This window comes from Pogona vitticeps, chromosome 13 (genome assembly GCF_051106095.1).
Source record: "Pogona vitticeps strain Pit_001003342236 chromosome 13, PviZW2.1, whole genome shotgun sequence".
NCBI classification, from domain to species: Eukaryota; Metazoa; Chordata; class Lepidosauria; order Squamata; family Agamidae; genus Pogona; species Pogona vitticeps.
The window spans coordinates 11759320-11992889 of NC_135795.1; the positions used below are offsets into that span (position 1 = coordinate 11759320).

The window sequence follows — 233570 nt, forward strand, 5'->3', positions numbered from 1 at the left end:
AATCACAGAGCAGTCCGGGCAACCGCCTCTGGGGGCGCTGCTTTTCAAACCGGGCAGGAGCACAATGGCGGGCGGGCGGGTAGGCGGGCGCGCGCGTGCGGAAGCGCCCGCAGGGGATGGTTGAGTGGGTGGTGGGAGTGAGGGTGAGGGCTCGTCCCTTTCCAGGGTGTTGCCACACAACACCGCGACACACACACCACGCCACACGGGTTACTGCTGTGTAGAGCATTTGTTAGGGTGTTGGGGCGCGGATGTGCCACTCCTCTTACTGGCACTGAGGGAAAAGCGGATTATACAGAAAAGGTGTTAATAATGAGAGGATCCTTCTGGAGGTCACCCAAATCGTAGGATCGCCGTCAGTGAGAAACGACTTGACGGCGCATAACAATAATAAAGGAAGGTGGGGATAACCACCACACGTCAGATGTGGCCCAAGCCATGTTACTTCCCCGAGGAAAAAGTATAAAGAGTATCCCTGCTGGCCAATGTCAAGTTGCCTAGTACCTCAGAACAGTCAAACTATTTTGGTATACGAGAAAGGAAAAATCTCCCCTGCCTTACCCGACAGTAAAAACAAGATGATAAAAACAAACAACAATGTGCTTCCTTTTATTGGAAATCTCAAACTTGTTCACTGCTTAATGACAACGTTGCCCTGCAACAGGCATTAAGGAAGAGGCAGGAAGACCTCAAAAGTTCTGAAAACTTGGAAATCACATCCCTGAAACAGAGCAGCCTTGCCGGACTAGATCTTATCTAGCATCTTGTCTTCTACTGTAGCCAACAAAGAGAGACAGGGGAGTCTCCTCTCATTGCCTTCAGAATCTAATATTCAAGGGATACATATCTTCTGAATGCCGGATTCCTATTCAGCTATCATTCTTATAACAAATGTAAGAATCTCATTGGCTCAAACCAACAACAGGCTGTTTCCTGTAGTGGCTGGTTTGGTCCTCCTGGAAAGCCCACAAGCTCTCCCTTGATCCCCCTGCCTGATATTGGGAACTTCATTAGCTTTAAACATGGTAGCTCTATTTAGTTAAGTCATCAAAAGACTGCTCTTGAATTTGTCTAATTTCCTCCTAATATCTTCTTTGTGGCATAATATTCCAGAAATGAAATATTGTGTGGGTTTTTTCTTCTGTTCTGAAATCATCTGTCAGTCTTATCCACACTCAGAACCTCTTTCCCTAATTACAGATATGCAGGGGCAACACTGAATGATCTTCCAATCAGTACATATACAGAACAACCCATTCTTCTGTTGTTCTTCACATCTGAATTCTCTATATCTTCATATATAGAGAATTCAAGGATTGCCGAGGTCTAGTTGGGAATCCCCTTCATGGATTGCTGCCCTGTCGTGGCAAAGGGGTTTGAGTAATTCAGAGAAGCTATGGGCTATGCCATGCAGGGACACCCAAGACGGACAGGTCATAGTGGAGAGTTCTAACTAAACACGATCCACCTGGAGCAAGAGCTGGCAAGCCACTCCAGTATCTTTGCCAAGAAAACTCCATGAACAGAAACAAAAGGCTAAAAGATATGATGCTGGAAGATGAGCCCCTCAGGTCGGAAGGCATCCAACATGCTACTGAGGAAGAGTGGAGGATAAGTACAAGTAGCTCCAGAGCTAATGAAGTGGTTGGGCCAAAGCTGAAAGTTTGCTCAGCTGCGGACACACCTGGAAGTGAAAGGAAAGTCCAATGCTGCAAAGAAAAATACTGCATAGGAACCTGGAATATAAGATCTATGAACCTTGGTAAGTTGGATGTGGTCAAACAGGAGATGGCAAGAATAAACATTGGGAAAAGCTGTACTGGGATACAATGTCAAAAATGATAGAATGATTTCAATACGAATCCAAGGCAGACCCTTCAACATCACAGTAAGCCAAGTTTATGCACCAACCACCATTGCTGAAGAGGCTGAAATTGGCCAATTCTATGAAGACTTACAACACCTTCTAGAACTGACACCAAAGAAAGATGTTCTTCTCATTATAGGGGACTGGAATGCTAAAGTAGGGAGTCAAGAGATAAAAGGAACAAGTAAGTGTGGCCTTGGAGTTCAAAACGAAGCAGGGCAAAGGCTAACAGTTTTGTCAAGAGAACAAGCTGGTCATCACAAACACTCTCTTCCAACAACAAAGAGGCGACTCTACACATAGACATCACCAGATGGGCAATACCGAAATCAGATTGATTATGTTCTCTGCAGCCAAAGATGGAGAAGCTCTATACAGTCAGCAAAAACAAGACCTGGGGCTGATTGTAGCTCTATTCATCAGTTTCTTATAGCAAAATTCAAGCTTAAACTGAAGAGAGTAGGAAAAAACACTGGGCTACTCAGGTATAATCTAAACCAAATCCCTTATGATTATACAGTGGAAGTGAAGAACATATTTAAGGAACTTGATTTGGTGGACAGAGTACCTGAACAACTTTGGAGAGAGGCTTGTAACATTGTACAGGAGGCAGCAACAAAAACCCTCCCAAAGAAAAGGAAATGCAAGAAAGCAAAGTGGTTGTCCAACGAGGCCTTAGAAATAGCAAAGAAGAGAAGGGAAACAAAATGCAAGGGAGATAGGGAAAGTTACAGAAAATTGAATTCAGTCTTCCAAAGATTATCAAGGAGAGATAAGAAGGCCTTCATAAATAAACAGTGCAAATAAATAAAGGAAAATAATAGAAAGGGAAAACCAGAGATCTGTTTAAGAAAATTGGAGATATTAAAGGAACATTTTGTGCAAAGATGGACATGATAAAGGACAAAAATGGCACGGACCTCAAAGAAGCAGAAGACATCAAGAAGAGGTGGCAAGAATACACAGAGGAATTATACCAGAAAGATCTGGATGCATTATTTCAACGTGGTCAAACAATAAGACCTTGAGCCAGACATCTTGGAGAGTGAAGTCAGGTGGGCCTTAGAAAGCATGGCTAACAACAAGGCCAGGGGAGGTAATGGCATTCCAGTCGAACTATTTAAAATCTTAAAAGATGATGCTGTTAAGGTGCTACACTTAATATGCCAGAGAGTTTGAAAAACTCAACAGTGGCCAGAGGACTGGAAAAGATCAGTCTACATTAGAAGGGCAGTGCCAAAGAATGCTCCAACTACCATACAACTGCACTCATTTTACACGCTAGCAAGGTTATGCTCAAAATCCTACAAGGTAGGCTTCAGCAGTATGTGGACTGAGAACTCCCAGAAGTATAAGTTGAATTTCGATGGGGCAGAGGAACTAGAGACCAAATTGCTAACATGTGCTGGATTATGGAGAAAGCCAGGGAGTTCCACAAAAACATCTATTTCTGCTTCATTGACTACGCAAAAGCCTTTGACTGTGTGGACCACAGCAAATTATGGGAAGTTCTTAACATAATGGAAGTGCCTGATCACCTTATCTATCTTCTGAGAAATCTATATGTGGGACAGAAAACAACAGTTAGAACTGGATATGGAACAACTGATTGGTTCAAAATTGGGAAAGGAATACAAGGTTGTATATTGTCTCCCTGCTTATTTAACTTATATGCAGAAAACATCATGTGAAAGGCTGGACTGGAGGAATCCCAAACCGGAATTAAGATTGCCGGAAGAAATATCAACAACCTTAGATATGCAAACGATACCACTCTGATGGCAGAAAGTGAGGAGGACTTAAAGAACCGCTTAATGAGGATGAAAGAGGAGAGTGCAAAAAACGGTCTGAAGCTCAACATTTAAATATATATATATATATTTTGGAGGTTGGTCCCATCACCTCCTGGCAAATAGAAGGGGAAGATATGGAGGCAGTGACAGATTTTACCTTCTTGGGCTCCATGGGCACTGCAGATGGTGACAGCAGCCATGAAATTAAAAGATGCCTGCCCCTTGGGAGGAAAGTGATGACAAACCTAGACAGCATCTTAAAAAGCAGAGACGTCACCTTGCCAACAAAGGTCCGCATAGTCAAAGCTATGCTTTTTTTCCAGTAGTGATATATGGAAGTGAGAGCTGGACCACAAAGAAGGCTGATCGCCGAAAAATTGATGCTTTTGAATTGTGATGCTGGAGGAGACTCTTGAGAGTCCCCTAGACTGCAAGGAGAACAAACCTATCCATTCTAAAAGAAACCAACCCTGAGTGCTCACTGGAAGGACAGATCCTGAAGCGGAGGCTCTAATACTTTGGCCATTCATGAGAAGACTCCCTGGAAAAGACCCTAATGTTGGGAAAGTGTGAAGCCAAGAGGAGAAGGGGACGACAGAGGACAAGATGGGTGGACAGTGTCATCAAAGCGACCAACATGTATTTGACCCTCCAGGAGGCAGTGGAAGACAGGAGGACCTGGCATGCTCTGGTCTATGACTTAACGACTAAACAACATCAACAAAAACTTCTTGATCAAATTCAATCCTGCTACATTTAAGCATGTGGCAGCAGGTGTGATTGCTCTGTGCTCCGTTATGACTTTGCTATACACCTCCTTGATAAAACTGGGTACAATATTTCTACATAAGTCAGCATGTTTACTAAAAGCACCTGATAGTTATACTACAAACTATTCCATGCTAAAATAAATCAATCCCCCAATAGTATACAGTACTGGGAAACACTGAGAATATTTATGATGAAAGTTCATTTCATTTCACATGGACATGTTGAAAAATCAGGATTTTACTAGAGGCTGGAGAAAAAAATATTTATTATCAGAAAAGTATCAGTAAGAGGTACATTTCTAAACTCCTCATTGAGAAATAATTGTATAATCTCCACCCTAATCTTGATTCAATCATCATGCCATATCATAACATCTACCTGATTTTTCTATTAATATTTAAAGGAAGCCATGAGAGGAGATGTTTAAGTGCACTCACTTTTGAATGCTGGTGTTTCCTACTGGAATTCATGCTACTTTTCATCTGAGGTACACCCTATAGCAAGTTCAGAAGTCATTTCCTCTTTCCTATGTTGTGTTAAACTCAATTAAAACATATTCGGACTTCCAAAAAGATAAGACTCCATGTGTAAGAAACAAAATGATAATATATAATCTATTGGGCAAAGGACAGGATGGTAGAATTTGTTATGGCATAATTCAGGCTTTGTGATATATCAAATAACATTAGTTTTTCATTAATCATAAAGTCTATACAAAGGAAGAAAATTATAAAAGGTTTTAACAGGCACAAATCCAAAATGCTATCTATGTTCAGCTATTTGAAGTAAGATAGAGAAAACCTGACAGACAATCCAAATGTCACTATATAATTTTACATACGTTTATCCTTAGTTGCATAGTATTAAGCAGCTAGGACATCAAATGCTTGTGGGCTGGGTACCTAGTAAATATATTTTTGCAGCAGTCCCATACTGTCAAATCAAATTGTGTGAATGTGTTTTAGATTTTGCTTGTGTACTGTAATATGCTATGGGAGCACAGAATATATTTTCTTTCATCACCAAGCCTTTTTACCAGGATACTGGATTTTGCTGGGAACGTCTCCCTTCCATCTTAGAGAATAACACGCCTTTGTACCACCTGGATTTAGTGTATTTCTTACTAACCAGCTTCTAATGCATTTCGTCTTCCCATCCCTTTCCATTGTCACTGACAAACAGCAGGGTTGTGTATGTAGCCACCAGTGTGTTTGATACACACAGACATCAATTTCATTGCTCTCTGGTGAAAATGCATATTACACATATTCTTCCTCCCCTTCCACTTATGTCTTTCCTCAACTTCTTGCTTCTTTGCTAAATGCCCTTGAAACATATCTCATCAACTCTTCTGATTTATTTATAACAAATGGGGAAGCAGTATTCCAGGTTAACAAGGCTGACTAAATGCACCTTCTTGAGATTATTATGGGCCTTTGCCTTCTCCAAATCAGGATGATTTGGAGGAATGTTCATAGCTTTCCATCTACAGTTATGCTGTTTACTCTGGAGACCAGATGTGAAGTAAAGATGTTTTAGTGTACTCAAATATTTCTTCAATTATTGTTATGATAGTTGAACTAGAAAGAGCTACTTGCTTCATAACAATGTGCTCAGTAATAATGTTTACAGACATAACAGATGAACATTAAATGGCTCAAATTGCTCCAAAGGATCAAAGAAATCCAGTGTTCTCATTCACATCTGACATTGGCTGTCGGTTCCTTGATGCAAATATTTACAGTTTATGTACAGGCGTCAAGTGGCTGTTCTGGATAGAAAAGGGTGTCCATATCAGAACCTGCAAAGCTGCAATGCCAAGAGGAACCAGGCATATCATGGAGAACATGGCATCATGGAGACCTAGAAATAAACTGGGAGAGAAGTCCAAATGTCACAGTGCCCAGCATTTTCAAGAGTAATTGCAAAAAGAAGAAATGGTTATGTATCATATTATTATCAGAGTTACATTCTCCTAACACTTCAACAAGATCATCCTTGGCTTTCCTCCATTAGGATTAGGGAACCATACTTTTAAAAAAATGCTGAGTTCCTTCATGAAGCATGTAGAAAATCAACAATATGAATATGAATGTATCACAGTGTCTGGCCAATTCATAATGTCTCTCAACCTGGATGGCCAGAGAGATGTTTCAAATTAAAACTACACCCATTCCTTGAGAAGCCTGGCTTGGTGATGCATATCTTGGTTACCGCCCATTTAGATTATTGCAATGCTCTCTATATTATTTCAGTAAATCTACTTTCAAATACCTAGTATCCTGGAAGTGATGGTGAAACCGCAGTACACCTAAAACAATGTCCTTGCTAGTATATACTTAGCACATAGTTTGAGGACAAGATCAATGATGAGTTTAATTACAATCTGCCTTTTACCTTGGATCAGGCTGAGTAGTTTTATTATTGAGATGGGCATATCCAAACTGATTCAATATTGCAACCACAAGCATAGGGGCTAAAGACTGTGCTGGTTTTGTAAACAGAGCATTTGTTCCAAAAACCATTGATGAAAGTGGCGACCTGAAATTTTAAGCATAGATTTGTATTACATAATACAATCATATAAATAAATTGTCAGACTTCTTTAAAAATTGTCATATGTAATGCTTGGTGTCACTATGGCCACACTCAAACATTGTATTCAGATCCCTGAAAGCAATGTCTGGAAGATAATTTCTACTTGGGGGAAAAAAACAGAAAGGGTCTATTGCTAGGCCCTTTCTAGAAATGTGGGCCCTCATCTCTTGTGTCACACAAACCTAAAGCAAAATAAAGAGATCATGATTCTACATTCAACATCATAGCTATTTTCTAAGGGGATATTTACAATTATTTATATATTTAAAATATTTTTACTCCGCCCTTCTTAAAAGGATCCAAGGTGGAGTATATCAATTAAAAGACAATATCTAAAACCCTTTCCCTCACAACTTTATTAGTTAAATAAAGGTGAGATCAAACAGACATTCGTCCTGCTGTTCGGGCCACTGAAGAGACGGGTTGGTTTGCTCTTTTTGATGGCGATCACGCAATGTAATTGCTGGAGTGAAACAAACTGTCCACAGAGCATCCCTTCCCACACCCTTCTGGCTCCTGTTGGGGGCTTCTATTTTTTGGTGCAGGTGGGACCACTCTTGTTTCATTTAGGAGTGTCTCTCCACTGCCTCCATCACTTCCATTATTCATTCTCTTCTACTATGTGACCTTTGAAGAGGGTAGATGCATTTTAGTCTGGTGTCTCAGCTGTGACTAACCCACCTTGGGTGATCCTGCTAGAAGTTCAGACTCATAAAGGGTTATGAGTCCTCCTGATGGCATTGCTCTCAGCTTCACTGACACACTCCATCCCTTTCACCATGTTAAGGGGTACATCTAAGAAAGTCTATGCCTTATAGACAACAGCAAAGCCTTTGACTGGGTGGATCATGAGAAACTATGGGTTGTTCTGAAAGAAATGGGTGTGCATCAACACCTGATTGTCCAGTGTGTGTATTCACTGGGAATACCGTGGCTGAAGATACAGTAGTTACTTCTGGATTTTGGAAAATTAATCACTTTTTTGGCTCTGTGAGGGTCCAAGGAAGTGGGAGGAGGGAATTGTGTATTTTGCAGTAAATATTCACCACATCACTTTAAACAGATGCTTTTCAAGGTCTGGTTGAGAACCTGCCCAATTCAGCTGTGAACAGGCTCTCTCCACTGGACCTTGGAAAGCAAAGCAAAGAACAGCTTCCAGGAGAAAGCTTTCCATTTAATAGGATGCAGTGACTCTTCGCTGTCAAAATGCACACTCAACCTTTTTTTCCTTTCATTTCCTCGGGCCCTGCATGGAGACAAGGAAGTGATTAATTTGCCAATATCTTGAAGTATCTGTCTTTATTAAGTAGCAAAGGCTGCTGCAGACAAAACAGGTTGGACCAAATAGAGTCGTCTGAGGTCTCTATGCTATTTGGAGGCAAGGATCACACCAAATGGCATTCTAGTCCTCCTATTGAGCCTATTTAGTCTGCTCCAGCCAAGTTGTATAGAGAAGCCCTGAAACGTTTAGATCAGCGATCGACTGATCCTACCAGGAGCTAAATTTATTTGTGGCAGCAAAAAGGAGTGGGGTGGATGGGGGAGAAACAATCTGTGTAAAACTGCATGCTGTGAAAAATACTACAGAATGTAGAACTTTTCACCAAGTTAACACTAACATGAAAAATAATTCAGCACTATTACCTATGATAAAAGTGTAGACAGTACTAAAAAAAGGAAGAGATTTACCTTCGTTTATGTTTCATTAAATCTGCATCCACAATATCAGCCAAAGGCAAATTAAACAGACTGAAGGAAGCTTGAACAATTACCCTAAAGAATCAGGGAAAGGGTTAGATGTCATTATTCTGGACACATAACATTTATAAGATAAACATTTTTACTACTATAAAACACAGTATTTCAATTCCATATTATTACAGATATTAATAATAAAATTTGACAATAACTAACATCTTGTTAGCATAAACATTCACTTTTCATTTGAAAAGTGTTAACCTTTGGCCTTCTTATCAAATATCTAGTTCGTTAACTTGACTGCTGTCGATACACCTATACTTGGGCAACTGACATCAAATTCCAATTGCCATGCTGCTGGCAAAAGCTGATTGGAGCTGATGGCCACCTGATTTTATTTAATTTGAGATATACATTCCACTCATCCCTGATTTATCTTACCATTTAGATTACTATTTTTTTTCCAGGCAGCTGGTATCAACTTTATACTCTCAACCCACTCCACAACTTTAAAACTATTTGGCATGTGGTACTTCATAGTGTTCACTATGTGTCCATTTTCCATTAGAGAATCCTAGATTGTTGTGGTTTTTTTCATATGAATTAATGTGGTCATGAGTTCGGAAATAATATAGTAATTTTAATACATTAATTATATTTTTGCCAATGCAATGAAAAATGTACACAGGCAGAAGTTTAAAAATGTTGATGGCTTATGTGTTTGTTGTGCTTGCTGGCATAAAAAAAGAAGTGCCTGCACTACTATGAAGAACTGTTTTATAAGGCATCTTTCCCACACAGAGATGTTATGTGTTTTGGACTAGAACTCTTAGCCAACCATCAAGCATCTTCGGAGCTGCAACCCAACTCTCTAATCTATTAGGTGCTTTCAACTGAATTCTGACTTATAGCAATCCTCCAAGGGCTTTCTAGATAAACAGTTTTCTGAAGTGGTTATCCAGGTGATTATCCAGGACCATGGAGCATACAGTACATAGGGCCACATAGATGCCACACACAGCCCTATCAGCTATCCAGGGAGGCATAATTAGGATCCAAATTACATTCTTAAAACATAAGATAAATATTTTACTTACATGTTTGCTGTGAGATAAATAGCCAAGAGGTAGTAATATTCTGGGCCTAGAAAAAACATGACAGCTGCAGCTGTTCCTTCCAAGTAGAAAGAAAATAAGACAATCTTATAGTACCCAAATTTCTTCAACAAAGCTTGACTGATGAGCACAAGGCACTGAAATTTAACAGGAAGAAATAAAGGGGTTAAGAATTTCTAGTGCATCTTTATTTGGGTCACGGAAATTTCTATGAAAACGTCACTTGCACCTTTTTGTAGTTTTTAATAACATACTAGTTGTACTAGCAGAAAGGCGTATTGATCTGTCATATATAATGTTTCAGGAACAAGGAAAGAGACTCAGTCAATGTTAGACGAGGTCACAAGTGTGTATGTATGTGTTTGTGGTGGCAGTGACAGCCATTGCTGTCTTGGGTCTCCCTCCCTTCCCAAGAGTTCTTCCCAAAATCCGGGATCGGAGGATGGGTAAGTATTTCTCCATGGCAACTTATATCTCACATGCCCACAGAGAGGGCTGTGCGTGCCAGCGGTTGACACGTTGGCCATCACTAAGTTAGACCATGATTTCTAGTTTTCAACCACAGAGCTTACATGTGGTACAAAGAGCGGAACTGTGGGAAAATAAATAGTTTACACTTGTTAGATGAAAATGCCACAGAATGCCTAGCTTGTAACTCCAAGTTCTATAGCTGCACAAACATATGTTACAATGCTCCTGGTGTATAAAGATGAAAAGGAGGTAGAGGTACAGAAAAAACACTAGTAATTAAAGTGGTCTCCTCCTATGCAAGACAAAAGCTGGCAATCTATGGGATAACTGGTCACCAAATTCCCCCAGCACAGAAGAGGCCAGTTTTACAATTTGAGAACCACTGTTCCATATGATATACAACTGACTCAGCTACTTTTCAGAATCACAATTCATATTAAAATATTTCTACTCTGATACTTATTTTTTCATTATTATGTCAGGTTCACATACATACAGAGGGATTTCCACATATTTTGTCAGTTAGTTTTTAAAAAACAATCTAAAATATATTTAATTGTTCATTATTTTCTGTCTTTCCCTATATTCAAAGCCGAGAGAGAGAGAGAGAGAGAGAGAGAGAGAGAGAGAGAGAGAGAGAGAGAGAGAGAGAGAGAGTATAGAAGTTATTACATGTACAGCAGTTTGGAACTACCTCCTTTAGTCAAAACAAAAAATGCTGAATTTATCTGGAAAAGTCTATACAACTCTCTCAGCCTTTTTGCTAAGATCAAGTGTAGTACAGCCAAATATTTGTTCTATGGTATGAAAAAGCTGTCTGCAACAAAATGAATAATTATTCTTGCAAGTAGAGTAAGGAAATACATTGGTCAGGAATCAACACATTTATCTTTTGAGAGAAAAGAACAGATTCTCTGCCTACCTGAGGACAAATAAAGCCCGCTCCATACATGATGCTTCTGATAGAGGATGAGAGAACATCCTTAGGAATGAGGTTATCTGCAAAGATCATCATGAAATTGTTGCAAAATGCCAGGTGGAAGACTTGAAAGAAGTTCATGGTCACAAAAAGCAAAAAATTTCTCTGAGTCAGGATCTGCTTGGTCAACAAAATTACGGAAGACCAAGACAGATCCCTCTCAGCACTTCCTAGTTGAGACCCATCTGCAACAATTTCCTGTTGTTCATACTCAGTAGTGCTATACAATCCAGTATAACACATGCAGACAGTTGCTACTGCTCCCACCACAACCACAAAGACTTGAAAATAGTTGAAGTTCTCCATATTATCTGTAATTAGGCCACAGAAAAGGATGCTTGTGGATCCAACTAAGGTTGCCACTTGGTTATACTTAATAAGCTGGAGCCTACTTTCGTGTTTAGTAGAAATTTCAGTGAAGAGTGCACATTGTGCTAGCAAGACAAATGTGAGCAGGCCATCAAAAGCACACAAAGAGATGATGAGATGAAGGCCACTAAGCCAGTCATTTTCTTCATATTGTTTCCAAGGAAACCAAGGAAGCAAAAAGGCCAAACCATACAGAGGTGCTCCATACAGAATGGAAAACTGACGCCGAGAGCAGCATGGCACCCTGGAATTATCTTGGATATATCCAAAGAGAGGATCATTAACAGCATTCCATATCATAAAAACAACCTGGGTAAAAACAAGACAAAACAACAGTTTTTTTTCCAATTGTTTACCCTACTTGAGAAAAGTCACAGAGCAGCTTGTTGTTCTGTTTCATCAAGTCAGAACCGACTTATAACAACATTAAGAAGGCTTTCAAGGTAAGTAAGATATTTGTAAAGGGTTTTTTTTAAACCAGTTCCACTCCTCTAGTGAGTTTCCATAATTAAGCAGGGATTAAAACCCTGTTCTCCAGAGTCCTTCCTAGTCAGTCACTCTATCAACTACCCCACACAGGGAATCATAGCTTACACCACCAAAAATGCAATACAAATATTACACGGGAAAGAATAAATAATGTAGTTTTAGAAACGGTAGCAGATTAGGCTCTGATAGCATATCAAGCAAAAACAAAAGAAAAATAAAAAATAAAGAAGACCAAAACACCTTAAAGACTAACTGCTGTATTTTAATGTGAGCTTTCACGGACAAGCCCACTTCCTTAGTCTGAGGAAATGGACTTGTTCACAAAAGCTCACATTAAAATATACTGTATCAGCTAGTCTTTAAGGTGCCACAACGTTTTTGTCTTCTTTATTTTTTTAAGTTTGTTTTTGCCTAATAAATAATGTGTCACTCAAGAGGACAACAGCAAAATACAACATGTTAATTGTGTCTTAATATAAGACTAAATGTAAGTTCTATTTTCAAACTCATTCAGTTTTTACTCTTTATCAGGCCTTTGGCTGTAGAATAAATTTGTTGTAAAAGTAGTTTTTACTCTGCCTTTCCTCTCAGAGGCTCAGAACAATGTACAAGCTCTCATCCTTTTTATCTTCAAAACAAGACAAGCTAGACAGAAAGGAACTGGCTCAGGTCACCTGATGAGGTTCACAGCCAACAGGGATTTTAAACTGTACTTTCGAGATGCTTAAGGCAATGATTTCTGGGTTCTATGAGAGCAGCTGCTGAGAAACAGAACTTTCAGAAAAATCAAGGAGTATGTGTCTATATACATGTGTGGTACATGGATGCCACTGCAGTTTTGCCTACTCTGTGACATACTTTAGCACAGTAAAGTCACCATTATGGTAGGCTTATTTAAATCAATAGAACTTAGAGTGGTCCGGTGAGCCAGATAGGCAGGGTATAAATCAAATAAATAAATAAATAAATAAATAAATAAATAAATAAATAAATAATAGAGGAACTGATTCAGCAAATCACCATTGATCCAATGGGCCTACTTTAGTACAGCTTACTATGATCTGAAACAGGATTTTGGCCATAGTAAACAGTAGGGATGTGATGTAATGCCTAGTGTAACAGACTATGTGATGTATGTGGTGTAATGTGGCCTAAGTGGTGTAATGGCTAGTGTAACAGACTAGGACTCAGGAGACCCGGGTTAAAATCCCCTTTCAGCCACCAAAGCTCACTGGAGTGGGGGCAGCACTGGAAACACTACTCCTTAAATACTTCATATACCATAAGAATCCTAATAAGGTTGCCATAAGTAACGTTGTCGACGTTGTCTAGAGGGCGGGGTAAAAATCGAATAAATAAATAAAATAAAGTAAGGTATGACTTGACAGCATATAATATCAACAGAGGTACACTGTCTTCCAATGTGTAGAAATGTGTAAGTATGTACCAAATGAGTAGTATTTGTACATTTCCGTGGAGGGGAGGCAGTAACTCACTAGTTATCGTAGCAAAAAGATATTTCAGCATTACAAAGAAGAGAATAAAGCTAATACAAATGTGGGGAAGTGGTATGACAGCCTCAGCTAAATCAGTGGATCCAAGGGAAAAACAGATGTACTGATTTGATAAATTTAACATGTTTTCTTAACTACTCCCATAAGAAAATGGAAATGAAGGTCAAATAGACATGGTCTAGAGGGGCGGGGTATAAATTTAATAAATAAAAAAATAAATAAACAAATACACAACCAAAATATCTGCCCATAGTATACTAATTTGTTTGCACTGACCATAAGAATAGAGTCCAAACTGTATGGGCATGACTGCATCCAAAGGTTCTCTTTTTCAACAGAAATACAAAACCTCTGATAGGAGACCTCCTAGATAGAAGACAAGGGATCCTTTGTGCCTAGCCTTCGATTTCTGCTGGTGCTAACAGATCACTTGGAAAGTGCAGTTCTACCACAGATAGATTTCTTCTGGGCCTCAGACCCAGCTTGCAGACTGATTATCATGAGGCAACCTATGAGACTAAACTGCATATCATTTTAGCAGACATGCATGTAATTATTTTTCTGCTTCCTTCTAATGCATACCAGTCTTGTAATATATGCTGTAATCAATCAGGAACAGCAATAAAATAGAAAGTAACCCCGTCAACACGAGGTACTGTACAAGCCCAGATTCTGCTCTAGAACAAAGAGAAAGCATACCAGCATTTATATGTGAATCTTGTGTGTGAGAGAGAGCGAAATGTCTCTTTATGTGTGACAAGCTATCTAAAAGATTACAAATTCCAGAGTTCGTTAATCCTTATTAGCTTTTCTGAGGCGCAGACAAAACAGGTTATGACAGATGACTGATATCAGAAGGAGATCAGAGTCATTTATCCACATATGTTTTGTGCCTTAAATTCTATTAGCAGTGTTGTTAATGGGACTGTGACTGATATCAGAAGGATATCAGTCATAGTCCCATTAACAGAATTGCTAATAGAATTTAAGGCACAAAATGTGGATAAATGATCCTGATCTTTTGAGCAGTATGTAGAAATCACACTAGAGTTCAGAATAGACAACTTCTAACAATGGAACAGACATTGTTATCTCAAAGTAACTACTCCTAAAAGGTTTTTTTCAGTGCATTTGTGTACAGTTAATACACTGACATGCTTTGCAATAAAAACAAACACACGTACAAAAAAGACACAAAAGAAACACGAATGTATTTGTTGTACCTGTGCTTGGTGGAATGCGGCTTCTGAAATTCTGTATCGATTTAAAAAGAGTTTAACATAATAGAAACTGAAGATACTGTTCATCATCCCAGCACCCAGTGTGGTCATGGAGTATGCAAGAGCATTAGGATTAATTCTTGATATAATCTTCATTTTTCTAACATGATATTTGTTTTCTTCCCTGGGATAAAAATAGATACATAAAATAGAAACAAATAGTTGTAACATCTATGAAAAGCACCATATTGAAATAATACTTGCAATTCAATGTTAAGCAGAAGGAAAACCCAGTTTCACAAGAAAAATAAATAGCCCATTAGAAATCTGTCCATTTAATTGAAAATACATCCTGTTGAGTTTAGCGTTGTTTGCATCTACAGTAAGTTGCAAATGACTGTACTTATTTGCATCAACAAAGACAACAGACATTTTACCCTACAAGACTGAAATAGAGCGTTTCAAAAATACACACTTTCTCATTCTTAGTCCTCCCATTTTAAAAAATCTATATACATCCACTAATTTTAAAAAACGAACATCTTAGAGTTCATAAATATCAATCACATTGATGCTATACTTTTGTGGTATTGAACATTCTGTATCAATGTAAGTTTTGTACTGATTTTAGAAGAGCTTAACATAGTAGAATTGGGCCCCTCTTTAGCAGAAAGACATATTAAATAAATATTAGGGATCAGATACAACAGAACATCTACTGCTAACTGAACCGGCACTTTCTTCACTCCCACCATAACACCAAACATCTGTTCCAAAAGGTTTTGCAGGCCTCCCAGCCAGGATCTTACAGTGGAAGAGGAAAAGAAAGGAAGTCAAGAATTCTGGAAGAAGTACTGTAATAGGATTGCACAAGAAAGGTACTGCTGGATTGTAGCAAGCAGCAAATAATACAAAGGAGAATCAAATTATATAATGCATATATTGTTATTGTTAGACCACACTAAAGAAACATGTGAATATCACTTAGACACTGCCCATGTGTATTTCAGGACACTGACTATAAATGGCTTATTTTACAGTACTTTTAGTATAATGGCAGATATTCCAAGATTTGTATGCCAAAAAAACTTTTTAGAATACAGTTATATATTGGTAACTAGTATTATATCTTGTGTACTGTTATGTTTTGTTGTAAAAACTGATGCATTTGTATGTATATAACTGACCGATATACATGGAAGATATGGTTTTTATTGATTTTTTAAATAATCTCAACTGTGTAGATAGCAACAGTGTTTTGTAGTTTTAGAACTGCATTCTAAAGAGCTAACTCATGGTTAAGATAAGATTCATGGTTTAATGTATTTCTGCAATAAACTGGCCATCATTGCAAGTAATATTTATCTATGTGTCTGCGTGTGTGTATGTAACAAATGGGGAGAGAACTTTTACAGTTCCCTGGAATACTTAATGTTCCATTCTCAACTGCTGATTGAAACTATTTTTATTTTTGCCAATTAATATCCTCCAAGGGCACAATACCTTGTTCAAATAAAAAAGAACTATCAGAGCTACGGTAAGTTAATTATCATCTTCACACAGTCCACCAGAGGGCAATATTTTCTCACCACTAGATGTAGGGCTGCTCAGCATTTTGTCTGAGATCCAATGTGTATGGTCAACTCCAAGACTGAACACATGAACATCGCAGGCACTACCACGCAACCACAGTTATTTCCACTACAACACCTCCTCTTGTAGGTTCCTCATTACTGTTGGCAAAAAATTATAGCCAGGTGGAAAAACTGATGTACCATCTGTGTAGTCTTTTGGGGGTGGGGTGTTTACAGATAGAGGATTACACAGGTTCTTTCTTCTGTAATTATTTCTATCAAGAAAAAATCAAGACAGGCAATGGAAACTATAACGAGATAAATTTTGCTGTTTCAACACTTTCAGTCAAATGTGTGTATGGAATAACACAAAAGTACTCCTCCTCAGTTTTTCATATACTGATTTCAACAGTTAGATAACCCAATATACGTGCAGGTACCTGAATAGTATAAAACATAAATGATAAAACAGAAAGTAAAAGAAGGATTATCAAGTTAAATTAAAAGCACATTGGTCCTGCTGAGAATAAACAAATTACTTGGTGAAAATGATGCCTGGAATAAGCATGAGTGATAGACTTTCAGATACACACAAACAACTGAGCATTAGACAGCCTTCTTTTGTGAAGTCTGTCTCTTACCATCACATCACTCTAATACAGTAGTCACACTATATAAGCAAGGCACTTACTAAGCTTATTTGTTGGGTTGATGTATGGAAGAGCAGCACGTTAATTTGTTGGAATTGTGGAATTACCAGTTCTGAGGTGCAACGTATGTATATTTGTAAATACACTCTTGGTGAAGAATGTCTCTCTGTGTCCAGTGTCTTTGTTTTTGCTGTTTAGAAATTACAAGAAGATCTCTTATCAAATTTTATCAGAATGCTACAAGATGTAATATATATATAATAGACGTGACAACACACAATAATTAGTATATAAATACAGCAAACTGCTCCAGTGGGTCTGGAAATTGAAAGTAATCCTAGTTAAAATTAATTACTTCTGTAATGCTCATATAACTACAAGCAAAGCTAAGCAATTTAAATATAAAAATCTGAGAACACAATTAACGGAGTGTCCTATAGGCCATAAAAGGTTAATACATTCAGCAGATCTTAAGACGTCACAAAATTATCCCTTTGTTTTTGCTCTAATAGTGTCACATGGATGATGTTTTTGAAATATGTGACCAGGTGGCACTACAGGGCAGAATCCATGGAGTGAAATTGCATTGGAGCAATTTCATTAGGAAAAAAAGAAATGTTCAGAGCAGTGAAACAGACTTGTCTTGGGAGGTGAGACTAGGTGGTTCTATGTTCAGATAATATGGCAGGATGTGATAAACTGCTTAAAAATCTTACAGATTATCCCTATATAGATTGCAGTTTTATAGTGTGTATCATTTTCATTATGTGTTTATAACTTTTGCATATTTGCAACCTATAATACTGGGAATCCTTTTTTGGGGGGGGAAATATGCAGAGCAATAAATATGTTTGGTGGATTAAATGATTTCTACGCCATAGCTGAAGGAAACAGGGTTGTTCTACCTTTAATGGTTGCCTGTAAGAAGTAAGATGGCCAGGCAGGGCCGGTCCTGGAGGAATGAGAAAAAGATGCAAATCTTTTTTATTTAGTAAATGGCCTCTTTTTCTTTAAAATAGTCTACTTCACAAGCCTCTTTTTCCAACCAGGGTAATTAGCTTAGCTCCTTGTACCAAACACCCACCTGTTCACCAATCGGCCTCTTAAACCTGATAGTTATAATAGCAGGCATGACCGCAGAGACTAGGGCAAACGACGATTAATTGGACTATTAGATTTTAATGCTTGCTTATTCCCGATTAGTCCTCGCCGCTACTCTGGCGCAATTCACCTGGGTGTCGCACGGCTATTTGCAAACAACCGCAAGCCTTTTGTTCCTTTGCGAGGCTGCGATCTTGCATGCATTTACTTTGGAGTAAATCCAGCTGTAGGAGGCTGGCCTTTTAAATTAAAAACATATATACAGTACAGGGCTGCGCTATTAAACTGGGATGTTCGCCTGCCATTGTCAACTCCGTTCGCGGAACTCCTTTCTGTAACAGAATTACTTTTTAAAATAACGCTTAGGGCTATTGTTTTTTGCTTTTTTATAATAATGTATAGGGCTGTTCAGAGGAAGACCCATTCAGAAATCTTATTATCCTTTTCCCATTACTCCGGGAAACAACAGACGCCTGCTTACTTAGAAGTAAGCCCCACTTTATAATACAACTTGTTCGCAGGTACGAAGAAAGCAAACGGCGGTAACGCGCCCCCCCTCCGCCGCCGCCATCCACTGAACCATGCCGCCTTTAACGCCATTTAGGCCCCCCTTAGCAACCAACGCCCTGCCAGGGAGCCATAGCAACGGCCACGCGACCCTCCCGCCACTTCCCCCCCCTCAGACGCAACAACACTAACCGGCTCTCGGGCAGCGTAGAAAAACTCGGAGGGCGGGACCTTCACCTCCCTGTCCCACCCCTCTTCTTTCGCCCCATAGGCCGAGAATTTAGTGCCCCGCGTAGGATTGGCCCGAAGAGCCTCCCGGAGAGGCTTGCCATTGGCTCTTCCCAGGGTGGGGGGAATCCAGCTGTCGGCCCGTTTTGAATCGCGACCGCCCCAGCCTCTTGCCACGTTGCCGCTGCCCCGGTCCTCGCGGCTGGCTCCCTCGTCCTCTGGTTCCTCCTCCTCCTCCTGCGATGCCGGGGGATTCGGCCGCGTCCGGAAGCGCTCGGGACAGTTCGGAAGCGGGTTTAAAGGAACGAGCGGCGTGAGCCGGCTTCTTCTTCTTTTTTGTTGCTGAGGAGCGCGCGGAAGGGAAGGGGTGGCGGCAGAGGAAGGAGAAGCCAAGAAAAGAGGGGGAAGCCGGCGCTGAGGGGGCGCGAGAGCAGCTCGTTTCCCCCCCCCCCCCGTTGGCTGGGCGGCTGAGGCGGCAGGATGCTGACCGACAGCCTGGTGGAGGAGTTCGAGATCCGCGAGGAGGAGCCTTGGTACGACCAGCAGGACCTCCAGCAAGGTGAGCAGGGAGGGGAAGAGGATTGGGGGGCGTGTGTGGGGGGGGTCCGTGGGCGGGCTGCTGAGGGAGTCTGAGGGAAACTGGAGGGACACGCCCTGAGGAGAAACTGGGGGGGGGGGTAAATAGGAGAGACAATAGGTGAGAGGGAGGCGAGGTGGGGAAAGAGGGAGGGGGTTAAAAAGGAGAAGCAGCCCATGAAGGGAGCTGAAAGGAGGGGAAGAATTGGGGGGGGGGCTGGAAGCACCGGCTGGTATCTACACCAACACCATAAATGGGTTGGTGGGTCACAATTATTTAACACCCCCCCTCACCATCCATCCTTTCTTGCTTGTGTTTCCCTTTCACCTACTGGGGGGGGGCGCCTGGCTCCTTTCCTCGCCTTTTGCAGCCACCCCGGATGGATGGATGGATGGTGGCTTTCCCCTTTCTCACCAGGTGCCTTTCTCCCTCTCTCTCGGGTCTTTCATTCACCTCCACCTCTTTCGCCGTTTTTATTTTCTTTCATTTCTTGTTTCCACTCTTTTCCCCCTCGCGGTCGCCTAACCCAAATCGGCATCCTTTTTTTTTTCTTCCCAGCGCTTTAATTCCACTGGTTTAAGGTCTTCTTCAGCCTTCATCCGTCTTCCCAGCCTTTTATTTGCTGTTAAAAATCTATCTGCTGTTGGTGTGGGAATGGCTCTTGTCTTGGGGGTGGTCCAGCTATAAAACTCAAAACATTCAATGAAGTAATTGCACAAAACAGTATGTTTCTGAGATACACTGGCCTATGTTAAGAGCTTTTCTTCCTTGCCCCATCATTTCTCTCATTCAAATTTTTTCATGCTTTTTCTCTTTTCCCTTACCTTTGTTTGTACTTTGTCTCTTCTTCTCCTTTTATCTCCAGCTTGTGTGGGTATTCCCCCATTATTTATCTCCACACAGTGGTTTCTCATTCACTATTTTAGCTCTTTGTTCTGCTTCCTTACATGCTGCTGGGGATGTTTGTGCCCTGAAGATAACTGTCATGAAATGGTAGATAAATACTTAAAGACTGTCCCATTTTGTTTCTTGCATGAAGTCTCTGTATTCTGACTTACATGTCTGAAGAAGTGCACCATGTTTCACTAAGGCTTGCATTAAAATATAGTAGTTTTTAAAATCCCACAGCATCTCTTTTTTTGCTTTTGTTTTGTGTTTCATGCTGAAATGCGTGCAGAGACTAACATGGCTACAACTCTGAAAACTTAACATGCCATTGATATGCTTCCATAGCATTTTTTTGCATAATAGAAGCACATTTTAGGCATCACATCATATGACAAGGAGGATCGGAGAAGGGGGAACAAATGAGAGTTTGAAATGAAAATTGGCAATAAATGTTATTGTCATCAATCACACCCAAATTACAGGAATTTTCATAGTTTTTTCAAAGCAGGTGAGAAATTTTAACCCCCCCCCCCAAGCTTCCATGGTGCACTGGAGATACAAACCCAAGTACGGTATCCTGAGTCCTAGCCAGTTACTCTATCCACAACATCACACTGGATCAATTATTTTTATTTATTTATTTATTTATTTATTTATTTATTGAATTTATATTCCGCCCATCTAGTCAATAGACTACCTTTAATGGGGTAGGGATTACATTAGAATAAATTTGGGAGGTGGTATGTTGTGGAAAGGTAACTGACGTGCGGTAACTAAGGAAGTGATGTGAGAAGTTGTTGATTTTTTAAAAGGCACTAAATGGAAGGATGGATAGAGAAGAATTAAGGGACGCTTTGTGAAGATGATGTTAGGGAGAAGGACTTGAAGGTTTTCTGTGACATGCAAAGTGTAATGCAGAAGTAAATAAACTTTATTCTTGATATGTTTGGGACGAATTCCCATCAACTTCTGTCAGCATGGCCAGTGATAAAAGTTTCAGTTCAACATGTCTGAAAAGTTAGAGATTCCCTGCCCCTGGATAGTGGAAAAGTCTGCTGAGAGGCGAGAACCACAAAAGGAAATGAGCGTAGGTCTTGAGGTTTGTATTTGCAGAACATTAAATTTAGTTAAAGGGAGAAAGAGCCTGATTCCATACATATTATATTTAGAAAATTACTCTGAATTTAGCAGGGTGCATGTATCCTGTCCTCCCGGTGATCCTGATGGCACTTAGTTTTGCAGAAATAGATTTATACATGTTGAAAGTTTTCCATGGACTTAAAACACCGAATGTTCACATTCTTTATTCCATATTTGTAAGCAGCAGTGTTTCTTAATTGCAAGGACCAAACCAGTCTGGGAATGAAGGTAAAGTAAGCTGAATAAGCTTTCCATTTGAAGCTGGCACAGCTTAGTTACTTCAGAAAGCCTGAGTAAACAATATAAAGATTAACACTCCTGTTTGTTGTATGTATTTTAAACTTAAATGGGATCTCCTGTATTTCACTGAGATTTCCAGAAATCTGACCTTGAATGTATAGCTTTCTGAAGAATAAGTGCATGGAATATGCCATAAATCTGGCAACAGTGGCTGTTGATGAGAAGTATCTGTAAAGAAAGCAAAAGCAAGGGCATGAAGTCTGGAGAAAGGTTGTGTGTGGAGGTGTAAAGGCAGAAAAAAAATGCAGCCAGTCTATTATAGTGCAGCTCTGTGCTTAGCTTTGTCAGTGACTAAGAATTAGACTTTGTATTACAGCTACGAGGTTCCAGGATCTGACATTATCATTAAAGCTTAGTTTTAGTTCACCTTTGGATATTGGAAGTGAAGCTCTGTAGAAATACTCTGAAACTTTTCTACCTGCCAGTTTCATATAGTTTTCATAAGAACCAGTGTACTCCTGTTCATATTTGTGTCATTTAGGAGTGTTTCTTTATATCCCGTAGCTTATTGTACTAATAAACCATTTTGAGTATAGTTGCACGTGCTTAAAATAGAGCATCTTCTTCAAGCAGTATCTAGGGCTTGCCTGGGATTGTCCTCATTTTTTCCTTAATTGAAGTTTTAAAAGTGGATGAGTTTAAGAAATCTGTACACTTACAGCAGCCACTGTCTGAATATGAAAGGATGTGAACTTTGTCCCTGTTGGCAGTGGAATGGATTGAAGATCTAGCTTGTATCGCATGCAGTCATTCGTATGCCAGCACTGAATTTTGAATGAGTAGCTTCAAGCTGTGGAAATAGTCACTTTAATTGAACTCATATTTTCTGAGCTGCTTGGATGATTTTAGCTGGTTAGAAATTGCCATTTGAAGATACTACATCAAAATAAAACAAGTTAGAATGTGTATTTGTCACTCCTGGGCAAGATGTCAACAAAGATGTATGCTTTTGCCATGAGCTTTGTTTGAAGAACTGGAAAGCACCAATACCTATTTTCTATATTTAGCTTGAGGATAAAATATGGTGCGTAAAATGTAGCGTTGTCGAAGCAGATGTACTGAATAGTTTCAGTCACTTCTCTGTTTTATACTGTTAATACATGTTAATGTTTGGCTGTGGAGTGATTAATGTTGGGTGGCATAGAGAAGACTGCTGTTTCAAGACTTCAAAATCTAGTTGGACTGACTATAAAGGACAAAAATGGATGGTTCTCCAGGCAGTAGAAAAGGGAAGTTTGAAAAAAGCCTTTTAGTGTCAGAAAGCATTTGTCATTTAACCTCCCTGTTTACTCTTGCTGCGATAGGAGATGTGTAAGAGATGCTTTTGTCTGGCTTGACTTTGCCAGGAAGTGAGTTAAAAGAATGGAGACTCATAGAGGAGACTCATGCTACAGTCTTCACATGCTGACCTAGAAATAAATCTCATTTAACTTGGTAGGGCTTACTTCTAAGTGAGCATCTACAGGGTTGCATTGCACCTAATTAAAATGTGAAATTATTACTCCTCTATCAAAAATGATGTAACCTTGCGCTTGGCCTCTGTACTAGAGGACTAGAAAGCAGCCAATGTCCCACCAATTCTCAGAAAGAGATCCCAAGGAAATCAAATAAGTTGCATGGCAGTTAGCATAAGGTCTGTTCCAAAAGTGTCATTAAGAATCCTGTTATCAAATGTTCCAATGGTAATATTACAGATTAAGAGTTGGCACTGATTCTGCAAAAGCAAGACTTGTCTCAACTTTTAAAAAAATTGTTTGAGTGAGGCAGTGAGTACTGTACATGAATAGGATGATGATCCAGTAAATACTGTATACGTGGATTTTTAAAAAAAATCTCACCAAAGCTCATTTCATAAAGACAGGTAACTGGCTAAAGAGCAGGAAGGTGAAAAATGAGCAGTTTTCATCTTGGAGTAAAATAAGATGCAGGAACCTCACAAGATCTGCACTGAGATAGTGTTTTTCAACTGGTTCACTCATGGACTGGAGTTAGGAGTGTGCAGGAAGAGGTCAAGTGGCAGAAGACACCAAAATATTTAGGATTATTATCCTTAATCCTAAATATTTTGGTGTCTTCTGCCTCTTCCTTGCACACTCCTAACTCCAGTCCATTAAGGATAAAGGAAAATTAAAACTGTCTTCGGACAAAATGATCGCTCTATGGCTTGGAAACGGAGATGAGCACCACGCCTAGAGTCGAACATGACTGGACTAAATGTCAAGGGCAACCTTTACCTTTAATATGGAGGTGGTATTTAACACTGGTAAAACTGAATACAGTAAGTAAAAATTTATGATATGTTGGAGGTGTAAAAAAGATAAGGGGATGTATTTACATATGTGGTGGTTATGTGAAGAAAGAATGGAAGCAAATTTTTAAAGAAATAAGGGAAATAACTGGATTAAATACAGTGGTGCCTCGCTTAACAGGTGCCCCGTTTAACAACGAAACCACATAGCGATGAAAATTTTGCGATCGCATTGCGATGTTTTAAATGGTAAAAAATCGCTTTGCAATGATTGGTACCCTGTTTCACTTACCGATCATCACAAAGCGATGATTTTTTAACAGCTGATCGGCGGTTCCAAAATGGGGTTGGTCCCTGTGACTAATCAGGAAAAGGATCTTGAGGATGTGATAGAGAGTTCAGTCAGCATGCATTTCTGTAGCAATGTAGAAAACAAACTCTGTGCTAGGAGTTAATTAGGAGAGGAATGGAGAATAAAATCATCAGTATTGTAATGGCTTAACACTTAGTTGAATACAACATACAGTTCTGATTGCTAGAATATTAAATAAAATACTTTACAGAGACATAGGAAGCAAAGAAGTGCAGATATGAATTGCTTTCACATCCTGTTTGTGGGTTTCTCAAAAAGCTCTGGTAAGTCACTGTGGGTCATAGGGTGGTGAACTAGGACACTTCTAGGTAACTTAATCTGATGTAAACGTAAAGGCTCCCCTTGACATTTAGTCCAGTCGTGTTCGACTCTAGGGCACGGTGCTCATCCCTGTTTCCAAGCCATAGAGCCAGCGTTTGTCCGAAGACAGTTTCTGTGGTCACGTGGCCAGCGTGACTAGACACAGAATGCCGTTACCTTCCCACCAAGATGGTAACTATTTATCTACTTGCATTTTACGTGCTTTCGACCTGCTAGGTTGGCAGGAGGATCTGATGTAGCACGACTCTTTTCTTTGTATTTTCTTATGAATGGACAGAATAAACTTCTGATTACAAAGGAGCTTCTTTCTATCAGGGTTTTTCTGTCCATCCTAGTGTTAAGAAAAGGAAGGATAATGCAAGTACATTTTCCAAGAAGAGAGTAGTTAGGTGACCACGTGTTACTTCTCCAGCACAAGTTTTGGCAAAAAGCTCTAGGCTTAAGGCCTAAATATGGAGCAAAAAGGGCAATTGTGTAAATTCTGCTTACTTATGACCTTCTTGATAAGATAGTGGTGTGTGAGATCATTCTACCTCTAGCATGTCTCTATCAGCACCAGTACATAGGGCTGGCCTGTGTGTCAAAAATATTTTTAGTAGACATCTTATACAGAATGCTGAGAGCTGTAAGTTAGGTGCTGAAGAAAGAAGTTGTGGTTTGTTTCCTGAAAAAAGCAGCTGTTAAAGGTACAGTATATAGAAACAGTAGCTGACAGAGGCACTTGTATTTTGAGGAAGACATTTGGGGGGCAGCCTTTGTTTGGGGGCAGAAGTATCTTTATCAACCTGTTATTCGGTTGTATTGTGCGGTCACAGGTCAATACAACATTCGTTTTGCACTGTACCATTTGGGGCCTCTAGGTTAGGATGGAAGATTTGGTGGGTCTGGAGTCCAGATTTCTGTCCCGGAGCCTTCTTGGCCTGCACAAACCACAAAAATATGAAGAACCGAAACTAGAGATAGCTAGAAGTACATTTCATATTTTGAAGAATTGGTCTGTGGGGTGTTACATCTTGCAAGGGGCATAGAGTGGCTTCTTAAAAAGCTTGATTTCCACTCCTAGAGGCTTCCAAAATCTGCAGTGTACCTTTTGTGCTGGGAAATGAGGGACCTGGAGGAGGGGTTGTAGGGGGGCACATGGACTTTGCCCACTCGGCTCTATGTTAAAAAGTTAACAAAGTTATCTTACCATTGTGCATATATTTGACTGTGTAATAGTCTAAGCACTTTGATAGAAATGGAAAATTAGATTTTTAAATGAAGCAATTGTTCTTTTGTTCCTCTTAGACTATGAGCACTGATTAATAATGCTATGGTTAGGAAACTACTGTGGGAGCTGTAACTGAACTTTGAACATGAGAAGATATGCTTAAAGGTTGAATAATGGTATAGAAACCTTCTATTACCCAATTTAATGACTTTGCCATTTTTCACCCTGGCATTTAAACTGGTGAGAGTTCTGCATTCTTTTGATTGTTGCCTGCAAGTTTAACAGCAACTGGTTTCATGACAGCTCTGGAAAATGTTAGAAAGATTTATGCTGAATCCCGGCTTAGATGTGTTTTAAAGAGTCCAACAGTTTGGAGGTGGGGAAAAAGACATTTAAAAGTAATGTAAGAAAAGAAGAGAGGCAATTTGGCTTATGAGGCAATTTGTGTAACTTTAGTTGTTCTAAAATATTTTAAGTTGTTGGTCGATGTAGCTGTGAAAAGAAAAACATAAAAATTGCAAGATGGAGATGCCTGGAAACTTAAAAGGAAATTTGATAATTCAACAAATATCTAGTTAATTTCAACAGTCAATGTTGCAACACTATTTGCAATAGTTGTAGGTTCCCCCCCCCCACACAATTATTTTGTTTTCAAAATAAAAGTAACATTATGCAGGGGATGGATAAAGTGAATACCGGGAAGCTCTTTTCCCTCTCACACAATACTTGAACCAGGGCATGTCCACTCAAATTGAGTGTTGGGAGAGTGAGAACAAACAAAAGAAAATATTTCTTTACCTGGCGTGCTGTTAGTCTGTGGAACTCCTTGCCACAGGATGTGGTGATGGCATCTGGCCTAGATGCCTTTAAAAGGGGATTCAACAGATTTCTGGAGGAAAAGTCCATCGCACATTACAAGCCATGATGGGGGGCATATATAATCTCCAGGCTTCAAAGGAAGTTACCTCCAAATGTCAGATGCAGGGGAGGGGGATCAGGAGACAGGTCTCTAGTGGTCTCGTGGGCTCCCAGAGGCATCTGGTGGGGCCACTTGTGAGATACAGGAAGCTGGACTAGAGGGGCCCTTGGCCTGATCCAGCAGGGCTCTTCTTATATTCTTGTTTTGAGAAACTTGTGAAAAGCATGCATGCAAAACTAAGTCAGGTCAAAGTACATATTTTTATCATACACAGCTAAAAAAAAAAAAGATAACATAGAAGCTGGAGTAGAAATGTAAAGTTCCTTAAAAAATTAAAGCCTTGAGGTGGAGTATGTTTTGTAATAAAATCAAGAGTAGTATTTGGACAGAAACAGTCTTACTTTCACTGTGATAGTCTCTGCTAAACAATAAACAGAGGTCACAAAACACAAGCCGCAATCCAGAATCCCTGAAATGTTCTCCAGTATACTCTTGTAAGGTGACACCAATTAGGTGTAGAAATGCTTCTTTAGTTTGATCGTTGCATAGGTCTACACTCTGTACAGGAGTTACTGCTCTCTAATTCTGTAAAAGTACGTGCAGTGCAGTTTCTAGCACTTTAAGGCATTTTGTCTTGCAAATCATTGTGCTCATTCCAAAGAAGAAGATCTTTTGTTGGATATTTTTTCAGTGTTTTTCCCGCACTGGTAAAAAATTAAACACTTTATCTTTGGGAAAACCTGTTTTTTTCCCCTGGGCCATCACATCCCAAGGCTACAGACAAGTTTCATCCTGAATGGTTGTATCAGGAACTATTAGTGTTAGAGAGCATCTGCAAATTCTCGAAGTTGGAGCAGAGATGCTGCTGACTGGGAACGCCCTTGAGCTTGAAAAATAATTAATGGGACAAGTTTTGCTTTGACTTACTTCTAATGAAATCCAGATTCTGCAGGTTTGGAATCTTTGGACTCTCTGCATGATGGTACTTGTACACTAAACACCCACAGAAGTTAGCCTGTTTAAAAATAACTCACATTCTTGGGTATGAAGCCAGGCACTTTGGATCCACACCAAACTTCAGCGAGGTAGTAAAGTCGAACCCAGAAACTCGGCAAAACATTATTGTTATTGTTTCCTGCCTTCAGGGGTCTGAAGTTAACATGTTTACAGTTCTTCAGCTGGGTGCTAAAGAATTTGGGTTGGAAACTATATATATATATATATATATATATCTCCTTCTCATTTGAAATGAAACGAGTAATTCCTGGAAGCACTTTAATAATTGACCACTTTTTATTTTGTAATGCATATGTATTAGTCTTTCCTGATTTGATGGTGACAAGATGCATCGGAATACAATCTTCCTCTTCCCCAGCTAGCATCGCCAGGCTGAATTGTAGGGGCAAGAGAAGAGGGATGGGCTAAATATTGTCATGAAATCAACCCTGAATATCTATCAAGAAGAACTTTGGAAACTGGGCTTTTGGTTGGTTTCTCTTGAAACTTTTATGGGTTGTTAAAACTGTATTCTTGAAGGCTTTTGTGGCCAGGATCCGATGGTTGTAGGTTATTTGGGCTGTCTGGCCATGTTCCGGAGGTTTTTCTTCTTAACTTTTCGCCAATCTCTGTGGCCGGGATCTTCAGAGGACTGGAGTCAGAACTCTGTCTGTGTTCTGGGTGTTATGAAAACTGCTGGAACTTCTTTTAAAATCTGACAAATCTTGTTAAATGTTTTTATACATGTGTTTAAGTTAATATAAGAGACACTACTTGATAAAAATGCTTACAATTAATTTTAGATCTTCATCTTGCTGCGGAGCTTGGAAAGACACTATTGGATCGGAACACAGAGCTGGAAACATCTCTGCAACAGATGTATTCAACTAATCAAGAGCAACTCCAGGAAATAGAGGTACCCTAACAAATGAGCAGTGTCACACAAGGATGCATAAGATGCAGCTCAAAAGGAGCATGTCTGCTCTCCTGGTACAGAATAATAGCAGAAACTGACAAACCAGAAAGTTCTTGGTTGAAACAATTTGTTGTAGACTTATTAGCTGACCTCTGCATTTGCCATGTGGGATTATGCCTAATAAAGTTGTTCGAACTATGCATATATGTAGGGGTTGAGTACTTGAAAGCCCTATAAAAATGCTAACTATTAAATATCGCCATTCTGAGACTTCAGACTGACATTTATGGAAGCTTAAGAGAATTGGTATGCATTCCAAATGTCCGAATTATACTGTTCTTTAGTTGCAAATTGATGCAGATTATTTAATATACAAGACTAACTTTTTCTTTCTTTAAATACGTAAAGGAATTTTATAAATGCTTTTGATTTGAGAGTGTTTCATTACAGTAGAGTCTTGTTGTCAACATAATAGACAGTGGTAATCTAGTTCATGTGATGCTAAGATTCTAGCTAATGTAAGCTTTGTCTAATCTCTTGAGTTATACACAGAGTGGTTATAAATGGCACCAGGTGTCTAACTGATTCTCATAGGGTGAGATTTGTGGGTGGTGGTTGTAATCCTGTTTATACTTCTCAAAATGTAAGCCTGCCAATCTTTTTAATGAGGCAAACAAAAGCAAGCACAGAAGATTTGATTATATAATCAATTGGCTACCTCCAAGCATAGTGATTCTGACATTCTTACGCTGTCAGAAAGGTTCATAGATTACCATTTTGAGCAAGGCGAGAACTGAGTGTTTGGTTAGTGCAATCTGTTTGGAATATCTGTTCATCAAAAATATTTCTGATAATAAAACTATTTTCACAGTGTACAGTAGATACTTATGGAATTCTGGTGTATTTCTATCACATTTTTGGAACTGAGGATTGTATAGTGAGAAAACGGAAATAGAAATCCAGGGCTTGACACGAAGGTGCCTCAGTTGTAAAGCTGCTTAAATGTAATGGTTTAGTATTCTTACAGTGGAGACGTCTTAGCCGAGGCTTTTCGAAAGCAGTTTTCACGACTATAAACAACCTGTTGAGTTTCTTGAATAAAGAGGATTATACTGAACATTTCCAACAGATTTAAATAAAGTAGGACTACTCTGACTAAAATTCCAGGATCAACATCTCCTTGAGTAACTCAGTTTTCAGGAGATAGAAGAGGAAACCTTTGTCACACATACAACTAAGCTATAGCATGATTCTGGCTCTTGTAATGCTGTCTTCTTTCTTACATATTGTGTAATACCAGCTTTTAGGGGTGAAGTGCCTACAGTTCTTGTGAAAAAAAATACTTGGGCTAAAGAGTTACTCCAGGTGCATCCAATGGTTTTGGCATGCCTCTAGAAGAATACCTGACTTGAAGCAACAGGCGATAAAGTCAAAGCACTACCTTCCATTTCTGATTTGGTTTGCTGCAATGCAGAAGGAGTGGTTGGGAAAGGATCATATTTGAGAGAAACTAGTCCATTGTCTCTTTGGCTATACAGAGGCGGTCACTCCACCTAGGCTCCCGGTCCTTATGTGGAGCAAGTGTGCTTTGAGAGCTAGAAATGGGAAGCTCATCCTTGGTTACCAGTGTAATGCCTGTTTCATTCAGGTTAAGAGGAAAACTTAACTCAGTAATGACCTTTGTGGAATACAGTATAGTATTGCTACTCAACACTACAAACTTGGAATATAAGACTGTTGTTACACTACTTCTTAATTATATTTACAGTGCTAACTGCAAACTGGGTTTTTTCCCCAGTATCTTACAAAGCAGGTGGAACTTCTGCGCCAGATGAATGATCAGCATGCCAAAGTCTATGAACAGCTTGATGTTACTGCTAGAGAACTAGAAGATGCTAATCAAAAACTGGTTGTTGATAGTAGAGCCTCACAGCAAAGGATACAAAGGTAATGCTCTTCTTAACTCTTTGTTTCTTTTTATCAACATGTACTGCACCAATATGTTGATACAAAGGATACTTATAGTTAAATTAGAGGGCCATTGTTTGCCTCTCTGGGTCCTAGTTTGGCCTGCTCCCTCTACTCTCACATGCCTTGTGCCATTATGCTTCAGGATGTTAATTTGGGGATTCCATGTTTGTTTGAATGGAAGATCTTCCAAATGGTCCATGGTAGAAAACCAGAATCGCTCTGTTGTAGTTAATCCTGTGTTTAGTTAACAGGTCGTTCTTTGGCACTTGTTAACATTCTCTGCATAATAATGGGAGAGGAAAGAGCCTCAGTTTCCAGGTCAAGCAGTTAACCAGTCAGGCTCTGTTTTATGCAACTGCCAGTAAGAAAAACCTGAAATGTGAACACTTCTGAGGCTACCTTGAACAGTGGTTGAGGTCATAAACATGACTAGCCTCTGAAAGCTTTATGTGCCTTTATTTTCGGTTTTAGCCTGACTGAAACAATTGAAAGTCTCCAGACACACATCGATGACCTCCAGAGACAAGTGGAGGAGCTAAAGAATCCAGGGCAAGGCCTTATTACCCGTGAGAGGTCTGAGCAGCCGAGATCTGTTCATAGTTTTTCCTGTCTGAAAGAATTGTATGACCTTCGCAAGTAAGTTCCAGGTTCACTTTAAAAGCAATCTTCTTGTGCGAGAAAGCTGCTGTTCTAGTCTTTTCTGCTGTATCTGAAGCCAGAAAAGCATTATGTTTTCAAGGGAACTTGTCAATTTTCAGTGATGTCACAATCAAGGTTGAGATGTTTCTTCTGCTTTCACCCATCATCAGATTATTCTGATATTGCTGGATAGACCTAGACTGCTGCTTCTAGGTCCTACCTTCCTGTTTCCAATGTTGTTTTCAGGTAATGTTGCTAGTTATAACTATTCTTTATAAAGAGAGGGACGTAGAAAATCTGGATCTGTTCAGTTTTAGTAGATGTTTAAAGGTCTCTAGGCCATAGGAAGGGGAAGTAATTATTGTAAGCAGATTTGTAAGCAGGTTTGCAGATTTCAGGATGTTGTAGTTCAGTCCTTTGCTCAATAAGTAATCTAAAGTGCAGGATCCCGGACAAACATTCCGCCACCAGTGGAAGGAAAATAGCATCAAAGAAAGTGTGCTACCTTCCAGGGGACTTTCACCCAATGTTTAGTTAAAATCTGCTCCTCTAAATTTCCCATTGACCCTCACATTCTCGAATAGTGGTTCCCAAACTTGGGTCCTCAAACGTTCTTGGACTACAACTAACCAGCACAGCTAGTAGTGAAGGCTTCTAGGAGTTTTAGTCCAAGAACATCTGGAGACCCAAGGTTGGAAACCACTGTTCTAGAAAAATGAACACATCTGCTCCTTTTCCTGCAGGACAGCCTTTCAGATATTTGCAGAATAGTATAGTACCTACTCCCTCATTTCTCTAGACCAAAAATACCCAGTTTCCAGACCTTGGCTGTCTTCTTCGGCAGTGGCTAGTCTTGATGACTCTGTTGCTCCTGTTGTTTTGGTTCAATCCAACAGGGCTGCTCTTAAACATTATTTTGACATGGTACAGTAGGTCTACTTTTGCAACATGTGGCATGCTGAAGTCATAGGATTGCAGGTGTGTCCTGACCAGCACAGAGGCTTTCTAATCCTCAATTCTGTGCCACAGGAATTGGGGAGCTTTTTTCTTTTTAAGGCCAAGTGGTGTATCATTAATTAATGTTTGTGCCAGAATTGATACTGCAGCATTTAACTGGTAGTCTAAAAACCACACCCTTGCTGCAGAGTCTCATGCATGCAGATGAAGACTTTATAGTAACTCTGATTATAGGCTCATGCAATACATGAGCACATATTTTGAACACTGTAGAATTAAGATTTATTGGGAAAAGCAGACTAATGCTTTTATTGGCTTTTTTTGTGTGCACCCTAGGTATTTTGTTTATGATCATATCTTTGCGGAAAAAATTACTTCGATGGATAGTCAGCCGAGTCCTCTGGAAGAAGAAAATCAGAACTTGAAAAAAGCAGTAACTCTCCTGCAAGCCCAGCTGAGTTTGGAAAAAGAGAAGAGGGTGACCATGGAGGAGGAGTATAGCCTCATGCTAAAGGAGAACTGTGATCTTGAGCAGAGGCTGGTGGACGTTAATCGATACCGAGCCAGAGCGGAAGAGCTTGAGGTGGAAGTGGCTGAAATGAAGCAGATCTTTCAGTCTGAAAACACTTTTGTTAATGGGGTGGAAAAGCTTGTTCCAGAGTCTTTTTTTATTTCCTTTAAGGACTCTTTAGAAAAAGAACTGAGCCAGAGTTTTTCAGATGGGGTACCTTTAACTGTTCTAGACCTGGATAAAAGGGCTCTCAAAAGAAGCAGCAGCGAGACCTTACTTGCCAGCAGCGTAGGTGGAGACCTTCTGAAGGGCCATGAAGAAACCTGTATCCGAAGGGCAGAAGCCGTGAAACAAAGGGGCATCTCTCTGCTTAATGAGGTTGATGCCCAGTACAACGCTTTGAAGGTCAAGTATGAAGAACTTCTAAAGAAATGTCAGATGGATGAAGAGTCACTGAAACATAAAGCTGTGCAGACTTCTAAACAGGATTCCAAAGATGTAAATATCGGAAATGTATCCTTGCACACGTGTGGTAGAGAACCTGAACCCATAAATGCTGACTCTCTCAGCTTATCCTCAAGTAGTCCCCCTGAATACAAACTTCTCTTTAAAGAGATATTTAGCTGCATCAAAAAAACCAAACAGGAAATAGATGAACACCGAGCAAAATATAAACCTCTATCTTCTCAGCCATAATTAAAGATATTCTCTGTTGTTGTACATTGGTGTTTGGCTAGAAAAGGTCCTGAAATTGCTCTTTAATGTTTCACATGAAACATGCCATTGCATGTCTGTTCAAGAGTCTACATAGCTTTATTTTTGTTGTGATTAAAAGATGCAGAATGGCTGGGTCTATCAGACTAGAAGTGTCCATTCGGAACAGCTCTCCCCAATGTTAACCTGAATTCCTCAGGGCCAGTTACTGACAAATGAGTATTGGCAAAGTGTGTTGTTACATGGTTGTTTTCCACCCTACTATCAGTAATGAATTCCAGTTTGCTGGAGACACAAGAACGAAATAGCAGTTTGCATGTACAGAGTTTTAGAAATATTTTGGTACTGCTGATCTTATATGATGGCAGTTGAAACACTAAACAAAATATAAAATTAAATTATTTACAAGACTGACATTTTTTCAAAAACATCTTATTTCCTGCATTTAATTATTTGCTCCAAGTTTTGCATGCTTTCATCACACTTGTCAATTAACAACTTTCTAATAAGCAATTCCAAAACAGATCCATTAGTCTTTCTCTGATCATTTGCATAAATACTAAGATTGGATTGAGAACTAGTCCCAATTAGAGTAGACCTGTTGAAATATGTGTAACTAGCCCTATTCATTTCAGTGGGTCAACACTGGATTTAGTCCACCGCCTTTTCTGAAAATTTAGTCTTTGCCCTGGCCTAGGGAAGAAAAAGTGTTTCTCAGGCAGTTTGAGACGTGAACTGTCCCCCGCTTCATAGATGGCAGAATTTCTGACTCATAAGCATTATCTGCAAATCTGTTGCAAGTTTTAATATGGTACAAACTCAAAAGGCTTCTGAAGGTAGACAAACTTGTTCTGGGTTTAGTTGGTATTTCAGAAACTATTTGAGTTCTCTGAAAAAAAAACTGTCAAAAAGGCTTGCTGCAAATTGTGGACACTCGTTATTTTTCTCGTGCATACTGAAAGGGGTCCCAAAGGGGTCCTCAGACTCTTTCATAGCATGAATGGCTTGAGTGCCTCTACCCCAAGCAGGCCAAGCTAAACACTTGATATTGTTACGCACTGATTAGAATGGGTACTAAAGTTTGTTTGTTTTATAACAAGGCCGAAACTGCTAAGCACAGTGGTCCGATTTCACAGCAAATACAAATGTAAATGTCTGTTCCTGTATCCACATTTGTGAAAACTATCTGCCATGTACTTAGTTTAAACCCAGATAGTTAAGGTTGTTACCGTACTGATGTTTTGGCTCAATATATCACTAGAGCCTCTGGAAGATGCACCATTCCTCCTGTGCACTAAAATGCCATGTGATGGGATCTACTGCGTGTGCAGAATGGACAATGATGGGAGGGGTTCTGAGGAATGTTTAATCTTATTAGAGTACTTTGACTTAAAGCCAAAGACTTATGTAATTTTCTCGTTCTGCTGTTAACAGGGACACTTGTAAAGTCAATTCGTGTGCTACTTTGGTTGAAGAATGTTGCATTTACTTGAATGTGGAAGATGGCATCCTGTAGCCTAAAAAGCCTTGACAAAGTAGTAAAAAAAGGGAGCAAGTAAATCTTGTCATATGTTATTTCTTGGCTGCAGATTAAATTCCCGGGGGGGGGGGGTTGACTGTATCAAAAAAAGTCTTTTACCTTAAAAGTACTAATATAGCAACTTCAGTAGGTGGAAGTGTACAGGCTTAAAACTAGCAAATAACAAGATGAAGAGATGGCTGCTGCTGAAGTTAAGGAAATAAATAAGATGACAACAAGCCAGCACTGTAAAGGGTGACTTGTTTTTCAAGAACAAAAAGAACTGTAGCTGGCAACAGTGGCAATAGGATTATTACGTTACCACTTAGGAAAAAAGTAGAGCTACTCTTTTCCAAAAGGTTTTGCAGCTTTGACTTAGTTGCAGCTGTTGCAAATATCTTTTACATGCAGTGGAAAGTGGAAATTTCTTGTTCTGCTTGACAGGTTTTCTGTGGATGGTCACACGTCACCAAACTGGTTATTTAAGTTTATTTAAAGAGTTGTAAGCTTTGTGAATATTTTGTAAAAAGCAAATAAATCCCACCAGCACTAAACTTGGGCTGCTAAATCATCTGTGTACACATGAGCGTAGATGAGATGTGTCTATCAATACAACTGTACATTTGGGGCGAAAGGACCCTGAAATTATAGGTCAGATCACAAGATGGGTACAGATGTCCCCTAGGGAGGAATAGTAGCTCAACTTACAGTGGGACTGCGCAAAAGATGAAAGCAATTGGGAAGGAAGTGGATAGTCATATTTCTAAAATAATTGAGTTTTGTAGGTCTTTTTATGTCTTATCTATGTGGGTGCAAATGAATCTCTGCTGCACAAACAACTGATATCCTTTCTAACAGCAGCAGCACTGGTGGAAAGGGCAGCATGGCAGAAGGCACTGGAAGGGTTAACAGAAAATTGGTTTAAAATAGGTTAGAAAAATGAATACATGTCCAAGGGGCTAGGCGAGCCAGATGCTTTCTTTGCAACATGGAATCCCCTCCTTAAATACACTGCCAAAGGGCACTGGCTAAAATTTTGGTGGGATGTGCTAAGAGTTCAAAAGCGGCCTAAACTCCCACAGGCAATAAGCTACTCTTATAAAATTGTTTGATATTGTATATTGATTTTGAAATGTGAATAATGAAAGGGGGACAAAAGGATGCCACTGTCCTATTGGGTTAGTTACACTAGCATGTGGCACAAACAGCAGCAGTGAAGTGCCAGTTATGTGAGTTGGTGCGCGACGAGGGATTCAAGCAACACCTTGTTAACTAGACGTTTGCTACTGTGAATTATGCTACTGCCCTTAATACTGGTGTTTACTAGCCAATAGAATTTTAGCTAATGTTCCACTACATGAAAATCAAGGGTAAGGCAAATTTAGGCTCAGCTACATTTGAATATCCCATGCGGCATAGTGGCCAGAAAGATGGCCATCACTCAGGGGGCCTGGGTTCAAATCCCTATTCAGCCAATGAAAATTCACTGGGGGTACGGAACGGGTGAAAACTACCAGTTAAATATCTCACTTACCTTGAAAGCCCTGTTAGGATTGCTATAGGTCAGCTCCGACCTGATGGCACATAACATTTAAATGGCACATATCAGCTCGCTTTGCTTCACAGGGCACTGCTTTTAAACCAAAACCTAACACGCACTAGCTATTAAAAAAATCTTCATGCTATTAATTACTGACAGATGAAGGGACATTTCCCCTTTAGTTTTATCAAAAGTGTAAAGGTTAGCCACCACCCTCTTCCCTGACTGTAATGGTTTTTATTGCCGTTCCATTTACATGCTGCTATGATTCATGAAAAAAGCAAGCTTTTATGGCAAGGGTGGAGATGGCACCAGAAAAAGCTGGACGAACGGGCAGAAGTGCCCAAGGGCATGCGCCACACAAGTTACTAACAAATTTGTTCTGCCCAGATTTGAATTCAGAAAATATTCTCATGGTTTCTCATGCACAAGTTAAGTTAAATGTTACAAGTTCCAAAATGACACATTAAAGGTTAGATATGAATAGAATGCATGCAAGACCACAGGAAATAATCTCAGAATGGCAGAGCTGGCAAGGACCCCCTAGATCAGGAGGCATTGTGGGGAATTGAACTCCCAACATTTGTCTCCACAGCCAGAGTCTTAAATCACTGAGCTATTCAGCGGCATCATATATTCTACAACAGGAAAGTACAATTTGTAGCTTTCTGATGTTGGACTGCAGCTCCTGCACTCCTTCGCTGTTGGCTATTGCTGCCCAAGGGTGGACTCCTGTAACATCTGGAAGATCATAGATTCTTGGCCCCATTCTATAATCAATCAAACCCAAATTTTCATTCAGACAGTTCCCTGCCCATCTGCTGCTCCCTTCCATTATTTGCTGGTGGCAACATCTTCCAACTGCATTACAGTGGTGCCTCGCTTAGCGATTGCCTCGTTTAACGATGTATTCGCTTAGCGATGAGGTTTTTGGAGCGATTTTGCGCTCCGTTTAGCGATGTTCCCTATGGGGAAAATTTGCATAGCGATGTTCGGGACCTTGCCTCGCTTAGCAATGACAGTTTTAGGTCCCCTGTTTCGCTTAGCGATGTTCCATTTTCGCTATTTTTAAAGTGTCTTAAAAGGTTCAAAAACGGTTTTAAATGCTTGGAATCGTTAGTGCACCTTGCAAAACCTGTGCAAACTTAATTTGGCTTTGTTAATTTTTGGTGAATTTTTTTCTCCCCTATTGGAAAGCATTGAACTGTCAGTTTGATAGCTGTCAAACTTGCAGTTCAATGCTTTCCAATGGGGAAGAAAAAGAATTCACCAAAAATTAACGAAGACTCAGAACAAATCCAAATTAAGTTTGCACAGGTTTTGCAAGGTGCACTAACGATCCCAGCATTTAAAATCATTTTTGAACCTTTTGAGACACACTTAAAATTGCAAAAACGGACATCGCAAAACCATTGGAATGCATTGAATAGGCTTCAATGCATTCCAATGGGGGATACATTGTTTCGCTTAGCGATGTTTCCAATGGCGATTTTCGCTTAAGGACGGTAATCCGTTCCCATCGGAACGGATTAACTGGTTTTCAATGCATTCCTATGGGAAATGGTGTTTCGCTTAGTGATGTTTTCCCATAGCGATGTTTTTTTGGGAACCAATTAACATCGTTAAGTGAGGCACCACTGTACTCATTTTTAGTTCTTTATTTAATTGAAAGCTGTTGTTTCCTCTACTATCCTAGAATTTCTTTTACTCATACAAAAGGCAACTAATATATCTGTCAACCCAGTTCTCCCAGAAAACACTTGAAGAATAGCACCATACAATTTTCAATTTAATTTAAAAAAAACCACAGCACAGCAGTTCTCGCCCACTTCATTAAACTTAGAATTCTTACATCTTCTAACAACTGCACTGCAGACTAAAGGCCAGGTAGTGAGTGGGTGAGGCTTTGTTCCAGCTGAAACAGCTACTGCACCGTCAAAACCAAAGAGGCTGAAGTCAAGACACTGAACAAGCCTGCCAGGGAAGAGGGGGTGGCCCTGGCCTCTTTCTTTGAAAAAAAGAAGGAAAACACACTGATCACCATAATCACCCATCTCCTGAAGGGGACAAGAGCTGATCTCACAGCCATAAATACTCAACTCCCAAACAAACTGCACCAGAGCACATAGTGCTACTCCTGTCCTCTGAAGATGCTGGCCACAGAGGCTGGTGAAATGTTAGGAAGAACAACCTTCAGAACATGGCCAAAGAGCCCGGAAAACCCACAACAACCATTCGCAAATACTTGTTCCCTTGCTTACTCTTGGCACTAGTTGGAGGACAATCCTGCTCTCAAAAAAGGTTAAAATATATAGAAAGCAGCGTTCTCGAGAAAGCAATGATCACTAACATAAGGTGTGTAAAGATGCAGCAAGAGGCAGGGGATCTTCACTGCAGCAAAACCAATAAAGTCTTGTGACACCTAAAAGGGACTGGGCTTTATTTAGCACAAGTCATCGTAGACTGCAGGCCACCTCTTCACCTGATGAACTGGCATGCAGTCTGAAAAGCCTATGCCAAATAGGAGTTGGTATTCTTCAACATGCCCCTAAGAGTCCTCACTGGTTTTGCAGCAAGAGATTAATACAGCTACCCCCTCTGGAAATTTTCAACCAAGTTCTCTGTCCTAGTGCGGATCCTTAGGTAGCCAAAGCATCTAAGGATTTGTGCAGAAGAGACAGAAAAATCTTGTGGCCCAAATTATTCTTGAGAATGTGCATCCCCTTCTCTCTTTAAGAAGTAAAGCCGTTGGGAAAATGACAGGAAATAGCATCTGATTAAAGGAGGGAAGTAATTAGTAATGTGCGCCTGAAAGCACATGTGATAAGAAAGGAAGACAATACAGACCTAACCGTATACCTGGAAAGTTAAGAGACATGGGTTAGAGATGAACGGTGGCTACTGATGGGGTAGAACAGGGATGGTAAAATGTGTGGTCTTTCAGAAGCCTCTGACTAGCCATTTCTCATCATCCTGTGCTAACTAGGGCTGACAGAGGTTGGAGTCCAAAAGCATCTGCTGGGCAAACCCAAGATCAGAACATCAGTACTGAATCCACAAATTTGCAAGACTAATCACCGCAAGACTTTTTTTTTTTTTTAAAAAAATGAGATTTAGAAACCAAAGGCTTAGATGCCTTTAAAGCATACACAGAAAAAGAGTGCTAATTCGTATAAAGTGAACTGTTTTGTTGAATAGAAATAAGCTACAGGCAATACACTCCCATCAGTGTTCAGGATGAAAACTTTATCTTAAGCAAAATCAGAGAACTTCCCATAAATACCAGGTATGATTCCCTACAGCTGCCCATTATAGAAGACATCTTTTGACAGACCCCCCCAAACCTTCAGGCATTTTTTTCTGGCTCATCATTTTCACATTTTTTTAAAAAGGAGTGCACATGTATAACAATGCCACATTTAATACTATCCCTCCCCCCCCCCCCCCAATTAGAGGAATCCATGCTCTTTGCTCCCTAAAACAGGATGCACGGGCATAAGCCAAAAGCTAGACTGTTGGCAGTTTTCGAAAGATGAAATTTGGATAGCTATGTGTAAACTTGCAATTTATTGGCACCAGTTACAAAATAAAACATTCAGTCATGATCTTCTGTAACATTTGTGTCAATATGAATTGTTGTTGTTATCATCAGAATGAGAAACAAAATGTATTAGGAATCCCAAATCACTCTAACCACTTGTTAAGATCCGTGTTTCCTCATTCTACTCCATGGCGGCATTTGGAATGCCACACGAAGAAGCAGCGGAACGGTTATGGCACCCTATAACTTCCTTCTCATCCACAGAGCCGTAAGCAGATCCGGGTTCTGCCCCACATAAAGGGAAGGGTGGGTACTTGTTCGGCTGTCCTGCCCATTCTGGTTCTCTCTTCTGGTCCTGAAGGTAACCCAACGAAGTAAGAATCCAAAACCTTTTTGTCAAGATGTTGCAGACTGTTGCACTGTCCCTTTCAGGTACCACATTCCGCCCTGGCTTACACAGCAGTCCTGGAAGAAAGGAAAAATCTGTTAAGCAGCATTCTTATCATCACCCAAAGGAGCCCTACAGAAGAAGGATTCTGCCCCTAACTGCATACCGATGGAATTAAGGTCACCGGGTGGAGGGGAAAGAGGAAAGAGGCAAATATTGTTCATCCAAGGCCCATTAAACCAAGATCAGGGAGGCGTCCAATGAAGTGAAAGCAGTTCCTATGTAAGGACAGACAGGCCAGAGTATTGCCGACTGCAAAATGTGGGAGGCAATAAGTGGCACTGCCTCCCCCAGTGTAAAGGAGGAGGGGGCACCTCCCACTTGTACGCAGCAGCAGCAGCCCCGTGGCTGGGACAATCTCCAATGCAAAGCTTAAGAAGCAAAGTGGGGGGGCTTGGGTTTTACGACCTGGTTCCGGGATCTTCAGTGCAGGAGTGGGAGAGACCCCTCCTCCTGTCTTTCCATGTATACCCCGGTGGCATTCGCCAAGGGAGAAAATGGGGGAAATGCTTGCCATTGGGCTCCCTGGGGACGGGGTCCCTTTCAATACGCCCAGGACTTCTCAACCCAAACAGGACCATGTCCGTCAGATGTGAAAATGAAGGGACGCACAACTCTTTTAAAAACCCAAGCAGCTGTTCCAGATCTAGTTATGTTTCTGCTCTGCCTCCCTCCGTCTCGTCAGCTTCAGCCACTTGTCATGTGTTTTAGCAACGCAATCCACCTCTAACCCCAAACCCCTCTCCCAGCCTCCACCTGGCTTCTCGCTCCTCAAGTGGTTCCTGGGGGGGGGGCACCTCAAGAGGCACCCCATCCCATGGGAGCCACGGAGGTAACCAACTGAAAAAAAGGCACCCCTTTGCAGCTGACTTGTCGAAACAGTCCAGGAAACCTACAGGGACTCTCCTGCAGCATGCGTTCGAAGCCTTTCTCAGGAAGCATCCCCTATCGCCTCTGACAGAAACACTCCTCCGATCGCAATGTTTGGCTTCCTGTCTGGTTTGGAGTGTGAATTATAGGTAGGAAAACACGAACCTGCTAATTGGGGCAATTAGCAGCCCTCGTGCAGGCTCACTTTAAAAAGAAAGTGTGCGTATGTGTGAGATAGCAGCGAATACAGAGCTGCAAGAAAGAGAGTAGGCAGACAGGGGCTTCTCGATGCTAGATCAGCCCTTTGGGTGTTCCTGTTCCCCCCACCCCCCCAGCCTTCTCTCTCTTTGCTGCTACAAAGCACTCCCCATCGAGGGAAGAAAGCCCCAGTTTAATGCCCGTGACTGCAATAAAAGGTGGCAGAGTTGAGTAACTCCAGCATGCCAGCTGGGATGATTTCCAAAATACTCCATCAAACGGTCCCTCTCATTTTCTGGAGCATCGCGCGGCAGCTCTGCTTCAAGCATCAGGAGTTTTAGCTGCAACTGGAAGCGAATGGGTGGAAACACGGGGAGAGGGCATGGCGGTGTGCCCCCAATGCAGTACTGCATGTCCCTGCACCCACACAGCTGAGGGGGAATATTGACTCCATCCCATCATACCACCCCACCCCAAAGTCTTCTTTCCACTTTCTCTGTTGGCATTCCTGCGCCCACCACACTCAGCACAGGTTAGATGACACACTTGCCCTGCCGGATTGAATTGTGATCGTTCAAGGTTTTCCTCGGTCGAGAACTGCCCCCTTTCTCAGTCTCAACATGACGTCCAAAACAAGAGGAGCTAAGCCATGCATTTTTGAAATGAGCATGAAAACAGGAGGACTGCAAAGCCAAAGAAGCACGCAAGGTGCTTAGGGCGACTGGGGGTGGGATTTTGCTCCTAATGTTTTGCTGTATTTCTACAAATCTTGGAGTCTCCCCAAAGTTGCCGACGCCTGTCTTGTGTTTAGGCAACACCACTCTGGCTTCACAAGGTTTTACTTTTGTTTTTAAAAAGAAAAACATATTTCGCAGTCACCATGCACGGACATTAAGCCAGAACTGAAGTGACATTGAAGATCTTTGCTTTCAGGCAAAGCTTGGAACCCCACCTGCCAAATAGCTTTGGCTTCATTGCTTAAGGGATCCAATAAATAACCTTTAAAGGTGATTTTAATTAAGGCTTTAGACGCTATTGATGCCCCAGGTAAAGTGCTGCTGCAGGTAATTATGCAATGCAATTAAGACAACGGGATTTAAACTTAAAAGGCAGCGGCCTCTGAAAATCTCCTAGAACAAAGGAATCCAATAATAAAGCTAAATATGTTATTGCCAGCACACCACCTAAGTGTTGAGTGTACATATGTCTGGCAAACGATTATGTTTTTGTCTCTAAACCCATCTGGTGGTTTGTTGTCTGGGATTATGTTCTTAAACCCACCAGGGATGAAAGGATGCTACAAGATCTTCGGGGAAGGCTGCAGTTGCCTATGGTCAAGAATGTATTTCGCACAGAGGTCTCTGCTTCAATCCCTGGTCTCACGAAGCAGGGATGGGAAATATTCCTGTCTGATACCCAGAACAGCTGCTGGAAGTCAGTGCCAACAGAGGGTCGGGAACGCCAGGCCCCAAGGACAAACAAGGCCCCTTAGCATTCCCCAGACCATCTTCCCTTTCTAACAATTGGTAGCTGCACAGCTTTTCCAGAGCTGCTGCATCCATGTGCAACAGGAACGCCTTTCTTCTAAGGGAAGTAAAAGCTTTGAAGCAAAAATAGTTTACCCTTCAGCCTCTGATCTTGCCTGCTGTTTTTGGAAGACAGACTCTCCCCCCCCCCCCAATTCTTAAATGAACTGCTGGATAGTTCAGTGGTTTAGGCAGAGTTTGATTCCCCACTGTGCGTCCCTGATAGGGTCCCTTGCAAGTTCTATTATTATTATGCGATTCACTTCTTTATACCAAATTGGGCTGAAAGAGATTCCTTACCTCTGGCAACAACAACAACAACAACAACAACAACAACAACAACCCAAGCCAGAAAGAAAAATGACCTGATTTAGCATTTGGCAAGTCGCTTTTCATATTTGCGTCTCCTACCATCAACTCCAAGAGTAGTCAATTGACTAGATGGGCGGGGTATAAATGCAATCAATCAATCAATCAATCAATCAATCAATCAATCAATCACCTTTCCTACAGCTTTACCATTCATTCTCTCCTTCTCCTCCCAGCCCCCAAATCCTTATACAATGGGAAGGAAGGTTTGGTCTGTAACTTCCAATGTGGAGGGGAAACTAGTCCATCCATTTTAATCTAAATATACACTTTCAAAAAGTAGCGAAAGACAGCAGAATTAGACTGGGAGATTGCATTTTAAATTTTGTTCCAATGCATTCATAGCTGTGTTACCTTCAAGACTTTATCCACCTCTTGTTTGTCCAGATCCTCACCATATTCCTGGGCCAGCTGGTTCTGGATTACATTTCTACGCACTCGGTAGTTTTTGGAAAAAATGTCAAGCAAAATCTGCCGATGCTTTGAGACAAGAGGGAGAAGGGAAAAACAAAGAAATTTGAGTTAGCACAAAAAGGAGAACAGTGAAGAAAGTCAGAGACTACATAAAGCCTTATAGCATCATCATCATATTGCACTTCTTATTTCTTAGGACTGCTGGTGCATGGAGGGGTGACGGTGCATCAAAGGGTAAGCCAAAAAATTAGGAGTCAAGCCTTAAGAATTTGCAGCAAGATGACATATTTGCAAAATCACCAAATTTAGATTTAGAGGAAGCAAACCAGGAGCTACTGGGAATCGCTTCAAACTGTTGATCAAAGATTTTGGAACAGTAACAGTTACAGTTTCTTGCTTTAATGTTTGGTATTCAGCTCAAAGCCACACTCTCGGCTGTCCTTCTCTCACTTTCTCTTCACCATAAGGCTGCAAGTTGGGTCAGAATGGCAGACCGACTGACCGATGGCGGGTTTTGTTGCTGAGTGGGGATTTGTACCCAGAGTCCGGAGTCACAGTCCAACATTGTAACCACAGCATGACATGAGCTTCTGACCACTCGAAATGGAAGTATCATTTAATATCATCAGAACATTTTATAGGAAAGCATCATTTGCACCAGCTGCTTACTAACAGAGACATAGATGGCATGATTAAACAAGATATTTTCTGAATATCTTGAAACCAAAACAATCATTAGCTCCCTGGTTCATCATCTGAACTCAGGAACTAGGCGCGTCGGTTTCAAAACAAGCCAGCATCCACAGCCACTATCTGAAGTTGGTTTAGTATCTTGGCTTGATCCAAAGCTGGTAACCACTGGTTTTACAGGTTTGGATGATACAGGGTATGGATGCCAATTGGAGACTTGATGAACCCTGAATGTTTGGCCTAATTTTAGATAGGTGGTCATGTCAACACAGCTGAGGATCACGGTCCGTTTTAAAGGACAGTCTCTGGAGGTGCAATTTCCCCATTTTGGGAACAAGTAAAGTTGGCATGAGGGCAGATTTAAGATCCCAAAACCTGCCAAAACATTCTTGGGGGGGATGCCTGATTCCCACCACAGTTTCTAACCAGAGATGCCAGGATCCAAACTGGTCCTTTCTGAATTCAAGAGCTTAAAGAATGGTGGACATGCAGCTGGGTCTATGGGATGAAAGCATCACAACGACTGCACAGAACACACCCAGAGACTTAAAAACAAGCCTCTCCTCCCTCAGGCTCTTCCTAGGGACTGAAGGCACCCTGCTGCTGATCTGGCTAAGAATGTGTGAATGTTTACGTTTGTTGGATGGGTCACTCTGAAGCACAGACGGCGCAGAACAGGCGCTCCAATCCTCGGCTTACCTGATCATACATGTCGCCGGCTTCCCACAGGGCGAAGACCTTCTGTTCATCTGGTAAAGCGGTCGTCTGGGGGGGAAACTAAAAATAGGTTTCACCAGTCAGGATTATTGGCTTTAGGTTGTGTGTGTGTGTTTTTTAAAGCACACCCAGACACACAACAGTAAAAAGTAAAGGTATGCAGAGATCTATTCGGGGAATTCTGGCATTTTCTGTCCAAAACCATAAATCAACACACCTCAAGCCAAAGGATATTTTGATGAAGAGTTTGCATCGGTGCCAGACATGCAAGGAGGAGACCCCAGGAATTGACAACCTCAGCTTCAATGGAATAGAGTGTTACCTCGCAAGACGACAACACCACTAAACAATGAATCCGCATAACGATGACTTTTTGCGATCGCTATAGTGATTTGCAAAACAGTCATTCCAATGGGGGATTTTCGCCTGATGACGATTTGGTCCATGCTTCGTGAACCATTTGTTCACAAGACGATGATTTTTACAGCTGATCATTGGCTTCGCAAAATGGCTGCCCTGTGTTTTCCGGACCTATGCTTCGCAGGACAGCCATTTTTACAGCTGATTGGTGATCGCAAAATGGCTTCCCTATGGGCGATCTTCACTGGATGACAAGGCATTTTCCCCATTGGAACGCATTAAACGGGTTTCAATGCATTCCAATGGGGGAACGGATTTCACATGACGATGATTTCGCTAAACAGTGATTTCAATGGGACGGATTATTGTTGGCATGCGGGGCACCACTGTACAGGCAAAACTCCAACTTGGTTCCCTTAGTGGGGGGATCCAACCTATCAAGTAAAGTAGTATATAAAAAAAATCTGAACTTCTCTTCAGGCTTTAAGGAGAATTTGATTTGGGGAGACAGCAGAACCTGGCTTGTAGAGAGAAGGATCCCATCACTTAGTATTTGATCCTTTTAAATGGGGATGGTGGAATCTGATGCAGCCCACATTAACCATCCCATTTCAATTCCAACAAAAATGGCGATCCGTACTTTGCTCCTTTGCCCCTTCCTTAACCGGCAAGACTTTAACCAACCACTTCTCTCTTTTATCTGAATTGAAAAGCCAACTAATAGCTCTGGGGGAAATAGAATCTTAAGCCACCTTCAACAAGACCAACTAGACGAAGTCCCTTGGATGACCCAACCTGGAAGGAGGGCTAGGGCAGGAGCTCTGGATCATAATAATTAGAAGATGCCTTAGATGCCATCCGTTCCAACCCTCAACGGATGCAGGATCTCAACACCAACTGCATTCCTGAGAGACATCCATTCAATTTCTGTTTAACTACCTCCAGCGAAGGAGATTCGAGTTATTCTGGAGTCACTCTGTCTCGCTAACTAGCTCTTAACCATTAGAAAGCTCTTAGCCATTAGAAACATTCCTCAGGAGGCCAATTTTCACCTCACAAGGAAAACAGAGAGATGGGGTTCAGGACAGACAAAAAGAAGCAGTTGGCTGCATAGAAACGGTGGAATTCTTTACTGGAAGATATGATGATGGTTGCCTACTGGGACACCTTTAAAAGAAGGCTGGACGGATTCATAAAGGATAGGACTCCCAGCGGCTACTAGTTATGACAGATGGATCTTTCTTCCAGTAACAGAAACAGTACCAGCTCAGCTATTTGGTCATGCAGGATAATATATACAGTACAGCAAAACCCATGTATGTTGAGGACACTACCACCATCCCCTTTACAGTGGGGTCTTGACTTAAGAACGGCTCGAGTTAAGAACATTTTGACTTAAGAACCACTCTCATAGGAAAATATTGACTTGACTTAAGTACTTAGATTTGAGTTAAGAACTGAAAAAAAACCACGTGGGAGGCAGGGAAAGTGCAAAATTTGAACTTTCAGTTAACTGTTGGCCAGTGAAAAGGGTGCCTGTCTGCTTCCTCACTCCTCCCAGCGTTTAGAGAGTGGATTGGGAGACAGTCTTCAGACTGCCTGGTACTGTACTGCCTGGACTGTCTTTTCCCTGCCTTCCCTGAACCTTTCTTGACCTAAGAAAAAAAGAAACAAAATATCCCCCTCTAGTGGTCGAAGGCGGAATAGCAGCTTCCCATTAGTTTCTATGGACGGAAAAGAGCAGATACGGATCAAATGGTTTTCAATGCATTCCTATGGGAAATGCAGATTTGACCTGAGAACTTTTTGACTTGAGAACCGCCTTCCAATACGGATTAAGTTCTCAAGTCAAGACCCCACTGTATCTCTTTACTCCCAGAAATACGTACGTCTGAAGTGAGAAGGTAGCTGTGTGTCTGGGTATCCTTTTCACATGAGCCAGCACACATATCTTTTATTTTAGTTGGGCTCAAACCCAAAAGGAGGAAAAGGGTTCAGCCCCTCTTCCTTCAGTTGCATTTCCATGATTAAAGAGATGCTGGGGGTGGGTGGGTGGAGGGAACAATGCATGTGAGTGCCACACACTTTTAAGACAGGGCGGATTTGATTTAAATCATGATTTTAAATTTTTTTAAATGGAAATGTTTGACCATTTAAATTTTTAAAAAATCAATTTTAAAAATGTAAATCAATTGAATTGTTTTTTTAATTAAAAAAACATTGGTTTTTATCCATCCTGCTTTAGGCATGACTGGATGGCCAGAATCCTCTACTTGCATAAGGGAAGCTGTGTAAGTCTTGGGAGCAAATTGCTGCACGTTAATGAGGTGCTGGTTGTGCTCCTAAGCAATTGACAGGCTGGGCACACTGCCAGGAAGGCAAAAAGCACCTCAAGTAGAGATAAGAAACAATCCAGGGGAATCACTGTCAAAGTGGGCACTGCTGGTCTAGACAGAATAAACAGCCTGTCAGTATACAGTGGTGCCTCGCTAGATAGTTACCTCGCATGACAGTTTTTTCGCTAGACATTGACTTTTTGTGATCGCTATAGCAATTCGCAAAACAGTGATTCCTATGGGGGAATTTCGCTGGACAATGTTTGGTCCCTGCTTCACAAACCGATTTTCGCTAGACGACGATTTTGACAGCTCTCTCTGTGCTTGCAAAACGGGTGTTTTCGGGACCTAAGCTTCGCAAGACAGCGATTTAAACAGCTGATCGGTGGTTCACAAAGCGACTTTCCTATGGCTGATCTTCGCTAGACAACGACGATTCTTCCTCATTGGAATGCATTAAATAGGTTTCAATGCATTCCAATGGGGAAATGCTTTTTGCTAGACAATGATTTCTCTAAACAGCGATTTCAGTGGAAAGGATTATCATCGTCTAGCGAGGCACCACTGTATATGGCTACTTCCAACAGCCCCAAACAAGTCTTTGATTGGTTCTTCTAACATTTGGTATTTATCGGAGGCCCAGCCAATCAAGAAGCCCCATACTGCTTACCAATCAAAGTAACCCGTGTAGCACCCCCTCCCCCAGTACTGCAATTAGCTTTGAAGCCAAGGAGGCTCACGGCCTGCCACTCACCTTGTCCCACGCACATCAGATTCCCAGCAACTCATTTCCCAAGACCTGATTTCCAAACAGTGGCAAAAACTACAAAAGCCTTCGTCTTATTTTGCCAAAAGGAAGTGAATCTGAGACTCCCAAGATGTTGAACAACACCCACATTTCCATCTCTGAGAAGCGCAACGGCAGATGTGCTGAGAAATTCCCCAAGCTCAGACACATCAGAGCCACAGTTACATGATTAAATATTTAAAGTTGCTTCCACGGTAAGGGAAAGATGATTTCATTCCCCATCAACAGGGGACTGGTAAAAAGTCCGATTTCTAGGCCAAAGAGGGCCACAGCGGCTGCATGTTTTGATCACCATCACCACCACCACCATCCTAGAACGGCAGAGCTGGAAGGGACCCTGCGGATCATCAAGTCCAGCCCTTGCCAAGGAGGCACTGTGGGGGAATTGAACTCCTAACTTCTGGCTCTGCAGCAGATGTCTAAACCACTGAACTACTGATGTGAAACATTCACTGCAGTGCTGCAAGACTTCCTCCTCCCTTTTAAACAAACACCATTCATAGCTCTAGTTCTGCCGACATTCTACAAAGTGAGTTCTCAAATCTGAAAAAGAAGTGATAAACCCTTAACACTTCTTTGGCTTTCTTTCTCATTCCTCTGATGGGATGCTCACTCCTTCTTCAGTTCAATTCAGACATCACATCAAACCATGATTTGCAGTAACCATAGTTTAGAACAGCAATCATTGTTTTGAGATTTCCTAATTAGGGGGTACAGAATCCCATTGAAAACTTGGGGGGGGGGTTCTTGCAATGCATGCACAGAACTCTTGCTTTTCCTTTCTTTCTCTCTCACCACCAGGAAGGAGAAACTGGAAACTTTCCCTTCCCATTGAAAAAAAAAGTTAGTGAGAACTGGGATGAAATTACCATTTCTTATGCTAGTTCATTCTCATTAACGAATTGTAGTCCTATGAATTTAGATACCAGCTTGTTTAAAATCAGACACTTCTTTCCTCCTCAAGGATGCAAAAACAGTTTTTAAATTATAACTTCCTCCTTCTGTTGAACCAGACCACAAGAATGGTTTAGATATAATTCTAAACTATGGTTTGTTGTACAGTACTGTGTAAGCCAGCACAATATGATCAAACAGCCACCAAGCCAAAAAAATTAAATTACGGTTTGAGGTTAGCTGGTTTGCCCACTGAAGTTTAGACAAATTCCAATTTGATGGTACATGCTGGTGCACAAGACTTGGCTGTCTTAGCTTTCTGACTTCTATGATGTGAGTGCTTCTGAAAAACAAGCTAGATCCAGTTACTGCTTGTTAGCTGGATCGTTATGGCAAACCAGTTTGGCACAAACCTGCTTCATGCCACATATTTTGATTCTAGTTTGTTGACTGATGACAAACCATGGTCTGACATGACATTCCACCAAACCACGTTTAAAGAATCCCGATTATCATTTATTACGATATTTGCAAGAGAGGTTGGTCTCTTCCCATATTATTAATATCACTTATACTAGGCGTCATATGTTATGTATGTGTCATAAAGAATCAAGCCAACGTAGGGTGAAGCCAGAGAGAAATTCTTGCACAGACAATTCAGTCTTGATAGATCAGAGGAGAAAAAGATGTCAATGCCATATATTTGCTCAGAGGAGCATGTTGGAGGAGAAGAAAAGATGTGCTAAGTTGTTTATCATAGTTTCAAACAGATAGAGGAAGATGTTTTACAGACACAAACACTTAACCAAGATCTCTTGCCTCAACTGTTAGTTCTAACAAGCCTAGATTCAGATTATTCAGAGGGTGGGCTAAACCAAGATTTACTTGTTACCCTTCAAGCACAAAAGCCCTATATATGCTTTACTCATGGCTCTGACCGAGGAAGTAACTGTGTGATTCATGCTTCCTAGCACCCAGGTTGCCATTACAGTATCATTATTGCTGCTCTGGAGGGATGTGGTGGCGCTGCGGGCTAAACCGCCAAAGCCTTTGTGTGCTGCAGGGTCAGAAGACCAAGCAGTCGTAAGATCGAATCCACGCGACGGAGTGAGCGCCCGTCGCTTGTCCCATCTCCCGCCAACATAGCGGTTCGAAAGCATGCAAATGCAAGTAGATAAATAGGGACCACTTCAGTGGGAAGGTCACAGCGTTCCGTGTCTAAGTCGCACTGGCCATGTGACCACGGAAGATTGTCTTCGGACAAAACGCTGGCTCTATGGCTTGAAAACGGGGATGAGCACCGCCCCCTAGAGTTGAACACGACTGGACAAAAATTGTCAAGGGGAACCTTTACCTTTTTTATTGCTGCTCTAACAACACAATTTCCACATTGTGTACTAATAACATGGTGGACTATTTCTGCCAGAAAGAGAAACACTCTCTATTTGTGATGAATGCATTGTGTTGTCACCGATGTTCCCTCTAGGCTGTGCGCGATCATCCAGATCTCCCCGCTGGGGTTGTGCAGGGGCAGCCGGCAGCCAGTTTGTGTATTTCCTGTTTCAAATGAACCCCCGCCCATCCCCGCATACCTAGAGCGAGGCTCTTGCGCAGCAGGACAGAAACTTAGAGGGAACATCAGCTGTCATTGCAAGGGAGGCTAGGAAATGCCGGGGGGGGGGCTCTCAGGCTGCACCTCGGAAATATTTATGTAAAGACCAACCCAAAGAACACTTTTCGCTTGCCACTTTTACTTACCAGTACCATCATAAAAGCTGGAAAAAAAATATTTGTAAACTGCACTGTGAAATGCCCTTAAAAGTCACTTTTGAACTTAACTACTTGCTACTCATTACACTGCTGGGAAAGATTGGAGGCAGCAGGAAAAGAGGACAGCCAAATATAAGATGGGTTGACTCTGTAATGGAAACCCCAGACTTGAGTTTGCAAGAGCTGAGCAGGGCAGTTGCAGACAGGACATTCTGGAGATGACTCCTTCCTAGGATCTTAAGTCAGAGGCACCTTGATGGGCCCTAAGAACAAGAACTCATTATACCTAAATTAAGTGAAGCTGTTAAATTTCAAAAGTAACTGCATCTACTAGCTAAAGTATTAATTACCCAGAAGTAACCACTGACAGGTAACTACCATGGGTAGCTAGTTACCTACTGAGCTCTGAGTTTACTTGGTAAAAATGTGTGGGGTTCTTTTGCATCAACTCTACCACTGTAGAAGGGACATGGTGGCGCTGTGGGCTGAACTGCAGAAGCCTGTGCTGTAGGGTCAGAAGACTAAAACTCCCAGAAGCCTTCACCACGAGCTGTGCTGGCCAGGATTTCTGGGGGCTCCAGGACCAAGACCATCTGGGAACCGAGAGCGGGAAACTGTGTTTTAACAGATTCTCCCCCTCTGATGGGACATGGTGGCGCTGTGGGTTAAACCACAGAAGCCTCTGTGCTGAAAGGTCAGAAGACCTGCAGTCGTAAGATCGAATCTATGCGATGGAGTGAGCGCCCGTCGCTTGTTCCAGCTCCCGCCAATCTAGCAGTTCGAAAGCATGCAAATGTGAGTAGATAAATAGGGACCACCTCGGTGGGAAGGTAACGGTGTTCCGTGTCTAAGTCGCACTGGCCATGTGACCACGGAAGATTGTCTTCAGACAAAAACGCTGGCTCTATGGCTTGGAAACGGGGATGAGCACCGCCCCCTAGAGTTGAACACGACTGGACAAAAATTGTCAAGGGGAACCTTTACCTTTACCTTTACCTACCACTGTAGAAGCAGCCAGAGTACCAGACATGATATCATCAGTGTAACACAATTTACACTCCACAATATAAAAACTTCCCCAGCTTAAATGCCTCAGAGCTGTGACTCACAAGGACTAATGGAAACAGTCATTTACTCGTGACATGTCTCTGCCTCTAAGCCTTGATCATTTTATTCCTTTTTTTATTCCAGCTAGACAAGTGGCTCTCTTATATTCCTCACACAATCTGAGCATCCCTTCTTGATGACATTGGTGGGATTTCTTCTACTTCGATGACCTGCTCCGAAGGCCATCTTCCCGCCTTTCAGAGCAAACAAAATCAATCTGGCCATTTTGCGTACTTTTGAGATTATAACAAAGAAATAATAGATATAAGTATTACTGAGCATGTAATTAGGCCTACAGAGAAAGACTGCTTTTTTTATTTTTAAAGAAAAAGGTTAGTCCCTAAATTTAAGCGAGGTTCAAGGTCTATATCTGACTCGGATGCCGGAATGTGCTCTCATACAAAAGTATTCCTTGCATTCAAAAAACAACTCGATCGGATTGCTTTGCCGCCCAATGAAACCCAGATCATTCAAAAATCCTTAAAAAGCCACCGCTTTTCCTACATGTGAGATTTCGAAACAAACATTAATTAATGTAAAAACATGTGCTTTCTGCTGATCCCCAACGGCAGATCTCATGGACACTAAGTACGCGAGAACAGATTTTGGTCAAAAATGAAAAGAATCGTATCACCAGTGTAACAGTCCAGGAATAGAACCAATGAACTTAAAGGGACTCAAAAAGCTGCCTTCTACTCCTCTTTTAAGGGTGCTGCAATTCCGGATTTCAAGCCGTTGGTTGGACTAATGAAGATTGGAGAATGTGTAAGGTCTCCAGAGGCTGGGTGTGGAAATCCCATCAGTGTAACCAAGCATTAGCAATAATAGACCATGGTGGGAGATCATCTAATTATCCATCCTCCCTGGACTATAAGACCTTTTGGTCAGTAGGGGCAGCTGCTTCTTCCCATCTCCTGCCAAACAGCTGGGAACTGAAAACCACAGAAACCCAGCCGGCGAATCTAAATATCCTCAGGTAGCTCAGTAGCCTTATCCCCCCTTTTAAGCACAACTTCAGAGGTTCAAGTTAAGCCTCTGTTTTGCTGTTTCCGGCAGAGACTTGCATATTTAGGAGAAAAGAAGCCAGATTAATGCACAGGAATAAAACAAAATTCATGCTTTAGCAACGAGTGCTACCTTTTTTTAAAAGATGAATGACAATTCCTAAAAGGTATTTGCATTTTCCCCAAACATTTTCAAAAGCCTTCATATTTGCAGAATGTGCGACATATCACTTAGTGGATTCTGGATGTATTTTAGAGTTTTATGTCTGGCATATGGTCTTCGGAGCCCAAACAAGATACTGGGGTGGGGTGCTTAAAGAAAGACATGGTGTGAAGTTGGGGTAGACAGGACCCAAAGACACAAGAAACCAGATCGCCTACAGCTCTCTTTGTATCACCAGCTTTTCTGTAATGACATGTGTGTCAATGAAGACAGCTCAAGATACCAAAGAGCAGGGGCCTGGCCTTCTCAACAGCGCAGGACTACATCTCTCATCATCTTTTACTCCTGGCCATGCTGATTAGGGCTGCTGGGAAGGACAAAATGTATTTATTTATTTATTTATTTAAGCACAACTTCAGAGGTTCAAGTTAAGCCTCCGTTGACAATCTCAACAGCATCTACAGATCCACTGGTCCTTCAGCTTTGCCTAGAAAGCTCCATGTTTTCTCTGTCTGAAACACAGAATGATACCTAATCAACTCAGTCTTGTCTGCTGTCTGCCAGTGGCTCTCTGTGACCGAACCCAGAGCAAGGCCTTCCCCATCGCCTGATTCCTTCTAACACAGCTGAGTTTGAACCTGGTAGCCTTTGCATGCAAACCATGCTCCTTACCACTGAGCCACAATCCCCTTGGCCCAAAACTTTTCGTCAAAGTCCTCGGGAACCTATACCCGCATTGTGACCTTCAAAAGTTCAGGCCACATAGCAAACACTTTAACTAAACGGCACGACTTAAACGGTTCACCGATTCTGGCATCCCAAGTCCTGCATCTCATCCGAGCATTTCTAAATCTAGCCACATAATCTGAGGCCGCCCAGCGCTTGTGACATCACAGCAGCTAAGCCAATGGGCCGTGTGAGAGGACCTTGCCATGCTTCGTACCACACACAAACCCACACCAACCATCCCCGAAACCTGCCACTCTCCTCCTGCCACAGCAATACATATGCATTATTTCAACGTGGTCAAACAATAAGACCTTGAGCCAGACATCGTGGAGAGTGAAGTCAGGTGGGCCTTAGAAAGCATGGCTAAACAAGGCCAGTGGAGGTGATGGCATTCCAGTGGAACTATTTAAAATCTTGAAAGATGACGCTGTTAAGGTGCTACACTCAAAATGCCAGCAAGCTTGGAAAACTCAGCAGTGATCAGAGGATTGGAAAAGATCAGTCTACATCCCAATCCCAAAGAAAGGCAGTGCCAAAGAATGCTCCAACTACCGTACAATTGCACTCATTTCACACGCTAGCAAGGTTATGCTCAAAATCCTTCAAGGTAGGCTTCAGCAGTATGTGGACCGAGAACTCCCACAAGTACAAGCTGGATTCCGAAGGGGCAGAGGAACTCGAGACGAAATTGCTAACATGCGCTGGATTATGAAGAAATCCAGAGAGTTCGAGAAAAATATCTACTTCTGCTTCATTGACTATGCAAAAGCCTTTGACTGTGTGGACCACAGCAAACTATGGCAAGTCCTTAAAGAAATGAGACTGCCTCACCACCTTATCTATCTCCTGAGAAACCTATATGTGGGACAGGAAGCAACAGTTAGAACTGGATATGGAACAACTGATTGGTTCAAAATTGGGAAAGGAGTACAACAAGGCTGTATATTGTCCCCCGGCTTATTTAACTTATATGCAGAATACATCATGCGGAAGACTGGACTGGAGGAATCGCAAACCGGAATTAAGATTACCGGAAGAAATATCAACAACCTCCGATACGCAGATGATACCACTCTGATGGCAGAAAGTGAGGAGGAATTAAAGAACCTTGTAATGAGGGTGAAAGAAGAGAGCGCAAAAAATGGTCTGAAGGTCAACATAAAAAAAAAACACCTAAGATTATGGTCCCATCACCTCCTGGCAAATAGAAGGGGAAAGATCTGGAGATAGAGATTTTACTTTCTTGGGCTCCATGATCATTGTAGATGGTGACAGCAGCCACAAAATTAAAAGACGCCTGCTTCTTGGGAGGAAAGCAATGACAAACCTAGATAGCATCTTAAAAACTAGAGACATCACCGTGCTGACAAAGGTCCACATAGTCAAAGCTATGGTTTTTCCAGTAGCGATATGTGGAAGTGAGAGCTGGACCATAAAGTAGGCTGATCGCCGAAGAATTGATGCTTTTGAATTGTGGTGCTGGAGGAGATTCTTGAGAGTCCCCTGGACTGTAAAGAGAACAAACGTATCTATTCTGAAGGAAATCAACCCTGAGTGCTCACTGGAAGGAAAGATCCTGAAGCTGAGGCTCCAATACTTTGGCCATATCATGAAAGAGAAATCTCCCTTAAAAAGACCCTGATGTTGGAAAAGTGTGAAGGCAAGAGGAGAAGGGGACGACAGAGGACAGGATGGATGGACAGTGTCATCGAAGCTACCAACATGTATTTGACCCAACTCCGGGAAGCAGTGGAAGACAGTGGAAGACTGGTGTGCTCTGGTCCACGGGGTCACGAAGAGTGAGACACAACTTAATGACTAAACAACAACAACAAACAATAAGTTAAATTCAGAAAGTGACTAAAAAGAAAAAACACTTACAGGCACCATTATTTGCTTGCAGCCCATGTCCATCACCAGGTCCTGCAACAGTTTGTCTGAAATGCCGCTAAACAAGAGATTCCCTGGAGGCAAACTAGCCACGTGGAGATTAAATAACCGTTTAAGCTCATTCAGAGTCAGCACATACTGCTTCTTAAATGTCGCCATCAAAAAGGCTCTCAGTTCTTGCGTGACCCGCTCCTGGAGGGGCAAGTGACCATTGAAGGAGTCCACCGAGTTCTCTTCTGAATGGATACCGTTGACCAGTCCGTTATTGAGACCATCGCAGGCCGACGTCTCCATCGGCTCCTCATCGCTCACAGGCTCCTCCTTTATACGGACGCCGAGAACGTCTGTCGGGGAGCTGAGCTCATGCGCTCTGCTGTCCGCCTTCTGCTTCTGGTAATGTTGCTCCAGTTGCCCGTAGTTCTGCTTGACTTTTGCTTTCGCCAGGCTGACTCTCTGCTCTCCCGAAACCAGCAACGGAGCAACTGCAGCAAAGCAGAAAACGGATGCCCCGTTAATTCAGGCTGAAAACATGGGAAGCTAAGCTTTCCAGCAACACCTGGAAAAGCGGAAGCAAGAAGACTCCTGGTTTGGTGGGGAAACTGCCGGTCCGGGGACCAAATTTTACCTTCCCCAAGATCTCTTGCAGATTGTACTCTCTTCTAGAGAAGAAAAAAAACACAGGGGTTTGGCTCCCTCCAATCAGATATGCTCGGATACAGAACTCCCATCCCTTGCAATAAATCAAGAATCTGCACCTTGCTTTAGAAGGGAATTGCTCCCCCAGGAAAGTCTGAGTTAGAAGCAATGCTGCATTTTTCTCCAGGAAATTAAAAATGGGTGATGGGATCATAGTATCCCAGAATCATTGTGTTGGGTCATTGAGCCCAACCACCTGCTCAGTGCAGGAATCCAAATCAAAGCAGACGGGACAGCCAGTTGTCCAATTTTCTTTTGAATGCCTCCAGCGCTGGAGGGCTCACCACTTCCTGAGATAACGGGTTCCACTGTCATACTCTTCTAACAGTTAAGAAGTTTTTCCTAATATTCACGAAAATATTTCTGGATGTCTAGGAGGGAGCACTTCCAGGGCAACTTGAGTGGGATTTTTCATCCTCCATCCATCCTAAACTGAAGCAATAAATTTCTTTGTGGGGGGGAAGAAGGGAGGAGGTTGCAAGACTTTACCCAACAAGCTACTTTTTAAAAAGAAACTTTCTAAGCTCTGGTCTCAAAGGAGGCAAATAGGGAAGAAACGGCTCTTGGTTCAAAATGTTCAAGTTTAACATCAGCCCTGATTGGGCGGCTCAATGTTTCCCAGGCTGCCCAACGAGTTAATTATCCTGAGCAGATTGTGAGTGGGTGGAAGAGAAGGAGAAAAGCAAGTTCCACTCATATGCTAACTCAGTTTCCAAGATCTGGCAATAAGCCAGATGCAGAATGAAAGCAGATCTCTATCTACCGTTGGTCTAGATGGGCGGGATAGAAATCCAATCAATCAATCAATCAATCAATCAATCAATCAATCAATCAATCAATCAATCAATCAATCAATCAATCAATCAATCAATCAATCAATCAATCAATCAATAGGCACAGTTCATGCGCCCTTACCAGCTCTCCAGACTGTAGTTATGGTGGCAATGAGTATATGTGCTGCTTATATACCACCCTATAATACTTAAAACACACAGCTCCTCTCACGCATGCACAGACCCTCCCACTAATGCATGGATGGTGCACGGCCCCTTCCATGCATGCACGGACCCTCCCATTAACGCATGCACGCCCCCCTCCCACACATGCACAACTCTTCCCATTAACGCACGCATGGCACACGGCCCCTCCCACTAACAGACACACGGCCCCTCCCATGCACGCACAGACACCCCCCCCCGGTGCTAAACCAGTCCAGGGAGGCAAAAAGGTTGGGCACCTCTGTTTTAGATGGCCCGGACCAAAACCGTATGAGGCTTTATAAGGTTCAGCATAACGAAATAATCCTATTAGCTGGATTTCGGAACCTCCTACCTCCTTGTGCAGGTTGCTTCTTGGAGACCAGGTGTTCTTTCATCAGGTTGTAGACTTTCTCCAACCTGAAATCAAGAAAACAGGAAGAGATGTATCTGGAATCCTTCCGTGCTCAAGGAATGGCAACAGCTTGATCCGTCTAGATCCTGAACCTTAAAATGTTCTCCAAAACACCAACCCCTGAATAGAGCACCCACCAGATGCCAAGCGTGCGCCAGACCTCAGGATTGATGGCGAAAGCTTTCAGCATCATTACATCCCCGGCTGAAGGGCCAGGATAGAGCCTAAACCTCAAAGGGCCCTCTAGGGACCAACGTGATTGGATCTGTGGCTGGTTCTTTTCACTAAATCCTTCCACCTAGGCCTAGCCACAAGCCTCTCACCGAGGTGGATCACGACAGACCTTAAGAAAACGTAACATGCAGGAAACGTACATTCCTGCCTCTTCGGTCTAGCTTCCCACGCCCCGCCTCCGTAAAGAAAACAACAACAACGGGTACTTTACTTGGCCTGGATGCCCATCCACAACATCTGCTGCCTCTGAACCACATCCGGGTGCTTCCGGACAAAATCCTCATCGTATCGGAGCTTAAATTCCCAGCCTCTGTTTATCCTGAGGAATGACATGTGTTCCAAAAAATCCTTCACATCTTCTGGGCCAAGCTGGAAAAAACAAACGTTCACTTATTTATGTCCATCGATGGATAAGAGACACTCCAAGGGGTTAGAGAAGCTCCAAGGGGTTAGAGAAGCCGAGTCGTTTATGAAATCAACAGCCACACAAAAGCTTTAGGATGTGATCTCCAAAAGGAACGCAGAGGCTGGGCAATGGTTTAGAAGACGGAAACTTAGCCTGGACAGAGGAATTTGCTGAAAGGTGCCTAAACAACCCATTTTCTTAAAAGATTGGGTTTCTAGGCACAATTGAAAGGGCTGGTTTTAACCTACAAAGCCTTAAACGGCTTGCATCCAAGCTATCTTGTGGGATGTGGCTCCCTTTATGAACCTACCTGGGTGTTAAGATCATCAGGAGAAGCCTTTCTCTAGGTCCCAACACCTCCACGGGGTGTTTGGTAGGGACACAAGAGAAGGCCTTCTCTGTGGCCGCTCCCAGAGACTCTGGAACTCCCTCCCACAAGAGGCCAGACTGGCCCCATCTTTGCTGTCCTTCCACAAGCAGGCAAAGACCTTTCTCTGAGTGATTAACTGCCTGAAAGGGTTTCTAAAATCCATTCTTGTGCCTTATTGTTTTGACTGTGTTTTTCATGTTGTGTTTTAAAGCTTATTTGATCATTTTTAATATGCATACATTTATTATTTTTAGTGTTATATCTTGTATTTTAATGACATAAGCTCCCTTGGGTCCTCTTTAAGGAGAACAATGGTGAAAAATATTTTAAATAAATAAGCAAAATAAATAATGAGTGCACGCAGATGCGTTTAAAAAGGCCAGTGTCCTTGTTCCTCTGGAGTTGAACGACACGTGACAAAACAATTTCAACAGTGAACACAGGTAAATCTGTTAGATTTACCATGATTTCACATTTTCTCTACAAGTCAATTTGGAATATTTTGTCTCGGTTTGTCTCATTTTGGTTTTTTTGCAACTGCTAGGTAAGGTACACAGAAGATTTAAAACCAAAGACTAAGGCCCACGGGGGAAAATAAAACTTGGACAATAGAAAATAATATTTTCAATTTCACTAAGAGTCTCAGCCTGAATACCCTGGACTGCCACAAAGACTAACAAGTGGGCCTTAGATCAAATAAATCCTAAACTCTCTCTGGTGGCCAAAATGTCGAAACTGAAGCTCTCCTACTTTGGGCACATCCTAAGAAGGCAGGATTCTCTGGAAAAGACAATAATGCTGGGAAAAGTTGAAGGCAGCAGGAAAAGAGGAAGACAAAATACAAGATGGGTGGACTCCCTAAAGGAAGCCACAAGGTTGAGTTTACAAGAGCTGAGCTTGAGGATAGATATTCTGGAGATCTCTCATTGTCATAAGTGGGGGGCAACTTGATAGCACATAACAACAACAAAAGTGTCAACCAGATATCCAGTGCGGCTTAAACGGAAAAAAAACCAACCACTCCCTGAGCTTTTCAGGGTAAGATCATCATAACTAGCAAGTTCTTTCCCTAAAAGAAAAGGGAGAGGGAGGGGGATTAAAGCTGGCTGGTCTCAGGATTATCAGGAAAAATCATCTTTCTTCCTGGAAGTCTTTCGCCAGTCATCTGCACCTCTGGGGAATCCCAGATCCCAACACAGATGCTGGATTTGGACTCTAAGGTTTGCTGTATTTGGGATAATTTAGAGAATAAGCCCTGCCTTCAGGTGGGAATTTTTGAACTGAGATTACTATCACATCTTCCCGAGTCTAAATAAAGGAACTTACTTTTGTAACGGCTGCTATTTCTTTCCGCACAACCCATCGGTCCTGGGTAAACTTCCACATCTGAGCAGCATCAAGAGAGGGAAGGAAAGGGAAAAAGAGAAGAGAGACATAAACCGATCTGTCAAGAATGGCGATGTATCATGCTCTCCAACATGAACAAACCCTTGGCTTTAAAATCCACCTTTCCTGCAAAAGCCAGCTCCTTTGGACCCACTGGGAGCAAGGTAGACACACTTTGGCTTTCTAGATGCTCGGGGCCCCCAACTCTCATCAACCCAGCAGGTATAACCAGTGCCTGATCAGCAAAAAGGACTATTTAATTTAGTATTCTGTTCACCGACTGGCCAAACAGACACCTCAATGGGAAGCTCATGGACCTAAGAGGACCACAACTGCTGGCTGTGGGATTTGGGGAGTTGCCATAAAAAAAATCCCACCCTCAATATTTGCCAATTCTGACTGGTATACAGAGGTATGCTGCTTCTGGTACCGTAAGGACTAGAAACTAATCATGATTAATAGCCATTGATACTTCCAGAAAATAAAACATAGGAAATGACTTCATCTCCAACCAGATCAAGAATCCACTTAGCTCAGATCTACTGAAACTGGAGCTGTGCAGTTTTACAGGTTCAGACTACGTCTCCCAGAATTCCTCGGGCCAAATTCCTTGTGAACTCTGGGATTTGCAATCCAAGGGTCTTTTCAGTGGCTGCTACGGGACTGTGGAACTCCCTCCCACAAGAGGCCAGGCTTTCTTTTCAAACTGGCTTTTAATATGTAAACTGCAACGTAGGAAGAGATTTTTAGGGGAGAACTGTCTGTACCCTTTAAAATGTGGCTTTAAGAATGGTTTTTAAGGATTTTATTTGGTGGCTTTTCATAATTAATCTGTTCAATTGTTTTTTTAAAAGTGTGCTTTATTACATTGGCAATTGTTTTAACATTTGTGTTTTAAATCATTTATCAGCCACCTTGATTTCTTCGGAATAAGGCAGGGTCGAAACTGGCTGGCTGTTTTAATGGAGTGTCATGCCCTGTTGCTTTGAAATCTGATTTTGGTGTTGATATTGTTTTGTGAGGTATTTTTTGATGCTTTTAAAAAAAATATATATTTGTATATTTGCTGTTTAGCTTTTAAATCCTTTCTTTTCCCGATGTAAGCCGCCTTGGGTCCTTTTTAAGGAGAAAGGCGGGGTAACAATGTTTTAAATGAATAAATAAATATACATTGAACAAACAAAGATTTTTTTTGTTTAGTACTGGACTTATTCCCTTCCCTAGTACTACCTGCAAGCGGCAGGAGCTGAATCTGGAAAATACATCCGTATCTTTGGCCTGTAGCCCCTCTTGTCAAAGTTGCTGTAGTACAGAGAGTGTTTTCAAAAACAAAAATGAATGTATTTATTTATTTACGGTTACTCACCACAAAATCTCTTCCCCTGCAAAGGACTTCTGCCGGTACACCGCTGTGAGGGCTGGAGGTATCCTTCGGGTAGAGGACGTCACTGCTCATTTTAAAAAAAAAATATTGACCGGTTAAAACTCACCCTACTGCCCCCCTTGGTTCTTGCTACAGCAGATCCTGGCACCCAGCCAGCCAGCAACACTTCTAACACTGTTTGGATTACAAGCAGATCAGTCCATCCCAAAGGGCAAGGGGGGAAAAAATCCCTTCGAGCTCTCTCTACGTTGGGCTCAAAGGGATTTCACATTAGTGGAAAGCAAGATGAAAGGCAGCCCAATTATAGGCCTTGCAATTAAGACAGGTTGCAAAATCAGGACCTGAAATGCAGCATCTCAAAATTCCACATGAATGAGGGTGGGGGAATGGTTGGCAAGGAAAAAGTAGCTTTCTAAAGCTAAAAGACCTGTGGTTTTGGACACCACACTTGAAGGATGCCAACAAACCGGAGCAAGTTCAGACAAGAGCAACAAGGATGATTAGGGAACTGGAAACGAAGCCCTGGGAGGAAGGACTGAAAGAACTGGGCATGTTTCGTCTAGAGAAAAGACGACCGAGGAGAGATGAGAGCACTTTGCAAATACTTGAAAGGTAGTCATACAGAGGAAAGGCAGGATCCGTTCTCAATCTTCCCAGAATTCAAGACACATAATAATGGGCTCAAGCTACAGGGAATCAGATTTAGACTGACTATTAGGAAAAACTTCTCAACTGTTAGAGCAGTACAACATGGACCGGAAGCGGGTGAGTGCTCCAATGCTGAAGGCATTTCAGAGCAAATTGGACAACCGCCTTTCAGATCTGCTTTGATTTAGATTCTTGGACTGAGCAAGGAGTTGGCTTTGATGGCCTTCCAACTCATTATTCTAGGATTCTGCCGAATCTAGCCATTTCTCAGAGTTAGAACAAATTCCATTTTCTTGAACCACAGCTGCTAGAATACCCTGGTCAGAACACCCAGTGGACTTAAAGTATTTTCCTCCTCCACACTCTAGTATTTTCTCTTATATTCCACCTTGCTTGCACTCTCTGGAAATATGCAAAAATTGCTCAGTTGCCATAGTATAATGTCATACGTGATGCAAACTCGTGTTTCCGTGAACACACACAATGGGTATGTAACTGTTTCGGGCTTCCTGAGATATCCCCCATGTATACTCATGGCAGAAGACAACAGGGAAGTAGCAACCAGCTTTCTAAAAACAACCATCATCCAGGAGAAAAGGGGATTTTACCTTTTCACAACCCAGTTTCCTTGTACCAACAGCGCCACCTGCTGGATGCAGCGCAAGGCTGCGGTCGCATCCGTCCCAGAAGCCAAGAGGCTCATCAGGTTTGCAAAAGCAATGACCTTCACTAAAGAGGAGGGGGAAAAAACACAAGAATTAGAAGACCATTCAAAGATTCCTAGAACATCAGCTTTCCCTGACTGGTGCTCACCAGGTATATTGGGAGTTAGAGGTACAAACTGTTACATAACAGCACTGATGTTACCTGTCTGTCATGGGTTTGGAGGGAAAGTTCCATCCTATGGGGAGTGGAAGGCGGGACATCAGGAGGAGGGGCTGTACTGTATAAATATGTGGAGCGTGTGTAGGTGAGACGCTGAGAGACACTGGAATGTGACGAAGCAGCAGCTGGGAAGAAGAAGCTGTTGTGGGAGTCTGTGTGTCAGACAGGGTACTACTGTGTGTCAGAGTACCAACCTGATAGGTTCAGGTGTCTGTTGGTTAGCCAGAACTGATAGGTTCAGGGTCTGTGCTTCAAGTTAAGGGTTCTGGGTGAACCAAACTGTGTGTATGTATGAGTGAGAATAAGCCACGTTACTTTATCCTATTCACCGGATTGTTTATTTTTCCTGTGTGTATTTAAAATAAACCTTATTCTTTTTATTGTTTGAAAATCCATCCCTGGTCTGTGTGACTTCTTACAGGGAATGGTTGGTGGCAGCTTAGTAACTGTGTGACATATCCCAGTAGGTCTGGGTTTGTCACATTGATTGGTGTCCAGCGTGTGGGATACGACTGGTCCAGTTGTCCAGTGGTCCAGCAAAGCCTTGGCAGGTGTGCCCAGAGCAAGGGGGGTCTAGTCAGGGACAGTCTGAGGCGCGTAGGTAATCTTCTAGGTGTACCTCACGGGGAGGTGCGCTAGTAGAAGAACGTGCCAACTGGGGAGACTTAGATTAAGGTGCTCTGAGGCAGCCTAGTTTTGGCGGGAAAAAGCTGAGGCAAAACTGCGTAGTAACAGTGAGCTAGCTTGCCAGCTGAGAGGCCCAGCAGAGGGGGGTAGGCTCTGACTCGATACTGTTGCAAGTTTAGTGCTGAAGAACAGCAGCAATCTCCAGGGAGAGCTGGTTCTGAGGCAAAAAGGAAAAAAGTGGTCGTTTTATTTTGAGGCTTGACTTTTTAAAGCAGCCTGTTCTGAGGGGGGATTATGCCCTTGACTCGAAGCCAGATAGCAGACATGAGTGAAGTGAAAGACCCCCAGATTGACCAAGGTTCTGAGGATGAATTTGGCTCAGTGCAGGGTGACAGCACAGGAGAGCAGAACCCAGAACTCAGAAAAATACTCCTAGCCCAACAGCATGAACTGAGGGTGAGGGAAATGGAGGAAAGATTAGAGAGAGAGAAAATGGCGTTTGAATTAGAGAGAGAGAGAGAGAGAATGGAGAGGGAGGAAAGATTGGAGAGAGAGAGAATGGAAATGGAGAGGGAGAGAGAGAAAATTGCTCTGGAGAAAGAAAAAATGGCGTTTGAATTAAGAAAACTGGAACTGATGAACCAGAACAATAATAACAATAGGGATTCTGAGGGAGGCCAATTGTCTAAAGCTGACCTGAAGAAATTCCCTGTGTACCACAAGGGAGATTGTCCTGAGGTGTTCTTTTCCCTAGTGGAAAGAGCGTTTGTGGACTTCTCAGTGAGGGAAACTGAGAAGATGACCATCATGCGGTCTTTAATCAGTGGTAGCCTGGCTGAGGTTTATGCCGAGATGCCTGAGGAACTGATGAAAGATTTCGCAGAGTTTAAGAAACTGGTGTTTGCCAGACATGGGATAAATGCGGAGCAGCTGAGACAAAGATTCAGGTCCCTCACCAAGAAGCCAGAACAGACTTTTACCCAAGTGGGGGCCCAATTGGTGAGGCTGCTTGAGAAATGGCTATCGCAGGAGGGGATAGAGACCTATGAGCAGCTGAAAGACTTGACAGCGCTGGAACAGTTCTATTCAGTCCTGCATGGGGAATTGAAATTCCAGGTGAGGGAAAGGAAACCGAAATCTGTGGCAGCAGCCGCAGAGATTGCAGATTTTATTTCCCAAATAAGAAAGCCCTTGGGTGAGGGGAAATCTGTAGGGAAACCCAAAGAAACCTACAGCAAGTACTCTCAGGGACCAGGGAAAAACCAGCAAGGGGGAGGGGCCCATGGTGAAGGGAAGCCCTCAGACATGAAACTAAGACCTCAGATTTTGGAGGGAAAACCAAAACAAGATGAGAGAGAATCAAAATACACCAGAAAATGTTATTTCTGTCAGGGAAAGGGTCACCTAATCTCAGAGTGTGAGAAATTAAAGCAGCTAAAAGGAATGGTGCCTCAGAATGCTAGTGGGACCAAGCCAAAAGCTGTGTTCTGTGTCCAGAAAGAGCAAGGCTCAGTGTCACTGAGGGAGCCTGTTGCCATGGCTACTCAGTCTGGAACAGCTACCGCTGCTGATCAGGCTGAGGAAAATGGTCCTCTTATAGAGGTAAAACGCTGCTTGCTGGTGAAAACAGATTCTCAGTTGTTTGAGACAGCAGGGGTGGACGTAGGAATACTTGACCGTCAGTATAGGGGGCTGCGGGACACTTGTTCCCAGGTAACCCTGTGCCATCCAGATATTATTCCTAGGGAGTTTATAATCCCAAATGAGAGCATGAAGGTGGCGGGGATTGAGGGGCAGGTAATCTCTCTGCCAGTAGCAGAGGTACCTGTCAACTTTCAAGGCTGGAGGGGAGATTGGCGGCTAGCGATTTCATCGACTCTGCCAGCAGCCGTGCTCGTGGGAAATGACCTGGCTGAACATGTGAAACGGGTGCTAGTGATTACACGCTCACAAGCCACCACAGGGACAGTTCAGGGGGGTAATGATGAGCCAGAGACGGAAGCAGAGGGGAGTTCAGAAGCTGTGGTGGAAACCTTAACCCCAGACAGCAGATTTGGACAGGAGCAAAAGGCAGACGCCACTCTCCAAAAGTGTTTTGAACAGGTGACTGACGCCCAGCTAACACCTGAAACCCCAGTGAGATTTCTGGAGAAAAAGGGGATTTTATATAGAGAAACCCTGAGGAATATCTCAAATGGGGGAGATGGGATCAGAAGTCAGCTGGTGGTACCTGAAAAGTATCGTCCCATGATCTTACAAAGGGGTCACTCTGACATGTTTGCTGCACACTTAAGGGTAAAAGGGCCCCTTGATTTGATCAAACAAAATTGGGAGCAGATCACCCAGGATGACCCACAAGACGTTGTGACATACATAGACACCTTGATGAATGACCTAAAGAAAAATCTAGAGCTGGCAGCAGAAAACCTGCAAGCTCAGAAGGTCAGACAGAAAACATGGTATGACCACAAAGCTAGAGAGAGGCACTTTGACCCAGGGGAGGAAGTGCTTTGGCTTAGGCCCTGCAGAGAGAATAAACTGCAGCTCAAATGGGCAGGACCATATAGGGTCATTTCCAAAATGTCAGACCTGAACTACCTTATAGAGCAGGAGGAGAACCAAGCAAGGAGGGTGGTTCATGTGAATGCCCTAAAACCCTACTACAGAGGGGAACAGAGGGTTCTATTTGCTATAAAAGCAGCTGAGAGTGAGGAAGCTGAATTACCCTTCTGGGAGGGTAGAGGGGAAGTAAAATACAACCCAGAGGAGGTAAAGATCAGTCCTGCACTCACCCAAGACCAGCAGCAAGAACTAAAAATGCTGCTTAGTAAATATCAACAGGTGTTTTCCAACAAGCCGGGGATAGTGAAGGGAGTGATGCATCGGATCCACACAGGGGATGCACCCCCGCAGGCAGTATCCCCATACCGAGTAACGGGACCCTATAGGGACAAGGTGCGGAAGGAGCTGGACGAGATGCTGAGGGAGAACATAATCGTCCCCTCTTCTAGTCCTTGGTCCTCTCCGATAGTCCTTGTGGACAAGCCTGATGGGAGCATTAGGTTTTGTGTTGATTACAGGAAATTAAACCGTGTAACCACTCCTGATGCCTACCCAATGCCCAGGCTAGACAACCTGATTGAAACCATAGGGGGTTGTCGGTTCATTTCATCATTGGACCTGGTAAAGGGATATTGGCAATTAAGAATTGATCCCAGGGATCAAGAAAAGACTGCCTTTTGCAGCCCTTTTGGTCTCTATGAGTTTCGAGTCCTGAGCTTTGGTCTCAGAAATGCACCAGCCACATTCCAAAGGCTGATGGACCAGACCTTGGCAGGGCTCAGTGACTTTACAGTGGCCTACATTGACGACATAGGGATCTTCAGTAATACCTGGGAAGATCACCTGATACACCTGGAGTTAGTGCTGCAGAGGTTAAGTGCAGCAGGGCTAACAGTAAAGGCCAGCAAGTGTCAGCTGGGTAGCCCAGAAATAAAATACTTGGGTCACATGGTAGGGGGAGGAGTGATAAAACCCCTGGAGGCCAAAATAGAAGCTGTTCGTGATTGGCCCAGACCCAACACCAAGAAAAAAGTCAAATCATTTCTTGGGTTGGTGGGCTACTACAGAAAGTTCATCCCGAGGTTTAGCGAGATTGCGGCTCCGCTGACCGATCTGACGAGGAAGAAGGCTGATGACCGCATCCCGTGGACCAGCGACTGTGAGGCGGCGTTCCAGAGGTTGAAGGAGGCGTTAATCAACTATCCTGTCCTGCGTGCTCCAGACTTCGACCGGGAGTTCATCATCTACACCGATGCGTCTAACAGCGGGGTAGGAGCAGTTCTGTGCCAGGAGAATGAGAATGGTGACCAGCATCCAGTGTCCTACCTGAGTAGGAAACTTCAAAAAGGTGAGAGACATTTGGCAACCGTGGAGAAGGAGTGTTTGGCCATAGTCTACGCGATCCAGAAGGCCAAGCCTTACATCTGGGGAAGACATTTTATTCTGTGTACTGACCATTCACCATTGCAATGGTTAAAGACAATGAAAACCCACATTAGCAAACTTATGAGGTGGGCTTTAAACCTACAGGACTATGACTTTGAAGTGAAGGTGGTCAGAGGGTCAGTGAACTGTGTTGCTGACGCCTTATCAAGAAGACCTGAAGAATGAAGACGGCGAAAGAATATGGACTATGTGTATATAATGATGACAAAAGTAAAATGTACCTGTTTTTTTTTTGAATTTGGTTTGTATGAATAAAGGTAAATTGATGTAATGTATGTGGTAAATGTTTAAATGCCTATTTGCTATGGTTAACTTAGAATGTAAGTATGAGTAAGTGTAATATGGTATGTATAACTGTTGTTGTGTATTTTATACAGGTTGTTTTTTGGTGAAAAGCACGTTAGCTTTCCCCCTACAAAACAACTTATAAAGAGGGGAGGTGTTACATAACAGCACTGATGTTACCTGTCTGTCATGGGTTTGGAGGGAAAGTTCCATCCTATGGGGAGTGGAAGGCGGGACATCAGGAGGAGGGGCTGTACTGTATAAATATGTGGAGCGTGTGTAGGTGAGACGCTGAGAGACACTGGAATGTGACGAAGCAGCAGCTGGGAAGAAGAAGCTGTTGTGGGAGTCTGTGTGTCAGACAGGGTACTACTGTGTGTCAGAGTACCAACCTGATAGGTTCAGGTGTCTGTTGGTTAGCCAGAACTGATAGGTTCAGGGTCTGTGCTTCAAGTTAAGGGTTCTGGGTGAACCAAACTGTGTGTATGTATGAGTGAGAATAAGCCACGTTACTTTATCCTATTCACCGGATTGTTTATTTTTCCTGTGTGTATTTAAAATAAACCTTATTCTTTTTATTGTTTGAAAATCCATCCCTGGTCTGTGTGACTTCTTACAGGGAATGGTTGGTGGCAGCTTAGTAACTGTGTGACATATCCCAGTAGGTCTGGGTTTGTCACACAAACATCCTCGGCCATGTTGCTGTGGGATGATGGTGAGAGTTACAAGCCAAAACAGCAAAAAGATACCCAGCTAACAAGACTGGTGTTTTTTTAAAGTGTAACAATATAGCATTTCACTGTACTTTCTCCTTCAAGACAATGGCAGAGACTTTTGTCAACTGATGAAGGGGTTAATTAGCAAATCATGATGTCTTCTGCTCCCCTATTCCCTCTGCACTGTGCTGCAGTTTTTACACTAGCAGGAAGAGGGGTGGATATTTTTATTTACTTAATATTTATATACTGAATTATATCCAAAGATCTGAGCAAAACACAGGCTATCTTTGTTATAATGGTATTCTGACAACCTGATTTCAAACAGGCAATCCGCATCCATTAACTTTACAAAAGCCCTGTTTCCTGATGCAGACAAAAACAGCCAGAACCAGTTTGTGGAGACAGACCCACATAGGTGCGATATTTCTGGATTCTCCCAAGGAATGCAATAAGCAGAGCTATCATGACAAGCCCCCACTTCGCTACTGTTGTATGTCTAAATAAGGTTAGTTTGGGGGCATGAAAATGAGGAGGTAATGTCAAAACGATGTACCATTTTTCATCAAAATCTTGATCTGGTCAGCCAGGGGCAAAGTCCTCAGCTGGGCCATAGAGAGCACATTGCTTGGAGCCACAGGTTTGTCCCTGAAAAGAGAAGATAATGAATTAAGCTGGAGAAGAAACAGGATAGTTAACATGGAAAAACACAGCACTGGGTGTCCCTGGAGATCTGCCATCAGATTGGGGGGAAACTGGCAGCCCCTGAAGAGTGAGCTTTGAGGCATGGATGGATGCATGTTTGCAAACACAAGGACACAGGGCGGATGCCAAAGCAAACCACCAGTCCCTTCAGCTCCGGATCTTATACAGCTCAGGTGACGAGCCTCCAAATGTCTGAGCACACCATCATCCATAACCATTATGGATATTGATGGCAATTGAGGTTCCCCTTCCCTCATCTTTATAAACTGGCAGGAACGCTGCAGATAGCGGGGGCGTTATTCCAAACCCTATCCGGACACCTTCGGGACTCATCCTGACAACTTGGGCATGCAAAAGGCACACTCTGCCTACCGAACTATGACTGCCTCTGAGCAGAACTCTCTCCTCAGATGGGCAATTTTTTCCAGCCCCATATAAAGATTTTATTTTGGTAGCAACACCATGGTTTGGAGGCCAAGATACCTTCGAAAAAGGTCCTTTACAATAGAGTTGGGGCTACAAAACAGTTCAGCGAGTATAAACAACCAACCACCAATTATAAAGTTCAAATGCACATCTTGGAGAAGTTGAGGAGACGCTGGGCACCAAACCCGGGTCCTTCTATTTCTCCGGCCGTTCACCAAGGTGCCATGTAACAGACTGGAAGTGGACCACCAACGGCACTCCACATTGGTCCCAGATGACCAGAAAGGGGAAGGTGACTGAAGGTTTCCAGAAAGGCAACACGGAGGAGCCCAGTGGAATGCCAGTGTGCCCCTGTAAAGAATGGAGGCAGGCTAACTTTCAAAGCCTCGTGGGAAAGGGGGGAAACTAGGCATTTGAGGACAGACACCGTATGTGCATTAAGACAAGGGGATATGGTCTGCAAGGATGAGTGGAGCCAATTAGAAGGCTAATTAGAAGACCACAAAGGTTTTGGGGAAAGCCTGGCCTATTCTCCTTACTGGGCAGCTATTTGGTGGATTAGATGAGGAACGGACAAACAACACCCCTCCAGATGTTAGACTACGACTCCCAGCATTCCTCATTATTGCCGATGCTGGCCGGGGCTCATGGGAGGCTCAGTCTGAGGACATCTGGAAGGTTAAATGTTGCCCACCCCTGGATTAGGTTGTTAGGCTTTCAAAGGGGAGGTATAAATGCAACAAATGAACAGACAAATAAATGTTGACCACTTTTCTTGAGGAACATAAAAAAATGGTGAGATTTCACCAAGAGCAGGAGAGATCTGGCTTACTTACTTCTCTTCCTCCACACTTGGAGGTACCAGCATCATCAAGTATTCGCTGCAAAAAAACAAAACACATACACATCTTGTTAGTGACTGCTTTGAAAACTGTCACACCATTTGTGACTTAGAAACATAAAATAATTGAATGGAAAGGGGTCTGTAAGGCCATCGAGTCCAACCCCCCCTGCTCAAGGTAGGAACTCAAGTCAAAGCAGATCTGAGAGATGGTGGGCCAGCATTTCTGTTGAATGCATGAAGCACTAGCCTGCTCGCCACTTCCCAAGGTCATTGGATCCACTGTCGTATTGTTCTAACAGTTAAGAATTCCCCCCCCCCCATTATATTCAGCCTAAATCTAGTTTCCTGTAGCTTAAGCCCATTATTACATGTCCTGAACTCTGGGATGATCAAAAACAGATCCTGCCCTTCCTCTGTAGGACTGCTTTCCACTTGTTCCAGCTTACTGCCCCATGAAGAAAACACACAGATAATAACTTCTAGGGTGCATTTGGGAGCTGGTGGAACAAGTGATCAAAAGAAATCAAAGCTAAATCAGGGCTGGTTGGCGGCAGCAGCCATAGCAAAGGCAGGAGAAGGAGTGGGTCAAGGATGTTCTTGCTGACCTTGGCCCCTCCTGGAAAAACAAAACAAACGAACAGGCATGTTTCTGCTCTTGGTAACCTACACCAGTGCAACTCTACATGAACGCATGAGTGATGAGTCCCACATTGGGTCCAAGGGACAAAAACCTCACCTCTGCCCCCACTCCAAAGTGACCAGTCCTGGCCTAAAGAGACAGACCGTTTTGGTAGGGAAGCATCCAAAGGACCACAATATTTTACCATGTAAGTCACTGCCTATTTTATTCAGGCCATCGGGGTGGAAATTCAAACGGATTTGGAACTGACTCAGTGGCAGCAAATAAAAAGGAAGCAGTGTGTGTTTTAAACCTCAGTTCTGAGAGTGCAGATAACTGAGATACAGAAGCTTACAGAAAAAGAGTACAATCGATTAAACACCGTATGTGCATTTTCAGACATGGGAAAATCAGATTTTTAAAAGCTCCGGGCCACCATTAATTTGCTTTATGAATTCAAAATAATACAGTAGATACCGCTGAGCAACTCTAAGAGAGGCAAAATGCTCTACTCTTTTACACCAAAGTAGGCAAAGTTTGCCCCTACCAAGGTTGCTTTTTAGGCTCATTAAGTCTTCACAGACACTCCCTCCGGCATCTTCAGCCTAATTCATTTTTAGTACCCTTTTAAACAAAAGAAGTGATCATCTAGTTTTTGAAGGGGATCCCTGGGTCCCCTGACATTCTCCATATGTCCTCCAATTAAAAAAAAAAAACAGCAGTAAGTGTGTCAAGGTTAAATGTATGACACTGGAACCATGACCACAGAAAACTTTAAAACTTTGTAACTCCCACTGGTAGTTTGAGCCTGTGACGGCCCATCACATTTATCCCTGAAGTGGTTAATTCCAGTGTGAAACCAGATATCCATGACAGCCATATCAATGTTTGCCTGGGCATCAAGGTGCAAATCCTTTACTCCCTGATGGCTGGCTCACAAAGGGGTTCACTCAAACAATGACCTCAGAATAGTATAAAACTTCTGTTTTTTGACAGGTGTTACATACTGTTTATTAAATGGTCCTAGGTGGAAGTGGGTATTTGGTCACTTCCAGTTCAGGATTCCCCGTTATCTACCGTATTTTTCGCTCCATAAGACGCACCTTTCCATAAGACGCACCATTTTTTTTAGAAGAAAACAGGAAAATATAATCTGTTTTTTTCGCTCCATAAAACGCACAGAATTTCCACCCCCGTTTTGTGGGGGAAAAGTGCGTCTTATGGTGCGAAAAATATGGTAATTTTTTGGACCTTTACGGGGCTGGTGTTGCCCATAAGGAATCTTGAGCCTTAAAAGTTCACTCCCAACTCCATCAGGGATGCCCTTCTCTATTTTATATATTCAGATTACAATATCATGTCTCTAAATACAAACAGTGAGTCCCAGGTTTGTTTGTTTGTTTTAAATTTCATTTCTGTGCCACCATCCTCACAGGAAGAAGATCCAAAGCAGCTCACAAATGATGAAAGCCAGTTGGACTGAGTGACTAAAAGTAGTATAGTGTGACATGGTGCATCTGTCAGGAATATATATCGCCCCACAGTGCTTAAAGCTCTCTCTGGGCAGCTTACAATTTAATTATGCAGGCTACACCTTCCCTCCCACCCCCACCCCCAAAAGCTGACTATCCATTTTATTAACTTTGGAAGGATGGAAGGCCGCGTCAACCTTGAGCCGGCTACCTGAGCCCCATCAAGACTGAACAAATTGTGAATAGAATCTTCACTGCAGTACTTCACATTTAACAACTCCACAGAGAAAGAACTGTATTACTGGTTGAACAGGCTTCAATAACATCCTGCGAAATGTTCACCATGACCTAAAAGATCTGGGGGTTCAAATCTCCCATTGTATACTTGCCACCTGTAGATTTAAGGAGGATGCTGGAATCAGAATACATCATCCTTCTACCTTTGCTCCTACAAAATGATTCAAGGAATGAAACAATGTTTACCTTGGAGATTTAATTAATTCCGTATTCCCAGCCAGGGAGTGACCCTGGCTAAACAAATACTGGCGCTCGTGTTCAGACCGGCTGTCCTAGAGAAGAAGAGAAGAAAGCTCAAGATCCACATTCTTTCCCATGTCTTTTTAAAACTAAGCGTGCTTTCCCACTGCTCTACACAACTTGCTGATCTCACCATCTTTAATCTCCATGTTCGGACTATTTATGTTAAACAGAATAGCTGACATTCTTTTCATATTGCTCTAAAATACGTACACAGCCATTTCAAAAGCTGAGATTAAGGCATTCTTTCCTGGTTGGGGAAAAACTGATCAAACATGCCAGAGCACTTAAATCTCCACCCCACGCCACGAGTCTCAAGTCCTGATGGATTCAGCAAGCAAACTAAAAATGTACATCCTACAATACTCTTCCCTGATCTTCATTCCCATATCTTCTAGCTTCCATGTAGCACACATTTTTAAAAATGATTAATGTGCAGGAAAAGGTACACTTTTAAAAAACGAAACGAAAACACCTTACAATTCTTATCTGTGGGATTTGTAGCCCAACCCTCCAGAAGGATATCAGACCAAGAAAATAAACTGTGTATGCATCTGATGTATTGAACAAGACACCTTTGCAGCTGTAAACCACATACCCTTAAACCATAGTAATGCAGGTGGACCCAGTGTTCCTCAGCTTGCCTCTTCTGCAAGAACTCGTAAGACTGAACCCGACGCTGACGTGCCTGTTCCGATTCTGGGCGGGAGAACCTCACCTGAAAGGAGGATTGCTCTGGCATTACCCCGCAAGATCAAAGCTCCTGGAATCATGTTAAAACTAAAACAAACACAGCCCTTTTCTCCCCTTCACATCAGGACTCTCTCTAGGTTGGAGAACACGGAAGCACATTCGACTGCAAGGCCCTTACTTTCGTCACAAACACTGCGAAGCGCTGAAAGAGTGTAAAAAGCCAGAAGGAAAAGATGCAAACTCAGCACCTCCAACGAACCAACAAGGCGGCCTAATTTATTAAAGCTCTTGACTGCAGGAGAAGATCTTCAACAATCTGGGAGCAGGACAGCCGACAGGAGAGGAGTGGGGTTTCAAGAAGGCCCAGATCCCACCCCTTACGCTCCTTTCAGTTTCTCCACCACTGCTCAAGAGGGTTGATTGTCTGATAAAGGAGGGGGGGGGGAACAGCTGACAGAAAAGTTCCCAGGGTTCGATATGAGAGGAAAGCACCTGAAAGCAAAGGGAGACCCAGACATTCAAAGAAAGATGAGAGGAAGAATTAGAGCGTGTTTCTTAAGATACATAAAAGCATCTGTGAAGGAATGGTAGCTCGGTGACAAGAATGCATGCTTCACATAGGAAAGTGCCGGGTTCAGTTCTCGGCAGCTGCTGCCCATCAGAGCAGACAACGCTGGCTTAGGTAGGGAAAAACAATCCATTCTGGTATAAAACATTTTCCTATATTACTACACGAAAACATCAACCTTCAGACAAATACCGTGATTTGCTTGACATCTTCTTCTGCTTCATCCTGCGAAGAATCGCCGGCTGCAAAAAGAAAAGCGTAAGAATCAGAACTAAAAATGTCTTGATAAATAAGGAAAAATATATTCTAAGCACAATTCCACGACATTTTTCTGGAGCTGACAAGGTAGCATAAGAAAAGTCCCACTGGGCCTGTCCAAAGACTTATCTGGTACAGCAGCATCTTTTCCTATAGTGTCTAACTCGCTGCCCCTGCTAAACTCACTAATCATCATCATCATATGCCATCAAGTCAATTCTGACTTATGACAACACATTTCAGGGGTTTCCAGGTAGAGAATACTCAGAGATGATTTAGCATTCCCTTCCACTAGGGGCGCTGTGGGACTGCGCAGCTTGCCCAAGGCCACCCAGGCTGGCTCCACTCACAGGGAGAACAATAAGGAACCAGATTCCCAACCTCTGGATAAACAGCCAGATGCCTAAACGACTGAGCCGTCCAGGCAGCAAGTAATACATAGAGGTTATATCTTCTTATGGTGTTTCCCGGGAGGTTTCAATCTTTGTGTGAAGGGTAGCTTTCCTGCCCACTTCACAAAGCCTTTGGCCCCCCAGAGAGCATCAGCACAGTTTTCTTTGGAAGCAAGGAATTCATCCAAGCTCTGTATTAAAACTGGACAACTCATTCTTCCTCTTCCTACACAGAAAACTCTATTTTGGTATGTACTTTCCCCTGATCCATATATTTACCCACTGAACACAACATGTTGCTTGTGCACTTTTCTCAAAAGTGTGCAGTGTGGGTCCTGCGGACTTACTTGTGTACTGTTTGGCAAGGGGCACTTGATTTAAAGCATGGTTTAATTTTTAAAAATTCAGATTATTTGACCCTTTAAATTAAAACAAATCATTTTAAAAATTGAAATTGTGATCTGAATCAATTTGATTTTTTTAAAAAAATCATTGACTTTTATCCACCCTGTTATTTGGGAACAGAAAATAAAAGCCCACATGAAGAATCTCTTCCTTGTGCCAGGAAACTGAAAAGACACGCACACACATACTTTTGTGAATAATCTTGCAGCCCTCGGACTGGATAAACACCCATTACTTTTCCACCACTAATCATTACCAGAGCTTGTAAAGGTTATTTTTTCTAGACTACAAATCCCAGAAGCCCACTGCTAACACAGCCAGGGGCTGTAGGATTCTCAAAACGACAGGCGAGAAAATTAATTTCCCCCCAAGACATCCCCATAACCAGGCACCATTCTCAGCCTTACCCGCTGAGAATCTGGCCCTTTAAAACCCACCTGTGCCTGGACTTTAAGGCCATCAAGAGGAAGCCCTTGGGTAAGTGACTTACGCTCGTTAGCAGCTTCTCGCTCCCGGTATTTGGCATCAGCTTTGTCCAAGTAGCTGAAACTGGGCCTCATTTGCAAAATCCCATGTAGTGGCGTAAGGTGGAGCTCACCTGAGGGAAAAGGAGGAGACTTTAAAGCATTTCTTAATCACCATCATGAGCTATCAGGGCAATTCTGACTTACGATGACCCTTTTCAGGGTTTCCCAGGTGGAGGATATTGAGAAGTGGTTGCCTACTCCCTTCCTCTAGGGGGCAATCTTGGGACTGTTTCAGCTGGCCCAAGGCCATCCAGGCTGGCTTTACTTGCAGGAAGTACTGTGGGGGAATCGAACTCCTCCACTGTTGAAACCCCACTCCCCCAGTGTTGGCTTGGCTTCCAACACTGAAATATACAGCCTGCAGAAGGTCAACAAACTCTACCCAGCCACAAGGACCTGGGATCATTGCACAAAAGAGACCAGCTAAAGACACCCATCAACCACAATGACAGATAATCTCTCCTACTTAACACAACAATACATCCACAACCAAAACACGCTGATCACCCTATCTCCTGAATAGGACAAAAGCTGTTCCCACAGCTATAAATACCCAACTATCCAACCAACAGCAATAGAGCATGGACAGAGTTCCTACTCCAGTCCTCTGAAGATGCCGGCCACAGAGACTGGTGAAACAGAGACTGGCAAAACATCAGGAAGAACAACCTTCAGATCACCGCCAAAGAGCCCGAAAAATCCACAACCGTCAGATCCCGGCCTTCGAGAATACATCCCAACCTCTCGCTCCACAGCAGTAGTAAACTACTGAATTCTCCAGCCAGCTCTAGTTATTTATTAGGTATATTTATATCCCACCTTTCCTCGAAGTGGTAGAGATGGCTCTCCTTCCCCTCAACCCCCCCCCCCCCGGAAGCAGGACAGGCTGAGAGAGGAAGCCACCCAGCCTGGCCCTAATTCAGCAAAGTTTTATTTGTCAGAAAGAACCAGAACTTCCAATTCCCTGCTTGATCGACAGCCAAAGCATATGAAGGGAAGAACAATAGAGACAATGCTGTGCCAAAAGCCATGTGGCGGAAAAGGAAATATTTACGTTTCCTCTTTAAGTATTGAAATTCTAAAATATTGGGGTATTTTCAACTCGTTTTTAAGAACGACAGACAAACCCTTCGAGAAAATGGTAGGACTCTTGGGGACTCAACTCACCTTTTCTGTAGATAGCAGCAGCATATCGTGAAACATTACTTGTGGTCTGAGAGGAGCAGAAAGACTGCTTATCCATCAACTTCCTGTAAAACACACAAAGGAGCTTTGATCAGTACGACTCAGGGAGTGGTTTCCCATTAACAGTTCAGGAAAGGGAAGAAAGCCAGTTTGGACCCACTGGTCAGTATCTAGGCGGTTTGAAAGGCACTGGTAAGGAATTCTGTTTTCATCTCAACCGTAAAAATAAGCTCTCCATCACAGATAATAGTAATACACTTCTTTCTTGAATTGAATGCATCTGAACAGGACGGTTTTGTTTATACACATAAATTTTTTCCATAAACAAGTATTCCAATAAAAAATAAACAAATATTAATTAAATAAGTAGGTATTCAATAAACACTGTGCCCCTGGCCACCCAGAATGAGTTCAATACTAAAGGCATCAAAGTGGTCTACTTTCCCCCCAACACAACATATAGAGGCGAATTCATCGAGATTGGGGGGTCATAAAGACCTTTAAGGGTAATTACATACAGTACTTTTGTTTTGTTTGTTTTTGGTTTTTCCTGTTGTGATGTATGGAAGTAAGAGCTGGACCATAAAGGAAGCAGACCTCCGAAGAATTGATGCCTTTGAATTGTGGTGCTGGAGGAGACTCTTGAGAGTCCCCTGGACTGCAAGGAGAACAAACCTATCAATTCTAAAGGAAATCAACCCTGAGTGCTCACTGGAAGGACAGATCCTGAAGCTGAGGCTCCAGTACTTTGGCCATCTCATGAGAAGAGGAGACTCCCTGGAAAAGATCTGGATGTTGGGAAAGTGTGACGGCAAGAGAAGGGGACGACTGAGGATGAGATGGATGGACAGTGTCTGCGAAGCGACCAGCATGAATTTGACCCAACTCCGGGAGGCAGTGGAAGACAGGAGGGCCTGGCGTGCTCTGATCCATGGGGACGTGTAGAGTCGGACACGAATAAACGAACATACAGTACTTATGAAATGGACTGTCAATGCTATGGATGAGAACAATAGAGAGAGCTGTTCTCTCTCTCTCTGTGTGTGTGTGTGTGTGTGTGTGTGTGTGTGTGTGTGCGCGCGCGTGTGTGCGTGTGTGTGTATTTGTGTGTGTTAGAGAGAGAGAATCAACTGTTTATGCTTTCTAGTCACATTTTTGGGGCCACTAGAGTTATACATGGATTTTGAACCACATGGGGCTCCGGCACCCCGAACTTCAGCATTGTTGAAGGGAGAAGTATAATGGCCTTAGAACTGCAGAGCTGGAAGGGACCTTATGGATCATCGAGTCCAGACCCTGTCAAGAAAGCCAAGTGGGGGAAAACTCCTAAACTCTGGATCCACAGTCAGGTACTTAAACCAGATACATCTGTGACAAAGTATACTGCTGAAATGTAGAGACTGCAGGGTAACCAGAAGTAGATTTTTGCCTGCCAGGGACATTTACAACATACGCTTCCAGGGATTCAAACCCCAATCCCTGAAGCGTAACAGAATTCTTGTGCATGCCCCTAAATGATGGCAGAGCATCTCAAGTGTCTCATCCGACAATAAATGCCAAAATGCTTTCGCGGAGATGCAAAAATTAAAGCAGGATCCTACGGCTACAGATATGCAGCTACGCTTCTAAGCACAGGATCCTGTAACTCCAAAAGTTTGTGTTTTACAAAACATGAGAATCTCACAGTTCTGGTAAAAAAACAACAAAGTAATACAGCCAGTAATAAAATCTTATAAGACATCTGTAGAACCTGACCCCGACCACATGCAGTTTCCTAGAAGTAAGCTTGCAGCAAACTGTGCGCATGCATAGGTTCAACTTGTAAAAACTCTTAACAAAGATCTTCAGCTGGTGGAAATGCGACCATTAATATAATTTTGTTTTTAAAAACACTTCTTGCTAAGTAGCAGTACCATTGAAACTGGCTAACATGAAGCAGAAGCCCCAAAGAAAACCCAACCCAGGATTAACCTTCCACATTTTCTGCCTTCTTCTAAACTGTCACAAATAATGGTAAAACTTGAAAGCCTCGTTATCACCTCTTCTACTTGGCAGAGTAAAGAGATATCATGAGTTACCCCGCCACACCAGCCATGCCACCATCATCCCTGTCCTGAAAAACAGCCCCCAAACTCTGCCTCCCTTTATCTCCCCCTCCATCATAGCACTAAGTATAGCAGTTAAAAACCAAGTGGAGATATCACAATTTCAGAATAACAAAGCATCGCTTGTCTCAAACTGAGAATGGACATTGTAAAGACTGAACAAGCACAACACCTTCACGCTCAGATTTCCTGCACCCATGAGACTTTCTGGCCAGACATCGGTTTCTCCAACTTTGAATATTACAGTAGAAAAATACTTCTGTGTATCTATCATTTAGTCCATGCCTTTCTTAATCACTCAGTCCAGATGCTTTTGGCAATTTCACACTGTCAGATCTTAAGCACTTCAGTTCCTTGATGTGTGTTCGTGAGCTCTTTGCTTTCCATTTACAACCAGTTTGCACATCGCAATAAAGCCAAGGCATAGATCCCCAAGTACTGTAGCAGTACCTATTTATTTAAAACAGTTTTACCCCCACCTTTCTCTTTTAAAAGGAGCCACCGCCGCTAACCTCCTTAAAAGGCACCACGGAACTCAGGCCCGCACTCCTGGAAATGAACAGAGCTGAAACTCCGCACCTTAACCCAAAGCAACAATGACACTTACGAGGAATATGTGCTAGTTTCGTCTGTACCCGTGCCGTCGACGTTAAGCGCAATTTGTTCCCCTTTGCTGCGGCAGTAATTCGGATTCAGCGTATCAATAGCCATTTCCAGTTCAACCTACAACGACAGAAGTCCGGTAATTACAGAGCAATGTATACAGAGGATGCTTAATACTACGGCAAACCATGGGTCCACATATTTATTTATTTATTTATTTAATAAATAAGCTGGTACATCAACTCTTAACTGCCTGTGATTCTCCATAATACTCTCCAGCTCTGGTGGTTTTCCAGTTCTCAGCCTGCTCGGCTTCCCAAAACGTGGCTGAGTGTGTTTGTGGCGATACGGTGGACTTCTACAACGTAATGCTTTAAAAACAAGAACGAAATGTAAACTACAAGGAGAAGCTGGCTGTTAATCCAAAGCTGTGATTCAAGGCAGAATATAAACTATGGGAACACCGGTGGCTTCTAAGAAGGATGGCTTCTTTTTGGCTGAGCTTGCTAGATAGACAGGTACGGCTACTAGAGATAAGCCAGAGGCAGGCTACCAAGAATCAGCATTGGCTTTCCAGGGCCCTGTCAAGGGTCCAGGAATCCATTCTGGTGCCTCTCAGCCCTATCGCAGTCTATGCACCCTGCTGCTAAATTTCAAAGCCAGGCAAGTCTAAGACAGACATGTTTAAATGGTTGTGCATTTTTTTCTAGGTTACTCGTGAGTCACAAAAACATCTGTGGGACCTGGCTGTAGTCTATATAGGCTGCACATTATTGCCCCTCCTGGTCCTGCATTTCTTACAAGAACGCTTGTGAAGGAAGCGTGCAATGTTGAGGCAGAGACGGAGACCAAAGGGGAGTGAATGGCTGAAGGCTATTATTTCGCATGATCTTGGCAGCATCAAAGCTGGCATGGGGGGGGGGGAATGCTTCTCAATTCATAGCTGAAGCTCTAGTCCTACAAAGAGTAAACTGGAGGCACTTGAGGTGGGGAATGTGTGGTCTTCCAGGTGTGGTTAGAGCTAGAGGCGGGCAGTTATGTTCAAGTTATTATTCTCGAAGGCTTTCAGGGCCAGGATCCGATAGTTGTTGTAGGTTTGCCAGGTTGTTGTAGGTTTGCCAGGCTGTTTGGCTGTTCTGGAGAACTCCAGAACGTGGCCAAACAGCCTGGAAAACCTACAACAACCAACAGTCATGTTCCTCGGACAGTTCTCAGCAAAGGATTTCACCAAGCATTCTGGGAGTGTTTATGGAATTCTGGGAGTTGTAGTTCAAAAATGCAAGTCTGCACACCTCTAGGTGGAACTATAATTCCCACGAGGCCCATTCCCAATAAGACCAATGGTCTTATTTTATGCGCGACACTAAACCGGTTACAATTCTTTCAATGTGTTCTTCTTCCCTCTTGCGACTTCGTTTCCTGCCATCAGAACGGCTTGACTGACACTTCCAGTGTTGATAACTGAGGCAGGAAGTGATTCAGAAAGACAGAGAATGGAAGGTACAGTACAGAGATGGGAGTACCACTCCATTCTAGGAAGCGGTGATGTTTTAAACAGCTTAATGTGACCAATGAAACAACTTTTTTTTAAAAAAAAAAAAATCTGAAAATGATGCTCAACCTTTTGTTGCTTTGGTTTTATCCTCGCTGAAAGATGGGTCACATCATCATAAGTCATTGATGCCGGACGAATGGGATACTAAAACAGAACAAAGATGTTATGCTTATTCACATATCAAAGAAGCTGTTGATCTAATATATTTTCCTTTTTTAAAAAATGCAAAAATACCTGGAACAGATATAGTTTCTCTGACAGACTTTTGGCCAGGTACACGTCGATCTAGCAAAGATGAAGGACAAAAAAGAGAGGATATTTTACCTTCCATTTTATTTGAAATATTTATATCCCACCTACAAAATCTTAAAACCATGCCACTTAGCACAGAACAAATAATTTTAAAAACAGAATGAGCCCATATAAAACAAATTAGGAAAACACTTGATTTATTAAAAAAACCACACACAACAAGGCTGGTCATGCTGGCAGCCCAAAAGGATACAACAAAATAAAAAATGCAAAGGCGGGCAGCACCTTTGCGAAGGCCCACTAAAATTCAAGTGTGTAAGAATGTGCAAAAATTTTAGTTGCGCAGAACTCTTTATTGGGCTAGGTGGTGCAAAAATATTATGTTGCAGTGAAGGGAAGGAACTTCTTATTTTCATTTTCATTTATTCTTTTAGTTGATTGTAAACTGACCAGAGTACTGCTTTTGCACTAACAGGGTGGCATACAAATTTACAGAAGGGAGGGAAAGAGACTGAAAAATTACCTCCTGTATAATTGGGTCATCTTCTTCATTTGCCATACTAGCATCGAAAGAAAAAAGGCCCTGGAATTACTTGGAGCAGACTGGAAGAAAAGACACAAGAGTCAGCTGAGTTGTCACTTTCTTATCCCGCAGTTAAAGTCAGTCGAGAGGTTCGGCAACTAGTAGCCATCAGGCTCTTACCACCGAACTTCGTACTCAAGGAGGAAAAGGGAAAGGAATGTCCGAGACAAGAGGTTTTCCTTGACACCCCCTTCCATCACCCTATTGCCTTTCCAAGCAGTTGGTAGTGGCAGCTTTTAAGGGTCTGGAAAAGGGGTATATTCCATGATTTGCATATTGATGCTACTAAGTGGAAACACCAGTGATTATAAGACAATAAGGACCAGAAAACTCTGTAGCCTCTCTGTGCTCTCCTCTCCCATTGTTGTTGTTGTTTAGTCGTGTCCGACTCTTCGTGACCCCATGGACCAAAGCACGCCAGGCCCTCCTGTCTTCCACTGCCTCCCGGAGTTGGGTCAAATTCATGTTGGTCGCTTTGATGACACTGTCCAACCATCTCGTCGTCTGTCGTCCCCTTCTCCTCTTGCCTTCACACTTTCCCAACATCAGGGTCTTTTCCAGGGAGTCTTCTCTTCTCATGAGATGGCCAAAGTATTGGAGCCTCAGCTTCAGGATCTGTCCTTCCAGTGAGCACTCAGGGTTGATTTCCTTCAGAATTTATAGGTTTGTTCTCCTTGCAGTCCAGGGGACTCTCAAGAGTCTCCTCCAGCACCACAATTCAAAAGCATCAGTCAGCCTTCTTTATGGTCCAGCTCTCACTTCCATACATCGCTACTGGAAAAAACATAGCTATGCGGACCTTTGTTGGCAAGGTGATGCCTCTGCTTTTTAAGATGCTGTCTAGGTTTGTCATTGCTTCCCTCCCAAGAAGCAGGCATCTTTTAATTTCGTGGCTGCTGTCACCATCTGCAGTGATCATGGAGCCCAAGAAAGTAAAATCTGACACCTCTCTCCCGTAGCCAGCTTCAAATTGTGATAGCCAGAAGGAAGGAATTAATACAACACTGTGAGCAATACAGCACTCATGTTTCATCCCTTTGGCTCCCCATTCCAATTAAAAGGCCACACTCTCCTTGCAAAGAAAGCTTACGGTTTCTCCGCATCAGATACAGCAAGGTTTCTATACCGCCGACCATGACAGTGCGGACAGACTTATGTTAACACTAGATGAGAGTGGTGTGTTGGCAAACACCTTTGTGCTTCCTTGGACATTCACACAGTAACTGTGAATAGAGGTATAGAATTGTACAATTACCGAATTCAGAATATTATGTAATAGCGTAATGAACTTTGCTGACAAGTGACAGCTGAAAGACCACACACGCATAAAAGAAAAGTAACTAGAGGCCAAGAGGAACAGACCACAGGAGGTCCATGGCTCAGCCACACAACATACCCTTTGTGTGCAAAAGGCCCCGGTTTTAATCTCTGAAATTTCCACTTCGCAGCCTCACGATGCAGATAATGGAAAAGACCCTGTTCCCAGCCCCTTAAAAACTGCCACTAACAATGGGGGAAAGACTAAACTGGATCAAACAAACCAGCTCAGAACAGGAAGCTTTTCCTATGCCAGTAGTTTTTGTCAAGTCCTCCAGGTGTTTCTAACTCTAAGTTCCATTTTCCATGGTAGCTGGGGATTCTGGAAGCTGGAGTATGAAACATCTGGAGGGCCACATATTGAGAACCTCTGTTCTGCACCCCTCAGATCACAGAATCTCTGCCTCTTGAACACCGGGTCTATCCACAGGCAATGCCTGCATGATTTCAAACACCAAATACTGAATAAAGATTAGATACTAGCTTTTGGAAAAAGAGGGAATGTTACAGTTATTTCAAAAGAGCTTGTTAATTTTTGAAAATTGAAGATGCATTTTCAAGCTTTCTACTAGAGTCTGTATTTGGCAGACAAACTCAAGGCTGCCAACCTCTGATACGAAATTAGACTTTGCTTTTTTGACTTTAAAACAACTTGATTTGCAAACCTGAGGCAAAGATGTTTTAACACTATGCCACACAGCAAAAAATAAATCTGCTATAGTCTCCAGATCCAGCTAATATTAGATCCACAGAAGCAACCAATAAAACACTCAGATATACAGCTGGCTACTGTTTTAATATAATGCTGTACTGGAAAAAAAACACTATTTTACTGCATTAGGGCAACTTAAAAGTCATTTCAAAAGCTAGGAGAACTGTCTGGGCAAGTGAGTCACTGCCAATTCCACAGCACATCTAAGGGATTAATTCTGCAAATGCTGAGCAAGCCTGGGCCCTAGCATACAGAGCCCCTCCCTGCTCAAAAGTCATCCAGCAAGCCACAAACACCCCAAAGACAAACGAAAGTTGCTCCTTGCTCCCAAATATTACAGGAAACAGAAGAAGGGTGATTTTAAAAAAAAACTCATTTATCTAAACTTCTTTACATGCCTCTCCCCAAATGCTAATGTTTAGTCTGGCCAAACTAATTTTCTCCAAACAATCTGGAGTTTTTCCAACAAGGCTGTTAAATGTCTCCATATAAAACATGTTTACATTTGACCAAAAAAAGTTGAGATTATTCTGTTCTGAAGTAAACCTTTCCTTAACATAATAATTAAAAAAGTAGATTTGGAGTTTTCTCATTGAAAAAAAAATCTTGGGTTTTCCTGAGAGTGACCAATCCTCCCAACAAAAACACAATGATGTAACCAAGCAGCAACACCCGGGCATGACACGGAAACGGGTTTGTTGTCCTACCTAAAACAACTCTCACTCCCGGATGGGTCCCATGACCAGATCTTGCCAGGCTGCCTCATTCCAGAGAGGAACCTTTATTTTATCCCTTGAGAAAAGGGGCTCTTAGCTCCCTTGTTCAGACAAGGGTTTGCATTTCAGAAATCCCTTTTCTAAAGGTCAGTGGCTGGGAAGGAGATTCCTGCTGATGAAGGCACACCGCAGAAAGGGGGGAGGCTTGGCAGACAAACCGCACACACACGCCAGACATTCAGGAGACAAAGTGTGTGTGTCTGTGTGTGTGTGTGTGTGTGAGTTCAACACTCTCTCCAACTGCCCTGTGTGTGTGTGTGTGTGTGTGTGTGTGTCTGTGTGTGTGTGTGTGTTCAACACTCTCTCCAACTGCCCTGTGTGTGTGTCTGTGTGTGTGTTCAACACTCTCTCCAACTGCCCTGTGTGTGTGTGTGTGTGTGTGTGTGTGTGTGTTCAACACTCTCTCCAACTGCCCTGTGTATGTGTGTGTGTGTGTCTGTGTGTGTGTTCAACACTCTCTCCAACTGCCCTGTGTGTGTGTCTGTGTGTGAGTTCAACACTCTCTCCAACTGCCCTGTGTGTGTGTGTGTCTGTGTGTGAGTTCAACACTCTCTCCAACTGCCCTGTGTGTGTGTGTCTGTGTGTGTGTGTGTCTGTGTGTGTGTGTGTCTGTGTGTGTGTTCAACACTCTCTCCAACTGCCCTGTGTGTGTGTGTGTGTGTCTGTGTGTGTGTTCAACACTCTCTCCAACTGCCCTGTGTGTGTGTGTCCGTGTGTGAGTTCAACACTCTCCAACTGCCCTGTGTGTGTGTGTGTGTGTGTGTGTGTCTGTGTGTCTGTGTGTGAGTTCAACACTCTCTCCAACTGCTTCCAACTTGGATTTCTCCCATGGGAGGGCTTCAGGATTTCTCTCTCCCCCCCCCCTTCCATCTACCCTCAGCATCCCTAGGATCCCCTTCTCAGTTTCCACACCAGACTGCCTTTGCTATACAAAAGGTGAAGGGTTTCCACACACCCCTCCCTTCCCCACATCATGCCCCCCACCCCACCCCGGATTTGCATCAGGAGGCTGGAGAAGAGCCCCGACTCAGGCCTTGCAAGGCAGGGAAGTCTCAGCCCCGAAGACGGGAAAGGTTAAAAAGGGGGGACACGTCCCGGGCCGCCCCTTCCCTCATCTTTCACCTCCTCCTACCTGAGGCTCCGCTGAGGAGAGGGGGGCGGCCTGCCCCTTCCCCCCTCCCCACACCACCACCACCACCCGAGGCTGGAAGCAACGTGCCTGCAGCTCCAGTGGGAAAGCGCTCAGCCGGCGGCCATGTTGGTTTTTTTTTCCCCCGCCAGCCACGTGGGAAGCTTCGGGTCCTCCCTCTTACCCACAATGCTTCGCGAATACAGTTGCCAGGAGAGATGCGGCCCCCGAAGGGCGGCAGCGGCCACCAGCAGGGGGCGCTGCTGCGCCTTCCTCGGCTTTCTCCTCTCTGGGCCTCCGGCTCTTCTGTCGGTTCTCCAAAAAAAGGCGAGCGAAAACGGAATGGCAGCGGTGGGATTCGAACCCACGCCCCCGAAGAGACTGGAGCCTTAATCCAGCGCCTTAGACCGCTCGGCCACGCTACCCCGCTGCTGAAAGGCTGCTTCTGTTGCTTATTCATCCTTGCGAACGTCATCATATTAAATATTTAAATAAATTATATATTTCCTTAAAACAAAATAATCTGGCTGGTACATTAAGATCACAAGAATAAAATTTCAATGAGCCCTTCAAATGCCAGGAGTTTTACGCTTCTCTCCAGTCCTATCCAAAACAAAAATTATTATTCATTCATTCATTCAAAAATCTAAATTTTATTTGCTCTACTTAGGCCATGGAGTTGGGAGCAGTCACCCCCAAAATCCTGATCTGTGTCAATTCCCTGGAAACGGCCCCTTCCAGAGGTTTAAGGGAACAGGGACAGAGTTCGAATTCCTGTCCTCTGAAGCTGGGAGAAGTTTCTAACCCCCCCCCCAAGCCAGGCGGCTTTTGAGTGTGAATGGGGGAGGGGGTGCCCTCTTGCTTGGGCCTCAGGCAGCAAAAAGGCTGGGACGGCTCTGGGACGCCACATGGGCAGGTCATGAAGGACTGGCACCAGTGGATGGGCTTTAGAATGGCTTTAAAATGGCGGCCAGGCAGGAGGATCAGAACAGAAGAGGCTTCTTGGCTTCATCCTCTGCCCTGCTGCTTGCCAGGGGCATTGGGGGGGGGGGCGGATACTGAATGAAACAAATGGGGGGGGGCTAAGGGTTGAGCACCATGGATCGCTGAGGTAAAGTTCTAATCAAAACCCAGAGTGAGTTCACTGCCCCAGAGAAATAGGAGTCGCCGACTCTCCACCCCACACACACACCACCATCACTTGTTTAATTCTTGTAGCTGTACTACATTGGGTGTAAAAGATGTTTGGAGACTGAGAACAGACAAAAGAAAGAACTTTTATCTACCAACGCAGTTTAAAGCCTTGGAAGCTCCTGCTCCAAACAGGAGAAGGTGTCTCATAGCGCTTTTTTTTCAAAGCCCAGGCACAAACGGTGGAACTCACTGCCACAAGATGTAGTGATGTCTGTGACTAGTAGGCTGGCAGGGCACCTACAGATCTATATATATACCAACACAGTTTAAAGCCTTGGAAGCTCCTGCTCCAAATAGGAGGTGTCTCATAGCGCTTTTTTTCAGAGCCCATGCACAAACGGTAGAACTCACTGCCACAAGATGTAGTGATGTCTGCGGCTAGTAGGCTGGCAGGGCACCTATAGATCTATATGTGATGAGATGGGTTTTTGAGTTAAAATCTTTTAAAGGCATATGGGTTTTGTAATTAAGAAATAAGCCAGAGAGGTTCCATCTTGTTTCTTTGTATAAAGTGTCTTTGCTATGCTGACAAGTGTTTTCCAGACGAGCCGACAGAATGTTATTCTGAAAGCCTGAGAAAGGACTCTGTGTGATTAGATAGATGGGAATTGTTGTGACTCTTTGAGAAACCACCGTAACCCAAATAACATCTGGTGTGTATGAGAAAGAAGTCATGTGGTGCAACAGGACTGTTTGCCTAGTAACGAACTCTGATTGGATGACATCGTGGGAAGGTGCATTAAGCCCTTGCCAGTTACTCTTGAAAAAGGAACTTTTTCTCTATAGACTTTGTCTTTCCAAGACCGACCTTTCAGTCATTCGTGACCTACTCTTCAGCCATTTGGGACTGGTGGCCTACCGACATGGACTATTTTCTATGGACTGTTCTATGGAATATTCTTTATGGACTTCTTTTCTTGGAATACTCCATATGGACTATGCTCTTGTAATTTTGTAGGGACTATGGCATATTTACTGGATTTTACTTTTCTAAGGACTATGGGACATATAATGGATTTTTACTTTTGTTTAGGGGTTTTTATTCTATAGGATCACTGAGGACTATAGCCTTGTTATGACCTACAAGGATTATTTTGTTTTTACTAATGATTTCTTGTTCTGGAACTGTTTTGATTCTTTTTAATGTCTTTTTGTATTTTTAATAAGGTTTTTGAATACTTTTATATTTTTCATGTTTTCTTTGCCTCACTACATCTTTGTAACTAAACAGCACAATGCTAGTTTATTTGTTTTGGTTTAATTTGGCTTTGATACTTAGTAACATGCTTTTTCTTTAATAAAATAATGATTATAAAACTCATTTGGTTTCCTGAACAGTACACTTGTCATAGGGTCATCTGAGAGTGCTGCCTCGGCCTAGCTTACTTAGAGTCCTGTCAGTGGTGCAAGTTAAGTCTAAGGACTACAAAGCCCACTTGACCTTTTCACAATAATATCTGAGAGTACCAGGGTGTTCTTATGTGGGCAGACCTGCGAGAAGGAGTGTTGTAGCATGGCTAGCTGAATTGGACTCATCCAGCCCATTTTAGCATGTGCAAACTCCTGATTGCTCTCTGTCCAAGCTTACACGTGTGTTTTCGAACCCGTGTTAGCTCACACTATATATATACCAACACAGTTTAAAGCCTTGGAAGCTCCTGCTCCAAATAGGTGTCTCATAGTGCTTTTTTTCAGAACCCAGGCACAAACGGTGGAACTCACTGCCACAAGATGTAGTGATGTCTGTGGCTAGTAGGCTAGCAGCCCCATGGATTTTGCCCTCAGCGCTCTCAGTTCAATTTGAGAGCTTTCTCTCCCACAGGATTTGCACATAGAGGCACATCACGTCCGTGTACACAGAAGACAGGGGAAGGTCTCAAGTCTGACGCCCCTCCTTGTGACGTGAGGGGTCTCTTACCCAGTTTTTCATGAAAGACAGAACGCCTTTGCCCAGCATTGATGCCCGTGTGAGCCAACGTTCCAAAAAAGAGAGGAATTTTCCAGTAAGTGAAAAAAAAAAAACCCTCTTTAGAGCAAAACAGCAATATGAGGAACAGCATACATAGTGCACCGATATTTAACAGATACTTAGGTTTTTTTTGTTAAAAACTGTATCTGTTATATAATGCTAGTCAATATTTTTATAATATTGATTGACTGTGCCTGGTGTTTTTAATAACAACTTCGACCTGTTATATAATACCGCCTAGAGTGGTCCTGACCCGACCAGATAGGCGGGATATAAATTAAATAAATAAATAAATAATGAATAAATAATACCAGTCAATGTTTTTTATGATTTTGTCTGTTTTTGATTATTTCATCATCATCATCATCATCGTAAGATTTCTGGATCCAAAACACATTGGTTCCCATACTCATAAGGCATTGGGAACAATGCCATGGAATGTTATAAAATACTGTATTATAATCAACTGCAAATCTCTAAAATAACACCATCAGAGCTGCAAAAAAACAGCATTAGGAACAGCATACATATTACACAGATATTTAACTGGTACTTGTTTTTTGGTAAAAATTTGTATGTTTTATATAATAACAGTCAAAGACTGTGTCTTGTATGTTCACATAATAATAATAATAATAATAATAATAATAATAATAATAATAATAATAATAATAATAATAATAAGAAGAAGAAGAAGAAGAAGAAGAAGAAGAAGAAGAAGAAGAAGAAGAAGAAGAAGAAGAAGAAGAAGAAGAAGAAGAAGAAGAAGAAGAAGAAGAAGAATAAAAAAATTAATGGATCATCAAGTCTAGCCCCAGCCAAGGAAGTACCATTGGGAATCCATAGCTCCCAAAATCTGGCTCCACAGCCAGAGATCTAAACCACTGAGCTATCCAGCTTTCCAAACTATGGCCACAAAACTAAGTGAGAACCATAAATGAATTTACATTGATAAGATCAGGACGCACAAAATAAGGACACAAACTCAGAGTAAGGTTTGTCCTCATAAATTTATTGAAAATGTAAACAGTCGCAGCATTTTTGAGCTTCCACCCTTGCACTGAATAATGTAAACATCATACAGCAATTCAAGCCTTTCAGCCTAGTAGGGCTTTTATTCTTCGCAATGAGCTCAGCAAATATGTAAAGAATTCACAAGTTGCAAGTTATGTGTCAATAACAATCAATATCCTCCAGCATCTCTTACTGTAAAAAATACATATTTCCAAGTACCCCATTTAGGAAGCACGGATAGCAAGAAGTGGAGTTCAGCACTTTAATCAGCCAGTCAAGCAGAATTAAGATCTGAAAGAAGCCATGGATGCAGTAAATTAAAAGTCTGTATCTATAGTATCATGTTGACATGAATTAACCCGTCACGAGATTTACCAGCAGTTAGCCCGTCCATGGACAGAGAGGTAGTAGATACAGAGCTCTAAATTCTTCTAACTTCTTCTTTAAAGAGTTGGTGCAAAGTGCAGGAAAGATAATTAACAGTCTAAAGCTTGGCTGTAGCGGGGGGGGGGGGCGGGGGGAGGAAGAAAAAGGAAAGATAAACCTCAAAAATCCAAACAACTCTAATGCTTAGCCAGTGGTATATAGAAACTATTGCACTACCACAATGTCCATGTTAACAGACGACAGTTATATAGGGAGACAGAGATGGCAGGAATGGAAACTCATAGGTCTTCTGCTCAGATGCACTTGAACTAGTCTGGTCTCTTATGTCTTTGGATTGTAGGTGAGGACTTATACGGCTGTGTACTTCTCAACACAAAAATACTCCTCCATGTAGAAATCCAGACTTTGTGGAGGCAAGGTTTTTAGCCTACTCTTCTTACACTCAAAGGACGTGTACACAACACCGAGGAACGATCAGGTAAGCCTTTAATTGTGATTTTAAAGTATGATATAATCTGCACAGATAATCCACATGATCTTTTCCCCCAGTAACTTTTCTGGAGATGCCTATTGTTTCCAAGAGGCTACACAGATATTCTTCAAATGTCGCACAAGAGAGCGGGGACGTGAAAAGCATTCTTGACCTGCACGCACAGAAAGATGCTGTTATGGAAATGGATACAGAAGCATGGTTTGCATAGAGAAACATGCAAGACTGCAGTGCCGTCTTGCGGAATGTGATCAGAAGAGGTGCAAGCCAATGCTGGAAATAAGCCCCCCCCCCCCCGTGGTTTCCTGTGTTGTCCCTGTTTTTCTTCCAATTTACTATCCATATTTTTTTAAACAGCAAAATGCAGCTGCAACGTTAACCCATCTTGAGCATTCACAGGCAAGACATTATCAATGTCATTAAATACTAATGTGCCTTTAACTGAAAGCTACTTGTCTTTGTTTTCTTACATTTTGTTCAGCACACCTGGCATTTTAATCATGAACTGCTCATTAATTGCTCCTTATTTTGTTTGTTTTTGTTCGCTTAAGAGTGACTGAAATAGTGGTTACTTTTATTACTGGCTTCTTTGTCATTAAAGAACACTATTTTTTAAATTAAATACATACACAATGTGAGGGGGAAAAAAAGATTAACCCTACTCCACAGAGAACAAAACATGACTAAATAAAATGGGCACCCGTCTATGGAAACAAGTGCCCGTATATTTTTAATTTCCACCAGTCACATGCATTCATTCATTCATATCAAAATTTCTCCTTTTTTCTTCTCATTAACTCTGAGAAGACAATGCAGGGATATAAATGTAAGAATCAGAACTCTAACCATGAATCTACAGGATTTCATTTTTTCCAGGACAGATTGCATAATAGCTTTAAAATCAACAGCAAATGCCACAAGCAACGTTTTATTTTCCAATTAATCAGTTTCTTAAGGTATCTTTCCAGTCCCACACAGGTTATTCAGAAGTGAGTCACACAAAGGCAGCTTAGTACTATCCTCTCGTAGGACTGGACCACTTTAAAGGTGCATATGAAGCCTCATTGGTTTTGAAGAGCAAAACTGCCTTACCTTTCAAAGTTAAGAAATTATGAAGGAAACAAGAAGGGCTCCAGTACACATATAGGCAAAATACAGTCCACACGATGCATGTGGCCTGCCATGACCCCAAATGTAGTCCTCAGCACCCTTACACTCACCAGGTACAGTGGTGCCTCGCAAGACGAAAAATCCGCAAGATGAATGTTTTTTTGCGATCGCTATGGTGCCTCACAAGACGGTTTCTTCTATGGCCGTGCTTCGCAAAACGAATGTTTTTCGCAATACCGATGCCTCGCAAGATGAATGAATTATTTTTGCCTTGCGAGGTTCCCATAGGAATGCATTGCAATTCATTCCTATGGGAAACCGTTTTTCGCAAGATGAAAATTTCGCAAGACAGCGCTACTCGCGGAACAAATTACTTTCGTCTTGTGAGGCGCCACTGTATTTTGAAATAAATTGTTTCTTCTCAAAACCCCTCCAGGAAAGATAGGAGAATTCTGCCATTATTTGAGCCACATGTATTCAATTTTACCTTTTTTAAAAATCTCTCCTGGCAAGAAAAAAGGCGGAGGGGGATACAGATAGGTAGGTAGGAAGAAAGAAAGGAAGGAGCACAGGTATGCCACTATCCTCCATAATCTACAAGTGCCAGCTATCATGTGAAAAAAGGGAGTTCCTCCTTTGGATGCCATCACTATTTGATGCTTCTGAGTGACTTGGTGGTTCGATTAGGATGGAGAAGACCTCAGTTCCAACTCCTCCCTGAGCCATGAAACTTTCTGGGTGGCCTTGGGTTAGTCACAGACACTGAGCCTAACGATACGGCTCTAAACAAGAAGGCTTCCAAACCCAGTTGGTGGTCTTCTTGCTTCTCTCCACAGATTTGAGGAACACTGGGAATAGGGGATCATCATCTTCTGGCACAAGCCACCTCCTTACAGCTAGGCCCTACACTGCAGAATTCAACTCCCTACCCAAGACAGAGATGCACTTGTAACAAAAACACCCAAGCACAGAGTATCCACCTTTTGCAAGGGCTGGGATGGAGGTAAGACGCACGCCTGGCCCAGCTTCTCAGTCGCGCCTACCAGAAAATGACAACTTCAGCCCTGACACCAAGCTTTATTTCTTCCTAGTGAAGAAAAAAAGGTTTTCCTGGTTGGACAATTTTTACAAAAATATCAACAACTGATACTGCAGTTCCGAAATGCCGTCGGCAGTACATTTCACCGCTTCGGTTTGTCTCTCAGTTGCAACAAAGTTAGAAAAATCATCATATGAAAAACGCAAGATCTGTTAACAACACATAAAAAATAGCTCCCTTTGTCACGTTCCCCAACCCACCCCTCTGTCGCCTCGAACAAAATAGAGAGTCTTTTAAAAACATGTCTATCTAATATATACAAGAAAACAGTTCCTCTTCAAGGTAAGTTTCACTCCTCCATCATGGCCCAGGCTTCCTCGGCTTTCTGGTAGTACTGGTTGGCCAACCGGCCCTTCATGGCCTCCATAGCAGCTTCAGCAGCTTCTGTATACAATTCACCTAGGAAAACACAACAGAGGAACTTCATTAATTTATTCTTAATTTATTTTTTTAAATTTAATCCCAACTCTGATGGAGGCTTGCTGTGCTTCTGGGTTCTTTCTTTCCCTAGCCAAACAGAAACTCTTTGAGTTGCAAAAAGAAGGGGAAAGAGGGAAATGAGGGCGGTTCGGAGTGCTTGGTGGCCCTTTGTTTAAAGAGCTGGGTGATAAATTCCAAACCACCTTCCTTCTTGCAGGTTTAGCCATTTCCATCTAAGAAACTACACCTGCCCCCCCAAAACAGCCAGGAGCCTTTGAGACCTTAATAAAAGCACATAGTTTTGGAGTTACCCACAAGACCTTGGTGCACAGCCTGAAGAAGATGATTTATCACTGAAAGCTCACTGTTTTTTGTTGTTGTTTTATTTCTTTAGTGGTCCAATAAATGTATCCCCTGTTCTTGCACTTATATTGTTTTGCGGACTACGCAGCCTTTCCCCGATTTTTCATTAAGAGGGCAACCTTTCTTCTCATGCTGACGCAGTGCAAGCAAAAGTGCCCTTTCCTAGCCTTCTGCTCTCCAGATATGCTGGATTACACTTCCCATCACCTCAAACCAAGCAATGGGGATTGTCGTCTAACACATTGGGACGGCGACAGCTTGGGAAAGAGGGACTTAACAGGAGAAAGCAAAGCAAAGCAGAATTGCCCCCTCAACTTTTTTGCCCTCTCCTTCACTGCAAGATGGTCAGTGGTAAGGAATGTCTGAATTAGTGAAAGAAAGACTCTTTTTTAATGAAAGATAATAACTAGAAGAGAGAGACTTGTGAGAAAGCAACAACTCAGGACTGAAAGACATATGGTCAGTTTGCTAAAGCACATATTTGTTCCCTTCTGAACACAGGCTTCTTCCTATTACAGTGGTGCCTCGCACAATGGGCGCCTCGTAGAGCGATGAATCCGCTCTACGAGGCCGGTTTTGCGATCGCAAAATGGTGCCCACATAGGGCGAAAATTGCAGAGCGAAGGTCGGTAAGCGGTTCACTTACCGACCTTCACTTTGTGACCCGCCGATCAGCTGTTCGGCAGGTCCAAAATGGCCGCTGGAACAGCTGAAATGGCCGTGCACAGCATTTTCGTGCTCTCGGTAAACGAGGGGAGGGTGCGAAAATGCTGTGCGCGGCCATTTCGGCTGTTCCGGCGGCCATTTTGGACCCACCAAACAACTGATCCGCGGTCTCGCTTTGGCCGAAATGGCCGCGCGCAGCGTTTTCGCGCCCTCCCCTCACTTACCGAGGGCGCGAAAATGGCTGCCGGACCTGGAAAAGCATCGCTGTATGGTGAGTTTTTGACCATTTGGAACGCATTAAACACTGTTTAATGCATCCCAATTGGTTTTTTTGATCCGTACAGCGATGCTTTCACACAGCGAGGGTTAATCTGGAACGGATTAACCTCGCTGTGCGAGGCACCACAGTATAACCAATAGATACATATCAATCAAGTCTTTGGTTTCTCTCTCTCTCTCTCTCTCTCTTTCTCGCTCATTCTCATATTGTTCTTCTGCTCCAATCTCTCTCCACTTGTCGATCTACCTGCCTGGGAAGAAGTACTATTTTGCTGCCTCTCAGGTACCTTTCAAATGAACAACTCCAGGTCAGCATCTCATACCTGATCTCTGTGGATCTTTCTCCAGGTTGAATCCTCCGCTCATCAGCATCTCTGCTTCCCTTGCTAGGAGGCGATACCGAGGCTCATCTTGCATCCCGTCATATTCTCCTCCTTCATCGTAATCCGTCATGTTCAGTGCAGCATTGTACCAATACAAGGCTTGCTTCCAGTCCCTTCCTCTAGTTGAAGGACAAAAGCCAAGATGGGGAATTAACCCAGGCTTAAAAGAAGGTGGTGACTTGAGTCCATTGTCTCTAAGCCAAATCTCTGATGGATCAGTTATTAAAAGGAACATCTAGAGTACTCCTCATTTAAAGAAGTACCACATATTGGTACTAATGAACTAAGATACTTTACATTTTTAATGATGCAACATTAAACTGATGTTAAAAATTAAATCAGTGAACATCCTTTGCAGGAGCTATTCCAACTTTATATACAACAACTCAACTTTTGTAATTTTTCCTTCATCCTTCACTTATAAAATGATCATCACCTGCCATCAAGTCAATTCTGACTTATGGCAACCCTTTTCAGGGTTTTCTAGAAACAGAATGCTCAGACGTGGTTTCCCATTCTCTTCCTCTAGGGGGCGCCCTGGGACTGTGCAGCTGGCCCAAGGCCACCCAGGCTGGCTCTTCTTTCTGGAGGCACAGGTGGGGGAATCAAACTCCCAACCTCAGGCTCTGCAGCCAGATACCTAAACCACTGAGCAATCCAGATAGCTATATATTGAGAACCTTATATTCCTCCCATATCCTAAGATCCCAGGGTAGGAATTTTAAAAAAATATATACAGTCGTGCCCCATTTAATGATTACCCCGTATAACGACGAATCCGCTTCACAACGATGTTTTTGCAATCGCAATTGCGATCGCAAAACAATGTTTTAATGGTTTGTTTTTTTTCCGCTTTGCGAGATCGGTTCCCTGCTTTGGGAACCGATTCTTCGCATTACGACGATCAAAACAGCTGATCATCGGGTTTTCAAAATGGCCGCTGGCTGCTCAAAATGTTTCCCGGCTGTTTTTAGGAGCCATTTTTTGCAAGACAGGCACCAGAAAATGGCCGCCCCATGGAGGATCTTCGCTGGACGAGCAGGTATTTCGCCCCTTGGAACGCATTAACCGGTTTTTAATGCATTTCAGTGGGGGTTTTTTTATTTCGTTTGACGACGTTTTCGCTCTACAGTGACCACTGAACCTCTCGGGGAGAGCCTGCCACACCTGAGGAGCTACAGCTAGTAAAGCCCTTCTCTATGGCTCCACCAAGGGGGTCATTTTAACCTGACCTGTTGGGAAGCTGCAAGTTATACTGAAGTGGAGGTGGACAAAGTAACAGCCCCTGCCCTAACTTTGAAAGCCCCCCAGGAAAGAGTCAGTTCCGCTGTCTGGCAAAAGTGACCTGTTTCTTCCTCCCTTGTTCAGCAGAAAAGGGGGAAAAAAGAGAAGGGGAAGGGCAGGCCAGCATGTGCCACGCCAGCATGTGGCTCTCCACAGATTCCTGAGCCCTTGTCAGAAAAGAACAGCCAACCCTTGTGCTAGCTGGTGGTTTCGTCTAGAGCACTGGATTTTTGAGGTCAGTGTTCTAGTGAAGATGTACCGTATTTTTCCGTGTATAAGACTATAATTTTGTCTAAAATCTTTAGACTAAAAATTGAGGGTTGTCTTATACACGGAAGCTGAGGAGAGAACAAAAACAAGTGGAGGGGAAAGCAGGGATCAAAGCGATCCTGCAGCACTTCGATCCCTTTCCCCCTACACTTGCTAAGCCCCACTTAGATTTCTTAATTTTGGATTAGAAAACGCTTATACATGGGGGCGTCGTATACACGGAAAAATATGGTACATCCTCTTCTAAGCAGGCAGCCCATCATCAGGTTCTTAGGAAACCCTCTTTCATCACCAACTTCCTACAAGCTGTTTTTATATCTGAACCATCCCTTTGCTATAAAGGTTTTCCTTTCAAGCTTCAGTGGGAATCCCATTCTAAATATAAAAGGCAGATTTTCAATGATTAGGAGACTCTCCCTTGTCATAGAAGAACTATTCATTCATTCATTTAAAATATTTATATGCTGTCTTTCACCTCCATAGGGGAATCTTAAGCTGATCATCTAAGGTAAGAAGTCCAGCCATCAACCTAACAAAGGAACAGTCAGAACACTCTTAACAATGTACAGTAATACCTATCAGGAGCCAAGTTCAGGCCTGTATCATATGCTCTTGCCACAATGATCATAGAAGGCCGGTCTCCAGCTTCTGCTGCTCTCAGTAAATAATTAAAACCCTTGATTTTATTTTCTTTGTTGTCCTATAGAAGCGAAAGCAGAAAGAAAGGGGGGGGGAGAACCGTTACATGACAGAACCGTTTCCAATTTCTGTGCAGGAAAAGGCTGAGCTAGCACATCGTCCTCCTTTTCCATTTGCGATCATCTTAGAGCGGCCGGATGCCCACGTTCTGCGGCCTGAGGCAAAGCAACAAGTGGCGCCGTCCTCACCCAAGATGAGGCGCACAGTACCCAGAGCTTGCCACATTGTTTTGGTAGATGAAGGAGAAAATCCCTCAGAGCACCTCATCAAGTAAAAAATAACAACAAAAAAGACAGGTTCCTGTCATCCTAATCCACCGACAGAACAACAATTGTTTTCCACAGAGGTTCCCAAATTTTGGGTCACCAGAGGTTCTTGGACTAAAACTCCCAGAAGCCTTCACCACGAGCTGTGCTGGCCAGGATTTCTGGGGGCTGCAGGACTAGGACCATCTGGGAACCGAGAGCGGGAAACTGTGTTTTAGCAGATTCTCCCCCTCTGATGGGATGTGGCGGCGCTGTGGGTTAAACCACAGAAGCCTCTGTGCTGCAAGGTCAGAAGACCTGCAGTCGTAAGATCGAATCCACGCAACGGAGTGAGCTCCCGTCACTTGTCCCTGCTCCCTCCAACCTAGCGGTTCGAAAGCATGCAAAATGCAAAATGTAAGTAGATAAATAGGTACCACCATGGTGGGAAGGTAACAACGTTCCATGTCTAATTGCGCTGGCCACATGACCATGGAAAATTGTCTTCGGACAAACGCTAGCTCTATGGGTTGGAAGCAGAGATGAGCACCACCCTCTAGAGTCGGCCACGACTGGACAAATTGTCAAGGGGAACCTTTACCTTTACCTTTTTACCCCCTCTGATGGGTTGTCTTCATTTGATTGGTCAGGCACCCAATTTCACGACTAGCTGCACATGGGGAAATTGGGCGGTGTGTTTGCACTTCTGCTTCATGCTTCTTCAAAAGGATTGTGCTTAAGGAACTAACATTGTGCCACCTTTTCATGGACCCCCATCATCTGCTGCCTGAGACAGTAATCTGATTGTGCCCCGCAGCATGTGCGCCTATAAATACATGGTCTGACCTTGGGTATGATAGTCAGCCATGCCACAAAATACTGTAAAAAGAAGAGGAATCTGTCTCGGTGCACTGGGAATGGCTAGGCAGTGGCTAAGAAGAGATTCTACATGGACAGAAGCCCCAAATGTGACAGTACAGCCGGACAAATAACACTGCCATCATTCCCTTTAAGGAGGCAGGGGCTGGAAGCCATTTCACACATTATACAGGAAACAATCAAGTCTTCTACCTGGGCAGCTACTCTAGGTTACCTAGTTGAGTGTACCCGTATGAACGCAATTTTCTTCATTTTTGTGTCTCATTCAACCCTGAGGCATAGACAAAAGTTGACTACTGCAGGAGCACATGGTCTGTAAGGCAGAGAGCCCTCGATTCTACTCCCAGACTCTCCGAGGAAAGAATGTGTCCGAACCCCTGGAAAGCTGTTCCCAGCTGGTGGCAATACTGGGCTAGAGGGATCGTAGGACTGAACTCCGAGATTCCTAGGCGAACACTTAAAAGCTATGAAACACAAACGGGGGCAGGCAGGAACCAAATCGCAAGGAAGCGCTGCTCATCTCTCTCAGTCTGCAGTTCGTACCTTCAGCGTCATCTCAGAGAGAATGTGATGTGGCAGCTGAGAGTACATGAGTCCTAGCCCAACAATGGCTTCCAGCTCCCCACAGTCGGCTGCGTGCTCCAGGTGAAAAATAGCCGATTCTTCATCCCATTCCTGGTCTTTCTCACAAAAGCGGCCAGCCTCGTGGTAACGCACCATGGCCAGGTGAACCTGTAAAAGAAAGAAGGGAGGAGGGAAAAAAATCGGAGAAGAAAGTGATTAAAATGAAGATAAACATGGGGGCCAGGTGGGGTCCCAGTTCCAAGAAAGAGTTTTAAAGAAGTATTTTATCATTACTGGTATCTGCTCTTCCCCAGGCTCTGGGGTCCAGACCTGTACAACCTGAGCAATGTACAGCATAGAGAAGCCAAGACCACAGCTAGGCTTGGCATGGGGAACCTCTGGGATGCCAGCTCTTTTCCAAAGCCCCAATGACTAGGGGGACCGCTAAAGTATGTTTCATCCACGAGCAAGACCTTTTGATTGCCAGGGTTCTGTACTTGGTTATTATTTCCAATTCTTTATTTTCCACTCTGGCATCCCCTGGAATTGCAATGTCAATGATCCGGAAATTTATTTGTTCTATTACTATTATGTCAGGTGTGCTATGTTCAAGGTGTCTATTAATCTGGATCCAGAAATCCTATTATTATTATTATTATTATGATGATGATGATGATGATGATGATGATGATGATGATGATGATGATGATGATGATGATGATGATGATTATTACCATAATAACAGCAATTGTAGTCCAAGGAAAGCAATTTTCTGAATTTCTGGGGAAATCAGCAATTTTTATTATTAGAAAACTAAAGGTGAAGGCTAGCTGGGAAAACCTTACAGGGAAAAGAGAAAAATGAAAGCCGAAATGTTGGCTGGCTCCTAATACATCCTGAGAAGTGAAAGAGATTCTCTTATCTCAAAAGAAATGACAGTATGAGGAATCTACCATTTCTTCCTGAGTCTGGACCTTGTCCACTCCTTGCTGGGGGATCTAGCAATACACGATTGGTGGTTCCAGATGGACCTCTCGCCAACCTGGGGCTTTCTAGCTGGTCCCCAATTGAAGGATCTATGGACTGCCTTGAATTCTGTTGCCCGCGGAAACCAGGCATGTAGATGGAGGGCAACTGAGCTTCATGCTAAAAGACATGTATATGAGGGACACAGGAGCACCAACCCAAAAAATGGAAGGGGAGGCATTCCAAACAGGAGATACCTGTTCTTGGTGATGGGAAAGTGGGTGAGGTGTATGAGATATACTGGCATCATTATTGCTAGTACTGTGTCTTGTTACTATGCTCCTTGTGCAAGTCTGTTCAGATTAGGATTGCCATCATGGGAAGCTTCACAGATAAAATTCTTCCACCCTCTAAAATTGCTATTACCGTATTTTTCTGTGTATAAGATGCCCCCACGTATAAGACGCCCCTCCACTTTTCTAACCCAAAATTAAGAATTCTAAGTGGGGCTTAGCAAGTGGAGGGGAAAGCAGGGATCAAAGCCTTGCAGATCGCTTTGATCCCTGCTTTCCCCTCCACTTATTTTATTTCCTTCATCAGCTTACTTCCGTGTATAAGACGACCCTCAATTTTTAGTCTAAAGATTTTAGACAAAGGTATAGTCTTATACACAGAAAAACACGGTAACTTTACTACGAGGGAGGTTCAGCATGTCCACTGTGGCTTTCAGCAAAACTACACAAAAGATCATCACCCCAGAGTTGTAAGGGTACTGTTGATTGAGACAAGAATTCAGAGATGGCAGAATTAACTCCTTCTCTGGCCTCAGGACCAGAAAGAAATGTGGCATTGATAGAACCCCTTTTGCTCCTTCTGGTGAGCAGCTTGGCTGACGCTCTGCTGGGTGCCTGAGAGACGCAAGAGGACTGGTGGCGCGCAAACCTTCCCAAGGATGGACTTCCCAATTTTCTTCTCAAGCTCCAAGGCATTGAGTCTCTGCACTTCCACCGCAACACAGGAGGGTCTGTGAATGTGAATTCTGGCCGCGTTGTAGAGATTCCATTTCTCCACACTGACCTAGAACAGGCGAATGCATTGGGACTTAAGTTTGAAACATGGAAAAAAAAACGAGGGAGAAAGAAAGAAAAAAAAACAGGTATCCCTAGATATACAACATTGCCATTCAGAATTGAGAGATCTTCTCAGGCTTCAGTTTTGAGCTATTGATTTGTTCAAAACAATTGTCTGTGATTAGCAAAAATAATATATGAAAAAAACCAAAACCTATACACATACGGACTTGTGAGCTGAAATCAGTGGAGCTTACTTCTGTGCTAAACATTCACAAGATCACACTATAACACTTCTTCCACAACCGAGATTTCTGTGTGATTTGCAAAATAAATGAGCCAAAGGGCACTTTTACAAGCTTCAGCGGTGCTACACAACCAGATGTATGTAAACTATCCTAAAAAACTTTGCCAAACACAGACTCTCTCTCTCTCTCTCTCTCTCTCTCTCTCTCTCCCCCCCCCCGGTTCTATGCCAAACTGAGCATGCATCTGTTGTTGATTCAACAAACAGTGGGTTTACATAAGAGCATGGGTTAAGGGTCCTAAGGTTAGGCAGTATGGACTAGAGCCTTACAATGCAAAACTGGAAGAGGCTTAAAACCATCTCTGTTCAAATGCAGCAGACATCAGGCAAAGGCCGGCCGAACACGGTCATGCTGTTCCAACTGCAATTTTCACCCTAATCTCCAAGTGCAACTTGATCCCGGTATTAACATAACTCACAAGGGCACCCTATTTCCAGCTACAGTGGTGCCTCGCTAAACAGTTACCCCGCATGACAGTTTTTTCGCTAGACATTGACTTTTTGCGATCGCTATAGCGATTTGCAAAACAGTGATTCCTATGGGGGAATTTCGCTGGACAATGTTTGGTCCCTGCTTCGCAAACCGATTTGTGCTAGACGATGATTTTGACAGCTCCCTCCGCGCTTGCAAAACAGTTATTTTCAGGACCTAAGTTTCACAAGACAGTGATTTAAACAGCTGATTGGCGGTTAGCAAAGCAGCTTTCCTATGGCTGATCTTCACTAGACAAAAATGATTCTTCCCCATTGGAACGCATTAAACAGGTTTCAATGCATTCCAATGGGGAAATGCTTTTCGCTAGACAATTATTTCGCTAAACAGCGATTTCAGTGGAATGGATTATCATCGTCTAGCGAGGCACCACTTATATGGATGGATGAGAACTTCCAGGCAGAACCAAATGCCAAGGGCTAGTTGGTCGTTTAAAAGGAATCTGCATTAAAAGAGCTGTGCTTTTAGAGCTGAGAGGCTGCTCATAAAATATGTTTATTTCGCCTACGTTTGCAGAGAAATAAGAACTCCACAAACTATGCTCGTTTTTGGACAGAATGTGGGGCTCTCTTTCACCACTGTTGAAAGACATAATTCACTGAATGTCTCAGAAAAAAATGTCTACGGCAGAAAGCCATAATACAGAGGGACCACATGCTTCACTTCATAGAAGTGTAGCTAGTCATGAGACGTTTTACTGTTTTAAAGCCTGAAGGTTTTTAAAGAGAATCTTTTGAACTTCGTGGAGAGAGGGACAACAGGAAAACAGAACAAAATTAAAATCTAACATAAAGAGAAAATACAAAACCCCAAACACCAGGTAACAAGAGAATTGCCTAGGTGCTCCCAAAGCTAATTTTAGTAAAGTTAAAGAGGGTTTATTTACAACAGCATTCCTCTAACTGGAGGAGGATTAAGAAATAAAGAAAAAGAGGTGCCAGTAATTGTGAAAAAGTAATCAGCAAAAAAGAAGAAGAAACTGCTTTTAAATGTATTTAAGCTGGATGAGTGACAGATGGGATTTAAAAAGCAAATCAGAATAGTCAGGTATTGTATTATTATTATTTACCCTTGCAGAACTGCCCAAACTGTCTTCATCATTTTCATGCCTTCGGTTGCAGTTGGAATGCCCCTATATTAAGGTAAAAAATAAATAAAAAATGAATGTGCACAACACCACTGGATTAGGGAAGGTGCCGGTCTCCCACCCTCTATTCTGCATCTTAATAACAATTCCTTTAAAAGGAGAGGACACAAACGGGGGGGGGGGTACACAGCTTGAGGAAAAGCAACACAACGGGGCAGCAAGACTAGAAGGACTGGGGTGATGTCTTTCTCTCTGAAGCCCCAGGACTGGGAAAGAATGTGTGCATTCAATGCAAAGAGTTTAACATAAGCTGCTGCTTTGGGACTCCTCATATTCTTATAAGGTATCTGAAGGTTAAACCAAAAGATGGATTAGAGATCTGACAGCTCATTGGGACATAAATCTGGATGACCCAATCTTTTGGTCAACTGGCTGACCGGGTTTGAGCTTCCTCATTAGAAGAGCGATCTTACTAATGCACACTTTTCTCTGGGCGGGAGGAAAATATCGAAATGGACTCTTGTTCACGGAAGTGCACACCTGCATAAATACGTTAGTTGTTAAGATGCCGCAAAACATGTTTTCTCTGCAGGGAGAGGCAAGATTCTGCAGTGTACACTCTATGCAAGCACCGTATGCAAACCAGACAATGCATCTCAAGGCACAAATGAAATGTATAAACAGATACAGTGGTGCCTCGCTTAACGATTGCCCCACATTACGACGAATCCGCTTTACGATGATCTTTTGAACGGGTTTCAGTGGGGTTTTTAATTTCGCTTTACGATGTTTTCACTTAATGGCGATTTTCGCCTGGAACGGATTATCGTTGTTAAGCAAGGCACCATTGTACTTTGAGGAGATACTGGGGTTGCTACTGTTCTCTCCTCATTATGTCTGCAGATCAAAACAAAAGGAGGCGAACAAGCTGCAAATCACAGAGCAAGTAAGGCTTATTCAAACTGGAATTAAACACATTACTTTTTCTCGATGATCCACATCTTCCTGTTCACTCCTCTTTTCACTGGGGTAGCCACTATCTCCTCCATTGTCACAGTCCTAAGGAGAAAGAAAAAGACACAACTTCGGCTCTTTCTTTGATCCTGCCCTCTGCAAACGAACAGATTCCCCCTGTTTAGATAAAAGAGTACGGCACCTTTCTACAATTACTCTGCCATGGCTTTCTACCTTGTGTACTCAACTTTCATGCTGTTAAAGCCCTAAGCCGGGACCACAACAGACCTTAAAAATGAGAGGAAGAGAACACGTAGCCTTGCTAATGTCATTGGATTCTAACGGTTCAAGCTAGAAGAGGAAGGCCAATCAGCTGGGAATGATGTGAGTTGTAGTCTAATAACATTCCATTAACTCGAATAACCAGATTTCCAGCTTTTCTGGAAAATGGAACAGATCTATCACCTGTAACCATCTAAGCAGATGGTCATACTAGTTAAATGTATGGTAGAAAATAAAAAGGACAAAGAAAGGGTCAGAAAATGTAGGGTGCAGATTAGCAGGGATGGTAGAAGAAGCAATGGGTCAAGATCTCTGCTTGAAATTACATGGATTGGCCTTGGATTATTAGCCAGAGGACGTTATGATAATTGCTAAAAAAAACAACCCTTGTATCTCGATAGGTGAGGGTTTTATGACATGCTATGGATTAAGAGCAGGGATGTTATATCGCACTGGCTAAACCCTTCAGTCACTCTGAAGACATTAGACTCAAGCTCGAAATGGCAATCTTGATTCTTGTGCATCTGAACACAGAACTGCTGCCGTCATACAAAGGGAGAGATGTGGTTGAAGGAAAAGTGCTCCAGAAAGAGGGGTTGTGGGAACTGAGCTAAGGGCAAGACTATTTATTTATTTATTTTATTAATTTTATACCCCGCCCATCTAGACAAATAGTCTAGACGAGGGCTGTGCATTCTTCAAATACGTGTGCATCCTCCCCCACCTGCTCTTTCTAGATGTCCCATTCATGCTGGTTATGGATTCTAAGAACTGGAATTCAGGAAAGTAACTATTCACAGTCTCTGGTTTAAACATAACACAAAGCCAGTATAGTGTTCGGTCCTCAGAGGTGCACTTACCCTTTGATTGTCAAGACCTTCATGATCATGGTGAACCAAATTATCAACTTCATTGAACACAGGCCAGTCTAGAGGAGAGGAAAGAATAGATTTCATTTAATTAGGAAACAGAGCTTTGATTCCCAAGAGGACAATAAGACAAGGGAGCTCCCTGCCAGAAATCTGACTGGGGGGGGAAGATCCCTCACCCTACCCTCATAGGATAACCCACAGAAAAGCCACCTACGAAGATGCTCGTTCCTTTGGCTGTGGGGTGTGGCCGACGAAGGAGAGGAGGGCAACGAATCGAACGCCACATCGCTCATGCTTTCGTCTCCAGAGTTTTCGGACAACCGGAAAAGAAGAGGAGGACGGCTGCCCGAGACCGTTCTTACACGGCTGCTGCCACACTTTTCTTCTGTGCCTCGCACAACAGTCTGAGCAGATTCCTTGGCAAAAGAAAAGAAACACGGACCCTTTCCTTTACCTGTTACCCTCCCATCCCACCTGTTTCCCCCATACAATTGAAGGCACCCCTTCTCTCTCCCTTATCATCACTACAACCCTCAGGCTGAGATAGGGACAGGCCCAAACGTCACCCAGGGAGTTTCAAGGTCCATGAGAACTAGAATCCCATGTTTCTCAAATCCCAGGTGAAGACACTGACCTCTACACCACACCGACTTACACTACCATTTCAGTACGCAAATCCACACTTCAGCGTTTCTTCACTGCATCTGGAACCACAACACAGTGATGCCTCGCAAGACGAATGCCTCGCGCAACGAAAAACTCGCAAGATGAAAGCCTTTTGCAATTTTTTGGGGTGATTGGCAAGACAAATTTTTCTATGGCCATGCTTTGCAAGACGAATAGGAATGCATTAATTAAATTTCAATGCATTCCTATAGGAAACGATGAAATTTTCGCAATCCGAAATGACTCGTGGAACAAATTATTTTCGTCTTGCGAGGCATCACTGTATATGGTTGCAGTATCATCATGCCCACGCGCAAATAGTACCAATAAGAGCTCTCCCACAGGACTTCCCCCTATTGATCTGAAGGGAAGAAGTGGCTAAGAGGGCAACAGCTACAATTAGAAACAAACTCTGAGGCCCAAACTGGATGAGACGTCATCCATATGACGAGCAACTGCGTGAAAACGACCAAGTGCCACAGCCTAGGGAAAGGGGGACCTTTGCCACTTCCAGTCTCCATCCAGACTGGACATGGCCCCAGCAGCTCTCTCAAATGAGTGGGAAACAGCCATGGGCGCAGAGCTGGAAAAGAGACTCTTGGGGCAGCAGAGTTAGACCCTTCTCCATTGCTGCGGTTGGTGCACCAAGGAACAGGGCACTTCTCTCTTCTTGGCAGCCGTACGGCAGCACAAGAACAATCCTCCCATCCAGTCATCCATCCTAAACAAGGTGGTCACCAATACATCACCAAAAAAGAGGACAAAAGAGGCCCCAAATTTGTATAACATGAAATATGCAGATTTTAAATATGCTCCCATCTCTGGAAGCCCAAATGTTGAAACGGAGGATGCCAGACTTTGGGCACACCACGAGAAGGCCGGAGCCTCTGGTAAATAGGGAAAATGCTAGGAAAGGTGGAAGGCAGCAGGAAAAGAGGAAGGTTAAGTATGAGATTGATCGACTCCCTAAAGGAAGCCACAGGTTTGAGTTTGCAAGACCCGAGCAAGGCTTTTGAGGACGGGACATTTTGGAGATCGTTCATTCCTAAGGTTGCCATACCTGATGGCCCATAACAACAAGAGTTAACAACTACATACTAAAGCCATTAACCAATAATTTGTGAAAGTTCAGATGAAATGGGAATAAATAGTTAATGGAAGATTCTCACTTTGTCCTCATTTGTATAAAAGTTTCTTCATCTCCTAGCGTCTTCAATCAAGATAGGATTGCCCAGACAAGCACACACCAAGTATTGCAACACCTAATAAACCCAATGTTCTGCACGATTTTACAGCCTAAATATTCCCCCCGCCCCCGTTAACCTGGAGATAAAACTTCAAGGGACAAATTAAAATTCCCGTGACTGATTGCAAAACGCTCGCCAGTCAGTCTGTTGTTCCAGAACCTCTGCAGGAACTACTTACAAGCAGTTTCTCGCTTCGAAATAAGGCATCTTTCTCCTTGGAAGACAGATCAAACGGCGTGAGCCCCATGCTTTTGCAAATCTTGTTGCAGGAGTGAGAATGGAAGAACAAGGCCATTCCGCGAACACCTGGGGGAAGATAACATAAAGAACGCATGAAGGAACACCTTCTATATACAGGGTCTTCTGTTGCCCCATTGAAACCATACCGCCAAGCCCTGGGCCTGCCACGCTTATGACCTCTCCACGAACACTGACTTATTTCTGTATGGGTAGTAGCAGCGTGGCCGCGTGACGGAAGGCACGGGAGCGTGGTGCCAGTCATTTCAAGGCTGTGCGTTCGAATTCCACTGCTGCCAAAGCAAGCATTGAGCAATTTTTCAGTTGGATTCTGGCCACTTTCTTCTTGCACTGGAAGCTCCGTTGTCCCAAACAAGTGTACAGTGGTACTTCGCTTAACGACGTTAATTTGTTCCAGCGAAATTGCTGCAGAGCGAAAACGTCGCAAAGTGAAATTTAAAAACTCATTGAAATGCATTAAAACCCGGTTAATGCGTTCCAATGGGCTAAAAACTCACCGTCCAGCGAAGATCCTCCATGCGGCGGCCATTTTCGGTGCCTGTATAGCGAGGAATCCATCCCTAAGCACAGCGGGGAGCCATTTTGAGCACCCAACGGCCATTTTGAAAACCCGACCATCAGCTGTTTTGATCCTCGTAATGCAAAGAATCGGTTCCCGAAGCAGGGAACCGATCTTTGCAAAGCGAAAAAAACCCATTTAGACCATCGCAATTGCGATCGCAAAAATATCATCGTGAAGTGGATTCGTCATAATGCGGGGTAATCGTTAAGCGGGGCATGACTGTACTCCATAATCTTCAGCCACACAGTGGGGATCAAGGCAAAAAACAGGTAAGCTACTGGAAGCAGGGCACCGCACTCTACTAGGGAGGGGAGAAAAGTATCAGGGACCACTGCTATCTGATGATAAGTCAATAATCACAGATTAACCTTGTGGAACCACCAGAGAAATGCTGCACACACTCAGGCTGGTAGACTCCTAGATGTTCTCTCTACTGGGCACATTTTTGACTTAAGTCATGGAGTATAAAGAGGCGGGGTCATGGCAGGAGATTTATTAATTTCAGCTCCATGCTGATATACGAATGGAAACAACAGGGCATAAAAATTGTTTCATTGCGTTCAGATAATTATTTCCTGTTTGAAAATCTCTCTGCTACTCCGAAGTCATATAACAGGGCATAGCTGCTTTCCAAGTTCACGGCATACTTCAAGTCTTACCCAAAGTGGAGCCCTCTGGATGTGTTCAACTACAACTCCCATCAATCCCAGCCAGCTGGAACAATGGGAGTTGTAGTCCAAGGCTCCTGAAATGTACCATGCTATGGAAAATCGAGAGGTTGCGTTGACTGTGTTTGAAAAATGTTCCAATTATTATTTCACCAGTCATCAGCAAAACAACAGGGAATATTCTTTTTATCCACTGCTTCTGAAATGTATGCCACATGTCTTACAGAACTGCAAGAGGACAGTCTAAGGAGGCTCCTTTGCTATCAGGTGCTATGGAAGGGAAAAGTTCTTTCTCCTCTACGTCAGTCCCACTTCTCCAGCACCCCACCGAAGTTACAGCACAACAGGTTGATGTTTACCGAGATTGCCATCTCCGAAGTCTGTGCCGCTCTCCGTGTGGATCTGCGGGTCTGTGTAAAGGTCTCCGACTCCCTGGATGTCGACGACAATCAGCTGGTGTCCTGAGCGTTCAAAAGTGAAGTGGCTGAAGACCTGGAGGGAATTGTAAGGCTCATGACCCAAGGAAAAAGAGAACCTGGACATGCTCCAGAGCGGGTAGAGACTCTATTGAAATCAGGAATTGCGCAGGCAAGGGAAGATGGGTAGAAGAGCTGGCTAAGCTCACACAGGCACAAAGCTTGGAAAAATCAGCTGTTTGAAAAATTACAGCTCACATTCTATCTCAGGCAGCCCGGCCCTTGGTTGGAAGATATAGTCCAAAAATACAATGTTTCCCAGTTGCATAGAGGCTGAGATATCCAGAACTTAAAGCTTGTAAAACTGTTTGCTATACAGTGGGGTCTCTACTTAAGAACGTCCCTACTTAAGAACAATCCAACTTAAGAACAGCTCCATTTGCTAAATTTTGCTTCTACTTGAGAACAGAAATCCAAGATAAGAACAGGAAAAAAAACCTTTCCTGCTCTTTTTTTAACCTTAGATCATCTTAGGTTAAAAAAAAAATTCTCCCCATAGTGGTAGAGTACGTATTAACCAGCTTTGGTTAATGTACGAACGCACCTCTACATTAAAAAAAAACAGCCAGAACGGATTAATTGGTTTTCAGTCCATTCCTATGGGAAATTTTTCTTCAACTTAAGAACATTTCAACTTAAGAACACCATTCCAAAACAGATTAAGTTCTTAAGTAGAGGTTCCACTGTAGTTTCTATGGACGGAAAAGAGCAGATACGGATTAAATGGTTTTCAATGCATTCCTATGGGAAATGCAGATTCAACATAAGAACTTTTCAACTTGATAACCACCTTCCAATACGGATTAAGTTCTTAAGTAGAGACCCCACTGTACTGGCTCATCCACACCGAGAGCAGTTCTGCCATGAAAAGAACTGGCAGAATCTGCCATAAAATCCCATCTTCTCTAACTGAATGTGTAACAGCCTTCTGTTAGCTGGTGCTTTCTATAGGCACTGGATCACAACTCCCATCATCTCTCACCTTTGTCTATGCTGGTGGGAATGAAGGAACCTGAGGTCCACCGTATCTGAAGACTGCTAGGCTTGTGGCGGCTTGTGCTCATGGCTTGGAGCATCCAAAACAACATTGAATAGAACAGATTAAGACAGCAAAAGCTTCTGTTTTAATTCAGTGGATATTATTCTAACTTAAAGAAAGCTTAAACATTTAATGGATGTTGAACTGAGAGGTAGAAAGATGGTGCAGGCTTAACTACACATCTATATTTATCTATGAATGATAACAGCTTTAATAGTGCAGTGTGTGTGTGTGTGTGTGTGTGTGTGTGTGTGTGTGTGTGTGTGTGTGTGTGTGTGTGTGTGTACACACGTGGTGGCGCTGCAGCTTAAATCGCAGAAGCCTCTGTGCTGCAAGGTCGGAAGTCCAGCCGTCCAAAGATCAAATCCACGCGACGGAGTGAGCTCCCGTCGCTTGTCCCATCTCCTGCCAACCTAGCAGTTTGAAAGCATGTAATAATGCAAGTAGGTAAATAGGTAGCACCACAGTGGGAAGGTACCTATTTAGGTACCTTCCCACCATGACCATGGCCACGTGACCAGGGAAACTGTCTACGGACAAACACTGGCTCTATGGCTCGGAGACGGGGATGAACACGTTCTTCATAATCTAATATCTTTTCTCATCTGGAAATGAACTAGTGCTAAACTAGTATATCAACACTAGTGACAAAACGATAAAGTGATCTAGCGCTGATCTCATATATGTAAAGAGATTTTTTAAAAGCCAGAGAACCATCAAGGGAAAGAACACAAGGACAGGTGTTTCTAAGTCCCTGAACATCATGTCCCAACTGCCTACATCACTGAAATACTGCCCACAGACATGCCCCTGTCTTTATAAGAATGAATCAACTGCTCACATGGGGAAAAGTTTGCTCGAATCGTTTCGGCTTGAAAAAAGTAGAAGCCCCAAGGGGCACAGAAAAAGGCCTTGACCGTTTTGAATCGGCCTTTGTGTCATGCGCTCAGTAAAAAAAAACAACATTTGAATTCATCCATTTTATAAGTGGAGAAAATCCTGAGATATTTGACTGTGTAGTCACAGCCTGTGTTCTGCAACTCAACAGTACCACCCAGGATCCTACACGGACTGCCTGGACCAGCAAACCACAGGAGACCAATACCTGTTCTCTAGACCTTACAAAACCCTGGCCTCAGTCCACACACTCCTCATCTTCTGCTCCATTTGATTGAACTAGACTCCTGCCAGGTTTGGGAAGCATCACCTGGTTTCAGACCAATTGGGCTGGCAGGCACTTCAGGGGGAAAAGCCACCCCCCCGTCAGCTCACTGGCCCATTGAGTTGCCATCATCACGCCACTAGGAAGGTCTCACCTGTGGGGTGAGGCGGATGTTTTCATCTCGTACAAATCCTGAGTTTGAGTTATATTTGATGTATTTGCCTTCAATGTAATGTTCCAAGTGAAATAGGGGTTTCCCCGGTCTGTTCATCATTTCAATGATGCAGGTCTGGACTATGTCCACCTATAGGAGGGAAGGAAGCAAGAAATAGTTCCCAAATTCATATTGCACAGGAAACAGGTTAACAAACTCTGGGCAAGAAAGAACAATTTAACCACAGATGTCAAATATGCATTGGCTTCCACGGCTAAGATATGGGCATACTGCAGGATTCTGGGGGCCATTTTGCAGACTCTTAAGATCTTCTGGGATCCTAGAATCAGCTCCTTTGAATGAAACAAGAAATGGTTTGGTTTTATTTTAAAGAAGGAAACTTTCTTAAATAAGGTACGCTTTACAGTAAAAAGTGCTCCTTGAGCCAAATTATTTCAGTAAGTTCAAAAGAACAAAAGGAGCCATAAAAATGGCCATCCGGGGCCATGTTACTCCTGTCCCTGGATTAAACGGTGGTTAATGAGAACAGGATCAAAAAGTAGTTTTGTATATTGATTGGTAAATAATAGCCTAAGAAATTAGTTTTTTAAACTTAGACCTCTTTGGTAACCACAATTAGTTAACACTAGAGCACGGCTTATTCTATTTTTTGCATTTTTTAATAAAGTCTTTTCGTGTACAATTTTATTGTATAAATAGTCCAGAAAGTGGCAACGCTAATGGGGTGGTAGAGAAATGTAAACAAAGAAATAAACAGCGGATGTTTCTAATCTTCTTCAATGCAGGAACAAACAATGGACATGAAGGAAAATAAGATCTCAAGGCTCACTCTGGCTTAGACATAGACCAGGAATCCAACATTTCCCTTGATGTCTGAACCAGACTACATGCAAAAAGCACAGCACTACCAGCCTGCCATTTTGTTGAAATGAGAAAGACAGGTCATGGCTCAGAGAACTCAAGAGTTTGCAACAAAACATAAGCCATCTGGAAAATATTGCTCAAGTGTGACTCAAGAATGTTTTATCTTCTCTTCTACTTATATGGCTGCCTATCAATGCTAATTTTGCTGAACGGCTCACAAAACCCAACGAATTGGCTGTCCCTGGATACGGATGGCAGTAGGACAGGTTCCAAAGCTAATATTGATCCACTTTAGAAACACTTCAACCAGGCTAAGCAGCTTGAGCAACACAATCATTGTAAACAATCTAATCAATACCTGTATATGTATGTGTGTGTGTTCTGTGTTGTCAAGTCAGAACCAATTTATAGCAACCCTAATGACTTTCAAGGTAAGTGAGATATTTATGGAGTGGTTCCATATGCGTTGTCTCCGATGCATTTTTGGTATCACCTGGCAGGACAAAGTTCCAGATAGAGTAGTCCTAGAACGAGCTGGAATTTTCAGCATGTATACAATATTGAAACAGCACCGTCTACGTTGGCTTGGGCACGTTGTGAGAATGGCTGATGGTCGGATTCCAAAAGATCTCCTGTATGGAGAATTAGTGCAGGGAAGCCGCCCCCGAGGGAGACCACAGCTGCGTTACAAGGACATCTGCAAGCGGGATCTGAAGGCCTTAGGAATAGACCTCAACAGATGGGAAACCTTGACGTCTGAGCATTCAGCCTGGAGGCAGGCGGTGCATCATGGCCTCTCCCAATTTGAAGAGACACTTGTACAGCAGACTGAGGCAAAGAGGCAGTCCCGAAACAAGCAAAACCAGGGAGCTGGACAGGGGACAGATTGGATTTGTCTCCAGTGTGGAAGGGATTGTCACTCTCGAATTGGCCTTCTCAGCCACACTAGACGCTGTTGCAAGACCTCCATACAGAGCACGATACCATAGTCTCTCGAGACTGAAGGATGCCTACACAGGTTTTATCAGTTCCACTCCCTGGGTGAATTCTCATGGCTGTGTCGGGATTCAAACCCTGTTCTCCAGAGTCCCAGTCCATCATTTTATCCACTACATCACACTGGAAATCCTCAATACTTCATTAGAATTCCACTAATATAGAGCTATTAGTGAAACGCTTATGGATTTATCTGCAGTAATTAACCTGGCATTATCCTGAAGGGATCTGTACAGCTAAGTGACACAGGAGTATCTTTGAAAACTCATTGGGATGTCCAACTCCCAAACTCCTGTTTTGTCTCTTGCCTCAAGCAAAATACCTGTTTGGGGGGCTTGTGGCGGTTATACTCTTCTCCCCACAGCTTGGCCTCCATTTGGAGTCGTACATCCTCAAAGTACACATCCCTGCTGACTGTTTCGATGTATCGTTTGGCCACATAGTTAAAGGCACCTTTCCAATTCTGAGTGTGCAAAAAATTGGACAGCTTTTTCCTGCAAGAGAAGAATAAATGAATAAACACGAGATGGAAATGGGACTCATGCTCTGAAACCTTGATGGCCTGGGAGGAACACAGGGCAGTGCACTCTCTGAAATTGGGAAATACTGCACGCTGCACAGCTTTTCATGGCATCATCACTCCTTAAGGTAAAGGTTCCCCTTGACATTTAGTCCAGTCGTGTCCGACTCTAGGGCGCGGTGCTCATCCCCGTCTCCAAGCCGTAGAGCCAGCGTTTGTCCGAAGACAGTTTCCGTGGTCACGTGGCCAGCGCAACTAGACACAGAACGCCGTGACCTTCCCACTGAGGTGATACCTATTTATCTACTTGCATTTTTACATGCTTTTAAACTGCTAGGTTGGCAGGAGCTGGGACAAGCGACAGGAGCTCACTCCCATCACTCCTTAGGGACTACTATATAACATTGGGGGCAGAGTTCAGACTTGGGGGATCTCTTTTGCTTTTTTAACTAGAACCCTAAAACCCAACCAAAACAAGGTGCAAGACATGTCTTGGGCAGGTATGGACACAGACCAAGAGTTAAAAGAACAGGAGTCATCTGAGTACTATCAGTTCAGTCCAAGAATTGAGATCAGTGAAGCTGATGATTAACTTTATTCAAACATTCATTCCTCATTTCTCCTAAGCTACTGTGTTGTTCTGTTGTAATAAAAGAAGACAATACCTCAATACATGTTAAGAGCAACCCTTTCAGACTCAGTAGGGCTTACTGTTGAGCATATATGCACCACATGAGCATTACACGGCAGGAGGATTGTTCACAAAGGAATGAGGAATGCTCCCATCTTGAGCAATGTGTGATGTATCCCACTTTAATGCCATATTATTCTTGACTGACACTAAAAGAGTGGTCTTTTAGACCAGATGGGCGTGGTATAAATCAAATAAATAAATAAAATAAAATAAATACATTTTATTTTAATTTCTAGTTAGAATCCTGCTACAGGAGTCTCAGGCATGCATTCTACATCAACAGCAGCAGTGATTATTCAGAAATTAAACATTTCCTACTTCTGTCCTGAGGTTCCCACGGCTCCCTTTCATTGTTGGGAAGCTTTGGGAGCTGCAAGATAGGAGGAGGAAATCTTTAATTACCAAAAATCACTTTAACTAGCACGTGAAACCACATTCGCTCTCTCTATAGAGCAGAAGTTCTCAACCGTGGGTCTCCAAATGTTCTTGGATTACAGCTCTCAAAAATCCTAGCCAGCATAGCTAGCGGTGAAGATTTCTGGGAGTTTTAGACCAAGACCACCTAAGGACTCAAGGTTGGAAACCAGTGCTATAGGGTATCTTAGCCAGTTACCCATTATGTGAACTGCAGTTTATTTATTCCCCGAGTGTAGTTCTTCCTCCCCAAAAGCTGTTACAAACTCGCTGAGCTTACACATCAAAGAAAAAAAGCATGATTTACACTCGCTTTCTGCAACAAACCACACGTAGATTCACAAGCAATGCAAGCACTTACGTTCTAAAGCATTCTCTCATTGCTCCGCGGCCGAAAGGCTGGAAAACAATACAAAGATCGTTACTCATCTCATGGCTATTTGGATCTCAAAAGCCTTGCACAGAAATAAAAATAGAAATAAACTGCAGGAATGCAACAAATGGACATAGAAGCCAAAGCACCATAACTGGGGGGTGGGTGAGTGGGTGGGAGGAACAGGCTGGCCCCAGGTCTCAGTTTTCCTAGTAAAGCAAATTAAGATGGGGAGAGGAGACTTTGCTGGTTATAACTAGTGGGAAGGAGAAGATTGATCTTTCCAGTTTTTCTCTGCAAATTTTTGCTGAGACATTTCTAACTGCTTCCTCCCCTTTGTTTCGGTGAGAGGAGAACATTCCACAGAAGCACTTGCAAGAGAAAATCAACTGGTGTGGGGCTGGAGTGGATGGGTTAAGAAAACTCAGGACATGTTCCCTTCCATATTATTGCGATAAACAGGTGATGAAAGTAGCAAAGAATGCGAAGAATCTCAATGTTTAGTTTCACTGCAGATAACAAAGAGCAGGTAGGATGGTTTCTTATTTTTTTCTGGAGAAATCTAGAGCAGAGATGCAGTAGCGGGTGGGTGTTTAACCCTTCCCTTCCTTTTCTGCTGCAGCTCTACTTTGCTGCACAGTTTTTTTTCCGGCACATGAGAAGACCCAAGAAGACTAATCTCCATTCAGCCATGAAAGCTTAAGGATTAAGGTAAAGGTAAAGGCTCCCCTTGACAATTTTTGTCCAGTCGGGTTCAACTCTAGGGGGCGGTGCTCATCCCCGTTTCCAAGCCATAGAGCCAGCGTTTTGTCCGAAGAAAATCTTCCATGGTCACATGGCCAGTGTGACTTAGACACGGAACACTGTTACCTTCCCACTGAGGGATTTATCTACTCGCATTTGCATGCTTTCGAACCGCTACGTTGGCGGGAGCTGGGACAAGCGATGGGTGCTCACTCCATCGCGTGGATTTGATCTTACGACTGCTGGTCTTCTGACCCTGCAGCACAGGCTTCTGCGGTTTAGCACGCAGCGCCACCACGTCCCTTTCTTAAGGATTACTCTTGGGCTAATTATTATCTCCAGGTCTAACCTTCTTCAAAGGGTTTTAGTGAGGATAAAAGGATACAAGACTATGTACATTTCACATTCAGTTCTCGGGGGTGTCCCTGAAAGGGATGAAAACAATAAATAAATGTGTTTTTTTAAAAAAGTAAGATTAAATAAGGAAGAACCACACCTCTCCTCACCTGTGAAGCCATTTTGATCAGAACTTCATCCTCGACCCACTCCCCAGTGACAGCGTTATATCTATGGATAAATAAAAAACACACCAAATCATGAAAACTCTTGAATGAGGAGGTTGAGACTCAAGGCAATTGCTGCTCGGGTTAATACAATGGTGCCTCGCAAGACGAGCGCTCCGTTTTACGACAAAATCGCATAACGACGAAGTTTCCTATGGGGTTTTTTTGCTTTGCGATGATTGGTTCCCTGCTTCGGGAACCAATTCTCGCAAAATGACGATTTTCCTACAGCTGATCGGCAGTTTCAAAATGGCTGCCGGGTTAAAAAAATGGCCGCCCGCTGTTTTCTGGGACAGATTCCTCGCTGCACAGGCAGCGAAAATGGCCGCACTATGGCGGATCTTCTCTGGACGGTGAGTTGCAAGCCCATAGGAACGCATTAATCGGGTTTTAATGGGTTTCTATGGGCTTTTTAATTTTGCTTTACAATGTTTTCGTTCTACAGCTATTTCGCTGGAACAAATTAACATCATAATGCGAAGCACCACTGTAGCTTAATTTCCCTTTGTGCCCTGGACCAAAGAAAATTCTAGGGCCTTGTGGGGAATTATGACCAGAAAAAAGAGCCATCTTGGTTCAGACCAAAAGCCTACATGTTGTTCCTCAGCAAGTGATATTCTGGAGCATCAGGAGAACCTCTCATAGATTATAGTAATTGTGCGGAAGAAATATGACAAATCTAACCAGGATCATAACATAGTACTGACAGATGAGAAAGTGCTTTGCCTTCCGTTCTGTTTTTGGTGGTGGTGCTGGGCAGTGGTATATTCAACTGGCCCATTAGTCCTGTGAAACTGGAGAATCAACCTTTTCCCCTGCAAAACTGTCTTCTTGGTGAAAAACATCTGGGAAAAACTGTGAGGGGTGGCGGTGGCACTGTTTTACCCAGAAAAAGTTGTAGGAAAAGAGGTACATGGATTTCTTCCACAGCCTTGCAGGTCCCAAACGCATTTCTTCCCATGTCCATGCTATCACATCTCCTTTATTGTCATTTGCTTCCCCCCACCCTCGAGGTGAAGGGAAAAAAGGGGACAGAAACCTGAGGTCTCCCTCTGATTTTCTGTCTGGGGGGGTTCAGTTGGGGGAAAATTTTCAGCCAGACCCACAGTTGCATTTCAAATGTCAGTTTCAAAAATGATGTGTCTGTCACTCACAAAAGATCACAGTGAAATACATCTCTCTGTCTGAAAGGCACTATTATGCTCCTATTTCTGCTTTTATTATTGTGAATGCAGTGTTATATAAGAAAACAAGGAATATTCCTGTTAACAAATAAATACAGCAAAACTAAGTAGAGGGATTTGACTGGATACATTTACTTATTTATTTATAAATTGTCTTTCCTGGCAACACCTCAAGAGATTCTCCAGGGGCACCTTTTCAAAGAATAAAATAAGAATAACAACAATTGCTTGCTGTAAAGTCCATTCCAACTTATGGAGGCCATTTTAAGAGTTTTCGATGGAGAGAGTACTCAGAAAAGATTTACCATTCCCTTCCTCTAGGGGGAGCCCTGGGATACTGCAGCTTGCCCAAGGCCCCCCAGGCTGGCTCTTCTGGGATGCACAGCAAGGAATCGAACTCCCAACCAGATACTGTACCTAAATCATGAACTATCCAGCCAGCTTTGTCTATCTGATCCAATAACTGGCTAGATTGTTCAGTGATTTAGGTATCTGGTTGTGCAGCTAAAATCTGGGAGTTAGGTTCCCCACTGTGGCTCCTTTGGAGAAGCCAGCCTGGGTGGCCTTGGGCAAGCTTCACAGTCCCGGGGGGGGGGGCAAGTCAGAAGAAGGCAATGGTAAACCATTTCTGTGTATTCTCTATCTAGAAAACCCTGGAAGAGGCTGCCTTCAGTCAGAGTCAACTTAGCAGCAAGCAAAATAAGAAGATAACCATGAACAGCTGAACTCAAAAGTACCGTATTTTTCGCTCCATAAGATGCACCTTTCCATAAGACGCATCAATTTTTTTAGGAGAAGAAAACAGGAAAATATAATCTGTTTTCTTCGCTCCATAAGACTTTCCACCCCTCTATTTTGTGGGGGGAAAGTGCATCTTATGGTGTGAAAAATACGGTAATAAAAAACGTGGCCTAAATTCAATTGCCAGTCCCAACCTGTCAAAACAAATGTAAATCCCTGCTCTACGAGTTGGGTCTCGTAGTTGAGACAAGGAACTGCATTCAGGCCTTATATTTCTAAAAATGGGCATATGTTTGCTGAGCTGAACTGCAGGACTGATGAGGATCATCCGCATCCGTGAGGCAATGGCTAAGGAGCAACACTAGTATTTCTGTTCTTTGCACGGTTGCAAGACTACATACTGCACCGAAGGGTTCGAGGCACAGAGTGCTTTAGCTGGAAAAGCTTCTCCTTTCTCTTGCAACTGCAGGCTCCTCTGCTAAGCACAGTTAGGATGTAAACCTTTCAAAAAAGCCCAAAGCTGTAAGAAACTGTAATGTAAGAAACTGAAGAAATATGAGAAATGAGAAACTGACCTCATAGCAAGACAGAACTACAGATTTCTACCAAGCCTATTGATTTGTTTTCTCGACGTGTTGTAACAACAAGGGCGGCGATGTGTCTTACGTTACACAGAGTAGCCTTATTTCTGAAGAACTATATGGGTATGATGATTTATTTGTGACATCATTACCTCAGCCTTTTTCGAGTGAATCCTCTCCCACAACCCTGTGAGGTTAGGTCGAGGGGCGGAAGTTATTAATCCAAATTTACTGGGTGGATTTCCTCACTTGTGGAGGATTTAAACCTTCGATCCTCAGTCCTACCCCAACAACCAAACCACAACACCACACTTCTTTTCAATGAATTCTAAGAACTTGTGAGGGCTCTTCCTTTTAGCTTCCTCAGTCTGGCGCCTTATTTTTTTCAACCCCTCCCTTAATGTTTTCTTTCCCACTAATTTGTCTTTTCAAAATTTCTTCCCTGCACTGTTTGTTTGTTTGGTAGGCTCAAGAGCACAAGCAGCTGAGTATGTGTATAAATTATAACAAGCAAAGAACAGAGGAACGGAAGTGTTAAAACATTCAAAAAGTCCCAAGTTCAGTCTTCACACCTCTCTCCAACACTCCGAAGAGCCACGGTCAAAGAGTTGGGTTAGCATGAGGGTTCGGGCTCCTGTTTTATTCCAAATAAATCGCCGGTCTTACGAGATTTTGAAACAGGTGTAACATTTATTGCCGTGTTTAAGAAGAAACCAGTGTCTGCAAACGCCTTCCAACATCTATCTCCTTCTAACAACGGGTCAGCAAGGGGCTTCCACTCTTCGTCAATCGCTCAATCTCAATCGCTATGCGGAATCGTCGTTAAAAGGGTTCCATGATCCAGGCGAGTCTGTTGACAGGTTGGGGTTCAGGATCTGTCCGGCTTCCAATAAGGGGACTGTGTCCTCGTCCCGGAGTTCCCGGGTGGGGGAGTACATCTGCCAGATTCCTCCAGATACCCCCTCATCTGGCACTCCCTCACTCTCCATTCTAATCTTTCCCTTCTCTCTCTTTCGACCCTTTCCTTTTCTTCTCTTAACTTTCTCCTGCACTCTCTGGTCTCCTTCGCACCCCAATATGATGGTTTGGGGTCTCCTCCGGCAATCAGCTTCCTCTTTGAGTATCCGGAGCCTCTCCCACTTTCTGGTCCATGGATTGTGCATCCAGATCCACTCCCAACCTGGCACCAACTCCCTTTCTTCCCCTTTTATATCTTCTAGTCTTGTTTCCACCTCCACCCTCGGCTTCCGTTCCCTTCCCGGTCTCTCTGACCGTTAGTCTTTTCAAATCTTCCTCTACTGTCCTCGGGTTAGGTTCCGGCGGTCCTGTCTTCTCGGGAGGGGAAACAGGCAGGGTCTGGATTTCTTTCTGTGTTGTGGGCGGGAGGGACGGCACTCCAGTGAGAGGAATTTTACTGTCACCTCCGCTCTCTACAGTTTTGTTGTTGTTTAGTCGTTTAGTCGTGTCCGACTCTTCGTGACCCCATGGATCAGAGCACACCAGGCCCTCCTGTCTTCCACTGCCTCCCAGAGTTGGGTCAAATTCATGTTGGTCGCTTCGATGACCCTGTCCAACCATCTCATCCTCTGTCGTCCCCTTCTCCTCTTGCCTTCGCACTTTCCCAACATCAGGGTCTTTTCCAGGGAGTCCTCTCTTCTCATGAGATGACCAAAGTACTGGAGCCTCAGCTTCAGGATCTGTCCTTCCAGTGAGAACTCAGGGTTGATTTCCTTTAGAATGGATAAGTTTGTTCTCCTTGATGGACAAATAGACTTATATTGTAGGAAGCGATCGTCTACGTCCAGAATCCACCACAGCTTTCACATGCTGACAGAAAACCCTCTGAGGGGAAATGAAATTTATGTGTGATCCCAAGACACTAAAGCAGAAGACCAGATGTTCCAACTTCACACAGAAGGCACACTCCACATCTTTGTACAGTGTGTACTGATGGCGGACGGGACTGCCTGCACCGCAGGACTTTACACAACTCAAGAGGTCACTGTTGCTCTTAGCGCGCCTTCAGACCTTTCGTACTCTGGGCTGACATTCTGGCCATGCTTCCCAGAGACATATGTATTTGTGCAAGAAAAAGAAAAATACTATTTTTAAGCACAGCACAGCCTATTGCCAAGAAGCTGAACTCTTAATAACTTGTAATAAAAACATTTCGGAAGCATTTTTTCCCCTTTTTTGACGAATTCCAGAGAATATTACAACAGGCTCCATTCATCATTATAGTTTGGGACTGAGATTAAAAAACGAATTAAGTAGGAACAATGTTTACATGAAAGGGAAAAAAATGGAGAACTTAAAATGGACTTGGATAACTTGATAAAGAAGTGGAATTTTCCCACAAAAGTTCATGTCGTGTATTATTTTTTTAATAGTGGCCTATAAAGGCATGCCCTATTTTTGCATTTATATTTTGTAATAGCCACACACTCCCATTTTTCTTTTCATGGAGCTGTGAATATACCAAGGAAGAGCCACCCCCACGTACCAACAAGAAGGCACATGGACTCTCAAAACCAGTACAGTAAAAATATTCTTTTTACTTTAATCTGATCCCAATTGGTTACACCTAGTGGGTTTACTAAATTATAATGTCGACCACCTCCACTGATAACATAAAACAGACCTTGCCCAGATCGGATTTCCTGTCTTGCTTTAATGATATTGAGGAGACATACTTTTCGCAGCAGTCCTGATGAAGTGGACAGCGCAAAGAGGATGTGAGTGAGGGTTTCCAAAGCACTCTGCTCACATGGACAATATCTTTCAAGATAAGGGTGGTCGACACTATGGAACAAGTAGCTGTTTTCCACAGTCAATTGTTAGGAGGCAAAGAGCTGATCCCGAACGAATGTATTTGTGAATCCAGAAATCTAACAAACTAACTTGACTATGTATATTTTATATGCCAATAAAAGTTGTTGTTGTTGTTGTTGTTATTATTATTATTATTATTAAATTATACCCTAATTCCCAGATGGAGCACATGGGTTTTCTGCATCACACTTGCTTGCCTTGTGCCCCTTTGTTTGGAGAACTGGAGTGTGAAATTCAAAAAACACATCTGCCTCAGCGGTAACTTTAAAACAACTTCGTTCCTCATCTAAGACAGAGGTACCTGGCGAAATTCTTCTTGCCAAGAACTTCACATCCCAGAGTAACCTCCCGGCACATCTCACCACAAACCTTTGGACTTTTGGTGCTTGCTTTGAAGAAGTAGGAGTCACCCACGAAAGCTCACAGAGCGTATGATTTTGTTGATTTTTTTAACAGTGGCCTAGAAAAGTATCACTTATTCTTCCATTTGTATTTCGTAATGGCCCCACGGCTCCCCTCCTTTATTTCAACTGATTATGAATTTGTAAGACTAAGGTGTTCCAAAATGTTGTTTTCAATCTTTAAAATCCTAGATGACTTGAAACCCTGAAGGACTCACCGATATGTTGAAGTCCTTCTAAAGGGTCCATCGTTGATTTCGGTTAGGTGGGAACTCAGGCCCAAGAAGTTGGGACTTCTCGGTGGTGTTTGCAGATCCATCTCTTCCTCCTGATTCGCCCCTTCGGTCCATGTATCCAGGTGAGCCTTCAGGACCTTCCTCTTCAAAGCCACCTCTAATAAAGCTTGTAACTACAGTGGTGCCTCGCTCAACGAGTGTCTCGCTCAACGATGAATTCGCATAACGATGGCCTTTGTTGGAAATTTTGCCGCCTTACCTAACAATGTTTCCTATGGGGGATTTTCACATAACGATGTTTGGGACCTTGCTTCACTTAACGATGACACTTTTAGGTCCCCTGTTTCGCTTAACGTTTTTTTTTTTTGGCAGCCCTGTTTTTGCTATTTTAAAAATATTCTAAAATGTTTAAAAAATGTTTAAAATGCTTGGAATTGTTAGTGCACCTAGTAAAACCTTCGTTAAAGTAATTTGGCTTCGTTCTGAGTCTTTTTGAATTTTTGGTGATTTTTTTTCACCATTGAAATGTATTGAATAGGCTCCTATTGGAACGGATTAACTGGTTTTCAATGCATTCCTGTGGGAAATGGTGTTTCGCTTAACGATGTTTTCACATAACGATGTTTTTAATGGAACCAATTAGCATCGTTATGCGAGGCACCACTGTATATTTTAGACCCCCTAAACATACTCTGTATGTTTGCAAGAACTGGCAGTTCTCAGTACATGGCTTGGTGGGCTGAAAGTTTATTGCAACCACTGACATGCAGTAAAAAAACAGCAAATGAAGTCCTATCAGAGCAGGAAGGCAGAAGTCATAAATAAAACAGCTAATTAAAACGAGCCATGTGGCTATTGCCTCTTTTGCTTAATCAGTTTCCACATCAACTAACACTCTACTGCAAATTTTTATGACTTCCTGTTCTCTCTCTCTCTCTCTCCCACTACAGTTAGATTTTACTGAATGGGGATAGGTGAAGAAATTAAGTTTTGTCCATAAATTTATTGGCCTTTTAAAAAACACACACATTTCTACGGACTGCTTTAAAAAAACAAAGCAAGTCCCTCTGACAGACATTCAAAGAATTAACGTCATTACTGGATACAGAAATATCTACAGACCTGTATCGCGTGGCGTGTTCTGTTTCAATCTCTTCCAGATGAAATTCTGCCCAAGGGTCAGGCATGTGCTTGGCCTTCTCGATGGCATGCTTCCAGGCTTCCTGCAGAAATGGAAACTGCTAAGCAAGGATGGTTCCAGACGCTCAGCTACTAGTATTACCAACCTAAAGACACCGATGTAATAGCTCTTTTATCTTTCCCACCCTCAAAGATCTGCTGCGGTAAAACGGGAGTGGGCAATGAGCGGTCCCTCCAGGGAGCACATGCAGCCTCTCAATGCTGGCCCTTCCCCTCACTCATTTTTTTAAAAACAGAAATAAATACCATATTTTTATGTGTATAAGTACCTGTATATTTTTGTCTAAAATCTTTAGACTAAAAATTGAGGGTCGTCTTATACACGGAAGTAGGCTGAGGAGAGAACAAAAACAAGTGGAGGGGAAGGCAGGGATCAAAGCGATCCTGCAGTGCTTTGATCCCTTTCCCCCTACACTTGCTAAGTCCCACTTAGATTTCTTAAGTTTGGATTAGAAAAAGTTGTGGGGTCTTATACATGGAAGCGTCTTATACACGGAAAAATACGGTATCTTTGCCCCAGAAAATCCACTTCTGCCTTTGAGGGAAAAAATAATAATAGTCATCTACTGTTAAGTCAATTCTGTCTTATGGTAACCCTTTCTGGGGTTTTCCAGGTAAAGGACACTCAAAAGTGGTTGACCATTCCATAGGCAGGTTGTTCAAGGCCACACAGGCGGGCTCTGTTTGCAAGGAGGCCCAGGGAGAATCGAATCCCCAAACTCTGGCTCCTGCAGCCAGATATCTAAACCACTGAGCTCTCCAGGGAAGGAGTGACATAATTTTGCCATGGTTTGAGGAGCCCCTAGCACTCCTGGGAAAGACAAAAAAAATCCAAATATTTTCAGATTATTATTGTTATTATTTAATTGGCCGACTAGAAGGCACAAGTGAACTCTTTCCCTCAATTATTGGAAGAAAAACAGTTTGGGGTGGGGTGGCAGCAGAGGACTATCTCTCCAGATCCAGGGCCAGATATGTCCTATGGTAAAAGAAACGTAGAAGGATGGGGTGGGGAAAATGGTTACAAATGGAAAAGGACAGCAAACATTTCCAAACAGAAGACTCCTCAAGATAGCAGTGAGACGTTTTTGTGGAGTTCTTCCATCTTTTCCTCCTTTATAAGTTTTTTTCAGAATAGAAGACCAAACAAGGGAGGGTTATTAAGCAGAGAGTAACGCTGCATGAAAGCCCTTCTTTCTCCATTAAGTGAACAGGACAAAATGACAAGTGCTATAAAAATCTTATATGGAGCTCCAGAAACTTCCTGGCTGTGAGAAACTGAACAGGTGCACAAGAAAGCACTCTTGGTGGTTTATAAAGATGCGTTATCTGGACAATAAAAAAAATATTTATATTTTCCATCATACTCCTGGGCCCAGGTTTTACACCAGAGACACAGTGGAAGAGACCCCAGAGTACTGTGGGATATAGAACTGGTCTAACAAATATCTTACAATTGACACAATGAGGTTAGGGCAGCTGTATCCAAATTTGAAAAGATGCTCAGGAGATACAGTACATTGTATATGCCTCTATTATCCGGCTCATAAATATTATTCGTACTGTATTTTAAATCGTGGTTATGGTAGAGTGAGAATGGCAGCAGAGCCAAAACTCCTCCCATGTGCCCTAGAAAAGTGGTCACCAACCTTGGGTCTCCAGATGTTCTTGGACTCAAACTCCCAGAAGCCTTCACCACTAGCTGTGCTGGCCAGGATTTCTGGGAGTTGTAGTCCAAAAACATCTGGAGGACTCAAGGTAGAGAACCACTGCCTTAGAAAATGCAAGGTAATTTTCTAAATGTAAAATATTTCCTTTAAAATAAATAGAATTGGGGTTCCAGTATCTATGCTCCAAAAGTGTTCTCTTAGGTATTGAAGAATAATGCATATGAAGATAGAGAATGAACACACTAAAAATGCACAGCTGCTTTCTTTTACAATAAACCACTCATTATTCGCATGGTCTCTTTCCACGAAGTCCCCCAACTGTTGACCTTAGCTGAGTGACCGTTTGTTTAGGTAGCCACTTATTCTTTAATTATGCATTGCATTCTTATTTTCTAATGTTCAACTAACGTAGCCAAGCGGAAACATGCAAAAGCAGCACGCAACACACAAAAACACAAAGCAGCACGTAACACATAAAAACCTTTAAAAAAAAACAAACCAAGCTCACCACAAGAAGCGAAGTCAGATGTTAGTACATAAGAAATGTGGATGAATATTACAACTCCAGACAGATCACTGGCTCCAAGACCCTATGAGATTTATCCAGATCTAACCATACTTCAAAAAGATCCACTCAAATCCATGGCACTTATGTGAATGATAACCAAGTTAAATCCCATTGATTTCAATGGGTCTAACAAAAGCTATGCATGGATTTAGGTCCAAACCTGTTACTGTGGGACTGTCAGTTTTAAATACTCATGTAATTTTATCCATGTAACGAAACAGGACTATTTTAACATTACTCAATCCTCATGTATTTAAAACTGACAGACCATTAACTTCTTAAGAAGGAGGGGAAAAATGCAGAAGAGATCCGTTGTAGCAGCAAATTCTGAATAATTCAGAACTGACATCTGCTTTGTTCACATTTCTCAAGCTGCAACATATATTCCTGAACAACTTTTGTAAAAGAGGGCATTTTAAATTAAAAACTTTGCCCCTTCAAATGCCTATAATAATCTCTTTAGAAGCATGATCACATTTATTTTTCACCTACCCGGCTACGGTCAACTGAACAGCCATGCTTAGAATGTCGCTGACTGCCATTCTAAAGAACATATATGAGAAACAATTAAGCGGAAGACATAAACAACAAAGGAGCAATAATTTAAATCCGTTCAATTAATTTAAAGCTACATTGTAGTAACTTTTTCAAAGATCACTTCCCTCCAGGAGTCCAGAAAAAAGCACCCGTTTGTACACGATTTAATCCAACATTATCTAATCCATGGGATACACTAGGAATGTTAATTCTTCTGTTAATGAGGTAGCTTTATTGTGATCGGTTCACGAATACTAGGATTATTCAAGGCAGTTTGATATATAATGTATTTCAGAGCTTAGAAAGTTAACTTTTTTGGACTATCGTTCCCAGAATCCCCAGGCCAATATGAGCACAGGCAATGATGGCTTGGAAAGTCTGGGATCTGTAGTCCAAAAAGCATTCCCACCCCAGCCCCCAAAAAAACTCTCATTTATTAAATAACTAGAAGGACTTTTCTGAGTTTCAAGACTCTCAATGGGAATAATTTATGCCTGGAGGTTGCATGTTTTGTAGGCTAACTTTGGCTTGATTCTTCTCTATACCATAATGGTAGTGGCATTAATGATCGAGAATACAGTGGTGCTTCACTTAACGACGATAATCCGTTCCAGGAAAATCGCCGTTAAGCGAAAACATCGTAAAGCAAAATTAAAAACCCCATTGAAACGCACTGAAAACTGTTCAGTGAATTCCAATGGGGTAAAAACTCAGCGTCCAGCAAAGATCCTCCATACAGTGGCCATTTTTGCTGCCTGTATAGCAAGGATTCCATCCCTAAACACAGTGGGGAGCCATTTTAAGCACCCGTCGGCTATTTTGAAAACCCGACGATCAGCTGTTTTGGATCGTCGTAAAGCAAAAATTGGTTCCCGAAGCAGGGAACCGATCATCGCTAAGCAAAATTCCCCCATTTAGACCATTGTATTGCAATCGCAAAAAGATCGTCGTAAAGCAGATTTGTCGTAATGCGGGGCAATGTTTAAGCGGGGCACAACTGTATTCTAATGATTATTAAGAATGGAGAATGGATGATAATATACTTATAATAATGGATAACTAGCAAGGGTCCTTCAACCAAATCCAGCTCCATGAGGGGTAGAGCCTGCTTCAACCCAGAGGTCAAGTGGAATGCTTGTTTTGTTGAGACCATTATTTCTGGAATCACCAAGCCACCACAGTCAGGGCAAAATAACTTGGGTTTTTTTGGAAGCTGTAGTTAGTTATTTTCTTTTTTAATTTTGGATTGGAAATACCACAGTCCTCCATTCCAGAATTCTAAGACATACAGATACTTTCTGGGCACTTGAATGCGCTCACCTGGCAGAAAGGCCTAAACTGGAAGGCTCTGAGGCCTAACTTCCTCCAGGTTATCTGTTCCTGCAGTAGTGCCACCTAGAAGCTTTCTTTCTGAACAGGAAGCCTGGAGGAGCTAGGCCCAGCTAAGTCTCAGAGCTTTCCAGCTGAGGCCTTTCCCCCAGGTGAGCCACACCTAGGTGTCTATCTATCAGACAGAAGTCCCAAAATGAAGAATTGTGCAATTTGCAGAAATCTGAAAATCCCATCCCTAGCTGTAATCCAACAAGGTAACTTTCCCGACTCATAACACCAGTGGTATCAGGCAGGCGATCAAGTAGGTAGCTCAACATTCATTGCTTAGCTCCCAAAATGCCCCAGCCCATAAACACAAAAGGACTACAGTCGTGTCCCACTTAATGATTGTCCCAATTACAATGAATCCGCTTTACGACAATCTTTTTGCGATCACAATTGCGGTCGCAAAACGATGGTCTAAATGGAGGAATTTCGCTTAGCAGTGATCGGTTCCCTGCTTTAGGAACCGATTTTCGCTTTACGACGATCAAAAACAGCTGATCGTCGGGTTTTCAAAATGGCCACCAGGTGCCTAAAATGGCTCCCCGCTGTGCTTAGGGACAGATTCCTCACTATACAGGCTTTTCAACGCTTTTCAATGTGTTTCAATAGGGTTTTTAATTTCGCTTTACGATGTTTTCGTTTAACGGCGATTTTCCTGGAACGGATTATCATCGTTAAGCAAGGCACCACTGTACATGTGTTTGTGGGCACACCGAGCAACCATTATCGTCCACATCTGCCTCACATGCTTGAATGTCTTCCTGCCTTACAGTATTTTTCATGCACACAATTGGTCTATGCATGCCAAGCGCACATGCTAGGGAAACTACAGGTTAGTCTAGACGTGAACAAACAGGCCATAACACTTCCCGAGAGCAGTTACAAGTCTGGGAAAATCCACTGAAGCTGTAACGTTCATCAAGATAATTAGTGACAAGAAGCAAAGCGGGCAAGAAAGCTTTGGCTTCACTTTTCATGCCAGGCTAAAAAGATTTAAATAAAGACAGTCCTTACCCTGATATTGAAAGAACTCCGAGGAGACGCGCTGGACGAGTACTGATCATTTTTGGCCAGGTTTCTGTAATAGTTGTTGACCCTCTCAGTCCCTGCCTTGTTCAACACAGGGTCATGATCATCTGTTATGGGGCAGATGTAATAACTATCTTCCTCATCACTGTCGCCATCATGATAGTTCCCCTGGACAGCTTTTCCTATCTTTGCATTGCTGAGACATTCCATGTGAAAAATAAGATCTTCGTCCGCCATGCTGGTAGAAGCAGAGCGCTCCTCGGGGGATGACTGACGAAGCCAGTGTTACAAATAGATGAACCTGCAAAGAGGAAAGGGGGGAAGTCAATATTCAAATTGCAGGAGGGCAGCTAGAAATCAGCATTTAGGCATCTCTGTTACCTCCCCAACCTGCAAAATATATAGCCTCAAGCAAGCACTAACCTTTAGAAACTTGGCTACATTGGTCACATGATTCGGTGTGGAATGAAAAATACAAGCATCAACTGCTTAAGTAGTGACAATTGACTATTGAGATCTATGCTATTTGACTTATGCTGGCATATGTAAGCAACAAGATTCTGGCCATTATTAGAGAGATATCAGATTCTCAGCTAAAGGATATGAAAGATAGCCAATAATCAGCTGCGTTCATTTGTTAAATTATTGGTACTGTACTCATAACATCGTCTTGCATTGACATGTTGGCTTTTACAGATTTCAACATTTACTCTATTAATTTTTTGATTAGTAAAAAGACAGTAGTGAAGTAATGCTTTAATAAATTGAAAGCCTTTTAAAATTAGTATTTTATTTTTAACAGTGCTATAACATGGCATTAAACCGACAAAAATTTCAAAAACAGACAATTATGGCCTTTCTCTTTTTCACTAAAGATACACAGGAATAATTCATTGGCTATGAGAGTCCGACAGTCACAATCCAAAAATGTGTCGCTTTTTCAATCTGTGCCATTAACCAGATTTCACATGCCCCGCCTGCATCTACTGTGACTTCTTTGTTCTCTCCCTACTGTCTTTAGAACATAGCTGTATAACACCAAACAATATTGGACTACAACTCCCCGTTAGTCCAGTGATGACTGATGGGAGCTGCAGTTCTGTAATAACAGCTGGAGGGGAACACACATACCTGTTTCTGAGTATGACTTCCTTGGGTGAGGAATCTACCTTTTCCATTTTGTAAAAGGCCAAATTGATGGCATTAAGTCAAAGCAAAGCGTAGTGCTTAAAGAACTCTCTGGGCAGTTTATAACTGAATTATACAAGCTACACTTTGCCTCCCAGCAAACTGTGTATTTATTTATTTATTTATTTATTTATTTATTTATTTATTTATTTATTTATTTATTTATTTATTTATTTATTTATTGTATTGTATTGTATTGTATTGTATTGTATTGTATTGTATTGTATTGTATTTATACCCCGCCTATCTAGTCATTTCGACCACTCTACTAGGCGGCTTACAACAAATGATAACAAGTTCTAAAACATTTATAACAATTAATTAATTAGATGATTCTATAAGATGGGAAAAATAAAAATAAATCAAATAAAGAGAGAGAGAAAAAGGAAAGAGGACAGGAATTAACTGGATGCCATTTACCAACCGTGGAAGGATGGAAGGCTGAGTCAATTTTGGGTTGGCTACATGAACCAACCCATTGGGACTGAGCTCAGCTTGTGAGCGGAGTCTTGACTGCAGTGTACCCACTGTACCATTAAGCTCTTCTAGCATTCAGTAAATGAACAAAAATATTTTTGAAATACCAATAAAGCACAACTTTTGTCCTAGTTGCTCACAATTTCTTTCAAGAGCTACAATTACAGAGACATCTACTACCCTATCTGTCAAATCTATAAAAGGGACTGTGTCTCTAAAAATCGCTCCTAAGAAGACTCAACTCATAATTCTTCTGTTGTGCCCCACCCAGTTGGAAATGCTCTAGCAAGTTGGCCTATGAATAAAAACTAACATCTGGCATTAAGAGGTGTGTTAGAATAAATATCTTATGCCAGAAGTATGTTATCACATGGCAGCCCTATAAGAGTATACTGTGTTTTTCTGTGTATAAGATGCTACTTTTTCCTAAAATCAGTAAAATCACCAAAAATGGGGGGGCATCTTATACATGGAAGTAACAAAACGGCCCATACCTTGCCTCTGTAAACAGGCTTCCTTCAGTCACAAGGCTTAGCCTCCTACAATCACGGGCTTGATGGAACTGACATCAGCTGATGCTGAACAAACCAAGTGGAACACACCTCGCTGGAGGTGGAGGCCTGGAGGCTCAGATGCAACAGGGACTCCTAATGTACGAGTGTTCTGAGCCCAGAGGCTGAATCCTCCAAGCTATGTTTTCTTAATTTTTGGGTTTTAAAAGGGGGATGCGTCTTATAAACAGAAAAATACGATATATAGTTAGCTTTCTTATTTAGCCATGCATCTCCAATAGCGACTTATATCTCCAGGCTCCCTTTTGCTGTAGCAGCTGCTGTATTGTCCAGTATAAAACAACTGTATGTTGTTCTTCCTTCTGTTCAATATTCCTCATTCGTTACATTCTATGAAAACGCTGTCCCTTTTTATTTTTATTTTCATCTCTCACCATGAGACTAGCGTATAATACATTTAAATAATTAGAACTGTTTGTTTTCTTGCTCAAGGAATTTTGCCACCTGAAAATAAAATAAAATGCCGCCCTTTCCCAGTTCCTGGGCAAAACCTAACTGAACTGGCAACTCTGTCTTTCTTCAGCATTGCTGATGGAACAGCATTCTTCATGGAGAAAATTAAAGTGAGAGACGCCGAGTAGATTATTTAGCACAATGCTCTTCTCTTCCAAAACACTATGATGGCACATCCAATTTCTGCCACCCAAGACAACAAACAGCCTCCATCTGCCCCAACAGCTGGCAGTCCAGGACAATGCACAGGTAAGTTTCCCTTCATGAATTTCTTCCCTGGTTTCTTTTCAAGTTTACGCTTCTTTTAACATTTAAGCCTACTCCTGATTTTGCCTCTTTTCTCTCACTTCTCCTCCCTGGTCTCTCCATTCATCTAACATTAATCTTACCAATGGTGTCACTTCCTGCCCTGCCCTTTGGCAGGCTGCTCCCAGCGGCTTGATTTTTGCAGGCTGACGCAGGACGGACCAGGACTATTCAAAATCAGGCACAATGCAAGGCAGACATTTAGGAAACAATGTCCTACTGCCGATTCACATGAAGCAGGTGCAGGAGATCTAAAGGCAAAGTCCAAGGACAGTCCAGACTCAACCCAAGGTAATCCCAAGAGAAAACAAAAAGGAAGAGTCCAAAGAGCACAGCGAGGCAACCCAAAAGTCATTCACAGCCAAAGACAAAATAGCTGGGGTCAGAGTACAGACCTCCAGACAAAATCTGGAGCAAGAGGCGACATTGGCTGAAATTGATCAGTGTAGCAAGTCACAACTAAAGGCACTGAATCAATGAAACAGATGAACTCACTCACCAAATAAATCTCCATTAATTCAATCATTCCAGCTCTCCCTTGATGTCGGACTTGTTCAATGGGCCTTCTCTATTCCCTCCCCCTCCTCTCTTCTATGGGTGGAATACCCTCCCCTTAGATCTGGGACGGGGAACGTCCGGCCCTCCAGTTCTTGAATTGCAGCTACATCACCCTAAACAGCACAGCCACTGGTGAACAAAGGCAAGAACTGCAGCCACACATTCCCAATTAAATATTCAGCATCTCACCTCTGTTCTTCGATCCTGGCCGTAAATGCTGCAAGAGCAGCCAAAACAATACATCCACAGATAAGAGATACAGTGGTGCCTCACTTTACGATTGCCCCGCATTACGATGAAACTGCATTATGACGATCTTTTTGCGATCGCAAAACAATGGTCTGAATAGGGGTTTTTCGCTTTGCGATGATCGGTTCCCTGCTCCCTGGTTCCCAGCTGATCAGCGGTTTCAAAATGGCCACAGGGTTAATAAAATGGCTCCCTGCTGTTTTCTGGGACGGATTCCTCGCAAGACAGCCACCGAAAATGGCCACCCTTTGGAGGATCTTCGCTGGACGGTGAGTTTCCAGCCCATTGGAATGCATTGAAGGGGTTTCAATGCGTTTCAATGGGCTTTTTATTTTCACATTACGACGTTTTCGTTCAACAGCAATTTCGCTGGAATGAATTAACGTCGTAATGCAAGGCACCACTGTAATAAATCTCAGCTTGGATTTTTGGGGCTACAAATCCCACAATTCTCCATTCCCAGAGTTCTACCTAACAGACAAACAACCTATGGGTACCGAAATGTGGCTCAACTGGGAGAGAGGCCTAGGCTGCAAGGCTCTGAAACCTAGCTAGGCCTAGCCTCACCTAAGCTTCTTATTCCTGTCCCAGTGCTAGCTAGGAGCTTTCTTTCTAAACAGGAAGCCAGGTGAAGCTAGCCTTCCAGTTTAGGCCATTCTCCCGATGAGCCATACTTAGGTGTCTGTCAAGCAGAAATCCAGAATTTAAAATTATGAGATTTGTAGTCCAAAATTCCATCCCTCGTATCCAAGAATTGTGGCCACAAACAAACAAAGGAGAACAAAGAGATACAGACATTTCTTTCTTTCATTAGAAAAGTGATACTGTATTTTTCTGTGTATAAGACGCTACTCTTTCCTAAAACCATTACAATAAAGATTGAGGGCCGCTGGAGGTGGAGCTTGTAGGCAGTGCTCAGATTCAACAGGGACTCAAAATGTCCGACCATTCTGAGCCTAGAGGCTGAGTACTCAAAGCTAGGTTTTCTTAATTTGGGGTTAGAAAAGTGGGGTGTGTGTCTTATAAACGTGTGTGTGTGTTTGTGTGTGTGAAAGATAAATGGAAAAATACAGTATTTTGTTTGTCAATGAAATGTTTCACCCAATCCCTGACTTTGTTAGATAAAGATATAATACCCAAGCCACTATACACTCACACATATACACACGACTCAGAAGCCTTTAGTCCCATAGTCAACTGATGGGGCCAGAAATATGATTGGTTTTGGTTCTATTGTCCTAAGACAACCAGCAATTTGAACATAACGATCTTTCTACAAGGAAAGGAAATTCCATACTTGCTTAGAACATGCTATCAAAAGGCACTACCTGTACTCTACCCTTTCCCCGAGGAAGACAAAATGTCACCCCACCAGGGAACGCAGGTCTCGATATGCAACATGTCGTATTTATCCAGGTCAGAGAGGCAGCAACACAAGTTTGGACTTGCCGTTCATGCTACCTACTCCATGAGGAAAGAAGACATGGCAGCAGGAAAAAGCAAAAGTTTTCTCTTCATTGTCCTTGGCTTGTGAACCATACAGTGCAATAAAAATGTTCCAAGCTCTATATTATCTCATTAATCACAGTGGGAACTAGCTTACACTTGAAAAGATGCTTAGAAAGACAGTAAGAAAGATGGCCCACAATCTTTCCATATCACTCCGCTCACTTTTTAATATAAATTTATGGGGTGTAGGCTGTTAGCCTGCTGTCCTGAAAGCAACCAAAGTTTTCTGCCCCCTTGAAGACCTACAAAGACAAAACTAAATCAAACTTCTTAGTATTTAAATTGCCATAAAGCTTTCAGTTCTGTTTTATTTATAAAAATATGGGCCAGTATCCTGTTCAGTTTTCCACACATACGCCTAGAAATGTGGAAGCAGCTGCGGCGAGGCAGAAAAATCCAGTTGTATTTTTCGCACCATAAGACACACTTTTTTCCCACAAAACGGGGGGTGGGGGTGGTGGAAAGTCTGTGCGTCTTATGGAGCGAAGAAAACAGATTATATTTTCCTGTTTTCTTCTCCTAAAAATTGGTGCGTCTTATGGAAAGGTGCGTCTTATGGAGCGAAAAGTACGGTACCTGTCCAGTCACATGAGTACGTGACCAGGTATGCAACCAGACCTTTACGGCTAAGTTGTAGCCACTTCCATGTTCACAGGCAGAAAACTACACCCAGGATGTTTTATCTGTGTAGTTGTCACCCAGTCTATCCTGTTGAGGATCTCAAAACATCTTTTCTGTTTCCTGCAATATTTTCAAAACAAACCTTGCAGCAAATCTCTCTCTTCCTCCAATGTTGTGCCTTCTTCTTTTCTTAAAATGCGATCAGTCCACCGAGAACCCAATAACAAAGTGATATGACTATGTAGAACGTGTGCTTTGCACGTAACTTATCTCAGGTTCAACTGCTGGTATTTTTAAACCCCTGCCTGAAACACTGACTCTTTGTGGAGTGCAGGAGTAGACAGTCTTCTAAGGTGCAGAAGCTACAGCCTCCCATCCCTGACTTTGAACAGTCCCGTTTCCTCTGTGACCTCCTTTCCTTCCAATTTCTTCTTGCAGAAATAGAGGCAGGGTTACTGAAAATGCCGCCTTGAGCCCTCTAACGGCATTTTTTAAAATCAAACACATCTGGAAGGAATGTGGGAAACCCCCAGGAGTACAAGTAACTTCTCAAACATGAAAAAACTGCCCCCATCCATTAATAAAGCACAAATAATAAAGTAATCATGTGTCGTTAAGTCAATTCTGACTTATGGCAACCCTTTTCGGGGTTTTCAAGGTAGAGAATACTCAGAAGTGGTTTGCTATTCCCTTCTTCTGGGGGAGCCCCGGGGACTGTGCAGCTGGCCCAAGGCCACCCAGGCTGGCTCCTCTACTTGCAGGAGGCACAGGGGCAAAGTGAACTGCCAACATCTGGCTGCCAAGCCAGATACCTAAGCCACCGAGATATCCAGCAGCTCAGTGCTAGAACACAAGGAGACTTTATTTTTCCAAAAAAAGTCTTCTTTTTAAAAAAATATATATATTGTATTTTTGAGAACAGGGGTGTATGAGGCTCATAGGCTGCAGGTTGCTCTTATAGAATAAGAGTGGGAAGGAGGACAACTTGGAAAAGCTACAAGTGGCTGCTATTAAGTGGGTGCCGTTCACCTTAGGGAACTGGGAACTGCAGACAAAAAAAAAGAGAGGAAAATTTCTAAGCTCTGGGTAGAAGGAAGATCTACTTCTGCTGATAGCTCTTTGAGTGATTAGCCGCAGATCACCAAGGAATTTTGACTCCCATTTGTTTAATGGTAGCAGGTCACGAAGAGTCACGACTTAACCACTGAACAACAACAAGCAGGAACAAAATTATTCTATCCTAATAACTCATACTGCTGAAATCACAAAAGCTCAGCATAACGAGGAAGGGATTTCTGCATGCAAAGACAGCGAACTCTATAGAATGCAAAGGAATTCCCAAAGCTCAGTATTCTTTGATTCTGTGAATCTCAAGATTCTTGTAAAAAAAAAAAAAAAACAAAGTCAATTCCACAAGTCTAAAGCCTACCAATGCCTGATGTATTGAGCTGGATGGGGAAAAAAATAACCAGGTGGGAATATTCAGTCTGAAAAGATTATTTTGCTCCAAAACTCACATCGAGAATGCCTGTGTGGATGATGAAAAGAAACAAAAGCATTACCTCTTGTGGACTAACTTCCACAACAGGAAGTTGAATGCAAGCCTCCGGCGTTCACAAAGCTCTTCTTTGTAGAAATGGAGCAGTAGACTTCAAAGCAACACACGCCACCAGAACGACAACTCTGTGGGTTAAAAAAAAACCAACAACTCTGTTATCGCCAGCGCTGAGACTTGGACCATCGTAATAAATCTTCCAATCAGTGCCTGTGTGGTGCTTCAACCTCATCTGAACTCTGTTATACTCTAAAATTAGAGATGGCATTTCCCCAATGAAATACAGAGCCTAAATAGTCCTGGCTGGAGGAAGACAAATGTCTGTGGCTCTTAAAACTCGAACAGACCTTCTGGCTTTCTTTTTCCAGCTGAGTGAAGGCCTTCCTATTCTTCCATGTATTTAGCTTTTTTGGGCAGCCCTTAATTTCTGAAGATGGGTGTTTTATTGGCTGGCCTGCCTCTAGTTTTTCTGTTTTTCATCATTATTATATTGTTATAATTTTACTGTAATAAAAATTTTATTATCATTATTATACTAGCATCATTTCAAATTTCATAAGCCCAAACTTTGTGCAAAGTCATAGAAGGACAGGGGAGAAATGTCCAGATCAAATCAATGTAACACTCTATTTACATATATGGAAGATGGGAGATTCAGGACAAATATAAAAACAGCAATTCTTCACACTGTGTACAGTCTAAATAAATGACGAAATTCTGCTGCCCCCAAATCCTGGGCAGAACATCAGTTTCAAAGGCATTGGCAAGGTAGGTCCCTACTCTGACACCATAGTAAAGGTTTCCCATAAAACCCTGGAGCAACGTTACCATGGAGATCTAAAATGCCAGCCATCCCGGCCCAAATCGCCTACTGCCAGGGCGAAAAGGAGCCCCCACTTCAGTTCTTAAGACCCTGGCAGCTGCCAACGTGACAGAAAATGGTGTAAAAACACTCCTCATGTTTGCTTCTGCAGCAAAGCTGGTCTAGATGGGGCCACATCTCACTCGAGCATGAATTTTTTAAAGAAAAGGCAGAATTAAAACGTATGCCATCAACAAGGCTGGACCAATTTTGATAAGGTGTATTACCTTCTAAACCAGACTTCCCCAACCCAGTAGCTTTCAGATGTTTTAGATCAGTGGTCTCCAACCTTAGGCCTCCAGATGTTCTTGGGCTGCAATTCCCAGAAGCCTTCACCACCACCTCTGCTGGCCAGGATTTCTGGGAGTTGAAGTCCAAGAACATCTGGAGGCCCAAGTTTGGGGACCACTGTTTTAGATGACAACACTCTTTCCCGCCCCCCAGCCAACACAGCCAAGAGATCCCAACACATCTGGAAGTTAAGGAAAGCTGTTATTGGCTCCATCCCAAGTCAGAACTAGCCCAACGCTCTTTTAGAGACAACCAACAAATGCTTTTCCTTTCACAGCCTGCGTTTCTCATTGCAGAGCAGAAGAGAATGTGGGACCCATTCAAGTTGAATGGGGTTATTTGCTTCTTCTTTCTACTTTTAATAGCTTACAGTTTTACTTCCTCTGCGCTGGAAGCTGCCCCAAACTTCTGGATGAGCTCCCTGGATGCCAAAGCAGATCATCCAGGAGATGAGTTGCTAAGCAGTTACCTCCTTCAAGTGCAGACTAAGAGGTTTATTTGTTTTATGTAGTTCATTTATAGCCCGAAGCTTGGATGTAATGCCTTAAAAATATCTGTAACATTATTTCGGAGGGGGGGTGTTTCATGCATGCACACAAAAAGAGCATGACAAACTTCCTTTTTCAAATAACATAATGACTGGAAATTAAATTACTCCCCCCATCTCTTAATAGAACAAGTAATACTCATTCCAGTTATGGGGTGGCATGAAGGGATGTATTTTGTTTTGGGTGGTTTTTTTTTTGCCATTTTTCTAGGTTAACGGCATTTTTGACAAGAACACCACCAACCACAATGTAACCAAAAAGTAATGGGTTACGAATAGGCCACTCATAATGGATAATACATGATGAACAGAGAACTGCAGATTATTTTGGGGGCGGGGTTAGACTACAGTTCCCAGAATTCCATGGGCATGTAGTCCAACAAAACAAAACACCTGGGTTATCTGGAGGAATTCTGGCACTCCAAATAGTTGTCTATTTTATCTCAGTGGTAGTACACACCTGTCCAAAAAACACAACTCCCAACCCCAAACACACCGTATCCAATTGTCACTACATTCCTAATAAGTAACTTTCAGTTTTCAGGTATGACACACGTTTGCTGGCTTGGATCCAGCAGAAAGAATAAAATAAACGGAGCTTAAGAAAAGGGAGGGGGGAAAACCCTAGCCAACTCTTCTTAAGCAAATTTGTTTACAATCCAGTACAAGAAAAAAACAAAACAAAAGAGAGAAATAGAATATATAAGATAAATATTTTTATTTTAGTTTGGGGGTTTTTTTGCACATGATGAAAAAAGGCTGAAGTGAAAACACTTTCACAATCAGGCAATCCACATCCTGTTTGAACATAGCCTTTGGAAGGACATTGCTGAAAAACACACACGTCACGAATATGGCTTCATTCATTTTATTTTATTTGGTTCATTTGCAGCCCAGGGCTTGGAAGTACAGTGGTGCCTCGCTTGACGAGGATAATCCGTTCTGTTGAAATCGCTGTTAAGCGAAATCCTCGTCAAGCGAAATTTAAAAACCCATTGAAATGCATTGAAAACTGGTTCAATGCGTTCCAATGGGCTAAATACCTCAGTGTCCAGCGAAGATCCTCCATAGGGCGGCCATTTTCCGGTGCCTGTAAAGCGAGGAATCCGTCCTAAAGCACAGTGGGGAGCCATTTTGCACAGGGAACCGATCATTGTTAAGCGATTTTTCCCTATAGGAACATCATTTTGCAATCGCAATAGCGATCACAAAAACTTCCTCGTAAAGCGGTTTCATCGTTTAGCAAGGTAATCGTTAAGCGAGGCACCACTGTAGTTAACACCTTAATCTGGGGTATAATTTGACAAGAAGAAACGTGGAGGGGGGCATCAGAATCAGTCATACCTTATGTGAGGGAAACGGTGGTGGAGGAGAAATTTTGCAGGAAAACACACACCTCCTACAACTTTACTTGAGAGAATTGGGGTGGTGTTGGCACAATCCTGTTACACAGGCACGCACACCTTACGCAGGAATAGAGCCTTATCAGAGAGAAATGTTGTGGGGTTATTATAAATTACAGAGAGATTCAGAAAGTACAGTACTCAAAATGGAAATCTCAAACACAAAACATCCCAACCCTCTTGTCTCATGCTTGAGCCCTGAATACGGCGTGTCCCACCGCCTGCAGAAGTCGCTGAAATAAATCCAGCCAGCCATTCTTCAGATCTTATCTGCACGACAGAAGTTGTAACAGGGAGCTGTTCACTTCCCGGAGAACTCCCTGTACTTTCACTGTTTGAACAACACGCACCCACGCCCTGGCACACACAAGTGCCAAAATAAAACAGACCTTTCAAACCATGGATTCTGCCTCTACTGCTGGTGCCATCTTGAGAGTGGGCACACTGGGGGGGGGGAGAGAGAGAGAGAGAAAGAAATGCATGCAGATGATGCTTCTTCCTGCCAAAAGAAAGATAAAGATCGACGGCTAAAGTCCAGGTTGATCTACAAACAGTAGTCGAACTGGTCTGGTAACTCCGGAGATGAATTTATTTTAATGCACAGCCAAATAATGTCCTGTTCTCTCTACAGAGTTGTGTTACATACACTCTGCACTTCCCCTCCTCCTGTTAAAAGGTCTTCCAAATTCTGCACAGAAACTTTAGTCCAGCTGTCATCACGCTACACAAATAGCTTTGCGCTGTGCTTTTCTGGTCATCTTTCCAATTCTTTGCTTTTTAAAGTCTCTCTCTTTTTTTGTGCCACATATTTGTTTCCATATTATTATATAAGTTAATGTGGGTTTTTTTTTACTATGACAACACCTTCCATACCATTTTGAATATTTTAATTTACATATCTGTTGTTATACTCCCCTCAAGGCATTTGGTCCTTGAATTGGGAGAAAGGAAGGATACAAGTGAAATGAAATAGACAAGGAAAGACTGAACTTCCCAAGTTCTGTGCAATGTCACAAACGAAACCAATATGTTTATACCTCTTTTTTCACATTGCTTATGGCTCTAGTGCTGGATTTCAAAAGGCAACACTTATAGACTTCCTACCCTATCTGCAGCTTTAAGAACTAGAAAAATGTTCTCTAAATTGATATCAAAACCACAGGAAACCCTCCACCACCATCCCGCCCAAATTATTATCTCCTCTCCTCCCTGAATCATCTGTTACTGACAACAATTTGCATTTATTCCTGCATGCACTCAAGAGTATAAGCTTGATTATGTATATTATTTTAATCCTAAAAGATTAAACTGCATTGAGAAGTGCAGGAAAGTTTTTATATATCTTTGGACAAATACCATCTGAAAACATTGGGGGGCCCCATATGGTATTGGAAAATTGATTTTATTAGTATAGCAGGCCTTGAAACAAGTACAGTGGTGCCCCGCATAGCAACGATAATCCGTTCCGGAAAAATCGTCGCTATGTGGATTCGTCGCTATGCGAAATAAAAAAGCCCATAGGAATGCATTAAAACCTGTTTAATACGTTCCTATGGGCTTAAAATTCACCGCTATTTTTGGTGCCCGGTAAGCGAGGAATGGGCGCAAAAACACTGCGGGCAGCCATTTTTTAACCCGGTGGCCATTTTGGAACTGCCGATCAGCTGTTCTAAAAACATCGCTATGCGAAAATCGGTAAGCGAAACAACTTACAGATCATCGCAAAGCGATTTTTTACTATTTAAAACATCGCAATGCGATCGCAAAAACGATCGCAAAAAAATCGTCGCTATGCAGATTCGTCGTTAAACGAAGTGCTTGTTATGCGGGGCACCACTGTATCTTAACTAGCTTTCAAGGAGCTGGATGACTGGGTCATAACCTCAAGAAAGCCAAGGACTGTATGCAACATTTCTGCACCACTGTCTTTGTACACCATGTTCTTATGCAACGTTGCATGCAGAGTTCTAGGCTTACAGTAAGCCTTTCTTTACATTCAACAGAGGTGGATCTGTTGACCGTCATGTGCTTTCCCTCGGTCCACAATAAAGCATCAGGGTAGCTTTCCAGTAACACAACACAGCACTGTCAACAGAATCAAGCAGTAGGAGATTTTGCAACCGCCTGGCCCGCAGAAGCACAGATTACATCATTTTAACATTACTGTAGGTTTGGTAGCTGTGCAGTTATATTTACCAAAAAAAAAAAAAAAAATCAAAAAAATCACCACCATCTGTTCCCTTTCCAGATCCACTCCCTGTCCTTATGTGGACAAAGAAATATGCAGGCTTGCTCATAGGCAAATCTGCTGACCCAGTGTCTTTGGCGCTGTGACACAACAGCAACGCCCTGCTATCAAATGGGCTGGGAAAATTCTCTACTGAGATAATGGAAAAGCAGCCCACGGCAGGTAGCAGAAAAATCGGCTGTTTTGTTCCGTTTTTGATTCCTTTTAAAGCACGAACCGCCTTCTCCCAGGCAGGCAAACAGATCATGTGTGCTCTGGGCTAAATTACAGAAAGTCTAATTCCATTACATAACAGTCAGAGCCATTAAAATCCACAAGACTACGCTTCCGCACACCCTTTTACAGTGCAATCCTGGGTCTGCTGACTCAGCTCTCCATCTTGTTGTGATCAATGGAACATCTTTACCCAGGAGGAAGCTCAGCCGGGCTTATTTTACAAGTCACTATACACACGATGTGGCTAGAAGGCTAGTTTTCTAAAAGAATGCTCTCTCCCTGAACGGCACAGTGACATCGCCTAGCATCCCAAACAAATTGTTCCTGCCTCTGAACAAATATCACATAGGACACATGCCTAGAAAAAGCTAGGCCAAGCAAAAAACGCTCTGAAAAAGCGTAACATCACATACTGTCGCTAATTAACAAGTGGCCTCCTCCTCTGGGGAGGAAGGGGGGAAAAATCTATTATCTTTAAAGGAGCTTCCTAACTCATGCATCTTCTGCCATGCCCAAAAAGCTATGATTTTCCTTATGTCAAAAATAAAATAAAATAAAAAACCACAGCAAAACAAATGTTACCCCATCCCACCCCTCCCTGCAAGGTTGCCAATAAACAGCATTGGAACAGATTTCAGTGGAGGATAGATCATAGCAACCAAATGCAACGATTCCATCTATCTCTCTGCCTGGGGAAAAGGCCACAGATGTGGGGAATACACATAACACAACTTTTGCAACCAGGCAGCAGATAAAAGGCTTAGCATTCACCTGATTTCAGAACGGGAGAGCAAGTGATTCCATATGGATCTCCATCCTGCTAGAGACCGAGGTTGTTTTGTCCTGCTTGGGATATTTATATCTAAACTCTTCTCCAAAGCAGCCTCTGTGGCTGTTTTCCTCCTTGCTTGTATTCCAACAAAAATATTACGAGGAGGATCATGCAGGGAAAAAAAAAACTAACCCCCCCCAAGGGTCACCTACATACCAGCTGAAAATGCATTTATTTATAGAACATTTTGGAGGGGGAGAGAGGAAGTGTTAAATTGGTTTAGCTGCCATTCCTTGCTAGCAGTGATACTGCATTTTCTTAGATATTTGTGACTTGAGAATTCCAATTCTAATGCCACTTGTGTGTGTTTGCATTTCTGCAGGCTGTTTATTATTTGTTACAAATATTTCTACGGTGCTTCCCTTCAACACAAAACTCAAAAGCGGTTGGGAATACAATCCAATATTTAAAATAATTGTAATATAAAAACTGCCCTAGACACTTCCAAACAGCAAAGGGAGAGAAGAAAGCAAAGATGAAAAGCTACATTTTCAGTAAACATATTTTTTTAATTATTATTAGTGGCCCAAAGTTCTTCATATGGAAGAGTGAGATAGCGATAAAAATAAATAAATGAACCAGGAAGGTTAGAGATTAGAGTGCTATTCGCTGGACAGCAAACACGGAAGTAAACATAAATTGCGACAAGCACTACATAATTTAATACTGTAGCAGTAACTGCACTGCATTTAAGACTTCGGAGACTGTCAACATTACAGCTGTTTTAAGGGAATATCAAAGAAGAAGAAGAAGGGGTTTTGGAAACCATCATCTCTAGCCCCTTTTTATCCTTTGCACCAGGTGTGAGAAACCTGCCCCTCTCCCGACATTTTTGGCTGCCGCAGGCCTTCGCATCCGATGGCAGGATGATGGGCGGATGAAATTCTAGAGGGCCCACCCCGGACTCCTGTTTTTCTCCCGACAGAGTCACAGCTGAGAAGAGCTCAGACTGAGGACAAAAGTGATTAATGTGGTTTTTTTTTCTAACGAGTATTCAACAGATCACTGGTCCTGCCAGCCCGGACTTCCAGGAGCTAAAATCTAAAATATCTGGAAAGCCGACAGCTCATCAAGTCATGACCCAAGACCAAAACAAAGAAGGTGTGATGGAAGTGCATCGTACTAAAGGGCTCCTTGTGGAGCTGGTAACTTGAATTTTCCAAGTTTCATTGCTTTTAGCCAAATCTTCTTATTCTAGTTCCTTGCCTACTGGAGGCTGGGCATTATCAAGTCCGACTTTAAATGTGGCAGCGCTAAAATAACAGTTATATCCAAACCAGCGTCTCAAATTCTCCAGCCAAACAAATATTTCTCATTCCTCCACTTCTTCCTCTCCATTTAATCTGCCTTGAGCGATCAGCTGGAACAAGCTGAACTTTCTCCACCTCATCAAAGCAGTCCAGATTCCTGTCTTGGCCTTTTTTTCATCCACTTTGGTGTCGCATCCTTGGTTACCCTCTGGATCCAAGAAATTCTTTGACGTTGTGCTATATCCACATTTTAAATGCTCCTTTCTTTTTAAGTAAGTCTTTGACATGTAGATTTATTGCAAGATGCTGAACATTTCTTGCATGGAGAGAGCGACCAATTAAAAAAATGGTACGGTGAATGAATAAAGACCAGGAACTCATGAAATTAGTAGACAGCTAGAATAACTTGTTGTTTTGGCTAATCTGCTATCACTGTGATTTTGTATGTTAAAATCTGCATGTATAATTCCATTTTACCATAATGCAATTTTTACCTGGAAAATCAGTAAAAGAATGCCTAATTCTTCTGAAGCAAAATCCAGATCGTTTGCTCCTACAAATGCTAAGACCAAGAACTCTCACAATCCTTTTTCATGGACTGTGTTGCATGGGGCTGATGGGCATTGTAGGCATAAACACCTGGCGGGCAACATTTCCACAACCAACCTGCGACACCCTAAAACAGGTGTCCTTCAAATGGATGCCCTCCTGATCAGCTCTGCAACAAATCCCATACTTCCCCAATCGGCAAGGACCATGCTTGTGAATCATGGGAGTTGTAGTCGACCACATCTGGAAAACCCCAGCTTGGAGAAGTCTCCCCTGAAGCCTAAACACTAACAGAGATTTGGGGTTCTTTCCCATTGTTTCCACCTGCCTTTCCCAAGAAAAATTAATGCAGATTCCCCCCATTCCCCCTAAATATAACAACCAGCGTCTCGCGGGGTCATGGGCAGCCTATAGAATAAAATAAAATAAAATAAGACTTTGGTGTGTACCTAACGAAGCAACATAAAACCAAACACACAGGCGAGTTTCCCAACCGCCGTGAGAGAGAAAATTAGTTACCAGAAAAATCTCTCTCACACACATAAACAAAAAAACAACATTAAAATATATACTCTGAACACCACAGATTTCGTTTCTCTCAGCACCGGGATCTGGCCTCCCTTTTGAAAATAAATAAATAAAATAAACCCGGGGTTTCCTTCCGTTAAGTCTCTTTTCCGTTTCATTTTCGCCGGCCCCTCCACCGAGGGCCCCGCCGCCCGCCCGTTCCCGCGAACGCTCCCGCCTTCAGACGTGTCAGGGAACGCGGGTGTGCGCGCGGGAGGGAGGGAGCTCGGCGAGAGAGGGCAAGGAGGGGGGTGGCGGCTTGGGATCTCCCCCCCCAACCCCTTAATATTTCCAGCTTCTGGTCGACACGCGTCCGCGACCCCCCCCCCCACCAAGCCCCATTCCCACGGCGCCAGCGGGTGCCTCGGCCTACCTTTCCTGCAGCAGCAGCAGCAGCAGCCGGAGGCTCGGGGCGGCTGGGCAAGCGAAGGGGCGCGACGGCCGCGGGGTCCCCCTCGGGGAGGGAGGCAAAGGCGCCGGAGGCAGCCTCCCGGGCGAGGGCCGTGTGTGGGCGCGCCTTTTCCGCGGGACGGGACCCCCCTTGGTCGTCTGGACGCGGCGAGCAAGAGGCGAGCTCCACAGCTGCTGTCCTCCAGGCTGCTGCTCCCGCTCCTCCTCCTCCTCGCTCTGCGGCTCGGCCCGGAGCAGCGCCTCCCTCTTCGCCTCCTCCCGAGAAGGCGGTCCGCACGGCGACCCACAGAGACGGGGGTGGGTGGGTCAGACTCCCCAGAAGCCAGAGGACAAAAAGAGGGTGGTCTCTGGACAGCCAGCCTGGGGAAAGGGGGGGGGGGACACGCCGATCTTCCCCCTGATCACAATGGGGGGGGGGGGAAACTGCGATGACCCCTAGGCCTGCTGGCCAGTGCTGCTGGCTGTGGACTTTGATCTCGTGACCTCCAGCTTGGGGCCAGACACAAGTCAGGTTCCACATTATGGGGACCCTTGTCAGGGTGTTCTAGGTATGAAATACTCAGCAGTGGTTTCCCCTTCCCTCCTTGTCGGGGAACTCTGCAGCTGGCCCAAGGACACCCAGGCTTGGCCCACACTTTCCCATGGCCAGCTGTTCTCTGTAAAAGGAGATGATCTGTCACTGTGATTGATGAGTGTCAATCGGCTAGTCTTTTGTATGCAGGGATCACACAAAAGACTATCCCCCCCCCTTATCACAACAAAATACCCATAACAAAAAAACACCCTGATCCCAGAAACACCAAGTCTCCTGAAAAGAACAAAAGCCCTGATCCCACAGCTACAAATACTCACCCATCCCACACTACACCAGAGCACAGACAAGAGTTCCTCCTCCCGTCCTCTGAAGATGCTGGCCAAACGTTAGGAAGAAAAACCTCCAGAACACGGCCAGACAGCCCAAAAAAAGTTACAACCACCATCAGATGCCGGCTGTGAAAGCCTTTGAGATCACATTTTTGGACTTATTTTTTTTTCCTCCCTCTTTCTCTTCCTTCACCTTTATTTGCCTCAACAAACGATGACATAGCATAGATAACTCTCTTGATTTTCCAAAACAGTCCTTGCCAAGCACAGCCGACAAACACAACTGCATTTCACAGGAGTTTTGAAAGAGGTGGCCGTGTTAGTCTGTGCAAGTAGATCAGCCAAAATCCAAAGAAACAAAACAAGAGAAAACAAAAAAAACACACTCATTAAACCTAAAAGACTACTATATTTTAATGTAGACTTTAATGGGCACAGCCACTTCATCAGAAATGGTGAATGGAATACTGTATCAGGTTCATACTAAATATTCATTGGCTTTTGGATGTCTGATCCGTTTACATGCAGTGATTTATGGCTTATGTTGTTTTAGGGCTCTGTTGTAAAAATTCCTCAGGAGACAAAAAGCAGACTCGAGGCCTGGGCAAAGATGGGGGGGGAAGGAGAGAGGAGGGGTGTATGTGTGTGGGAGTTGAAGATCAAGAGGGAGAGAAAAAGAGTATATTAAATATAAAGGTTTAAAAAGATAGCAAAGGAATCACATGTGTCAATGTAGGGACTGCTGACAGTTTTTACCTCTGAGCCTTGTAATGAGAGATGGGCTTGGTAGTTGTGAAGAAAATAACAGTGGCAGTAGATGACAGCAGAAGTGTTACATTTGGTAATGACTTAAGAAACCTAGGCTTATATTCAGTGCATTTGTACGGGCGTCCATCATGCATATAAGTTTTATCTCAGGTGTCTCCCTCTGTATTCTTGAGTTGTAATGATTCTGTTTTAAAATAGTGACTTTCAAATTTCTGCGGAGTGTCCTGGTGGATTGAAATGCTTGGAGGCAGGTTTCCATGTATAGTTTGGTTTCAGACGTTCAATTTGTGACTGTTGACCTGCTTTTGTAGAGTGCAGAGGGGTATTGTTGGTAAAAGATGGCATAGATCGCATTAACTGATGAGCAAGTGATATTGTATGTGGCATTGTTAAGTTCTGTAACTGTGTTGCCAGAATAGATGTGTGGGCAGAGTTGGCATCTGGGTCTGTAGCAGGGTTTAGAGCCCCTGTGTGTGTTGCTGTTTTGTGGCTTGTGTGTTAGTATTGAGGTTGGAGGGTTGTCTGTAGGCAAGTATGGGTCTTCCACCAAGGGCTTTGGAGGGGTGTGAGTTCTTGTCAAAGATGGGCTGGAGATTGCTTACGATGCCTGTGAGTGGTCTCAGTTGTGGACTGCAAGTGACAACTAGCGGTGTCATTTGGTCCACTGGGTCTGTCTGGCAGTAAGATACTTCTGCGTATGCGCCTTGCTTTGTTGATTTGTTCCTTAATCATCTGGGGTGGGTACTGTAGTCCGAGGGACACATTTTATAGATCCCTAGGTTTGGAGTCTCTGTCCTGTGAGTTGGAGCAGATATGATTGTATCTTAGGGCTTGGGTGCATAAAGTGGTTTTTGTTGTGTGTTCAGGTGGAAGCTGGAAGAGAACAGGTAGGTGTATCAGTGGGTGGGTTTCCGGTTCAGCTTGGTGCCAAGATGTCCATGTTGTCGTTTCGCAGTTGCATAGAAAATCCACCTGTTGCATACATTGTTCCATTGTTGTTCCAAACAACCCCTGCATGTTGATGTTTTGGTGAAAGTTACTGAAATCATGGTGATATTTTTCTAGGGATTCCTTTCCATGGGTCCAGATCAGAAAAATGTCCTCTGTGTACCTCAAATGGAGGAGTGGCTTTTGGGTGCAGCAGTTAAGAAAGGCTTGTTCCAGGTCAGCCATGAATAATGTGTGCATATCGTGGAACCGTGCGGGTGAGTGCCCATTGCACTTCCATTCATCTATAGGGAGGTTTTATTGTCAAAAGTGAAATACAGTAGCTGTGTGTGAGTACAAAGTCACGGACGGTGATGATTGTGTGGGCTCCTTCCTTGTTTTGAATGGTGTTTGTGACCGCTCGTAGTCTGTCTTTGTGTGGGATTGTTAGTATACAAAGTGCCTCTACATCCATTGTACTAGCTAGGATGGTGTTGTCAGGAAGGTTGTGTGTGGACTGAAGTTTTCTTAGGGGACTGAAAATAAAATGGCCAACATTATAATGACCTTGTACAAAACGCTGGTAAGGTCGCGCCTGGAGTATTGTGTACAGTTCTGGTCGACGCACCTCGAAAACGACATAGTGGAACTCGAAAAGGGGCAGAAAAGAGCGACCAAAATGAGGACTGGGCCGAAGCACCTCCCTTCTGAGGAAAGGCTACAGCGTCTGGGGCTCTTTAGTCTAGAGAAAAGGTGCCTGAGGGGGAATATGATTGAGGCATATAAAATCATGCAGGGGATGGATAAAGTGGATAGAGGGAAGCTCTTTTCCCTCTCACGCAATACCAGAACCAGGAGATATCCACTCCAATTGAGAACAGACAAAAGAAACTATTTCTTGACCCAGCATGTTAGTCTCTGGAACTCCTTGCCACAGGATGTGGTGATGGCACCTGGCCTGGATGCCTTGAAAAGGGGATTGGACAGATTCCTGGAGGAATAGTCCATCACAGGTTACAAGCCGTGATGGGGATGTATATAATCTCCAGGCTTGGACGGAATGTATCTCAAAATGCCAGATTCAGGGCATCGAGATAGGGATCTCATTGTCTCTTGTGCTCCCAGAGGCATCTGGTGGGGCCACTTGTGAGATACAGGAAGCGGGACTAGATGGGGCCCTTGGCCTGATCCAGCAGGGCCCTTCTTAGGTTCCATGGTATCTTTTACAGAGCTGAGTGTGCTGGTGGCATAAGGTTTGAGGACGGAACCCAAATACCCAGATATCCCAACTGTGATGATGTTCATGCAGTGGATCTACTGGGGTTTCCTGGTCTGTGTACGTATTTTCAGTAGTAGATAGAAGGTTGCTGGTCCCTTCCACCAAAAGCTAGTCTTATCCAAAAGGAGGGCTAAGGAAAAAAAAACCCACAGTATGTGTCCCATGATTATCTCTCTACACAGGGTCAGATTGGGTAAGAGACTTAAAGATGAGGGCAGGATTGAGAGGCAGAACAGGATCATCCGTGCAGAAGACCTGCAGTGTTGCAAAAATAATAATAATAATAAAGCACAGCCTCTACTACTTAATGTGCATCTATGGGGGAAATAATATAGAATAAAAGCCAGCAGATTATCAGTTCAGAAGCTCACCAAACTGGATCGAAGCAGTGGCTCAAGCCCAGATTTTTATGGCCTGCCTTTCCCCACGCAGCACAGTTCACAAAGCAGAGTAGCATATGTGTTTTACCTATAATTTAGAATTTATGACAAGTCTTGAGGAGGGAACTCCCAATATATATATTTAAAAAAACCATATAAAATGCAAAACAAGAAAGCCGCATTAAAATGAGAAGGCATCCTTCCAGCACACCGTAAAGATCCATCGAGAAATAATGCAAAGGCACGTGATACAGTTAAAGAGGTCCAGAATGACTTAATAAGTTAATAAGAAGGAAGGACTTAAAAGGAGCAAAGCACGTGTTTTAAGGCTGGGAGGAAAACGCTGGAGAACATTGCCTCCTTGTGGCGGGAGCGTGCAACTGCACGCTAGGGCTGCGGCGCCTTCGTATGGAGATCGCCATTAGGTGGATCCATTAAAAGGCCGCCGGTTTGCTTCGCCTGCGAAGGGCCGAGAGAATGGAGCGCGTTACTATATTAAATGAAATTATGGCGTGGCGTTGCAGGGTAATTTCTGCCAGGTAATATCATGCTTGCGAGAGGGTGAGAAAGGAGGACGAATCTCCCGGCGTTGCTTTGAATACCGTTTAGAGTCCCTTTCTAACCAGGTGGTAGCGTGGCCGAGTGGTCTAAGGCGCTGGATTTAGGCTCCAGTCATTTCGATGGCGTGGGTTCGAATCCCACCGCTGCCAAAATAATTTTTTTTCCAGCCCTTGTAACTCGGATCTGCCCCTTTTATTTTGTATGTGTGTGAGTAAGATCATGTGTTTTAACAATCCTGATTTGTTTCTCTAAACAACCAGGGAATGTCCGTGCTTTCATAGGAAAGTACACTACTTGTATTTATACCACTGCCCTTCTGAGCCCATCCGTCTCCTGCTGCGTCTTCTTTTCCTGCTACCCTCCACTTTTTCTAGCATTATTGTCTTTTTTCCAGCCAGTCTTGTCTTCTCGTGAGATTATTTCCAGTAATCCCAATTTTATACCATTTTTAGACTCACTTTATTTGTAACTCTTTACTGCTGATTCAATAGAGACCTTTACTCCTCCATCCAGACCACTGTTTGTATGAAATATTAGGACTGGATCTCATTCTTCTGAAAGAAGATGAAGAAAAGGAAAAGGAGGTCTAAGAAGAAAAGCAGCCTCTTTGGGACGGAGGGAAAAATAAGAAAATATCAAATGCGCAACCGGAAGCAATGCAGAGAAAACCTGCACAGGTGCATCTGATAGAACTGGGGTGGAGAGTTATCATGAAATTCTTGCCAATAAAATCTGCTAGTCTTTAAGGAAACTGAAAAACTCACTGTTGCTGTTTAGTAAAACAATAGTACAGCAAAGAATCGGGCATTTCTCCTCTGGGAAGTTTACTCTCCAAATAACTACTATAAAAGCAGGAGAGGTCAGGGCAGGTTTAAAACGAAATAAAAATGATACATCACTTAAATGTGCATGAATAAATAAATGAAAAAAAGCAGAAGAAATAAGGAAACAGATCAAGTGCAAATTCAAAAATTATATTTACCTATATCTTTAAATCATAAATATTCCCCCCCCCCCAAAGAAAAGAAGGGTGTATCATTTCTAGCAATACAACCATGCCACATGGATGCTTGGAGTGGGAGGATGTAGATTTTATTCCGTCCTCTTAATGTCAAAGATGGCCTTAAGGTAGTTTTCAATCCTAGGTGGCTCAGAGTATATTATTTTTTTCTTTTCATTCCAATATGTTTGATTTAAACGCTTAAAAAAACAAGGCTATATACCTTGCCGATAGCAAGAAAAAAGTTCTAAACAGTCTTTATGCAATGCAATGTGATTTTGGCCACATACCATGCCAAAAATAACCGTGCTGATGTCCAACCTTGAGTAGGAGAACACCACTAAGAATGTCGGCCAGAATCCTATTATTTAGTAACACTCGTGCAAGGGATATTGCGTAAGTCCTAGTGGCGAATTGTCATTCCTTAATGAGGTTCTGGTTGCATTCCTCTGTGAGCTCCTGACAAGAACCAGACCAGTATCTAATGAGTGGCACTTTGCTGGCAAAAGTACCCAGTTTCCTATATGCAAGTGTAAATTAGCAATAGGATTTGGGCCTTAGTCTATATCTGTATTTGCATGACTATATCCCAAAAATCCTGTTTGTACTAATTACAAGGTAAAGGTAAAGGTTCCCCTTGACAATTTTTGTCCAGTCGTGTTCGACTCTAGGGGGCGGTGCTCATTCCCGTTTCCAAGCCATAGAGCCAGCGTTTGTCCAAAGACAATCTTCCGTGGTCACATGGCCAGTGCGACTTAGACACGGAACACTGTTACCTTCCCACCGAGGTGGTCCCTATTGATCTACTTGCATTTGCATGCTTTTGAACTGCTAGGTTGGCGGGAGCTGGGACAAGCGACGGGTGCTCACTCCGTTGCGTGGATTCGATCTTACGACTGCTGGTCTTCTGACCCTGCAGCACAGGCTTCGGCGGCTTAGCCCATAGCACCATCACTTCCCTTACAAGATACTGTACTGTAAAGCAAACGAATAAATGAAGAGGGCAATGCCCTAGTACCCATTAGAAAAGGTATAATGAATGTGTGCCAAATGATAGTTCCTGGCCAGGCACATCACTGCATACATTACCTGTTGGAAAGATGGCCGAAGGACTGTTCAAAACAATACACATTGTAAGTGTTCCTTGTTTTCCTGACATTTTGGTTTATTCTCCTTCCGTCTCAGAAAATTAGCTAAGGAAGCTGTGTCAAATGCTTTTGGGGGGCTATCACTCCCAGACTCCTCTAGCCAGAATGAGTTGTTCTGGGGATTGTAGTCCTATTTCTGTCTTTTGATTGATAGCATTAGGGGAACCGGCTGTCTGGAAATCAACTGGGGCATTTTGAGCAAAGAGATTATCGCCATCAGAAAAACATCTGGAGGTTCTACTGAGCCGGAGAAGCTTTCTAAGGGACAAGGTAAAATCTACCCATGATTTTGGTGCTCCCCGTTTCATTGTGGCCCTCCAGAATACAACTCGTATCATCCCCTGGTATCTGGGGCTAATGGGACTTTGAGCCAAACACCAAGTTGAAGAACAGATGGCCCTTAAAATGTCAACAGGGCAGAGAACCAGCATTTCCCACCACCTCCCACAAGCCGCCGCATCTCTGCTGGCCCTCAGGAAATCACAAAACAGATTTCTAAGCATGCCTTTATTTTCAGCTCATGCCAGTTCACACGACTGCCAGGAAGCAGTCTGTGACTCAGTTCCATATGGGCTGCTGTTGGTATCTTCATCTTTCCACTGTTCCATTTTTCTCATTGTCACATGCGCGCAGAAGACTATCTAGATATTTTCTGGGAAGGAAGGTGCTTGTGTGGTACCCTTTTAATGTTTTTTTTCCAGACCATGATCTCTTAGTTATCTCCTCCCAGTCTGATGAAAAAAATGGGCCAGTGTGTTGCTTATTCATCTTAAAATACCTGCTTGCTGATGGCTTCATGGCTAAGGACATTGAACCAGAACATATGTCAAGTGAGTGAAGAATAAGATCTCCCTTCCTTCTGCCTTGTTCCTATGTTTCTGATGAGAACAGACTGATCCCTCGATATTCTTCCAATATCGGCATAAGAAGCTTCAGAAGCTCGGGGAATTTAACAATTACAACAATCAGGCTGATGAGAAAGAACATCACAAGGAAGCATTTCAGTAAGAAGAAATTCCTCTGCAGAGGGTGTTTTTTCAAGTAATGATCCACGCAGCTGGCAAAGGTGTACTTCTTTGGAGAGTAACCCAGGTGCGCCCGAGCCTTGTCTATTTTCAGTGTGTATGTGCAAGTCATATTATATACCTGAAAAATCCAAAACATTCAGAGAGTTTTTAGGGTTTTAAAAAAATTACGTTAAAACATTCAAGAAAGAACAACAAACAATGGGGAGGGGAGGATGGTCCGTGGTGGTTGTTTCCAGCCTAGCACCTTCCAGATGTTCTGGACTATAATGGTCATAAAACCCAGGTTTTGCCCACGCTGACTGGGGCTGATGGGATTTCCACTTTGAAACATCTGGAGGGTTCAAGGTTAGGGACAGCTAGCCTTATGGAGGGAGCATTGATCAGGAACTTGCAGAGCTACCCAGATAAATCAATGCATAATCCAAATTGTTAAAGTCGGTATGACTGGTTGGCATATAGTTTTCCTTCAGTCTCTGCTCTCTCTAGTTCAGGTTTTAACTTTGTGTGACAAAGGACTTAACAAGACAAAACATAAGGGTTTTGAACACTCGAAAGCACTTGAATGCCTTTTTTTTTCTCGATGAGCGACGGACAGTTTGGTTTGTCACTGGCCAGAATCCTATTGCTGACTTGCACTCTCGTTCAAGGAGAATCACGTTAAGTCTTGAGAGCAAATTCCTGTTCATGAACGAGGTGCTGGTTGGGTTCCTGAGTCCATGTCTAATTGGGCGCATGTGCAGGAACGCAACCAGCACCTGGTTAATGTGCAGCAATTTGCTCCCAAGACTTACGTAGTTTTGCATATGCAAATATAAATCAGTAATAGGATTCTGGCCTGTGGCTCTGAGGAAGACAGACCTAAAGCTGACCAAAATGGGCCAGCAAGGATAAAATCTGCAAAGACTATTTTTAAAAGGGCTGTTTTTAGGAAGCATGTGCAGGTCTTATAATGAGACGTGCACGTCTGTGTATTCGTCACTAACACATCCAGAATTCCCCAGGCAAAAATCAGCAAGCTCTCTACAATGGCTTTATGGTACCTGCACCATTTCCCAGTCTCCCTGACTGGTAGGGGTATAAATCTCTATAATAAACAAATAAACAAACAAAACAACCAGCACTTGAAAATACTGACCCTAGTGTCAGCAAGTTAATACAGTAAAAGTGTCAAAGGGAAAAAAAGAGCTGTTAAGGTTAAAATATTAAAAGACATTTACAACATTCATTCATTCTTTAACTTGCTGATTGTTGTTCACTGAAAGAGGGAAACCACAACTGACAACCCAAAAGTAACAACACAATGTGAAATGTTAATAGTTGAAAAAACAGAGAGTGTAGGCATTGAAAGAGTTCACCCAAAGATTGCTCTATGAATGGATTTGGGTTGATGAATTGATTTTTAAGAAGTCATTTCCAAAACTCTGGACAAAATAAAGAATACGTTGCTGCCTAGTCATCCATTACCTCACTTCTGGTGATGAGCGGAGTAACTTCCACAATTGGCTTTAAGGCTTTGTACACATTTTCCAGGACGACAGCTGTGCAAACAAGAGGGAAGAGCTGGCTATGACAATGGTTATTTCAGGAAAAAAAATCATTAGGGAGCTGCCTCCAGTCGTTGAGCTCAGCACCGCCCCCTGCTGTATCATTTCTAACACAACACTCATTCAACTGGAACCTGTCTGTCAGTGTTTCTGTTGCTAAGAAAAACTGGGCTTCCAATAATGTTCTGGTAGGAGTTTTGTCATTTTGTCATAGCAACGGGAAGAAACACCAGCAAATGTCTGGGCAATATCTGGGGATCGTGGGAGTTGCAGTTTAGTTTGGCACCAGGACGTCTCAACTTTATGTCTAATTATTGAACGTATACCCCGGCTTTCCACTACAAAACATAGCTCTCAAACTCTTCTTTGGCCAGGGCCATAAACACAATAGGAAAGAAATATCAGCTGAATCAAGATTGCATAAACCACATAAAAAACTTTATAAGGTGGTGTGTAAGGAATTGTTTCCGGTCTGTGGCCCCCTTCAAATAAGCCACCCCCCCAAGGGTCCATATGGCCCCCGTTGACAATGGCCCCTCTCGGGAACTTACAATCTTAATAAAGCAATAAAGACAAGTAAAACAAATTGAACCATAAAATCATAAAACTCAAATAAACCTAATTCTAGGCTTCAAGATGGCCAAGCTAATGAAGGGCAACACCGTGGTTAAATTCTCTATCTGCTATTCATAGTTTGCTAGTACAGTAATTAGTTACAAACAACTTCATTGTACTACCTAGTTATGTAACTAGTTACATGTTAGGGTAATAAGTAATTTGACAACTTGTAAAAAAAATTAGAGTAAAAGCAACATAAGTTGTTGCAAAGTGATTTTAGGTATTATGCATTTTTTAGTTACATGGGAAAGTTACTTTTAAAAGAGCATTTAAAAGTATTTTAGTGGCCTTATAATTTTTTTCATCTTATCAGTTCTAAATAGCAAAGCAGTATTATTTCTTTTTATCTTTTGCGTTCTTAATAACTGTTTCTAAAGCATAATATGAATGAACCAGGATTTCTGTGTATTTTTAAAAGGTAAACACAGAGTTCAGTGATGCATTTAGCATTATATATAATGTAGCCCTTAAAAGTCTTATATAATTACTAAACATAAATGACTTTGTCTGCACTAACAGGAAAGTAATTTATAAATATATGAAAAAAATTACTGTGCTCATTCTGCTATCCTCTGCATAAACCATGGTTTGCATCAATTATGGTTTATGTTGTTTGAGTGCTTTGTGGCAAACTATGTTTTTTTTTAAAAACTGTGGCTTGCCACAAAAGATGAAATCAGAAAGCATGTGGGGAGGAGAAAGTATCTAGATATGCTCAGAACTTGGGAAAGACACTTTGCTTCCCATTCTGGCTGTGGAATTCTGGGTCATCTAGTCTGAAAAGGGACATTTCTGGTCTTGCTTAGAGAATGCCAGCCATGGTTTGGCCCTTGTACCTAAAAAGGGTAAAGAGTACAAAAACAAGCAAGCAGATAACTGCCGGTGATTTACCTGATAGATGAACGAGACAAATAGGAGCACGTAACCATGGTTTCCGGACGCCCAGTTCTTCAAACTGAAAGAAACATTTTTGGTTTTTTGATCTTAAAATTTAAAATGATGGAGCCCATGGAGGGAATCCACAGGTCTAGACTCCCTTCCTCCATCCAGTGACCAGAAGTTCACACAGCCAAGGTGAACACCAGAGGAAGAGCAAGGATGCAGAGTGACCGAGCGAGGACAAGAAAGAGCTGCATCCATTCTGCGCTTCCTCCAGCATCTGGAAAGATTGTTAACTTAAAAGATGATCATAAAGAGTTTTTAAACTCACCAATGGATCTAACCAGTCGAAAAGGTTGAATTTCTCACCATCGTTGATAAAATATGCCTGGCCGCCCTGTAAACAAATTGAAGTGGTGGAAAGGAGATTAGGGACAGAACCAATTCATGCCTTACACCAGTGGTGTCGAACTGTGGCCCTCCAGATGTTCTTGGCCCTCAACTCCCAGAAATCCTGGCCAGCAGAGGTGGTGGTGAAGGCTTCTGGGAGTTTAAGTCCAAGAACATCTGGAGGGCCACAGTTCGACACCACTGCCTTACACAATACAGCACCATGCCTTCTATGCCGCACAATTAGAGCTGTTTGATAGCTCTGTCACTGTCAGAGCTCCGGCCAATGGAATCCTGGGACAGTGAATTTTCTGCTGCCGTTAAAGGGGAGCGCACGAGAACTATCCTGCTGAGAATTCTAGGCATCTCCCTAAACTATAAATCCCAATATCTCATTGGATGAGCAGTTTAAAGTGGCAACCCTTTAGAAAACTGTAGTATTTAAAAGTCCTCAGCTTTACAATGGGGTCTTGACTTAAGAACGGCTCGAGTTAAGAACATTTTGACTTAAGAACCGCTCTCATAGGAAAATATTGACTTGACTTAAGTACTTAGATTTGAGTTAAGAACTGAAAAAAAACCACGTGGGAGGCAGGGAAAATGCAAAAAGTGAACTTTCAGTTAACTGTTGGCCAGTGAAAAGGGTGCCCGTCTGCTTCCTCACTCCTCCCAGCGTTTAGAGAGTGGATTGGGAGACAGTCTTCAGGCTGCCTGGTACTGCCTGGACTGTATTTTCCCTGCCTTCCCTGAACCTCTCTTGACCTAAGAAAAAAAGAAACAAAATATCCCCCTCTAGTGGTCGAAGGCAGAATAGCAGCTTCCCATTAGTTTCTATGGATGAAAAAGAGCAGATACGGATCAAATGGTTTTCAATGCATTCCTATGGGAAATGCAGATTTGACATGTGAACTTTTTGACTTGAGAACCGCCTTCCAATACGGATTAAGTTCTCAAGTCAAGCCCCCACTGTACAAGCAACGGAAACAGACATCTAAAGCAGCAAATCATTTCACCCTGCTTTGGTTGATTTCCACAGTCTAAGCGATCAAATTTATTTTCCATGGCATCTTAATTGGCTTAGCAATCAAGAAATTCTCCAGTCCTCCAGAGGTTGTTCCACGGAGATTTTTTTTAATATTAAAAAAACCTAAGAGGCTTATTGCCTGATGAAAAGACAGGATATAGATGTTTTAGCTGTTTGAAGTTAATTAATTTAAAAGAATTAATGGAAAACAATGTCTCTAGCAGAGTTTCTGATTCAGGTTTATAAGCAGACCAGGTAAAGGTTCCCCTTGACATTTAGTCCAGTCATGTCCGACTCTAGGGCGCGGTGCTCATCCCCGTCTCTAAGACGTAGAGCCAACGTTTGTCCGTAGACCATTTCCATGGTCACGTGGCCAGTGCGACTAGACACAGAATGGCGTTACCTTCCCACCGAGGTGGTCCCTATTTATCTACTCGCATTTACATGCTTTCAAACTGCTAAATTGGCAGGAGCTGGGACAAGCAACGGGAGCTCCCTCCCTCGCCTGGATTCAATCATACGACTACTGGTCTTCTGACCCTGCAGCACAGGCTTCTGCAGTTTAACCCGCAGCGCCACCATGTCAAGCACATTAAGCAGACCAAGGGGTGCATAAACCATAGTTTATGTTGTTTCAGTGCAACAGCAAACTATGGTTTGCCATTCAAGATGAAATCAGGATGGAAACCAGAAAGAGTGTAGAACTATATATAAGAACTATGTAGAAGGGATTTGGAGGTTTAATCGCCATCCAGAAGCCAGCTATATCTTGCATGCATCAGACTGCTGCCTGAGCAATTGCTATTCCTTCTCAAGAGACCCTTGGAAAGGTTGTTTTGCCCAGAGCTTTGAAATATTATATTCCACTCCCAGAATTCCCAGACATGTTGATTGAGGGTTCTAGGCCAGAAAGAGCTAACATTTCAAAAGTCTGGTTCAGTCAGGCATCTCAGAAAACTGGAAAAAAAAAACAATTTACTGCTGCTTCACCAAATTAATCACACAGTTCTTTGAGAGGAAAACTGGGGAAATTAATAGGTTTGTAGAGTAGATTTATGCACAATACAATGGAATTAAACCCTAGTGTGCTTGCTAATTGATTTGGCCATGGGAGGGGAGACACACGAACAGAACACAGATCAGAGAATTCCTGGGCAGATGATTTTGATCAAAGGGCCGCCAGCTTGCGTTGTTGGATTACAACTGCTGTGGCTTTTGCAATTACTCAGGTCTACAGGCCAAAGTAATTGGTTCTGCTTTGTTCTAAAAAGTCACAATAAAACATCAATAAAGACAACAAAGAGATGGTAAAGACACACTCAGGACACCTTCCTGGAGACACAGGCGGATGGGATGAGAAACCTAGAAAATCCGAATATATACTCACAGCTATATAGTTTTTCTCTTCGGTTAGAGCCTCAGCAGCAAGGATGTGAGCTCTCACAAGATTCTTGACGTGCACCCAGTTCATTACGGCTTTAGGGTCCCCAATTCGGAAGGCAAAGAGCCCTCTCTGGATATTCAGCTGTTGAAATGGGTGAGGCATACAATCAGGAACATGGAAGTGCTATAGTAGCAAAGGTGACTGTGCAATCGTTTGTCAAATTTGTCATGATCATCCCCGCAACTCAAATAAGGAGAGTCTCAAAATGCAGGCAGCTGGACTGGTTGATGTTGAAAGAAGAGGAACAGGTCTTTTGCAAAGCTAATAACTCTTAATTGCTCAGTTAGGACCTAATCCCCAAATACTTTTACATTCCAACATGTTTTCCCTGGGAAAATCCATTCCCCCACCACCTCACCTACTGTGAGGAATGCAGGTTAGGTGATGTGACAGTCTCTGGTGGCCAAAATGTCCAGCTTCGGCCTCTGTGAGCCTTGGCTAACCAATGCTAACTTGTTACTGTATTTTTACCAGTCACCTAAAAGGCCATCAACCTAACTTCCCAAGGAAGGAGGAAGCCCTGCCTTCTCTTAGGAGCCGTGTTCTACGTTGACAGGAAATTGTTTGGAATCAGTCAAACTACATACTGCCAGTCGGGGCAAATGCCTTTGTTCTTCTGGCCCATAGATCCCTGGGGGGCGAAGGGCACAGGTATACAGCACGCCGCCTCCTGTAAAATAAGAAACAGAACGAGAACAGATTCAGCCACTGGTTTCGTATTCACAGCTTTGTGACACCAGCTTGGTTCTGTTTAAATGTATTTGTGTTCTGATGGTAGGGCCTGCACTGCTGAAGAATTTGGGGCTTCCTGTCAAGACCAATACACAACCCTGGTTGGAGTCAACATTTTGCTGCTGAGATGGCAGCACGCTAGGCTTCAAACTGGCGCTAAGGGAGACACAGGGAGGGAGTCCTTTGGTCACATGATATTTTGGGTGGACAAAGATGTAACGCGGTGTTAAACTTTTAATATAAGGCTGTTACATGTAGAGATCACAGGCTAGGACCAGCCCTAGCATTAGGCAGAGTGAGGCAATTAACCCGAAACGGCTGATTTTGAGGGTCAGCAGTGGTAGTCTCTGAGGTTCGGGGTTCCTTTGAACTTTCCAGATGCTCTTTTTAGCTGATGGGCAATGTTCTCTATGCCACGGAGGCTGCCCTAATCCCCTTAAGCTAGTTCTCCTATTTCTGGTCCGACAGAGGGCACTGCCCGCCTCACTGCCAATCTCTCGTCTCAAGCGATGAAATAAACCCAGCTGTCTTCTATAGAGGACAATGAAAAGGGGAAGCCACTTATCCATTGCTTCAGGCAGCAAAATGTCTTGGGCTTCCTCTAAGTAGTAGTACTATAAAGTTCACTGGAAAATACCTGCCAGGGGTGTTCCGTTAGCTGCTAGAACCATCTGTTCTGCAATAGATTTGGTTCTGGAATATTCACTAACGTGCTAAAAGAAAGAAAGAAAATTGAATTATTTTGATCAATTTGCTATCAAGTTTGAGTTATTTACTGTGGCTGGTACTGAAGATTACGGGCAAGTAAGAACACAGTGACGTGGTGGCGCTGCGGGCTAAACTGCAGAAGCCTCTGTGCTGCAGGGTCAGAAGACCAAGCAGTCGTAAGATCGAATCCACGTGACGGAGTGAGCGCCCGTCACTTGTCCCAGCTCCCGCCAACCTACCGGTTCGAAAGCATGCAAATGCAAGTAGATAAATAGGGACAACTTCAGTGGGAAGGTAACAGTGTTCCGTGTCTAAGTCGCACTGGCCATGTGACCACGGAAGATTGTCTTCGGACAAAATGCTGGCTCTATGGCTTGGAAATGGGGATGAGCACCGCCCCCTAGAGTCGAACACGACTGGACAAAAATTGTCAAGGGGAACCCTTACCTTTACCTTTAAGAACACAGTATGGCAAGTATAATGTGGTCTGGTAGCTATCCTTCCAACTCTACTTACCCAGCCACCATCTTACCCTAGCTACCAAAACAGAGCTATCCTCAATCTGATGTTGTCCAGATATATGCCAGAGAATACAGCTCCCATCACCCAGCTGGTATGTTTTCAAGTGCCCTTTTCTTCTCCCAAGAACCTTGTATGGCTACGTCAGTACTACTATTCCCCTCCATGCCACCGAGGTGGGAACAGAGACTAGATCACCTTGTAAATGCTACGGGTGGGAAGACTTCAGGCTCACGGATGTACTTGGACAAGTGGCTCAGTGAGGAAAACACACACTCCGAATGAATGAAGAGGTTGCTTTTAAATATATATCCACCTCTGAGAATTGTCATTAATATCAGATTCAAGTTCACAGATCTTCTCACACAACAATCCTTCCCCTTTTTCAAACTCAAGTTCTCTTTTTCAGCAAGCTTATTTAAGCAGGTGAAAAAAAGCTTTGTGAAGGGTTTTTCTAAAAGAAGCATTCACCCCCACCCCCCAGGTATTGGATTCATTTCTTTTCTACCACCTATACAACATAAGCCTTGTCTCAATAACAAGAGTGACAAAATTTGTATCTTTCTGTGTTTTCTTGTCTCTCCCGAATATGTTTTATTTTCTTCCACGGTTTGTTCTGGGGTGGACTTTGGTGCTACTGCACTTTCTATGAACTTAATCGTTTCCATACAGAGAACTTCCTGGTCAGAAGTTTTCAATTTACTGTCAATTGGGAGAGAAGCAAAAAAAAAAAAAGGGGGGGGGAAGGCAGGGGAGGAAAGCTCTTGACGAGAAACTCCAGCAGGATTTCCGTCGTAATTATTAAAGGATTCCAAGATTAACTGAAGAGAAGGAGTTGGGTAAGAAATGGCTTTTAACCCTTAAGCTTAGGTGCACATCACGAGCCCCTTGCTCATTGTTAATGAATGGGGGGACAAACTGGGAGAAAGAACTTTTCCTGTCTGGTAAAACCTGTAATATCATTACCCAGTCTAGACAAGTAGAAGACAGAAACTCTCACCAACTCATTAAAATTACCAGATATCTGTCAATCTCAATGACAGCTTGTGCTCTAATTTGGGGCAAGGCCTCACCCTGAAATGATTCCTATTCCATAGGCAGTCCATGCCTTATTTCTCTAGGTAGAATAAACTCCATATCTAAAAATCACAGGAAGAAGCAAATAAGAACTGTTTAAACTAGATTAAAATATAAAACAACTTAAAAGCCTACAACCATTTAAAACTATTTACTCATAACTAAATGCCACCATCTAATCAAACGGGATCCTTAGATGCCAAAGGCTTCAGTGGAGAGTGATGTTTTCATTTAATTTAATTTAATTAGCAGTGAAATTAGAGTAGTGTTGACACCAGTTGGCTGATCTGAAATTGATAAATACATTTCAAAGGGCAAAGGGCTCATTGTTAATCATTTTATGTGAGTTCTGCCTTAACATTTGTATGAACATGATTTAGGAACGGGAAAGTATTGTGATCTATTTCCCCTTTTAAAAAAGAAGCATACTTTCTCACAAAATATAACACTTATAGCCTAAAAACACTTGTCTCTTCTGCAATGCATACAATCCCAAGGTCTTAAGAACTTAAAATGAAACAATTGTAACAATTTTTAAAAAAATTTCAAATATGGCACTCTGGATTCTTAAGGGTCTGTTTCAAACAGAGCAAAAGTAATTTTTCTATACTGTTGCTTTCAGTACTTTTCCCACCATCCAAATAATGCAAAGCTTGGATAGGTCGCTTCAGTGACTTCCCACCTGCCTTTTTTTTTTGTTTTGTTGTCACTTCTGAAGGCATGACTGACTATTGTCCCAGAATTTGTTCAGCAGGTGGAATATAGCGCTATGGCACTTTTTACAGGAAGTTCATTTTTGTATTAGAGACCACTAGTTGGAAGCTTCACATTATTTCACCAGTATTTTTTTAAGGCTCCAAAAGCAAAGCTACAACAGTGATGGAGCAATTTTTTTAAAGGACCTCCAGGGTAAAAGTGTTCTCAGAATCACAGCTATTAACTTGTCATAATAAAGTCTGGATGGACTGGGACCACATGCAATCAGTTGGCACGGTACTTCTGCCATGTGAGGAAGAACCCCAAGAGAACAGCTCTCATCTTGAATACCAGTTTTTTTTTTTTGGTCCGGCTTACAGTAAGCTAGGGACGTGGTGGCGCTGCAAGGGACGTGGTGGCGCTGCAGGCTAAACCGCAGAAGCCTGTGCTGCAGGGTCAGAAGACCAAGCAGTCATAAGATCGAATCCACGTGACAGAATGAGCGCCCGTCACTTGTCCCAGCTCCTGCCAACCTAGCGGTTCGAAAGCATGCAAATGCAAGTAGATAAATAGGGACCACCTCGGTGGGAAGGTAATGGCGTTCCGTGTCTAAGTTGCACTGGCCATGTGACCACGGAAGATTGTCTTCGGACAAAACGCTGGCTCTATGGCTTGGAAACGGGGATGAGCACCGCCCCCTAGAGTCGAACACGACTGGACAAAAATTGTCAAGGGGAACCTTTACCTTTACCTTTTACAGTAAGCTATTTGGCTGGAAGGTACACTAAATCAAGAAGCCCTGAGACACTGAAAAAGCCGATATGCTCACAACATCAGAGTTCTTCAGACGTTTTCTATCAGAGAAAAGTAAAGATGGGGAAAAGGCAGGGAAGGAAAAGATACTGTCCTCTGGCCACCTCTAGCCTAAGGCCATCTGGAAGGGTCTGAGCGGTAACATTTGTGATTCATAACTGAGGATGTGATTAAACAGCAAGAAATATGTATGTCTGATTGCACTGGAACAGGTTGCTTTGCTGTGAGCAGTCTCTCTTGAAGCTACCCTTCCATCGCTTGGGAACTGCCCCAGTCCAGCCTCCAAAAGTAGTATTCCTACTGCTCTCCCCAGCTTGGGCACAGATCAGTGTCAGGCTGGAGCACTATTGGGATCGTGTGATCACCAGGAAATAGCAACGGACTGCACCTCATGCAGTCCAAAACACAAGCTATTTGGTCATGTGACCACAACTTCAATCTCTTAGGCATGATACTTCCTTCAAAACTGTTACAAAACCCATGTGTAACTCTAGACCCTTGATATCCAGTTTATCAGCAGAAAAATTAGAGGTGGGAAGAATTTACTGTATATGGGAAGGGAAAGATGGGTTCTCAAAAGGTTCCTATAGGCTGAGGCTTGATTCATGTATTTAACGGTGGCAGTTACATACAGTAGTTTTTATTTCCTTACCCAAGGTTTTTTTCCATCCTTAAGCAAATGGCAGCAGCATCAACTGTGTTTTCAGACAAAACGCTGGCTCTGTGGCTTGGAAACGGGGATGAGCACGGCCCCCTAGAGTCGAACACGACTGGACAAAAATTGTCAAGGGGAACCTTTACCTTTTTTATGGTGGGTTGCGGTGAAAAAGGATGCCTGCCCCCCAAGGTCACCTGGAGAGTTTTATAGCTCAGTGGGGATTTGAACTCAGATCTTTCCACACACTATACTGGATTGCATGATGTGAAGTATTACACAATAGCAGAGTAGCACTAGTAGTTATCTTTATTTTGGTCTCGGTTTCTTAGATATCATCCCACTGTTTGTGTCTAAAAGTGACAAACACAAGACACACATTGATCTCAAGAAATAATGGTCCCTGGAACCACACTCTCCTTCCAATTTCCCCACTCCAGCCCTCCCATCAATTGCCACAGACAAATGCAGAAAGGAGGAAAGCCCAGGTACCTTGTCTAAAGGAAAATACGGCACCGTTGCCTCATCACCATCTATAATGGTCTGCCCAGCAAACACCACATTGACGGAGCTGGTGTAGATCAGTCTGGGGATGCTTCGTTGCTTGCAGACTACACAGAGAGAGAGAGAGAGACAATCATAGTCCTTTGTTACAGAAGGGAGCAACTTGGTAGGAACTTAAGAAAAAGGCGGGGTCTTCCTTACAGAGCTCAGAAAAGGTGCTTTTTCAGACCAAAAAACCCCCGGGATCTCCCAAACAGCACTGGCCATGATGGCCCATTCCAGAACCGGAATCAGCCCATGTGCATCCCAACCAAAGCAGAGGTTCCGTACCTTCAAGGACCACTCCAGTTCCTCCAACGTTGGTGGACCGAATCTCCTTCGTGCGCACCTGAAGGGGAAGGAGGAGAGAGATGGACGTTTCAAGACCAGGTGCTGGAAGAAAAGTGAATGAACGGCCTGCCCTTGTTCAGTTTTGGATTTTCTCCGGAACAAGCTGGCCCTTTCCCAAGGTGCAAGCAGGCCGGCCGGCTGTCTGCTGCCAGAAGCGCCCAAGCCTTTGTGGCATTTGAAGGGTTAGACAAGAAAAAAGATGAGGCAGAACTTGGAAAGCTGGTGGAGTGTGAGGAGAACCCGAGAGTTATAGGTCAACATGAGGTCACCTTTCAAGCCTTGGAAGAAGGGCCTGCGCAAAAGGGTCCTGGTTCAAAGGTTGGCCAGCCCCACTTCAAAGATGATGGCAAAGAGACTACATGAGACTATCTATCATGACCAGTTTATCATGGCTCGTGTTAACCCGGGAGTTGGAAATCCTTGCTGATCTCCTCTGCATCATCCAGAGACTCCCAGGAGATCCAGATATATCTTTTGTCCACTCTTGTTCCAGCAAGCCTGTACCCTGTGGCAGAGAAAGCCTGATCTCATGCAAAACAAACAGAGCATAAATCACCGCTAAACATTTCAAGAGTCGTCCTCCTCACCTGTTCGATTCCTGTCATTCCATACGCGGCTGTGTGAATTACACAATCTGCCCCTTCGCAGGCCTCATAAAGTTTCTCGAAATCTCTCACGTCAGCCTGTAAAACAGGTAGAAGATTGCTCGGCTGTCATTTGGACAGCTGGATCCCTCCAGGCTGCAAATGAAGCAGGATGCAATCCGAGAGGTAAATCCCAGAATCATTTGAAACATGATGAAGGAGACAGTGGCCTTTTTCTCGGATCAAGTCCATTGATATATGATTTCAACATAATTAGATAATCTAGGTTCGATGCTTGATTTCCTTGCTAATGTTTTTTACATTTTAAATATTGTTTCCCAATGTGTGTTTTCATTAATACCATGACATCTGATACCTTTTAAATCATCAAACTATTTCGCTTTAATTCCTGTTTATTTTAACGACATTGTGGGCCACCACCTTCAGTTCCTTCACCAGGAGAAAGGTGACATGAAATGCAATAAATAAGCAAATAACAAACAAATAATTGGGTGCAGTCTAACTTTCCCTCATTGCAGGTAGAAGGTAGAGATGATACATTTGACAAGTATCTCTACCTGGTTGGGGCACTGGTTCATTAGGGCTCAGGTGATTCCTCCCCCCCGCCAGTCCACTTCTGCTTGCCTGCTTGCCATGGATTAAGGATCAGGGCCCTGCTGCCCTTTGATCCCTTCCTTCTGATGTGTTTTGTGAATGTGTGAGTGTGCACTGGGAAGGCCTCTGGCTTCAGAGCCAGAGACTGGGAGTTTGATTCCCCCACGGTGCCTTCCTGACCAGGTGATCCATAGATTCCCTTCCAGCACTGCAGTTCTAAGATGATGATGATGGTAGAAAGTGGGGGAGAAGAGGGGCAACAGAAGATAGAAACAATTTCTCATGGGGTGTCCGGTGTTGATTGTGGTTGGTGGGGTGGCCGACAAAGCAGGCCGACGGTGGGCAAAAACACAAGTGACAGAGCCGGGGCCAAAGAGATGTGGAAAAGACAGTCAACCCAATATTCACAGAGACACATGTTCCCTCTCATCCTGTTCGTTCGCTTCGCAGCTCTGCTGAAGAGCCGAGAAACACACCCTGTTCCTGAATTAAAGATGTCCCTCTTGAGGCCCTGTGAGACGTGCACGCGGTTGCTTTTCTCGAATAAGCTTGATTTCACAGCAGTTGAGTCATCAGGTTGACTTCCACCCACCCCCTTTCCTGTTTTCTTTCTTCCAGCTGCCTCATCCACCTCTCACACACCCCTGCCACTCACAAGAGGTGATGGCACAGAGAGTTTAGTGGAAGGGGACCCACAGCTGGGGGGGGGGGCTGACTCTCCGCTTCTCATCAAGCCATAGGCAGGAGTGGGCTGGCTATTGGGGGTCTGAGCCCGAGGGATGTAGGGGGTGTCTCGGTGGGGAGGGGCTTCAAAAGGCGTGCTTCACTTCTGCTCATACATCTTAGACTAGGCATCAGCATCTAAGTCACTGGACATTTAGATCAGCTTTCCCCAAACCAGCATTGCAAGATGACGACGACAACTACATACTGTAGGATTTGTTGCTGTTACAGCATGGCTTGATTTGATTTTTTTTCCTAATTACCCACTGCAAAGGCTGATCCAAATCAGTCTGGCCCATTTTTCTCTCTCTGCTGCTGCTGGGGGCTTCTACCTTTTTCAAGTGAGAAAACAATGCAAAACAGACTCTTTCCCATGTGATCAACTGATTTGCTCTTGTAAAGATAAGGGAGTTTTGTGGGTGGTGTTTCAGTGACGTAGGCGCAGTGGTGGGATTCAAAGAAATTAACAACAGGTTCTATGTCCTAATGATAAATAAATAAATAAATAAATAAATAAATAAATAAATAAATAAATAAATAAATAAATAAATAAATAAGTAAATAAGTAAATAAGTAAATAAGTAAATAAGTAAATAAGTAAATAAATAAGTAAATAAATAAATAAGTCAATATGTAAATATGTAAATATGTAAATAAATATGTAAATAAGTAAGTAAATGCCCAGGACAGTGGGATCTGATGAGGATTTCTTCCACAGTGGTCTCCCTACTGCCTATTATCACAACTACTTCTCACATAATTAAGACATCTGGATAAGTGCATCTGTTTGGGCATACTGCTGCTGTTACCCTCATCATGGGCATGTGCCAAAAACACACACACAAACACACACCTCACAGTGGGTGCTTATGACCAAGTTTGACAGAGAACTGACACATCTCTCCTTCCCTTTACCTCCTATTTTGCCCTATAGCTCACCAGTAAAAATTGCTTCCCTCCCCTTTCCTGCTCCTGAAATTACTGATAGCCCTGTTTGTTGTTACCTGGAGGCAGCCTTTGCGCACCTGTTGTGGAGTTCTTCTCCCCCCCCCTGCTTCCTTCTGGCTTGGAAGGTATGTTCCCTTTTCAGTCTGTTGCCACTCCACCTCACCCCCACCACCTCAATCGGTCCTTCAGTTACTGACTCCTCTGAGGTCTCCTCCTCCTCCATCTTTCCCCTCCACCCCGCACCCACCGCTTCTCCTCGTCAGTCGCTTTGGGGGTGTTGGTGTTGTTGGCGGCGCTGGTAGTGATGATGGCTTCCCTCAGAGTCCTGGCAGCTGCTTCCTCTTCTCATTTTCCACTTTTCCTTCATGCCACAGTTTCACCAAAAACATAAGACTCCCCCCCTCCACTGTCTTCCCCAAATTTCCACCTTCCATTTTCATCTCCTCTGTCCTCCTCTGCTGCCCCTTTTCTCCTTCAGCCCCACACAAGTCCTCAGGGAAGAGTCCTAAAATACAAGCCTTAGTTTTCAAGGAGAGTGCTGTGTAACCCCATGCAGTGCAGGTTTAATCTCTATTCCCTGCTCTGGGGAAACAAGGAAGGTAGTTGTGTGGGAAGAAAGGAAGGAAGAAGAAGGAGAACCTCACTTGCCTTGAAAGGCCCATTAGGGTCATCTTGAATGGCACATAACACACATGTAAAGCGAAGATGAACTTGAGAATAACTCTCAAATTCTCTGACCCCTTCTGAAAAAAAAAGTTCTTACCACAGAGCAACAGTAATAGTAATAATGAAGCTTTTTCTGTAGCACAAGCAAGAGAGGGCTGCCACCCTGGGATGTGAACTGGTCTCTGAACAATGCCACAATCATTTAATCCCTCCCCATTCCAGGTTCTGTGGAAAAGTCCTACTTCAGGCACATCATGAGAAGGCAGGCATAGATTGAAAAAGATCATAATACTGGGAAAGATAGAAGGCAGCAGGGAAAGAGGAAGGCCAAATGCAAGATAGACCTACTCCCTAAGAAAACCACAAGCTTGAGTTTGCAATAGATGGGCAGGGCTGTTGAGGCCAGGCCATGTTGGAGATTGCTCATTCCTAGGGGCACCCTAAGTAGGGGGGAATTTGACGATACATAACAATAACAGCAACCTCAGGTTTTGTATGTATTTAACTGCCAGTTCCAAAAAGTTGAAAGGTTATTCCCTTAATTGGTTGTTGTGGGTTATTCAGGCTCTTTGGCCGTGTTCTGAAGGTTGTTCTTCCTAACATTTCTTCCAGTCTCTGTGGTGAGACGTTAGGAAGAACAACCTTCAGAACACGGCCAACGAGCCCAAAAAAACCCACAACAACCATCAGACCCCAGCCGTGAAAGCTTTGCAAATAAATGCCCTTAATGGGGGGACTACAACTCCCAGAATCCTGCACCAACCACAAAGACAGGGTTACGATCTCCCTCAAAACAGTGGCCAGAGAAACCCATTGGCCAGTTATTTATTTATGAAATGTATGCTTTTTTTGCAGCTTGTGGGTTCTGCTCTTTTCGTCTTGTTTTCAAATGAGTCACTTTTTCTTACAAAATAATTGTAAAAACATGTTGACTCAATACTAGGCTGCCACGCAAGCATCTCCCGCCCACTCCCCAATTCACCAACATTTAATCCCTCCCCATTCCAGGTTCTGTAGAAAAGTTGGAGGCAACAGGAAAAGAGGAAAACCAAATGTGAGATGGATTGACACCATCAAAGAACCCACAAGGTTGAGTTTGCACCAGCTGTGCAGGGCTGTTGAGGACAGCGCAAAGGGGCAACGTTGCAAAAACAGAAGCTTAAAACAGCATGCTGACATGTGGCTCTTCAAAGAGGACAGTCCCAATTAACAAAAATTCAATCATCTTTGCAGACACCCTTGGCATGATCGGATCGTATGGCAGATACCCTGGACTGCCAAAAAATATGAGTAACTGGGTTCTAGATCCAATTAAGCCTAAATTATCTCCAGAGGCAAAAAAAAACACAAAAACCTGAGGCTGTACTACTTTGGGCACATCATGAGAAGGCAGGCATAGATTGAAAAAGACCATAATACTTGGTAATGTGGAAGGCAGCAGGAAAAGAGGAAGGCTAAATGCAAGATGGACCTACTTCCTAATGAAACCACAAGCTTGAGTTTGCAATAGATGGGCAGGGCTGTTGAGGCCAAGCCATGTTGGAGATTGCTCATTCCTAGGGGCACCCTAAGTAGGGGGGAATTTGACGACACATAACAATAACAGCAACAACAGGTTTTTTATGCATCTAACTGCCAGTTCCAGAAAGTTGAAAGGTTATTCCCTTAATTGTTTGTTGTGGGTTTTTTTCGGGCTCTTTGGCCGTGTTCTGAAAATTGTTCTTCCTGAAAAACCCACAACAACCATCAGATCCCAGCTGTGAAAGCCTTTGCAAATAGATGCCCTTAGCCACTTTTAAATTTTTTACAATCATAATAAAATATAATACCTGATAGAGCCTGGTTCCCCATTAGTTTTTCCATAGATCCTAAATACTAGATTTCCGCATACCAATGGAAAAAGTGGCATGTTCCCTCCCTGAAAATCTAAATAACTAATTAATCACCAACAGGCTTCTGACCTTTTTTCTCCAAAGTTCAGGTATTTATTTCTTTCAAAAAATAGAAGTATCAGTTTTTTTAAAACCCTGGCGCCTTGGGTTGTTTGTTTGTTTATTTTTATTTTTAACCCATCTTTCTCCCTGCAGAGTGTCTCCAGTGGTTCACAAACCCTGACACAATGATAAATATTTTTTTTTACATCCCACTATAAGGCAGCATAAAGATGCAATAATACATAAATGCTAAAAGGTTCTAAAGGGAATCCTGTTGAAATAATTTTGAAAATATATTTTACATGATAAAAATTTTAAAAAGCAATCCCATTTCATTTCCCTCCCTCCATTTCTCCACAGCAGTTTACATGTTAAAAAAGCCGACCACAAATGTCTTTGCCTGCCAGAGTCAAGACTGCATGGCAAACAGCTAAGGCAGGGAAATATTTAATAAAAAGCCAGCTTTATGCTCAAACATAGTTTGCCTTTTATGTATTATACTTACTTACTTGAATAATCTCAAAAATGAAAGCTTGAAACTTAAACCTATCTCAACACAGTCCTCTTGAAGATGCTGGTCACAAATCCTTGATTAGTATGCTTTAGTCCCTCCTCCTCCTCCTCCTCCTCCTCCTCCTCCTCCTCGCAGTCCCTCCAGCCCCCAGCCTGAATGTCTGTAGTTTCGATTCCGCTTTGATATGTTGATCTGCTTTCTTCAACCCTGGCCTGATGGTAAATCTTACTAGTGTTAAAAAACTGATAGCTGTCTTCCTGTTTTTGAGTAAGCCTGCCATTTGTCTCCTCAAATTGTCAGAGCAACAGCCTTAGTTGTCTTTAACTTGAAAAAAAACACATAGCCCCCCTCCCTCCCCCGCTCGTCGCTGGTCACCTGGCTCCTCCGGCTTCATTCATCTCAGGCCAGTAACCGGATCTCCGAACTAAAATAAAAAATAACAACCACCTCTATGGAACCGGTGCGAACCGGGTCAATCCCACCTCTGCGTAGGCGGAACATGATGTTCAGGACTGCGAGAACACCTAGCCCAGTGTTCTTTCCCTCCGATTGTCCTCTGAATTTTATTTTATTTTTACATGTGTGAGATGAGCACTGGATTGCCTTATCGCCAGTACTGATGTAGTAGTTTAGCACTCTGTCACCTCTGGCTGAGAGTGTTATTTTAAAAAATTGCAAACAAAACAGAACTCGAACAAAATAAAATATGTTCCTGTTATATGTGGTGTTTCTGGATGCCTTAAGAAGTTTGGAACGTCTGCCACCTTTTCCGTAACACTATACAAACCTTTTACAACCAAGTAGCTTGACAGCAAACCATAAAACGATTTGCAGAAGTGGGACAGAGGAAGGAAGAAAACAAGGGAGGCTGTAGACTAAAATGTGAACTGCATTATATCAAGTGTAAACACTGAATTAATCCACAGCCCCTGTGTGATCACTGACTGTGAATTCAACCTTAATACAAGGCTGCAAATAGAGACATTTAATTTGCCGGTGTAATCACTCTGGGTGAGAGTGACCATATTCTACCATATTTTGGATTTCAAAGAAAACCAAAGCAGAGTCTAGCCACTCACATATGATGGATTTTTAAAGGCCAACTTTAATAATCTCAGAACAAGGATGAGTAAGGTCCCACAGCAGAAGATCCTAACAAGAAAAGGAATCCAAGAAGGGTGGGAGCTTCTAAAAAAAAAAAGACATTCTAAAAGCACAACTACAAACAATTCCAACAAGAAAAAAAGATGGGATGCAGCAAAAGAAAAGTCAGCATGGCTTCACAAAATGTCAGGGAGGACCTGAAGACAAAACAGAAGACATGTATAGAGAGTGGAAAGAAGGGCAAGTCACCAAGGAAGAGTACAGACAAGTAGCAAGGAAATGTAGGGATGGCATTAGGAGAGCAAAAGCTGAGAATGAGCTGAGGTTAGCTAGAGAGGCTAAAAGCAACAAAAAAGCATTCTTCAGGTATGTACAAAGCAAAAGACAAAGAAAAGAAACAATGGTTCAACTACTGAATGGAAATGGAAAAATGATAACGGGTGACAAAGAAAAGGCAGAGGTGCTCAATTCCTGTTTGAGCTCAGTCTTTTCCCAAAGGACAGACTATGAACTTCCAGACAAATGTGAAGTGCAAGTGGAAATGACAGGATTGCAGCTGGAGATTGATAAACAAATAGTCAAGGAACACCTTACCACCTTGAACGAGGTCAAATCTCCAGGGCCGGATGAACTGCATCTGAGAGTACAGAAGGAATTGGCCAAAGAACTCTCAGAACTGCTATCCATTATTTTCCTGAAATCATGGCAAATGGGTGAGGTGTCAGAGGATTGAAGGAGGGCTAATGTCCCTGTCTTCAAAAAAGGCAAAAATCTGACCTCAATCCTATGGAAAATTCTGAACAAATTATAAAACAGTCACTATGCAAGCACCTAGAAAACAACGCAATAATAACTAGAAGTCAACATGGGTTTGTCAAGAATAAATCCTTCCAGACTAATCTGATCTCACTTTTTGATCAGGTAACCTCCCTGATAGACAGAGGGAAGGTTGTAGACATATTATATCTTGACTTCAGCAAAGCTTTTGACAAAGTGCCCCATGATGTCCTGATTAGCAAGCTAACTAGGTGTGGGCTGGATAGATAAAGTGTTCAGGTGGATACACAACTGGTTACAGAATTGTACTCAGAGGGTGATGATTAATGGGTCCGTCTCCAACTGAGCGGAGGTAACAAGTGGGGTAACCCAAGGCTCAGTCCTGGGTCCGGTGCTCTTCAACATTTTTATTAATGACTTAGATGAGGGAGTGCAGGGAATACTTGTCAGATTTGCAGATGTCACAAAACTGAGAGGATTAGCTAATACCTTGGAAGACAGAAACAAAATTCAAAATGATCTTGATAGCCTGGAGCACTGGGTTGAAAAGAACAGAATGAAATTCAACAGGAATAAGTGCAAAGTATTGCTCCTTGGAAAAAGAAACCAAATCCACAGGTACAAGATGGGGGATACCTGGCTCAGCAAAACTACGAGCAAGAAGGATCTTGGAATTGCTGTAGATCACAGGCTAAATATGAGCCAACAGTGTGATGTGGCTACAAAAAAGGCAAATACTGTTTTAGGCTGCATTAACAAAAGTATAGTGTCCAAATCCTGCAAGGTGCTAGTCCCCCTCTATTCAGCATGGGTTAGGCCTCACCTTGAGTATTGTGTCCAGTTCTGGACACCAACACTTCAAGAAGGATGCTAACAAATTGTAACAAGAGAGGGCAACAAGGATTATCGGGGGCCTGGAAACCAAGCCCTATGAGGAAAGATTGAAAGAATTGGGCATGTTTAACCTTGAGAAAAGAAGACAGAGGGGAGATTTTATGGCACTTTTCAAATATTTGAAAGGCTGTCATACAGAGGAGGGGCAAGATCTGTTCTCCATCATCCCAGAGTGCAGGACACACAACAAAGGGCTGAAGTTACAGGAAGCCAGATTTCGCTTGAATATCAGGAAAAACTTCCTAAGACAGAGTGGAACTAACTACCTTGAGAGGTGATGAGTGCTCCAACACTGGAGGCATTCAAGAGAAACTTAGACAACCACCTGGCAGATATCCTTTGATTTGTATTCCTGCATCAAACAGAGGGCTGGACTCAATGGCCTTACAGGTCCCTTCCAACTTCACTCTTCTATGATTCTGTGATCAATCCCTTGCCAGAATGGCCAACAGAGATTATGCTCCCATGTTAGAGTCAGCTGAACCAGGAAAATGACTTTAAAACTTTCTACTCAAAAAGTTACGAGATGGAACTTAAAAAAAATAGCTTTATTATATAATGTAAAATGTGCAGTAACTGCAGACAGCATGAGCATCTTAGAAAACCTGATGTACTATTATGGAAAAGAGAATTTGATATACAGTACTGGATCAGACACCCATTCTTCCCAGTTACCTGCAGCTGTAGGGCTTGGAAATGACTAGTTTATAAAGTAACATAATTACCTATAACTAGTTATACTTTGGATTCAACAGTTACAACGTAAGAGTATTTCCAAAGTGAAAGAAAAAGTAATGTTTCATGTCATGACACCATTACTTTTTATGTATAGCAGGTAAAGTTTTCTGGTCACTTTCAAAAGTCAATGCCTTTTGACATATTCTTGGGGGCATTTTGACAGAACTTATTCAGGTTTTAGACCGATGCATTTTATGACCTATATGATGAGGGACGTTTTTGTGTGTTTTGTCTTTTGGATTTCTGTAAACATTTGCAAGATAGAATTTCAGGATTTGCCACTAGAAGCAACCTGAGAGTATTATTCTAGTCTGTCAGTAATGATAAGGCAGCATGTTAATAAGGTGTAATTCACCTTTTTATTGCATGATTAAACCAGTGATGGCTGCTGATAAGCACTGAATAACACAATGAACTTTTTTTAGAAAGTCAAGTTCCTAGCTCTGCCATCTGCCGTGTTGACCAATTCCAGTGTGTTTAAGACCTTTTTTTGGTTTCATTTCTGATTTATTTGTTATTTTCTATTCCCTTTTTCTTCCAGCATGTCTAAAGCATATTTTAACACCCACCCATGCTGTCCTTACAACATACCATAGCAGTTTATGTATATCAAGGCTGAGTATCCAAAACCTTATATCCCCATGTCCTAGTTTAGATCCTAATTCAACATAGTGTATGGCCTTAGGTCGTCTTGACTAAATCCAGTTGTTAGTCCCAACTAAAGTAGACAGATCTACTCTAGGTAGGACCAATCATTGCATTTAGTCATCTACATCTAATCAAACTTCTAACAGGAGTACTTATATCCCATTCCAACATAGTTAGGGATGGGATTTTTGGATTTCCTAGACTACAAAGCCCATAACTCTTCATTTTGGAAGTTCTACCTGACTTATAGACATCTTAAAAAGGTTCCCCTTGACAATTTTTGTCCAGTCGTGTTCGACTCTAGGGGGCGGTGCTCATCCCCGTTTCCAAGCCATAGAGCCAGCGTTTTGTCCGAAGACAATCTTCCATGGTCACATGGCCAGTGCGACTTAGACACGGAACGCTGTTACCTTCCCACCGAGGTGGTCCCTATTTATCTACTTGCATTTGCATGCTTTCGAACTGCTAGGTTGGCGGGTGCTGGGACAAGCGACGGGCGCTCACTCCGTTGCGTGGATTCGATCTTACGACTGCTTGGTCTTCTGACCCTGCAGCACAGGCTTCTGCGGTTTAGCCCGCAGCGCCACCATGTCCCCTTATAGACATCTTACAGACACAAAAATCCCATCCATAAACATATCTACCAACATTCAATTGTTTCCACGTCATTCTTTTCTTTGGGGAAAAAAAGGAGAAAGACACTATAATCAAACCCATAAACATTGAGTTACCTGTATAAGCAGTACTCCGTTTGGGATTTCCCAGAGAGGTAGGTTCACATCGTAGAGAATGACTTCAGTTCCCAATTTGGCAAGAGTGCAGCCCAGCGTATAGCCAAAATACCCGGCACCTCCCGTGATCACGGTCTTGTCACTGACTTTTTTCCATTTTTGCTTACTGCTCTCAGGTTTTTGTTCAACAGGTTTGTGTTCGTGCTTAAAGAACGTGAAGGGTTTTCGGTCTTTCTGCGGAGTTTTCTCCATTGCACACTGAGATGCTCAGAGATCCACCAGATTCTGTGTCACAAGACTCCAGCCAGGCTCTCCACATCTCACCTTCTCATTACCCTGCTGCAAAAGAGCATCCAGATCCATTACACATCAGCAGATTTCTATTCCAATTGGGCTTATTGAGTGGGTCATATATAGTCTCCTCTCTTCACTCTTATTAAGCCTAAATTACAAACACAACCTGCAAAACCTAAGAACATAGGAATCAATCTTATATATATTCAGTCCATTTAGCTTTCCAGAATTGGTCCATTTAGCTTTCCAGAATTTCAGGTAGGAGCTTTCCAGAATTGGTCCATTTAGCTTTCCAGAATTTCAGGTAGGAGATTTAATAGCCCTACCTGGAAATACTGGGGATAACACCTGGGGATAACACCAGCTCATGGCTGGCTATGCTCTGTGGCCTGTGCACCAATATTCCACTTACCAAGGGCTCTGCTGGTAATGCGAATGCAATGGAAAAAAAAACAGCACAAAGTCCTGTTTTGGTTTGAGGGCTTGTCCACATTGCATTCATTCTGTCCCCCCCCCTTCTGGTTTAGGTATCTGGCTGTGGAGCCAGAAGTTGGGAGTTGGATTGTCCACTGGGCCTCCTAAGAGTAAAGCCAGCCTGTATAGCCTTGGGCAAGCTGCACAGTCCCCAAAGAAGAGAACGGGAAACTACTTCTGAGTACTCTCAGAAGACCCTGAATTGAATTGATAGCACATGATGATGATTTGAATAGATGGCCCTGGTATTTGCATCCACACATGGGGAGGGCATTTGCTGCTGGAAATATTGGGTGGTCCCAGTCTCGGCTGTTGACACACATCTGCTTTATCTCTGACATCTTATTCGCAAGACTGGTTGATCTGTGCTTTTCCCTATCTTCTCTGACCCATTCCCTTCTCCCTTTCCTCCTTATTTTGCCCTTTCATGGGCAGGTGGAGGCTGGCCAGCCGAAAAAGATGTCCAAAAAAGGGAACATCACTAAATGCTCTCGAGAGCCAGGGTGTCAATTCCAAACCTCACAAGAAGGACGGGCCGTCTCTCCCAAATGAGAAGCATCCATTTCTGGACCATTTTTCTGCACCATCCGTGAACGGTGTGTGCGCTTAGAACTTGAGGAAGTGGATTTCATCCATGAAAGCTTGCTAGTCATTTAAAATTTTCACGCTCCAATACTCTCTCGTTTGTGTCATCCTGGGGACCACACCAGGCCTCTCCCCATTGCCAGATGACCCACAAAATATGTGGAGCAGCATGGAACCATGGGGTCCGGACAAAAAATGGACCACAGCCCATCAATAAAAATGTCCAGAGTGAAAGTTTGGAACTTTATTCGTAGTTCTGGATTCTCCTTTGGGAGTGGCTATTTTATTTTATTCTCTTAAAACTGGGAGGAGGGCAAGTAGGGAGTTTGGGAGGGGTCCCGAGAGCTCACAAGCCCACCGACCGTGACAGGGGGCTCACCAACCCCACCATCTCCATCTTTGCTGGATGCCTTACCGCACAGGCTCCCAACATTTTGTTTCACACCCCAGCTGGATGTATCTTAGCCAGAGGATGGCATGAAGCCCCCCCTCCCAAATCAAATATCATCTGGCAGGAGCATCACCTTGTAGGATCCCTTGGGAAGATCAGAGGATCCTCCAAGGAGAGGGAAAAAAAGTTGAGACATCTCCTCAAGATCGTTGAACCAGGGAATCGGCCCCGGACTGGACTCCTCCTTTTCTGAATTGCACAATTAGGAACAGATTACACCTGTTTTCTAAAGCACTACAAAGATGAATGTTATATAGATAAACAGATAAATAACCCGTTGGCAACTCCAGCTGCAAGATAATAAGATTCTGATGATTGTGAATTACTCACACGCTGGTACCCGTTCCCTCCACTTCCCTCCTCCCTAGTTTTCTTGATTACATTTTTTCCAGATGTGTCGTATCAGCTGCTTCTTCCATTTATAAGCTGGGATTGTGAATCCAAGGTTTGTTCTTGATTTTATAAAATCTGGTTTGTTTGGGGAACAGACCAGGAGCTCTGCTTTGGATGACACATGAAACGTTTCTGCTTTATTTTATTTACTTAAATCATAATATTTTTGCGCAACCAGCTATCTACTCATCCATGGTAACCATAACTGTCATTTACCCTCCAGCATGGAATCTGGAGTAAAGAGTAACCAATCATATATCACACATGCAAATTCATCTCTTGCAATTGGTCGGCAACATTCTCTCTCTTTACTCCATCAGAATGTTTCAGTTTAAAAATAGGATTTTTTTCCCCTCCTTGGCAGTTGATGCTGTTAAATGAAATTCCATTCCAGCAGCTTGAGGAGGTAAGGCAGCAAAATCCTAGGTGTGCTTACCTGGAAGTAAATTCCACCCAAATCCATGGAAGTCACTTCAAAGTAAACACAGATTGTTCACGGTTCCAAGATTTGAACTTGCTGCTTTCAAGGTTTAATGTGGTCAATTTTTATATTCGGAACAAAAATGCAAAAAGTTGTAAATGTGCTTGCTTTTCCACCAGAGTGTGGTTTTCCAGCCTTATTAGTTCATTTGGGAGGGTAGTACAGCTGGAAAGATGGTTTTAACATTCCCCCCCTAAGAAAACAGATATATATATTTTAAATGTAGGTACAAAAATAAAATAAGATATTGTTGATTTACATGTACACTTTCTGGACATTCATTTCTTTCTCTCTCTTTTTTAGACCCAGTTGCAAAAAACAAATGAGGGGGACATTTAAAATATTTGAGGACAGGAGCCCACCCACCTGGATTTCAAATTACCTTCCTGTTTTAAACTAAATTGCTAACTTCGGCAAAATGCTGTGATGTCTTTCAATCACTGTTACAAAAACAGTCGTAAAATGGGCCTTTTCCTCTGCTTTGCTTAGAAGAATGTTGTTTTATGCAGTTAAAACAGCCATTATTGTTGAATGTTGCTTTTTAGGTTAAAACAGCCATTATAGTAACAAAGATGTTTGCCACAAAAAATTTTGATTCAAATGTACGAAGGTTTGTGACCCCCCTTCCCCAAATATTCATTTCTGAATATGACTTTTATTTTATTTAATATTTTGTTTGCTTGCATGTTGGACAATATTCTGTTTGGAAATAAAGTCATGTAAACAGTGTGCTGTAGAGAAGCAGATCCCACTGAGTTTGGTTAATTAAAGAATAAATATTCCTGTCAGCAAACAATAATAAAAAATATTCCAGGACCTAAGGAAATGGGACAGGCTTGTTCAGCTGATTAGATAAGTTACCCAGACATATATTGTCGGCAAAGATTTCGCTCTGGAGAATATTTTCCCACATATTTTTTTTCTGATATGTCCTAATTCTGTTTTCTCAAAACTCTGTGTTAAATAGGTTTAGATGTCACCACAAAATGGACATTTTTCTGCCTCAATTGAATCATTCACATTGCCATCCCATCTATGAAAGTCAAAGAGCAAGCACCTCACCCCCACCAGCACTGTCATTTTAGCCTGAATAGGTTTCCTTTTCTGGACTACCAATCCCAGAACCCACCCACCCCAGACATGGGAGTTGTAGTTCAAAAACAAGAGTGATGTTTCCCGGCTCTAATCTCGCCTCAGGCAACAGAAAAATCCCACAAGTTCTTCTTTGACAGGGCCGGCCGGGTGAAACACACCCACGGATAGATTTTGAAACACTTGGAAAATCATCCTTGTTCATCTTTATCCTCTTCCAGCCGCCCAGCTTCAAAGGGGCCAGGCAAACTGGGCGGAGGGTGTGCCTTTGAACTCAAGATAATCATCATCTTTGCGCCCTACCCAGATGGGCTCGATTTGGCCTGGTTTGGCCTGGGATGGAGGAGTTGGTGCCAGAAAAGTCTTCCCTACCTAGGGTTGCCAGATACATGGGTACTAAAAGTAGGACATACTGTAGAAAGACACAAAGGAGGACAAAGGAGGACATATTAAATGTTTCATTTGAATCATTCAGATTGAACTCACAATCAATACAATTTTTATTTATTTATTTACAATAATTTTTAGCCACATCATTACCAGTGGCTTCTGGGCTGCCAATAAATGCCTCTTAGTGAACTGACCAAGAAACAGTCATGTTAAAAATTAAAAATAAATTCAATGGAGGCTTTTTTTCAAAATACTGGGGGCGGGCGGGCAGGTGGGGGTGGGGAAAGCCAGGGGGAAGGGGGTCCCTCCACCTCTCCCCCTCCTATTCAAAATTTTAACACAAAATATACAAAAGCCTGACATTTTAACAGTTTTTATCTTTGCCTGCCTGACGGAGGACATTAGGCTAAAAAGGAGGACATGTCCTCCTTTTGCCTGACATCTGGTAACCCTATCCCTACCAGTCAGACCCGAGAGCCCTTCTGCGGAGGAGCGCTTCTATGCGGGGGATGCGCGTGAATGAGGGCAGATGGTCAAGCGTCCCTTCCCCCCCATCCCCATCCCCTTCCCTCAACATTGTTCTAGAGTCGTCCCTCAGCTGGGCATCTTTGGCCTCGGACGGCAAGCTCTCACAATCTCCAGAGCGCCCATGGCCGGGAAGGAGTGAGGGAAGCGGACGACGGCGCGGCCGGGCACGGGCAGGAGCCCAACGCACGCTCAGGCGGCTGAGGCGGCGGCGGGGCCTATGCACGTCTATGTGGTGGCGGAGGGCCCATATATATCAGACTAGCCGCGCCCCCGCAGGAGGCGGCTTCTTTCTCCCGGGCGGCTCCCAGAGTCCTGTAGAAGTCGCTTCCCTTTCTGTGACAAAGGACTCCGAACTTGAGCCCCCTCTTTGCAGCCTGCAAACCCCCCGCCAGCAAGCGGCAAACATGCTCTTTTCATAACGGCATGGCTGGAAGGGAGACCCTGGGAATCATCAAGACCAGCCCTAGACAAGGAGGCACCCTGGGGGAATCGAACTCCCAACCTCGGCCTTCACCGCGGGGAGACCTAAACTACCCAGTAGCTAGGGTGATAAAGATTCCCATCTCTGGATTGTGAGAATTGGAGTACAGTCATGGGGTGCGTGTGTGAGAGGAGCACAGCCTTTTCCTCACTTGGGCAGCAGAAATATTTATTCCCTATCATTATTATAATATATTATTATATTATACGTATTATTATTACCATTATTATTATCTTATTATTATGAGAGGAGAAGGGGACGACAGAGGATGAGATGGTTGGACAGTGTCATCGAAGCGACCAACATGAATTTGACCCAACTCCGGGAGGCCGTGGAAGACAGGAGGTCTATGGGCTCATGAAGAGTCGTACACGACTAAACGACTAAACAACAACAATCATTATTATTGCTGCTGCTAAAGGTGGCATAGCAGTATTTTAAAGAACAGCATTCCTTTTAATTATTATTTTTCTTATTCGTGAATACTGTGTGATTTGATGTTATAAACAAATTAAAAAGAAATATTTTGAAAAAGCCACATTATGAAACGAACGTTTCATTAAACTTATGCATAGCAGCTAAAATGCAAACGTGTTTTCCAGACTCGTTTAAATTGTATGTCAAATAATTTCTCAGTGTATTAAATGTGCATATGTATTATGCACTATATACACACAAATATATATCAGTACAAATAATATGAAATAACAAGTATCTAAGTATGTGCATTTGCCTTTATTTTCTACACGCAGTATACATTACATTTTCCCCTATTTATGTGCTAACATTCCTCTGAGGGGTTCAAGTCAGCAGGAATCATCCTCCCCTTCTCCAATTTATCCTCACACCCATGCGAGGTAGATGCGAGCAACAGGCCTCAGGTCACCCAGCAAGCTTCATGTAGCCTAAAGGGGATTTAAACCTCTGTTTAACTAACTATGACACCATACTGGTTCTGTGGTGGTGGTTTTGATGTCTTTTTCTTTCTCACTTCCTAGAAATTCCTCCCACGCCCACCTTTCTACCTGTAACAGCTGCAAACCAACCCCTGCCATGCCAGGGGGCATGTGTGTCCCTGTCCGCCCCCCCTGCACCTCCTCAAAAACATCCCCACCCCACCTTTCCTGTCCCAGGCTGGCTGGACATCTTAAGGAGTGAGGGGGTACATGGCAATGTTTTTCTCCCAGATCCAGCTTGAGATCAATCCTATTGTACGGTTGTGCATGGAAACTATTGCCTCGGGATGGCCACAGGCCTGCGGCTGGCCCTGTCCGTCCGTCCGTTTAGGATTGCAGGGCGGAGGGAAGGAGGTGTGGGAAAAGCCACAAAGCCACTTTCGTGTCGGAGGGCTTTGCCACCTGTATGTTAACAGGGCAGGCTTCTTTGGTGTTATGGCATGAACAGAGAACAAGACACACAGGTATAAGCACCTTTGGTCCTGGCCCACGGAAGAGCAGAATCTCTGAGGGGACTTCACAACCACTTTGTTTTTAAAAAGCCAGCAAACAACACATTCAACATCACCGTGACAAGATCAGGGGCCCTCCAGCTGTCTTTGCTTACAGCTTCCATCAGCCCCACTCTGGACGGTCAAACGGGTCCAAGCGCTACCTTAAAGCCAGGGAGGATCAGATTAAAAGGGGTAGCCAAGGCTAGCACCGATCACACCTCCCCTCCTGTGACCTGAGCGCTCTCTTTTGAGCTATTTCTCCCATAGTGCTCAAGGTCAAACAAGTTCATGCACCTACTTCAATATATGTCAACTTAAAACAACAACAACAAAAAAAAAAACCAATAGCGGCTGGTCAAATATCCCTCAAGAGACTTTGAAACCAACACCATCTGTCCCCTAACGAAGGGACAAATCCAGCCATTAATTCTTAAAAATACATGCACGCTAGAAAAAGGTATTAGGAATGGGTTAACGAGAGGAACACAAAAGGAATGAACATACAAAATACGCCAAATGTAAGAAATATAATGGTTAGCCATGATTGATCTTGATGTTTGGGTCTTGTCTTCAAGTAATGATCGACGGTCTCGGCCAGCATGAATTTCTTTGGGTAGAAACCCAGCTCCTTCTGCGCCTTGTCTATCCGAAATGTATGGGTAATCAGGAGTTTCATCACCTATGGAAGCAACAGAAGGATGTTACGAATGATGTTCTCAGCAATAACGGTGGGGGGGGGGAGTTGAATTGCATTTGGAATGCCCACTCCATGGAACAGTCCTCCATTTGAAGGATCATCCGTTCCAAGCCTGACTGAAATACGAAGAGCTTTAAGAAAGCAAGGTGGCTGGATAGTTCAGTGGCTTGGTTATTGGGCTGTGAAGCCAGAGGTTGGGAGTTGGATTCCCCACTGAGCCTCCTGGAAGAAGAACCAACCTAGGTGGCCTTGGGCAAGCTGCACCATCCGAGGGCTCCCCCTAGAGGAAGGGAAGGGGAAACCACTTCTGAATATTCCTCTAAAAGCACATGAAATTGACAAAGTGTGACTCGGGTCACTGAGTGAGTTTCATGGTTGAGCAGAGATTTTAACCCAGGTTTCTTGAGTCCTACTCCATCATCCTAACCATTATAATACAGTCTGTTAAAGGATACTACTTGTCCTCTCTCTTTCTCTCTCACTTGCAGAAGCAATAAATGAATGGATTGATCAAATATGGTTCACACATATCATTCTGCTTGCCGGGCCCATGTCTTCCATTTTCTCTTGTGCTCATTAAAAATGCAACAATGAAGAAGGATGGAAGTTGGCTCCCTGTATCTAAACATGATCTTTATTGCAAAGGATGATGCCTATGGATTCCTGATAGGCAACAAAGATAGGCGACTCAATAAATAAATAAACAAACAGTATATCCATGCACGTGGTGACTGTGAAAGTCAGGATTTCATCTACATCCTCACTTGCTTTACTTTTAAAAGAAAAAAGTACAGAATACACTGAAGTACATCTGGGATGAGAGATATATACCTGACATCCATGTATACTTTCACTAGTGGGCCATGGCAGAAGGTGGTGCCTAGAATCCTGTTGCAACCAGCACGTTAATGACTGGCCATGTGGGCTTACATTAGTTCTCTTCCAAAAGCATAATGTGACAATAGGATTCTGGCCAGTAAGTATTTTACTTTCTCCCCTCTCCATCCCTGGGGGTCCATTGGCAAGGGTGGATAACACCATCTCCAGATATAAACAAGGTGGGAAGGCAACACTAGTTCATTTCTGAACCTTCTTGTCATGTGTGATCCAGAGCTAGAAGTCTTATCCTCAGAGGAAAATTCTGAAGGTTTTTTTTTGTAAACCTCCGCCAGCCAACCATGGCTCCAGAGGTCCCACAGATACCTCTCCCACACTCTTCTGGAGACTCTAGACAAAGGCAGATCTGGAATCAGCCTAGGGCCCTTGAGGAATTTGCTTTACCCACAATGTTAGAAGAATGACCACCCAACTGAAGTGACCACCCAGACCAAGAGTGTATTATTATCACGAAATACAGAGGCAATGGCCCCCGGTCAGAGAAAAACACACCCAAATGCCCGGAAGCGCTAGGAGTAAGAAGGCTTCTGAAATGTAAGGGCTTCTCAGGAGCAGGGGTCTCCTCAAGAACAGGCTGGCATGAGATTTAGCCCCCTTGCATGCAGGTTGATTCAGGAGTAGCTCTGGAGGACCAACGTCATGTGCGTCTTCTGTTCCGGCCTCTCCATGGTTAGAAGAGTACCGCGTCTAACTCTGTAGAATCCAACTATCTGGTGAACCTTGCCTGGCTTTTTAACGGCCTGTCTCCTGCCTCCTGCCCCTCGTTTGCCTTCTCATGTGTGATCTCGGCTCCTCTCTTGACTCTGCCTTTGGACCAGGCTCTTAAACTGTGTTTCTTTTTGGTGTCTGGTCTGGCACAGTGTTTGGATTTATCCAGCCTTTCATGGCAGCCGATGACCGACAGACTGTCACAGGACATGGCAGTGTCCAGGGAACGCTGAAGTTCCTTGCCTTTTGTTTCCTTATCTTGACACTCCTCAGCCCAAATCCACTCTGGGTAGAGGGAGAAACTAAAAGACTATAATTAAGCCATTAATATTTACTGTCTAGGAATGAGGCCACAACTGCGTGCCACACAAGTTTTCCTTCAGTTCACATGATTATGTTGAATTAAGTCCATGCTTACTTTCTTATCACCAGCCAAATCACATAAAATTCCAAATACTTATGTGAGGAAAATAATATGCTATGACAGACATTGTTTATCACTTGAAGGAGCACCTCTTCTAGAAATGGGCTAAATAAATATATCAGCTAGTTTGACTATCAGATTAGGAAGAGATCTTATATCTAGCTCTTTATTAGAGTTGAAAGCACATGAATATTGGAGTGATTCAGGCAGGTATTTGTGCTGGAGAAATCAGACATCAAAGGTATTTCATGCACAAGTCCTGAAGACCGATCAGAAAACAAAACATATTGTATTTTGCAGATCATGTACGATGAGAAAAGCTTCTGCTATACACACAGACTCGTTCAAGAGTTAAGCAATTCCTTCTTCGAACAATAGATTATCAGCAATATCTGTTTCTGCCCAAGGTGTGTTGTACAACTGTGTGATAAAGGAATTAATTAGGAGGGACGACATTGCTCACAGTGATTTCAGAGTAGTGAATGTGGGAACCTTCTTTTGTTGTTGTTGTTGTCGGTAAGAGCATAGGAACCCTTTGGCAGACCCAAACCCATAGCTTCATTTCCTGATATGACTTTGCACCCAAGCAGTTGAGGAAGGCGCTTTTGTTGAAAGAAACATTGCCCTGGAACAACCACTTCATCTCTACTACCTGTGAGCGCATAGGTGCATAGAAACTGGTGCACGCAACACTTTTCGCAAGAGTGGGGCTAATCCAGATGTCATGCTGGAGGCTGATGCCATCTGAACGGAGGCGACACAGCTGGGAATTAAACAGGCAGGTGGGAAGGGAAAAAAAAGGTGGGACGCTTCCCTTCTCAGTGAAACATCTGTTGGAGCGAGCCCTCTCCCTCTGAAGGGGTAGAGATAATAGAAGCACTTGCCATCCTGGTGGACGCTGTACAGGGTGTAGGATTATTTACCTCACGCTTGGTCAGGAAAGGTGTAAAGCTGACAACTGGCTTAAGGAGGAGGTGCGCATATTCCAGAAAAGTAGCTGTAGAACAGAGAATGTCAATATTAGAAGATGATTAACAGAGACAAACAACAAAGAGTGGATAGTCTCCTTTAAGGCAACATGCAAGGCCTTCTCAAACCAAGAGGAAGGAAGGAAGGAAATTTAAAAAAAAAGCTTTTGCAAAGCTTTTTGCAAAACCAGGAGAGAATGGCTGGCTTTGTCTGGTTTTATTTCCTGCCCCCCTCCATTTCTTTCCATTTTAGGGTGCCACTGTAGCCAAAAACAAGCCCCCATGGTGGAGCCCCCAGACCTTGCCCACCCCTGCTGCAAATAAATACCCTCTATTGGCTCACCAATGAAACACATCCACTAAAGAGCAGCTCATGAAATGTTGGCACATACCCTGTTTCCCTCAAAATAAGACCTATCCTGAAAATAAGCCCTAGTATGATTTTTCAGGATGGTCATAATATAAGCCCTACCCTAAAAGTAAGCCTCAGTTAAGTGAAAACCCCGCCCTCCACCATTGTGCAACAACCAGAGGATGACATGACTGTAAAATAAAACATCCCCTGAAAATAAAACTTACAGTGGTGCCTTGCTTAACGAGCACACCGTTTAACGATGAATCCGCATAGCGATCTGTTTTTTCAGATCGCTAATGCAATCACATTGTGATGTTTTAGTGGGTAAAACATCGCATTGCGACGATCGGTAAGCGTTTTGCTTACCGATCTTCGCATTGCGATGTTTTTTCAACAGCTGATCGGCGGTTCCAAAATGGCCGCCACGTGCCCAAAATGGCCGCCGCAACCATTTTCGCGCCCTGCCCTCGCTTACTTAGGGCACGAAAATGGCGGCGCTATGGAGGAACATCGCTGAACGGTGAGTTTATCCCCTATAGGAATGCATTAAACAAAGTTTAATGCGTTCCTATGGGCTTTTCCGTTCCGTTTAGCGATGTTTCCACATAGCGATGATTAATCCGGAACGGATTAACGTCGCTATGCGGGGCACCATTGTACTGCGTTTTTTGGAGCAAAAAATTAATATAAGCCCCTGTCTTATTTTCGGGGAAACACGGTATTTCATTTTTTAACACATACAACAAATTGCAAACATAAGCAAACAGGACACGGAAAATGCCCAGCGGACATCTCTCTTACCTGCCATCAAAACAAGATATGTAGGGAGATGTATCCATGGCTTCTGGAAGCCCAGTTTTTCATACTGTAAGGAACAGCAAAGAAAAATGTTATCAAAATAAGCACTTAATCTGCTTGACTATAAACTCTAAAGGCCACTCTAGCATGCAGGGATGAGAGGTTTTTTTTTTCTGGAGACCACAGAGACAAGATTCAAGTCACTTCTGGTCTTAGGGAATCATGTTCCCATCCACATTTACTGCAGAAGGCTGCTCTTATTTATTATTTTCATTGATATGCCATTCCGAAACAACCTAAAGCCCACCGAACCGTTTCATCTTAGATACCTGGCCCCGTAATGCTTCACTGCACAAGTGGTGCAAGAAGAGTTTTCTAACATTCGAAGGCACCCCCAAACTGTTCCACCTTACATCACCCTTGTCTCCCTGCAGCCGTGTTCAACTTCACAGGGACTCAGGAAGGAATTCCAAAGCAGAGGAGCAGCAAACAGGAAATGATCTTCTACTAACCCATTGAAACCAAATAGATTTCACAGCTGGCCTCTTTTAGGAGGGCAGTTCTGGGTGATCTCAGCTGGCATCGGGACCTCATACAGCTTGAGTCTCTATCTCCCCATAGCAGCTGTTTTGGTACTTAAGATCATCCTAGGAGGCCCTCTTCTTGCTCCCACTGCCAGCACAGGCATGGTTGAGGGGGAAACAAGAGAGGGTCTTCTCTGCAGCTGCTCCCAGATAACAGAACACTCTCCCTTGGGAGGCCAGGTTAATCCCCCCCCTCCTTTTAACTTTCCACCGACAGCTAAAGACCACCTTTTCAGGCAGGCTTTTAACAATCATGACTGAGTCTCTGAATGCCGTCTTTAAGTTAAGATCGCTTCTAACATTTTACCTGCTTTTAATGATTCAGTTGAAAGATGGGGGTATTCGTATATGAACATCTCCCGCCCAGCCGGACTTAGTAAGGGGCCGGTACCCGGTACCCCCGGTGGCAGCCTTGCTCATCCTTCCAGTCGCTCCCGGAGTAGCTCGCCTGGCCACTTCAGGCAGTGGGGAGGGAGGACGAGTCTCCCTGCGTGGTGGCTAAGCGGCTCGCCGAGCAAGAAGACAGCGGAGCGACAGGAGCGACCGGAAGGATGAGCGAGGCCGCCACCGCTGACAGACGCGGGAGATGGACAGCCGGGGCCCTTGTTCAGTCCAGTTGTGCGGGAATATCCGTATTCGTATACAAATACCCCCATCTCTAATTCTAATCCGTTCTATAGTTTCTTTTTTTAATGTATGATGCACAATGTTTTTAATTCTGTTCTTTTTAATACCGTGAGCTGTCTCGGGTCTCCAGAAGAAAAACAGCCTACAAACAGACAGATGGACAGACGGACGGCCATGGGTGGAGATGTCCCCGTGTGAGGCTTAACGCCTTGCTGTGAAGCTTAACATTTGCTCGACTGCCAACTTGGATAAGTTCTATTGCTTCTTATGTTACACCAGCCCTGTAAAGTATAGATCAGGATGAGAAAGAGCAACTGGCCTAAGGTTATCTAAGTGCCTTAGTTAGATAGCGAGTGTTCTGGATGGCCTTGAACCAGTCCGTTTCTCATCCTGATCAACCTGACAGGGCTGTGTGAGGATATAATGTGTGCTGGGGGTTGGGAGGGCAGTCATGCAAAGGGCAATTTGTAGCCATTTGCTAGCCACACACTGTGCACTTAAGAGTGTGTCCGGCCCTCATTCCCACGCTTCCCATTTAGGATGTGGAACGAGGCATGCAAAGCAACATACTGTATTACAGAGAGAATTTCATTACACAAGATAATTACTTGTTGCAACACAAGCAACCGATGCAGCACAAAATTTTCACAACTCCCATCGTCTACAACTTAATTTCCTTTGACTGGAGTGGGCCACGGTCTTTGCTTAGCATCATCAAGTGTCCGGGACGTGAATATGATTCCATGATTCTGGAGACATGTCTGTAAGGTATAGTTTGGTTTCGAATAGCAAGCACATCTCTGCCCTGTGCCTCTCCCAGGTTGGGCTTCAAAGGGAAAGTCTCCCGGAATTTGCTAATCGGGAGAAAAAAACACCTGCATGTCTCTACAGCTGGCACAGTGGCAGTAAGCCTTGCATTTGTGGAGATTAAAAGAATCCGCCTGCTATCTAATCAAGCATAGCGCCGATCCATCATACCTTACAGACAGTAGGAAGTGGATGCCCCTGATAAGAATGCACACTCAGCCCCATTGTCTTGGTGGGGACACACAGCAAAGGTGTGTGGGCAGTGAACATGTGGCAATATAGCCAACATAGTGTAGGACTCTCTGTTCCGTTCCCCACTGAGCCATCTATGGGAGGACCGCGGGCCACTGACGCTGCAGTGAGGAAAAGGAGACACCGCCCTTGAAGTCATGAAAGGGAAAAGCGCAACATCAAAACAACTAGGAAATTTTAAAAAATACAATATGCTGGTTCCGTGTCTAGAAGGATGCTTTCTGCATAAATATCTCCTTTGCAGGATTAAGGTGACAATCTTCCTGAGTTTTTCTGTTCACTTCCTTCTGCCATAATGGCTCCTTTTCCCCGCCATTGTGCACACACATATCATAATGACAGCTGAATTAATTGGACTAACTAATGCTAGAATGTTTGTACTGTCAGAAACAGTTTACGAATGGCCAGTATCTATGGGGTCACGAAGAGTCCGAAACGACTAAACAACGATAATGTATTGTCATCATCAGTCCTTCCTGTTTTTTCTTCTGATCCCACGGACTCCATCTTATCCATATTTGTGTGTACATTTCTCTCTCTCTCTCTCTGTATGTATGTATATGAATTCTGGATAACACTTGATCTCCTTCCATGTATCTCTATAGCCCCAAACGTTAGTTAGCCTTATAAAAGATGTTGTTGGACTCGCCTGTTAAAAATGTGCCTTTTCTGGCCTTCCCAGACATTTACAACATCTTAATAACCACACCTAATTACAGGAAGTGGTCTCAACATTTATACTATCAATCCTGCAGTCTTCTTGTTCTATATTATATTATTTTAACTATTTTATTTAAATTGTTGGTTGCTTTATTTTTATTTTATATTATTATGAGCATTATTGGTATAAGTGTATGTTTTATTTGTTTAACATGTAAACTGCCCAGAGTGGCCTAGTAGCCAGAGGGGCGGTATGGAAGCCAAATAAATAAAAAGCAAAAATTGTTGGCTTTTGAATATTCTGCATGTATATCTCTGCGGGAAAAGAGGTTTAAAGGTTCATACCAGTGGTGCTATCCATTCAAAAAAATTGACGTTCTCTCCGTCATGTATGTAATACGGCTGGCCACTCTGTGAAGAAAGTAGAATGGAGGGGGGTGACGACCAGTTAGCAACTTACAAAGACCCAAGATAACAACTTCATTTTATTTTCTTTAAAAACACCAACAATTGCATGCATGAAATGAAAAACGAGGTAGTGTGTAAGTAAGAACAAAATACAGTGGTGCCTCGCATAGCTATAGCTATAGAGCTATAGAGCTATAGCGAAACATCGCTGAACGGGACAGGGAAAACCATTGGAACGCATTAAACATCGCCCTATCTAAACAACGTTGAGCGATCGCATTAGCGATCCAAAAAAACGGATCGCTATGCAATTTCGTCGTTATACGGTGCGCTCGTTAAGCGAGGCACCACTGTATGGGATTGGGCAATCCCATTGATGATAATGTGGTTGGATGCACAGTTAATGGTGTGGGGGTGGTGGAGAGAAACTGTCAAAGATACATTCCAGCAACCTCTTCCCACGTCTTCCCTTCATAGGCAGCCAAACTATATGAGATGCAAGATACGATCTTCACAATTAGAAGTTGATAAAACAGGTCCGCCTAGGCCTTTAGACCTGATTTATCTACGCAGTCATCCTGAAGCCCATTCTTCACCCTTTAATGATCAATAACCAAAGAACAGGAAGCTAACCTGGCTGGATAGCTCAGTGAGTTAGGAGAGGTTGGGAGTTCAATTCCTCACTGGGCCTTCTGTGAACAGAGTCAGCCTGTGTAAAAGGTAAAGGTAAAGGTTCCCCTTGACAATTTTTGTCCAGTCGTGTTCGACTCTAGGGGGCGGTGCTCATCCCCGTTTCCAAGCCATAGAGCCAGCGTTTTTGTCCGAAGACAATCTTCTGTGGTCACATGGCCAGTGCGACTTAGACACAGAATGCTGTTACCTTCCCACCAAGGTGGTCCCTATTTATCCACTTGCAGTTTTACATGCTTTTGAACTGCTAGGTTGGCAAGGAGCTGGGACAAGCGACGGGCGCTCACTCCGTCGTGTGGATTCGATCTTACGACTGCTTGGTCTTCTGACCCTGCAGCACAGGCTTCTGCGGTCTAGCCCACAGCGCCACCACGTCCCTTCACAGCGCCACTGCGCAGTCCCAGGAGCATCTCCAGAAGAAGGGAACGGGAAACCACTTCTGAGTACTCCCTATTTAGAAAACCCCGGAAAAAGGTCACCATTGGTCAGAATTGACTTGATGGCACTTGGTTAATTTGGGATACCCAGTATGACGTAGTTGGTAGATTAATGGACTGGGTTTGAATCCCATCTTAGCCATGGAAACTCACTGGGTTTGTGTAAAGTTCTTTACCTCTGCTGTCAAGCTGGTGTCTCATATAATTTGGCCCTCAGCTTGTATTTTACACCTTGCATCTATAAAAAGACACACAATGGCCGACACTCTGGGCCATTTTTGGTTTTACTTACAGCGATGTAGTCTTTATCAGCTGTGAGAGCCACAGCAGCTAAGAGATGGCCTTGTATAAGATTAGAAATATGAATCCAGTTCATCAGTGTGTTCGGATCTCCAAATTTGAAGGACAGTAGTCTTCTTTGTATGTTCCCCTGTGCAAAAGAGAATAAGTATTAAACAATTTGAAAAATACCCTTGACTCTTTTTGCATGTATCATAAGGAAATCACTATGTTTGACTGGCAGCTTGAGGTTGATGTAGCGCGTGGACCAGAACTAAATTCAGAGGCCCACAGCCATGAAGCTCAGAGGGTGGCTTTGAACCAGCGGCTATCTCTCAGTCCACATTACCTCATGGGAGTTTTGTGAGGCTAATATTGGACAGATTAAGAGCCCTACATTGCTCTCCTTGAAGAAAAAAAATCGGATAACCTGAATAATGATTATTTATACATAAAGCAGTTCCACTGATTTTCACTCACAAGGTCTCAGACAGACTGACAGACTTGGGCAAACATAAAAGTGCTTTCTGTGTAAGAGGAAAATGAAAAATGTGTTTATTGTAAATGTATTTTGTTACTTTGGATGTACTTCTGTTTTCATAACCTGTTTAGAACTGTTGGAACATAAACAGGTAAAATATTTCAAAACAATGTAGTCTCTTCCTATACTCTCCACATGGATAATAGGATTCTGGATGTCATACGAGTATCCCAAAAAGTGAGGAATTGGATTTGTCTATGAAAGTTCATCTTAAAATGTATCCGTTAGTCTTTAAGGTGCTACAACATTTTGGCTTCTTTATTTCTTATTTTTCTTTAGCCTGCTAATGCTAGCACAGACTAATGCAGCTACCTCTTCTAAAATATTACAGAAAAGTAACTCTTCCCAGCCCAAACATCATGCATTATGTTATCCTCCACAGCTGAGAAACAAATGCGTACCACGACACGTGGAATGTGCTTTTGCTCTTCTGGTCCGTAGATGCCCGGTGGGCGAAGAACACAAGTTTGGAGTTTATCACCCCCTAAGAAAGAACAACACAGATGACAAAACAATATAAAACCAAACAGAAAGGAGTGCCCTTTACTTACTTACTTACTTTACTTACTTAACTTACTTTACTCACTCACTCACTCACTCACTCACAATATTTATATCTTGCCTTCTTCCTAAAAAGGACCCAAAGAAGTTTAGAGACATAAGAGTATAAGATGCTAAAAGACTCAATAGGCCAGGATTGTTTTCATGGGATGACTTATGAGAGCATTGCAAGCAGAATCTGAGTACTGTACAAGATTGCAATTTAGTTATGGCTACTACTAGCTATCATGACTACATATTTATGCAGTACCAGGAGTGTATTTCTGAATGTCAGCCTTAACCTCTGTAAATTCATCTAGTACCCTTCTAAAAGCCAAGCATCATGGTACTCATTCTACAGTTGGGGCAGAGAACTTCAATGTGAATCACCGTGTCATCCCCACCACCGTACCCCATTATTTTTCCTCCACTGTTTGAGCTTCAGCTTTTTTTTGTAGTGAATGTGTACACATTGGTTCGAGTCGTGTGATTGCTTGAGCCAATGTGAAGGGGTTTGTATCCATTCAAGCCATTCCAGCCAGCTTCAGCAGCAGTGAGAGAGACAGGGCAGAGGGGAAACTGGCTGCCATTTGAATCCCCTCTTTCCCGAGTCTGCTTGTCTTCCTCTTCCCTTCCTGTCCCATTTCTTCTCTCCCTCCCTCTTTTTTGAGGCTTGATGGAATTACTAGGGCACTAGGGAACCAGAGAGAGAGAGAGAGAGAGAGAGAGAGAGAGGAGCCAGCAGAGAAAGAAGAGGAAATTACCAATCAGTCTTGTTTGCATCTTGTTAAAGAGCTCCTGCAAATCTGGATGGCCAGAGCAGAGCTACCTTAACAAGATGCAAAGAAGACAGATTGCCAATATCATCCTCTCTTTCTGTGGATTCCAGTGCAGTCGGTTAAAGCAAACTCATCCAGGGAAACCCAACCTCCCAGGTGGGACCTCACAGCAGAGCCATTCCCATTTCTCCTGCTGCCTAGTTGAACCCCTCAGTCCTTCCACTATTCAGGTTCGGTGGAATGACTATGGGCTCAGTTCATCCGAAAGACATGGGCAGAAGTTACAGTGGTGCCTCGCTTAACAATTGCCCCGCATTACAACGAAATCACTGTATGACGATCTTTTTACAATCGCAATTGCGATGGCAAAACAATGGTCTAAATGGGGGAATTTTGCTTAGCGATGATCGGTTCCCTGCTTCAGGAACAGATTTTCACGTTACGACAATCAAAAACAGCTGATTGCCAGGTTTTCAAAATGGCCACCAGGTGCTTAAAATGGCTCCCTGCTGTGTTTAGGGACGGATTCCTCGCTATACAGGCAGCGAAAATGGCCGCTGTATGGAGGATCTTCGCAGGACGCTGAGTTTTTACCCCACTGGAACGCATTGAACAGATTTCAATGCATTTCAATGGGGTTTTTAATTTTGTTTTACGATGTTTTCGCTTAACGGCGATTTCCCTGGAACAGATTATCGTCGTTAAGCGAGGCACCCTTGTATTTTAAAGGTACATTGTTCCAAGCAAGGCCAGTTGTATCTCTTTACTACTGGTGATCCCTTTATATTTTTCCTGCTGTTGGATGGCTGCTTAATTTTTCTGACAAACACAGATCATTAGTCCCACAAGTTACACCTACAAGGGCAGGCACGAAGTGTCAGACATGGAGCATTTATTCCCAGTTCTACTTAGAGGCACCCAGAATTGATTAGGTTGGATTTTTTTTAGCATGCCGTGTCCTACTGGATTACAAGCCCCTTTCCTCCTCCTGTGCACTGCTTAGATCTCTTATTTGTCATGCGTTCTGTGTAAGTGAGAGAGAGGAGCATCAGTCTGGTTCTGCTGACACACGGTGAATTAAATATGTAGGCACCCACATGAACAAAACGGTCTGGAGTAGGCAGCCTGCCATTTCGCTTGTTGACACTGCTCAGATGTAAAAGGCTGATTATTGTGAGAACGACATGGTAAGGTGTGTCTCTATGCATTTGGTCCTCTTTTGGAGGGTGTGTTGGCGAGATGTGAGAGATCCATGTCCCAGTGCTGAGTTCCCCTGAGTGAGGAACAGTTGTGTAATCTGAGTTGTGGTGTTGTTGTAATCTGCTTATTAAACAGTCTTTACTCAATGCATGAACAGCACCTACAGGAGTGGTTTTTTAAGAACAGCGGTTCTTGATTTTTCATATCGGACTCCAGCCACTCAAAGAATCCGGTTCCACCATGATTAAAAGCAAGAGGCTTGTATTTTTTTTAGAAGGATATTTGTATGCTTACAGATATTCTGTTATAATATTTATTTTACTTTAAGCTTTGGGGCAATTTTTTTTTGTCTTTAGTCAATAGTGTCCTTATTGGTTTTCTTTGTGTTTATTCTCGGTAATACCACTATAATGTCTAATGTCCTTAAAACTTAAGGAATAATAATTAAAAATTCCTTGGCGGAGAATACGTAGACTGAGGAAGAGTGATTTCTTAATCGTGATAAACTCTACACCCAGACTATCTTTGAGTCCCACCAATAGTCGTTTTTAAAAGAAAGTAGAAGTATAAAGCTTGTGCCAAGGGCCAAACGAAACCTCAGCTTCCAATACTATGATGTAGATCAGTTGCCCATTCAAGAAAACACCTCTTATATTCATTCCCATTGATGAAAAATCAATCAACAATCCCCGATTATTAGAAACAATTTGCTTTGGAAAAAATGGTTTAGTAACAGATCCATTTCTACTTGGTTACACTTAAGGGGGACTGTATTTGGAATGTGATGGAGGATGAAAGAAAGGTAAGAGACTCTTACACCACCTTCCTGCTGCCTGTTCTTTGTATAGGAACACCCCTGTTCCTTGCAGCTTTTTCTTTTTAAGTTGGCACCACATGTTCTAATGTGCCCTGAAGCTTCCTGCTCTTATTTCTGATCTGTGATGACAGATCGGAGGTAAGAGGCTGCTTAAAAGCTGTACTGTACCAGCTTTCAATAGAGCCTGAGTTATTCTTTGTACCCAGGAAAGCTTTTGCACTAGCGCTTACTCCCAAGAAGACATGCATGACATTAAACTGTGCTTTGTATGCCTGGAAGCGCTTGCACTGTTGTTTCGAAACAGATAGCAATACCGTTGCGCTGTGCTTTGCATGCATGGTGAGAAAAATCTACAAATTGGTAGGATTTATAGGTTGCCCTGCCCTGTTCGCTTAATCCCACCTTCTGTTAGAGTGCAGTCTTTGGTCCTTAAATATTAAAGAATTCCTCATCCCCATTCAAAAATACAGATTCTACCACTGTTACATCCAGTTAGGCTGTCTGTTGCAATATATATTCTATACACACCCCCAGAGATTTTATCATCTATGCAAATGCCATGAGGCCAGGGTTTAACATTGAAGGATGTTTGAGGATTAAGCTCTGATTACTTTCTATTTGAGAGTATTCACAGGACAATACAGCTTGTAAGAAAAGGCATTTTAAAATATACCTTTAAGCAGGGTACCATTTGCACCCAGTACCATCTGATCTGCAATGGCTTTGGTTCGTGAATAATGATCAACTTCCTAAAAAGAGAGAACATCAGATCAATATCTCCATGTAGTGGTAGCACACTTCCTTCAAAGTACGTTTTCCTGCTTCAGCCACCACCTAGCTAGAATTCAGACAAGAAAGACATAAGATACTTCAGGTATAACTTTCCAGTTTCTTCAAATCATGACTCAGATCAGGTGAGAAGAATTTCCACCCAAGGGACCTTATCCAGCCCCTGGAGAATACATGCCCGCAAGGATTTTACGGATGCTCCACTCTGTGCCAACAAGCCCAACAGGACATAAGTCACCTATGTAGAGAATCAGAAACATGCTGTAGATCCATAAACTTCATCCCTTCCATGCACACAATCCAGATGTACTAAATTACTTTGCATTTAACAAAGCCAACATTTTCTCTTGGACATAAGACAGCAAATGATGATTGGCACTTGCCCTCTAAATCTAAACCGCTGTCACAAATGGGCTGTCAATGGTATTGCAACCACAACTGCTACTACCCTGTTTCCCCGAAAATAAGACCTAACCTGAAAATAAGCCCTAGTATGATTTTTCAGGATGCTCGTAATATAAGCCCTACCCCCAAAAATAAGCCCCAGTTAAGTGGAACTCCACCCTCCACTATTGTGCAGCAATCAGACGAACATGGCATGACTGTATTTGAATAAATGTAGATTGTTGTACATGAAAAAAAAATTCCCTGAAAATAAGCCCAAATGTGTTTTTTTATAGCAGAAATTAATATAAGACCCTGTCTTATTTTCAGGGAAACACGGTATCAAGTTTACATGCCAAACATTGTTAGGGCATGGCTAAAGGTGTAGGATATGGCCGGCAAGGTTAATTTGCATGTGCAATTTTAAAGAACTTTTTCATATATTTTAACCTTTTGAAAAAATTCCCTTCCAATGGCCCAACTCTTCTTTGTTTGTTTATTCAACTTATATGCTGCCACTCTACCCAAATGTTAAGCATAAAAAGTCCTGACTACTGTGTCCAGGGAAAAATTGTAGAACGGATTATAAAGTGGTCACTCTGTAAGTATCTTGAAAACAACACAGTATAATATGTATTCTCAAGGGCTTTCATAGCTTGGATGCAATGGTTATTGTAGGTTTTTCTGGCCGTTTGGCCATGTTCGGGAGGTTTTTCTTCCTATTGAGACTGGCGAAATGTTAAGAAGAAAAACCTCCCGAACGTGGCCAAATAGCCCGAAAAACCTACAACAACCAACACGGTAATATTTAGAACAAACCCTGCCAGACTACCCTTATCTTATTTTTTGATCAGGTAACCTCCCTAGTGGATGGTAGGAATGCTGTAGACATAATATATCTTGACTTCAGCAAAGCTTTTAACAACATGATCCATGAACTTTTGATTAGCAAGCTATCTCGGCGTGGGCTAGATAGAACAACTGTCAGATGGATACACAGTGAGTTACAGAATTGTACTCAGGGAGTGCATATCAATGGTTTCTTGTCAAATTGGAAGGAGGTAAAAGGTTATAATATTAGTATCAAGTAAGAAGATAACTGATCCCAGAAAACAGGATAATATGGACAGGAGGAGTTTCTCAGAGACCTCGCTCTCTGTTGCCCAAATACCTTCTCCAGTAGAATATATGGCACTGTTTCTTCATCTCCGTCTTCAATATCAGTTCCTCCAAATACAACGTTTACCGAACTGGTGTAGATCAGCCTGGAGATGCTTCTTTTTTTGCAAACTAAATTGAAAAAAAAAATTAATTAGTAAAATAAAATCCAAGCTTAAAAATAATAAAGAAGTCTGAGAAGGATGAGAGAGAATTGGAGCCAGATTCAGGCATAGTCGGAACACGCCTGTTGAAATAATTGGGGTTCCTGACTAACAAAACCTTATTGATTTTGTTGGGTCTTTTCTAAATGTGCCTACAGTATATCCAGAGTTTGAAAGCAATCCAACCGGCTTCCAAAGAAGATGTGTGATCAAGATGTGTCTTACTTTACTATGGGCAAAAACAAGACTTTAGAGATACATATCAATTTAATTTTACGCAGCTCTTGGCTTTATTTCAAAAAAATCTTCTGCAAAGTGACCTATTTACATATTTAGCAAGGGAATTCCATCCTTCTTCCAGGTGGAGGGCAGAGAGGAAGAAAGAAACACCCACCCACTTCAAACACCCACTATCAGTCTGCAGTTCCCAACTGATGATGCTCATGGCAGAGAATGCGTCCTTCAACAGAAGGCAAATTCTCCATCCCAGGCTGTAACACGTTTAAGCTTTTAGGCAACATGACGCATTCTGATAGCAGCAACAGCAACATGAAAGGTATGGTGGCAGCTTTAATGTGTTGCAGTGTGAACTGTTGTGGATTGCCAACCACTTTATCATAAAGCTGAGACTGGAGAACACCTGTTAGTCTTTAACAGGGTCACAATAGCGGCTTTTGTTGTTGCCGAAACAGCCTAACACAGCTTACTAGCAGGCATCCGTCAGTCTCGAGAGACTACTGTAACGTGCAGAGAGGTAACACGGCTACCTCTCTGAAAAATATCCAAGCAGATTAGATTGGCGGGCCTACATATATTGACAACTTGGGTTGTCTGCTCTGTTGGGTTGCCTCTACACACCCAAGAAGCAACGGAAGGTGTGTTTCTTCCCACAGAAGACACCGAAACAGGTATGTTGTAAAGGCTCCAACGGACCAGGAATTACCCTGAGCAAGTCAAACTACTACTTACCTTCAATTACTACTTTTGTTCCTCCCACATTTATCGACTCTATCTCCTCTTCCTTTTCTAGCTGGAAGCAAACAGGCAGTTAATATCTCCAGGTGGTAATGATTAAGCAGTCACTTCAAAGCCAAAATGAGTTTGGTTGCAACTACATGGTCAAATATAGGGACGTGGTGGCGCTGCGGGTTAAACCGCAGAAGCCTCTGTGCCACAAGGTCAGAAGACCAGCCCTCGGAAGATCGAGTACGAATACAAAGTCCCCATCTCTAGTTTCAACCTATTCCACTTTCAGTCATCTAGCCCAGTGGTCCCCAACCTTGGGCCTCCAGATGTTCTTGGACTACATCTCCCAGAAGCCTTCACCACCACCTCTGCTGGCCAGGATTTCTGGGAGTTGAAGTCCAAGAACATCTGGAGGCCCCAAGGTTTGGGACCACTGATCTAGCCAATAGTTTAGGTCAGTGGTTTAGCTCAGTAAGTCACCCAAGTGTTCTTAGATTGCAGGTCCTAAAAACCGTGGGCAGCACAGCTGGTGGTGAAGGCTTCTGGGAATTGTATTCCAAGAACACTTGGGTTACCCACTGGTTTAGATGGTTTATTTCCATGGTCAACCATTAAGCTATTAATACCATGTTCTCATTTTTCTGCTTGGTAGCATGTGGTTGTTGTTTAGTCACTAAGTCGTGTCTGACTCTTTGTGACCCCATTGACCAGAGCATGCCAGGCCCTCCTGTCTTCCACTGCCTCCCGGAGTTGGGTCAAATTCATGTTGGTCGCTTCGATGACACTGTCCAGCCATCTCATCCTCTGTTGTCCCCTTCTCCTCTTGCCTTTACGCTTTCCCAACACCAGGGGCTTTTCCAGGGAGTCTTCTCTTCTCATGAGATGGCCAAAGTATTGGAGCTTCAGCTTCAGGATCTGTCCTTCCAGTGAACACTCGGGGTTGATTTCCTTCAAAATGGATAGGTTTGATCTCCTTGCAGTCCAGGAGACTCTCAAGAGCCTCCTCCAGCACCACAATTCAAAAGCATCAATTCTTCAGCCGTCGGCCTTCTTTATGGTCCAGCTCTCACTTCCATACATTGCTACTGGAAAAACCATAGCTTTGACTATGTGGACCTTTGTCGGCAAGGTGATGGCTCTGCTTTTTAAGATGCCGTCTAGCATGTGGTAGTTTGGTCTTAATAGCCTAATTCCTCCAAAATTCCAGCCTCCTGAAATTGTTTATGTAAATGTTCTTTTTCGTGTATTTTTAGGAAAGGGTATTTCTTTTTCTGTATATACCTTCTGCTACCGTAGGTTTTGCTTTTTTTTTTTGTATCAGAATGACTTGTAGGTATACATTTGCTGCGTCAAGATAGTAAGTACATGATATGATTTCTGAAGTTCTATTACATTCAAAAATTAGTTCTAGATGATAGACTATATGTCTCTTTATTTCCTTTTGTAAGTATATGACTATTCAATTCCCAAGACTATCTGATCGCCACAATTATTTCCTATTTTTAATTTTAACAGTATTAGTGCATGGTCTGCATGAATCATCCCCTGTTTTTGGGTAGATCTTGTTTGGTATTAAGCTGAGAGATACAAGAAATTGGCCCATCCTTGAATAAGATCTCTGTCGATGTGAGGAAAAGGTCCTGGCTTTTGAAGAAAGGTTGTGGGGGTTTTGTGGGTCAGTGTTAAAAGATTCTATTGTAGTGAACCCATAAAATAATTTTGAAATAATCCAGTAAGGTGTTCTGACATGGGAATGGTCTACTGCAGCCAAGATCACCCTATGAAAAATCTCCTCCCATTATAACTTTTCTCTACTTTTGCATCTTAACTACTTTTGTTATTTTTTGTTATTTATTTTGTTCAGTTAACATGGAATATGTCAATAAATAATACAGTGGTGCCCCGCATAGCGAGTGCCCCGTTTAACGACGAATCCGCATAGCAATGCGGATTTTGCGATTGCAAAAGCGATTGCATTGCGATGTTTTGAATGGGTAAACATCGCATTGCGATGATCGGTAAGCGTTTTGCTTACTGATTTTCGCATTGCGATGTTTAGAAAACAGCTGATCGGTGGTTCCAAAATGGCTGCCGGAAAAAATGGCCACCCGCAGCATTTTTGCGCCCTGTCCTCGCTTACCGGGCAGCGAAAATGGCGGCCAGATGGAGGATTTCCGCATAGCGGTGAGTTTTTCCCCCCACAGGAACGCATTAAACGTGTTTTAATGCGTTCCTATGGGGTTTTTTGCCCCGTAGAGCGACGATTCCGGATAGTGACGATTTTCCTGGAAAGGATTATCATCGCTATGCGGGGCACCACTGTAAATTTTATTTATTTGAATATTTTTGGATCAATGTTTGTTTTACAGTGTTCTTTCTCTATATTTCGTACTCCTATATTTGGGTTGTTCATTTATTGTGAAAGGGTCTTCCCCCTGAAGGCAACATGCAGAGACCTAAGAGGCCACGGAGAACGGGGCTTAAGGAAGTGGTTTTATGCGTTGTAAATGAATGAGTACTCTTTTTTTTTTAAGTTTGCTTCAGGAAGTCCAAACAAACTTGATGCATAGGAATAATGATCCTATTGCCAGCCATAAAACAGGGTAAGGACAACTATAAAGGAAGAAGTAAGGAAAGTACTGTACTGTTTTTTTGCACTACTTTCTGAATTTTCCAAAGTGTTTTGAAAATTAAGAATTGACCATTAGAAGCAACCAGACCGTATTTCTCTATCATGTTTCTGGCACTGTTTGTGATATAAGATGATGCAGTGATTAAGAACAACACACACAACTTCATTTCGCAAAGGGATTCATGATAAAAATGGCAATTTCCAGCTGCACCAGGCAGGCAATACAGTGAAGCCCTTTGGAAAAATGACATTTCAGTTCTGCTGCTATTTTACTCCAGTTGCTACATGGAGTAGCTGCTCTTCCCCCATGTTCGCTGCTTTTTAAATACCACCCACCCATGAAGCTGTACATTTAATGTGGGTGTGGAGTTTGGTTCATAGTTTTATAGGAGGTGTGATCAAGCAGGAAAATAGTGATGGAGTAAAAGGGTTAAACAGATCACTCCTTCTGCCAAACCCTCCATAGCTGTTCTAAGATGCTTCTGCTGGTCCTTCTTTTTAAGACATGAGGTAATCCAGCCACAAATCTCCTGCATAATGCCCTATACTATAGTACTATATAGCATTATAAGTAAGTCCCTCCTTGCTAAATCCATTCTCCTGAGTCTCATGTTGCCTTCCATCACCCTGATTGATCAGGCTTTACTTGGTATGATTTCTGCAGCGGGGTTGGCTCAAGGCATTTTGCTCCAAGAACAAAATGGCACCTTCTCTAGTTCCATATACATAAGGCAACAACTGAATCTTTCTTTAGCACTGATGGGAAATGGCCCTCTGCTACACTTGGAAAACACAGGTGAACTCAGGAGGAACAGGGCGGGCAACTCTTCTCAATAAGGTTTGGCTAAAGGGATGTTACCAGAGGAAAACTGCTACTACTTTCTGGAAATAAATGGTCTTCACTAAACAATATGACTACTCACTTGCTCTGATCCACACATGCCGTAGGATGCTGCATGAAAAACACAATCCACTCCTTCACAGGCTTTGAACACTGCATCATGATCTCTTACGTCACCCTGCAAATTATGAAAATAAGCCCATGAACATATAATAACACCAACATATTTCCTGAGCACATAATTACTTCACACCTTTTATTGCGCTATTAATGACACCAAACTCAAATGGCACCTTGAAGTGCCAGAAAGACGAACAAGTGGGTCCTTGATCAAATCAGGACTGAACTCTCTCTGGAGGCAAAAATGCTGAAGCCGAGGTTGTCCTGCTTTTGGGCACATCCTGAGAAAGCAGGTTTCTCCGGAAAAGAAAATAAGGCTGGGAAAGGCAGAAGGCAGCAGGGAAAGGGGAAGACCAAATAGGAGATGGGCTGACTCTCGGGCTTGAGTCTACAAGAGCTGAGCAAAGTTGCTGAGGACAGGATTTTCTGGAGATGGCTCATTCATAACGTCAACCTGAGAAGTGACTTGATGGCATATAACGGCTACAACAAAAGTGCTATGCTGCTAAACTTTGCCGTGCAAAAATTCAGCAGCTTTTTCTGCTGGGCAGATTCCGACGACTATGATGATGAAGAACGAAGGAAGAGGATGTTGCCTCCCAGCTGTTTACGATGCAAACCCTTAACTCGAAGAACTGGTGCCTTAAATCGCTTCTCCTCCCTTCTCTCTCTCCATCCCCTTTTCTTTGTCATGTTTATTAGCTCAGAGGTGGCAAAAGGTAGATCCGATTGAAACGGTAGATCTTTGGGTCATTTCCAGTAGACAAGCAGGGCTTTAGGGCTCTCCGTCGTTTTAGCAGCAGCAACAACATGGTCTGCTTGCATCTACCTGCGGCTGAAAACTTCCTAACACCACATTTGACAGGCAACGGTCCTCGGACCCCATGGAGGAATACTAGCAGTTATACTAGCTGGTGAAAGATTTCTCTCTAGAAGTTTTTATCTGCTACCCGAAATACAGTCTAGCTAACCTTGCACATCACACACAATCCGAGGCATTGGTACCACTGTTCTGGGGATATGTGGCTACATGGACTCTATTCTCACATCACAAGTTACCCATGTGTCAAGAATCAGGTATCACCAACTTCCTGCAGAAATGACTAACCGCTGACATGTTCTCAGAGAATAATATCCTGACTGCCACAGAGGCCCTGTGCCCCCAACATCTTCAGAAATACAGTGGGGTCTCTACTTAAGAACGTCCCTACTTAAGAACAATCCAACTTAAGAACAGCTCCATTTGCTAAATTTTGCTTCTACTTGAGAACAGAAATCCAAGATAAGAACAGGAAAAAAAACCTTTCCTGCTCTTTTTTTAACCTTAGGTCATCTTAGGTTAAAAAAAATTCTCCCCCTAGTGGTAGAGTACGTATTAACCAACTTTGCATTAGTTCCTATGGGGACTAATGCTTCAATGTACGAACGCACCTCTACATAACAAAAAAACAGCCAGAACGGATTAATTGGTTTTCAGTCCATTCCTATGGGAAATTTTGCTTCAACTTAAGAACGTTTCAACTTAAGAACACCATTCCAAAACCGATTAAGTTCTTAAGTAGAGGTTCCACTGTAGTTTCTATGGACGGAAAAGAGCAGATACAGATTAAATGGTTTTCAATGCATTCCTATGGGAAATGCAGATTCAACATAAGAACTTTTCATCTTGAGAACCACCTTCCAATACGGATTAAGTTCTTAAGTAGAGACCCCACTGTACAGGCTACAAGCCACTGTCCGTATTATTCCAGATGGACTTGTCGTACAATCCAGCTACTTCATGCTTACCCTTGCCAATTACTTCAGGCGGGGGCACCAACATGCTTCCACCAGCACATTCAGGGCTGACCTGGAATAATGCTTTCTTTGCTATCTTCTGTTCCTGAGATATACTATGAGATCTTGAATCTTCTCAAGGTATAACTTGAGAAGTGTACTTCGAACGATTTCAGTAACATTACTGCATCATCTATGTGAACCTGAACCAGTGCACACAACAACTTCACTTTCTTGACTCTATTATGGATAGATAGATAGATAGATAGATAGATAGATAGATAGATAGATAGATAGATAGATAGATAGATAGATAGATAGATAGATAGATAGATAGATAGATTGATTGATTGATTGATTGATTGATTGATTGATTGATTGATTGATTGATTGATTGATTGATTCACTCATTCATGTATTCATTCATTCAATTTGTATACCACTCCCATTAGTATCACAGCACTACTCTGGGTGGGTTACAACACATGTAATAAAAATAAAAATAGAGACATTGAAACCAATAACAATAACACTAAAAAAAACCCGGATGGCACCAACTAATCTCCAGAGCAGATGGATGAAAAGAGGAGAGGGAAGAAGAGGAAAGAAAAGAAAGAAAGAAAAAGGGGGGGGAGGAAGGTGGTCAGCTGGGGTCAGTGTGGAAAGCCTTCCTGAAAAGCAGTATATTCAATTGCTTCCTAAAAGACCACAGGCAGAGCTCCTCTGGAAGCTGGTTCCATAAAGTTGGAGCCACTGCAAAGAAGGCCCTACCTCTTGTAGAGGATTTATGGGTCTCCCTCGGAGTGGCCACTCGGAGGAGCCTTGACTGGGATGATCTCGTGGGTCAGGCAGATGACCTTAAGGAAAGACACTCCAACAGCTAACATGGGTCCAAACTGTGGAGGACTTTGTATGTGAATGTCAAAACCTTGAACCTGATCCGGGACGCCACGGGCAATCAGTGAATAAATGTAGATGGTTGTACATGAAAAAATGGAAAACATTATTGCCTGACCATTATCTCTGAAAAACCCAAAAGTTCTTATTTATTGGCTTAAATCTAGTAGCGGGTTACAGTTAAAGCAGGCCTGTTGAATTAGCGAGAATTTGATGAGTCAATTCCTCTCTTAGTTCCATTGATTCAATGGGTCAACTCTAGTTTTGGCTTACTGCTGGATTTCATATCAGGCCAATAATAATAATAATAATAATAATAATAATAATAATAATAATAATAATAATAATAATAATAATAATAATAATAATAATAATAATAATAATAAAAAGAAAAAACTATTGTGGCCCTTTAAAGACTAACTGCTATATTTTAATGTGACTTTTTGTGGACAAGAATGGACATGGTGGCGCTGTGGGTTAAACCGCAGAAGCCTCTGTGCTGCAAGGTCAGAAGACTAACAGTCGTAAGATTGAATCCACATGACAGAGTCAGCTCCCATCGCTTGCCCCAGCTCCTGCCAACCTAGCAGTTCAAAAGCATGTAAATGCGCGTAGATAAATAGGTACTACCATGATGCGAAGGTGTCTGTAGATTAGTTGGTGCCATCTGAGTAAAAAGATGGCACCAACGAATCTCCGTGTCACAGCGTTCCATGTCTAGTCACGCTGGCCACGTGACCACGGAAACTGTCTATGGACAAACGCTGGCTCTATGGATTTGAAACGGGGATGAGCACTGCCCCCTAGAGTCGGACACAACTGGACTAAAAGTCAAGGGGAACCTTTACCTTTACCTTTGTGGACAAGTCCACTTCCTCAGACACAAGAGTGGGACTATGCGGCAAATATTCATACATTTATTGTTTCCTGAGTCTAGGTTGTTGTTAGTGCAGAACCAGAAGTTGGGAGTTCAATTCCCCACTCTGCCTCCTATGAAGACATCCAGCCTGGGTGGCCTTGGGCAACCTGCACAGTCCCGGGATGCCTCCAGAATTAGGGAAGGCGAAACCCCTTTTAAACAGGGTCCTGAAAAGGGTCACCATAAGTTAAAATTGACTTGATGACACTTGATTATTATTCATCACCAGTGGGGCTTATAAGGTGGCTCTTCCTTATTTAGGAAGGAAATACAGCTGGAAATTACAGCAGATACAATATAGTTATTGCAGTGCTTTATATTTGATAATGGCCTGAAAAGACCTTGCCTAATATTGAGTCCATCGAGAGGGGCTTTTAAATATGTATATATTTTAACTCAGCTGTTTCTCTCTGAATTCTTGTCCTGTATTTTTTCTTCTCCGAAAATAGCAGTTTCAAATCTTGTATAGTGTGTCCAGGAAATTAAAAATATTTGAGGCAGGTTTCTGTGTATGCCCTTCTCGATGTCCAATCTGTATCTGTTAATTCTTAAAAGAGTTCTTTTATAATATAACATTACCGTCAAGTTACCCAGGCACTGACAGCCTCAGTCGAAGATCATTTCAATATGATACGTGGGAATTAAGTTACTAGACACTCCAGAAAATGCATAACAGAGCAGGGAGGCTGCTGACTGGGATCACCCCCTCAGCTGCATCAGTTCCCTATAAGTCATTTTTCAAGCACACTCTAAAATATTGTTGGTAGTAAATTAAAAAACAGAGTCCCAGACAGAGTCTGCTGCTCCCTTGTATGTCTGCCCAATTACTAAGGCCAGTTTCGGAACATCTTTTCTGGTTGCCTCACCAGCATTTGTGTGACAGAGAGGTAGTAAAGAAAAGCATTTTCAATGGTAGCCATCTCGTTTGTGTAATATCTTTCCATTTAACATCCACATAAATGACATATTAAAAAACAGATTAAGGCTTTCTTTAATTTACTCCTTGATTTTTTATGTATTACAATTAAGTTTTATCACTGGTTTTGACTATCTTAACATATGAACATTTGAATTTCATTTGGGACGCTTTATTTGCTTTGATGCTTTATTTGAGGGACGTGGTGGTGCTGCGGGTTAAACCGCAGAAGCCTCTGTGCTGCAAGCTCAGAAGACCTGCGGTTGTAAGATCGAATCCACGCGACGGAGTGAGCTCCTGTCGCTTGTCCCAGCTCCTGCCAACCTAGTGGTTCGAAAGCATGCAAAAATGCGAGTAGATAAATAGGGACCACCATGGTGGGAAGGTAACGGTGTTCTGTGTCTAGTCACACTGGCCACGTGACCACGGAAGATTGTCTTTGGACAAACGCTGGCTCTGCGGCTTGGAGACGGGGATGAGCACCGCGCCCTAGAGTCAGACACGACTGGACAGATTGTTAAGGGGAACCTTTGCCTTTATTTGCTTTGGTGATCAAGAACAATGTTCCCTCAAATTTTCTGTGAGCGCTGTGCAGGGGGACCCACCCTGCACACACAGAGTTCCGGCCACAACCGGAACTCAATGGGTGGCAACACTGGCTGCGGGTCCATGGCGCTGATGCATCACTGCGTGGTCCTGCACCCGCCTGCGCAGCTTAGAGGGAACTTTTGTTATGAGGTAATTGAGAATAATTTTAGTTTCAAAACGGCCCAGAGAGTACTTGCCAGCTGAGTGTCACATAAAAAAGGGGAAGGCAAGAAAAACAAAGTTTGTTCCTACCTGGATGAAGACTGCTTTGTTGGGAATCTCCCATCTAGGCTTATGTCTGTCAAACAAAATAACCCTAACTCCTTGACTGGCGAGAGCACAGCCCAGATGATATCCAAAATAGCCACCGCCTCCGGTGACCAAGGCCTTGCTTGTGCTTCTACATAGGAGGCCACTGTGCCCATTGAGTCTGCAATCCGATGCCTGGCTGCAGTGGGGCACGACCCCATTGGCTCTAGTTCGTATCGCATCTCCAGGCGAAGGAAACATTTCAGCACGACGTCCGAGCCCTTGTTTGAAAGCGCACACGATCCTACTGGTGCATGGCCGTCACAAGCTGCTGCATAGGGTTAGGCGTGGTTTTCTAAATGCTGGCCTGTGTGAAAAAATAAAGGCATGACAATCATTAAACATCTTTTTGGGGGTCAACCTTTGGTCTGTTTGGACTTTTAAAAAAATCATAATTAAGTTGGGAGTCACAAGAAATGAGTCACTCTTGATTCTCGGTGAGGTCAATGGGACAAGCTAATGATGATTGTTGGTGCCTCCAAGAAGTAAAGCTTTAATTATACAATTTGTAACGCTTGTGTTTTCACGACACTTTTTGGCGACCGCAGAAAATCATTTAAGGCAGACGGAACAATTAAGAAAGATTTTAAAGCAAGACAGAATAATTGCATAATATTTCTTGATCCTAAGTGGCATTGATTTCAAAGTGACTGAAGTCCTACTTGTCTATACAAGTAAGTCACAATGAATGGCACAGGATTTACCCCCAGAAACAGCGTAGAAAGTGTGCAGAAGATCACATTTTTTCCAAAGAGTTATGTGGTGTCGAACTGTGGCCCTCCAGATGTTCTTGGCCTTCAACTCCCAGAAATCCTGGCCAGCAGAGGTGGTGGTGAAGGCTTCTGGGAGTTGAAGTCCAAGAACATCTGGAGGGCCACAGTTCAACACCACTTCCTCTCAACCTTCTGAATTTAAAAACAACACCCCTCAATTAATTAAAATACACATTGCCAAATAATAAACATGCTTCTGGGCCTTATGGAATAAGGGAAAAATGCATTTTAGGATTCAAACAACATACTGTCTAATAAAGGAAAACTATTGTTCATAGTTAGAAGGAAAAATAACACCTCTGGTTGATTTGCTTTTACAGTCACGCACCAGAAGCAACAATGAACAAGTTGAACTCCTTTGGAAGATTCAAGTTTAGAAGGCATTTTGAAATGGGTTTCAAATTCCTGAGCCCATTAGCCATCGGTGGATCGGTGCAAATCCTCCTGAACACGTCCCGTCGGCCTTTGCGACACCACCAGCAAATATGGCCGTTCCTTTTGTTCTTTTTGCACTATTTGAAAACATACAATTTTGCTGCGTTTCTAGCCATTGTCACAGGGTCTCCACAGAAAGAAAATCCCAGGTCCACAAGACAAAGATAAAAATGGGTAGTGGAGAGGAAAAAGCCATTTTGTTTTAAACCAGTTAAAGGCAAGTTGTAGGTTGACGGTTGATCTGTGCTACCTCCTGTGACTCAAACCCTTGAATTTTTGTAGGGAACAATAGCTAAGTAGGTTGGCACACCACCCTGCAAAGTAACCAGAGGGTTGCTTTACAATATCAGGTTTTCCAGCCCCGACTAGGCCTCAATCCTATCCCCCAATCTGCATCTATTTATTTCCCCCCCCCATCATCTTTGAGCATCCAACTCCTGCATTTCTGGGTTGACCCACGCAAGGCCTGGCAACCTTATTCCTCCAGTACATTATATTTAACATGCAAGGGTCTATCAGCTAACAAAAGCCATTCCCCTGTAGAAAAGGATGATCAGTTACCCTGTGGGAACACTGCAAAGCGCCACTGCTCTGTGAACTTTTTCCCAGTGCTGACTTTCATTAGATTTTTTTAAAAATAACAGTTTAACTGTCATGGCTTCCCACAAAGAATCTTGGGAATTGCAGTTTACGGAAGGTGGCAAGGAGGAAAACCCAGGGACCCTAAAACTCCACCCTACAAATCATAATGCCCAGGGTGGTTTATGGAAAGGCTGAAATGTCTGATGCAACAAAACATGTTGATTTTGCTTTTTTTAAAAAAACTGAAGTCTCATTCAAATATAAAGCCGGGAATCTGTTTTGTTGATTGAATTGGAACCTTGATTCTACTCCCTCTCCAGTTCTACCTCACCCTTTTTCCAAAAGTCTCAACAATGAATGGAAAGAGAGGTGGTTTCACTCCCAACGCCAGCACACTTTTGTGTTTTTAAAAATTGCACATTTCTTCTGTGAAAACACTTTGCGCTCGCCCATCTGCACATTGTTAAATTATCAGCAGCCTAACACCTTGATTCCTGTACGAACTTAACCTGGAGAGCAATCCTCAGTCCATTCAATTCAAATTACTGTATTTCCTAATGACCACTTCCAAAGACTTGGAGTTTGAACAAGCTGCATTTTTTGGATAACGGCCCTGGAATCCCATTATCATGTTGTTTGGGGAGGTTTGGGGAGCAGAAGTCCAAAAATCTAAAATTTCAAGACTCTCTTTACGTTGCAGGGTATCAGCATTGGGTTGCTGATGCTAGAAATACTTTGTGTTCCCAAAGAGATAATGTCCCTCGGTAGAGCAGGTACAGAAATGACCAGGAGCTGCTACCAGCCAGATAAGACTGTAATTTGTTGATTACGGGGCATGGTTACATTAATAAAACAAACTGGTGATAGAGCAGGACTTTTGAATTTGGCTTAAAAAGCACATTTTAGTCACATGGGGTTTGGGTTGTTGTGCGTCCTCTTCGGGAAACTTTTAATCCATTTTAAACAGTGTGATTTCTAAATTTAAGGGGGCAATGTGGACTTTTAGAATCATTGCATTTGAGGCTCTGTCCTGCACCCACGCCCCCCTCACACTGGCTGCCTCTCACACTAGCTCATGCTGGTATGGTGTTATTTTTCATAAATTAATTTTTGTTTATATCCTGCAATCTGGCATGGCACTAGCAGAGAATGACCGGGGGGGGGATTAAAAGAGAGGTTTCCATGCAGCTCAACACATGCACAGAGAAACAGAGAGAGAGAGAGCTCACACACATGAATGCACACACACAGAAGGGGGGAGAGGGAGTGGGAGCAAGGAAGGCATACCAGTGAGTGACAAACCCCATAGACATAATTTACACTACTAGTGGTGTTCAAGTATGCCAACATGTTTCAAAATAAATCAGTTTCACCCCTGATTTAAAATAAACGACCGTCTTGCAGCCAAGTAAAATACTGTACCTCACTTTCCAATCAAAACAAACACTTCCTGGGCAGAAGATCTGTGCTGACATGTGCGTTGTGACTTTTAAAGTCACATTTAAAGAAAAATTGATTTAAAACATGCAAAGCCCAATTCAAACACAGTTGTTTTCCAGGTGTAACCGCATTCTACATTTGCTGCAGTTCTCAGACAGGGTTATGTTGTGGCTTTTCTAACCCTCAAAATAATCCTGTGAGATAGGGCACTGCAAATGAGCCAAATCTTTGGACAGACTTTATCTTTAAAATAAAAAAATTCAACAGATTTTAAGATTTTTTTAAATTCAAGTTTTAAAATGATTCAAAATATTTGCAGCTAGCTGGAGTTTGCTGGAAGAAAGAGGGCCACAAATGTAACTAATAAATGAAAACACATGTATAAGATCAACATGGGCCACGTGCAGGGTTTGGCAATGGGCTCCATGAGGAACGGTGGGCTTTGCCAGGTCCTCAAATTTGCCAGTGTTCAATGGCAGCCCTGAATAGGGGAGGCTGACATAGCTGGATTCAAACTTGGTTCTTTCTTAATCCATCCCTCTGTTTATTTAACTGCACTGGCTGTAAATAATTGCTCCATGGAAAGGAATTGTGCAACATCCCGTCCCTTTCAAGAGCCTATAAGAGAAGGCAGGGAGTGTTTCTCTTCCCAGGTGTGAGGCAGTTTTGATGCTATCACTGACAATGCATCATGCAGGATTGCACACAGCACACGGTTAGCAGCAGTGATTGCGCTCCTTTCTCACACAAAATTGCCCTGTCAGAGAAATTTATGTCCCTTTTCTAAACGCTTTCTGATTACTGCTGTATAAAGTATGCTTAATCCTATGCTCCTAGGTCGAGTTGTACTTCTCCCATAAGTATTGGTGTCTGTATTATAAAGAGTCAACGCTTTTTAATCCAAATTCTGCTTCAAGATGTTCAGATTTTCTCCTCATGGAGCTTCAGAAAGCCAAAGGATGTTTCATAACATACTTTTCCCACACCTACAGTTAAGCACCTTGAATTAGAACCAAATCCTCCTCCTTTTTAATTATATTGTATTGCATTGTACTGTATTGTATTGCTTGTGCAAGTGTTTCACTCAGAGCATTTCTCCAGGACACAGAATGTTGAGATTGTGTCTTTAGCAAAGCATAATTATGCATAGTTATAAAGCTCTGGACTTTAAAAAGAACAAATCTGGGGTCTGTGCAGGTCTGTCCACACCCATTTTTATGCAGAACAAGGCAGATGCTTCTGGCAGAAGCTGAAGGGTATTGGCACTTGGGATGTAGCCCTGTACATCTGAAGGGTACCAATTTGGAGGAAACTAGCATACAGAATGGACTGATGCACATGGTAAGTCAACCTTAGCTCGACCTTATGTATTCAACCCAGAGACCCAAAAACCTATGCTGGATGCATCTGCCTTGTTCTGCAAAATAAGTGGTGGCAGGTCTAACTCTCCACACTATAAGCCTGGATACACTTTTTAAAAATTGCAGCGAGGACTCTTAAACTGAATATAATTCATATATTTCTCAGTATGTCTGAACCTTAGCTATGCTTAGCTGTTGCAAAAATGAGAGGATGTACTCATCTGGAAACAATACTCATCTGGAGCTCAGTAGTCACGATACTTTCCTTCCACAAAAACGAATAAAAATAAAACACACTGGCTAGAATCCTATGGATTGCTTACCCTGTCCTAGGCACGGTGGCATAAATTCCAGTGGCAAATCGCGAGCCGTTAAATAGTCGTCGCTTGTATTCTATGTCAAGTGCCAAGTCGCACGGCTAGGGCGCCTTGAGGAATACAAGCAGGAGCTCCTTAGATAGTGGGAGTCTGCCACCGCAATTCACATCACTACACTTACGTCAGCAGAAATAAAAATCGGATTCTGGCCATTTATTTCAACAGAAACATAACCAAATAAAACCCAGGTTAAGAGACCTGCCTCAGAGACTTTGACGCCGTTTCAAAATTCCGTTTTAAATTTTGTATCGACATACCTCATGTTGAAAAAACATGGCCTGCCTTGACAGTTTTCAACTAAGGAGTGTGATGGAATTTTTTGAATGAATTAAACATTTGTAATAGATGTTCGAAACAGTGAATAAAACTGGCTACCAGAAATAGTATCACTAGATATTGATGTGATGGCTGGACAGTGTCTGCGAAGCAACCAACATGAAATTGACAGACCTCCGGGAGGCAGTGGAAGACAGGAGGGCCTGGCGTGTTCTGGTCCATGGGGTCACGAAGAGTCGGACACGACTAAACAACTAAACAACAACAGATATTGCTTTATTGTTGACACTAAAAGCCTTGTCATAATAATTATGTGCCATCAAGTCAATTCTGATTTATGGTGACTCTCGCCAGGGTTTTCTGGGTAGAGAGTCCTGGGAAGCGGTTTAACCCTTCTCCATGCCCAAGGTTACACAGGCTGGCTCTTTTCATGGGATGCATGGTGGGGAATTGAACTCCTACCCATACTTAAGTCACTGAGCTACTAAAAACCTACAGAGCAATTAACATTCTCTGGAGAATGATCCAAGGAGGGTTGGAGTGACAGGGATGCTCTGTTTGCCATGGAGAGCCGCCATGCACACAAAGTGGCTACGTCTCTTCCCTTATACAGGTGAGAGCTCTGTTGGAAGGCCTCTCAATTCAAGTCTCTAATGATATGCCCATCCACAATGAGCAGCCCCTGGATAGCAGAATCAATGAGACAAACAGGCTATCAGGTCATAATTTCCCAGAGAGAGAGAGAGACAGACTGTAATTCCTTTTCAATTATTAAAATGATCTTCCACTTTGAACCTCTCTATATAAACCAGCAAATTCACAAACACCAGATGTGTTTTCCCTTCTTGGTGAGACATGAAATTTGCAAGCAGTTCCACCACTCAGCCGGTCCATAATGGGGAGTTCAGGAATACCACGGAGGCACCAACTGGGGTCACAGGATCTCGACCCCTTTTGGAAGCCAGGAGCAGTTCATGAAACCACGACAGCATCTTGGAGCAGGCATAAACAATCCCCTCTCATCCATGCCATCAGGCTTGGAATGGCAGCAATGCAGGAATTAGAAATGATCTTTTAATGTAAGGATGTATAAAAATGAAGACTGAGGCAACAATCACCCATGCGGTGGGAATCCCAATCACTATGTATGGATGTGAACGACCGAGAGAGAAGAATGCAACAAGCTTTCCACTGAAGAAACTGGGAGGATATCACTTTATCCACTAGGTAAACTGGCACAAACATCTAGCCATGCATTTTGGAACTCTTGAATGGGTACCATCCACAGATAGTTGGTGCCTAGCCTGAGGAAGGGGCCAAAAGCAAGCCTTTGCGATTGTTTTCGACTGTCTAGTAGTGATATCATTTAATTATCAAAATGTGGGACGTGGTGGCGCTGCGGGTTAAACCGCAGAAGTCTCTGTGCTGCAAGGTCAGAAGACCACCCGTCGTAAGATCGAATCCATGTGACGGAGCTCCTGCCAACCTAGCCGGTCGAAAGCATGTAAAATGCAAGAAGATAAATAGGTACCACCACGGTGGGAAGCTCACAGCATTCCGTGTATTAAGTCGCACTGGCCACGTGACCACGGAAACTGTCTACGAACAAACACTGGCTCTACAGCTTGGAAACGGGGATGAGCACCGCGCCCTAGAGGACTAGATGTCAAGGGGAACCTTTACCTCAGAGAAAGCATTTGCTCTTTGCTTTGGGAAGAAAACTGGCAGGAAAACACGGATTCATTCGACATGTGGTGTGGGAGGAGAGCTTTACTAATATCTAGGGCTGTTACTGGGGCAGAGCAACAATGAAATGCAGAGGTGGCACAACTGTTGGCAGAAATCCAGTCAAGTTACGCCATGTGAGCCTGATGAAGCCATAACCATGTTGGTAATAAAGATTCCTATCACTTTCCCCCCCTCCCCCGATGCTCCTGAGTTCTTTTCGGTTCTGGGTTAGCCTTTTGGGGGCCGCTGGATGGAGAGAAGACTTCCGTGTCTGAAAAATCATCACTCCTGGTCGCACTGCAGACATTGGGACTGGTCGTGGTGATTTTTTAGACATTTAACAATTCCCACCCTGTGTGACTGTTCCCGAAGACTTCCTCAGGATGAAATGGAGCCTGAGGGAACCTGGGAGCCTGGGAGGAGGGATAAGAAACTTTTAATTATCAAAATATAGCCGTGGCGGAGGATGTAATTAGACTCCGTGCTGTGTAAACGTTGTATGACTGGATTTCATCCAGAGAGACTTGAGCAAGCAACCTTTTGGCCCTTACACCTTTGTTGAAAACATGAATTTCTTCTCCTCTTCTGGGCAGTGCTGCCTTCTCTTCTTCCTTTTCCTCAAGGGGGCACACCCATATCTCAGAGAAGAGCGGGCAAAAGGGGGTGCCACTTGCCCCTCAAGCGCTAAACGTGTTCGCGATGTTAATGAGAGGCCCTTTCAGAAGTGATTGATTCACGGAGCCGCTACAAGGCGGGAGCCCTTCGAGGGCCAGAAGAACAGCAACGGTTGGTTCCTCCCCGCTACAGAAGCCGTCAACAACTCAGCAATTCTCACCCACCCCTGCAAGGACTCCGCTGTAATTAAACAGTTATATGATTTAACTTTCCCCACACACACTTTCTCTTAGTGGCATTCAAGGTGGTGGCTAACAAAAACAAAACGAAAAAAATTAAATCCAGTTGAAAACATAAACACATGGACAAGGAACCCTTTCAAGGCTCGCCTGAATTTAATCAATGAGGGTGATGAGGCCACTAGCTTCCAGTGGTGAGGAGTTCCACAGCCTGTAAAAGAACCATGGAGGGCAGGGTATGACCAATGGGGGCACCCTCCCCTGAAATGTCGGGGTAAGTAGTCCCCCAACCTCGGTCCACTCGCCACCTCGAGTGCAACTGTGCATGTTCAATGATAGCCACTCCTGTGGAAAGAGAGGAGGTAGGAAGGAACCCACTCCATCCTTCCTCCACTCTTGCTTCCCACCTGATTTCTCCCCATTCTTTCTTCCTCTTTTGTTGATTTCTTGCCTGATTTCTCCCAATTCCTTCTTCCTTTTCCTTTACTCAGCCTTGTCAAGGAACTGACTTCTTATTTATGATATGCAAGGTACTCCAGGAGCCCCTGCGTCAAGAATTTGGAACAAAAATGTTTTCCGTGGAATCATCAATAGCTACTCAGAACTTCAGAAGTACTCTGATGTCACCTCAGACAGATATCCAAACTATACTTTCATCTCTTCCTCACAATCTCTACAGTAACAGATTTCACACACGGGAGGGGGGGGGAATGGATTTTAAAATATTTTTAACTGAACATTTGTACAGAGAAATAATAAGAAAAGAATACCTCAGCTGAATCTTGACTTCTCTCTCTCTCTTCTTTTTTTTAATGTCCTGGCAGTAAAATTAGAGGATAGAATTGTCCGTTACCTGGCCGGCAGAGCTATGACAGCAGTAGGCACATCTAGACAGGTGAGAATCTCAGAGATGCTTTGGTCCTTTCTAGTCCCTGGCTCTGTCTTTTGTGCAAGAGAGAGAATGGAATAGATGCTCACCTGCTTGCAAGACTGCTCGGGCTTAAAGCCAAGAAAGGGTGGGTGCACCCAGTGTAGGCACTGTGGCTTCCTTTGCTTGATGTTCCCATGATAGTCAGGGCTGTCCCAAGAAAAAAAAAAATTTAAATGAAGGAAACAAGTAATAAATTCAGGACATAGATAGCTTCCACGGCATGCTCCTCCCTGGAATTAAGAGACGCTCTGCAAGAGCATCACTGTCTTGCGTCCTCCCTCCATGGGGCGATGGACTGAACCTCCACATGGGGATGCCCTCAAAGCTGGAGCGATTGCTTATGAGCGCTTGAAGTTTTCCTTGGCATAAAAAAACAAAATCTGTCTGGACTTTGTGAAAATAGCTTTCTTGTAAACTATAATATAGGTTTTTTTTATTTGAAAACAACAACAACGACACTTAAAAATGTAATACAGTGGGCCCTCGACTTATGAACTTAATCCGTTCTGGAAGGACGTTCGTAGCGCGGAAAATTCGTAAGTTGAAGTACCATTTGCCATTGAAATGCATGGGAACAGAATTAATTCGTTCCAGCATTTCCAAAAAAAGAAAGAAAGAAAGAAAGAAAGAAAGAAAGAAAGAAAGAAAGAAAGAAAGAAAGAAAGAAAGAAAAGAGCAAATCCCACGTTGGGACTGCAAAACATACACACACACACAAACCCACAGAAACATAACCCCCCCCAGTCCAAACCCACCCTCCAAAACCCACACAGAAAAGTTTAAAAAAAAAAAAAAGGATTTACCAGTCCGAAGCCTGCCGGTGTAATTAAGCAGTCTGCTGGGACAGTTTGCTACCTTTTAGTTATTTCTAGATTATTTGTGTAGGTTTTTTTAAAATGTATCTACTGTATATATACGTACGGGTGCAGATCAAGATTCAAAAAGAGTTTCTTATGAATTGCTTGACACCTACCCCCATCTAGGGTTAGATCACTGTTGAAAAGAACTCAAACCAAGGTTGCTGTAAGATGATGGGCAAATTTTTTATTTCAAGCTAAGGGCTTTCTGGCTGGGAATGGTAGCCCACTGTGTATCTGGAAGCTACCAGCTTATGGGAGGTTGCACTGATGCGCTCTATACCAGCTGAAGCAGCACTGTTCTTTATAGTCAAACTTTGGTTTACAAGCTGGAGCACATTAGGTTCCCCCCCCTAAAAAAGAAACAAACAAAACATATGAGAAAAACACAAAAGAGCAACAGTTTGATGATTCTGGATGAACCACATAAAGCATTACATAAAGAACCTAAGAAGAGCCCTGCTGGATCAGGCCAAGGGCCCATCTAGTCCAGCTTCCTGTATTTCACAGGAGGCCCCACCAGATGCCTCTGGGAGCCCACGAGACAATGAGATCCTGTCTCCTGATATCCCCTCCCCTGCATTTGACATTTTGAAGTAGCTTCCTTTGAAGCCTAGAAATTATATACATCCCCATCATGGCTTGTAACCAGCGATGTTTTTTTCCTCCAGGAATCTGTCCAATCCCCTTTTAAAGCCGTCTAGGTCAGATGCCATCACCACATCCTGTGGCAAGGAGTTCCACAGTTAAGTAAAATTCTGTTTATCATATGTATGTTATATGTGATAACAGGCTAAGGGAATTGTGTAGCACTGCAAGAATTCACTGCAAAGTTATTTTGGAGAAATCCTTTCTATCACCTGGAAATTAAATTATTTCCAAGTCAATTTTTACGAGTTAGGCAACTTTTTTCTATAGAATTACAGGTTATGGCTTTTCTCTGCCTTTCCTGCTGAGTATTTGAGCAAATTTTTCTTTGGCAACTGGGGAAAAAAGAGCTTGGTTCCACCAGCAGACCTAAATATAACTCAGGAAATGATTTTATAAATTGCATTAGAAACTTGGGTGGGACTATCTATACTAAGACTTGGCATTTGATTAGATAGCAACATATTAACTTCTTAGCCCTTTCTTGGGTTTAGTAGCCTTCATTTGCAAGGCAGCGAGAAGAATTCTAAGCAAGCAAACTTTTAGAAGACAAATAAGATCCTAAGAAGAGCCCTGCTGGATCAGGCCAAGGGGCCATCTAGTTCGCTTCTTGTATCTCACAATGCCTCCACCAGCTGCTAGATACCTGTCTCCTGATATTCCCTCCCTTGAATCTGACATTTGAAGGTAACTTCCTTTGAAGCCTGGAGATTGTACGTCCCCATCATGGCTTGTAACCTGTGATGGACTTTTGCTCCAGGAATATGTCTAATCCCCCCTTTTAAAGGCATCTAGGCCAGATGCCATCACTACATCCTGTGGCAAGGAGTTCCACAGGTAAAGAAATATTTTCTTTTGTTGGTTCTCAATTGGAGAGGATGTCCCCTGGTTCTGGTATTGCATGAGAGAGAAAAGAGCTTCCCTCTATCCACTTTATCCATCTCCTGCATAATTTTGTGAAGAACCAGTTCTGCTCAATTCTGGATTGAAGAGAATTTGGTAAGCTGCTCAGCCCCGAAGCATCCCTAGAAGAATGAAATGACAAACCACTTCTGAGTATTCTATTTTTTAAATAAAATCTGGAAAAGATAATCAGAAACCAGAATGGACTCAATAGTATGCTGTTCCTCTAAGGCAATTCCAAGTTTATATTCCCAGCAGGTTGGTTTCTGAGAACCAATCCTTGATCATTTGGCCAGGCAGCTTTGTTCAACTGAGGGTGCAAATGGGCTGCCCAATTATCCTGACCTGGATTGGTCTACAATCCTGACCTGGATTGGTTTAGATCAGTGGTTCTTAACCTTGGGTTACTCAGGAGTTTTGGACTGCAACTCCCAGAAGCCTTCACCACCAGCTGTCCTGACTGGGGTTTCTGGGAGTTGCAGTTCAAAAGCATCCGAGTAACAAAGGTTAAGAACCACTGGTTTAGATCATGCTAAACAGGGTCATTTTGAGGTGTGGTATGTCATTTAGGGGTGATCTTGGCACCCACATGCAAGGATTGACCACACTGCACCTCAGATGACCCTATTTAGCATGAACTAGACCAGCGGTCTCCAAACTATGGCCCATGGGCCATATCTTGCTGGGTTTTGTAGTTGATTTATGTCACACGGCAAAGGAGAAGGCACAAACTGATTCATCCGAGAAACAATTAAAGAAAGAATTTCAGTTAGTGGACCCTGGAGAAATAAAAAATATCTGGGTGTTGAAATTAGAAAGACTCAAGATGGGAGTTATGTACTCCGTCAAAATAATAAGTTTAAGCAATTATTACTACAGCATGGTATGGAGAAATGCAAAAGTGTTGTAACACCCATGTGACTGCTTAAAGATCAGAAGACAATTTAGCAGAATAGATGACAAAGCCATTGTGTAATTGAAAGGCCTGATATCAACTTGATATTGAAATATTCCTCTTTGATTAAGAATTAGGAGGAGCGTCAAGGTTTTGATATAATGAGGCCAGAATTTAACTCAAATCGATCATGTAGTGAAGACCAAGCACAGCAGGTGTAACTGATCAAGAAAAGTGTGAAGTCATGCTGTACAAGCAGATTATGTAAAGTGTAAGCAGTGGGTGTGAATATAAATATGTTTGAAGACATGTACAATTTGGTTCAGTTTAAGAGCCTATATTATCCTGAACTCAACATCTCTGAGATGCTGTCTCAGTTTGTCTATTTATCTTTCTGTATATTTGTAAATGTATATTTGTAAATCTGTAATGGTCTGAAGCTGAACATCAAAAAAACTAAGATCATGGCCACTGGTCCCATCACCTCCTGGCAAATAGAAGGGGAAGATATGGAGGCAGTGACAGATTTTATTTTCTTGGGCTCCATGATCACTGCAGATGGAGACAGCAGCCATGAAATTAAAAGACGCCTGCTTCTTGGGAGGAAAGCGATGACAAACCTTGACAGCATCCTAAAAAGCAGAGACATCACCTTGCCAACAAAAGTCCGCATAGTCAAAGCTATGGTTTTCCCTGTCGTGATGTATGGAAGTGAGAGCTGGACCATAAAGAAAGCAGACCGCCGAAGAATTGATGCTTTTGAATTCTGGTGCTGGAGGCTCTTGAGAGTCCCCTGGACTGCAAGGAGAACAAACCTATCAAATCTAAAGGAAATCAAGCCTGAGTGCTCACTGGAAGGACAGATCCTGAAACTGGGGCTCCAATACTTTGGCCCTCTCATGAGATGAGAAGACTCCCTGGAAAAGACCCTGATGTTGGGAAAATGTGAAGGCAAGAGGAGAAGGGGACGACAGAGGATGAGATGGTTGAACAGTGTCATTGAAGCTACCAGAATGAATTTGACACAACTCTGGGAGGCAGTGGAAGACAGGAGGGCCTGGCGTGCTCTAGTCCACGGGGTCACAAAGAGCTGGACACGACTGAACGACTAAACAACAATATTTGTAAATAAACTGGTGAAGGGAACTATTTTGTCTGAGTCTTTTATTCCACTAGAACCAGAGAACTTGGGGGAGAAAACTACAGATCCTGACATAGCTCATCAAATGGGGAATCCATGATTTGGTGAGTCAACGCCTCTGCAAGTTCTATTGATTCAAACGGGCCTATTCTAAAGGTGACTTACTAAATTAAATTGCAGAGTAGCCCCATTCAAATTAATGGAGTTTAGGGAGAAGTTGACTTACCAAGTCTCCATTGATTCAAAGGCCCTGCTCTGGTGCAATTTACTATGCTAAGTAACAGGATTTTGGCCAGTGTTACAGCTTGAATAACAGCTTGCTTCTTTTCACTTCTGGAAGGAACACCAGTAGACTGACTCACACAGATCTTAATTGCAGTGTGTTAATAACGTTAGGAAACTACCTGCTCTGTACTGGACTCAGAACACGACACGTCTGATTCATGATGGAACATCATGCTGCATGCCAGAGCACCTTGTTCTCTAGTCAATGACAGGAAGAAAAATGTTAATTGCCATCAAGTGGATGGAGTTAAGCATCCACGGGTTTACACTGTTTTGCTAAGATACTGCCAATAGAGTCATTTGCACGTTCTCTTTCAACAAAATTGTCTGTTCCATACTGAACTCACTTTCATTCACTCATTTATTTCCAACACATGCCGATGAGCATTTTTCACACTATAGGCTAACCAATTAACAGTGAAGAAGAAGGAGAGAGAGAGAGAGAGAGAGAGAGAGAGAGAGAGAGAGAGAGACGTGGTGGGAAAGAAGAGGAGAAAAAACAGTGGATGTCAATAGAACGAGGTAGGGAGAGTTGGAGAAATCGGCAAGGGTAGAATATCTAATGCAGCTTTTCTCATCCTGCATCCCTCCAGATATGCTAGATTACAACAAATTCTGTCTCGTATAGCTGGCAAATGTTTAGAGAAGCCAGAAGATCTAATAGAACATTTCTAGAGAAGACCATGCTCAGAAGGATTGATTTAATGTCCACTCTGAATATATACAGTATATCCCGGCAGGGCCAGCTTGGTTAGCACTTGCATGAGGGACCAAAGTGGACCCTCTACTTACAGAATTAATCCGTATTGGAACGGTGGCTGCAAATCGAAAAGTCTGTAGGTCGAATCTCCATTGACCTACAATGCACTGAAAACCGATTAATCCCATAACTGGCAGTTTTTATTCTATTTTTGTTCCATTTTGGTTTTTTCTGGTCTGTAAGTCAATTCTCCGGCTGCAAGTCAAATCTAAATTTTGCAGCCAGAGAAGTCTGTAACTTGAAAAGTCTGTAAGTCGAGGGTCCACTGTACTTGGGAATACAGGTGTTCGGTGATTTGGTGCCCCAACCCCTCTGACAGGCATCCTCTCAAGAGGGAGTGCCTGGAGGTGGCAGCACAGGGAAGGTGGGATGCTGCTTCTGAATGGGTGCCTGACGGAAGAGGTGGGGCACTAAGCTGCCGAACTCCTGTTGTGGCGATAAACACATTGGCAGGACCCAAACGACCGAACCAGCGGTTGATGCTCATCTCTAGTGGCCATCCATTCGTACTGCTCATGCAGGCTTGGGCAGACGGCGGATGCTGTTCAAAACCAGAAGTCAGAAGAAGAGGAAGACGAGGTGGAAGGTGAGATTGACTCCATAAAGGAAGTCACAGCCCTGAGTTCACAGAAGCTGAGGAGGGTGTCAGCGATCAGTCTCCCCTAGAGCAGTGGTCCCCAACCTTGGGCCTCCAGATGTTCTTGGACTTCAACTCCCAGAAATCCTGGCCAGCAGAGGTGGTGGTGAAGGCTTCTGGGAGTTGTAGTCCAAGAACATCTGGAGGTCCAAGGTTGGGGACCACTGCCCTAGAGGATACCTGATCGTTCAGAGAGAGAGTAATTAGGAGTTTGCACACCCTTAGGTTGCTGAGCTGAGTCCTGGTAACTCCGCAAAGGCCTGTGCCAAACACCCTCTTACAAGTCTGCCCTAATAAGAACACCTCTGTACCTTAGGATAATTCAAATAGTTCACCATATGAGCTTTGTAGTCCTTAGACTCAATATGATCAACAGGTCAGGACTCAGTAGCATAAGTGGCCCAGGATTCCCCTCAGGTGACCTAGGACAGCTTCAAGAGACCAATTGATTTTTTATCATTATTATTTTATTGAAGAAAATAGAAAATTCCATAAGGAAAAGTCAGTTTATGCATAAGCAAGCAAAATATCATTTTTCAGGTTGATTACAAAATAGAAATGAAGCAAAGAATTCACGAAAAATACAAAAAAAATACTAAAAATATCAAAAATCCATGAAAATATATACAAAGCTATTTAAGGGAAGGCAAAAAGGCAGGTGCCCCCCTTTCTTCTAAAATCCCCTACATTCTGTTTCAGTCTCTCACCTGCACTGAACAGCAGGCAAGCAGACCTAGAAAAACTACATTTCTAAAATAGTCCAAAAAAAAAAACAAAAACGTAATCCATAAGAAAAAGCATAATGAATAAAGTAATCCAAGAAAAGATAAATATCCAAAGGAATAAATTAATTCCAGTTCCGAATCATGAATCCCGAATCCTCCACCATTGTCCTGAAACTAAATCTGAATCCGTCTTCATCTTTATTTATTTATTTATTTATTTATTTATTTATTTATTTATTTATTTATTTATTTATTTATTTATTTATTTATTTATTTATTTATTTAATATCCCGCCTATCTGGTCGGGTGAGGACCACTCTAGGCGGCTAATCTTAATCCTTGTCCATAGGCAAAAATTCCTTTTTCAAGGTTTGCTGTCACATCCCTTATCTTCTACTTCTCACGCTGTCATCCAATCACAGCACAAAGTCAAGTAAACAGTCCCCCTTTATCTTCTGTCTTCTCTGCTTAGTCGTCTTCCCAGGGGTAACAGGTGTAGTTTGTCTTAGCCATCTGCAATACGCCACAACAAAATCCATCCTTCTTATCTTGGAATGTTCTTCTCAGGCCTCAGAAAAACATTCACCCTCCTTCTGGAAAAAATTCCACTTTCAGCATTGCAGAAATCATTTATGCAGAGAACCGAAATGGAATAAAATGGAATCCATTTTACATTGTCCACTACTACATAACCCATCTTCAGCACAAGATCTAAACCACATAAACCATTATTATGACAGAGGGGACATTTTGGAGGCTGCTCATTTATAGCGTTACCATATGTTGGAGGTGATTTCACAGCACATCCACCGCAAGAATGCTGTAAGCCGCCCAGAGACCTTTGGGTAGTGTGGGCGGCGTATAAATAAATAAATAAATAAATAAATAAATAAATAAATAAATAAATAAATAAATAAATAAATTAATAATAATAATAATAATAATAATAATAATAATAATAATAATAATAATAATAATAATAATAATAATAATAATAATAATAATAATAATAATAATAATAATAATAATCTGCAGGGCTTTTCCTCCCTGTGATGATGAATGCCAGCCGCAGTTTGACTTTGTATCAGGCGGCTTTGGAAATGAGGCAAGATGTGGGCCACTTTTCTGATGACAGCTGTCTGTAGAATATGCTTCCGAGATAAATGAGCACGGCTTATGTTTCTACAAGTCTTGGGTGAATAAAATCCGGTTTTGTTCCCTGATGCTCTTCCTGACTTCTATTGCAAGCTTATGTTGCATGTACCAGCCATCCGAGATGCTGCTTTGTTGTGCTGTTGTTGCTTTTATTGGTGTATATGCTCTTTCTTGCTTTTATTTGAACTGTACTTTATACTAGTTGTATTCTTTGTAATCTGTAATCTAACCATGTAAAATTAAACCCTACGAACCCTATGGCCATAATAAAGATCGACAGATTTGTTTAATTGACCAGCTCACTGAACATTGTTTTCAAATGCTAATACATCTGCAGTTTTTTAAAGAACTATTACTTGTTGCATGTTACTCGCTACTTTACTCATAATGCACCACTTCAATTTGTGTTTTCCCCCAAACTGTGTGCAAATAGAATAAGCATTACAGTGGGGTCTCGACTTACGAACTTAATCCGTATTGGAAGGCAGTTCTCAGATCGAAAAGTTCTTAAGTCGAATCTGCATTTCCCATAGGAATGCATTGAAAACCATTTAATCCGTATCTGCTCTTTTCGTCCATAGAAACTAATGGGAAGCTGCTATTCTGCCTTCTGCCACTAGACGGGGATATTTTTTCTTTTTTCCTTTTAACTTAAGATGACTTAGCTTTAAAAAAAAGGAAAAAAAGAGTTCGTAACTCGAATCTAAGTTCGTAAGTCGAGTCCATATATTCCTATGAGAGCGGTTTGTAAGTCGAAACGTTCGTATGTCGAGCCGTTCGTAAGTCGAGACCCCACTGTACTTGTTGTAATGTTGATCTTGATACAGAATAGAACGCCTCCTCATGATGAGATCTGCCTGACCTATTTGATCTTCTCAGGTGAGGAGGTTTGAGACCTCTGAACCCAAGAGAAGCCCAGAAAGAGAAGACTCGAAACCAGGCCTTCTCGGTGGTCGCCCTTCACCTCTAAAATGGTGTCCTGCCTGAAATCCGTCTGGCCCCTTCACTGGGAAATTTTAAATTATTTTTTAAGACATGGCTTGCTAGGCAGGCTTTTTCAGAATTTACATGAATTAATACATTGCACTCTCCAGAATTTATCTCTGTTCCACCATCTTACCTCTTCACTATTTGTGTGGGTTGCCCTCCTTTTTTAAGGTGTATGTTTTATTTGATTTTGATTTTTGATTTATGTCTGATTTTGCTTAATTTTGATTTTATACCCATCATTGATGGTTGCAATTTCACAATGTCTTTATTTTGTCTTTTTTTAAGTGTAAACCGCCCAGAGTCGCATTGTAGCTAGATGGGCAATATAGAAGTTGAATGAATGAATGAATGAATGAATGAATGAATGAATGAATGAATGAATGAATGGATCATTGTGTAGGGGTAAAAACACATTAGCGTTACATAGTGAAATCTATTTCCATTACTCCCCACAGTAACATGTAGCATCATCACTTGTCACTTCCAAGCTTTGTGTAGGTGATATTGCCGATACAGACAAATAGCCACAATCCGTATTTAAGAAATATCTTTACTCAAATATCATTTGTATTGAAAAGTTGGACCAATAAAATTATTATGACATATATTGCATTACTCGTAATGCAATATATGTCATAGCTGTAATTTAGTACTGATAACGAGAAACATCAGGACTTGGGTATGCTTTAGCCCATGGGGATTGCCAGCCAATAAATGTGGTAATTTCAAATAATTAATGGTCATTAATTAATGGTTAATGATGTTTCTCGTTATCGTTTTAAAAGAACACTGCTTTTCTTTACCTGTGTGAACATCTAAGGTATCAGAGCGATCAGGTACAGTAGCTGCTGCCAAGAGGACAGCATGACTTCAGCTGATGTACCTGTTAACATTCCACCGATATGCGTGCAAGGAGAAATAGCCCTTATGGGATAATTTGTTGCTCTATATAAGAAGATTCTTCTACAAGAATGACCCCGCATGACGATGATAATCCGTTCTGTCAAAATTGCTGTACAGTGGTGCCCCGCATAGCAACGATAATCCGTTCCGGTTAAATCGTCGCTATCTGGAATTGTCACTATATGGGGCAAAAAACCCCATAGGAACGCATTGAAACCCCTTCAATGCATTCCTATGGGGGATAAACTCACCGCTATGCAGAAATCCTCCATACGGCTGCCATTTTCGTCACCCGGTATGCGAGGGAAAGGGTGCGAAAATGCTGCGGGTGGCCATTTTTTTCTTCCAGCGGCCATTTTGGAACCGCCGATCAGCTGTTTCTTAAACATCGCAATGCTAAGATCGGTAAGTGAAACGCTTACCGATCATCGCAATGCGATTTTCGCCCATTCAAAACGTCGCAATGCAATCACTTTTGTGATCATAAAATCCACATCGCTATGCAGATTCGTTGTTAAACAGGGCGCTCGTTATGTGAGGCACCACTGTATAGCGAAATCATCATCATGCAAAAAAAAATCCCCATTGGAATGCATTGAAAACCGGTTAATACATTCCAATGGGGAAAATACCCACTTGTCCAGCGAAGATCCTCCATATGGTGGCCATTTTGTGAGTGCCGATCAGCTGTTTTTAATGCCTGTCTTCCAAAACAAAGGTAAGAAAACAGCGGGAAGCCATTTTGCGGAGCCGACGATCAGCTGGGAATATTGTCGTCCAGCGAAAAAACGGTTCCCAAAGCAGGGACCTAATCATCGTTAAGCAAAAAAAGCATAGGAACCATTGTTTTGCGATCGCTAAAGTCATCGGCAGGTGATTTTGTCATCATGTGGGGTCGTCGTAATGCAGGGCACCACTGTATATGGAAGATTCATCTATCCTTGGAAACCAGCTCAGTTACCAGTGATAGAGGAATCTTCTCTTTTTAGAACTCCTGAATTATTACTGCACCTTGCAGAAGTGGTGCCTTGCCTGATGAAGGCCAAAAGCTAGCATTTGTCAAAGAATTTCTTTCTTCCCATCCCGTAGCACAAGCTGCGTTTCAACTTCATTTTTGTTTCAATTGTGTTTCCTCAGATTTCTCTACGACACTGTAACTTCTGGATAGCTCAGTAGTTTAGGCATCTGGCCGTCTGTGGAGCCAAAGTTTAGGAGTTCGATTCCCCCACGGTGCCTCATTAACAGGGACTGGACTTGATAATCCTTAAGGTCCTTTCCAGCTTTGCAGTTCTAAGATGATATTGGCTTTTAGTAGCTATCTCTGTTATCTTCCGTTGAGCTGATATTTAAGTCTTTATTCCTTCTTTAGACCCATGAGGTTATTCCAAAGCAACATGCTGGAGGCAATGTAGTCACCTGAAACAAATTATTGGTGAAGGGGAAATATGATAATGAGAATACAGCAAAGAGGCTGGCTAGATGGGCATTTTGCCCATTGTTTGGTCTGCTTTAGGAGTGGGTTGGTTCCCTCTCAAAGATGGCAATCAGATGGCATCTTTGCTGGAGCGAGCCAGCCTACCCAGTGAGGTCCTATATGTACCTTTCCAAGCCCCTGTTAGGGGTTTCGACTTTTTTTGGTGCGGGTAGGATTGCTCTGGTCTGAATCGGTTCCAGCACGTGGTGATCGCCGGAACCAATACAGAGCATTCTCTCCAATAAATAAGGACAACAAGAGTAAAGTTTCATTAAGAACTATCTCTCGCTGCGTTAATTTGCCTCACTAGTCTAATGCATCTAATTCTTTGATCTTTGGACAGGAGATATACAGATGTTCCAGTGATCCTTTGAAACCACAATTTCTCCAACATATGTCTGGTATCTCCTTATTAATTTTATGAATTTTATAGGACACGAATGCCATCTAGGAACTGATTTTAATACCATTTCTCTAAACTTCGCCAATACCCATTTGTAAAGTTGCACAGTCCATATTTTAGTCCAAGATTCTTCTGATATATTAATATTTAGGTTGATTTCCCAAACTGTTTTAAATCCCATATAATTACTATACTCCTCATAAGCAATGTTCTTATCATTTACTGAGAGTAATCCTCCTTTTAAACTAAAATCATCTGCTATACAATAGCTTTCAAATATTGTGAGCACTCTAATAGAAGCTGAAGTATTATACAATTGCATTGCAAATGTTTTTATTTAAATTAATTGGAGCCAGTTGACTTTTATTTGAGTAGGGGTTTTTTGGTGTAACCATCCAAATGAAATTGGTTCTTCTCTTATAAATAAATCTCTAATCCTATAAATTCCAATCTCTTCCCAGTATCTACATTGTGCATTCTTATTTTGAAATTCAAAATTAGGATTTGCCAGGACAGGGCATAATGCAGCTATGGGGGAAGCCAAGACATTCCTATATTTACACCATATATGAATTAATTCATTAGTAAATGAGTTTTGCATTTTAACCCTATTTCTCAGCTATGTATAAGTCAGAGTTAACAGCACAGATATCTCCAGCTCCCACCATTTAAGTCTAATTGGGGATCTTATTCATTTGTAGAAGTTTAACAGTCTGAGCTATTTGAAAGGCTTCCTAATATATTATTAAATGTGGTATAGCTAATCCCTCTTTCATGGCTGGTTCATATTTTATACTATTTATAAATCTTAAAGTTTTACCATTCCCTGCTATAGACTTCTCTTTTTCTTTTTTCACCAGAACTATTTTTTTTCCCATATATGGTTCTAACGGTTGGTAATATATGAGTTTTTACTATTGTAAGTCTACCTAATAAAGATAAATTTAAATTAGCCCATTTTTAATTTCTCTTTTATGGAGATAAACATATTACTGTATTATAATTTCTCTGTGTTAAATTCATGTTGGTCGCTTCGATGACACTGTCCAACCATCTCATCCTCTGTCATCCCCTTCTCTTCTTGCCTTCACATTTTTCCAACATCAGGGTCTTTTCCAGAGAGTCTTCTCTTCTCATGAGATGGCCAAAGTACTGGAGCCTCAGCTTCAGGATCTGTCCTTCCAGTGAGCACTCAGGGTTGATTTCCTTTAGGATGGATAAGTTTGTTCTCCTTGCAGTCCAGGGGACTCTCAAGAGCCTCCTCCAGCACCACAGTTCAAAGGCATCAATTCTTCGGCGGTCAGCTTTCTTTATGGTGCTTAAACAGCTAACTGGAGAAGGTCTTCCTGAAATAAATGAGACTTCTTGTGGCACCTACCCTCCATTACCAACCAGCGGTCTTGCCCCATGTTCTTGTTAATCTAACACAGCTAGATTAACTACTCTTTCTTCTTAAAATAGATGTGGTGTTGATTGTGATGGAGGTTATCACCAGCTACATAACGGGCAATGAGAGGGAGACACCAGGACATCTGCCAAAGCAGACCGCCCAAACTGGAATGTAATCGGCAGCGTGATCCTTCTGTGTCTGTACACAACATGTGCTGATGAATGCATAGACACACAAACCCTCCATATGCATCCCAACGGTCACTGCCAGGGTGGATAAATTGAATGTATTTTTGTTTTAAATTCAAATTGATTTAAATCACGATTTAAATTAAAAAATGCTTTTAAATTTCAAATCATCAAGGAATCCAGGTTTTGAAATTTAAATTGTGATTGATATGAATTTGATTTAAATCAAACCTACCCTCACTGTCGCGTTCACTCCTGCTGCCTTTTCAATGACCAATTAGAAGACGCCTAATCAGGAAGAAGCAGCAATGAGAAATAAGTGTTCTATTGAGAGCTTCAGTCTTTGACCACCGCACTCCAGTGTCGCTATGAAGACCCAATACTCTCTCCAAAGCACTAATCTAGGCTGCACGTGTATTAACATACCAGATACTAAATGATAAGGATCAGTGTTTTATATAAGTCATCTAACGAACTGTATGATCTATTGATGTTGCCTAATGCTTAGGAGACCTATTGAAACAAGCACTTTGCATCATTCCAAAGAGCACAGATCGAATATGCTTTTTAATCGCCAAGTGTCTGGACGTGCCCTTTGTTTCTTTGACAAGAAAAGAAAGACAGGAGAAAAGAGGATGGGAAAACTCAGCATAGAACCAGAGGTAGTGGTTCCAAGGCCAATCTCTACCCTGGTACACGAGCAAAATGTCAGCAAGCCCAGTTCAGTGTTAAACTCAAGGGGCAAAAGATGTGACAGTGCATGAGGTCGCTTGAGGTCCCAAAGCAAGCGGTTCAATTTGTCTGTGGGACCCACGCCAGTGCCTTTTTGCCTTAATTCGTCAGCTACAGAGAAACGGGCAGCATTCACGGCTAGCCAGAAGGGGTCTCCTTGCAATACGGACAGTAAGGTAAAGGTAAAAGTAAAGGTTCCTCTTGACAATTTGTCCAGTTGTGTCCGACTCTAGGGCGCGATGCTCATCCCCGTCTCCAAGCCATAGAGCCAGCGTTTTGTCCAAAGACAATCTTCCGTGGTCACCTGACCAGAGCGACTAGACTATTACCTTCCCACTGAGGTGGTCCCTATT

General features: G+C 42.8%; 6 protein-coding genes, 1 long non-coding RNA gene and 2 other non-coding genes across 20 annotated transcripts; 3 read left to right on the plus strand and 6 right to left on the minus strand.

Moving 5' to 3' along the window:
- Nucleotides 1–4679: 4679 nt before the first annotated feature.
- LOC110082185 (transmembrane protein 180) lies at nt 4680–19041 on the minus strand. 8 transcript variants are annotated; one of them, XM_020799532.3, is made up of 8 exons: nt 18909–19041; nt 17150–17298; nt 14888–15068; nt 11236–11970; nt 9825–9979; nt 8719–8802; nt 6829–6972; nt 4680–6305 (listed from the first exon to the last, which is right to left on the minus strand). In XM_020799532.3, exons 3-8 carry the CDS (start codon nt 15038–15040, stop codon nt 6170–6172), a joined length of 1407 nt encoding a protein of 468 aa, XP_020655191.3. In that variant the 5' UTR covers nt 15041–15068; nt 17150–17298; nt 18909–19041; the 3' UTR covers nt 4680–6169. The 8 variants fall into 8 exon arrangements, with proteins under 8 accessions (XP_020655191.3, XP_078237349.1, XP_078237351.1 ...); XM_078381223.1 differs by lacking the exon at nt 18909–19041 and adding an exon at nt 18014–18059; XM_072982973.2 differs by having other exon boundaries at nt 6044–6240.
- Nucleotides 19042–19276: 235 nt separating this feature from the next.
- CDR2 (cerebellar degeneration related protein 2) lies at nt 19277–35697 on the plus strand. Its single transcript, XM_072982974.2, has 5 exons — nt 19277–19503; nt 28720–28832; nt 30631–30779; nt 31275–31439; nt 32736–35697. Exons 1-5 carry the CDS (start codon nt 19425–19427, stop codon nt 33604–33606), a joined length of 1377 nt encoding a protein of 458 aa, XP_072839075.1. The 5' UTR covers nt 19277–19424; the 3' UTR covers nt 33607–35697.
- A 4211-nt stretch (nt 35698–39908) lies between these two features.
- POLR3E (RNA polymerase III subunit E) lies at nt 39909–87373 on the minus strand. Its single transcript, XM_020799579.3, has 21 exons — nt 87221–87373; nt 83224–83303; nt 82683–82733; nt 82515–82592; nt 80898–81013; nt 78168–78250; nt 76964–77071; nt 75611–75660; nt 74756–74875; nt 74104–74189; nt 71522–71566; nt 70111–70202; nt 63642–63762; nt 62368–62449; nt 60942–61001; nt 59051–59208; nt 58546–58610; nt 56509–56999; nt 45439–45516; nt 43990–44115; nt 39909–40689 (listed from the first exon to the last, which is right to left on the minus strand). Exons 2-21 carry the CDS (start codon nt 83257–83259, stop codon nt 40621–40623), a joined length of 2115 nt encoding a protein of 704 aa, XP_020655238.3. The 5' UTR covers nt 83260–83303; nt 87221–87373; the 3' UTR covers nt 39909–40620.
- A 187-nt stretch (nt 87374–87560) lies between these two features.
- TRNAL-AAG (transfer RNA leucine (anticodon AAG)) lies at nt 87561–87642 on the minus strand. Its single transcript has one exon. It is a non-coding gene; the product is annotated as a tRNA-Leu (tRNA).
- A 3729-nt stretch (nt 87643–91371) lies between these two features.
- On the minus strand, nt 91372–147104 carry EEF2K (eukaryotic elongation factor 2 kinase). 5 transcript variants are annotated; one of them, XM_020799557.3, is made up of 20 exons: nt 146967–147104; nt 137836–137956; nt 130326–130641; nt 127890–127940; nt 125082–125182; nt 117928–117988; nt 116666–116703; nt 114999–115170; nt 112796–112945; nt 110324–110456; nt 108655–108782; nt 106778–106979; nt 106552–106619; nt 105437–105514; nt 104438–104500; nt 102441–102575; nt 100512–100700; nt 98721–98845; nt 96532–96710; nt 91372–94879 (listed from the first exon to the last, which is right to left on the minus strand). In XM_020799557.3, the coding sequence occupies exons 3-20, from the start codon at nt 130575–130577 to the stop codon at nt 94770–94772; spliced, it is 2235 nt and encodes a 744-aa protein (XP_020655216.3). In that variant the 5' UTR covers nt 130578–130641; nt 137836–137956; nt 146967–147104; the 3' UTR covers nt 91372–94769. The 5 variants fall into 5 exon arrangements, with proteins under 5 accessions (XP_020655216.3, XP_020655217.3, XP_020655218.3 ...); XM_020799558.3 differs by lacking the exon at nt 127890–127940; XM_020799559.3 differs by lacking the exon at nt 102441–102575.
- Nucleotides 147105–151850: 4746 nt separating this feature from the next.
- TRNAL-UAG (transfer RNA leucine (anticodon UAG)) lies at nt 151851–151932 on the plus strand. The gene has a single exon. It is a non-coding gene; the product is annotated as a tRNA-Leu (tRNA).
- Nucleotides 151933–154426: 2494 nt separating this feature from the next.
- LOC110082215 (putative short-chain dehydrogenase/reductase family 42E member 2) lies at nt 154427–178137 on the minus strand. Its single transcript, XM_020799589.3, has 11 exons — nt 177829–178137; nt 167540–167635; nt 166893–166950; nt 166551–166669; nt 162228–162303; nt 161446–161528; nt 160802–160939; nt 158332–158397; nt 158013–158076; nt 156424–156497; nt 154427–155077 (listed from the first exon to the last, which is right to left on the minus strand). The coding sequence occupies exons 1-11, from the start codon at nt 178078–178080 to the stop codon at nt 154802–154804; spliced, it is 1302 nt and encodes a 433-aa protein (XP_020655248.3). The 5' UTR covers nt 178081–178137; the 3' UTR covers nt 154427–154801.
- On the plus strand, nt 169322–173027 carry LOC144584661 (uncharacterized). The gene is made up of 2 exons (XR_013539058.1): nt 169322–170710; nt 171497–173027. It is a non-coding gene; the product is annotated as an uncharacterized LOC144584661 (long non-coding RNA).
- A 5576-nt stretch (nt 178138–183713) lies between the features above and the next one.
- Nucleotides 183714–211599, minus strand: LOC110082216 (putative short-chain dehydrogenase/reductase family 42E member 2). Its single transcript, XM_020799590.3, has 11 exons — nt 210318–211599; nt 204932–205027; nt 201380–201440; nt 200260–200378; nt 198589–198664; nt 194981–195063; nt 194052–194189; nt 192570–192635; nt 189298–189361; nt 188097–188170; nt 183714–185126 (listed from the first exon to the last, which is right to left on the minus strand). The coding sequence occupies exons 1-11, from the start codon at nt 210573–210575 to the stop codon at nt 184908–184910; spliced, it is 1254 nt and encodes a 417-aa protein (XP_020655249.3). The 5' UTR covers nt 210576–211599; the 3' UTR covers nt 183714–184907.
- Between the last annotated feature and the right edge of the window lie 21971 nt (nt 211600–233570).

Excerpts from the sequence above, each read along its gene's own strand:
- LOC110082185 (XM_020799532.3), bottom strand. The coding sequence starts at position 15,040 with ATGAAGATTATATCAAGAATTAATCCTAATGCTCTTGCATACTCCATG. Across the intron at positions 9,980-11,235 it reads CGGGCTTTATTTGTCCTCAG|TGCCTTGTGCTCATCAGTCA; the intron begins GTAGGCAGAGAA and ends GTTAAATTTCAG. Across the intron at positions 6,306-6,828 it reads ACTACTCAGCCTGATCCAAG|TTTATTTCTAGGTCTCCATG; the intron begins GTAAAAGGCAGA and ends CTTCTCTCCCAG.
- CDR2 (XM_072982974.2), top strand. The coding sequence starts at position 19,425 with ATGCTGACCGACAGCCTGGTGGAGGAGTTCGAGATCCGCGAGGAGGAG. Across the intron at positions 19,504-28,719 it reads CCAGCAGGACCTCCAGCAAG|ATCTTCATCTTGCTGCGGAG; the intron begins GTGAGCAGGGAG and ends AATTAATTTTAG. Across the intron at positions 31,440-32,735 it reads GAATTGTATGACCTTCGCAA|GTATTTTGTTTATGATCATA; the intron begins GTAAGTTCCAGG and ends TGTGCACCCTAG.
- POLR3E (XM_020799579.3), bottom strand. The coding sequence starts at position 83,259 with ATGGCAAATGAAGAAGATGACCCAATTATACAGGAG. Across the intron at positions 77,072-78,167 it reads TGCTGCTATCTACAGAAAAG|GTGAGCTCCACCTTACGCCA; the intron begins GTGAGTTGAGTC and ends CTTTTCCCTCAG. Across the intron at positions 63,763-70,110 it reads CAAGATTTTGATGAAAAATG|TGAAGGTCATTGCTTTTGCA; the intron begins GTACATCGTTTT and ends CCTCCTCTTTAG.
- EEF2K (XM_020799557.3), bottom strand. The coding sequence starts at position 130,577 with ATGGCGGACGAAGATCTTATTTTTCACATGGAATGTCTCAGCAATGCA. Across the intron at positions 104,501-105,436 it reads ATGTGGATCATCGAGAAAAA|GGGCATTCCAACTGCAACCG; the intron begins GTAATGTGTTTA and ends ACCTTAATATAG. Across the intron at positions 94,880-96,531 it reads GAAAGATCCACAGAGATCAG|GTGAATTGTATACAGAAGCT; the intron begins GTATGAGATGCT and ends GTGTTTTCCTAG.
- LOC110082215 (XM_020799589.3), bottom strand. The coding sequence starts at position 178,080 with ATGGAGAAAACTCCGCAGAAAGACCGAAAACCCTTCACGTTCTTTAAG. Across the intron at positions 166,670-166,892 it reads AACTGGAGTGGTCCTTGAAG|TCTGCAAGCAACGAAGCATC; the intron begins GTACGGAACCTC and ends CTCTCTGTGTAG. Across the intron at positions 160,940-161,445 it reads GGCATTTGCCCCGACTGGCA|CTGAATATCCAGAGAGGGCT; the intron begins GTATGTAGTTTG and ends CCATTTCAACAG.
- LOC110082216 (XM_020799590.3), bottom strand. The coding sequence starts at position 210,575 with ATGTTTCCTTCGCCTGGAGATGCGATACGAACTAGAGCCAATGGGGTC. Across the intron at positions 205,028-210,317 it reads ACAAAGCAGTCTTCATCCAG|GGTGACGTAAGAGATCATGA; the intron begins GTAGGAACAAAC and ends CATAATTTGCAG. Across the intron at positions 185,127-188,096 it reads CTTTCCTGACCAAGCGTGAG|GTGATGAAACTCCTGATTAC; the intron begins GTAAATAATCCT and ends TTGCTTCCATAG.